We start from the raw sequence: 288,358 nt of genomic DNA, 5'->3' as shown, positions 1-288,358 counted from the left end.
GTTAGGGGCTGGATTCCAGAAGTGCACAGCCCCCATTATTTCAGCTGACATCAATAGGAGCAGTGGATACTTCCACTTTCGTAGATATTAAGTTGCCCATGTAATCATAGCTCTATTGTATTGACTCCTTTCAAAGAGCCCAGTCCTATTCAGCAGGAGACCCACCAGCGACATGGGCTGGAACAGGATCAGTGCCCCAGTTTGGGTTTCCATTTCATATAACAGTGTTGGGAGGCAATCTGTACCTTTATGATTTTTAGCTTGTGCTTTGGACTTGTTCTGAAGAAAACAGACACCTGGATGATGAAAAGGAAAAAAAAGAAAAAAAAAAAGCCATGAGAATGATGCTATTTTAAGTGGAATCCTATAGCACTATTGGAAACAGTTTAAACAGCATTACATTTTTGACTGCAGATGATAACTCTGACTCTGCCACATGGTCCAGCTCTTCTCCAGACATGGCTTTCAGTTTCCCATTGCTGAGTCCAATTCTCTGTCCTGCATAGAAAACCCAACGTAAGAGCAGTCCATTATCACCAGGAGTGGCTAATTATTTTCTGATTTGAAACAAAAGACCCCATTTAAGAGGGTCACAGAAAATGACTATGAGCTGGTGTCACCTACGGAGGCATGGGACAAAAATTCTCTTTCTAGGTCTCTAACGCGTCAATCATGCACTTCTTACTCATTGGGAATTTTGCATGAGTGAAGAGTTAGATGAACAGAACTGGGTGCAATATTAAGATGCATTTCCACAGAGGGTAATTTAGTTTTGCACTGGAATAACCTTCAGAGAGAACAGGATACTTCATGTCTTTCCATTTGCAGAGTCGCTTTCTAATCGTTTTCTTTGGGTGAAAACAAGGCGGTGTTTAAAAGCCTCTGCCATGGACTTCGCAATGGAATCATCTCCTGAACATACAGGAAGCAGAAAAGAATCACACTTGGCTAAGTATGATGTCACTGGGCCAGACCCTCAGCTGCTGTCAATCAGCAAATTTCCAGTGATTATAGTTAGAGCAATGAAAATTGACACCATCTGAGGATTTGTTCTTCCAGTTTATGCTGCTTGCATGGTTTATTTCTAATGGCGATTTGAAAACCCTAAATGTAATAATTGGATATACAGAGATGTTTGCATGTGATGTTAAAAGAGACATTAATCCCAGCGATGACATTTTTCTCATTCGTTTAAGGGTATCAGCAGTAACTTTACATCCTCTATATTGCCGCTCCAGTGCGTTTTATCTTGCTGGAAATGGATCCATACTGCTTCTGTAATTAGATCACTACAGTTAACTAGATTTGTTTCAGTGAACCAGCAAAATGACCTCATCACACATTAAGTGGCGGGGACATTTGTGTGGCTTGTCGGAAAAGGTGTGTTGTCCCTTTAAGGGCAACTAGAGAGCCAGTTACCTGCTACATGAAGGTAATTCCGTACCAGGTCAGCATGGGGGTGCTGACCCATGCTCCCCACCAGGTAACTGGAAGAGAAGGGGACTATTTCTGCCCACATCTGAGCAGTACAAGACCTATTTTCACCTGGGCCAAGCCGAGCAGCACGCACCCTCCCACCCATGGAAGTACTCGAAATACCAGGTTTTGTCACAACCTGCCATGGGAGCATTATGCTAGTCATTCTTTTCTTGCGGGACCGGGAAGGAATTTTTCCATCATTGCCAGATTGGGCAAGGGGAGGTGGGTTTCTTTGCTTTCCCCACAGTGGGCTGAGAGTTTAGTGGGGGGCAAAAAATGAAAGGGGAGTTAGGCTATGATATCACAACTCACTATGTAAGCTTGGAGTGGATGTTCAGTGCAGGTATTCCAATGGGAATGGATACAACGATCTGATCAAATGGATTGGAAAAGGATTTAAAGGAGGTATTCTTTAAAGGATTGGGAACAATGGGAGTTCAGGGCTCCTAGGACTGGTATGGCAAGAAGCCAATGCTGTCCTCCTTTATAGCCCCCCTCTTTAACTCTTGTTCAAGGGGTGTGAGGTCCCAGTAGCAGGTTGGTTGGGGCCCAGGATGGGTACAGGGGAGGGCTCCCAGCAGCCCCCCAGGTATATGTAAATGGAATTATCCGCACTGTACAATTTTATCTGCCAGGTACTCCCAGACATTTAGGAATAAAGTTGCAACCTAATTAAACCACACCCAGTGTCTCCTGTCCTTCTTCTGACATAGCCGGACATAGTGAACTACTATATAATGTCACATCTGGAACTCAAGGAATCTACTGCAACAAATCATTAATGATCTGGATGATGGGCTGGATTCCACCCTCAGCAAGTTCACGGATGACACTAAGCTGGAGCAGAGGTAGATATGCTGGAGGGTAGGGATAGGGTACAGAGTGACCTAGACAAACTGGAGGATTGGGCTAAAAGAAATCGGATGAGGTTCAGTGAGGACAAGTGCAGAGTCCTGCACTTACGATGGAAGAATCCCATGCACTGCTACTGGCTGGAGACCAACTGGCTAAGCGGCCTGGGGATTACAGTGAATGAGAAGCTGGATATGAGTCAGCAGTGTGCCCTTGTTGCCAAGAAGGCTAACGTCATATTGGGCTGCATTAGTAGGAGCATTGCCAGCAAATCGAGGGAAGTGATTATTTCCCTCTATTCGGCACTGGTGAGGCCACATCTGAGTATTGCGTCCAGTTTTGGGCCCCCCATTACAGAAAGGATGTGGACAAATTGGAGGGAGTCCAACGGAGGGCAATGAAAATTATTAGGGGGCTGGGGCACATGACTTATGAGGAGAGGCTGAGGGAACTGGGCTTATTTAGTCTGCAGAAAAGAAGAGTGAGCGGGGATTTGATAGCAGCCTTCAACTACCTGAAAGGGGGTTCCAAAGAGGATGGAGCTAGGCTGTTGTCAGTGGTGGCAGATGACAGAACAAGGAGCAATGGTCTCAAGTGTCAGTGGAGGAGGTTTAGGTTGGATATTAGGAAAAACTGTTTCACTAAGAGGGTGGTGAAGTACTGGAATGGGTTACCTAGGGAGGTGGTGGAATCTCCATGCTTAGAGGTTTTTAAGGCCCGGCTTGACAAAGCCCTGGCTGGGATGACTAAGTTGGGGTTGGTCCTGCTTTGAGCAGGGGGTTGGGCTAGATGACGTCCTGAGGTCTCTTCCATCCCTAATATTCTATGATTCTATGAAATGAAAAGAAAGGTAAATGGGCTACGTTTATCTTATGAAGGTCAATAAAATATATAAGATTTGGTGTTGGTCTGACAGACAGATAATGCAAAATGTGGGAAAACAGCTAATTGTTACCGATAGCCATGGCAGTTTCCAAGGCATCTCCAGTTATCATCTTCACGGATATACCAGACTCAAAGAGGAGTTGAACTGCTTCTTTAACTCCGGCTCTTGGGGGGTCAATTATTCCAACCAGCCCTAAAAATGTTAGTGTGCCAAGTTCTGGACCTGAAGCTAGAGCAAGTACTAAAGAGAGCAAGCGGGGGGGGCGGGGGGGGGGGGGGAGAGAGGGGGAGAAAGGACCAAGTTATTCCACATTAGTTTCCATATAAGAATCCATATTACATTTAGTTTGACATTTTCAAAGATTCTTAATCAGACTTCCACTTTTGCAGCTGAAAATCAGGTAGTTAGGCCATGTCTAGTCACAAATTTATCTGGGCTTAATTGGACCTGTTTACTTATACCAGTGCAACTTTTGTGTGTGGATTCTCTTCTCTTGGTTTAAAACTCGGTTTCTTGGTTCAGGTTGAGTCTCTACATTTACCAACATTGGTAAAAGAGTGCCTATACACCGAGGTGCACCAATTTAATTAAACTTCTGCATAGACCAGGCTGATTGGCTGGAGCTAAACCAAAATAAGCCACACTTAAATTAAAATAAATGCCTACCCAGAGGCTTGCATCAGTTGAACTAAATCAGTTAAAAATCATACCTTTAGTTAAGCCCACGCAACTTTCCAGGTAGACAAGGCCGCAAACATTTAGATGCTGTAATTTGCGTCTAAAAATCTAATTCTACAGTTCTTGAATTTACTGCATTGATTTACAGGTGTAACTTTCAGAATACTTCATCAGATGTGTGTATGAAAAAGTGTTTTAAATGATCTTTCTAACCCATCACAAGCTCCACATCAGCTGCTTAGGCCAATCACTTTTCTGCAGGGTAGTAATTAAAGATTCATACTGTGAGATCATGGTGATGGTCCCGTGTCATTTGCTTTTTGTAACTTGTGAAATTTATAAATATTCAAAAATACATATAAATGTATATACAAGAGAAGGCCAAGGGGTGGGATGGACCTGATAACAGTCTTCAAACCTCTAAAAGATTGCTATAAAGACAATGGTGGTCAATTGTTCTCCATGTCCACTGTAGGACAAGAAGTAATTGGCTTTGTTTGAAGCAGGGAAGATCTAGGTTAGAGATTAGGAAAAAACTTTCTATCAGATAGTTAAGTACTGGAATAAGGCTCTAAAGGAGGCTGTGGAATCCCTGTCATTGGAGGTTTTTAAGAACAGGTTAGACAAACACCTGGCAGGGATGGTCTAGATATACTTGGTCCTGCCGCACCACAGGGAGATAGACTAGATGACCTCTTGAGGCTCCTTCCACATTTCTCTGATTCTGTATAGTCTGTCTGTGGGACATACGTTGACATGAAGTAAGAGTCAAACTGAGGGCTAGATATTTCCCTAATATTAAAAAAATCAACCAACTTCACTTGTAAAAACTCGATGCTGAAATATAGGGTCGGATCCTATTCCCAGTGAAATCGATGGGAGGGATTTCAAATGGGGCAGCAGCAGACCCACAGGACTAAATCCTGAAATCCTCACACTGACTATGCTGAGTCTTTGCAAAGGCAAGATTCCCATTGGCTTCCATGTATCACTTCCAAATGTGCTTTTTGTTGCTGTTGAAATAGCTTCTCTGACCAAAACCCGGCTCCAGAACAGACTATGCAAGATACAGTGTTCAGTTTGTTAGTGACAGCATTAACCTATGTCTCAGACAATTGGAATTGTTCGTGGAGGAAAACTGTTCACACTCTCCAGTGGTTGCATACAGTTCCTTTGCATTTCACGGATATAAAACACCAATAAAGAAAGATTTTTATGAGAAAATGAGCAGTCAACACACAAGGCTTTTGGAAACAGAGGGGAAATATAAAAATATAAAAAAAAATATAAAAAACCAGGCCTGATCCTGCTGCTGTTACTCATATAAGTAATGACAATAACTGACACTATATTTTCTAACAATCCCCCCAAACACTCCTTAGTGTTAAATAGAACAAGTATTCTTGAGCTTATTTTACATGGGAGATCTGAAGCAGGTAGGTGCTGTGACTTGACTCAAGACACAGAGAGTCACTACCAGAGTTGGGCCTGGAAATCAGGAATTCCTGGCTCCCAATCTGTGCTGATTTCCCTAAAACACCCGGCTCTTCCTTGGGACGACTAACACGAGTAAGGGCCAAGTGACCAATCCTTTTATGTTCCATTATGCAAGAACAATTTTCACCTGATGCTTTTTACAGTGGCCCAGATCCTCTCCTGGCCAGTACTTTTAGAGACAGCAAGGACACTGGCAGATGCCTGGTTATTGCTAGATGGAGAAGAATTCCATGGGGTGAAAATGGGGGGTTGTTCTCACTGAAAAGTACTTTGCTGCTGCTATATAAAGACTCATCCCACTCCTGCAACTTGTGCATGAGGCACTAGAGAAGCAAAGAGTTGTTATTAATTATTATTATTACTATTATTCGAAAACATACAGTTAGGATAACCTGTAAGCTTAAAGGATGCAATACTAACTGACCCCGCAGGCCTAGAGATCCCATTCTTCTCTCTTCCTGGATGTAGGAGGCTTTCTGCTGTGGTGTGAGAGACAGTGGGATGCCACCATTGTTGTACATGGTACAATACTGAATAACTTCTTCAAAGGCTCCCTTCATAAAATAAACATCTTCCTGCCCCTTTAAAATAAGGAGACAAGCTACGTCATTAAAAATATTGACAGTTAAACGCTTTGCATCCGAGATGTGCAGGTTCCCTTGTGTATGCCATTATCTATCCCATAAAACACATGGACACATGCCTCTTATAGAATGCAGCATTTATGTGGAATGAATCTGAGTGACCCTGGTAGTGAAAAAGTGTTTATTTGTTTTTTTTAAATAGAGAATAAAATTAACTCAGACAATTAAAGCAGGCAGGGAAACAAAGGAGGCAGTTTCTCGGAAATGTTGTCCATTTTTTCCCATTGAAATTTTGGTGCAAAAAATCATTAACACTTTTATTTTATTTATTTTTTTACTAGTTTTACAGCTGTTTGCAAAACAGGATGAATTTTTCTCAAACATTTACGCTGAAATCTCGTCCTGGTTTTTTCAGTGCTATCCACAATGTCAAGGCAAAATGTCTTTGAAATGGTGGCTTTTGAAAATTATGATGTAATTTATGAAAGCACCATCTACCTGTGTCTGAAACCCTTTGTATGGCTGTTGCCTAAGCCCTGGTCTACACTAGGACTTTAGGTCGAATTTAGCAGCGTTAAATCGATTTAAACCTGCACCCGTCCACACAATGAAGCCCTTTATTTCGACTTAAAGGGCTCTTAAAATCGATTTCCTTACTCCACTCCTGACAAGTGGATTAGCACTTAAATCGACGTTGCTGGCTCGAATTTGGGGTACTGTGGACACAATTCGATGGTATTGGCCTCCGGGAGCTATCCCAGAGTGCTCCATTCTGACCGCTCTGGACAGCACTCTCAACTCAGATGCACTGGCCAGGCAGACAGGAAAAGAACCGCAAACTTTTGAATCTTATTTCCTGTTTGGCCAGCGTGGCAAGCTGCAGGTGACCATGCAGAGCTCATCAGCGCAGGTGACCATGATGGAGTCCCAGAATCGCAAAAGAGCTCCAGCATGGACCAAACGGGAGGTATGGGATCTGATCGCTGTATGGGGAGAGGAATCCGTGCTATCAGAACTCCGTTCCAGTTTTCGAAATGCCAAAACCTTTGTGAAAATCTCCCAGGGCATGAAGGACAGAGGCCATAACAGGGACCCAAAGCAGTGCCGCGTGAAACTGAAGGAGCTGAGGCAAGCCTACCAGAAAACCAGAGAGGCGAACAGCCGCTCTGGGTCAGAGCCCCAAACATGCCGCTTCTATGATGAGCTGCATGCCATTTTAGGGGGTTCAGCCACCACTACCCCAGCCGTGTTGTTTGACTCCTTCAATGGAGATGGAGGCAATACGGAAGTAGGTTTTGGGGACGAAGAAGATGATGATGAGGAGGAGGTTGTAGATAGCTCACAGCAAGCAAGCGGAGAAACCGGTTTTCCCGACAGCCAGAAACTGTTTCTCACCCTAGACCTGGAGCCAGTACCCCCCGAACCCACCCAACGCTGCCTCCTGGACCCAGCAGGCGGAGAAGGGACCTCTGGTGAATGTACCTTTTAAAATGCTATACATGGTTTAAAAGCAAGCATGTGAAAGGATTACTGTGCCCTGGCATTTGCGGTTCTCCTAGATGTAGTCCTAAAGCCTTTGCAAAAGGTTTCTGGGGAGGGCAGCCTTATTTCGTCCTTCATGGTAGGACACTTTACCACTCCAGGCCAGTAACACGTACTCGGGAATCACTGTAGAACAAAGCATTGCAGTGTATGTTTGCTGGCATTCAACCAAAATCCGTTCTTTATCTCTCTGTGTTATCCTCAGGAGAGTGAGATATAATTCATGGTCACCTGGTTGAAATAGAGTGCTTTTCTTCAGGGGACACTCAGAGGAGCCCATTCCTGCTGGGCTGTTTGCCTGTGGCTAAACAGAAATGTTCCCCGCTGTTAGCCACAGGGAGGGGGGAAGGTTGAGGGGGTAGTCACGCGGTGGGAGGAGGCAAAATGCGACCTTGTAACGAAAGCACATGTGCTATGTATGTAATGTTAACAGCAAGGTTTACCCTGAAAGAGTGTAGCGACTGTTTTATAAAATGTGTCTTTTTAAATACCGCTGTCCCTTTTTTTTTCTCCACCAGCTGCATGTGTTTCAATGATCACAGGATCTTCTCCTTCGCAGAGGCGAGTGAAGCTTAGAAAGAAAAAAAAAAACGCACTCGCGATGAAATGTTCTCCGAGCTCATGCTGTCCTCCCACACTGACAGAGCACAGACGAATGCGTGGAGGCAAATAATGTCAGAGTGCAGGAAAGCACAAAATGACCGGGAGGAGAGGTGGAGGGCTGAAGAGAGTAAGTGGCGGGCTGAAGACAGGGCTGAAGCTCAAATGTGGCGGCAGCGTGATGAGAGGAGGCAGGATTCAATGCTGAGGCTGCTGCAGGACCAAACCAGTATGCTCCAGTGTATGCTTGAGCTGCAGCAAAGGCAGCTGGAGCACAGACTGCCACTGCTGCCCCTCTGTAACCAACCACCCTCCTCCCCAAGTTCCATAGCCTACACACCCAGACGCCCAAGAGCGCGGTGTGGGGGCCTCCGGCCAACCAGCCACTCCACCACAGAGGATTGCCCCAAAAAAAGAAGGCTGTCATTCAATAAATTTTAAAGTTGTAAACTTTTAAAGTGCTGTGCTTAAAGTGCTGTGTGGCATTTTCCTTCCCTCCTCCACCACCCCTCCTGGGCTACCTTGGTAGTCATCTCCCTATTTGTGTGATGAATGAATAACGAATGCATGACTGTGAAGCAGCAATGACTTTATTGCCTCTGCAAGCAATGATTAAAGGGAGGAGGGGAGGGTGGTTAGCTTACAGGGAAGTAGAGTGAACCAAGGGGCGGGGGGTTTCATCAAGGAGAAACAAACAGAACTTTCACACCGTAGCCTGGCCAGTCATGAAACTGGTTTTCAAAGCTTCTCTGATGCATACCGCGCCCTCCTGTGCTCTTCTAACCGCCCTGGTGTCTGGCTGCGCGTAACCAGCAGCTAGGCGATTTGCCTCAACCTCCCACCCCGCCATAAACGTCTCCCCCTTACTCTCACAGATATTGTGGAGCACACAGCAAGCAGTAATAACAGTGGGAATATTGGTTTCGCTGAGGTCTAAGCGAGTCAGTAAACTGCGCCAGCGCGCCTTTAAACGTCCAAATGCACATTCTACCACCATTCTGCACTTGCTCAGCCTGTAGTTGAACAGCTCCTGACTACTGTCCAGGCTGCCTGTGTACGGCTTCATGAGCCATGGCATTAAGGGGTAGGCTGGGTCCCCAAGGATACATATAGGCATTTCAACATCCCTAACAGTTATTTTCTGGTCTGGGAATAAAGTCCCTTCCTGCAGCTTTTGAAACAGACCAGAGTTCCTGAAGATGCGAGCATCATGCACCTTTCCCGGCCATCCCACATTGATGTTGGTGAAACGTCCCTTGCGATCCACCAGAGCTTGCAGCACTATCGAAAAGTACCCCTTGCGGTTTATGTACTCGGCGGCTTGGTGCTCCGGTGCCAAGATAGGGATATGGGTTCCGTCTATAGCCCCACCACAGTTAGGGAATCCCATTGCAGCAAAGCCATCCACTATGACCTGCACATTTCCCAGGGTCACTACCCTTGATATCAGCAGATCTTCGATTGCGTGAGCTACTTGCATCACAGCAGCCCCCACAGTAGATTTGCCCACTCCAAATTGATTCCCAACTGACCGGTAGCTGTCTGGCGTTGCAAGCTTCCACAGGGCTATCGCCACTCGCTTCTCAACTGTGAGGGCTGCTCTCATCTTGGTATTCATGCGCCTCAGGGCAGGGGAAAGCAAGTCACAAAGTTCCATGAAAGTGCCCTTACGCATGCAAAAGTTTCGCAGCCACTGGGAATCGTCCCAGACCTGCAACACTATGCGGTCCCACCAGTCTGTGCTTGTTTCCCGAGCCCAGAATCGGCGTTCCACAGCATGAACCTGCCCCATTAGCACCATGATGCATGCATTGGCAGGGCCCATGCTTTCAGAGAAATCTGTGTCCATGTCCTGATCACTCATGGGACCGCGCTGATGTCGCTTCCTCGCCCGGTATCGCGTTGCCATGTTCTGGTGCTGCATATACTGCTGGATAATGCGTGTGGTGGTTAATGTGCTCCTAATTGCCAAAGTGAGCTGAGCGGCCTCCATGCTTGCCTTGGTATGGCGTCCGCACAGAAAAAAGGCGCGGAACGATTGTCTGCCGTTGCTCTGACGGAGGGAGGGGCGACTGATGACACGGCTTACAGGGTTGGCTTCAGGGAGCTAAAATCAACAAAGGGTGTGCCTGTACATCAAGGAGTATTTCAGGCAGGACTGCACGGAGGGTTCCAATAAGAAATGGTGCACCTAAGTTATTGTTGTTATTGGAACAAGGAGGTTAGCCTGGCCTCTGATTGATACATGGCTAGATTTACCTCGCTGCACCTTCTCTGTAAGTGACTGAAGTGTGATCTAGAAGAATGAGTTCCCTAGACAGGGGAGGGGGGGAAGCAAATGAGTACAAAACAAATCTGGTCTATTTCTTGTTTTGATCAACTCCATCTATCTTTTACATCTTTGGCTGGCAGCAGACGGTGCAGAAGGACTGCATGCCATCCACATCTCATGGCTGCTTGGCAGAAGATGGTACAGTACGACTGCTAGCAGTCCGTATCGCCTGCCCGCTCACCATAAGACGGTTCAATAGGACTGACTGCAGGACTAAAGAGAATGACCTGCTCAAGTCACTCCAAATTTAGTCCCTGCGCCCATGTCTGCCCAGGCGCTCCTGATCGACCTCACAGAGGCGACCAGGAGCACCTCAGACATGACGATGACGGCTACCAGTCGTACTGTACCGTCTGCTGCCACAAGGCAAGGGGTTGCTGCTATTGTGTAGCAATGCCGTACTGCGTCTGCCAGCACCCAGGAGACATAGGGTGACGGTTACCTGAGCGGGCTCCATGCTTGCCGTGGTATGGCGTCTGCACAGGTAACTCAGGAAAAAAGGCGCGAAATGATTGTCTGCCCTTGCTTTCACGGGGGGAGGGAGGGAACGGGGGCCTGACGATATGTACCCAGAACCACCCGCGACAATGTTTTAGCCCCATCAGGCATTGGGATCTCAACCCAGAATTCCAATGGGCAGCGGAGACTGCGGGAACTGTGGGATAGCTACCCACAGTGCAACGCTCCGGAAGTCGACGCTTGCCTCGGTACTGTGGAAGTGCTCCGCCGAGTTAATGCACTTAATGCACTTAGAGCATTTTCTGTGGGGACACACACACTCGAATATATAAAACCGATTTCTAAAAAACCGACTTCTATAAATTCGACCTAATTTCGTAGTGTAGACATACCCTAAGAAACTTCATTTCATTTCCATGGATATTCACATACAAGATAGGAAACATGAAACCAGTCTATATAATTATTGTTGTACCTGATTTTTCAGCATGCATTTTACTGCCATCCACTTTTGCTCCGAGCTAAATGGAATTTCCTTCTTTCTTATATAAATATCTTTTATATCATCACTTAATTCCATCTAAAATAAGGAAATTAAAACTATTACTGAAATACGAAACAATGCCAGTTTTTGCACATGCTCTGTATAGCACTTTTACGTACAGTGAGTTACCAACATTAAACAATGATCACGTCTTTATGCAGGACAGAGAAGCAAAGAGAGAGATTAAGGCCCACAGTTTCAGAAGCTTTTGCTTATCTGAGCTGCCTAATTTGATATACCTTAAGCCTGTGTGGAGGTTTGTCTAAAAGCTCTGTGCTAAGAATTATTTTGGGGAAGTTCTATGGCTACGCAGAAGGTCAGACCAGAAGATCCCAATGGTCCCTTCTGGCCTTGGAATTTATGAAAAGCCCAGTTTTCAGAAGTGATGAGTAGCCATGATGCTCATTGACTTCATCTGCAGTTGTGGGTGTTCAACTCTGAAATTCAGGGCCTTCATGTCTTAATCTGGGCACTCAGAAATTAATGGACATTTATGAACATTTAGGCCTATGTAACTTTCCCAAGTCTGTGTCAAAGCTCAGAATAGAACCCAAAATTCCTGACTCCCGGTCTTGTTCTTTAATTACAGGACCATCATTCTGTTGATTCATACACATTCCACCCTTCGAAAAAGAGGAAGATTGCAAAGAATGGGCAGTGGTTTCATTTATTTCCTATAGCCTCAGCTCAGAAAGGAACTAAACTCCAAAAAGCCCCCTCAGAGTGTTCCTCTAGGGAGCTGACAACTTGAAAACTAATTCAGTTGAAAAATACATTCTGTCCAAATTGTGACACATTGATTCATATTGATTCATATTTAACATGCTGAATATCATGTAGTCAAATAAGCCATGCCCTGCACTGATGTTGCTATATTCCAAAGGTTCCATTTTGGGGGGTGTTTCCTGTCACTCTGGGGGTTTCGACCGCTTTGTAAAAAAAAAAAAAAAAATCACTCGGCTCTGGTACTTTTCCAAATCGCAATGGTAGCATTCATACAGGTGAAAGTGACTACATGAGGTGCAATGCAGTGCTAAATCAGGCCCATTGTTTGTGGTGGACAGTATTTTGCACTCTACACAGGAAGGTCAAAAGAACAATCAAAGAGTTCTTTGTTTTTCACAACTGTAGGAAAAAAAGGTAAGGAAGTAACAGATGACAAAACTACAAGAAAACTCTCTGCCATGACTTCTAATTTGGCTTGTGTATGTTCATTTGTCTGCTGTTTCCTTACTGGTGTCTGCAGAACAATGGAAAGGAGTCTGATTTCAACCCAAAAGAAATCCATTGTGCAGTGTAACTACACAAACCAGCCAAGTAAAACCATTATTGCTATAGCATGGAAATGCTCTGTGAAGGTGTTTGCCTGTGGCAGCAGGCATAGATGTGTGTGGCCGCGCGCACACGTGTGGGCTGGGGTAGAGGGGACAAAGATTCTTGCAAGAAGGACCAAAAAGAAGCAAGAAGAATCTGAAGTCAGTCTGTTCAATTACTGACTGCAATAGATAATGTCCAGTGAATTCAGCTTATTTTGCAAGTTTCTGCGTTACTAAAGGACCATATTCTCTTTCTCCCCAGCTCATATAAGGAGTTATTAACTACCTACACAGAACCTGACCCTAGCTTGAAGAAATCTGCAAAAGACAAACAAATATAAGAAACCCTACCTTCATCGCAAGAGCAATAAGGGCTCCCTCCGTTGGCTGGCCCATCACAGTATTTTTTCTGATAATAGCATTATTAGCTACACAGCCAGCCTAAAAGTGATATATTTGCATACATTATTTTTATATGAAATATTATACGTTACATATCTCCCTCTAATTAACTGGTAAGATATTGCAGAGCTAGAATGGCTGCTTTGTGACAGCTTCCTGTTCATGTCAAGGTGAGCTAAACTAAGGAGGTGGGATCCAGATCCAGGATAGGTTAAAACCCAAGGTCAGAATTTGGCATCAAGGTTGAATCTGAGGGCTAAGGGTCAAGTTCAGTGGCACAGCCATCGCGTAATATTTTGGATCAAAATACCAGCAATTTCAAAAGATGGCTCTTGTACTTTTCCACCAGTTTGAGGAGCTTCCAAATCAGTAGAACTGGTAAAAATATTGAATGTTGGGGTATGTAAGGGTTAAGTGAAGACCTGGGTAACCGCTAGCAGGGTATTAGGGAGGAAGGCACAGGCAGGCACCGTCTCTTTGCTTGATTCTCCCTTCCCTTCTCCATGTTAAGGATTGATAAGTGATGTAGCTGCATAAGGAATGTGGGGATCTAAAGGATACCTTTTGGGTAAAGCAGGGTTATCTCCCTCTCCCGTCCTGTCCCAGCTACATAAATGAGCTCAGGCTCCCTTCCCTGCAAACTGCTGATTAGGGGAAACTTGTGGCTACAATTACTGCAGAGAAATGCATCTTCAAAGTAAAAATGTCTGTAGGATATGTTTAGTGTTGTAAACAGTAAATAGGGGCAGGAATAATTATATTCCTGATATGGGTGTTCATATTACTCAATAAGGGTTTTGGAGGCATTGTAGTAAATGTAGGTATTTATATACTAACTTAGATAAAAGGAGTGTGCTGTAATTAATTCAGTGGTTACTTGACAATTGGGTCGAGGGGAACAAGTATCGCAATAAAGAAGCCCATCTACTCAATCTGCCCCGGGTCCGCCTGTCCCTCTTCTAACATTTAATCTTTCAAATTCTGAAAAATGAACATGCAAATGTTGAACTATATTTTCATGATTTCCCTCTCTTTGAATCAGCTCTACAAATCCGACCTGGAAAGACTAGTCCCTTCTAATTGTGGCTCTAACATGCAATATAAATCTGAGGGGTGGGTTTGGATCAACCCGTTCCCAAAACTGAAAGGCGATTAAATCTGAGGTTCCAGTTCAGGCTATTTGCATATGCAAGTATCTGATTTCCACATACAATTGCATGTGCAAAATTAGTGGTAAAAATTGCACATGAGTGTCTATGAAAATCAGATCCCCAGTACCTTCTGAAATCAGTGAAGATTCTGCCTAACCAGCTGGCTGTATTTTGGAATTGCAGCTACTCTACACAACAAAAACTAATAAAGTCAGTTGCTCCTTGTTCTATGCATCACCACTGCATAAACTCTTATCCAAAATTGCAAAGCATTTCTGCAAGCCAATGTTTCTGGCTTCTCCCTAGATATTTTGATGATTGTCACCTGCTATAAACCACTGTCATGTCTGATATAGTAACTGCACAAAACCCTTCTCTAGGTCCTCTTGCTATAGCAAGGACATGTTCAATTAGAGCCAATAAAAGTGCAGTTTCAGTAACATTCATCATACAAGGAGAGCATCATAAATTATAATTGAGTGAAAATGGAGTAGTTTGATTAATATTTTCTACTTACCTCCACTAGCTTTCCTACTGAGACATTGGAAAATTCCTTAATAACTTCCTTTGATGGTAACAGACACACACTTCCTTTCCCACTGTATCCAACCCCGCTCACCTGGGGGAAAATATATTTGGAAGGTGCATACATAAAATTTCTCAGTGTCTAGCTGAAATATATGACAATCAATATTTTCTCCTTATACAGCACAACATCTCTGGGGACATTTATGATCTATTTTCAAGGCATGCTGGGATTAATGTGTTTTGCTGGGAGCAATATTTATAGCTAAGGTGGCAAATACTGTAATAATCAAAGTGCAGTACTATCTAGGGATGAGAAAACTCACTTTGCCATCTTTCAATCCTATTGATCATCATGGGCTTTAAAGTTTGGGTACAGTTCAATCAACGGGCCAAATTCTTAGTTAGGTGCAGCTACATTAGATTTGCCAGCTGGAATACAATATACTAACCTATGCTCCTGTTTTATGATTATTGATTGCTGAAGGTGTGATTCTCCACTGTCTTTTATGGTAGAAGTTTACACCCACTATGCACTGGTGTGATGACAACAACATGCAAGGCCATAGCTAATCAGGCCCCATGGCTATTTAAAAAAAAAAAAAAAAAGCATCAAGTCAACCTGCTAGTAAATGTTTGAAAATGTTTCTGCTAGAAATGCCAACAGCAGCATTAGCACTGCTGGCAGGACCATCTAAATATTCTATGCTATGTTTATGCTCATGATATTGCTGGGAGCTTTGTGTGCAAAGCATATGTGATTTCATCAACCACGCTCTTTCAAGTACAGCACGCTCACTTGGCATGAGCAGCTTCTGTGACTATGGGGCCTCATTCGGCATTCCTTCAATACCCCACACTCCCATTCATGTCAGCGGGAATTTCAGATGCACAAGGAATAAGCCCGTAGTCTAATATAAATACACATACATTTAGAACATCTTATATAGGAATTGACCATGCAAAGAACTGAGACTGATGGACGTCCAGGACTGGACCTATGCTAAATTAAATGTGAGCAATCTCTTAGAATCATAGAATCATAGAATATCAGGGTTGGAAGGGACCCCTGAAGGTCATCTAGTCCAACCCCCTGCTCGAAGCAGGACCAATTCCCAGTTAAATCATCCCAGCCAGGGCTTTGTCAAGCCTGACCTTAAAAACCTCTAAGGACGGAGATTCTACCACCTCCCTAGGTAACGCATTCCAGTGTTTCACCACCCTCTTAGTGAAAAAGTTTTTCCTAATATCCAATCTAAACCTCCCCCACTGCAACTTGAGACCATTACTCCTCGTTCTGTCATCTGCTACCATTGAGAACAGTCTAGAGCCATCCTCTTTGGAACCCCCTTTCAGGTAGTTGAAAGCAGCTATCAAATCCCCCCCTCATTCTTCTCTTCTGCAGACTAAACAATGCCAGCTCCCTCAGCCTCTCCTCATAAGTCATGTGTTCTAGACCCCTAATCATTTTTGTTGCCCTTTGCTGGACTCTCTCCAATTTATCCACATCCCTCCTGTAGTGTGGGGCCCAAAACTGGACACAGTACTCCAGATGAGGCCTCACCAATGTCGAATAGAGGGGAACGATCACGTCCCTCGATCTGCTCGCTATGCTCCTACTTATACATCCCAAAATGCCATTGGCCTTCTTGGCAACAAGGGCACACTGCTGACTCATATCCAGCTTCTCGTCCACTGTAACTCCTAGGTCCTTTTCCGCAGAACTGCTGCCTAGCCATTCGGTCCCTAGTCTGTAGCGGTGCATTGGATTCTTCCATCCTAAGTGCAGGACCCTGCACTTATCCTTATTGAACCTCATCAGATTTCTTTTGGCCCAATCCTCCAATTTGTCTAGGTCCTTCTGTATCCTATCCCTCCCCTCCAGCGTATCTACCACTCCTCCCAGTTTAGTATCATCCGCAAATTTGCTGAGAGTGCAATCCACACCATCCTCCAGATCATTTATGAAGATATTGAACAAAACCGGCCCCAGGACCGACCCTTGGGGCACTCCACTTGATACCAGCTGCCAACTAGACATGGAGCCATTGATCATTACCCGTTGAGCCCGACAATCTAGCCAGCTTTCTACCCACCTTATAGTGCATTCATCCAGCCCATACTTCCTTAACTTGCTGACAAGAATACTGTGGGAGACCGTGTCAAAAGCTTTGCTAAAGTCAAGAAACAATACATCCACTGCTTTCCCTTCATCCACAGAACCAGTAATCTCATCATAAAAGGCGATTAGATTAGTCAGGCATGACCTTCTTGTGGGCTTGAATGATGAAGTCAGTATAATTTCATGGACCATACCTCTGCCTGGAATCCATCTGAGGTTACTAGCTGAGTTACTGTCATCTCATTGGCTGTCAAAGTCCCTGTCTTATCTGAACAGATGACATTACAGCAACCTGATGGGAGGAAAAAATTTTATCAGAACTAATGCAACGTGTAAATGAACAACTAGATTAGATGCCATAGAAATGTTATAACATGTTACTTGTATGTTACAAACATGAGCCATTACTGGGCAAAGACCTATGTGAGAGAAAGAACAAAATACAAAAAGCTGGGTGAATTTTCTAACCCCTCATTAAGGGCTACAGAGAAAACCAGTGCAAACATGTTTGTGCCTCTCCAGTGTCTTGATAAGGCACTGTACTACCATGTATATGATTTGGGTTTGGGAGCTGGGAGGAGATAGCTATTGGAAGGAAGGTTCCATCACTCTTGAACATCACATGTTGCATGGTTCAGAGAAGGCATTAATTTCTGAGGAAGCGATCAGAAGCAGCAAGATCATGTGCTAATGCAGCAGTTACCGACCAGCTGGGAGGAAATATGGGAATAAAAGACAAAAACCCCAACAGATGGTGAGACAATGGGTGCCCAGGCACCCAAAGACTCACTCAGCAGTTCTTCATTCTCTTGGACGATGGTGCAAGGGGGATCCCAATGGCACCTATTTTTGTTTTGGGTCAAGATGGGTTCGGTGGCCTGCTAAACCCAGGGTTGTGAGTTCAATCCTTGAGGGGGCCATTTAGGGATCTGGGGCAAAAATTGGTGATTGTTTTTGCTTTGAGCAGGGGGTTGGACTAGATGACCTCCTGAGGTCCCTTCCAACCCTGATATTCTATTCTATTCTATTCTATTCTATTCTAAGTCCCTGCTCCACCACAAACCTTTTATGGGACCTTGGGCCAGTCATTTAGCCTCACAGGATTTGTCTACACTGCAATAAAACACCCACAGCTGGCCCGAATCCGCTAACTCAGGCTTGCAGAACCTGGGCTATAAAATTGCAAGGTAGACGTCTGAGCTCAGACAGCTACTTAACAATTTTGTAGCCCCACCGCCCAAGCCCCTCGAGTCCGTGTCAGGTGACTCGGCCCAGCTGCGGGCGTTTTGGTGCAGTATAGACACACCCTCTGTGTCTCCATTCCCTATTTGTACAATGGGATAAAAGCTGTTCCCTACCTCACAGGGGTGCTGTGAAGATAACTACATTGAAGATGCTGAGGTGCTTAGTTATGACAATAATGGGGGCCATAAGAGTCCCTAGGGCAGATAGAGAGGCAATTCCACATTCAAACTCTGCTTGGAAATAATAAAACATTTCAATACAAATGCAATACAATTCAACACAACACAAATTCTGGACCTGATTCTCATTTACACTAATGCCTCTTTGCACTGCACTGACAACGTAAAGCAGATTTAGAGTGGGAGTGAATTAGCCTGATGCCCATTTTAAGGCCAGTTTACACTGCTACAGCAGTACAAAGAGGCTTTCATGTAAAGGAAAATCAAGTCCTCTAATTTTAGTCACTTAAATGGACGGAATCATTTCCCCAGAAGGTGGCAAAATGGGTTTAGCTCAGATATGGTGATGATGATGAGGGCCATACAAGAACCCAGACAGAAGAAAGGAGATTGGCCTGTGATTAAGTTAATTGCAATTTTGAAGGATTAGTGCAGAGCAAATCATTATCTTTCATTAGTCTGAATTTAATTATTCGCAGAATTAAATAAAAAGTTGAATGAAGGACAAATATGCTCTTTACAAAAGTTTTGTGGACTTGTGTTGTTAACAAGTAGGAGAATGTTGCTCCTTGTAATGCTTGGACATTCTTCCAAAGTTCCTAGTTATTGGATGAAAAGGCCCATTCAGGGCTGGCACTTTTAGAATCCAATCAATTCTTTATGGGGTTGGGGCAGGCAGCTCCACATGTCCTGGCGTTAGAGTCAGTGCAGATAAAATGGAGATAAGGGTGAGAGGACTCTGTTGCTGCTTAGCAAACAGGGACCCTGATCCTGGAGTCCTAACAAGGGCACAAAGGAACACGACTGCTTTCAATATCAGGGAGATAAACACCAGGGAGAGAGAAGAGCTATTTAAGCTAAGGACAATGTTGGTGGAAGAACAAATGGGGCTAAACTGGCCATGAATAAAAATTTAGGCTGGAAATTAGAAGGTTTCTTACCATCAGAGGAGTGAGGTACTGGAACAGCCTTTAAATGCAAGTAGAGGGGGCAAACCACCTAACTCATTTTAAAATGGGATTATGAGACAGGGTTGCCTGTGATAGTCGGGGACTGGACTCAGAGAGCCAGGAGATCCCTTCCAGTCCCATGTTCCATGTTCCTCAGTCAATGGGAGTTATATCTGTGTCATAAATGCAGGGTAAGGCTCCACAGTAGCCATGTGAAGCTGCATGATGCTGCCTTGTGGTCCTAGATGTAGTTAAATGCACTCCATCATCAGAATGGAGAGTGGTGCTCAATATCGGACATCTCCATTTCCCTTCATGCAATGCTCCATACTAACCCATAGGGCCAGGGAGCCTACTAGGAGACAGTGATTTTGGGTGTGCCATTGTGAAGAGGCGGCAGAGGAATATCAGTGAGGTGGGCAGGTAGACAGGGAAGAACAGCAGTTGAGTTGGCCTATACCATTGTGCCAGTTGCTCTATTGCAGGGGCAGCAGCTGCTTTCCAGCCAGGTACAGAACAGGAGAAGCATATGGACCAACAAAGTGGGAAGTAAGTGAAGAGGCAAGGCCTGGGTGCAGGGGCAAGATAGGCAGGTCTTAGTAGGAGAGAAGGGCTGGTCAAGGACAGCCAATTCCAAGGAAAGAAAGGGTGACAACAGCGCATTAGCCATTTGATCTCGGCTGTGTTCCTGGTATGCCACTTTAGTGGCCATTGGGACTAAAGGAAGAGGATGAATAACATGGTGAGGGGTGAAGAGAGATAATTTTTAAGAATTTGGGTTATTGGGTTGCTCCAGCCCTTGGTTCAAGTCATAACACCAGATAACCCTGGGTTATCTAAGCAAGCTAGTAGCCAATTTGGTTGCAGATTTGTATAGATTGGACAGATGAATACATGGCTTTGTTTTTGGATGTGACCACCATCAGCCTTACCTAGAGTTTCTACTATGGGTAGCTTCTTCACAATCACTCTTTTCTTGGCCATCCTTAGAACGCCCAGCACCAGCGTCACCGTGACAACAATAGGTAGCCCCTCTGGGATGGCAGCCACGGCCAGGCTGGGTTGCAGTATAGCAAAAGAACAGGTTTCTAGTTACAATGGGTCACACCACAAGGCGCTGCACCCACGCATACACTCGAACATTGCAAATAAGCATTTCCAGAAGGCATGAATGTCCTCTTGAATGTGATGGTCTGGAATGGAAATCTCGTGACTGTTGAATATTAACAGCTCAAATTCCCAATACATAATGCAATATAAATATGTACAATAATCCTCTGCATGTCCTTCTCCATTTAAAAGAGTCTGGAGAGTGAGCACAATTTTGAACATTGCCAGGGATAGTTCATTTCCTTACATCTGGGAATTTGAGATTTTTAATCTCTGAAGATGAAGGTTCAACCTTGCTTGGCAGCATGGTTCAATCATACCCACTGACCTCCTCTCCTAGATGATTCAAAGCTATTCTCAGAGAGTTAATTCTATTCTGAGTAGCCTGGACTCCCAAAGGATCTCTTGGTGCCATAGGCTACGTCTACACTACAGCCAGGATCGATGCTCTGAGATCGATCCACCAGCGATGGATTTAGTGGGTCTAGTGAAGACCCGCCAAATGGATAGCAGATCACTCTACAGTCGACCCCTGTGCTCTACCCCCGACGAGAAGAGTAAGGTAAATCAACAGGAGAGTTTCTCCCATCAACCCCTTGCGGTGTAGACCCTGCGGTAACTCGACCTAAGATATGTTGACTCCAGCTACATCATTCACGTAGCTGGAGTTGTGTAGCATAGGTCAACTTACCGCGGTAATGTAGACATAGCCCTAGTAAACCAGACTGGCATCTGGCACTATGCATAGTTATTCCAGAGAAAATACTGACAATCATTTTATAACCCTCTGTTGTTCTGTAGCCAGGTATGAATGGGTCATAAAGGATATCTGCTGTTACAAGGCAATAAATGTTTATATTAAGCATAAAAATTAACTCAGGATTAAAACATCAGTTAAGGCAAACATTTTCAAAAGTGACTACCGATTTCAATTGCCTGAATTTCCGGGTGTCAAATTTCAGACAACTTGGGCGGGCTCAGTTTCCTGGGGTGATTAGTACTAAAGCTGGCCAGAAAACAACAATTCCATTTTCCAGAAAATGTTGAAACTTTGAAATTTGTTTTCATTCTGATAAAGAGTGAAACTGAGACCTTTGGGAAAAAAAATCACAAAAAAATGCGAGCAAGAGACCCCAGGATAGCCAATAAACTGGTGGTCAGAACACTGGCTTGGGATGTAGTAGACCCAGATTCAGCCCAAACTGGAGCCAGTTGGAGCTTTGTTTCTCAGCACCTTTGAAATTCTGAGTCAAGAATTGCTGACAAACTTTTTTCTCCTTTGTCATCAGTGTCCCCCTAGCCATTGTGAGTATGAAACCAAACTACTTTAGTTCCTTCCATGTTGACCTTCATCCATATTTTTATTTCCACACAGTGCTAGATAATGAGTAATCTTAGAGCTATGGCAACACTTAAGGATCCATTTTCCAAATATTACTCAAACAGTTGGTTTATAGTATTTGACTAAGGGGTTGTGCATGTATTTCTATATGTCAGGCACAGATGTAACATTCCTGGCTTTATAAACAAGTTAGAGAAGGGCTAATAATTTGCAGATATAATATTCCTCTTAATTTAAAGCATAGAGATAAGAATAGAAAAATGGCCATACTGAGTCAGACCTATCATCTATCTAGGCCAGTATCCTGTCTCTGACAGTGGCTAGTGTCAGATGCTTCAGAGGGAATGAACAGAAGAGGGCAATTTTGAGTGGTTCATCCCCTGTCATCCAGTCCCATCTTCTGGCAGTTGGAGGTTTAGGGACAACCAGAACACAGGGTTGTATCCCTGACCATCTTGGCTAAATAGCCATTTATGGACATATCCTCCATGAACTTATCTAATTCTTTGTTGAACCCAGTTATACTTTTGGCCTTCACAACATCCCTGGCAATGAGTTCCACAGGTTGACTGTACATTGTGTGAAGAAGTGCTTTCTTGTGTTTGTTTTAAAATTGCTGCCTACTAAGACTTTGCAGTACTTTTATGGCAGGGATCAAGGAAGGCTATGCTTATGTGGATGTCTTCCAAGGCACTGCTCAGTGGAAATATGTTCATGGCAGAATTCAGACATTAGTGAAATAATGTACCTAAATGCACCAGTCTGTTTCCCCCCCAAAAATAAAATAAAATAAAATCTCCAGCCTTCTTTTGTTCCTTCATTTCCCATTAAATGAATAGTAAGGTCAGATTCCATATTCACTGTAATCAACAGTAGAACTCCCATTGGCTTCTGTTGTGCAGAACCAAGCCCCATATTAAGAGACTAACACAAGTACTGAGTTTTTTTTTTCCCCCACAGAAAAAAGTCCCCTCCATTGTCTCAAGCAACCTCTTAGCGGAACGTGTTTCACTGTAATAATAAAAGAGTTCTTTCCAATCCTCACCTCACTCCAATAGTGAACATACCGAGAAGATGCTTTCCTTGCAACCAGCCAATCAGCATTATTAAACCTAGGAGAAGGGGGAAAAAGCCAGTTAAAAAATGGAAGTTAAGGATCTGTGAGGGATTTCAAGATATCTTTCATCTCAAGTCATCGCAGGCTGGACACTCAAAAACTGAGGCACTCCACGTGAAAGGGCCCTTTTGAAAAAGTTGCTCCAGGGACACCGGAATGGATCATAGTTTATGCAGAGCATTCGGGCCAACTCACCAATTATGCAAAAGGAGAAAAGGGTAAGTTGTTTCCCCAGTTTATCCATGCTTTTCTGGAGAGGTGTTTTAGGGGTCTGGAAATGTGAAGAGAAAAAAACAAAATTGGTTTCTGTTATGTAAAATGGGGTGTGTGAGTAGAATCAGTAACAATAAATACAGCCATAATTATTACCACTGAAGCAACCCTAAACTGAGATTGGGGGCTTATTGTGCAGGCATTGTACACCATATACACAGTGAGAGAAAAACGTCCATTAAAGAGTTTATAATCTCAAAAGACAAGACAGAAGCATTAGTCAGTTCACAGATGGGGACCTGAGGCATAGAGAGAATAAGTAACATGCTCAAAGTCTTCAAAGTTTGTGGCAGAGCTGGGACTTGAACCCAGCTCTCTTAAATCCTACTGCAATGCCTGAAGCTCATGACCACCCTACCTACAAACAGCCATTTGACCTCCAGTATTTGTGTAACAATGCGGAGACTCGGGTCCCGTGGCGGTACCACACAGCACTGTACCCACAAAACAAACAGAATTCTTGTCCCTTACCTCTTCCGCTTGCATCAATTTAAACACCTCTCCAAACTGTGAGTTTTCACCAGTTCCGATAACTATCCCCTGGATTAGGAAAATAGCAATGAGCATCATGCAAAATACTGACCTTACTTAAAAGATTCTCTAGCTATTATCTAGAGGTGGATGATATGGAGAGTATATAGGACTCACTTTTCCCTTCCCATATCGCACCAGTGTTCCCATGAAAACAACATTACTCAGCGTTGTTAGGTCTCCAGCTTCCAGTAAGGGATCATCAGTCTTACTGCAAGGCTCAGCTTCTCCAGTAAAACTGGATTCATCCACCAACAGGTCTGTAACCTAATTAAAAATGTAACTATGTGGAGTCTTTATCACAACATAGACTAGCAAACCGATGTTATCATTTATGTGTGAGCTGGTGTTTACCTCTATCAGTCTGATATCTGCAGGAACCCTGTCTCCAATAGAAAGACACACAATGTCTCCTGGGACCAAGTCTCGGGCGAGAAGATGCTGCAGTTTTCCTTTCCTTATGCTGCATTACATTGAGAAAATGATACTATTTAAATAGGCCAAACAGCATGCTAGGCAAATATAAGGACCAGGTCCTTGCCCCAGAGATGATCCAATCTAAATAAGAGTTTATCATCTAACTAAGAATGAGGAAAGGAGATTATATTCCTACCCTGAATTTAGTTTTAATGCACAAACAGATGGGTGGATTATGGAAGCTTTAGATTTCAGTAATAATGTACATTTAACCTGAATATCCTGAATTGGAGTGCTTTCCCCGCAGTTTGAACTTTAAAGACTGCTTACAGGCCGATGAAAAAGACCATCATACTTGGCAAGCTGTTTAAAGGTAGAATTACCGTTGGTGTTTTTCCATGTTGCTGTGCTAAATGTTCACCTTTGAAAAGATTAGGTGCCTACTCTGTGAAATTCATTGGAGGAAACAGGCGAAGGTAACCGGAGTATTTGTAAGGTACAAAGTTCTAAGACCTTTGAAGTAGAAAAGGCCAGGCCTCGTTTTTGACACAATAATTATAACCTCAACATGAACCATTTATTTGTATTCGTCATGATAGAGCTGATTTTCAAGGATACAAGTGTGACGTTACACTCCATATGCTTTATGAATGTGAAAATGATGTAACTGGAATATGCTTTATGCAAAAGGTCTCTTGTAAGGTGTCATTACAAAGGTTATAACCTACTGAATATATTCATCCTATTTGTATGAATGTATCATTCTTGTATCTGAAGCTAGTAATATGAAGTATAACTCTGAGCTCCTATTGTAATTATGCAAAGAGTTGACCATTAATGGTGGTTTAAAATCTTGATGGCTCCCATTGACTAGGACAATTGGTTGTAAAAGCTTTGTTTACTTGCAAACCTCCTAGGGTACGTGCGGGACAGCCCTGGAGAAATGGAGACTAAGGGTATCATAGGACATGTGAACATGTCACATGATGCTGGAATCCATTTTAAACCTGGTGCTTTTCCATTTAGAAGGAGGGGTGGGGACCCAGAGAGACAAAAGATTCCTGCCTTGTGCCAAAGCTATAAAAGGGGGTGGAACAGAACAAAGGTGGCTGCCAGTCATGAGAAATCCCCTAGTTACCACCTGAGCTGGAACTAACAAGGATTGTACCAGGATTGGGCCCAGACTAGGAAGGTGTCTACTCTGTGAAAGAAGCATATTGGAACACCTCCAAGGGTGAGATTTACCTGTAATCAGTTTCTTAATGTATTAGGCTTAGGCTTGCGTGTTTTGTTTTATTTTGCTTGGTAAGTTACTTTGTTCTGTCTGTTATTACTTGGAACCACTTAAATCCTACTTTTTATAATTAATAAAATCACTTTTGTTTATTGATAAACCCAGAGTCAGTGATTAATACCTGGGGGAGCAAACAGCTGTGCATATCTCTCTACCAGTGCTATAGAGGGCAGACAATTTATGAGTTTACCCTGTATAAAGCTTTATACAGAGTAAAACGGATTTATCTGGGATTTGGATCCCATTGGGAACTGGGTGTCTGGGTGCTGGAGATAGGTGACTTGCTGAGCAGTTTTTGGTTAAAGTCTGCAGCTTTCGGGGGCATGGCCCAGACTGGGTCTGTGTTGCAGCAGCCTAACAACACAGTGTCTGGCTCAACAAGCTGGCAGGGAAAATGGGCTCAGAGGAAATCTCAGCACATCAGGCGACAGTCCCAAGGGGGTCTCTGTGACCGAACCCATCACAACAAGTAGTAAAAGGCTTTTTGTAATCTAGAAAGTTGATCCTTAACACTAAAGCAGTCAGACCAATAAGATTTGATACACTATACAACATAACGGACACAAATACAGTCAAACTGTATCATATGCAGAGAAACATTTTTAAACTCAGCATGTGCAATGAATGCATGTATTGACATATGGTTAATTTATGCCCAAACATCCTGCATGTAAATTGGGTATTTGCACATGCACATCAGTAGACAGGTGTCAACTTGGTTGTATGCAAATCCCTAATATGCACACCAATGGGCCAGGACCTTCAGTCCATTAGAGTTGCTTTTTGTGGATCTCCCAGGGTAAAGGTACCCTAATGCCAGAGAATATGGCCAGTGGGGGATTCCCCCTGTACTGGGGAATCATCAGATAGTGTAAACTTGCTGTAGTGACTCCTTTGCCAGTCTCTCCAGCTTCCAGTTTAGGGGGGCTGTATCCAAGGAAAAGGGGACATGTCTGGGCCATCCTTACACTTCAGGAATTTCCAGATGATGGATTTATCCTTTGGCGGGGGGTCGCTGGCAGCTGGTACTACTCAGAGCAGCCTTCAGTACATATGAATTACAGACAGCAGTGGTGCAAAGATGATACAGGGGGGATTAGTTCAAGGATTCAGTCACAAGGCCAAAAAACCAAAAGGAAATGGAAATAAGATAGATCTGTATAAAATAGAATGAGAAATCCTACTCTCCCCTCTTCCCCCCCGGGGCATGTTAGTGGGGGCTGGGAAGCCTAATAAATATGGTAGGATCATTTCTCAGTCTATCAAGCACAAATTCCAACCTGGGATTGATGGTTATTTCCATATGCTCACTGGCAAAAAAAGTTTTATTGCACAGCTCAGAAACCAATATTTGACTTGCAGGTGTAGCTAGACTCTCAATCTTATTGACTGAAGCTAGCTCATCCCTTGGATCATGTGTAAGGCACCTTTGGCTACACACATATAAACCCCATGCTAATCACCGGGGCTCAAACCCCAGGAATGTAAGCAGCGACACACGAACTTCAGCCATCTCTGCTAAAGGAGAATTCCTGCAACTGCGAACACCAGGGCAAGTCATAAGAGGGAGATATATGAAGTGGGCTGTAGCCCACGAAAGCTTATGCTCAAATAAATTTGTTAGTCTCTAAGGTGCCACAAGTACTCCTGTTCTTATTACCAACTGGACACCCATCCAAAGACAGTTATCAGCAATTCATTACATGCACAAGCATCAGAATTGTTGCCTTCATTATCTGGCTTCTTCCCCACAACCAGAACTAAAAGAAAATGAATAGCTCTGCATGACTTACCAGTTACATTCTGGGGGGACTAGTTTGTTGAGCTCTTCCAAAGATTTTTCAGAGCGATACTCCTTATGAGAGAGCAGCATAAAACTAAGTTACAAAAGCAGGATTACTTCAAATGGGCCATAAACTGAGATGCAGAGCTATGCTGCAAAGTTAAGGATTCTTAGGACGTACCTGAATGAAGGCCACTGTAACCACAATTATTACTGCCTAAAGAGAAAGAGGTATTAAATTCATGGGCATGTTAACTGCAGCTAATGCAGAGCTTGCCTTACAGGTGATTCTGAGATTCTAAGGCCAGAAGGACTACTGTGATCATATAAGTCTGACCCTGGGTCTCACACACACCATAGAACTCCCCCAAAATAATTCATAGACCAGCTCTTTTAGAAAGAAAACATCCAATCGTGATTTTAAAATGGCCAGTGCTGGAGAATCCTCCATAAACCTGATCCACTGATTAATTACCGCCACTGTTAAAACTGTATGCCTTATTTCCTGTCTGAATTTGTCTAGCTTCAATTGCCAGGGGATTCCACTTCCAGGTGAATAACTTACCATTGCAATACTCACAGCATCCTCGTATTCTTTAGTAATTACACTTACTAAAGCAGAAGCCAGCAGCAATAGAATGAGCGGATTCTTAAACTAAAATAAAATAAAATAAGAGATTTTTTTTTGTTTCAAAAAACCATTTTATTTAAGAAAAATAATCCTCATTAGTTCACTGTTTAGTGACACAGTTTAATGCTGGACTTCTTTAGAAATAAGAAGAAACATCTAATTGATACAAAGAATTCCTTTAATTAGTGCTACTGCATCATTCTTGCAAATAAATAGGAACTGTTGGATGCTCGGGTCTTTTGAAAATATGGCCATTTATTTAGGGACCTAAATATGGATTTAGGAGCCTAATTTTAAGCTTCTATTTGTGAAAATCTTGACCTCACTCAGTAACCATTGGAAGTGATGTAATTGAGTTAAGTAAGATAAAGAAAGAAACTCCATTCCCCCCACTCTGCCATAGGTTATGAAGATGCACCTTAGTGGAATTTGGGCTTGAGCCAGCTCCCATTGAAGTCAATCATGAAACTCAAGTCCTTAGTTCCCATTCTTAACAAAAAAGATTGCATAAAATACCGTACAGTAAATGAAAGGAGCCAGGCCACAGTGAAATTTAAAAATGTACGTTACAGGTCATTCAAATTTATCAGTGTGAATTGTGTACTCCAACAAGTAACACTTCCAAGGAGACTGAAGGGTTGTTAGAGAGCATGACTGTACTAAAAAAATCCATTCTGTACCCTCAAAAGAAAATCCCTTGCTAAAAGGGTCAAGCAGGTGGGGAGCAAAGCATCCATGTGTCATTTTTAATTAGGCACAAAGAATGCTTTAGAAACAAGCGTAGAAAATTTACTTATGGTTCTATGAAGTTGCTTAAAGAACACTGAATGTGTGTGTGTGTGTGGGGGGAAATCAGTGAAATAAAAATGAACCCTTAAATAAAATAAACAAAATTTACAATCCTTAGGATCCATCTAAAGTGCAACCAGAGGCAAAACTGATTAGTAAGAAAATCACAACAATCAATCTCTATCAAAAAATAATCCCTGTTCTGGTAAAAGCTCCAAGGCACAGATGTAAATTACATTCAGCTTGTGAGATCCATTAATAAACATGAGATTCCATGTGCACCTAATGAAGGATAACTCAGCCTAGAAAGAATAAGATTAAAGACACCACCTCGATAGTTTGTTTCTTGCATTATTTGAATCACTCAGTCTTCAAAGTGATATCGCAATATTGCATTTCTTACTCTAGCACAAGAGCTGAAGTTAACTTTCATCTGAGTTTTACACAGTTCATCCTTTTTTGCTGAAGATTTAGTGCTCATCAGTTTCATTCACGGAACTATGTCGTAACTGAAATCAGAATATACTCCAGTTATCACTTTCTTTATACAACCTTTCATTCTTTTACCACTGGCCTGAGTAGGAAATGAATATCGTTATTGTTATGTAAGTGGTGCAAAGAACGATACGGCTCTTGATTTATACAGTGTACAGCATCTTAAGCAACGGGTGGATCTTTAAATCTATCTCCATGTAATGCAAGATCATGGTCCATGTTTGTAATGATTTCCCACCAGGCTCAGTGAGCCCCTGTGTCTCTATGCAGAGATCATTGCTGGATTGGGGCCACAGGAATAAAAGCCATACAATTTCTAATATATGGAAGCACTAAGATCCAATCAGAACAGATTTTCTCACTGTTGAGTACTACTGCACAAATGTGAAACCACCTTTTAATGGGCTGCACCATAATTACACATGTAATCCTTACCTGGTCTAGATATTTCTTCCATATAGGTTCTGTATTGTCTACTGTAAACTCATTCCAGCCATGTGTTATTCTGCGTTGTAGCACTGAAAACTCTGAGAGTCCAGTTTGTAAATCAACCTGGAGGGAGGTTGAAATCAGTGTAAAATCATCCAGGAAAACTGCATCATGCAATCAAGCTGCATTAAAAGTAATAAATACATTTGGCCACAAGTTCAGATCTAATATTTGACCAAGTCTTATGGCTTTCATTTGTACTCCCCCCACAGATGACACTTGACCAAATATCCAGAATGATCAGACACGAAAAACAACAATAAAAGAGAACCACTGCTTTTGTACCAGCTACAAATCTTTGGAGGCTACTATCATAAATCCAGCAGAGGGAGCACAAATTCATTAACAAATCCCATTTCCAGATTTGTGGTGCCATTTGACGAATGACTAAATAAAAACCAACTAAGTAACTAACTAACTTCTGGGTTCACTAGAAACAATAGAAAAAAAATAATCAATGTTTTGCCAAATAAAAAAAAAGAACAAACAAACATGGAAATAAATTGGGTCTGCAAGTTTGAGAGATGGCAGTAGTGGAGAATAAACTAAAAATTAAAAACTATATAAAATACTTAGTACAACAATATTCCCTGGTCCCTAGCTTTAGTGGATCAGCATTTCCTAGATTTCTATCCTCCAGCATATTCTTTTCATACATATATGATCATGTTTATATTCCTTACAGTATATTATTAGTTTTTGCCCATTGCAAACTGTAATATAAATTGAGTATTTAAAATATTCCTCCAGAGGCAGAATGCAACCCAGTGTTCCTTTTGGGGAGGTGTATATGTGTGCGTTTCCCCACATCATCTCTTACACATGGCTACGTGTAAATCACATGATCCAGGCCCAGGGAAAACCCCATGTGATGTTTCAGGGAATCATCTATGGTTCTAGAGCTACAAAATGAATATTATTGATTTAGATGCTTGGAATGCTGTGGGACTAAGGGAAGAAAATGGGGCCATATGAGAGTAAACTGGGTGTAAACTGGACACGAATGAATTTAGGCTGGAAATTAGAAGGTGGTTCCTAACCATCAGAGGAGTGAGGCTGCGGAGCAGCCTCCCAATAGGAGTCGTGGGGGCAAAACTCCTATCAGGTTTTAAGATGGAGCTTGATACATTTATGAAAGGGATTACTTGACAGGGTTGCCTGCAATAACAAGGGACAGGACTTGATGATCCAGCAGGTCCCTTCCAGTCCTGTGTCCTATGTCCACTAAGATCGTCACACCTGAAAAGCTGTGTATCTTGCATGTAAGTTTGCAGAACTGTGCTAAATCCTCCACCCGTTGGTGATGGACCAAGCGTAGTTAGTGGTCTGTGCTGCCCAAGCTTTAACTCAAGTCATTTGCGGTTCAGAGGTTCACTTAACTCACCATCACCGCTGATCAGAACAAAGTAAACCAATTTTTCAACTGTTAAGTCTCAGAAAGCCACCCAAATGAAAAGGACATATCTGAACCACATCTGATGCACGAGGAAGTTTGCATCTAAAACTAGATATGAATTTCGCAGCTTAGCTCCCTCTCGGAACAAAATAATGTGGGATATTGGGGTGAGTCCGTATTTCCACAAAGTGTGGTTACGCATTATGTAATCATCCTTACATGTAAACTTTTTGCCAAGTCTTCTTTATGGCATTTGCAAGCTTCTTTGGGGGGGAGAGCTTTCACTTCTTTCTCTTGTTCAATTGCTGTCAATTCCCGTTCATCTGTCTGAGTAATACAGATAATGCAATTGTTAGGGAAGAAGAACATAGCTAGTACAGTCATTTCATTAGTTTTTTGGTTCCTCCCTTTATTTGGCCTCTCTTCCCTTATCCTTCAGTTATAGGTCTTCACACTTATCTAACAGCTAAATAATTCACCCTTGCAACCCCTCTCCCTCTCCTGTGGCAGGTACATATTATCATCTCTGTTTTACAGATGGGGAAAGTTAAGGCAGAGAGGTTAAATTATTTGTCCAAGACCACAGAGGTAGTCAGTGTCTGAGCTGGAATGGTTGGTCTGACCACTCAATCATGCCTGTAACTCACAAGTTGTTTTGCTCCTGAGAGAGGATACAGTTCCCCCTTATACTGTGTGTGTGCACGCATGTGTCCATTTTATGCTGGAAGTGGAAACTTATTCTCCAATGGTTCCAGGAAATCAGGCCATGCTACAGGAAGAGGGGAGGAGAAAGAAAGTATCAGGTAAATACTTTGGTAAATGCTGAGAAAAACAGCCAGCCGCTTGGCAGTAGTTCCAGGGAGAAGTAGCAAGGGTGTTGCACATAATGGGCTGGAGAGGAAAGAGGCAGAAGGTGAACATGGCCAGGTCTAGTTCCAGAGCCTTTCTCCCAAATAACCAGAAATCCTTCTCGGTACAGAAGAGAGAAGCTGTTCCTGGGAAAGAGAGCTGGTGATTTATCTTAGAGTCAGCTCAAATGAAAGCTCCTTCATGAAGTCCTCAGGAGATGCCTATGCAAGGAATTGCAATGCAACCAAGCCAAAAATGGTGCATGTCTGCAGCAATCACTCAGGAAGTGGAGAAGATTGTTTTTTCTTTTGGAAGCAGCACCCACCTTCCTAGGAGACTGCCCTCTTTCCATGTGCTTTTTTTGAAAATTAGGTGCAGCTGTTCTGCTTCCTGAGTAAGCTCCTCTGGGTCTTAGCACAGATGTTGCCTCCCTTCATTAGGGATGCTGGGACATGGATATTATGGGCACGGTTCCTGAAGAGTCTGAGCCACTTACACAGGTGGTCCTGTGGACCACAGGAGCACACTGCATGGAATGGTGTCAGCTCCTGGGACCCAAATCATATTGCTTTCCTGGTTAGCTGTATCTGTTCCTTTGTGCTTCTACAGATCCCCAGTTCCTCTGATGTCAGCTTCACTCCTTACAGGCTCTAAGTTTTTGGTTAAGCAAAACATCTGCAGGTGACAAAACACTTTTCATTGGTGCCATCCTGTCCTTTAACAGTGCTAAATATGAGTCTGAATCCACAGCCTTTTTCAGTTGCCAAGTTATTATAAACACCATTTTCCAACAGCCCCTTGGATTGCGAACAAACTTCTAAACCTCAAACTTCACTGCAAACTGCTTAAACTCATGTTCACTCAAGTGCAGCCCACGCCGTCTGTCGGTAGGAGAAAGCTCTCCCGCCGACAAAAAACTTCCACCCGCACTGAATGGTGATAATGTTGTTGGCAGAAGAGCGCTCCTGCCAACAAAGTGCTGTTCACACTGGTGCTTTTCATCTGCGAAACTTTTGTCTTTCAGGGTGTGTGTTTTTTTCACACCTCTGAACGACAAAAGTTTTGTCGTTCAGTTACCATTGTAGACAAAGCCTTATAGTAAAGCTATTTCAGAGAAGTGAGAATAAGTCATGAATGAGGGCATAGTTTTTTCCAGGCAACATAAACAAATCTATGCCTACTTTACTCCAATGGGGCCAATTTTTCCTATGCCACCAACATGGGCTCTTTTGCTCAACTTCGTCTGTATTTTTAGCATATGTGACAAGGCTTGAAAACTTCCTCAAAACACTGTTAATTTGAGGCCAATCTCTTAGATTTTACAATCTCTAAATGACCTTCATTTATCCTTTTTAACATATTTTTCTCTAACACCTTAAGAATCACCATCCTAGTGTCTTTAAACAAAATCCTACCTTGGACCGAGAGCTCTTCCTGAATCGGTGATAGGGCCTAGGAACATGCTGTCCCGGTCACCCTGTGCTAGTAGCTTTAATCATATTCTGCAGGTTCTCATCCTGAGCTGCTGCTGTGATAATCACAGTCCACATGGCCTGTGAGACCAGAGAGTTTTCTTTTAAAATCAAATTGACATGTATAATGGCTAGCTCTGGACTTTGCTCCCCCTGAATGCTCTCCAGAGTGTGTCTGCTCCCATCAAATCTCTCCCAGGTTTGTATTTGATTTGAAAATCATACATTTGTAAGTGAAAAACTAAGATCTGTATTCTCAGTGGGCAGGAGAAGGGGAAGGGAAGGGCCCTTTTGGCAATAATAAGCAGTTTACGGTTTACTATATCTTCCTCCTGTATTTTCCACTGCACGCATCTGATGAAGTGGGTTTTAGCCCACAAAAGCTTAAATAAGCTCAAATAAATTTGTTAGTTTCTAAGGTGCCACAGGTACTCCTCCTTATTTTTGTTTATGGTCAGTTTCAGCTAACACTGTACTCCCCTAAATAAAGACATGAAACTTTTTACACACATGGACTAAGGTCAAAGCCTTTTTCTCTGAGCATATCAACACTCAACTTTTGTTAGTGCCTTTGACGCATAAGCCACTTGACCTCCAGTATTTGAGTATGGTCCAGTTTTGACCATACTGCTTTAAAAGGACTGCATTGATACCCGCCCCCCCTTGGAGTCATCGGAGGATAACTTGGCACAAGCGATATACTAACTATGGTGGCTTTATGCTGCCGTAACTTGTGTCGACCCAAGCTTATGGCGTAGACCTGGCTGTAGTGCTTACTGTCATAGTACCTTAGGACTGGGGCCTCTTAATTAACTCATTCAGTTTCTCATACTCTTTATTAAGATTTGCATCCCAGGTCGCTTGGCCATCGTTGTGCAGCAGCACTCGCAGGTTGCTGGTTCGGGCAACTAGATTAGGCAGACATTTCATTACTATATCAGTGTCCAGATAAGTCATCAGTTCTCCTTTGTCCTTTAATTTGTTGACTCCCTCAAAGGCTCTCAGATACAACCCCAACGAAAGCTGGACAAGCCCCTACATGGACAGATAGAAATAATATTGCTCGAGAGAAACAGCATGATTTTCCTTTACAGAAAAAGCGGTGGTTAGGTAATGTTATGTTCATTATTATTAATAAGTATTATTTGCATTACAGTAGGCTTTAGACACGTTAGCTGAGAACAGGAATCCATTGTGCTGGAAACTTTACATAAACGTAGTGATAGACAGTACCTTTACAATCCAAACAAAGGGTGGAGGAGGACACTGAGGCACACAGAGAGGGAAAGTGACTCTCTCAGAGTCACACAGCTGATTAATGACAGAGCCAGATACAGAAGCCAGGTCACCTAAGCCTCAACCCAGTGCCTTATCTAGATGTTTTAAAATCTCTTTTATAATATCTATAATTATAATTCACTCACTCCTTTTAATAAGGTGGAGAAATGTCAGACCCGTTGATCTGAAATTTGAGCTACTGATTTGAGCTATACATGGAAAGCCATTACATTTTTTATTTTGCTGATATATAAAAGTTATAAGTTTTGCTTAAATAAACTGTATTGTTACAAAGGGACAATTATTAAAAGGAGTTAATCTGCATGTATTGGGACATGCCACTCAGTAAATGCAGAATGGCTTTGCAAGACAAAGATCACAGTGTTTGAAATGAAAAGGGGGACTTGTGGCACCTTAGAGACTAACCAATTTATTTGAGCATAGGCTTTCGTGAGCTACAGCTCACTTCATCGGATGCATAAAGTGGAAAATGCAGTGAGGATGTTTTATACACACAGACCATGAAAAAATGGGTGTTTATCACTTCAAAAGGTTTTCTCTCCCCCCACCCCACTCTCCTGCTGGTAATAGCTTATCTAAAGTGATCACTTTCCTTACAATGTGTATGATAATCAAGGTGGGCCATTTCCAGCAATGAGTTGGCATATGCTAGACTAGCATGTAGCTACAATCTACTTAAATACAATAAAGAGTGCGCCACTCAAGGAGGGGTTGGCAGGAGAAAATAAAAATTGTTAGTGTAACTATTGTCTGGCCAGCACAGACAGTGCTACAAGTTACAAAGGAGCAGACATTTAGGCTACAAGTCATGCATAATGTTCTGCACCACCACACCTTACAAAATGTCACATCTTCTTTTAGCTCTCTGGCTACTGTTGGTTTTGATCTATGATTCATTATAGATTGCACTGGGACACACAGCAAATCTGGAAAGGGTGAGAGAGGCAGAGCTTTCTACGACTCTCAAATGCACCAGAGCGTGTGAAGACTTCTCGTTTCTGTTTGGTTAGGGTTATTCATTCTGGGGTATTGTTTGCTCCCTTCTCCTTCCTATATTTACTTGGGCGAGCTAAATTTGGTGAAGTCTAAGCTGGGAGAGCGAGTGATTTGGTCAAATAAGGAGCCTTTCCAAATGTAAAACTTCATCCTTGCTTTCCCACAGAGCACAACTTAGTATTTATTGGAAGCGGGTGAAAACCAATCCCGCAAAAGACTAACACTCCAGTGTGTGTGTGTGAGTGTGAGATATTTGAAAAGTTCTACTCTGTACGGCATTACAACAACGGGCATAGTACAAAAACCAAGGAAAAACAAACTAGAATTCCACAACAAGGTATTTTCCTGCCCCCATCTGTGGTGCTGTGTCACGAGTGCTGTTTAATCCTGCTTAAGCATGGTTGCCAACTCTTCCACTCTCATTGTGAGTCTCAAAATATTTGGTGTTTTTCTTACAGCCTGAGGCCCTGAAGTCCTGTGAATATACCAGAAACTCAACTTTCACTTGAAAAAAAAAAAAAAAGTTTCTAGCTTTCATGGTTGCAGAGATAAACCTGAAAATGTGAACGTTGATGGTCCTAAAACCACAAGACACGTAAACTTTAAATATTTTTTAAAAAATATTTTAAAATAACTTTTAAGCCAGGCTCGTGATTTTGTTGACCTCACTCATGGCTTTTGAACGTTTGCAATACAGTTGACAGGTCCCATGTACAGAGACCCCCTCGCCCAAGCCAGCTTGCACCCCCAATTAGTTCAACACTGCTACCACAAAGCATATCACACACATACACACAAACACACAGCGCTTTCTCACTCTCTTCCCTTGGGAGAGATTTTCAGTGTGTTCCTTCTTGTTCTCATTGTGTTTCCTGACTCAAAAGTAAAGACAGGCAGACTGGAAGTACATGTTCCAGGTCTTCACTCATGCCTTAGGGTGTGCAGATTACACCCACGAGGAGTTTTTGACCTAAACACAGACCCACACAGAGTGCAGTCCCACCCACTCCACTCAGCAACAGGGTGGGACCCTGGAAGCTCAGCTTTGTAAGGTAGCTGCTTATATAGAGTTTCCTGGGTTTCCTCTAAGGGCCTGATTGGGCCTTCAAGTGTCAACCCTGCTTCATTACTCCACCCTGTAAACCTGTGTGGGAGCTGCAGAGAATGAAGTTAACTCCCAGCTTGCTGGAAAATATTAGGGCCATTGGTCCCTTTCATGCCCTGTTGGGGACAAGCTGTTTTTCTTTTTGTTAAAGGAAGTTAATGTTTGCCAAAGACCTGGACACCTGACTAGGAACCAAAATGTATTCAAGATAACAATGGACTGGTTTCCATGGCAGCATGTTTCTCGTTTTGTATTTCTGGGGGCAAATTCAGAAGGATCAAGGGCAAGATGACCCCTAAAGAGCTAAATGTGTCTGCCAGCAAACTTGTTCCCTTAGAAAATCTTTAATCAAATGCTTAAAGACTATGTAAATAGGCTCTGACTTTTTGCTCATGTGTGATATGCTGTGCTGACCTTTCATTTGGTCTGTTTTTAAATAGACCTCCTTTCCTTCCTGGTACTTTTCTTTTAAAGGGCACATATTACCAAACTTTATTGCCAATGTATAAACATGCAGTCAAGCAATAGCAGCAGTAAGTAAAGAGTGATTGGGCAGGCTTGTACACCTCTGTTGGGAAGTGAATGAGTAGCAGGGAAAAGCACACACCCCATTACAGTAGATGTTAAAATAAGGAAAAAAAAAAAAAAGCAGGCATATACTGGAATTGTAACTCAGTACTACATTTAGGGCAAAGAACAAAAGCCAACCTATTTCCATTGCCAGATGGACAACAAACTTAAGCTCTGATCCTGCAAACCCGTACATATATATGTACGGCTGGTAGAAAAATCCAGTGTTTCCGTGAAGAACTTGAACAAAATGGTTTTGTTTAACATTTTTTGCGGAAGATTTTGATTTGTGTGTGTGTTTTGAACGGAAATGTTCATTTTGTTTTGGTTTTAAACACCAAAATGAAACAAACAAAACATTTGACATGACCTGCTTTGTTCCTCTTTGATTTTTTTTTTTTTTTGGTCCAAAAGGGAAAAAAAAAAGTTGAATTCAAAAAACTTTTTCAAAAAATATTCCAACTTTCACTAACATTGCAATTTTTTGTTCGAAAAAAAAGAAAGGTTGGAACATTTGGACCCGGTGTGCGTGTGTCTGTGAGCCCTTCGTACCGTCCCCAAGCTACTGGTGCAGCACCAGCTCCACTAAGAGAAAACTAAAATTAAGAAAAATTCAGAGACATGAATAAATTGCAACACAGAGAAGGAGCACAAGAAGTACAAGGCACACTAGAATGAAAGGAATGGAAAAAACAGACTGAGCAATAGAACTGGGAGAAAAATGGAAAACATTTCAGGATGACATTTTCCCTCCCCCTCCTGCCCCAATCAAAAAATTTCAAGCTCTGACATTTTTAAACAAGTGCTACTGTTTAAGAAGTTCTTCAATGGAAAGGGACAAATTTTCCAATCCAGTGGGGGCAAACATTTAACTGGAGATGCACCGAATCTGATTTGCAACCTAATTCATTTTGTCAGGTCACATATATTTTAGGTGTAAATTTTGCCTGCAAACAGGGGTGATGGACTTTTTGAAAATCCCATCCAAAAGGTTATACAGTCAACTTTGTCTTGACTTTAATTCAGAATTATTGATTCAGGGTTTACACTATCTTTGCCTTAATAAGAAAAGGCTTTGGAATTGAAAGATTATATTTGCAAGGCCCATGTCATTGCTAGTGGCTTTTGTGTGAATGCAGCAAACAATAATTCCAGCCAAAGAGGGCGTTTTTCCTATTAAAAGAGAGGGAAATGCCTCATCTATATTCATATATAATTCTGCCCATCTATCTCTACTCTTGCTACAGTATTTACAATGCTCATGCACACAAAGCTATGAGAATCATAGAAATGTAGGGCTGGACAGAACCTTGAGAAGTCAAGTCCAGCCTCCAGCACTGAGGCAGGACGAAGTAAACCTAGTCCATCCCTGACAGCTGTTTGTCCAACCTGTTCTTAAAAACCTCTGGGGTTGGGGATTCCACAACCTCTCTTGGAAGCCTATTCCAGAGCTTAAATAGCCTTATAGTTGGAAAGGTATTCCTAATATCTAACCTAAATCTCCTTTGCTGCAGAATCCCCCCGGGGCTGGATGGTATCCAACAATGCTCACAAAGGAGAGCAAAAGAAGGAAGCAGCAGATTAATGGCATGCTGTTTCCCACTCCAGGAGTTCATCAAAGGTCCCTCCACAGGCATACTATGTGTTGGGGTCTCACTCTATTTGTGGAGGCATGTTGGAGAGCTAGGGAGCAGTCACTCAATGCATCATACTTCTCTTTGAGCCTCTTCATAAATCTTTAACCCTCCCTCTGATTTTTCTCTCCCTTCCAGCCTGAAAGCGAGGAGGGAGGGGACAGGGGTAAGCCAGTGGCAGCCTGGCTCCCAGCGGAACCCTGGGGATACAAACCATGGTGGGGAGCACCATCCCCATGAAGGGAAGATAGATAGGAAGCAAACCTTGCTGGCCAACCATCCTTCCCCTCTTGGGAGTTTTGCTGCAGTAGGAGACTATGAGACCCATGATAGCTCCTGAACAGATTCATCTCCATTTGATATCAGGCATTATCTGTGCGGGGAAAGCACCATTAGAGATGTGTGAAGCTACTGTAACACAGCTCAGAAACTGATCTCTGCAGTTTGGTTTTAGGGTTTAGAAGAGACCAGCACTTGGTGTTGATCATGGAGGATAGAGCTGGACAAACTCCAACCTCTGGGGAACATCTCCCTGCCCTCAGGTCCCTCAACCAGCCCTAAGTCCCCCAAGCAAAGGGTATATATATATATATATATGGAAGAGGGTGGAAGAGAGCAGATCCCAGCAGTTTCAGAGAGAATGAGGTGACTGTCATGAGGAAAGGTGTGTGTGGGGGGAGACAGAAGTTAAAGTGGAGGTTGAACACCCACTGTCCTTGTCGTCTGCTTGTACTGAAGTTGAAATCGAGGCTATATTAGGAGGTTTGATATGAACATAACCCATGACTCTGTGTCCTCCTGTTGTGGCAATGCCATGAAAAAGGTCTTGAGTTGGCTACTGCCTCTGAGCTCTGCCTTAATGAGCTTGAGCCCAGATTCCCAGACATATTTAGGCTTCTAGCTTCCAATGAAATCATTGGAGATCCAGGCCTTTAGCTCAAGCTAACAAAACCTATATTTTTAGCAGTTCTTGCTTCTGTCTCAGCAGCTGACTTGGCTGTGGGTGTCATTACATAAATATTTCAGAGTAGTCTACCTTTTACTCTATTCTAAACTTTCCACTTTCAAATTTTCTGTTTGAATCATGTTTGCGCCTTAGCTCACATATAATTGTTGTTTGTCTTACTCTAGCCACTGAGATCAACGGAGATCAGAACTCCATTTTCCTAGGCGCTGTGCACATGTATTTTCAGAAAAACTCAGATCTGAGAAGTTAACAATTTTAAACAGAAGTTTAAAACAGGAAGTTTAAATAGAAAAGACAAAAGAATTATGATTCCCACTTTAGTGATCAATAACTGAGGCACACAGAAGTTAAATGACTTTTTGAAGGGGGGCTTAAACTTCTTTATCCCTCTATTTGTCACTGTAAAAGTCTTTCCAAGTAGAAAACAGATGGAGTATTAGTCAATTACCAGACAATAACAAAAGCAGGGAATTGATTCTTGAGTTATCACATTATTATTATAACCATTAACATGGCATAATTTAAACAATGATTGTCAATAGCAACAATATAATAAAGTCTTGGAGCACTTGTGTGTGTAGTAAATTAAAACTTTTCTTCCAATTGGATGTAACAACCCTGTTTGGCATTATGATTTCAGAATATAATGGCATCCTAATGGATTCTCCATGGATTACCACTGAAATTGTTTTGACATGTTAATATCACATCCTAATGGCATTGTGGAAAGGTCTCCAGTTGTACATTTAAATGATTTTAGTATCTTTGTAGACTTGCATTGAAATCATTCTGATGTATTTGCATTGTAATGAGGTCTCTGTGGGCTTGAATGGAAATCATTTCCCCAGATTCTTCCTAAACTTACACTGAAAATGTAGGCCTTTAGGAACATAAGAATGGTCATACTGGGTCCGACCAATGGTCCATCTAACCCAGTATCCTGCCTTTTGACAGCAGCCAGTGCCAGATGCTTCAGAGGGAATGAACAGAACAGGGCAAATGTCAAATGATTCACCCCCCTGTTGTCTAGTCCCAGCTTCTGGTAGGCAGATGTTTAGGGACTCCCAGAGTGTGGGGTTGCACCCATGCCCATCCTGGCTAATAGCCATTGATGGACCTATCCTCATTAACTTATCTAATTATTTTTTTAATCCAATTATACTTTTGGCCTTCACCACATCCCCTGGCAATGAGTTCCACAAGTTGACTGTGCGTTGTGTGAAGAAGTACTTCCTTTTGTTTGTTTTAAGCCTACTGCCTATGAAATTAATTGGGTGACCCCTGGTTCTTGTGTTACGCGAACGGGTAAATGACACTTCCTCATTCACTTTCTCCACCCCAGTCAAGATTTTATAGACCTTTATCGTATCCCCTGGTCCCCCCTTAGTTGTCTCTTTTCTAAGCTGAACAGTCCCACTCTTCTTCATCTTTTATATGGAAGCTGTTCCATACCAGTAAACACTTTTGCTGCCCTTCTCTGTACTATTTCCAGTTCTAATATCTCATTCTGGAGATGGGGCGACCAGAAACCGCACACAGTATTCATGGTGTGGGTGTACCATGGATGTATATAGTGGCATTGTGATATTTTCTGTCTTATTATCTATTCTTTTTCCTAAGGGCTCCTAACATTGTTAGTTTTTTTGACAGCTGCTGCACCCTGAGTGGATGTTTTCAGAGAGCTATCCACAATGACTCCAAGAGCTCTTTCTGGAGTGGTAACAGCTAATTTAGACCCCATCATTTTGTATGCATTGTTGGGATTATGTTTTCCAATGTGCATTACTTAACATTTATCAACACTGAATTTCATCTGCCATTTTGTTACCCAGTCACCCAGTTTTGTGAGATCCCTTTTGTAACTCTTCACAGCCAGCTTTGGATTTAATTATATTGTGTAATTCTGCATCATCTGCAAAGTTTGCTAGCCCACTGTTTACTCTCTTTTCCAGATCATTTATGAATATGAATATCAGTCCCAGTTCAGATCCTTGGGGGACCCTGCTATTTACCTCTCTCCACTATGTAAACTGATAATTTATTCCTATGTTTTAACCAGTTACTGATTTGTGAGAGGATCCGCCCTCTTATCCCAGGACTGCTTACTTTGCTTAAGAGCCTTTGGTGTGGGACCTGGTCAAAGGCTTTCTGAAGGTCCAAATACACTGTACGCACTTGCTTGCCCTTGTGTACATGCTAGTCCGCATTGTAGTGTCATATTATAGTGGTATCATGTTCTGCATAGACTTGGACTGGAATTCAAGCAGATCATGTGCTCACAGAGAGAGAGCAAATACTCATAATTATTTACTATGCTGTAGCAAGAATGTCAGAGCCAGAAGACTGCAAGTTCTAATTCAGAACAAGCCACTGACTGACTATAGTTCCCTGACTGTGGACAAGTGACTTGACCCTCACTCAAATATTGGCCAAATCAATGGACCAGAGTTTAAAAACTGCATCTATGTTCCTCTTCATTGGGTTAACAGATTACCAAAAGAGAGAGATTATTTTGCTATCTCACGTCACAGCAAGATCAGAATTGTTTTTTTTTTTGGCATCCCAGCCACGTCTCCATTTTACTCTGTGAAGTTGGGCTATGTATGCCGTAGCATCACATAGAGGAGCAAAAAGAGGATGGTCTCGGTCTCCCTCTCTAGTGAGGCTACACATAGAATACTGCCAACAGTTTTGGCCAACTTGATACTAGAAAGAAGACAACAAATGGGAAGGACTGAAGAGCAGATTAGAGAGTTGGAGGGAATAGCTTTTGAAGAAAGATTAAGAATACTAACTGCAATATACAGAGCTTGGGCAAATCATGATTAAAGGGCACATAAACTGCCTATAAGTATTTGGAAGGTGCAAATGCCAAGGAGGGAAAGCAATGTAGTGTTATAAACAAAATGAATCAATCCAGGTATGGAAGAAAGGATGAAATCAGATTCCTCTCACCCATGTGAATGGGTCCAAAGGTCAACACCTCACATGAGTATGGCAAGGATCAGTTACTTTGTTACTTGAAAATATCCAATCCTATCATTATTATTAATTCTATTACAATAGATCCTAGAGGCCTCAGCAGAAATCAGAGCACCATTGCACTGGACAAACCCATAGTAATCAGAGGCAGGCCCAGCCCCAGAGAGCTTACAGAGTGGCTAGAGGAAAAATGTAAAATAGAAAGTCAAACATATGGAAAACCACAGAAACCAACGATTTCATTCTCTCACATTCAGTGGCAAATAGAGGGGACACCAAAAAAGGTATATTTCAGAAATGTTCCAAAACCACATTTCATGAACATTTTTGAGAAGACAAAAAAAAATCTTTCTGAAAATGAGTGACATTTTGAAAACATCCGTGGATTATTTTGTAAAATAAAAATGAAAATAATGATAAAGTGCCATCCGAGCAGCTGGATGTCTCATCCCACTCGCTAATAGGCTCTATTCTGAACTGAAGGAATCACCCATTTGGAAGTTCATCCTCAGGACTCATTCATTTCCTTGGGCCTTTCTGCTCAGAGTACTGGCCTACATTGTTAAAATGTCTGATCCTAAAATCAGTGCAAACACAATGACATATGCTGCAAATCTGAGTATTGTTAGCGAAGCCTTGACATAAAGATGAATGTTAATACTTACGATTTATCATAGAGCTATTCAGCTTGCACACACATTAACTAACCACACAACACCCCAATAGGCAGGTCAGTGTCGTCGTTGCTATTATCCTCCATTTTAAATATGATGATAAATCAAAGTAGCACCGCAAAACTGCCAGAGCTATAGAGAGGTAATGTTGCCAGCAATGCACAGTAGGCTTAGCCCCAACTACACACCACATTTCATAACTTACAGGCAAGAGGCATAGGGAATCCTTACCTCCCGTTCCGGCTCTCCATTCCCAACTGGCTGATATTTCTGGGCTAAGCGGAAAAGTGACCCTTTCTGGAAGAGTTTGGAGAAGCGTCTTTCTACCATCTTTCCTTTGTCTCAGCAGCAGCTCCTCATTCTGCTGCTGTTGCTTGAATGTCACCTGTTCCTGGCTGTGGCTCAAATTCCCTTGCAAGCCTGGGTTGTAGCTACAGAAGAGGGATTGGCAGGTGTTACCTGATGCCTACAGAGGAAGCCACGCCCACTGCCAGCAACAGGTGCCTGGGAGAGGCTGCACACCCTCCTTCACTCTGGCCGCTCAGAGCAGCAGATACCTACAGGGTGCTTAGCTTATTCAACTCCATGCCAAAGAATTCCTGTGTGTGCTTAGTCAAACCCATGGTTAGTATTTGTATGGAGCAGTCTTGGCTGTAACTCAGGCTGCAGTAGCTGTTAAGGGAGTGTAAAGCAATTGATTTTTGCACTTGGAGGTCTTTCAGCTCTATTGTTTCCCCCACACTCTGATAAAATGCAACAGCATAGAATCATAGAATATCAGGGTTGGAAGGGACCTCAGGAGGTCATTTAGTCCAACCTCCTGCTCAAAGCAGGACCAATCCCCAATTTTTTCCCCAGATCCCTAAATGGCCCCTCAAGGATTGAACACACAACCCTGGGTTTAGCAGGCCAATGCTCAAACCACTGAGCTATCCCTCCTTCCTTCCCTATGCTGTATTTCAGCATTAGGCAGAAATGGTGGCTTGTTTTCCACAGGCAGTTCCATGCAAATGCAGGGTATGGTCACTGCTGAGCTGTTTGTAAGTTCGCAAGGTGAGTGTGGGGGGAATCACTGGGGGAAAGCTTCCTTAAGAAATGTTCAATTCAGTGTGAGTGGGTGAGACAAGGTGGTGAGGTAATATCTTTTATTGGACCTATTTCCCTTAGTGAGAGAGACAAGCTTTTGAGCTCACACAGCGCTCTTCTCCAGGTCTGGGAAACTTATTTGGTATGTCATAGCTAAATACAACATGGAACAGATTGCTTAGCATACGTAGTTAACATATATTTAAGGGACATTTCAAGGTGAAGTATATCGGTGTCAGGGGAGACAGAGGAAACCACAAACTCTAATATACTTGTTGGAAGACTGTGATGCTCCCAACTTGTTAAACACCTTGAATTCATGCCAGTTTTTATCTCCTAGCAAAAATGTCCAGTTTAATTTTATGTAGATTTACTTGTAGATCCTTTCCCTATTTGGGGAGCATTTTTGTGGTGGATTACAACCTGCTTGAACAATACTTAATCAGTTACCCCTTTCCTGTGCCCACAAATTCTCATCTGTTGACATGGAGCATTGTCTTGTGGTTTGAACCAGGGCAGTTGAATCAGAATTCCTGGGTTCTCTCCCTAACGCTTTCATTGACTTGTTAGGTAAGTCACTTAGCTCTAAATTGCCAGTTAGGTCTAACTTTGTGGAATTAAAGCGCAGCCCGGAGTTTTTGGTGGTATGAAGATTAGAGCTGTGTTGGAAACGGAATTTTCTTCCCCCAGCAAATTTTGCATTTTTGAAAAAAAAAAACAACCCAATAACCCTCCTTCTGAATCTGAATGAAATGTCAGATATGCAAAATTTCCCACAAGATGGTCATTAAAAAATATCAGTTTTGGAATTTTTCAAAACTGTCCAGTCCTGGCTCCCTGGCTCTATTGCAATCCACCTGGTGAGCTGCTAAGGAGCCATAACCCTAACGTCCGGGAAGCCCCAGGTCTGTGGCAGCCTGCCAGGTAGGAATCCTGCCTTGATTCTGCCTCAAGTTTTCTCACAAGCAACACATTATTGTGGAATGTTTCAATTTCAATGATCTGTCATTTTCTAATGAGAAGATGTTTCCTTAAAAATTTCCAACCAGCTATAGTGGAGATGCACCACCCCAGTGGGATATCTGGAAGCTTTATGTCTCAGGCTGGACTTCCAGGAGCCCTGGGGATCACAGACATTACAACTCATTCAAAGGGCATATGCTACAGACCTATCTCCATTAAGCCTAGCTCAAAGATTACGGGGACAGCTCTGGGTGGAGAAGGTTGGGGCTAGTTCTTACTTCAGAGGGGTATTGTGAAATGTCATTAATTGATTGCAGATCATTTGGAGACTTTTAAACAGAATGTGCCTTAGAGTATTGAGCCCAGTTATACTATTCTTAGCCATCTGGCTGCCTAATGAGAAGTCCTTGCCAGCTGAACTGCTCTGGATGTGCCATAGGATAAATGAAAGGGGTTCATGAATTGCTGGAAGGTGGTAATGCTTATTCACCTGGGAAGACACCAGAGGATGGTGTTGGACATCTACTTTCAGATCTATCACCCAAATTGTTCAGTGTTTGAAGGAGGGCCCTGTGCAAGGTTGCTTGGTACTTAGAGCTGCCATGTCACCAGTATGCTGAAGCCACTAAGCTCCATATTTGCTTTACCTCTGTTTCCTGATTTCCTAAGAAGAGGTATGGATCTGGACAAAAGCCAGCAGGCTCAGCTGAGTCCAGATAAAGCATTTTTCAGGGAAATAAATTCTGCTCAGAAAGTGAGATATTAATTACTCATTTGAATGTGTCTGTTGTAGTTTTTAGTCTTAGGATCATATCAGATGTCTCCCAGTTTCCCAGGTAGCAAAAGTGTCTGGAAATAACTTCTTTCATCATCAGCTAACAAAGAGACCATTTAGTCTGATAGCTCTCACCAGACACCCATATGGCAGTAACTCACCCACATACAGGACCAATATATAGATCACGAAAGGATTGGGGGCTGGAGCACATAACTTATGAGGAGAGGCTGAGGGAACTGGGTTTATTTAGTCTGCAGAAGAGAAGAGTGAGGGGGGATTTGATAGCAGTCTTTAACTACCTGAAGGGGGGTTCCAAAGAGGATGGAGCTCGGCTGTTCTCAGTGGTGGCAGATGACAGAACAAGTAGCAGTTGTCTCAGATTTCAGTGGGGGAGGTCTAGGTTGGATATTAGGAAAAACTGTTTCGCTCGGACGGTGGTGAAGCACTGGAATGGGTTACCTAGCGAGGTGATGGAATCTCCATCCATAGAGATTTGACAAAGCCTTGGCTGGGATGATTTACTTGGGGTTGGCCCTGCTTTGAGCAGGGGATTGGACTAGATGACCTCCTGAGGTCTCTTCCAACCCTAATCTTCTATGATCATGCCAATTTCCTACCGGGTATACAATTCATATATTTTGTGCAACGTCCCTGAACAGAGGTTTCCTTAGCCAGGCACAGGTGGCTGGCAAGTTATTATCTACTGATTTCCATATTTCACTGATTCGTTTGGCAATAGCAGATGGAAGGCCAATTTTTCTGTTTGTGTTTGTTTACACTATTGACTTCTATGCAGTGTAATCCAGTTATACCACTGGACAATTTGGCCTGAAATTTTCATTTCCTTGACATTATATGAGCTGAGAATAACCAGTGCTGAGGAGATGGAATGGTACAGTATGATAAAAAACACAGACTGCCCAACCACAGAAGTGGAGCGGTACAACTGGACAAGCATAATACCATATGCTACATAATCTGTAGCTTGCGCCCCATCATAGAATGGGGCTTCAGCTAGCATTCAGTGCTATTATCAGAGGTCAAGACCCTGAGACATAGCTCTGTCAGCCTTTTTGTGTTAATTTAGGCCTGTTTCAATCAATTATATTTGAGTTCCCATTCAGCTGAATAAATACAGAATGAAAGTGCAGTTCACTCAGAATATTCACTGGACATTTCATAAGAATTATAGGAGTGGAGGAAGTTTTCTCTTGTTATTGCTTTTGATTTCTGTGTGTCATGCCCTTAAAAGGAAGTATCATTCCTTTGGCCATTACAATGTACAGAAAATTCATGGCATGAAGAATCCTTGTAGAGACAGTAACATTAACAACGTGGGCCCCGATACAACTTGTATTCCGAAGTGCTGGCATAGCATCTCAGATCCTTATTATATCATATGATTATTATTATATATCGTGCCTGTTTAATTTTACTTAAAAAAACCACAACCGTCTAGGAATGCTAATATTTTAAATAGGCAGGAATCTTTTTCTCCGAAGACCACAGAAGGCAGAACCATTATAAATTAACATCCTTCTAGGCTACAGGAATGCAAAATGGCACATCGGGGAAATTAAGATGCCACCCGATTGCCGGTGATCTAAAGCAAAGCTGATTACTATTAAGGCAAATAGTCTGTAGTTACATAGGGTGACAAGGAGCAGAGAATCATGTAGTACACAATTGCACCCTCTGTCAAAGAGATCACCATCAAATTGAGTGGTGAAGGCTAACATCTGGTTCTACAGCATTCTAAGGAGGCTTCTCTGCATACGGTGTTAATGAGGATAATATGTACATGACTCCTAGCAATGAAATGTTAATATTAAGAGAGACTAAAAAGGATACATGCTTGCAAAAATGTGTCATCATCATTTCAAGATCAGCTGACTCATGGCTTTATTTAGTCTTGGCAACCAGCTTCTGGCATAGGCTAAATCCTGCCCTCAGCATGAAAAGGCATCTACACAAGACTTTCAAGTGAAGATCTCTTCTAGTAAGTGATAGGCTGCATTGAATCAGGTCCTGCACAGAGCAGAGAACTCAAGGTTCGTGTGTCTGGGGGTATTGTGTAGGGCTAGTGCAACCCTATGCAGTATCTTTGAGGACCACTATATTACATTTATGAATGGTTTATGTAAAAGAGTGTTTTATTTCATGGGGGTAGGGGGATGATTACCACAGCTCCTTCAGGAACTAAAAACAGGTGAGGGGTGATTACCCCTGGGGATTATGAACAGCTGCTGGGAAGCACCACCCCCTGAGGCTGAGTTTTCCAAAGACTCAAACAAAGAAAGGGCTTTTGATATAAAAAGCTGAGCTTGAAGTGACACAGGGCCTCTTTCTGATCCAGCAAACAGACAGGATCTTCTGTCCAAGGGGAGCCCTGATGCTCACAGTAGGCCCCACCAGGGCCCCGTACACTGATGGGTGACTCCTGGTATGTTTAGTGGGCAGTTAAAACTGTGCATTGTTCTTATTATGTTTTCTCTGTGATGCTTTTTCCTCCTACAGTACTTGTGTTCCCTGCTGTTGGCACTTACAGCAATTCGCAACGTAGACCCCCCCACACACACTCGCTGCCACCATAGTGTCACAGTTTCAGGGTTAACTGCACCCCCTCCAATGTTCCCTCTAATTTTTTCTATCCATGTGCAGAATGAATTTTGTTGTGGCCACCACTATTGAGGTAATGTGCAATTGTGTGCCACCAGTAGAAATCAAAAACCTAGACATATGTCCCTTCCAGTCCTACACTTCTATGCTTCTGTGCTGTGAGCCTCACAGTGAGATCTGTTCTGCCATAAGAGAAGCAGCATCCATTAAAATGAAAATTGCTTTGCCAATTGCCAGTGAGCCTTCCGAAGCCAAGCCTGCTACACAAGTCCTCTCTCTGACCTCAGGGACGTGTGTGTGCGGAGCCTTTGGGCCTCATTGTGCCTCTTGTGTTTGTGTGAGCTGGAAAAGTCATAAAATAAACAGGAATCTGACATGGCCCTCTCAGAAGAATGTAACCTGAGTGCTCAGTGTGGGTGTGAGGTGGGTATACAATCAATATACATTAGCTAGATCCAACCAGTTGGATTGACAGAGGCTCCCCAGCTAAACAGCCAAACCAGACTTTCTTCTTCTGCTGGGCCATGCTAAAAGCAGAATATTTCAGGACTAGCACTAGATCTACCCAAACACCTGCCCTAATCCTATTTCTACCTGATCTTGTCCAACCCCAATGCCACTGAACCCCTTCCCCAAACACAATTCAAAACTATTCTCTCTCTGGTGGGTTCATTGCCCCTACTACATTTACAATTATGGAGAGGCGAGGGGAGGTGCATCCCTTGCTATACCTGTACAACAAGAGCAGCAAGTACAGTGCACCCATCTCAGAGTGTGGATGGAGGAGAGGGGGAAATGGGGGTCATGGCTCTCCTGGCATCTAGAAACACCTTGGTTAGTAGCATCCAGACCCTACTCCGCGCTGAGCTGAGACCAGCCAGTGCTGAGAGCCCGTCTCTGGGTGGGTGAGCTGGGGTGGAGACTCTGTGCCCCTTCCTTCTTCTTTAGCTCAATCATATAGGGGAAGGCATAATTTAGCCCTTACTCTCCTGCAACATTCTTGTTCGCTCTGATGCAGAGTAGGGCATCTCTAATGGGATGTGAAGCCTCTCATAGTTCAAGCCCATCCGTAGTGACCAAACATTTCCGAGCTGATGGCTGGTGACGTAAGTGAAATGAGCTGGGTGGAGTCAGTTCCCAGCTGGCATCATGGCAATAATCCACCCTGATAATCGGTGGGCACTTGCAGCAGAAAAGCCAAGGACTGAATGGGCCATGGCAACTCAACCCTCCGGCCCCTCCTGGCATAGATGCTGGAACTGTGGATGCTGTCACACCTGTAGCCTTGAAGTGGTGGTCCAGCATATACAGGGTTTACAGTTTGGGTCAATGGCTCTCATAGTGTTCCAGCAACCCAGCCTCCAGGTGGTCAAGGTACATTGGTGACGAGGGCAAAGGTTAAGGAAAGCTCAGGCTGCTGCCAGCTATACTGTCCTACAGATAAATGAAGGGCTTCGGTTACCCGGGCTTTTGCTCTGGCAGCTTTCACATGGACTGAAATTCACCGTGACATTTCCTTTTTTTTAATTTAAAGAAGATCAGAGTCGGTGTTAAAAACACACACCCGAAACTAGACAGAGTTGAAAAATATACAGGATTTGTTTTTATTGAGCACCAAAGTAGGAGACCCTACGTTTCGAATGACAAGCAGCACAAAACAGGAGTGATAGTATTGAATGAGTCATTGGGCCAGATTCTCACGTTGTGGAGGTCAGAGCGGCTCCATTGAAGGCACCGATTGACACCAGCTGAGACCCTGGCAGCTCGCGAGCACTGTGAGCATATAACGTCACATGAACAGTTTATTGTAGCACCAGACAAGCCTTAAAATGAGACTAAACACACATATGATGTGTTATTTAAAAGCTAACATTACCAGTTTCCTACTGAGCTTTTACAATGTTGCCTTAAAACCATTTGTTTTCTGGGCAGCAGAAAGAACTCAGGAAAATTTGTCTTTCAATATATGGTGTTGTCAAAAGCAGTATGAATGTTTATATTGGAAACGTAGCCTTCAGATCTCCACTCCGGCTGATTTGTTTCTGAGTTTGACAATTTAAAAGAGCTTTTAAAAGAAAAACTAACACCTTAGCACCATTAGGTAGGCTGGATTTTCTACAGCATGCAGTAACCAGCAAACATTCAGCAGTACCTTATTTTATCAGTTTTCCTTCTTCTTCTTCTTTTTTTTTAAAGATTCATTTTGCAATGATTAAATTCCTGCTCTACAGCTCCTATCCAGGAAAGTACTCAGCCATGAGCTTAACTAGCATTGCAAAGCAAAATGCTCACCTCAAGTTAAGCATGTGTTTGAGTGTTTTGCTCAATGAGACCGGAGCCTAGGTGTCTGATCCTGCAAGGTCCTTAAAACACATAACATTGACTAAGGGCACTGAGCTCTGGAGCTGATTTAAAAATAGTAAAATATTTTGTACACATTTTTCACTGTTTGTTGGGGGGTGTGTGTCAGGAAGGAATTTCATTGGCAGAGACCCTGGTTGTTTTTTCTCTCCTTCCACTGCAGTGTGGGGCAGGGATCACTTGCTGGCTTAAACTAGAGTAAATGGTAGATTCTCTGTAACTTGAAGTCTTTAAACAATGGTTTGAGGACTTCAGTAACTCAGTCAGAGGTTAGGAGTCTATTTCAGGAGCGGGTGGGGTTCTGGGGCTTGCAATGTGCAGGAGGTCAGACTAGGTGATCACGATGGTCCCTTCTGGCCTCAAAGTCTCTGAGTCTAACACTGGAATGAAATTTTTTAAAACCTGACCATTTTTGCTGGTCAAACAAATAAACAGAAAGCAACTATGTAAAAAATGCTCAGTATTTTTAACTTTCCCTTTACCATATAGGGATTCCAAACTCTAGGGGAAGGATAAACATTTGCATATACTGTAGTACGTAAGGGAATATCAGACAGAGCACCATGGTAGACCATTTCCAGCCTCGTTGTTAAATACATAGATTACCTTGTAGACTAAGTCATAAAAGGATAGTTGTTCACTGGGGCAAATTCATCCTTGCTGTAGCTTCCACTGATTTCAATGGTGACACAATAGAGACACATTTGACCCATTTTCTTGAGTGAACATATTAAAGTCATTCATACTATTGTCATGCATAAGCTACCAGTCGATTCATTTCCTTATGGGTAAGAGACCTCTGAGTTCTGTTAATATGATGTACGTGCAGTATGAAAGTCACTGATTGTATTCAGCACACATATATTAGAAAAATCAAGCTGGTTGTTTATATCTAGGGCCTGATTCTAAACCCACGTGCACCATTTTTATACCAGTGTCACTCCTGAGTTACACCTACGTGAGCGAAATCAGACTCAGTCCCCTAATGTGCATTGTAGTGTGTACTGTGCTGATATAGATCTGAAATGAAATTGTGGATCAGACTGGTTATCTGTTCCAGTGGTAAAGGTGCTGCTCATAAACACTACAGCTGCCTTCAAAGGAATGGATTTCTTCCACTCTTCACAGGGCTGAGTTCTAGAATAGCTGCTCTTGCACCATGCAGGTCTTTTATCAACAACTTGCAGAGATCAGGAAGATGCTGAATAGCTGTATCTGGAGACTGAGGGCTGCAATTCATCTGAACCAGACAACTATTGGATATAGCTTTCTTTAAAAGCTCCTTAATAGTTAGGTCCCACTGAATGAAAATCAAATAATAAAAAAAAAGGAATTTAAATGTTTATCAGTGCTGTGGTGTTTGCATAGAACACATTCTTACCCAACCATGTAACCTCAGCAATTGGCCTCACATAGGCCGAATGAAAAGTTAACTGATTCATTTTGTCCCTGTTGTTTTAATGCAGCTGCATCTGATTCTGAAAGATAAAGACACCACCAGTGTGGGACAGATTGGCTGATAATGCAAATTCTTACATATGAGCCTGACCCAAAAACCGACTGAAGTCCCTGAAGGTCTTTTCACTGATTTCAGTGACGTTATTCCTGTGCCTAAGAGTTTGCAAGATTGGGTTCCAATGCAGTCTTCTTCTAAACTACCGGTCTCTGCGTTTTCTCATTCCGGATCAGATGTGGCTGCCTTAGACTTGGGCCCTAGATGGGCAGTATAAAACATTTGGGCATTTACTATAATTGTATACAATGCATGGACATGAATGTTAATCTTCGGCTCTATGCTGTTTTGAAATGTTTGAGAATCCCAAAATTCGGCTGCACGGTCCTGTTCTACATGGGAAAAGAAAACATACCAAATGTCAGAGGTTCTTCAGGAAACTGGCGAAATTTTGAGAAATCAAAACCAAATGAAAAAGAACCTGAGGAGAGGAATTTCACCAGGAATATTTTGCTGCGATCTCCCTGCAGCACAGACCAGCCTTGGGATGGTGAATACCATATCCCGTTTGTCAGCATATGCCTTTCAACTAAATTCACTTAGGGTACATCTACACGGCATTGTAACTCCAGGGCTGTGGGACCTGCGCTTGTGGACTTGATGTTTCCAAGCCCGTGCTTGAGCATCCACACTGCATTGTAAACCTGGGTTTACAATTGCTGGATCCAGGTCTCACAATCATGCTAAAGTGGCTACACTGCAGTGTGCAGCTCTTCTGACTGGAGTCTGCGGCTTCAGCTGCGTCCACACTGCAAACTGACCGGGTCTGGACTCAAGCCTCAACAGGGCTCAGGCTCGGACCCACCCCTCCAGCAGGGTCCACAGGCCTCAGTCCAGAGGAGGTGCTGACCTGAGTCAGACTGATGTATGTGTGGATGGAAGGGGGATTTGGATTCAAATCTGAGACTGAGCATGGGTTTATGGTGCAGTGTAGACATACCCCTAGAGTGAATTTCATCCCTGTGCAGAGGGCCAGTATAATTTGTTCATTCCCTCAGAAGCATCTGGGACTGGCCACTGTCAGAAGACAGGATACTGGGCTAGATGGACCTTTGGTCTGACCCAGTATGGCTGTTCTTATGGCCTCAGCACCACTAGGGCTTCAAGGACATCTAAGTGGAGCATATGCCTGATGCTACGGAGGGGTAATTTCACTCGTAAAAGACTATGTCTTTAAATCACTGTACATTGGGCAACCGTCATGCATTTTCACACATCCATCCCATCCATACCCATTCAGAGGGTACTTACCCAAGCTATCCTAAGTGCTTCTGCTGTTGTTTTATGTAGCCAAGTACGTTATTGGAATTACTTCCTGTAAAACAAAATTCTGCAAAATTAGGGTTTACGGCATGTCCTTTCAGTAATGAACGCTTCAGAAAGATTTCTAGCTGTATATTTTAAATGGTATGTGTCTTTGTCATAAACATACAGCTAAGGATAGCATAAAATCCCTCCTTTACCTGTAAAGGGTTAAGAAGCTCAGATAACCTGATTGGCACCTGACCAAAAGGACCAATAAGGGGAGAAGATACTTTCAAATCTGTGGGGGAAGGTTTTTGTTTTGGGCTTGTGTGTTCTCTCCAAGACAAAGAGAGAGACCAAGCAAGTAATCCAGCTCCTACTGAAATGATACATTTAATATTACAGAAATAGTAAGTAATAGCAAGGAATGCGTTAGATTACCTTTTGTTTTAGCTTGTGAATTTTCCCTGTGCTAAGAGGGAGGTTTATCCCCATTTTTTTAAAAAAAACCTCCCTGCTTTCCAAGCAGCCAAAAGAAAAAAATAAGTCCTTTTAATATCCTGAGATTTGTGCTTCTGGTTCAAAATGATCCCACCAATGCCACCATGTCAGGGTTCCCTCCCGACTCTGAACTCTAGGGTACAGATGTGGGGACCTGCATGAAAGACCCCCTAAGCTTATTTCTACTAGCTTAGGTTAAAAACTTCCCCAAGGCACAAATCCTTCCTTGTGCTTGGATTGGTACTGCTATCACCACCAAGTGAGTTAGACAAAGATTCAGGAAAAGAACCACTTGGAATTCCTGTTCCCTAAAATATCCCCCCATGTCCCTTCCCCCCTTTTCCTGGGGAGGCTTGAGAATAATCTACCAACCAAATAGGTAAACCAGATTTTTAAAAAACAGAACTTTATTATAAAGAAAAAAAAGTAAAAGAAGCACCTCTGTAAAATCAGGATGAAAGGTAACTTCACAGGGTAATCAGATTCAAAACACAGAGGATTCCCCTCTAGGCAAAACTTTAAAGTTACAAAAAAGACCAACCACCAGGGACAAACCTCCCTCTTAGCACAGGGAAAATTCACAAGCTAAAACAAAAGATAATCTAATGCATTCCTTGCTGTTACTTACTATTTCTGTAATATTAGATATATCATTTCAGTAGGAGCTGGAATACTTGCTTGGTCTCTTCTTTTGTCTCCTGAGAGAACAACAACAAAAGCCCAAAACCAAAGCCTTCCCCCACAAATTTGAAAGTATCTTCTCCCCCTGTTGGTCCTCTTGGTCAGGTGCCAACCAGGTTATCTGAGCTTCTTAACCCTTTACAGGTAAAGGAGGGATTTTATGCTACCCGTAGCTGTATGTTTATGACAGTCTTATTTTCCAGTTCTTTGGTGGGGCTGTTGTAGCAGTGGTAGGTTTAAATTACACCAGTGATTCTGCCTTTGGTTACTCCCAGGGCCTCAGTTAGGTCGCATAGGACTAACTGAAGGGAGATTGACCATTCCATTCTAGATCGAAGAGTGATCGTGATCTAACTAAGGTGTGGAAAACCAGCAAGGAAAAAAAAAAAAGGTGCAAAGTAGTGGGTAGCTTTTCCTAGCTTTTCGCCTTCCAAGAACAGGATTCCTTTCCTGATTAAATCACAAGTGAAAATGAATTGAATTGGGTGTTTCCCATTCCAGAGGTGACTTCCATATCATAAACCCACCATACATTGCAGCACTGTTGGCAGTCTCAGCTCTGGAAGACGCTGTGGTAGGGGCTTTGCATATCTGCCCTGAGATGCACTGGCAAAGGTGTGCTGAGAAGCTTCTGACGAATGTCTCCCCACTGTGCCATTTCATAGGCAGCAAATTCCTTGTAAACTATGTGACCGGTGTAAAGCTCAGCAATACCAAAGACCCACAGAAGGTGTCTTACCAAAATACTCCTTGTAATATTTATGCCTTAGGTTGCGTCCATCTGCAAAACAATAAGATACATTATGATCAGGCTTGGCAGAATTTGATTTTTTAAAATAATTTTGACAGATGCTATCCATGTTTATTTTAAAGCATTTTTCTCTACTTTTTATTGATTTCAAATTGTTTACAGTTGTGCAAAATTATGGTTTTTAAGCAATTTTGTTGGCTATTTTCATCAATTCAAATTTTCACAGTCACTGGAAATTGGGATGTATGGGGGGGAGGGGTCAGACAACAATTATTTAATGACAGTAGGTGTTGAGATTCAAAAAGATAAAGCTTGATAACCATTAACACAAATTGTCAACGTCTCATGTCAAACTGTATACGGTAAATAGCTTTAAATCAAACTCTGACAGGTTCACAAGCAGGACTTTTCTTACTTCTCCTATCTGTAAATTTAGAATATTATTGACGGAAGTATTTTTCATCAGTTTTTGGGTGTATGGTGAAATCGAGATTTACTGATAAAAATAGAATCCGTCCAAGCCTAGTTATGATAACGTATCCAACCAGGCTTCGCTCTTAACTGCTTTCTTTGGATTAAATCCTGGTCCCTGTGCATAGCCTGAAAACTCTACAGGGAACTAGGGGGACCAAGATTCCTATCCTCAACAATTGGGCAGGGAACAGAGCATGCATCTTGCCTTCCCATGGCTGCAGCTGTGTTGTCTTGGTATCTGTAGGCCGCTATGTAGCTCCTACCAGTACCTTTTGGCCAGTGGATCCATGCAGTCACATCCTCCTCCTAAATACTCTGACCACTAAAAGTAGTCATGATCTAAATAATTAGTCTTTCTTAAACATAAAGCATTTATTAAAGAAAACATAGCTAGAATTTGAGACACTCTAACAGGCTTCCGCACAGTTCAAGTTCCAGCTTCCTCTCCTTTGTTTACCAGGGACCACACTGTGTCCGAAACTTTTACAGCTCAAAGAGACAGCGAGTGCATGAACACCATAAACACAGGTATATATCATTACATTAGTGACTAGAGGACATTTAAAAAGCCCTCAAAGACACAAGAAAGGCAAAGGAAGTTGAAATTCTGAAGCCTTTAGTCTTTATTACAGGAAAAAACCACAACAAAAGAGGGCTCTGGTTTGATACTTCTACTAGTTTTTATTGTGGTTACGTAGGAAAAGGGGCTGCTGATGTTTTTGGCCTGTGATGAGTTGCATCACAGAGTATATAGTCCATAAATCTTTTACAGAAGCTGCACACTCTTGTACAGATTGAAAACGGTCTCAGAAAACACATCAGCATGTGTGAGCTCCCTTATTGGCAAACACACCAGTGGAGAAAAAAAAAAGGATGATCTTTGTGATTGAAACAACAGGAGAAACTCTGGTCAGGTGACACAAAACAATTTCAATCTTGATTTTCTACTGTAGTTTAAGAACTTTACTGTTTGATATTTAAATAGAATGAGCTAAGGTTTACTATCGTCTGTAGATGGGAATAAATTCTTTCCTGTCCCAGCCAAAATGCAAATGCACAGACATTGATCAAATAAATTTACAGGGCCTATTCCCCAGCTTGTAAATTGGCTTAGCTCTATTGAAGTCAAGTAAATTAAAGAACTCAGTGGAGCTATGCTGAGAATTTGGCTTACAGTCCAGAATGTCATGTACTGCACACATGAAGAAAAAGAGAGAAAAGTGAATTGCTGCTCGGATTTATTTAGGGGCTGATCCCGAATGGTGCCGAACACTGAACTCCCTTTGGCTTCCCTGGAAATTGAGATCAGTCAGCACCTTTCCAGAAGCCCCGAAAGACCATGAGCTGTTTGTGTTGATTGTACCCTTGGGATTTTTCAAAGGCAGCAGTTTAATTTTCTCGTGTGATTTAAGGCGTTACACATAGACAGCTTTTAACTGTGCAGTGGTTCCCCCAATTAAATGGTGACCTATCCTGCATGCTCATAGTGCCTTATCCTTGAGTATCATACCAGTATGATCAAAAGAACACACAGTAAAGACGAGCCACAAAAACATATGCTCCAGATTCTGCCCCCAGTTAAGTAATGGCAACCCACTGTTCTCTCTGTGGGGTGGCTGATGTATAACTAGGTGCAGACATTAGCTCCCCCATGTTTATACAGGGTGTTCATCTCACTCGGAACTCCTTCCCCACCCCCACTTCCTCACCCCCTGAATTTAGCTCCCATATTTGGTCTTATGGCATTTTCTTTTAAGGCCAAAGCAATGACTTGATTGCCAGCACCATGTGCATGCGAGACTTGGGTTCCGAAGCATCCACTCAACTGAGACAGCAGGGAATGGAGAGGCTGCCGGGGGGTTGGGGTGGGGGGCAAGGGGGAGATGATGTTCAGTCTTGGGGGATAGCTGCCTGCAACGCAGCAGGAACATTTCCTTTGTCATATGGAAGTGTGATGGATACATGGTGGAAAGATCAGATACATCGCTGAAGAAACCCGGGATTAAAAGAGGGAGGAGGTGAAAACCCAGGAATGCTACTTAGCTTGACCTAACAAGCCCTTATCTGCCTCAGGGCAGGTGAGAGACCCCTCAGCATAGTCCCTACGTTGGACAGAGTAAGCGAGGATGGATGTTTTTGAATGAACTGACCGGGATTTCCTCGTAGCTTGATGCACTGACCCCTGTTGGGGATTCCTTCGGCTGTGTTGCCAGGATTGATGATGTGGCATTCGTATCCTGTAGGGCAATGCAGAGGCTCATCCCCATCCTCAGTGGTGCTGCAGGCCTCCGCTGGAAAACAAGCCTGCGTGTCATAAACCTAGATTTTATTAGGCCAGGATAACCGGAGAAGGATAATCCTGCTGTGTTCTTTGGAAGCCCCTCCCAGGAAAAGATCTCAAAGTGCTTTACAAACAGTAATATTGAATATTTAACACGTGTAGAGAGCTCGACACGGCTTTACTCCATTCAAAGAGAGGGGAGAATGACTGTTTCCACTAACTGGAGAGTCCCTAGCTAGCTGCCTTTCTGTTCTTCCTGCAGCCCTTTCTACGGGGTGTGTGCTGGGGCTGGAGACCGGTGGAAAAGAGGGGTGGCTGGCAGTGCTCTGAACAGTTGGTGGCCTCTCCAGGACTGTTACCAGCTGGCACAATTTAGAGCAGCCATCAAGCTGCTTTAACCAGCACCCGGGTTTAGATCAAGAACCAGGGAACTGTTACCAACTCCCTGGTAGTTCTCCCCTTCTTCTGTGCCCAGAGGTCAATGGGCACAGCAAGGAATGGTTCCAAAATATTCAAGATGCTCTACATCTATTAACTAATAAATTAATTCTCACACACGACTTCTGGAGCACTTCATGCTAACTGCTCCATTCAGCTGTAATCAAATAAAATAAGAGTCAAAAATAAATGGGGGGGCAGTATATTTTACTGACATTTGTACAACCCTAGTGAAGTCAGTGGAGTTGAAGGCAGAATTTTCTCATTAGGAATTGCCAGTCTGGATCAGAGCCGGCATCCATATATCCTGTCTCTGATAGTGGCCAGCCCCAGATGCTTCAGAGGAAGGTGGAAGGACCCCCACAGTAGGCAGATGTGGGATAATCTGCCCCATTTCTTAGATCTCATCCAGGTCTCTAATAATGACTGGCCGAAGCCTTGAAGCAAGACTGTCCGAGTACTTTAGAACCATTGATTAATAAATTAAACCTGCAAGGCAGGTCGTTTTATGCTCACTTTATACATCTGGAAATGGAGGCAATGAGGTTTAAGGCCTGATTTTCAGACTTCAGGCCTGCACTTACTTTAGGAACCTACTGTCTGCATGCTCAGCTGTGCATGCATGGGAAACACACATGGAACTGCATGAGCAACATCTGGAGTCTGCAAATCAGGTCCCCAAGAGACAGGCTTAAGGCCACCAAAGGTGTCAGGGCTGAGAATGACAATTCTCAAGTTCCTACTTTCCAGGCCTGTGCTCAGATCACACCTCCCTACTGAGGTGGGACTGGATAGCTCAGAGAATTTGTAATGGGATGTGATTTCATCTTTATTTAAGAGTTGACATGACCATGATCTAGAAGTTCCTACACAGGGAGAAGATTTCTGATAAGAGAGGGGTCTTTAATTTCAAAGACCAAGCCTAACAAAATCGAGTGGCTGGAAGCTGATACTATACAAATTCAGGCTAGCAATGATATAAAGATAATAGCATCTAGCTCTTACATAGAGCTTTTCATCAGTAGATCTCAAAGCACATTACAAAGGAGGTCAGTATCATTATCCCCATTTTACAGATAGGGAAACTGAGGGACAGATCAGGGACATGACTTGCTGAAGGGCTTGATGCAGGAATTTACTGTGTGAAATCCTCTGGCCTGTGTTATAGAGGAGATCAGGCTAGATGATCACAATAGTCCCTTCTGGCCTTGAAATCTATTAACCTAAAACTCATTTAAATAAAGTGCATCTCAAGCATCTGTTAGAAAACAGTGCAATGGACTGTGTTGGAGAAATGAATTATCTAAAGGGTAGAAAAATATAAAAGAATTTTTGCTTTTCTATGTGTCCCTGCTGATGCAACATTTCAGAGCTTAGTTATAACAGCTTAAGGATTGTGTAAACCATGAAACCTAGTTTGTGTGTCTTGCTTTGTAAAACCTTATCTATGTAAATAGCAGGGTGAAACAGAACATCATGAGGGAATTGTTAATTTCAGGTGCCCAGCAAGACAAGCAAACAAGCAAAAACCCAAAGTCACAAAAACTGACCAGTAAGATAAAATTAGATGGAGCCAGTAAAATAAACAGCAGAGAATACAAAGGAAATCAGTACAGAAGTAGACCAAAAAAAAGTTTTAACAGGGTAAGCAAAAATGTATTAGTTTAGGTTCGTTATGATTTATGCATAAAAATGTTTAGTCAGGTTGAGAATGGGTAGGTTCACAGATGAGGTAACTGAGCATGAGTTAAGACATGGAACAGGGTATAAAAGACAGTGGTAGACAACACGAGAGTGAAGAAGACACAGCGTAAGAACATAGCAGAGGCCAGAGATTTGCAAAAGAAGTCCTCCTGTCCCTTCTTCTTAGCGTTTACACAATGTTCCTCAGGTGGACCATGACCAGGATTCATCACTGGTTGGATCATTAGCTTCCAGGGCCCAGGCTGAGTACTGATAGGGAGTGTGCCAGGAGAGGTAACTTGATCAATTACTTTCCTGGTCTTATCTGTTTTTGCATGTATATGCAGCGTAGTTGTAGCCACGTCAGTCCCAGGATATTAGAGATACAAGGGGAATGATGTAATAGCTTTTATTGGACCAACTTCTGTTGGTGAGAGAGGCAAGATAAGATAAGAGCTCTGTGTGGCTTGAAAGCTCGTCTCTCCCACTAACAGAAGTTGAGCCAATAAAAGATATTACCTCACCCACCTTGTCTCTTTGAATGTATATGGCATTCATAGGTGGTAACAGCACGGTCTTAAAATGTACAAAATAAAGGTTACATGAAACTCTATAAGCTTGAATGGGAGTGGATCGCGTTGGTCACCAAATACAACACACAAACTAATCTCGCATTGAGTTATGTAAATCAGTTCTATGGAGTTGGGGTTATGTATTGGGAAGGAAATGACTCTCCCCTTTGCACTTGGTCCATCTAACCCAAACACCCATGCATGCAGAATGACATGCAATACTGTAGTGTCAGATTATGCTATCATGGCATACCCAGCTCTGAGGGCAAAATCTTCTTTTACAAGTTGCATTGGGTATATTCTTTGCTCATCCTGTTCACATCACTTTCCCTGACAATCAGATTTTCATGCACTAATGAGAACTGGTTATGCATCTGCATGGCAGATGGAAGAAGAGAATTTTGTCCCTACTAAAGAGGCTTTCAACAGAGCTGTATATTAAAAACAAATCTTTTGCTTTAGATTTGAAATACTGTTCACTTCACAAACCCTGGAGTCACCTTTCCACATGGGGTACGATCACAAATCTGTTATTATTTGGCCTTTTGCACTGTACATCTGTATCTCATTTAATGGACAATTAGTTTACAGGAAGTGTTCTTTCCACGCTAACACTGGGTCTGCAATGTAGATTAAGTGATGTTTCACAGGGGTCTGAGGCTCTGAACTGAAACCACAGTATTTACTATTCTCCCTTGAAAAAGGGCGGATTTATTGGCACTGAACTGCATCTGACTTGCATATTATTTTCCAAATCAGTGTCCTTCATCCAGCAGAATTCAACTACCCACAATGCCCAGGTGATTAAAATGCCGAGTTGCGCTCATTGTACCTTGTAAAACTTCCTCTGGTCCGTCTAACAACCAACCGTTTCCTCCAAGCCAACGTGGTTTCGGCTGCACCAACCAGTCTAAAACTATTAAAAAACCCACATTGTTAAGGATGAGCAGTCACAGGGCACATAATTACTTTCATGCCACTGATTTTCTCCAGTCCCTGATGATAAGGCAGGCGGAGTTCTTCAGGGAGGGTTTTACTGTGTGTGTTTCAGTGACGTATTTACGTTCGCAGTCATTCAAAATGTCCCAGCCGCAGCCTGATTGCAGCAGTCATAGCAAGGACCCCTGCAACATGGACGTACAAAGGGCCTAGGCCTGCAGAATGCTGAGCAACCTTTGAGACCCTGGTCCAAAATCCATTGACGTTAATGGAAGGACCCTCATTGACTTCCGTTGGCTTTGGACTGAGCCATGACTAGGCACCTTGTAAGATCTGGCCCAAACTGGATAGAGTTTCATTGAGTGCTGCTAAAAGTCAGAGCAAATCCCCCCCCACGGAGCATGCTCAGAAATTTCTTTCTTGCTCCCTGTGTAACCCAAGAGAAGTCAGAGTTCAATGAGAATGATGTCTGTGCCAAGTTTCAAGCCATTTTGACTGTCTCCCTGGCTATGTGTAAACTTATGTCGGCGTGTAGAGTACCGGCATTACATGTGTCACGACCCATGGCCTGGCAGACAGGCTGTGTCCATACATGCCACTGCAGTGTGTAGCTAAACATGGCAACGAATGTCTCTGGCAGCTGGGAGGCAACGGGAAAGGTTCTGGCAGTGGGGAGCTGATGGAGCTTTTCACCACTGCGGGAGCCTTTCACTGCAGTGGGGAAAGGCTCTTGCAACGAGACACTACATGGTTAAAAATAGCAATGTAGGCATGGTGGGTACTGCTTGGGTAAGTAGACAGCCATGTAGCGTGCGTACCCTGGGGGTTCAGGCATGTAGGGCACTTACTCTACGCTACTTACCTAAGCTGTGCCTCGCCAGCTACACTGTTATTTATACCTGTACTAGCTGGGCGTGCAGCATCTGTACATGCTGCCGTAAGTGTAGACCACCCATCTCTTTAAAAAGATGGTGTTAGAATTATTTCACAGTTGGAAAGGAATATCTTTCTGAACTCTCCCTTAACTTGGAAACAGAAGAAAGGATTTTGCTCAAACTTTTCAAATAAATTCATCTACAGGCAGAGACTAAATACATTGCAACACTAAGAGTATCCACTATAATAAAAGGAAAATGACTGTCCTAAAGCTAGTTCTCAACAATAATGAAAATCTCTGATTTTGGCAAGTAGCTGGTTAAAGCATCTTGGTTTTTCCTATAAAAAGGTTACTGGCAGAACTGGTTGAAAAATGCAGAAAACCTTTTACAAACATTTTTTGTCATAACTTTGAATTTTGGAAAAGTTCCAAACTGACTGAAGACCAGCAAAAAATGTACTCAGATTTTTTTTTTCAAAGTTTTGCAAAGTTTTCACTTAAATTTTGAAAATTCAAAAATTCTCCACTCTCTCTCATTACCTGCCATGCGGCCATGAACTTGGGTTAATGTATAATATAGCGAAAATAACTAATCTCGTGATTTCTGCCATTCAAGTTGGTGGAAATCTTGCCAAATCTTACAAATCTTGCAAGATCAACAGATGTGTGCAACTTCCTCTCTCTTGAGCCAAAAATCACACAAGGGCAGCTCTCAACTATTCGCCACAACGGAACCAAAGATTAGTTCTTGATTCAGGCTCAAACCCCAAGTCCTATTTTAGACCTAATTGTAGTGAGGCAGTGTAGGTCCCTGCCGCCCCAGAGAGAGACAAGCCCCTCTGGACACCAGAGTGGGTGGAGCCAGGGAGCTCTGAGCCCGCCACCCAGAGGGTCAGGTATGGCACAGGAAGTATAAAGGCCAGACCCAGAGCTCCTTGAGAGGAGCCGCCAGGGAGACCAGACTCATCTACCTACCTCCTGGTTGGGAAGCCCCAGCGACCTGCAGTGGACCCAAGGGCTGGCCGGCTACCCGGAGGAGTTGCTGAGCCTGCCCCAGGCCAGCTACCCGGAGGAGTTGCCGAGTCTACCCCTCGCCACCTATCCCGAAGAACCCATGGTGCTGGACCCCCCTGAGGACACCACCCTAACCCAGGTACCTCAAGAGGGGGAGTCTGGAAGTAGCCCGGGGCCCTGCTAGACCTCTTCCCGAACTTAGTGAGTCGGTGGGGGTCCCCGCCTCCCCAGAGAGAGACAAGCCCCGGCTAACCTCTCTACACTAATATATATGGGGATACACCCCCCATTTTACAGCCTACCATTGTTATTTCAGCTGTTTCTGTTTGTATCTGGGCAACATCTTGGACATTTCTTTCTGAGGCAGTTTGATCTCACAGCCTACCATACCTGGAGGTGGCTGTACTGATTCTAAGCAGGCATAGATGCACCCATTGTAGCAACAACGCTTGTGTCTTTCACATTCAGAATCTGAACGGCAGCTGGGCACCTCACATGCTCGCTCTGGTAAAGTCTGCGGGGGTGGAGGGCAGCGGTCATTCTTCTGGTAGTGGGCGCTGTGAGAATGAAGAGGGTACTCATAATCCTTGCAAAAAAAAGAAGAAAAGGGAAAACACAGATTTGGCATAAGGGAGAACATTTGGTCAACATTAAACATATTGCAAAGTGACATAGCTGGAGTGAGCATTAAGAAGTGACTGACTTCACGTATTCATCAAGGAAGTGATACCACCACCCTGTGCCTCAGTTTCCCCACCTGTAAAATGAAGATACTAATCTGTTGCTACCTTAGCAAAGTGCTTGGAGATCAGCTGATGAAATGTGTTACCTAAATACCAAGTACTACTATTTATTTCATTGTTTTAATGATGTAGAAGTGTTCAGGAGTTTAATTTTTAAATCCCTAAAATGTCCATTACACTTGTCTGAAAGAGTAAGAGAGAGAGGCAGTAGGCACTTCAGTAACCGGTGCCTTAAAAATACTCTAGCGAGAAAGAGAGGTAAGTTGAAATGAAGATGATGATAGAGAGGCCTTATTGTTCCTGTGTTTCATAATTATTCTGTGTTTGTTGTAAGTGATTAATGCCAGCAGCCTTTTACAAATTTAAAACCTTCCTGTAAAGTGAGATGGCCACTATGGATGTAGAAGCCCTCTGCACCAACATTCCACACAAAGATGGACTACAAGCCATCAGGAACAGTATCCCTGATAATGTCATGGCAAACCTGGTGGCTGACCTTTGTGACTTTGTCCTCACCCACAACTATTTCACGTTTGGGGACAATATATACTTTCAAGTCAGAGGCACTGCTATGGGTACCCGCATGGCCCCACTGTATGCCAACATTTTTATGGCTGACTTAGCTCTCGTCCCCTAACACCCCTACTTTACTTGCGCTACATTGATGACTTCTTCATCATCTGGACCCATGGAAAAGAAGCCCTTGAGGAATTCCACCATGATTTCAACAATTTCCACCCCACCACAACCTCAGCCTAGACCAATCCACACAAGCGGTCCATTTCCTGGACACTACTGTGCTAATAAGCGATGGTCACATAAACACCACCCTATACCGGAAACCTACTGACCGCTATACTTACCTACATGCCTCTAGCTTCCATCCAGGACTCACCACAAGATCCACTGTCTACAGTCAAGCTCTACGATACAACTCCAATCCCTCAGACAGAGACAAACACCTACAAGATCTCTATGAAGCATTCTTACAACTACAGTACCCACCTGCTGAAGTGAAAAAACAAATTGACAGCCAGAAGAGTACCCAGAAGTTACCTACTACAGGACAGGCCCAACAAAGAAAATAGAACACCACTAGCTGTCACCTTCAGCCCCCAACTAAAACCTCTCCAGCACACCATCACAGATTTACAAACTATCCTGAAAAACGATCCCTTACTCTCACAGATCTTGGGAGACAGACCAGTCCTCGCTTACAGACAGCCCCCCAACCTGAAGCAAATACTCTCCAGCAACCCCACACCACACAACAAAAACACTAACCCAGGAACCTATCCTTGCAACAAATCCTGACACCAAATCTGTCCATATATTTATTCAAGTGACACCATCATAGGACCTAATCACATTAGCCACGCCATCATGGGCTCGTTCACCTGCACATCTACCAATGTGATATATGCCATCATGTGCCAGCAATGCCCCTCTGCCATGCACATTGGCCAAACCGGACAGTCTCTACGCAAAAGAATAAATGGACACAAATCTGACATCAGGAATCATAACATTCAAAAAACGGTAGGAGAACACTTCATGCTCTCTGGTTACTCAGTAACAGACTTAAAGGTGGCAATTTTGCAACAGAAAAGCTTCAAAAACAGACTCCAGCGAGAAACTGCTGAGCTTGAATTAATATGCAAACTAGATACCATTAACTTGGGTTTGAATAGAGACTGGGAGTGGCTGGGTCATTACACATATTGAATCTATTTCCCCATGTTAAGTATCCTCACACCTTCTTGTCAACCGTCTAAATGGGCCATCTTGATTATCACTACAAAGTTTTTTTTCCTCCTGCTGATAATAGCTCATCTTAATTAATTAGCCTCTCACAGTTTGTATGGCAACTTCCAACTTATCTGTATGTGTATATATATATATATATATCTTCTTACTATATGTTCCATTCTATGCATCCGATGAAGTGGGCTGTAGCCCACGAAAGCTTATGCTCTAATAAATTTGTTAGCCTCTAAGGTGCCACAAGTACTCCTGTTCTTTTTGCAGATACAGACTAACACGGCTGCTACTCTGAAACCTCTGTATGAAATGTCCAGCTTTGTACCAGAAGCTGCAGAGGAGGACACGTGGCCATTTAATACTATGCCAAGTCAAACTGTATTTGGATATGGGGAAAATACGGCCTATTCTTAATCACACATAAACGATGAGGAAAACTCTCAAGTAGAATTAGCAGAGCGTGGTACTTTCCCTGACAAGCATAAGCAGCGGCATACAAAGTAACATGATTCACAAAGATGGCATTTGGATGAGAAGCCAACTCCCTGCGTTCCACAGAAATTGACAAGCGGCTCAAGCCTGATTCATACTCCCCATGGGCCAAAGCCTTCATCCCTGCGCTCAGACATGCAGTGTGAGGCAGGGGAGTTCTGTGGGAAAGGGGAAGGAACAAAATTTCCCCACCTCAGGCACTCTGCAGACACTACAGCTGACTCAGCTTCCACCTGCCCTGGTGGGGGGGGGCTGCATATGTGGATCAGCCCCACCCACCGGCCATGTTTCTCCTCCTGTGCTTCCCTCCTCATGGCAGTGCCTATGTGACCTTCTGAACATCAGCTGTCTGTGTGCCAGTCCCATGGTGTCAATTAGAGCAACCTGGCAGCTGCTATCATTTGCACTAGCTGCCAACTTCCTTAAGGAGCTAATATGGGGAGCCCCAGGCATGCCCTTTCCCCTTGATCACACCCCTTTTCCCAAGGGGAAAAGAATAGGATTGGGGTCCACCCTCTTCTCAGTGGCTGGGAAGCTATGCAGAGGGCTGGGAAGAGGGTAGCCAAGGATCAGATATAGTGACTCTAGGCCACAACAGGTGGCTCTGACAGATCACGGCAAGCATTCCCTGGCTAGCTACGTCAGCCTTAGGGCTGCTTTGTGTTGGTGGGACAATGCAAAGCATCTTCAGTGCAGGGGAAAATCAGACCCATTGTCTAAATAATACATCACTCCTTGGAGGAATGATTTTTGACTTCTGAATTTTTATGTTCCTCAGACACAAAGATTTCTTGTCTCTTTTGCTATCTAACTATTACCATGTGCTATCAGCAAAGTGTCTATTAATGCTCTGGAGTATGAAAAAAATAACTTTTGTTGGATTTGCAAAAGAATATGGTGTCAGTATGTGTGAGCACATGAGAGAGACAGAGAACCTGGGGAATGTAAGTGAAACTAAGCTAAACTGAAGAGAGCAAACTTCAGAAATAGAGATTAGAAAAGTTTGACTATAATCAAATATTGGGATCAAACTAGACTCAGCTCTCATGAACACAGGTGTAATGCTAAATAAACTCCACCAAAGCCAAAGGAGTTACTCTGGATTTACACCCTGTAACTGAGATCAGCATTCAGCCCAAAATGATAAAGTTGCAAATGGAGACAAGAAAAGAACTTGCTATCAGATTGTTTGGTTTAAGACTCTACCTACACTCTCGTAATGATGTCCAGCACCCTAGCATTTGCAAATCAGTCACAAAGGGGCAGATTCTCTACTGCATTGCACCACTCTAGTCAGGCCACTCTCAAGAGGGCATCATCAGATTACAGAGGAACTTGGATTAACACTGAGAGATTCTCCCCATGTCTGGGCACTGCTAAATCATCCCTGCCAGAGGTACCTTCTCCCTGGGACTCAACAACGCCTCTGGAAAGCAAATGTTTGTCTTTAGGGTACAGCTCATTGAACTAGATGTTGAAAAACAAACTTCCTGGGACAGGATACCGATAGGATCCCCTGCAAGACCTTGAACTCACAAGCTGGATACTCCCCTGTAGTAACAACACATCCAGTATATTTCTCAGGTACAATGTATAAGCATTTCCCATGATTTGCATCTAAGATAAGCCTGCTTGCCAAGAGTTTCTGCCTCTCTCCTTGGGCCTGGTAATGGTTATGTGTGGGAAACTGCTTTTCTTTAAATAAGAACGCAAATAGATTTTCCAATCACTCAGTCTTCTCCTTCCCAAATAAATGCACACAGCAGGCATAGGTTAAGGGGGGGAAAATTATGGGAGCCCTTCATTCAAATATTGTCATTACATCAATGTACAAGGAAACATTTAAGCAAGATTTTGAAGGCTTCACTGCAATGCTTTTAGATTCCTCCAGATGGCCTCAGTTTGCAACTATTGAGAGGCAGTGCACAAATAACTGGATTTATTAACTTTGGGACTGACTGCTCCTACTATGGCCTTGTTGTTATGAATGAGTGGATTGTAATCAGTTATTTTAAAATGTAATTAGGAATAACTAATAGTTCATTTCATAGGAAATTGATGCAATTCCGTTCAACGTGATAAGGGGAAAATGTTGTATATTATTTGTAATGCTGACATGATAGATTTTACCTCCACTTTCTCTGTAATGAATCATGCATAACATATAGTGACAACGATGTGATATTTCTTTATTTCAGCCAATCTCATACATTTGTGCAATGACAAGAACCAGCCTTAATAATAGGAAACATTCCCAGATGTCTGAAATGCCCTCTGATTGAGATGCATCCAATATATTATGTGGGAACTGTAGTGTAAACCCACCCAGGTTCTCAATTGTTCTAACAAACAATTGGAGCTTGTAGATCATGGGGTATGGTAGGGAAAATCCAGATGATGATTGGTTTTTAATTTGTTGAGAAGTGAGGGGAAAAAAGCCTAATTCACCAGTATTTCCACAAATGAAAGCACCAAGTTATATTCACACTGTCAGGTTCTAATATGCCTAATCATGTTGACAAGCACCTTATTCCACTAGCAGTCCATGTATTTAACAGGCACTTATGGAGTAAGGTGCTGCTCAAAGTAAGGAAGAGTATCAGAATTTCTTCCTATGCATTGATGAGTCACATTATTAATCATAAAAAGAAAAGGAGGACTTGTGACACCTTAGAGACTAACCAATTTATTTGAGCATAAGCTTTCGTGAGCTACAGCTCAGTTCACCGGATGCATACTGGCTGGATGCTGGCTGGATGCTGTAGCTCACAAAAGCTTATGCTCAAATAAATTGGTTAGTCTCTAAGGTGCCACAAGTACTCCTTTTCTTTTTGCGAATACAGACGAACACGACTGTTACTCTGAACCTGTCACTATTAATCATGAGAGCTCTTTGATTTTTTTTTAAGTTCAATATTTTGATTTCAAAATGTAAAACAACAACAGCAACAACAAAAAGAAAAATTTTGACAAAGATATTCCCAATTCCTCCCTTGGCCCCATTTTTAACCAGCGATAGAATTGGTCAGAACACTAACTTCCAATTTTTAACTTTTAATTTAAAAAAAATCAAAATTTTCAAATTTTCTTTTTGTGGAACCAGGTCTATTCATAATTCATAATCCAGTCCAAACACTGCATATCAGTGAAAATGTTCAGGAATCCCAAAAGTTCCATAGACTTTAGCAGGGACGATCATTCATCAAAGGATTCATTTTGGAAGTTCATTAGTTGTTATTCTCCTATTTAAAATGTTATTGTCACTCAACCCATAGTCTGAAATGTATTTACCCAAAATATTTAGCAAATACAGATGGGTAACTGATACTTAAAAGAAAACAAATATGATTGATTCACTAATTGAAAGGGCAAAATTCATAATGAACAGTTGACCATAATGAATGTGACTTCCCTTTTAGAACAATAAAAGTTCTAAGGCCAAGAATTCCCGGAGTAGCTGTTTCCCTACTAAGTTTTTGCCTTATTTTCTCAGTGTTCCTAGTGTTCTGATATCCCAGTACTTAAAAATTCACTGCTGTACAGCATGTTTGCAAAATTTAACTAATCAACATGCTGCCGCTGCTTTGGGTATCATAAGATTTTTAGGAAAAGGGGGGGAAAGTAATTCCCTCATTTACAAAGTCTTGTATTACTGCTGTCTTGGAATAATGATTTCCACGAGTGCCTATTTAATAGCTTGGTAGGATTTACATTTTGGCTGTGAGCATGACTTGGATTTTTAAATATTATGGACTCTGGCATGTCTTAACATTTCTGCACTTGAAGATATTTTTCAATCCTGGAGGCAAGTTGCAGTTTGTCTCAGGAGACTCATGAACTCATTTTAATGGCGATAGCTGCATTAAAGACTTCCAGAAACTAGTTAACAGCGGAAAGTTAAAAGTTCAGCTGAGGAACCTGGAAAGCCAAGTCCAGAGTCACTAGAAAAAAATGGAATGAAGCCTCATTACCCTAAATCACTCACTGTATTCCCAGACTTTCAGTAACATCTGAGGGATCTGGCCTGCCTCATAAAAATTCCATCCATCCTTAGATTTTTCATGTCTACAAATGAGAACCAGTTTGCCTCTAAGCACAATGCTCTGACACTTGTAATATCCTTATGTGCAGCAGAAATCTATTTAGATTTCCTTGGAGTTCAACACAGAATGGATCCGGTGAGACATATTTCTAGCTGGGGTTCCTGTTGAGAGAGATTTAGGGCCAGATTCTCATCTGGTGTAAATATGCACAGCATCATTGAAGTCAGTAATGCTACACCAATGTACATCAGATGAGGGTCAGATCCTTTAAGTTCGAGGCTGGCTTCCTTTCATTGTTCCAGATGCCTGCCTTCGTGAGACAATGCTTATGGCCCAGTCTTGGCCCACTATAAATCAATAGGAGTGTTGCCATTGATTTCAGTGTGTGCCGTGTGATTGGTGGGATTTGTTTAGTTAATGGCCACCAGTCATCTTTCCTCTGAAACAATAAAGAATAAACATCTTGTGCGTGATGTGCATATTCATAGAAATGGGGGATAAGGAATACCTGCTGGATCATCATCTACATTTTACTGCTACTGCTGGATCTTTGGAAACTTCTCCCACTCTCAGTAGAGGTTCCCACTGGGTTACATCCTTGGCCCTCGGCTGTCTCACTAGGCCCTATCCCTCGGGACTCCATCTGATTGCACTTCTACATTAATACCGCACAAATCTGCTGTTCCACTCCAACCTCTTCCCTTTTGGCCACTTTTGTATCACTGACATCCCTTCCATCAACTGAAATCTAACATGGCTAAACTGAACGTCCCAAATATTCCCACTCCTTCCTTTTGCTGCCAGAAGCAAGGGATCTGAAACACCATCCTGCATTCATTCTAAACACTGTTCTTGGTATAAGCAGGGGGCAACAAATACATTAGCTTGGGGGAGGTCAAACAACGGACTAAGAACAATGTCTCATTTGTTCCCCTCTTCTCCAACAAGACAGACCTGTCGGATGAGATGTGAGGGTCTAGGTGGAGAAAGAACAATGCTGATCACAGGAGCATTCCCCACTCTGCATGACTCGTGTGCATTCAGCAAGGCATGGACGATGCAGCACATTGGTGTGCAGAACCATACACGAGACGTAGAGAGAGCCCAGGACCAGTGCTCTGGAAAGGGAAACGTCAGACATTGGAACTCCGCTTCTTTAAGCGTGCAAGGGAAAGGACAGAGAAATGCAGCTTCCACCCCCTCCTAGAGAAAGTGATTACTCTTGAGCTTGACAGATCAGTAGCACCTGGATTAGCTGCTGCCAGAAAAACAATCCTTTGAAAAGCCTCTGGTTCAAGGAGGAGGGCATATCCCCAAGGGAAAGGATTCTGTGGCTTAGAACAAGCTATCTGAACATCAAAACATAGGATTCTATCTGTCTGAGTCTTTTGCTTCATAGTTTTTGTGGAAAGCAGAGGATTGCAGATTTTAACTTCACAATGGTTTTGCAACATGGCAGAATTATTATTGTTACTAATAATGGTATTTTTCCAGTGCAGTTATGGAGATTTAGCAGACCAGAACTGCTCTTTGCTCTATATTATTAAATAATTTGCAGCCTCACATGTTCACAAAAGAATGCTGAAATCCAGCGAATGTTCTTGAACTCCCCAAAGTGAGATAAATTTGACAGTGAAACATCCCATTGCCTTTTCATTGTCCTCACAATTTTGCTGCAAAAGGTTCATGAAGTGACAGGCAGAAATTTTGCACCCGTCTCCGATTACCCTCCCTCTGTTTATCAGGTGTGTGAACCTCACTTCACAAAACACCTGTCACGTGCACAGAGCAAATCTGTGACTGAACATGTCATTGTCAGCCTCATGGGCCATATCCCCTGGCATTTGTCTTCGGGGCCCTTGATTGTGCCTGCTAATGTGAGTTTCCAACCCCTCGGTGTCCACAACCCGTTCTCTGTGCTCCTCTGCAGTGGCTGGGTGCCTTCACCAACAGTGAACACGTAAACAAGTTTAGCATCAACTTTTGTGGGCCCAATCAAACCTGAGCATTTGGAAACAGATGCCAGCTTAACAATGGCTGAAATTTTGACCCAACATATTCAGGAGGCAAAAGGCATTGGCCAATGTTGGCTTTTAAAAGGACACGGTCAATCTGAATTTTTTTTAATTTGCTACTTTAAAAAACAACAACTGGTTTTCTGAGATCCCCTTTAACTAGCATGCCTTGAATTTTTAACTGTTATATTCACACTGTCAGGAATTTTCTTTTTACAAAAATATGTATACTTTTTACCTCCTACTTGTTGATGTCTAGAACAGTGTTGCCAACTCTTATGATTTTGTCATGAGTCTCATGATAATGATTGTTTTCCTTAAAGCCCCTGCTTCTGGAGTCAGGTGGATCTGTGATGATTTCAGCCTTCATGCTTAAAGAAAAAGTAAGTTTCTAGCCCTTGTGACTGTGGAGAAAGCTTCAAAATGTGACACCCCCCACCTCCAGTGCATCTAAACCACAAACCTAAAGACTCAAAAAGCAGAAGGCAAATGAAAAGAACCCCAAATCTATTGTTTTTACATAATCTTGTGATCTTAAAGCCTATCTCATGATTTTTGAACCTTTGGCAATACTGAGAAAAATCTTTTGGCCCCAGAATATTTTGAACTCCAGAAACATGCTCAGGCCCAATCCCTCCCCTTCTGTTCTGTGTACACAGAACAGTTGCAGCTTTTCTGCCACTGATCCTGACGGACAACCTCTCAGACCTGGGACACTGTGGTCATAGTGTCCACTACCACTTTGGAGACTAGGCTAGTTTTCTCTTTGCAACACACTAATTAGCCACAAAGGGTTTTCAAGCACATTGCAACTGGATTGCTGGGCAGAAGACCTTTGAGCCTTGCTAGAAAGGTGTGTTGTGCTTTTGCAGGAAGTTTCCTGCATTTCACTGGTTTGTTCTCAGCTATAATGGCCTGAAGGTAAGAGTGACGCTGGTCCTAGATGATGGCATGTCAGCCAGAAACCCACGCCAGCAAGCAGTGCTAATGAACACCTGTCAAAAGTCTGGGGAGGCAGAATGGAGGAGATACTTCCAGAGAATAGTCAAGAACAAATCATGTATGCAGTGTTGTTGTAGTCATGTTGGTCCCAGGATAATAGAGAGACAAGTTTTCGAGCTTACACAGAACTCTTCCTCAGGTCTGGGAAGTGTACTCAGAGTGTCACAGCTAAATGCAAGGTGGAGCAGATTGTTTAGCATGAGTTGTTAACACATATTTCAAGGGATCATTCAAGGTGAAGTGGCCCATTAACACCTCTCTAGTCATAGGGGGAAAAGGAAATTTGTCTTGCTCCCCAACAGAAGTTGGTCCAGTAAAAGATATTACATCACCCACTTTATCTCTGAAGAACAAATGAAGCCAAACCAATCTAATTTCCTTCGTTGATAGGGTTACTCTCCTAGTGGATAGCGGGCAAAGCTGTAGCTGTGATATATCTTGATTATAAGGCTTTGACACAGTTCCACATGACATTCTCATAAGCAAACTGGGGAAGTGTGAACTAGAGGAAATTTCTAAAAGGCAGTTGAAAGACTATGCTCAAAGAGTAGTTATTAACAGTTCACTGTCAAACTGAGGGGAAGGGAGAGGCATATCTAATGGAGTCCTGCAGGTGTCTGTCCTGGGTCTGGTACTATTCAATATTGTCATTAGTGACTTGGATTATGGAGTGGATAGTACACTTATAAAATTTGCAGATGACACCAAGCTGGGAGGGTTTGCCAGCACTTTGGAGGACAGAATTAGAATTTAAAATGACCTTGAAAAATTGGAGAATTGGTCTGAAATCAATAAGCTGAAATTCACTAAAGACAAGTGCAAAGTACTACACTCAGGAAGGACCCGTCACATGTACAGCTACCAAATGGGGAATAACTGGCTAAGTGGTAGTACGGTAGAAAAGGCTTTGGGGATTATAGTGAATCACAAATTGGATGAGAGTCAACAATGTGATGCAGTTGCGAAAAAGGCTAATATCCTGGGGTATATTAACAGGAGCGCTGTATGTAGGCCACCAGAGGTAATTGCCCCAACTTTATTCGGCACTGGTGAGACCTCAGCTGGAGTACTGTGTCCTGTTCTGGGCAGCACACTAAGAAAGATGTGGACAAATTGCAGAGAGTCCAGAGGAGAGCAACAAAAAGGATAAAAGGTTTAGAAAACCTGACCTACGAGGAAAGGTTAAAAAAACCGGGCACGTTTAGTCTTGAGAAAAAAAAGACAGGGGCGGGGTGGGGGTTGGGGACCTGCTAACTGCCTCCAAATACATTAAAGGCTGTTATAAAGAGAACTGTGATCAATTGTTCTCCAAGTCCACCGAAGAAATGGGCTTAATCCGAAGCAATGGAGATTTCAGTTCAATACTGGGAGAAACTGTCTAACTCGAAGGATAGTTTAAAACTTCCAGTGATGGGGAGTCCACAACCTCCCTGGGAAGCCTATTCCAGTGCTTAAGACCAGGTTAGACAAACACCTGTTGTCAGGGATGGTTCTAGGTATATTTGGTCCTGCCTCAGCACAGGTGGCTGCACTAGATGACCTCTCCAGATCCCTTCCAGCCCTGAATTTCAATGATTCTATAAAAGGAGGCCAATCTGAGAATGGATTCTCCCTTGAACTACTTGCTCCAGGACAGGAACGACCTCTTTATATGTATATAGTACCTTTTCTGTATGGATCACAAGACACTATTGTTCATTAGCTAAATGTCACAAAACCCTTTTACATATTTATCCTCACTTTACAGTGGATGGGTAAAATGAGTCACAGAAAGATGAAGCGACTTGCGCTAGATCACACACACCAAGCCAGTGGTCGAGGTGGGCTTAGAACCCAGGAATTCTGACTCCCAGTTCCCCCACTCTATGCAGTGGACCATGGTACTTTCCTTTTGGTATTTTATACTAGCACTTCTATGCACATTTATATGGGTTTTGCACTTGCAACCACAATCTCCTTTTCTTCATTCAGGTTTCCCTTCTCTAGGGTGACCAGATGTCCCAATTCTATAGGAACAGTCCCAATTTTGGGATCTTTTTCTTATATAGGCTCCTATTACCCCCCACCCCCTGTCCCAATATTTCACACTTGCTGTCTGGTCATGCTACCCTTCCCCAGCCTCTCCCAGTGCAGAGCACCTCCTTGGGCTGTGGCTATGGCATGACAAATTTATTTTTCAATGTATAAAGTGTGCCCTTATCTGTATGTCTCATGTTGCAGAAAATAGGTGGTAAAAGTTTAACACAGCCTAGCAAGCTTAAATGAGCCCTCTTACAAACAGCAAAAGCGTAGGATTCAAATCCTGATCATTCTCAAAGGACACACTGGACACACCATTACATACGCCTGCCTCCTGCTAGTTCACATGCGATGTCCCCCCTCAGCTAGGTACTCACATCATACTTCTCGGCCAGTTTCAGGTGGAGGGCACGTTTCCAAAGATTCTTTGCCAAGCCGGATTCTGCGAGTAAGACTGAGACACACAAGGCTGCAGTGAAGATCTTTTTGCAGAAATGCAGCTTGGGCCCCAGGCTATTGCTGCTGGAGTCCATGTTCCTGATGAGAAATAAGAAAATACGGATCCCAGCTTTCAAGGCGCCAGACAAATCAGAGGGAGGGAGAGAGCTGACTGCTGAAGCAAACGACTCTTTGCTGAACAGCTTCTGGGAGGCAAAAAATAAACAAACAAAAAAAGTTTTGGAGCCCAGAATCAGGAGCCAGGAGCTGCTGTTGAACTTTCTTGTTCAAAGACAGATCAGGTTCTCCCATCTCGTGTACCCACGAGGCACATATTCCCCTTGAATGATCACTGGATAGATTATTTTTAGACCTTTGTTCACAACATCTGGCATTCTCAGGGCGCTCCATTCAAAGCCAAAGCATGGGATCAAATGGCAGCTGCTACAGGGGGGAAGAAAGGTCTTGGAGGAGTGCCCCGAGCAGCTTCTAGCTGCAAACTTTCCAAGAAAACAAGTACGCTCATTGTGCACCCTCCCCCACCCCCCCAAGTAGATGCCCTGATCTGTGGGTTTGTACCCTATTTCTACAAGGTGGTTTATTCTCTGAGGGAGGCTTCGTTTCCAGAAGGAAATTATTTAAAAACACACGGATGTGGTCATTAAAACAAGTTGACTTTAGCTGTCATTCGAAGGTTGATTTAAATTAGAGGAAGAGGGGGCTACTGGGGGAAGAGGAGCCCGCAAGCGCTGGGAACGAGTTGGAAATGCTGGGCCAGGGGAAAGGAGTTTATTTAAGGAAAATGGGATGAATAGCTGGCTTGCAGTGCCATGCAATGCGTGGAATTGAGCAGGGACTGGATTTGAGACTGTTATCTAGGATAACAAGATAGGGCCCTATTTTCAAACTTGATTGAAGAAATCACTATTTAGGCACCTAAATTCCTGTTTTTAGCCACTTAAATCCAACCCTAGGTGCCTCCAGAGAAGCAGGTAGCTGCTGGTACCTGAATTTAGGCCCCAATCCTGATGCACCTGCATTTGAAGACTGGATTCACAGATGACAGTGGAAATCCATGTTTTATGCACTCTGTGGTTTGGGTGCCACACAATAATTATGGAACATTAAAATGATTTCAAGTGTTTGCCACAGTCCATGCACTTAGGGGCCAGTCCTGGTCCACACTCTCCCAACAAGCACAGAACAAGTGCAATTCCATTGCCCCAGGTGTGGGGACAGGATTTGGGGGAGCTCTCAGGGCTATGTGGAACCCTGCACTTTATGCAGCCCAGCTCTGCAGGGGATACCTGCACAGCAGTGTCCAGGGAGTATTTGAAGGTGAGGCCTGGGCAGAGGATCCCGTGCTGTATAACGCCTCCCCACCTTGGAGTGCGTGAGTTAGCGTCACAGAGTCTAATCAGGCCATTAGGCTACTGTGTTGGTGGATCAGTTTTACTGCCATAGCTTGGCTTTGGTGGGGGGGACTCACTCTTCCCTCTGCAGATCTTCCCAGAACCCAGCTAAGATTCTAGGCCTGGGCCCTGCCTGGCTCTGCCCCTTAGGGACAAATTCTGAACTCTTTACTCAGTCTTAACTCAGGCCAAATCTCCAGTGAATTCAGTGGAGCAGGAGTTACAAAGGGCACAGATGGGGCCGGTATGTACGCCCCATGATACGCCTGCCCGATCTGTGCTGCTCGTGCACCACCGTGAGCTGTTGATATGCAGGACACTTGTTTTGCCTGGTCTGTGACCAATGAAAGTGAAACAGTGGAGTTTTCAGCCAGAGGGGGGACGGACCTCTTGTTACCCCTCTCCTCAGGAGAATGACCGTAACCACCTGCCTACAGAGGCCAGGGTGAATGGGTGAGTGGTCCAGGGGAGGAGACATTATTGTTTTAACACCGGTCTATCTCCGGAGGTGAAAAGCAGAATGCCAGCAGTGGACACTGTGAGCAGGCCTCCCTGGTTGTAGATCGTGATAGTGGGACCCCATGGAGCAGCTCCCCTCCCAGCATCTCGGGAGACGTGCTCCTTCTCTGTCCAAGAGGCTTGAAAAGTATTTGGAAACAGATCCCCAATATCGCGCTGCTCCTAGACACAGGCCCGTTCCTATTGTGTCACTTCCAGGCCTGCCTTATCTTAGGCTGGGCACAGGCCCGCCAAAAGCAATTCTGGGCCCCGAGGCCAGGGCCATCCCTAGCGGGGTGCGGGGCCCAGGGCGGAAGTGATGAATCCTTCACTGCTGGGACTGACTGCGCTGGCCAATCATGTCGGCCCTTGGGGCCCCCCAAAGCGTGGGGCCTGGAGCAGTCACGCGCACCTCGGAGCCCTGCGTCCCTCCCGGGTGATTTAAAAGGCCCCGGGGCTCCCGGCCACCAATGCCGCTACCATGGCAGTGGGGCCCCCGGGCCCTTTTAAATCACCTGGGCCCCTGAGCAATTCCCACCCCCTGCCCATCCCCGTCAGCGGGCCTGGCTGGGCCTGCTGTTGGCCTAGGATCATGAGAATGCAAAGGTGCCTTAACCCCTGTTCTCCCACCTTCCTAGTTGTGATGTATGCATCTTAGCCACAGCCGAGGATCTGGGCCCTTCTTTTCCATGGTTCATGGGAGGCTCAGTCTTACTGCTCTGATGAGTCTTTAGGGCTACGCTGGTACGGATGTACACTGTTGTTGTAGCCGGGTTGGTTCCAGGATATTAGAGAGACAAGGTGGGTGAGGTCATATCTTTTATTGGACCAACTTCTGCTGGTGAGAGAGACAAGCTTGTATAGCTCGGAAGCTTGTCTCTCTCACCAACAGAAGGTAGTCCAATAAAAGATATGACCTCACCCACCTTGTCTCTCCAATGTGCTCTGTTAGACCCTTCTAGAGAGCTCTTCCTTCTCTTTGGGAAGCAGAGGCATTACCACCTAGGTGGTGCTGAGCACCTAAGGGCTGGCCAAACTGGTTTTCCTTGAAGGAAGCTATTTGCCACAAAAGCCTTCACTGCTTCCTCTGTGTTTAATAAGGCCCATCTCACGGCTGAGGTTTTGTCTAGCAGGTTACTTTCAGTTACCCCACTGATGGCAAAGGCATCAGGCCCATATTCCATGTCTTTATTGTCAGTGAGGGCCTTGAACTGACCCGCTTCCTTCCCTGGGAAATTGAGCTCCACCCTGGGCAGTTCCAATACCAAAGTTCAAGCTCATGATCTTATGTCTCTTTACAAATCACCATCACCTCTGCCCCTGAATCCTAAATTTCGACTGAAATCAATCACCAGCATAAATTGGTAGTAGTGCCGTGATGGCTCAGATATCTCAGTACCTCCAAAGACACATTCATCCCTCATATAAATCCATCAATCGTCTTCTTGTGGCTGGCTTTAGTTTCTGTTGTTGCTTGGAAAGCTCGAATAGCAAGATCTGTCTTGAGCAGACATGATTATATGCCTCAAACTGTTTTCATTCTTTTTAGAATGTGGTTCCTCCTTTTGGTCCTGTTAATAATAAAGAACACTTTGATAAAGCTTTGATCATACAGAATTGCTAGCATCTGAGTATTCTGCCTATTGTGTGTTGCGTGATAAATGACAGGACCGAATGCTTTAAACTGATTTTCATTAAAGTATTCCCACTTCATCTAGATGCTTGAGTAGCTATTTCTCTTCATCTCTGAAACCAAAAACTGCATTGCATGACAGTTGTTCACTATAAATCTCCCTGATTTCATTTTTTTGTTGAATGCATGCACATGCCAGATTTGGAGCTACTAATTCTAGAGATTAATGGTCAGGGTAGAAACCATTTGCTGGCCCTTTTCTTGGCAGATATGCAGCTTTGACACATACCCACTAGAAGTAAGGGCACATGTGCTACAGTTTATAGAATGCACACTAGGGAAGTAAGAATTTCCTTGCATTACTAAATATTTAGAGGTGGTTAAGGGCTCAGTTTAAAGCTGTCCATGTCATTGGCCAACACATGAGGTCTAAGAAATCTTAACACTTATCTGCTTGGTAGTTTTCATCCTAAATTTGCAAAGCATCTTACAAAGCTGTGGGGAGCATTATTAACCCCACTTTACAGATGGGAAAACTGAGTCAAAGAGAGGGGGTTGCTTTGGCTTTTATTTAAAGTGACTTGCTGAATGTCACAGGGTAGGTTAGTAACAGAACTGGGCATGGAGCTCAGATTCCTGACTCCTCCCCCCCATGCCTTAGCCACTTAAATTGCTAAACACTGGCCTAGTGCGTGAACACAGTTCCACCTATTTTAATCAGTTATACTGTACTCTCTCTCAGCTGCGAATGCCTCACACCAGTCCCACCTCACTCCTCATATGACATGGCTTCTATTCTTTGCAATAAGTTCTAGCAGAGCCAGAAAATCCCCCAAGGACTCAGAGGACCCAGCCCCTTCATGCTAATTATTTTAGAATCTCAGAAGTCAGAGATGGAAGAAAACCACTCGGGCAGATTCACCCTGGCTGGGGCAGGGTGGGACAAATTATCCTCTGAGAGGGTTCACTCAAGGGTAGTTTGCACTTTCTTCCTGCCTTGGAAACTGTGGCTTTAATTCTGCTGTAGACTCAAGAAGAACACACTAGCTGGTGCAGCTTTGTTCCCCGTTGCCATGTTTTGTCAAGTTCACTTTTACACTTGGATTTAAACAACCCATTCAAAAAAAAGGAGCTTTGACTTGCTGAAGAACCTCTAGTTTAACAAAGTAGTTCACAGCAGGTTTATGGCTCCCACAATTGGTCTAAAGGATTTTGGCAGGCTGTGATGTAATTATCGGAATCAGGCACAAATCCTTAGCAAAGAGAGGCCCTGGCAATCATTAGAAGTTTAAAAGGAATATCCTCTAACCTTCTTTATGATTTGTTGAAATCTTTAGTTTAACTGTCTTTACTTCTCAGCAGAGTTCTGAACTGTATGACTTTAACGGCTAAGTATTTAAGAAAGTATTAAAACAGAGACTGCAACATTGGGATTATGTTAAACACTTGTTCTGTTGAATTAGGGTTTATCTGCACACAAAAGTTGTACCACTTTAGCTCTACGGGTATAGTTAAGCAGTTCTTGTGCTCAGCTTGTGGCTGGCCTCTAGAAGGGATGGGAAACAAGGGCAAAGAGAAAGCTGGCTGTAGTCACTTGTGGAGATCCCACGCTTTCATACTCTGGGGGGTTCATGCATTAATGCAACTTTACTGGTATATTTAAAGTGTTACAATCTTCCTTGGGGGGACGCAGTTCAGAGGCACCAATTCAGATATTTCCTGGGGCGGCGGTGGAGGGCGGGCAAAATCTGGTTCCCACCAGTTTCCATGTGCCAAATCACATCATTATTCATGGAAATCTGGCCCAGACATCTGTCTGTACAGAGGAGATGCTGGATCAAAGTTCAGTGGTGTTGTGATCACACAGCTGGAGAGATGCTCCGGACCATTTTGTTAGCATCTGTAGTAATTGAGTATGGAATCACTGCTTAAAAATGGCTGGACTCTGACCCCCGCTGGCTCGGCAACCTATGGAATTTTGAGAAACTGCAAAAACCTTTGGGGGAGGGGAGCAGGGGGCTACTCCCCCAGGAAGCCCCCAGTTGGTGCCATTCATGCAGTTATACCATTATAAAGATGCTTATATCAGTATAGTCATTCCCACATGGGAAAGGGAGTCAGCTATCTTGGTATAAGCCACCTTTATACGAGTATAATTGCGTGCACATAAATATTTACACCAGTATAACCCCAAAGTAAAAAATCACCCTCCTAAACAGAAAGTTATACCATAAAAAAGAGGTGTAGACCATGTCTTAGACATATTTGATAAAGCCAAAGACTGTCTTGGGCTCATTTGTAAAAGATCTTTCCCGTAATAACATATTTTATTCCATATTCTTCTTATTTGTCAAGGGACAAAACATGGGTATATGCCATTCTGCAATGACTCCAGTTTCCCACACTCACAACATGTATAAAAACCATGGGACAGCTGTGGGGCTTGGCCCTTATGTCTTCATGGCACAAAACTCCTATTGACTTCAAAACTGTCAGATGAGGAAGTTTCATCACCCTGGCTGAGTATCCCGAAACATGGAGAGTCACATTCCTCCATGCATAGGTCAGTGTAATTCTACAATCGACAAATGTATAAACAAAGTGATGGGCCAGATCCCACAGTGGTGGAAATTGGTGTAGTTTCATTGTGGTCATGATGATACACAGCAGCTGAAGCTTTGCCCCCATGATGGGACGTAGAATCTATCCAATGACACAAGCTTGCATCTAGTCCCAAGACCTGCGAGACATGACTAGGAGCTCCTGCTGCATTATTCATTATAGAGAAGCACAGGGTGATGGATCAGGTTAGCAGCATCTGGATGGGAAGACAACTTCGTAGGGCTTGGAGAACAAAATCGCACTTGGAGGCAGACTCTCACTGTTGAACCAGAATAAATTAATTAAATAACAAGAAAAAAATGTTCTCAGTGAGGCTCCAAATAGAACTCAGAGGGTGGTTTGTGCAGCCACGGAAAAAATGCCATTGCTCAGCCAAAAACAGACTAGGTTGGCTATGCAATGCCAAGATTTCCCCCTGTCCCAGAGGAAAGATCTGGCTGTTAGGGAAAGGTTAAGTCAGGCTGAGTGTTTCCTCAGAATACATGGTTCTCATTCCATTCTGGAGGATAGGGTAACTCACTCTGGCCAGACTCAGTCACAGTTCCTTCATGCCAGGGCTCTCGCAAATTCCCTGCACTGAGAGCTTGCAGCCCTTCTGTTTTCTCTGCCAGCTGCTGGATGAAGTCTATATGATGAGTTAAGGGGCAGTAGTGAGGCTGGGGGTTAAGTGAGTTTGTTATGCTACATTGCTGATGACCAGGGAGGTGGTCAAGTTGTCTGTAAAAAAATAGGCCATTTATTTGTGGGATAACTTGCTCATTAGGGATCTAATGCTTTTAGTTAGTCATATATGGCCTAATCCAAATTCCCTTTACGGCTTTTTATATCAGAGAATACAGGCGTAAGTGCACTTACTGAACTATGAGTGGAGAGGATTCTTCAACTCACAGAAACACATATGGATTTCAGTAAAAACTGTTTGTGTCACATGATAAAGTATGCAGCTGGTGGGGTATTCTTACAGGAAAACATAACCAAGAAGTTAGCCACGCTGACAAAAGACTAACTGAATATTATGGAAAAAGTCACAACCACACAAAATTCCCTCTTGCTTGGTCACTTTGAGACATCTTCCGATGACAAAAGAACAGCCTTCAATATTATCATCCAGCTCTAGGTTCTGTTCTATTAGAGCAAGGAGATAGGCACACAGAGAAGAATGGATGGGAGGAAATTGAGCTAAAATCTACCATTATTATTTCTTCTTTTCTTCTTCTTCTTCTTCTTCCTGGCAGACGAAGCCTTATGATCACAGCATGCAAATCTGTACACCTGATCCTGCTTTCCTTTGTCACCTAGCAATGCCCCTGAAGTTCTGTTGAAGTCAATTGGAAATTTGGACCCTGCTCCTGGGATGCAAGACAGGTCGTCTGAGCTTGTAGAATAAAAAAGCCACTACATCATATCCATCACTCCACTTAACTATTATTAGCGTTATTATTTATTTCTATTATGGTAACTTCTAGGTGGTCAAACAGGTGAGTGAATCTGACAAATGGGGGAATGAGATCACAATAAAAAATTATAATCAGTTTGGCCCCTGGTGGAAAACTGCCCACTAAGAACAGAGCTAAACATTGCTCATTTCACAGAGTCCAGATGACACCTCTCTCCTCTGAGGTGGTGGTTTTAGGCTCAGTACCATCAGAAGATAATTAATCTTGCTTTTGAATATAGATTCCTTCTATGAGTGCAGAAAGCTGGCTGCTGGGTTCTGTGCCAGATGTTTGTTACCAATGGGTGCAGGGAATTTATTGCATGGAATAAAAGATGAAAGGGAATGTAAAATGCAGGTAGGTGATTCTGTTTAAGCATCTAGCCTCAGGCATCACAAAGCCTCGCAAAGGTCAAATATAAGTGGCCCCATCCCTTTGGAAAGCACTGTAAATGGCATATAAAGTGTTTGTTCCTCTTAGCTAGTTTTATGGTGCATAAGATATACATTAGGCAACTGAATTTGATTACGGAAACACTGTGTCCTGCTAACAAAATTAGAAGGAAGCGTCGACATTTGTGTTCAAAACATTTTACCACTTACAAGGGGGAAGTTTACAGAGACAAGGTGGGTGACGTAGTATGTTCTCTTGGACCAACTTCTGTTGGAGAGAGAGGCAAGCTTCCGAACCACATTTACTCAGTCTGGAGAATAATTTTGCTTTTTTCGCTACAATGAGTAGCTTTCATTATTTCAATAGGCCCTTGGAAGAACTTTTGGGAAGCCAAAATAGCTCCTGTGGGCGGGACTGTCCCCTGCAGAACTGTGGGTTTCCCTCCCCTTGGGTCCATTTCCTCTGTGGCAGTCTCCCCCACCTCTCCATACCTCCCAGGAGAACTTTCTGAGCATTCAAAATCTGCAAAGGGGAAGGAGGCGAAGACTAGGTAGGCTGGTGGAGCCAGTCTGACACTCTGTGCCCTCCTCCTGCCCTGTGGAGACTGCTATAATCTTGGGAGAGCACGATCTTTACCCTAGAGCCCTCACCATGTTGTGGGTAGTCAGAGCTCCACAGGGACAGTGGGGGATAGAACACGGAGCCGCCCCCTGCTCTGGAAGCCCAGAGGCCTGGATCCTGGGTCGGCTGAGTCACAAACAGGACTGAGTTGGGCAGTTTTCTGCATGGACGTTTTAAAGGGCATCACCCCGAGAGCTTGAATGGTGCCTACGTGTAATTCAGGAGACAAATGATTCCCTGCTATGAGAGTGCTCTATGGCTGTATAGATGTTAAACAGTTATTAGATAAGGGGCTGGGAGAAGAGCTGCGGCTCCCAGGGTGGGGGTGGCGCAGACAGGGGTAAGGGGGTCTCAGCTGGAGGTGGGTCTGGGGCAGGAGCAGGGCCAGGGCTGGGGCTGGGAATGAGGGCATGGGCGGAGCCATGGCCAGGCCGCGGTTGGGGGCTGAGGCTGGGGGTGGGGCCAGAGCAAAGCTGGGAGTGGAGTGGGGCTGGATGGCATTCCCTTCCCATCTCCTGTGGGGACTGGCCGGGGCCCTGCTGCACCCCCCTTCCCCCCGAATGTTCCTCTGTGCCCCCCTAGGGGGGCATGCCCCACAGTTTGGGTATCTCTGCAATAGTTTGTTGTTCACTGCACTTGGCTTCCTTTGTGCAGCTCTTTACACCAGCTCGCAACAAAGTAACCACCTCAAAACAGTGTTTGCGTCTTTCGTTTTTTGTTGTGTCCGATGAGAGGCACTGGGTCACTTTGGCAGTGGCTGTGAGCAACGTGCCAGTCCCCTCTTGCAATGCAAATGCATGAGGATGTCTGTGAAAATGGGAGCTTTTTGCCTCAGCCCGTCACACTCTCTCCACAGCAGTGGTGGCTAAATCATTGCCCTGGAAGCTGGCAATACAGAACTTGAGCCATGCTCCTGACATACTGTGGCCCCCGTGCACTGAAAGAAGCATGTAAGGGGGCTGTTAGGGACTGACACCACGGCAGCCAGTCACCCTTGCAGGGGAATAACGGCTGTCCGGCAAGGATGCTTGTCGAGGATTTGTTAAAAAACACCTAAGCATTGTGGGCCCTGCGAGTCATATCCAGCTGTATCATCCTATTGGTTAGATGAGGAGTTAGCTGATCTGTCTTCTCTTCTCGTACCTTGGAACAAAGATAACGAAAGTCTCTTTCTTGCCTTTGACCTTCATTTAACACTTTCAGAGAAGGCCGTATCTAAACCTGGTTGATGACCTCTCATGGTAAGTGCATAACTTGTCCCTCGGGCTGTGGTATTTTGAACTGTTTGTGCCTGGACTTATATCCTCCAGTGCCTCTTTATGGCTTGAAGCAGGACGCTAGCATTGCTAACCCTCCGGGATTGTCCTGGACACTCCAGGAATTAAAGATGAATCTTTAATTAAAGATTATGTCATGTGATGAATCCTCAGGAATATGTCCAACCAAATCTGGCAACCCTAAGGGGACCTGGAAACCAGAAACTGTTACATCACATATATTTCCTTTATCCAGCTGTTCCTTTCAGTCCTTGGGTTCTCAGTTATGTCACGGTTTTGTTGGAATCTGCTAATGCATGCAGAACTCCTGGATCTGATTCTGATATCATTCTCCATTGACTTCAGTGGACTTACTCCAATTTTACGCTAGTGTAACTGAGATCAGAATCTGGCCCCCGTCTTTGCAGTCTCACTATGCAGTTACTCTATTTGGCACATGCAGCAATCAACAGGTGCCATCACATAAAAAGAAACCTGGCAACAATACAGCAATGGTGGAAAAGCTTCCTGAAGAAGTACTATGGCTTCCAAACATTATGCAGCTAGTCCGCTTTAACCCATACTGCTGAGCACTGGTGGAATAGCTTTCCTAAACAAGTGGGGAATGGGCAGAAGGCCATCTAGCTGCAGAGACTTGAATGTAGGCAGCTAGCAGACCTTTTATGAACATCAAATGAGGTGGGCTAATGCAAGATCCCCCAACCAGTGCCCATTTTGAATCTGTGAACCTATAATTAAGGGGATGAGTCATTGCTAATCTGGCTGTTGGCTGATATAACTTCCTCAGCTGCTTTCAAGTCACTTTTTTTCGGCCCTCTCAGTCATAGCTTAGTTTTGTGCAGGTTTTGGAAGAAGCATAAATATTAGGGTCTCAATCCCATCAGTATCTCAGTGTGAGGTCTCTGTGTCACTGGCTAGAACAGAAAGGTTTAGTACTCCCGCTGAATTTCTTATGAAAGTTCTGCAGGCCCGGAAGTGTATATTGACGATTTCCACCATTTTATCTGTGTGTGATGGGCGGGGCCTTGCTGGTCAAGCTGGAGTGCCCCCGTCAGTCCAGTATGGGGGTGGCCCGCTCCGCCACTCGGCCGTGGGCTTCCCTGGTAAGTGGGTGATTTCTGCCAAGTGTGGCCCGGCCCCGGGACGGGGTCACCTAAATGGTTAATCCATGGATTCTGAGAGGGAAAACTATCAAACAGTCTGTGGCCCTGCAGCCTCCTGGCGAGGGGCAGGCGATAGTTATTGGCAGCAATCAGGCTGCTGCCCCAGGGCGGGGCGCGATAAGCAACAGTCTGTAGCTCTGCAGCCCCCGGTTGGGGCGGCAAAACAGTCTGGGGAATTAGCCCCCTGGTCAGGGCTAAGCAGCAAGCAGGCTGCGGCCCCTGGGTGGGACAAAATAAGCAAGCAGTCTATAGCCTGGCAGCCTCCTGGCTTGGGAAGCAAACAATCCAACCGTCTGGGGAATTAGCCCCCTGGGCAGGGCAAAGCAGGGCAACCCCAGGGCGGGGCAAGGCAAGCAAACAATCAGTCTATAGGCCTCATGTCTCTCTGGGCTGGGATGTAGTTTCAGAAGGCGGCGGCTCGGCTTCCACGGTGGTCTCTGCAGCCGGCGGGTCATCTGGCGGGCAGTCTAGGTCCCTGGGCTTTACCACCAGGGGTGCTGCAGGTACCGCTGCAGGAGCCAGCAGCGTACTCCCTTCCTCCTCTGTTCCCCCCACCCCACTCCCTCCGACTGGCCTGGGCTGCCTCCTTTTGTCGGAGTTCTCCACTTGGAGCATGTGCAGTAGGGAAGAGGAGGCGTGGCCTCCTGGGCCAAGAATGATTGGTCCACCCCGGCAGCCCAGCGCAGGGCTGGAACACCCCGTCACACTGAGCACAAAACTTTCCAGCTGAATGGAGTCCCGTGGTATAACTTCCCTACTGAAGTGCAGTGTCCCCGGCAAGTCACAGCTTTTAAGCATGGCAGACCTTGAATTTTCCATAGGTGCTGTCTATTGGAGATCTTCCTATTCCAGAGATAAAGGGGAAACATGGAAATACTTTGGACGTACTGTGCTGTAGCCGCACTAGTTGATGTTTTGCACTCTCAGTCACGTTCAGTTCCCTTTTGTGCGTCTGCTGCGAAATATTTCAGAGACAAAGGCTTTGGCTACATGTGCACGTTATACCGCAATCAAGCCTCCTGGAGCGCTCTACCTTTCTTCCTGTCCACACTGGCAAGGCATGTAGAGTGCTCGGACTCCTTGGCTGGAGCGCTCCTGGTACTCCACCTTCCCGAGGGGATTAACAGCTGTTGCGCATGGGCTGAGACGCTCCAGCTCCAGTGTAAACGGGGAGTAACGTTATTACGCCCTGATTGACCTCCGGAAACTCCCCATAAGCCTTTTAACTGAAGCGTCCTCTCTTGTTTGGTTGTGAACTCCGGACGCGGCAGTGCCTTTTCAAAGCTCCGCTTCGGGGGCTGCTTATTCAAAAAACAAACACAGCCACTGTTGGCTTTGACTGAGCGAGAGGCAGGCAGGGGGCTCCGTTTGGAGTGCCGACAGCTAACGTTTGCTTGAAGAGAGGGGCGGCGGGGTGTGGCGGGGGGGATTGGGGTACGTTTCAGTGAGCGGCTGCTTATCTCGTCTATGAGGAAAAAAAGAAACAGCTGCCATTGCTTTCAGTGAGTGAGAGAGAGGCAGGGGAAGGAGGGGGGCCTGTACTTTCAGGACAGCGTGCTGACATACTCTCTGCCCCCCAAAAACCCACTCTCTCTCCCCCCACATACACACGACACACTCCACCCCACCGCCCCATTGGAAAAGCACGTTGCAGCCACTTGAATGCTGGGATAGCTGCCCATAATGCACCACTCCGAATGCAGCTGCAAATGTGGCCACCACAGTGCGCTGGCAGCTGTCAGTGTGGACAGACTGCAGCGCTTTCCCTACTCAGCTGCACGAAGGCCGGTTTAACTCATAGCGGTGTACATCTGTAAGTGTAGCCAAGGCCAAAGGAAGATTTGGAAGAATCAGGGAACTGTTTACATCATAGGAAATAACAAGAAAAATGACTATATCTGTATTGTAAAGCCTGAATGAGAGTATATTGTATATTACACAGAGGGATTAACAGTGGACGTTACTGCTTCAGCAGGAAAACAATCTGGTTATCATTTGCTGAACACAAAATGAAAAAAACCAAGGATATCCTACTGGATCTGAGCTTGGATTAGGAGCAATGCTCAAAATCAGATTGCATTACAGATCTGTGTAATGCCATTTCCTTCCGAACTGATGAATTTGTACAAGCTCTGGAATGCAGTCGCAGCTGTAACTCTGAGGAGAGTACACCCCCAACTCTCTGTGGAGTAGTTTCTCCTGGCATGTGTCATGTGAATTTAATGCACTGCAAAGTATGTAGTTCAGTTTTATTTCAATGTATTTGGTTTAAAAAAAAAAAGACATTCATCCCTAACACATTCCTGATTCCTTCTCCTTTCCTGAACAAAATTCACAGAGAAACCTCCTAACGTCTCTGTATTTGGAGGACACTTAACTTAAGTAAAAAAGGAAATATAAGCTAAATATATCATGTAAATTATATGTTGTCCTGGGTGATCTCCATGGAAACGTTGGGGGATCATATTGCTCCTACCTGCCCTCAGCCAATTCCTGCCTCTCCTCCCCTACACATTCCTACCATGGAGACCACCATCTGCAGAGTACGAGGAAGAAGGGGACAGTTCTGTTCTATATAGGTTCTTATACTATACCAGTGTTTCCCAAACGTGGGACGTCGCTTGTTCAGGGATAGCCCCTGGCAGGCTGGGCCGGTTTGTTTACCTGCTGCATCTGCAGATTTGGCGAATCGCGGCTCCCACTGGCTGCGGTTCGCTGTGCCTGGCCAACGGGGGCTGCGGGAAGCGGCGCAGGCCGAGGGACCTACTGGCCGCTGCTTCCCGCAGCCCCCATTGGCCGGGCACAGCGAACCGCGGCTAGTGGGAGCCGCGATCAGCTGAACCTGTGGACGTGGCAGGTAAACAAACCGGCCTGGCCCGCCAGGGGCTTTCCCTGAACAAGTGGCGTCCCAAGTTTGGGAAACACTGTACTATACTTATCACTATAATATCTGTAATGCTGTGGCCATGGATACCCTCATCACCTACTGGGAGGGGACATATCCAGCACCCATCTGGTCCTACATAGCAAAAGTCTGCTGCAGTTTCCACGGTATGCATCCGATGAAGTGAGCTGTAGCTCACGAAAGCTCATGCTCAAATAAATTGGTTAGTCTCTAAGGTGCCACAAGTACTCCTTTTCTTATAGCAAAAGTTATAGGGAAAGTTAGAGAAGTCCAGGTTTAGTGGATCATATTTTAGCTGGTTTCTTAAGACTGGATGAGACAAACACAGGCTGACTTTGCATGAGTTTCTGATCCCATTCCATGGCTCGCTACTTTGAGGGTCTGCCAGAAGCTAATTCTTTTGTGCCACTTCAATTCCAAATGATCATTCTTCTCTGCCCAGCCCTCCTGTAATTTCTGCAGTACTTTTTTTATGTGAATTACTTATGTGGCTACAGAGGTAATTGGAGAACACAATAAAATTCTCTCATCTTCTCTGGAAAGACTTTATTGAATCTGATTTTGTCCCAACCTAAATCCAGCAGGCTGGAGATTTTTGCCAAACCAGAATCCCAGATGAGGCCTGATTTTTTAATTGCATTATTGGCAGCCTGGAGCATTCCTTTGTAACGTACTTGGTCTCAGTCCCCCAAAGAGTTGGAAAAAAGGGAGGACAGTGGAATAACTAAATCATAGCTTCTTGTGTGGTTAAATTCCAAGTCCCATCTTGTCCCCTCATGAGCCATGGATGGAGAGGGCAATGCCTTACATAATCACCCCACCTACGCTAAAGTGGGGACTCAGCCACTTTCACAATCAGTTTTCTTTCTTCAGACCCCCATGGAAAGTGTTTGATTGGCCTGAGGTCCACGTGTGGGAAGGGGGTGCAGACTGAGCCAGCTGAGAGAGTAGTGGGTGAGGGGCTGCGTAGCTAAGACAAAAAGGATCACACAGCTTGGGGCTGGATTATGTTTTCTGTGGAACAACTTCCGTGGCAGGATGTCCTTAGTAGCGCAGTCACAATGGACCTGCTAGAGCTGGTGCAGATGCACTGGGGCTTAAATAGATCTCTGGGTTTGGGGGAAGCCCCCACAGTCTTTTCTGCAAGATGTATGTGTGGGGGAGCAATCCCCACCTCTCAATGAGATAATGGAGAAGGGATCTTTGTTATGTTTTTAGTTTTAGATTTTTCAAGAGAACCTGCAGTTATGCAAACTTTCTCTCTGAATTCAATAGGCACTTCAGTCAAAGAATTGTGTGTACATTGGGTAGATTTAGTGTATTGGATAGATCCATGCTACTGCTGCACACAATGAAAATACATTTAATTTTCCGAAAGCCAAATTTTCCAGATTCTCAACTAAAGAGCTGCCAGCACTGGTAGCCCTTGTCACAGTTACAGGGTTAGCTGCCCCGCTGGCTCCTTCTCTGTTTTCTCTGAGTGAAACCCCAAAATTATGAGGTCTTGTGCCATTACCTCCCAGGGATGGAATCATACAGTTCTCCCCATTTAGACTGGATTTCATGCTACAGCACCCTGGGAGTCGCCTGTGCTTACCCCAACAGGTCTGAATGGGGTTGAGTATCTGTGGATACTCTGCGAGCTTGTGACCAACGGTAAATACAGTGACCCAAAGGACCTTTCTGAAATCAAAGTATTGTTTACTCTGAACAGTAGGAACAAAGCAGAATATAAGAGAAAGAGGGTTTTAACAATAAAAGAGCTATACATGCCTGTCTTGCTAAAGGTTCACCATCCCCTGAAGCCTAGGAAAGCCTATCTTTGGCAGCCCCCCAAACAGCTGTCTGTGAGTCAGTCTATGCCTTTGCAACTGCCTGACCTCTAGCCAGAGTCCTTTTAACTCTTTCTGGTCCTTTTGATCTTTTGGTTCTCAGCATTGGCGAACCAAGCTGTGTAACTTGGCTGGAGACAAGGAAGTGCGATCTTCCCAGTTAATGGCTCAGGCATTGTCTTTGAGCCCCGAGGTGTCTTAACTGGAGCCATTGTCTTGCGTTCCCACTTGTTTTTCCAACAGCCTGCTATTAAACTAAACCAACATATTCATACAGTAAACATTCACTGTCCAGGTTGTTAGGGGGCTTATTCCTTCACCCATTTCCTTCCCTGGTCCTTCTCGCATGAACAGAGAGCAACAATACCCGAAGTCCAAAGGTGCAAACAATTCGATGTTTATTGGGGTGAACTTCCAGCAAGCTTGATTCCAGTTTCCTTCCTTAGTGTCCCCCTTCCCAGCTCTGACACCACAGAGCCTTACACCTGTGTCCTTGTTCCCATTCCTGCCCTTAGCCAAACATGATTCCAATTTCCTTACCCCCATTCCCTGTTCCCATTTCCCCCACCCGCATGCCAACCCCCACCCCCCTACTTCCTGATTGACTGCAGTTTATATAGTAAAACTTGAGTTCTGCTTTGCTATACCTTAACCAATCATGTTCCTGAAATTTAACTAACCAATCCTAACATATTGTAACATGATTATGTAACCAATTATATCCCACCATCTTAATTAGTTTACACCCAGCAAAATTAATTATACAGCAGAGAGAAACAATCACAGAACCAGACAGAGATTATATAGACAAACAATAGCAAAGTGGGAACTATAATGACAAAACAATACAGAAGTGAGGATTTCACATCCCAGCTATTGATAAGTGAGTTCTTGCCAGACAGGATGCTATCAAACTAAGTTTCCTTTTACATTTTCGAGGCACTTCCCTTTCTCTGGAGGCGATAGGCACTATCAGGACAGGATTGTATTCCTAACAGCCCAATAGCACCTTCTTTCAATGTGACTAGTTTGGAATGTGAGTATATGACAGTTCGCTTCCTAGCTTATGGCTGCCTCTGTCGCTTAGCCAAAGGCCTTAGCCTAAGAACAGGGCCTCAGACTGTCACAATAAGAGAAGACCCTTACACTGGCAGACAGTGATTTTGATTCTTTCTTTTATACCTCTAGAACTAGCCAAATGATAAGAATACACCTAGATTCTTAAAGTACAGGCCTTTGCAGACAGGCCTGAATATCTATATCCTAACACAGGTCACATACAGTATTAATAAGTCATTACAGATACCTCCACCCGGTCCTATCAAGGGAAAGTGAATTTGAACCCAACTTCCAAATCCATAGCAGGAAAATTAGTGTGAAGACTGCTTACTCCTACACACTGCTCTGCACAGATGGACCCCTGCATCAATGCAAAGCCGTTTGCAGAATCAGATCAGAATCAGATACATCTGTTTGTATCCACTTCTTCTAAAGCTTCTTGTCAACCAGCATTCGAGTTCTCAGTCTGCGCGTCATCACGGATGCCAGGTTAATTTAAAATTGGGTGCACCATTATATCACACTTTGCAAATTACTCTTTTGCTAACGGCCTGATCCTGCTAACACTTAAGAATGTGAGTAATTGTTTACAGAACCAGGCCCTTTATTCTGAGAGCTTGTTAGTGAAACGTGTGTTCCCTCTGGGCTGATGAGCCAAATGCAGATTCAGGAATGCATACACTAAAGCATTAGGCACAGTCTACCCAGTGAAGCAGGTTAAACAAAACATTTAAACAAAACTGTCACTTCAAGAGATGTACAGGAGTATGGAGACATGGTGCTCAACTAGGTGGCTACCCAAAAGTAGGGTGGTTTATTATTAGTCTCACTTCTACCCAGTAATGTCACAGGAGGCTCCCTTAAAAAATGTCCATCTCACGCTATGTCTAGAGTTAGCGCGGAGATGTGATTCCCAGCTTGCATAGACACAGGTGCTAGCTCTCATCCAGCTAGGATGCTAAAAATAGTAGTGTAGCGGGGGTAGCATGGGCAGCAGCGAGCAGTGGCATGGGCGAGCAGTGCAGAATACAAACCTAACTGAACCCTGCGGGTACCTGCTGCCACTTGCCATGGCCTGTGCTGTCCTGGCTTCACTACTATTTTTAGTGCAGTAGCTCAATGAGAGCTAGTGTGAGCATGTCTGTGCGAGCTGGGAATCACGCCCCCTAGCTCCAAGTGTGGGCATAGCCTAAGATGGTGGTACGTGGCACATTCCCAGGATAAAATTCTTCTCTTCCCTGCCCAATACTAATACGTTCCATCAGTTCCATAGCTCCAAAAGCCATCAGTTCCCCCTACCCGAAGTTTTTACCCAGTGCCTTTCATTCAATTTAGACACTGGAAATGGATTGGTCGGCTTCACTTTTCAGCAGGGATGGGGGTGGGATTTCTAGTCAGTTTCACTATCTCATCCTCATGCACTAGTCCAGTGCTGTCTGGGCTCACAGTTTGAGAGGAGAATATTTACACATAAAAGCATAGATTAGATAGATAGATTAGACAGATCGTTTCACTGAACCATAAGCAGTGAATTTTTTATTCAGAATTTTGTAAACCAGCTCTTTGCAAACTTGACGTTTTGAGTCTATGGGAAAAAACCCACAAAAGAGGGGAAAGGGCTCATAAAACACTAAGTGGGTGTCCTAATTATTGTCCTCCAGGCTCAGTTACTGGCCGAACCACAGGGAAGTGAAAAGGGCAGGAGGTGCTGCCTAGAAACAAACTGGGCATGAGTTTCCACTTGGATTCTTGGCTCCATCCCTGCATATCCTGGGACATGTGTCATGTCTGCACTCTGCTTCCTGTTCTGGCCCCACAGCTGCCAGGCAGCATGGCCAGCTCACCACCCCTCCCTTTCTCCCTCCCTCCCTCAAGGGTCTGATCCATCTCCCATCAATGACAATTGGCATCTTTCCATTGAACTCAATGAGAATTGGATTGGCCCAACATGCTCCCATTGGCTATCCTTTCATACTCTCCCTCAGACTCCTACTTTGAAAGGGGGTAAAAACCAAATATCAGGACATCCAGCTGAATCCTGAAATCTTCACTGACTCCTGACACAGGCAGAACTCGTTGTTAAAGCAAGGGAGTAAACACTGAGTAGCAACTGATTGAGGTCCTGCATGCTGCAAGAAGCAACATTCATGTTAAGTGGTAGTTTGTTGTGTAAAACACAAGCCGTTGATTTTTGCATTTCTATCATCTTGGGCCATGAAAATCAATGAAGGCCAATTTCAAGGGACATCCAGAGACTTTAAACTGCCACTTCTGCCTGAAAACGTTTTACTGCCTGTTGTTGAAAGTATTATTATTTATATTGCCACAGGGCCCTGGAAGTCTAGTCAGGATCCCATTGTGCCCAGTGCTGTTCAAACAGAGCACAAAAGATAGTCGCTGCCTCAAAAAGCAAGTGTCACCCAAGATCTCTGGAACTGATCAGGAGTGAAATCCTGGCCCTTGAAACCAACAGGAGTGTTCCCATTTACTTCAATGGGGCCAGGATTTCACCCTATATTGAAATAGAGTTCCCTATCTTTTCAATTTACTTTGTGCTCAGGACAGCACATTGGGCCTGATTCTCATTGATGCGTCTTTACATGGCTCTGGTAACATAAAGGTACCTTAAGGAGTCAGTGTAGTGTCTTGGAATAACTGTGTGTGTCTAGTAGTCAGTTACCCCTGCTGTCCATGTGAGTCTTTTACAAAATAAACAGGAAAAGAAAAACATTTTTCTTTAAAAGGGAAATGTGATTGTAAAATGAGAACATTTGGCAATGGGAACTCAAGATCCTGAAATGACTTTTCACTCCTCGTTTGAAACAGGCTAGGTTTTCAAGTCGTGACTTTTAGTTACGGTCAATTTCACAGTAAGGGGGTCGATCCTCAGCTGGTATAAATTGTCATAGGCTCATAGAACTGTATAGTGAAATCCTGTCCCCCCTCAAATTAACGGCAAAACTCCCATAGACTCAAGTAAGGCAAGAATTACAGACTCAGTGCTGAGATATGTGGGTTTTAAGCGCTACAGGGGAGTGAATACTGGCTTTCAGCTAAGTTTTCATTGGGAAGTTTGTGCATGGAAACATTCTCATTAGTCTGAGGGGGCATAGAATCTCCTTTCAACAAAATTTTAATTCAGAGCCAAGTTTAAGTTGGTGCTTTCCCTTTCATCATGTAGATTGTATGATGTAATAAATAAAGGGCATTTTATTAAAAGCTTCAAAGTGATCTCACAAGGGTTAAGACAATCAGAAATATGTGAAAATCCTGACTGTATTGTATTATATCTTTGCAGTTTATGTATAAACATTAAATTTGCTTTGTTAGACCCTTGAATCTGGAAGAGATTACAGAATAAAAGCAGTAACTGCTGATGAGAGATGAGGAGCAGTCTCAGATTAGAAAACACTACAGAGAATTGACACTCCTTTCATCCCAATACAGCTGAGACACTGAGGGCCTTTTGTTTTTAGATGAACTGCCCCCAGAGATTAGAAGGCTAAATAGTTGACCCAAAAAACAAAAGTAAAGATGGTGTGTTATTTTTTTAAATTACTGCAAATATAAAGCCCACACACAGAATGCAGACTTCCATGGCCTTCTCTAGGGGAAGACATCATGCAGAAGCTGGGGCTATGCCAAACAGTGTATACAGTCCATTGATGTGCTGCTGAAGACCACCACAGAGCTGTTTGGAGTTGGGGCCAACATATGCAGTGACTTGAATGCAAGTGTTTGAAGTAGAAGGCAGGGGGGCGAAGCAAATGAAAATATCCTTCCCATCCCCACAAGGATGGTGATTAGCTCCAAGATTCTTCCCACCCCTCTATATTTTTTTAAACTTCTCTCAACATTTTTCTGATCCCCTCCCCTGAAACTTTTAAAAACTTTCCCCCAACTTCTAAAAAAAAGCTAGTTATCCCTCACCCTCACTCTTGGCAAGCTTTATAGTTTGTTGGCTATCATAGGAGGATGGCTTAGGCACCGGTGCTATAAACTTTAAAGCAGAGACCCCTTAACTTAGGCACTGATCCTGCTATGACTTACATGTGCATAACTTTAAGCACATGTGTACACTGATCGAATTCTTCGGAGGATCGGTGAAAGAAAAGTTCTCAGGCTGTTTCTTTTAAGGAGCAAATGAAAACAAGCTGCTTGCGGATGGCCAATTAGCATTCCTTGCAAATAAAACCCTTTGTAACCAGGCCAGCCAGCTCCCAAGTACCTCTTGTGGCCAGAGATCAGTCTGCAGCAGCCCTACCTCAGTTTCTCCAATCTCCTTCAACTCAGGGCCCCTTAAATCAACCTCCAAAAACAAAGACATTTTGGTTTTGCCAAACCCTTTCCTGGGGCTGGATTTATCAAGTAAAGTACCCAAATCAATCCCAAAACAGAGTTCTCAAATCTCCCACAAGTCCACTCGTGTAATCCTTCACGTTGGGGCCTCCAAGGCCTTCTCTGCCTGGAGTCTTTTCCCAAAGACTGCAGTCTGCTCCCTCGCAGCAGTTAGTGTATAGTCTCTAGAGTCTCTCAGTTCCCACCTAATACCTCAGAGCCCCCAGCAGAAGCCTATTTACTCCTAGCAGCCATTCCCTGCCTTAGCAGACTTCATCTGAACCCTCTCACCCCCCAGCTTAACTCTTGTTGTTCCTCTCCCTAAACATCCCCGGTCCCACTGTTCTTTCTCAGAGCATCATCTCCTTTAGACCCAGCTGGTTCTATTAACTAAACCCCACCCGCTTTCCAGGTGTGGCAGGTAGGGCTAATTGTACAGATCTGGCTGGTCGCCTCCAGGCTTCTAGCCCTTAAATGGGGTGGCCACCCCACTTCACTCATCATTTGTTCCTAGTCTCTCCAGTTTCTATTGTGTGGGATTCTAATTAAACTAAATTGGACATCTACCATGAATGCAACAGCAGCTTATTTCTTTTACCGACCAATCAACCCTGCATGCTGTCCAATAAGAAATACTATTCCATAGTAATCAAGCAATATTATTCCATAGAAATCAAGCAGAATAGAATATTGCACAGGAAATAAGTAACTTGTAGGGGTCATTGGGAAAAATGGGGCAAAACATGAGTTTTAAAAAAACAAGTTTAAATTTGCCAAAATTTCATCCTTATTTTTAAATTTTCTGACCAGTTCGAGTGATTGTGTTTTGATCAGCCATGTGTCCTGTGTTCTAAGGGTTTCTCTCACAGATTCTGCCTCCCAAAACAGTAGGAAATATGGAAGATTGTCTGAAAGGAAAGTTTCCTTCTGACATTGACACCAAACATCTTATTGATCTGTAATCACAATGGCTTGATCCAGAGAGGTGCTGACGTGCTGTGACTTCAGTAGGAGTTGCAAGTGCTCAACATTTACCAGGAGCTTCTCAGTCTCTGGCTGGCTCAGCCCTTTGTTGCTTTCATATTTCACTGTCATCAACCCAGTTTCTGAAGGGGAGGAACTTTACAGCGTCTTTCCTATCGCTGCTTAGCACACATTTTCTAGTTCATTAAAGCCCTGATAGATTAATGGCTGTGCGTGATTTCAGAGACTGGTGCATTGAACTCCTGCAGTTCAGGCCTCGATCTTGTTAGCATAATTTCCTAAAGATTAGCAAGCCCTGCTTCCATTGGAAAGCCTTGGGGAAATGTTGTTAGTCCCCTTAATTTCTTTTGACTGGAGCAACAGTGCATGATTGTGGAAGCTGCCTGCTGGGTGGAGATGGGATTCCAAGGAAAGGTTTTTCCTTTAGAAAAACTGCATCAATTGTGATTCAAACCCATTAGCAGGTTTTGCTAATGCGCCACGGAGTCAGACCCTTCATTTTTCGAAGCATGTTGGAACGCTTGGGAGGTTTTCAGAATAAAAGCATCTCCTTCAGCCCACCTCGGGCTCACTTCAGCTATCAGCTACACTTGTAAAAAGAACAAGGAGTACTTGTGGCACCTTAGAGATGAACAAATTTATTTGGGCATAAGCTTTCGTGGGCTAAAGCCCACTTCATCAGATGCATACAGTGGAAAATACAGTAGGCAGATATATATATACATACACAGAGAGAACATGAAAAAATGGGTGTTGCCATACCAACTGTAGTGAGAGTAATCAATTAAGGTGGGCTATTATCAGCAGGAGAAAAAAAACACTCGTGTAACCCCATATTAACTTCAACAGGCTTGCCCAGTTCTGAATCAGAGTGGAATGTGATTCAGCCAGGGGAAGGACAGACTGTATATTGTAATACAGACGAGCTATATATTATAATACAGTGGAAAAAATTAACTACATCATTCAACCTCCTAGCTACCAGGTGGAATGTTCCAAGCATACTGAACCAATTCCAGAACCAAAATTTACATAGAGAATCATATACCGTAGCTCTGCAGTGGAAATTCCTTAGAAAGAACAATGACAATTTTGTGTAAACTCTTGTCCCAAAGGGGAGTTACTCCAGATTTATGCTGTTTTACTTCAGTTGAAATAATACAGCACCAAGAATAATACAAGGGTCAAAATTGGTGACAAAGAGCCTAATGCTGCTCTCGTCTACACTGGTGTAAATCCATAGTAATTCCACTGATTAACATGCAGTTACTCCAGATTTATGCTGTTGTAAGCAAAGGCGAATCTCAGAGGCAGTTAATCAGCCGCAGCTTGTATGTAAAGGGCCCTTCTAAGTGACCAGAGAACACATTTTTTGCATTATGCTATTTTTTTTTGGTTTAAGGTACCGAATGACAGGGATCATGAAAGCTCGAAAACTGGCAGCAAAGAGTCCCCAATGCAGAGGAAGAAAATGTAGCTGCTGTGCGTACTGCCCTTCTACTGACCTCAGCCTCTCACTAGGATTCAGTGAGGGAGAAAGATATTTCAGTGCCCATGCAGGCTCAGACGGCAAGGTCACAGATTGCAACTTAATAGAGTATCAGGGATACATGAGGACAGGATTTCCCACCGTTTCAAAGGCTTGTCAGTACCAAGAGTAAGTAAAGACCATGCCAGCTGTTTATGGATGAAGGATGTTTTATTTTCAAGGGGGAAATGCAACCCACCCTGAAATTTTCCCTTTTGTGTTCTCAACTTTACAATGGATCCTTCAGACATCTTGGATTAGATTCCGTTTGCTCTAATTTTGGGTAAGACTATACATAGCTACAACGTGACTTCTTTTGAAAACAAACTATCCACATGTGAATGAATTACGCTTCTTTTCAAACCAGTTTTTTTTTTTAAATCACTTCACGTTTTTGTTTCCAAAAATCAGCTGGTGTTTCACTGTGTAATCTTCAGCAGGCTGTAATTTGAGGTCCATTTTAGATCCAGGAACTGTTGGGTGTTACGGCAAAGGAAGGGTTTATAAATTATAATGCACAGACAGCAATTGTAGTTCTGAGCAGAGGGCACCAGTAGCATATTGTTTAGGCATGGGCTGTTAAGGTGGCTGTGACGGGTGATGCCCCTTAGGAAGCCACCTGATGTGCTGAGATACAACTGAGTCTACCTGTTCTGCCAGCTTGGGCCCCCTTTAACCCGTCTTGCTGAGCCAGGCAATTGAAACTCCTCTCTCACACAGGGCCACACCCAGCTGCAGATCAGCTCTGGGTAGACTCAGCTTAAGGGACTTGCTCCAACACTCTGGTGCTCACTCCTTTTAAGGGGTACAAACCCTAAGGGTTTATGAAATTTGCCCCCTCCCTCAACATGGAGAGAGGCATGCACACTTCTTGCCCCCCAGTTAGAAATGACAGAAACTGGGTTTAATAATAAACAAAAAATTTATTAACTATAAGAGTCAGATTGTAAGTGGTAAAAGGAGTAACAAACAGAACAAAGCAGATTGATTTCATTTGGTCAGTAAACATGCAAACTAAGCTAATTTCACTAAAGAAATTGGTTACAAATAGTATTTCTCACCCTAGATGTTGTTGCAGGCAGGTTGCAAAGTTTCTGTGGTTCAGCGTTCCAGTTATATTCCTTTTCAGACTGGACCCCCGTCTCAGTCTGGACTCCCTCCTTGCCTTCCCTTCAGGTGGCTTTGACAGTCTTTCTCGTTGGGCAGGCAGCCGTGGAGAGGAGGAGTCCAGTTTGCCTTCCTCCCCACCCTTAAATAGGATTGACATAAGGCGGGAATCCTTTGTTTCCCAAACTTGACCCCCCCTTCCCTTACCATGGAAAGTTACAAGAAGTTCCAGGTAATGTTTTAATATCAGGAGACAAGACCACCTGACTCTGTAGTATCACAGAGTCTATGAGTCATTGGCAGTATGGAGCGTCCACAGGAGGGCCGAGCTTTTCCCGGTCCATTGTCCATTGTTGTACCTGAAGTGTTAGCAGTGGGCGTCACCCAAAGTAGCATAGTTGAAATACAGATCCAGGTCCTAACTTCAGATACAGAAATGACACAGGCATACAAATTGGATCATCGCATTCAGTAAATTATACCCTTTGCAATGATATCTACATGAGCCATCCTGCATAAAGTATATCTCAGTTATGTCACATTCATATCATAAGCATATTTTCATAAAGAATATGGAATGACACGTCACAGTGACATCCTTTTAAAGACTGAACGGTAAATGCTAAATCTAGCCTTGGTGTCAGCACAAATCCATTAATTTCCATAGAGCTGCACTGCCTGATACCAGTGGTCCCCAACCTTTCTGTGAGAATAGCATATTCCTATTCCCAGAAAACTGTGGTGGGCGCCCGACACCCCGCTGCTGAAATGCTGCTGAGAAACGGCAACGCTTGTCTGTGGCATTTCGGCGGCGTGGTGTCCTGTGGGTGCACACAACTGCCCCAGCGGGCGCCATTGTGCCTGTGGGCACCACGTTGGGGACCCCTGGCCTTAAACCATGGTGCAGTATCATAGCTTTGCAAAAATATGTTATTATGGGGACATTATACCTGCCTTTGAAGCACCTGTGATTGGGTCACTGCTGGAGGCCAGATATTAGATTAGGTGGACCATCAGTCTGTTTCACTACAGCAGTTAGAATCACTGATGCAGGATATCAGGATGGCTTTCTTATAACTACATGAGATGAAACTCAGTGTTAAAGCTAATATAAAATCTGTTTATTCCAAGACCATCAATGCCTTTAGAGTCCTTTATCTCTATAGTGCTTATAGACATTGGTGGTTTTGATCAATGAAGACCCACATGGATTTAATTTCTTAATGTCCCCAGATCATACGTTCCACAAATAAAACCTGACTGATTTCTTTTTAAATTCATTTTAGATTCCTCCTTTCTTGTTCAAATCAAACTTTTCTGGCGAGCTGACAACATTAAAAAGGCTAGTTCATCTTTTAGAAGAAATGTTATACTGTAATACCCCGTGGTCAAGAAACTAAGCACTGTTCTGCATTATGGACTTTTATTAGCAGCTGCAGCGTGGATGCCGTTCTTTCCCCTCAAATAAATAACTTCAGAGCGAGCAGGACCCGAGCTTCTCATGAGAAACCGTAAGTAAGAAACCACTGTTTGTTCTGAGGATATAAAGTTTGGTTAGAAAGCAATTTCAAGTTTCCAAACAGTTATAAAGAGAAAGACAGACAGACAGAAAGAAAAAGATTTAAAGTCTCCTCTTAAACAATTTTTTCTCCTTTAAAACATTTTATCTTCTGATACTGCATTTAATAGATGAATACTTTCACATCAAGATTGGCATATTTCAGTTGAACTGGATGGATATTCACAGCCCATGGAAACACCAAAAATTTTTGTCAAGAATTATAACATTCATAAACCAGTTGGAGAACACTTCAGTCTCTCTGGTCACTTGATTTCAGACCTAAAGGTCACAATATTAGAACAAAAAGACTTCAAAAACAGACTCCAACGAGAGACTGCTGAATTGGAATTAATTTGCAAACTGGATACAATTAACTTAGGCTTGAATAGAGACTGGGAGTGGATGTGTCATTACACAAAGTAAAACTATTTCCCCATGTTTATTTCCCACCCACCACTGCTCCTCGGACGTTCCTGTTGACTGCTGGAAATGGCCCACCTTGATTATCACTACAAAAGGTTTTCTCCTCCCAGGCCCCCCGCTCTCATGCTGGTAATAGCTCATCTTAAGTGATCACTCTCCTTACAGTGTGTATGATAACACCCATTTTTTTCATGTTCTGTGTGTATATAAATCTCCTCACTGTATTTTCCACTGAATGCATCCGATGAAGTGAGCTGTAGCTCACGAAAGCTTATGCTCAAATAAATTGGTTAGTCTCTAAGGTGCCACTAGTACTCCTTTTCTTTCATTGGGAAAGTTTCTCAAATCCAGAATGGAATTTCTGGTCAAAGCCAGAGAAGGGGAGAGAGATAACCCTACTCCAAATAGCCAATTGGTTAGGACACTCACTTGCAATGTGGGAGACCCTGATTCAAATTGCTGCTCTCCGAGGGACTTGAACCTGGTTCTGTGAGGTGACTATCCTAACTATTGGGCTGTTCTGGGGTGGGTGGCTCTTTCTGGTTTTCCATGAAAAACTTCAAAAGGTCCATTCTAGATTATTGTTCAGCTCTCTTCTCTCTCCTTTCCACACTTCACTGCTGGAATCTTTTCAGAGATTACACCCAATGCTGATTTCAGCAGGAGATGTAGAGATGTCACAGGGAGTTTTAGGAGGAACCTTTCTGAAGTGCATTATTTCAACTTTAACTCATTACCTTGTGCTCAGATGAACTGTCCCTTTTGTTCTCTATTGTGACACTGGCAATAAGCTCCAATTAGGAACAACAGATGTGGCCCAGAAACCAGGCATAAATTATGTCATACTGAGCTCCAAAGCAAACTGAATAGATTAAGCAAAACATATGGCCTGCCACTGTGCATGACTTGATTTGCTGGAAGGTATGTGATGTGGGTCGGGCATGAAGTTTACGTGTCAAACACTTTGTGGAGTTGCAATGAAACATGAACAGACACAAAGCAAACCCCCCTGCTTTGTGCAAGTGCAGACTCTATCTTAAAGGGAAACTGAGGCAGCGCTGTGAAACCGGCTTGCCCAATGGAAAACAGCTGCATCCTCCCCTCCACCCCCTGTCACAATAATTTCCTCGCCTCAAGCCTTGCTGGACATTGTTATTATGGGAGCTGTTTAATGACAACAGGTACCACAGAAAGCATTTATTTGTTCAAAGCATCAGGGGATATGAAAGCAAGTTGCCACCCTGCACGGAGATGATACAATGAATTATTCCTGCTGGTGTCTGAATACGCTCAAAGTGGTTTCACTTTAGGGGAAGATGATACATAATAAAGTACATTTTACAGAACTGTTTTTATCTTCTTTGGACTGTGCTTTTTACAGGTCAATCTACATTTAACACTTAGAATGCTAGCAATTTCCAGATTGCCAGCCAGAAAGAGATTTATGTCTGCAACCTCCAGAAGACTAAATTACAGTAAATTGCTTTAACTAATACACAGGCTTTACTCGTGGTTTGTCTTGACACCTTCCCTAAGATCTCACCCCAGGAATAACTAAAGGATTCCTTCTCTGATTTCTTTCTTTTTCTCTGACTTGCTCTTTTGGGGCTCAGTCCTGCAAGGTTCTGAGAGCTCTGGCCTCAATCCAACATGGCACATAAACACGTGCTTACTTTAAGAACATGAGTAATCCCACTGACTTTACTGGTCTGGGGCCAGAATACTCAGTATCTTACAGGATAGAGCCCAATTATTTTTATTTGTATAGTGGCAACATAAGAACATAAGAATGGCCATACTGGGTCAGACCAAAGGTCCATCTAGCCCAGGATCCTGTCTTCCGACAGTGGCCAGTGCTGTAGTTCATGAAAGCTTATGCTTAAATAAATTGGTTAGTCTCTAAGGTGCCACAAGTACTCCTTTTCTTTTTGCGAATACAGACGAACACGGCTGCTACTCTGAAACCTGCCCCCAAATAGTTTCTAGTTTAGAGCTTTGATTTGACAAATGCTTCTACAGACACTATAAGTAACTTCATGCATGTGAGCAGTTGCATTGCCGTCACGGGCCTAGTCAATGGAGCAAAGTTAAACATGTGCAACAGGGTTTTCAAGATTTTCCCCTAAGATGTATAGGAGGCTGTTACAGGTGCTGGTATCTGCTAGAGACGAAGGAAATTTACAAGAGGAACATGGAACTTGATAGTGTCAAGAAGCACTCTTTGGAAAACAGCAAACCCAGCCCTGTCCACCTGCTTGAGTTCCTCTTTCACAGTTGGTTTCTTCATTTCAAGAGGGCTGGAGGAGGAAAAGCCTTAGCTCTTGTAGGATAAGTATAAAATTAAAGAATTAAAGTTAGCTTAAGTTTGGTTCAGGATAAATATATGTGTTGTAAAGAAGGCCCCAATCATCAAGTAAAAGAGGACGTGAGAATAATAAGAAGTATTACTTGTTGTGCGCGAAGGATGTATGGTTTCAAAAGTAACTAAGAAAATAAAGAGATGCAGTAACAAGACAAAGAAAAACAGTCTTAAAAGAAACAAGCCCAAACCTTCCCATGTTCTGCTGGTAAGCAAGGAGTGGGGAAGAAGATAAGAAAGGAAAGGCCTTGGGAAGAAAAGAGACTGTAAATTTTATCTGAATTAAGACTGGAAATAAGGGTGAATGGTCTCAAATTCATTTGTAACTGGAGTCAATAATTGGCAATGATATCACTTATGCTCAAATAAATTGGTTAGTCTCTCAGGTGCCACAAGTACTCCTTTTCTTTTTGCGAATACAGACTAACACGGCTGCTACTCTGAAAAATGATATCACTTGTTTGTTAAAGGGTATAAAAAGTAAACTCTTAAAAGGTTCATTGTTAATACCTGCCTGACCACGTTGGAGCAACCAATATGGGACTGAGCCCTGGGTTTAGCCCATTTGTAAGTATATTGATCAAATGCTTATAAATATTTTGTTACTGTTTGGATGTATTAAATTGTTTATTAGTTAGGCTTTTTTGGCATGTTTAGAGAAATGGCGTAAAGCACCCTGTGGCCTTTGGATTTAATAAAGGAATTTAGGACTAAATCGGTGTTTCAAATATTAATGGGAATTATTTCCCATATTAATAATTTCAAATATTATTATTAATTCCAACAGCTCTGTTTACAATTTCCTCACTGACAACATAAATTAAATAGAAAGAATGGGAAACAGCCTGGCTTTCACATGACCTTTGACTTTTGTTGCCAGTGAAATCAACCTTAAAGAAAGAAAATCATGCTGGCATTATAACTAGAAACTGCTCTATCCTGAGAGGTAGGTATAGAAAATTTCTCAGCTGGAGAGCAAAAGGAGTTCCCTACCATGGGGAAGTGCAAGGATAGATGCAATGACCTCCACCATGGGTTTTTAGCAAGGATGGAAGCAGGGACCTTCAGCACCAGTCTTTGCTCTACCCTGCCCCACCTCTTCCTGTCCCATTCTGCCCCCTCCCCCAAGCATGCCATGTCCTCACTTCTCCCCCACCATTTTTTCCCCGTGGGTGCTCCAGCCCCAGAAAACCCATGGGGTCGGTGCCCCTGGTAATAATAGATTCTTAACCTTCTTGTGGACTAGCACTAGCTAATAGAGAGGGATCCAAACACACTTATCCACTAAGTCACACAGTGCACAAACCTGGGAAGCATGAGATCAAAAGTTCTAGTCTTATCTTTTCCATCTCTTCTTTGGTTCAGCAGTTCAACAGTATAACCTTTACCCACCAGGAGCGGCAGGTTTGTATAATTTTTGGTGGTGCCCAGAATAGGTCCAAGTCCCCCCCCCGACACACATCTGCCTTGTAAGCTGATATATATATATATATATATATTTAAACAATGTAAAAATGTGAGGGCTGTGGGGTGGGGCCATGGATGAGGGGTTTGGGGTGTGGGAGGGGCTCAGGCAGAGGGTTGGGGTGCAGGGTGAGGGCTGTGGGGTGGGGCTGGGGATAAGGGGTTCACAATGCAGGAGGGGGCTCAGGGCTGGGGCAGAGGGTCAGGGTACGAGGGGATGAGGGGTTTGTGAGGGGCTCAGGGCTAGGGTAGAGGGTTGGGGTGCAGGGAGTGAGGGCTCTGGGGTGGGCCAGGAATGAGGAGTTTGGGGTGCAGGCAGGTTGCCCTGGGTCTGGGGCCAGAGAGGAGACTCGCCCCAGCCCTCTCCCCAGTGACAGCAGCGAGCTCCAGGGGAGGCCTCCCCCCATGGCACCACACCCACTCCTAGGGCCTCTCTAGGTCAAGGAAGCCCCCTCGCCTCCCCTGTGGTGGGTGCCGGGAGGGGGGCAGGGGCTGTCATCACATGTGCGCCTCCTCCCCTGCTGCTGCCCCTCACTGTAGCCTCACTGGGGGGTGAGGGTGTGGGGCTGCCCCTTGCTCGGTGTGGGGCAGGAGCGGTGACTGCAGTGGGGAGGGGGAGGGGCTGTGCTGGTGGAGGCGGCAACTGATGCCAGGAACCAGCAGACCGGAGCCACTGGCTTGAGGCAGGAACACTCCGGGGCCCGGGAGAGGCGTGTGGGGGCAGCAAGTAGAGGTTGGGGGACACTGGGGGGGAGGCGCACCGGGGCAGCAGGTGGGGCTGGTGGAGCCGGGCTCCCAGGCCCTGAATATTGCTGGAGCCTGGGCACCACGGGCCCATATAACTCGCCGCCCCTGATACCCACATAGGGTTCTCACTGCAATTTCAGAGCTGATGCTCAGTAAGAGGACATCTAAATTGCAATTAAAAACCCTCAGCTGGCCCAAGCTGGCTGACTTGGGCTCAGGCTAAGGGACTGTTTAACTGCAGTGTAGACATTTGGACTCGGTCTAGTGCCCAGGCTCTAGGATCCTGTGGGGAAGGAGGGTCCCAGAGCTTTGGCTGTGGCCCGAGCCCCTACATGGCAATTAAACAGCCCCTTAGCCTGAGCCCTGCAAGCCTTAGTCAGCTGATATGGGCTAGCCATGAGTGTCTAATTGCAGTGTAGACATACCTGAACAAGACCAGGACCTGAGTCTACAAGATGAACTCACTGCGTTATTGCTATGGAGGGGAAATGTCTCTTTCCTCTTCTCTTCCTATCTTGGTACCAAATTCCAGATCACGTGGTGAGCTATTATTTTCCAGCCCAACTCCCAACTATTGCATAGCTGAAACATTCCTGTTACTGGAGACACCTTAGTCTTCAGTGTCAGCAACATCTTTATCAGAATGTAGAAAGGCTATGGCCAAATTATTTTATTATTTCATTTAAGGGTTCCCCCCCCTTCAGGAAGACACTTATTTAGTAAAGAATTCTGTTGAAAAGAGGGACTTTTTATTGTCATAGATTTAATTAGTTTCACATTTCCGTAGCAGGAAATGGGAGACCATTAAAATTACTGCATTAAAAATAACCATCAATGACTGTTCTTTTTCACACAGGATTTTAATTGCGTTCATCTGCCTTTTTCTCTTATTGTTCTCAGCATACATATTCTAGAGGGCTCCAAAATGAAATGACTTGACCAGTTAAAAGAGTAGAGGTTCACTAGCCCAGATGGCCATAAATAAGAGCTTGTGATGCTAAATAGAAATGTGGGATGGAGGGTTTACTCCTTTGGTTCAGTGCAGCACAATTAGCAGCGATAGAAAAAAAGGACAGGAGAGAAAAGAAAGTAGCTCTTCAAAGGGCTGAGAGTGTTAAGAAAAGCTGAATATTCCATGAATTCTCCAAGCTCAACCATTCCAGCCTCAGAAATGCAGGAAGTGCATGAGTCATATGATTCAAAGAGAACGGAGTAATGGGATTCATATTGTTCTCTACCAGAGACCTTCTTGAGAGACAGTATCCCTCTTCCAGACATTGACTTGTTACTGGAGACACCTTAGTCTTCAATGTCAGCAACATCTTTATCTAGGCTGTTCTCAATGGGAGCTGATGACAGAACAAGAAGTAATGGTCTCAAGTTGCAGTGGGGAAGGTTTAGGTTGGATATTAGGAAAAACTTTTTCACTAGGAGGGTGGTGAAACACTGGAATGCGTTACCTAGGGAGGTGGTGGAATCTCCTTCCTTAGATATTTGACAAATATCTTGACAAAGCCCTGGCTGGGATGATTTAGTCGGGGATTGGTCCTGCTTTGAGCAGGGGGTTGGACTAGATGACCTCCTGAGGTCCCTTCCAACCCTGATATTCTATGATTCTATGACCTTCCAGTGACAGAGTAAGAATGAATTTTCACTCCTTTCAGCAACAGAAATAGCATGAGAAACCAAGTCCACTGCTAAATTTTGGTGGCCAGGGGACTGCACCTCCTTCTGACCATGTCAGTATGGTGCATTACGGTAGATCATTGTATCTAGGAATGAAAATGATGGTCTTAAAAGATGCTTGATATGGTCCATAATCTGTCTACATATCTTAGCAACACAGCCTACCAAGAGCACATCACTAGCTCATTACACTGCCTCCTCACAGAATACCAGGTCAGATTCAAAGTTTCCATATGAATCTTCAAAGCCCTCCATGGAAATGACCCAAGAGATTGCCTCTTCTCTGTAACAGTGATCTCCCTCAACAGTGACATTCCTTGGAACTACTGATCTGTCAATCACAAGGGTGAAATTCATGAGAGACAGCATTCTGAACAGCTGAACGAGCACGGGGGAACTCACTTCCATGGGATATTAAAATAAGCACAGATCTTCGGAAGAAAATGTAAAGTTCACTCTTCCTTTCCCATGACAACAGCAAAGAAAGATGGTAGTAGAAAGAGGTTTGGTAGCCAGAGGAGAGGGGAGAAAGAAGAGTATTTTAATGATTGTCAGTTTAAAGCAATGCACTCTGGTGGATAACACGTAAAATACATCATTCATTTCACTTGAGTTCTGTGTTCAAACACCTTTGGCAATTTAGGTAGCGAATATATTTAAAACAAGGAATACATGTTGAACAATTTCACTAAAAAGGACACTACTTTAATTGATGCTGCAAATACAAACTGATCATTCTGCCTGGAACTGTAGCGTTGAGCTAACAATAATCGTTCTGCAATGATTTTTGCAAACACGCTTTTCCCCAAGATCATCCGCCCCATTATAGACTTTGGATTTGATTGTAGCTCCCTCTCCTGGAAACCATGCTGCATGTTAAATAAAGACTTGTGAGACCTAACAGAGAGGTGAAAAGTTTAGAAATACCATTTAGCCTATAAAATGGAGTGTGACTGATTGTCCTGTTTGGAATAGCTGACTGGGAAAGGATCTTAGTCTGAACTTGAACTGGAAAAGGAATTTAGTCAGTTTGCTTGAGCTCCCTGTCTAAGTTTCCAGTGAACAAATGCAAAGCATTTCCAAACAGCCAATGGCATAAAGAAACAAATGTGAACATTGGTATCCCAGGCATTACTCAAAGTGAGAAGACAAATATTTGGGTACTTCTGTAGCACCACAGGTTAGAGCTGAACTAAAGAGAAGCAGATGAGGGGGGTAGGTGATTAAAAAAACTTGTTTGGGTTTTTATGTTCTGTGGCGCTTTGTGCTCAATTTCTGCTCACAGCTCAACTTTGGTCTGTTCCTGCTTCCTCGGAAATCAGTAGGAAGGAGAAATGCCAATGGGTTCAGTGGGACCAAGATTAGGCCCTTTAAGCAATGATCCCGAGGTATAAATTCACATCCTGAACACATTTAGAACCCAGGGAACAACATGCCTCCCTCTTTTCTTTCTCTCCCTTCTGAAGCTATCTCTGAAGTTGTCATTAAAGAAAGAAAATACACCCAACTGTTTTGAAACTTTAAAATGATTCCCTAATGAATGCAGATCATGAATTGGATTTTGGATTTCCACAACACTCTGCGGGACTGATTCTGATCTCATTTACATTGGTTCATCTCCATTCACTTTAAAGGTACTACCCCAGCTTACATAAGAGTCACTGAGACAAGAATCTGCACTGAGATCTGTCTGTATATCACAGGTTGGCAGGTGAAAATGCATTTCCAGGTCATTTTATCATTCCTTTATTAGTGCAAGATATAAGACAGCTGGCTGAAGTTTTTAATCTTTTGCCTGTTCCATAAACATACCACAGATTTTTCAGTCTGTAATGACAGCCTTTGCAATTACTTAATTAAGTAATAAAGAAAATAGAGAGGCTGTGGAAGGAAACATTTGCTTGTTATATATTTTGAATGAGAGTGTTTTGGTTTTGGTCCCTTTCTTCAAGTGGCAGCTATGATTAGATCACATACAAATACGGTTCTTTGACTTTGCAATTTGGGTTATTCATTTCCTGCAGTTTTAATGGAGTCAGGATTTAAATACCTAAGAGCATTTCATGTGAATCTCTCCATACAGGGCTATCAAAGTGAGATAACATGCCCATTTTACCAAGAATTATAACTCCATACATTCAACTCTGTTTAAAGTAGATGATTATACCACAATTGTGAGAGTAAAATCACAATACCTTGGTATTCTATATACAGCTGGGCTTGAATCCCAGGTCTGAGTAAATGCTGAACTTGGAAGAATTCAAATGTGGTAATGGACTGAACCAAAATCCCAGATCAAACACGTTCAAATTGGGAAGTGTGTATCAGGATCTGAATGCTACACCCCAAGCTTGCTTCTAGCTACATGTTTATCCCCTGCTGGTGCCTTCCATAGCACATATTCTCATTTCACAAATCAGCTACATTCTTTGCAGTGGAAGCTGGAGCCATATGGAATGGTCACAGCAAATCTTTAAACCCAATGAAATTCACCTCCTTTGTGGTTTTTGTACAAACTCATAAACAGGCCTGGTTTTAAAAGGACCTATAGGTTTGTGGAGAAAACTACTTTTGACCAAGCCAGTTGGTTCATGGTTTCATATAAAACCACGGGGAACTTGCCATTTTGAGATTAAACTAACATTTTGACTGAGTTTTGATTTCAATGTGGGATGTGTTTAATCTCAAATGTAATTGCAAGAATCCTGGAGAAGCAAAACCACTACATTTTGCTCTGTAGATCAAGCCAGTTTTCTGGTCTAGTCATCCAAGTAATAAACTAGAAGCCAGGAACTCCAGATTTCTAATCTTCAAGGTCTCTTTTGCTTTCTTATTTGATAGCGTCTTATATTTTATAACCCAACCTTTCCCCTACCTTAAATTGTAGTTGACATTCTCCATTGCTTCAGTCATATCAAGTACGGTGAAAGATGAATTACACCAACATAAATGTATGATACTCTGTTAATCTCCTCAATGGTAATAATCCAAAAGGCATTCTAATGTCTTTAACGTAAAAGCCTTTCAGAAAAATAGATGACATGCATTTCATCTATTTGTAATGCTGCTCTCAGTGTCATCTTCAAATGTCATGACCTCTCCTAAGAACGGCCATACTGGGTCAGACCAATGGTCCATCTAGTGCAGTATCCTGTCTTCCACAGTGGCCAGTACCAGATGCTTCAGAAGGAATGAACAGAACAGAACAATTATCAAGTGATCCATACTCTGTTATCTAGTCCCAGCTTCTGAGAGTCAGAGGTTTAAGGATATCCAGAGCATGAGGTTACATCCCTGACTATTTCAGCTAATAGCCTTTGAAGAACATATTTAATTCATATCTAAAACTTATTTCCTTTTCTTTTAAACTCAACTGAGAATCTGACTGCAATTTTGTTAGCCATGTTTTGGTTCTATTGTTGTTGATTTAATTTGAAAAAAACATCTTTTTTTTAAACTTATTCAACTGATTTCAAGGCTCAAAAAATGTTGGAATAAACATGAGCTTCTCTTTGAAAGGCCACTTTAACCTATGAGCCTTACAATCTAAATCTTTTGAAAAGATTCCTAATATCCAGACACAGACTCTGATGTTACAAACCTGGGGAACCATCACTACCTCTTTGGCCCATAGAGTGGCTTTGGGGCAGGTTCACAGAGCAGTGGTAGGATGGAAGGTCAGCTGTGAAGCAGTAGCCACTGGAGGAATTCTGGTTAATTTGGCTAGAATTCCAGCTGGGACTGTGGGACAATTTGCTGTCAATAATGCTGTCAATGCTTCTGCTCTCACCCATCGCCGACCCACTCTGGTTGGAGAAGCTAGCCCTGCCAGCAGTGCTGTACAGAAACAGTGCTATAGAAATTGTACCTGGACCATATGTGCTAGGGATGTTTTAGTTGAGTGTTCATACAAGACATCTGAATGGGATGATTGTGTAGATGTCACCCCAATGAGTTAACATGGTGCTGAGAATGGATGCAGGTGATTTCATCTTACCCTCCTACTCAAAATATCCATCCTTCTCTGAACGCTGGCTTTACTCACTTTCACATGGTTATGGAGTCATAGAGTTTAAGGGCAGAAGGGACTACCAGATCATCTAGTCTGATCTTCTGTTCCAGCAACACCAGCCAGCACCCGCACACTAAACCCAACAACCAAAAGTAGATCAAAGTATTACAGCCCATGGGAGACTAAGACTATTATGTGCTATAGGAGGGACCCAGGTGCACCAGTGCTTGAGGCCCCCACAATGGCAGGGAGATATACCCTGATAATCCTTGCAAGTGACCCACACCTCCATGCTGTAGAGGATAGCAAACAAATCCCCAAGGTCATTGCCAGTCTAACTTGGGGGAAAATTCCTTCCCAACCCTATACATGACCATCATGTGTTCTGATTCAGTTCTTGTGTCAGTTCAAAGGCTATCTTTTAGCCATCATTTGCATGACCTTAAGGATAGAATGTATAGATCAGCAGTTTTCTTGGCTGCCACAGGCTCTCACAACCAGCTTTTTGGTATAGTCAACATAGACAGCCGCTAACGGCAACACAGATTGTCAGCTGCTAAGTGTATCACATTTAAGGGGCAACCATTATGAAACTCTTTCTACTCTCACTGTCTTCACTGATGGAAGACCGTCTAAGGCCAGAAGTGACCGGTGTGACCTTCTGCATAATACAGGCCATAGAACTTCCCTGAAATAATTCCTGTTTGAACTAGAGCATGTCTTTTAGAAAAAACATCCCATCCTCATTTAAAAATTGCCAGTGATGGAGAATCTACCACAACTCTTGGTAAATGGTTCCGTGGTTCATTACTCTCTCTGTTAAAAATGTACACCTTATTTCCAGTGTGAATTTGTCTAGCTTCACCTAGATCTTCTTATACTTTGACTTCCAGCCCTTGGGTCTTTGTTATACATCAATCTCAATGAAGATACATCGATTACACCAGCTGAAGATTGGACTATCAAACTATGGGTTCTTCTAAGATGGGAAGTGACATGCCAAAAACATTGTCAATAACATTTATACAGCTAGGGCTGGCTTTCTACATTAAGGGACAGGGCTAGATGTCAATGGGAGTTGTGTCTGTTTGGACCCCTAATGAACAGCTATTGCAATGTATGTTACTCTATTAGTTCATTGGTCTAAATTATGTTTTGCCTTAAATCCTCAACTCAGATGTGTGTGTGTCTGTGTTCACATACTGAGGAAGAAAGTGATAGTGAATGGCAAGTGCCAGTATGTATATAATTACTTTTAAGTGGTTGACCCCTTAGTATTGTGGAATTACTCTGATTTTTGTTTACATTGTGTAGTGTAAACATGCCTGAGTGTCCCCGTGTAGACAAGCCCTCAGACTAAAAAATTCACCATTTCAGTTCTCAGGAGACTAAACTTTTGTGACAAATGTGTGAAGCGCCTGCAATGGCAGGGAAGTGGTTAGGTGAAATATGCCCAGGTGATCCTAGCAGTCGACCCATGACCCATGCTGCAGAGAAAAGCAAAGACCCCCCCAAGGGCCCTGCCAGTGTGACATAGAAGAAAATTCCTTCCAAAGCCCAAATTTGGCCATCAGTTTGACCCAGAGCATGTGAACAAGACATAGCAGCCAGGCACCTAAGAAAGTAGATTCTCTGTACCGCCTCAGAGCACTGGTCCAGCCTGTCCTGTGTCCCATCTCCCGCCAGTGCCCATCTCTGATGCTTCACAGGAGGGTAAGAAATTCCCACAAGATACAACCAATTGTGCATCAGGCAAAAATATTCCTTCCTGTCCCCTGCAGATGCCGGGCTGAAGCCCAGAAGCATGAGACTTGATTACAGTCATTGTTTTAATTCAGAGTGGCGAGTATTATGAACACGTGGAGGACAACGCAGGCCATCCTATTTCCTTATTGATGCGGTAGCCCAAAACTCCAACCACTCAAACTAATCTGCCCTAGCTTTTCCCTTTTCACATCTTCCTCCATCCAGAAAATGAGACCACCAAACATCCTGAGTGCCTGGCTGCTCCAAAGACAACATGAGAACAGTTGATGGCTCCAAGCCAAAAGATGCCCAGAACAACAACAAAATGCATCTCTGCTGTGGTGATGACCCAAGTAGAATCTTTTTTGCTTCCCAATGAAAACTGTACCAAACTGAACTGACAAAATAGAAAACTATCCAATTAAAAAGCACAGCTGGGAGAGAAAAACAAACATAGCTCTAGATCTATTTCTACGCATTCCTGTAGTGAGTGCAAATTGAGAATCCAGGAACCAAACCTGCTGTATCTGGATCTGTCATACTATCCTAAAATCCCATGTGAATCCCCACTAATAAGTCTGCTTCTGATACTAACAGGCTATAGTTCTCGGGGAGGTCATGCCTGCTGATAGCTCAATTTTAAAGCAAGATCTTAACAGCTCAGAGCAGAGTGAAACCAAAGGAACCTGAAAATGTGTCACAAGTCTGACTCTTCAGCCATCTCCTGTTCATGCAGAACTGCACAATGATTTGTAGCTACTGCCCTCATGCTGTCTTCTAGCTGAACTACACTAGAGCAGGGGCTGCCAAGGGGGAGAGAGAGAAATGAATTTGTGCGCGGTGTATGTGATACAGAAAGGGGAAAAATCACACCATGATGAAAGTCGCAACAAAACCCTGCTGCCATTGTAAATACACCGATCTGTCAGTAGGACAGTAAATGCATGTTGAAAACTTAGAAAGACAAGGTGGGTGAGGTAATATCTTTTATTAGACCAAGTTCTGTTGGTGAAAGAGACAAGCTTACAGAGAAGGTATACATACAAATGCATGTTATTTGTGGAGCAGCAGCAGCTACAGTATGTCATACAAGTGAAGTTCTGGAATAGCCTTCCAAGGGAAGCAGTGGGGGCAAAAGATCTATCTGGCTTTAAGATTAAACTCAATAAGTTTATGGAGGAGATGTATGATGGGATAACATGGTTTTGGTAATTAAATATTCATGGTAAATAGGCCTAATGGCCTGTGATGTGATGGGATGTTAGATGGGGTGGGATCTGAGTTACACAGGAAAGAATTTTCTGTAGTATCTGGCTGGTGAATCTTGCCCATATGCTCAGGGTTTAGCTGATCGCCATATTTGGGGTCGGGAAGGCATTTTCCTCCAGGGCAGATTGGAAGAGGCCCTGGAGGTTTTTCGCCTTCCTCTGTAGCATGGGGCACGGGTCACTTGCTGGAGGATTCTCTGCTAATAGGTGAGAGGTTTTTCGCAGGAGTGGTGGGTGAAATTCTGTGGCCTGCGTTGTGCAGGAGGTCAGACTAGATGATCATAATGGTCCCTTCTGACCTTAGTATCTATGAATCTATGAATCTTAGAGCTGTTCATCTTTATCACCCAGTAATAGCGTGGCTAGAGTAGTGACCCCTTGTGGACCTTACTGGTACCCTGACGTGGCCATGGGTCTCCCTGGGGGTTGGGAGTGGAGGAAGTCTCTGTCCTCTGTGTCCACTGGGCACTCCTACAGTCTTAACTCCTTTTGGGGTTGGGGGGCTGGAGGGACTTAGCCCCCAAATCTTCTCAAGCAAAATGTAAAGTTAACTCACTACTGGGTCATCCCCAGTATCTTCTTACTTGAGCGTCGTTCTCATTGATACTCTTGTAATGTACTTCTTATGCTAGCTCCACTATTTGGAACCTTTGCAATAATATCAGCAGAATTAAAGCAACTGATGCATCCATTTTCACAGCTCATATCTATGAACAGACGTCTGTACTACATTTGCACGTGAGACCTCAAAGGTTGGTTTGTGGCCAACTGAAAATCTGTCTCAGATTTTGGTACCCAACTGAATCCAGTTGGTGCTTGATAGTTTGATTCTTCCCCATCCATATTTTATATTCTGAGGTTTAATTTCTAGCTGTCACTCCTTGATATTGCACGATCTATCCTCTTTACTGGCATGTGCAGTGATAAACAGCAGTATAGCAACTGCTGTGCAATAAAATACTATGGACACAATGTAAAATTTTCAAAAGGAACTTTGGGCCAGATTTTCAAAGGTATTTGGGCACCTACAGATAGGTGCCAACTGAGATTTATAACAGGTTACATGCCTAACTCCCATTGATTTTAAATGGGAGTTAGGCACCCATCCTGCTTAGGCACTGCTGAAAATCCCACTAGGTGCCTGTCTATCTGTATCTTTAGGCACCAAAATACTTTTGTAAATCTGACTCTAAGTCATTTAGGAATCCCATTGAAAGTCAGGCACTTTTGAAAAATTGACCCAAAGTATAGGGAGACAGAGGAATTGTGATAAGTTTTCTACTAAAGTTTGTTTATTTTTATGCCAAACTGTTAGCTTTATTGTTCCCTCTTCCTTCCAACCTACCTGCATCTGGTCTGTCTGTTTCATGCACCTGTTGCATCCTGTTTGTCATTTGATTGTGAGCTCTCTGTCTTTATTACATGCCTGGGCAGCACCAAGCACCATGAGGCCTGATCCTTTGCTATGGCTTCCGGGCACTACCATAATGCAAATAATAAATAATATAATGATCATGAGACTCCAAAACACAGCAAGTGAAATTCTGGCCCCACTGAAGTCAATGGAACCAGGATTTCATCCAGCATTTCTGTCACACTTGATTTAATTAATTATTGATAATGGGACTCTCTTAAAATTCCCCAATTCTGGAGAAAGAGAAATGTGATTAAAGTTTACAGTTATAATTCACAAATTGGATTGATAGAATTATTTTTTTCTATGCATTTTTTTTCCTTGCCAGGAATCTACCACAAATACAGCAAGTCAATAGGGAAGAACAAAAGAAAGCTGCAGTGCTGAGACTATTGAGAGAAACGACTGTAGTGTGTTGAAACTGAGGCCTGATTTAAGGTTCTCATTTCAGATTAGAAGAAAGTCAAATTACTTCACACATGGTACTTTACCTAAGATTACAAATTAACCACAAGCTTTCCAAGATGAGAAACAAATCAGGAGGAGATTAGTCAAAGGGTAAACACTTCTTTCCTTCATTCAGACTCATTTTTGAACACTGACACATTCCCTGCAGTGTCTGCAGCTGAACCAGATACAATGCTGCACAAGGAAAATTAATGCTCCCGCAAGAGATCAGATCTGAAAGCATTAGGAACGGAGACTCTCTGGCCACACTGCAAGTGCAGCAAAGTGGTGATGCAAGCCGGACTATACCACTCTTACACCTTAGCCACGGATGAGCTGAGCCACGGTGGAGAGACTACTTCAGTCCTTGTGCCCATTTAATTATGATTTTCTTTACTGAGGCTGCCAGAGTTTATTCTCGTGAGCGGTCCCAACCCCTAGGAATTGCCTGGTCATAAGCAATTCATTTCACTTAGGGCACTGAACTATTGATCAGATGATAATGACTTTTAGTCATTACTGGACTAGATTTGAATGTAACATCTAGAGGTGGCCCCGGTTCTGGGTTTGACGTACAAACAAGCTCAGTACAGGACTGTGAACATTCACAGACCTGGGAAGATGTTCCAGTTCCAGCAGACCTCACAAACTCACTGTGACCTGAGATTCTGAGTTCTAGGAAAACCTCTCACCCTAACCCTAGCCTTTTCCTTAGAGCTTCTGACAGCATTTCCAGATTTGTGCTGCCTCTGTTTGTTGCCATCTCCCCCCCCTTCTCTCCATATCTCAAAAGGCTACAGAACCAACACGCCAGGTCCCTGTGACCTCTGCTACCTTGCTGATTACTGCTACCTGCCTCCGATGCTTTCTAACATCATGAGATGACTCCAAATCTGCCTCTTCCGCTCCTCCCACTTCAAAAAATAAGCCAATCAGCTGAGAGCAAAGCAACCCCAAACATTTTACTCTAGTGACGCCAAATGTCAGATCTTGTACCACATTTTTGTTTACAGATGTATCATGCAGCGGATCTCCTGAAGGAATCTTTATTAGCACATCATAGCACACATTTTAAGTGGAATTGCCGGGCCCTCCAAGAAGTCTACTAGGTTTCTCCTAGCACAAGGACCAACTCTATGGGTACCAAATTATTCATTCCTTGCTCAGCAGCATCTGAATGTAGGTACACATAGTAAGCATGCTGGCAGGCAATGCTGCTATTTGAAGGGAGGATATAAGACTATTCACTTTAATAATATTTAGTACTTCACAGCACCTACAGGTGTGCTAGGTACCCCCCTCGGAAAGACACAGTCTCAGTCTCAAAGATAATATAGTATAATTCTGGGTATGATGCAGTGAAGGAAGTAAACAAAACAATGGACAGAGGTTATAAGGGTAGTTAAGCTCTGGAATAGGCTTGCAAGGGAGGTTGGGAATACCCATCAATTTACAAACAGGTTGGACAAATGCCTGTCAGGGATGGTCTAGGTTTCCTTGGTCCTACCACAGCGCAGGGGGTTGGAATTGGTGACTTCTCAAGGTCCCGTCCAGCCCTACATTTCTGAGTCATGGAGGAGGAAGGAGAGGGGCTACAACAATAAGATTCAGTGGTTATATAGTAAAGGTCTGTGCACATGTAACCCCTGGTCATTGGCGGGTGAGATCAAACCTGGGACTTCTGAAGCTTAGTGGCTGAGCCCCTACTGCATGAGCTAAAAGCCACATGACTCTTAGCTAAAGCTGTGACACACTCATTAATCTCTAGCTGGGCAAGGCGCCACTAGAGGGAGACAGAGCGCCACACCAAGCAAGCATGGATTACACATATGTAACCCCCTGGGGTTTAGAGAGCATGGCGCTAAAGTTACACATACAGATTACATGAAAGCAAATTTTATATAATTGGGGCTCCTAGGGGCTACTGCAATACAAATGTACACCTAGGATTGTCTTCCTGACCCATTTTCTGTAGGTATCATGGGAGATGTAGTTCCTGAGGAGGGATTTCAATATGGACAGGCTGGCAGCCTCACAAGACCATGTCCAGGAAGTTATTCCATGCATTAGAGGTGGCATGGGGAACCGAAAAACAATGGCTGTGGAAGAAGCAGACAAAATTGCCCTCATTGGCAGAGAAGAGGAGATGGAAAGCGATATAAGAGGAGATTTGGTAAGCAGGTGGGGAGAGAGTTGAGCAGGAGTGTGCTATAATGACACATATTTACAGATTTCCACAGGAGACCGCTTCCTTGCTTTCATGAGCAAAGCACTTTCTTGTACATTTCAAGTCCCCAGATATTCCAGCCCAAGAAAGAGTGAAGTCTGGAAGTCAAACCTACAAATAATATGGCAATATTAAACCAGAAGCAGGGCACTAGTTATCAATGGCTGGAAATGTGGTTTTTTAGTTCCAGAGGCTCCAGTGTGTGCAGGCTTCCCACTTTTCATTAACATTTGGGAGAATTCATGCTGATTCCAGCATGATTAGAAGAGGAAACTAGTAAATGTAACTAGGATTATGAGATTATTGTCTGGATTTAGCTGTCCAGAGAATTACTGCAACCTTGCATTTTCATGAAATACACAGGCTGGCATTGGGAACTTAGATAACTGAACAGCACAGATGTCACAGCTATAGTATATTGTTCAGGAATATTTTCCCCTAGGTTTGTTTATCATAAAAAACAATATGACTGAGATGATCTAGGGCCCACATGGCCTGGTTCTCATGAGCTCTGATATGCTTCAATATGGTCATGAGCTTTGCCACTTGCACATGGTTTTAAGCCCCAAATCCTTGGTGATTTGGAATATAGATGTTTCCGGCTCACAAATCACACCTAATTCATAGAACTGTCTCCAAAAGCCACTGAAGGCAGTGCAGTCCTGTTGACCTCAATGCATTTTGTATCACACTCTTAGTCGTTTCATCTTTTCAAACACTAGAAAGCAAATCCAGAAAGGAGAATTTTGCAAATACTGTTCCTCTGTGACATAGATCCAATCCTTAATACATTTTATACTGCATTACCATCCCTCAAACGGTCTCTGCTCCTTTTGCGTGAGTGTGAAATGTAAGGGTCTTGTTTCAGTTCTCACTATAGATCGGTCAATGTCAAGTTCCCAACCTGGTTGCTGTTATTTAAAACCATAATGAACAATTATGACCATACGCTACCTCTTGCTCTCATAATAAGATCAGATGGCTCGGACATATCAGAAATGACACTTGTATAAACACTATATAATTCCTAATTCTAATCCCAGGACAGCACAGTTTCAGCCATACCAAGATGCAACTGCTAATACAAATATCAATTACAGATTCTCCAGGAAGAAACTAGACATCATGAAAAAAAAAAAAAAAAACTTTACGCACATTCTCAGCCACTGCCAGCCACCTTTTGTCTTAACTACCTGTTATTAGCACTGGATAACATAGACCACAGAATCTTGATAATAATAATTGGCCCTTTTCTTTTTACAGAGCACTTTATTTAATTAGCTAATTAATTAGTAGAGGTAAGAAGTTCATATCTCATTTCTCAATGTAGAGCACAAGGAGTTATGTTCAAACTGTTTCTTAGACAACTGGAATCTTTAGAAAACAAGAAGCATCTTCATTTCATGACACATGACTGAATAACCTCAGCTAACCCAATCTGGGTTAAATGTGATCAAACTGTATTGTTATATAGATCAAACTGGTTACTAGGATCAGCTATTGTGAAGAAAGGATACTGCAAACGGCCTTACCTATTATTTCCTTATACTCATGTAGGGCTTGACTTTGCAAGGTGCTGTGTGATTCCCAGAAGTGCCTTGTACCCTCTGTCTCCAGGGATTTACCTGAAGGTGTGTCTACACTGCAGCTGAAAGTGAGTCTCCCATCCTGGGCAGACAGTCTTGCACTAGCTCAGCTCAAGTTAGCATGTTGAGGCCTAGGAGACAGCTTGGGCTCTCAAGCCCACCTGTCTCCCCGAGTCTGAGCTTGGGTGGCTAGCCTGAGTCGCCACCAGAGCTATAATGTCCACACTGCTATTTTTTAGCCCACTAGCCCGGCTCAAGCTAGTGTGAGTCTGTCTACTTGGGCTGGGAGCCACACTCCCAGCTGCAGTGTAGACATATGCCACTTTATGCTGCTCATGATGTGGAAATGGACAACTGAGGAGGCTTTCTGTGTACAGGGGGCCTCCCTAGCTAGGGTAGAGCTAATATCAGGGATTTTCAGCAGCCCAACTCCAAGCCGCAATATAGGAGTGTTGTGAGTGTACAAACCCCACACAGGAGAGGACGGGGTTAAGGAGCTGCTCTGGGCCCAAGCAGCTCCACGCCATGCACAGGCTGGAGGAGGAGCTTAACAGGGGTGCAGCATAGTTACTGGAGGGGAGCAGACCAAAGCTCTGCAGAAGGAGCCCTGTGGGAGGCCCAGCTGCCGGGACCCGTGACTATTGCTGGTCTGTCCAACCTGCTGGGGGAACAGGACTCTGGACATCTGCAAGGTTAGAGAGCTCATTTATTTTGTTTATATGTCTTCGCCATTTCCTCTTGAGTGGGGAGGCTGGTCAGCAGAGATGTAGGGAGGCAGTCGCGTAGCGCTCCAGGGGACAGGACTCTGCTACCTACCTTTGGGCCCTGAATCAGAACCCAGGGGAAAAGGTGGGCCTGGGTTCCCCTACTCACCCCCTGTTGGGGCTGGAGGCAAAAAGTCTGATACTAGACACTCAGGATTAGGAAGACCCCATATCTTAGAAAATCTGACTCTGGGACTTTGGCCAGGTGAAGCCTGAAGCCCCCTGCTGGGCAGCAGAACGTGACATACCCTGGCAGGAGTGGACGTAGCTTTTGGCCCAGCTGGAGGGCTGAGCCGCAGAAGGGGACAGACCGCTGCAGCACTGGGGCAGCTATAAGCAGGGGGCGCCAAGACAGGCAAGCGCCTGTCTTGCCCTCATCTGACCACTAGGGCGTGCCCATGTGAAGCAGACCCCTTCTCAAGGAGGCAGACGGGGGCGTGTTGAGGACATGGCCAGGGTACACTGTGGCTAGTCTCTGCTTCTCAATGCCCATGAGGCCTCTGGGAAGTGTCATTTACACTGTGCTCTTGTCAGACCCCATAATACAGCAAAGCCTAAGTCACCTTAAAGCCACCTCTGCCTTTCCTTCCATTTCTGCCCCAGGCTGGGCTGCTGAAAATCAGGTGGTATTAGTTTTGCTGAGTGCCTTCAAGGATCAAGGCCTGAGAGCAGTGATTCATGGGACAAATGTGCCCCTCCAGCTATGCAGCAAGGAGTCTGAAATTCCACTGCTCATTTCTCCCTTCTCCTGAGACTCTTTCGCTCTAGGATAATATATGACCCTTTTTCTGATTTATTTTTCGGCTTTTAATTTCTAAGACAATGAGCTCCTGCTCTCATTGAAGTTGATGGTAAAACTCCCATTGACTTCCCTGGCATCAGGATCATGTCTGAAGACCACAAATTCATCCTAAACTGCCCCCCTTCTTAATTTCTAATAAATCCCTTCCATTATGCTGAATTAGATCATGGGAAAGAAAGCATTAATATTCCTGGAGATAAGAAACAAACTGCACTTAGATAAGGCAACCTCTATTCATTATATCTTCACAAGCAATGATGATGGGTTTATAAGATGCAGGCTTGATTTGTTTTTGCCTATTTACATATTTCAGATAAACTGTGAGAGGCTGGAGATGCAGATTATTAGAGTAATGAGAAAAAGCCTGATGCAACAGAGCCGACGCCGAACATGGACTGAAGAATATTATATAACGATGACACGTTTCCAAAATGCAAGCTCTCTAGATGAAGAGAGGCCTGAATTTGTGCAGATGACCTCACTGCCTGACTTAATTCCCACAGATCCAGTGTATTTTATTATTTACAGGGGAAGCACTGAACTAGATTCCTTCCAAATTGCATGCTGAGATAGCGATTAGCTGTAGGAAATGCTGCTGCATGTAAGAGTCTCAATAATTGGGTTTGTGAGCTTTTGTTTGTTTTTTTGTTGGTGACTAGCTGAGATGTGGAACTCATTCTCATCCACCTATTTCGGGGAATCAAAAAATGTTTAACCTCTGTTTGTCCCGAACTACAGTAATCTGTCACGAGCAAGCACTTGTATAGCAACATTTCCTTAAATGCTGTTTCCAAATCATAGATACTTACCCTCAAAGTACAGAGAGAAAAGTGCATTTTTGATACTCAAGTATGTGCAGAGATGGTTTGGACAACTGTCAACACGGACTAACAGCCAACCACAGTTAAAGCTGTATCTATGTAGTTATCCGGTGGCAAACTACCCCGTGCAACAATAATTAAGTCATTGCATGAATCTGCATTTCTAACGTAGTAGGTCTATAGTCAGTCCTAGCATGTGCAGTTAAAGTAATGGTCCATGAGTTCTCTGTATACACGTGGTTGGGCTGCATCTTTGCTTTGCCCTTAATTAGAATGGCTCGACAAGAAGTCGGGTATTCTCTCAACCATTAGAATTAGGTAGAAGTGAACAAACAATCTGTAACCATTTCTTTGATTAATGTAACCCTTTTTCCTGTTTGCAAGAACTGATTGCTGCTTTCCTGAATGTGTTTGTTATTCCTAATTGTTTGTCATGTCATTTGTCTGAGTAAATTACAGCCTCTGGATTGTGTGGAAATAAATCACTATGATTATTCATTATGTGAGATTAGTCACATACGACACATGGTATTCTGTTCTCTGACTGAACATTGTTTCTGTTCCTTGATTGGATGAATAAAACTTCCATTTATCCAGCAACTAGTGAATATCAATGTTCACTCTCAATTATGGGTTTTCCTACAAATAACAGTAGCTCCACAAACAATTGTGCAGAAGAAATGCACGTCTGAATGTGCAGAGATAATGAACAAAGATAAATTAATCCCACCAGTTTGAACCTTGAGTTGGATTTTACAATTATGTTCACTTTTCTTCCCGTTAATCAGCCAGCTCTTTTACTGAGAGGTTTTCATGTTGAGATCTTTAATTCTGGCCTATGAAATTTAGCCACTGGTTTTACTCAGCCCAATTTGCCCAGAAATCTCTGGATAATATGTAGCTCTTTCCTCAGTTACTGTTCCTGGCAGGTAAAAAGACCTACAATCTTTCTATTACTTCTGTAATTTCAACAAACTTTGTAAATCTCTAGACACAAAGGGGAAGAGGCTCAGAGCATAAGGTAGGAAGATCATATTAATAATTTACATCTGTACCATGTGAGATACATAAATCTCTGAGGGATCAATTCTGTGCCTAGCTATGGCTTAGCCTATGTCTACACTAGGACTTTAGGTCGAATTTAGCAGTGTTAAATCAATGTAAACCTGCACCCGTCCACACGATGAAGCCCTTTATTTCGACTTAAAGGGCTCTTAAAATCGATTTCCTTACTCCACCTCTGACAAGTGAATTAGCACTTAAATCGGCCTTGCCGGCTCAAATTTGGGGTACTGTGGACACCATTCGACGGTATTGGCCTCCGGGAGCTATCCTAGAGAGCTCCATTGTGACCGCTCTGGACAGCACTCTCAACTCAGATGCACTGGCCAGGTAGACAGGAAAAGAACCGCGAACTTTTGAATCTTATTTCCTGTTTGGCCAGCGTGGCAAGCTGCAGGTGACCATGCAGAGCTCATCAGCAGAGGTGACCATGATGGAGTCCCAGAATCGCAAAAGAGCTCCAGCATGGACTGAACGGGAGGTACGGGATCTGATCGCTGTTTGGGGAGAGGAATCCGTGCTATCAGAACTCCGTTCCAGTTTTCGAAATGCCAAAACCTTTGTCAAAATCTCCCAGGGCATGAAGGACAGAGGCCATAACAGGGACCCGAAGCAGTGCCGCGTGAAACTTAAGGAGCTGAGGCAAGCCTACCAGAAAACCAGAGAGGCGAACGGCCGCTCCAGGTCAGAGACCCAAACATGCTTCTATGATGAGCTGCATGCCATTTTAGGGGGTTCAGCCACCACTACCCCAGCCGTGTTATTTGACTCCTTCAATGGAGATGGAGGCAACACGGAAGCAGGTTTTGGGGACGAAGAAGATGATGATGATGGTGATGATGAGGTTGTACATAGCTCACAGCAAGCAAGCGGAGAAACCGGTTTTCCCGACAGCCAGGAACTGTTTCTCACCCTGGACCTGGAGCCAGTACCCCCTGAACCCCCCCAAGGCTGCTTCCTGGACCCGGCAGGTGGAGAAGGGACCTCTGGTGAGTGTACCTTTTAAAATACTATGGTTTAAAAGCAAGCATGTGAAAGGATTACTTTGCCCTGGCATTCGCGGCTCTCCTGGATGTACTCCCAAAGCCTTTGCAAAAGGTTTCTGGGGAGGGCAGCCTTATTGCGTCCTTCATGGTAGGACACTTTACCACTCCAGACCAGTAACACGTACTCGGGAATCATTGAACAACAAAGCATTGCAGTGTATGTTTGCTGGCGTTCAAACAACATCCGTTCTTTCTCTCTCTGTGTTATCCTCAGGAGAGTGAGATATAATTCATGGTCACCTGGTTGAAATAGAGTGCTTTTCTTCAGGGGACACTCAGAGGAGCCCGTTCCTGCTGGGCTGTTTGCCTGTGGCTAAACAGAAATGTTCCCCGCTGTTAGTCACGGGGAGGGGGGAGGGTTGAGGGGGTAGCCATGCGGTGGGGGGAGGCAAAATGCAACCTTGTAACGAAAGCACATGTGCTATGTATGTAATGTTAACAGCAAGGTTTACCCTGAAAGACTGTAACCACTGTTTTATAAAATGTGTCTTTTTAAATACCACTGTCCCTTTTTTTTTCTCCACCAGCTGCATGTGTTTCAATGATCACAGGATCTTCTCCTTCCCAGAGGCTAGTGAAGCTTAGAAAGAAAAAAAAAACGCACTCGCGATGAAATGTTCTCCGAGCTCATGCTGTCCTCCCGCACTGACAGAGCACAGACGAATGCATGGAGGCAAATAATGTCAGAGTGCAGAAAAGCACAAAATGACCGGGAGGAGAGGTGGTGGGCTGAAGAGAGTAAGTGGCGGGCTGAAGACAGAGCTGAAGCTCAAATGTGGTGGCAGCGTGATGAGAGGAGGCAGGATTCAATGCTGAGGCTGCTGCAGGACCAAACCAGTATGCTCCAGTGTATGGCTGAGCTGCAGCAAAGGCAGCTGGAGCACAGACTGCCACTACAGCCCCTGTGTAACCAACCGCCCTCCTCCCCAAGTTCCATAGCCTCCACACCCAGATGCCCAAGAACGCGGTGGGGAGGCCACCGGCCAACCAGCCACTCCGCCACAGAGGATTGCCCAAAAAAAAAGAAGGCTGGCATTCAATAAATTTTAAAGTTGTAAACTTTTAAAGTGCTGTGTGGCATTTTCCTTCCTCCTCCACCACCCCTCCTGGGCTACCTTGGTAGTCATCCCCCTATTTGTGTGATGAATGAATAAAGAATGCATGAATGTGAAGCAACAATGACTTTATTGCCTCTGCAAGCGGTGATCGAAGGGAGGAGGGGAGGGTGGTTAGCTTACAGGGAAGTAGAGTGAACTAAGGGACGGGGGGTTTGATCAAGGAGAAACAAACAGAAGTTCACACCGTAGCCTGGACAGTCATGAAACTGGTTTTCAAAGCTTCTCTGATGCGTACCGTGCCCTCCTGTGCTCTTCTAACTGCCCTGGTGTCTGTAACCAGCAGCCAGGCGATTTGCCTCAACCTCCCACCCCGCCATAAACGTCTCCCCCTTACTCTCACAGATATTGTGGAGCACACAGCAAGCAGTAATAACAGTGGGAATATTGGTTTCGCTGAGGTCTAAGCGAGTCAGTAAACTGCGCCAGCGCGCCTTTAAACGTCCAAATGCACATTCTTCCACCATTCTGCACTTGCTCAGCCTGTAGTTGAACAGCTCCTGACTACTGTCCAGGCTGCCTGTGTACGGCTTCATGAGCCATGGCATTAAGGGGTAGGCTGGGTCCCCAAGGATGTATATAGGCATTTCAACATCCCCAACAGTTATTTTCTGGTCTGGGAAGAAAGTCCCTTCCTGCAGCTTTTGAAACAGACCAGAGTTCCTGAAGATGTGAACGTCATGTACCTTTCCCAGCCATCGCACGTTGATGTTGGTGAAATGTCCCTTGTGATCCACCAGAGCTTGCAGCACTATTGAAAAGTACCCCTTGCGGTTTATGTACTCGGCGGCTTGGTGCTCCGGTGCCAAGATAGGGATATGGGTTCCGTCTATGGCCCCACCACAGTTAGGGAATCCCATTGCAGCAAAGCCATCCACTATGACCTGCACATTTCCCAGGGTCACTACCCTTGATATCAGCAGATCTTTGATTGCGTGGGCTACTTGCATCACAGCAGCCCCAACAGTAGATTTGCCCACTCCAAATTGATTCCCAACTGACCGGTAGCTGTCTGGCGTTGCAAGCTTCCACAGGGCTATCGCCACTCGCTTCTCAGCTGTGAGGGCTGCTCTCATCTTGGTATTCATGCGCCTCAGGGCAGGGGAAAGCAAGTCACAAAGTTCCATGAAAGTGCCCTTATGCATGCGAAAGTTTCGCAGCCACTGGGAATCGTCCCAGACCTGCAACACTATGTGGTCCCACCAGTCTGTGCTTGTTTCCCGAGCCCAGAATCAGCGTTTCACAGCATGAACCTGCCCCATTAGCACCATGATGCATGCATTGGCAGGGCCCATGCTTTCAGAGAAATCTGTGTCCATGTCCTGATCACTCACGTGACCGCGCTGACATCGCCTCCTCACCCGGTATTGCTTTGCCAGGTTCTGGTGCTGCATATACTGCTGGATAATGAGTGTGGTGTTTAATGTGCTCCTAATTGCCAAAGTGAGCTGAGCGGCCTCCATGCTTGCCTTGGTATGGCGTCTGCACAGAAAAAAGGCGCGGAACAATTGTCTGCCGTTGCTCTGACGGAGGTAGGGGCGACTGACGACATGGCTTACAGAGTTGGCTTCAGGGAGCTAAAATCAATAAAGGGGGTTTCTTTACATCAAGAAGTATTTCAGGCAGGACTTCACGGAGGGTTCCAATAAGAAATGGTGCACCTAAGTTATTGTTCTTATTGGAACAAGGAGGTTAGTCTGGCCTCTGGTTGATACATGGCTAGATTTACCTCGCTGCACCTTCTCTGTGAGTGTCTACAGTGTGACCTAGAGAAATGAGTCCCCTAGACAGGGGAGGGGGGGAAGCAAATGAGTACAAAACAAATCTGGTCTATTTCTTGTTTAGATCCACTCCATCTATCTTTTACATCTTTGGCTGGCAGCAGACGGTGCAGAAGGACTGCATGCCATCCACATCTCATGGCTGCTCGGCAGAAGATGGTACAATACGACTGCTAGCCATCCTCATCTCTTGCCTGCCCGGCAGAAGATGGTACAGTACGACTGCTAGCAATCCGTATCGCCTGCCTGCTCACCATAAGACGGTTCAATAGGACTGATTGCAGGACTAAAGAGAATGACCTGGTCAAGTTACTCCAAATTTAGTCCCTGCGCCCATGGCTGCCCAGGCGCTCCTGGCCGATGCGGCCAAGAGCACCTCGGACATGACGATGACGGCTACCAGTCATATTGCACCGTTTGCTGCCACAAGGCAAGGGGTTGCTGCTACTGTGTAGCAATGCTGTGCCGCGTCTGCCAGCACCCAGAACCACCCGCGACAATGTTTTAGCCCCATCAGGCATTGGGATCTCAACCCAGAATTCCAATGGGAAGCGGAGACTGCGGGAACTGTGGGATAGCTACCCACAGTGCAACGCTCCGGAAGTCGACTCTAGCCTCGGTACTGTGGAAGCACTCCGCCGAGTTAATGCACTTAGAGCATTTTCTGTGGGGACACACACACTCGAATATATAAAACCAATTTCTAAAAAACCGACTTCTATAAATTTGACCTTATTCCATAGTGTAGACATACCCTTAGACATCACTACACAAAGGAGAAGGATATAAGAGAAGAAGCCATAAATTCAGATGAGAGTAAGCTAGATGGAACATCCCTTTCATCACTGCACTACAATTACTGCTTTTCTCTCCCCTTCAGTGAACTCTGGCCACACAATCAATTTCTGTCTGAACCCTGGAGAAGTCTGAGCATTCCCTGCCTCCGGTGATAAAGGTCTTTTGTGCAGCTGCAGGAGAAAAAAACGGACCAACAGAATGTTGCATGTCTCTAATCTTGCAAATCAGGTCCAATAATCATCTTAGCTGTTCTGCAGATCTATTTTTAATGAATGCTCCCTCTACCCCCACCTGATTTCTGACTCCAGATGTGAAGCTCTTGGCTAATACTGTACTTTGCCTAGGATTTTATAATCCAGCTTTAAGTGAGATATTTCTCTCTAGTTCTTACATAACCAAGGGGACCTTCTTTATTTACCCTCTGTGACCAAGTCTTTTCTACGTTCAGGGCATAGAAGCCATATTCAAAACCCATTCACTGTGTATCAACATGTATCCATTGCTAAAATATATTAAATTCTGACAAGCAGCCTCTTCATATGTAGTGATTTTCTGCAATTAATCCTCCAATCAAAACATCACTAGATGTAATTTGTCCATATTATAAAAAAATATGTTAATAATTAAACCCCCCATGCCTGATTTAACTTCTCAGGATATGGACTATGTTGCATTTAAATGGACATTTGCATGTGTCATTTAACACTGTGTCCACTCTTTGAGTATATGCCTGTATAGGTAGATATTTCAGAGCATTGGAGGTTAATCTGCTAGAATCACCATTGTATTTAGATCCTATACCCACATCTTATAATTTCTCTGCATTCTTTCTATCAGCCTCAGGAAATATCTCTAACTGCAGTGGTTTATAAAGCTCAATGCTGAATAGCCAGAGTCATCCTTGTTCTTAATAGTTATGACTCTCAACCGCAACACAGCTAATGGCATGGAAAGTTTGGTTTCATAGATTCCAAGAACGGAAGGGACTATTGTGATCATCCAGTCTCACCTCCTCTATAACACAGGTCATAGATCTTCCCCAAAATAATTCCTAAAGCAGATCTTTCAGGAAAACATCCAATCTGGATTTTAAAATGGTCAATTACGGAGAATCCACCACAACCCTTGGTAAATTGCGCTACTGGTTAATTACACTGACTGTTAAAAATTTACACCTTATTTCCAGTCTGAATTTGTCTAGCTTCAACTACCAGTCATTGGATTGTGTTATACCTTTCTCTGCTAGATTGAAGAGCCCATTATTAAATATTTGTTACCCTTTCAAGTACATACAGACCGTAATCAACTCACCTCTTAACACTCTCTTTGTTAAGCTAAAGAGATCGAGCTCTTTGAGTCTATCACGATAAGGTCTGTTTTCTAGTCCCTCATTTATTCTCTTGGCTCTTCTCCCAATTTAACAATATTCTTCTTGAATAGTGGACGCCAGAACTGGACACAGGATTCCAGCAGCAGTTGCACCAATGCCAAATACAGAGGTCAAATAACCCCTCTTCTCTTACGTGAGAGTCCCCTGTTTATGCGTCCCGAGATTGAATTAGCCCTTTTGGCCCCAACATCTCACTGGGAGCTCATTTTCAGCTGATTCGCCATTATGACCCCCAAGACTTTTTCAGAGTCACTGCTTCACAACATAGAGTCCTCCCGTTGTAGAAGTATGGCCTACCTTCTTTGCTCCTAAATATACACATTTAGCAATATTAAACCACATATTGCTTTCTTGTTTGAAAATGGAAGCCATTTTCTTTGAAGAACTATTCAGGATGTTTAAATGCTTATGGCAGTAACTTTTCAAAAAATTTGGAAAGTGAACTGAAAAAATTGAAATTAATCCAACTACACACAGAGAGAAAGCAAGAGAGAGAGTTCGTGCACAGTCTTGCACTTTGTATCTGGGGGACAATGAGGATTCTCTCTGTCAGCATCGACTTACCCATGCCTAGAGATGAGCTGAAGTGCTGCAAAGTTTGTTTATTAAAATAAGTTGTAAGTATGTGTGAAAGTTGCCGTAGTTTATCCACAGGACTCATACAGCACAGACAATAGCAGTGTCATCTTTCATGGTCTCCTGCAATGGTGTCTCAACCTGGACTTGAAGAGAGGATCTCTGAGATTGGCTGGGCCCATCCTCCTTGATCCTCATACCGTCCACTCCTTCTCTGTTGAAGTTGCTCACAAGGGTGTCAGTTTTGACATGGTTTACTCTCTTATATGGACAACAAAGGCTAGATCATAGTTTAAGGGCACTGATCACTTTGGGGTAACAGGGGTGAGGTGGAACCTCTGAAGGAATAATTGTTTCAGGGACTTTGGCGGTGGTAGAGCTCCACCCCCACTCTTTCAGAGTGAGCAGTGGTTGCTCCCTCTCATCCTCCTCCATTTCCCCATCCTCACTGGAACAGCTAGCACAGCCAGTGCATTCCCTGCACTTCCCACCTGGACTGCAATTGGCCCCTGACACAGCACCACATGGAAAAGAGGAGAGAAGTCTCCTGGAGCCATCTTCTCCTCCCACTTGCACAGGGCCAGGTAAGAGCTGGCTGCCAGACAGGACTGGAGTGAGCGTGGTAACATTTTTTACAGTCCATGGGCCAAATAAAAATGAGAGACCTTGAAGAGAAATGCCTCATTGCCCCCAACCAAACCCCAGTCACCTCTGGAGTTACATTTTCCTTCTTACCTCTTTGCTTTTACTTCCTCTTTTCCTATGGAGTCGATGGTTCAGGCTGTCTGTCATGTTGAATATTAATATGACTATAGTTGGTCCATCCTCAGGCAGCAATTTCTGAAGGTAACAACACTTTTCCGGAATCATATGCTTTGTGGGAACCAGTTACGCAGCTACATCACCATTAAAAGAATCAACATCACAATGAGCTAACAAGAATTCTCTATTCCAAATACAGGGATATAGTACAAAATACAGAATGGGTTGGGGCCAGAGTTATCTATTTACCTAGGTATATAAATTGTCCCTTCACCATAGTATCTGAGTGCCTCACCCATATTGAAGATTTTATCATCACAATATGCCTCAGAGTTAAGAGAGTACAATTACCTCAGTTTTACAGGTGGAGAACTGAAATATAAAGAGGTTATGTGACTTGCCCATGGCGACACGAGATGTTCATATCTGAGCGAGAAACTGAACCAAGATCTCTATGTAAGAGAGATAGCCACAACACCATCCTGGGATTAGTTTTTATTAACTTCAAATAATTATTTTTCTAGACTCCATGGTCCTAGCTGGGAGGTTCCTTCCTGTGCTTTATTTGTGTTTTATTTACAATTATTGCATTTTAATTATTGTAAATTACCCAGAAGATACAGCGCACACATAGATATGTATATGATACCATAGCCTGGTACTTTCTGATAAATGCTAGCTTCTTCATGGTAACTATAATACAGGCTTTGGTCTTGGCTCAGCTCTAAAATTTGGAGGTTTATTTTTCTTTTAGTCTCCAAGTTGTGGGTTCTTTTTTTTTTTTGGTTGGTTAATTTTGAAAGGTCAATTCAAATGTTATTTGGTTTAATGCCATTGGAACACGTGCTGGAACAAACAATAACGAAATGTAGCAGGAGATTATGGATCTGCGATTAGTGTTTGCATATCCTGCCTGGCTCGGGAAGTGCTAAAGGCAGATGCCGTGACACCTGTTGTTATGGTGCTGTCTGAACATGGTCTTGCATGCCATCTCCTTTGTCACTGTACAGCAATCCCGAATAGACTGAACCACTACAGTGCTGTAATCTGATTTAAAAAGAGAAATTGTCGCAAACATCTGCTGCAGTGCTGTCTAGTTTGTCCTCATCCAATTGCTAGATGGCACTGAGCTCCATCACTCTGCAACAACTTGGAAGTTTCCTCCTCCAGGCCCTTTATAAAGATCCCTAAGAGTAATAATATTGTAGACTAACTGTGCCTCACAATGGGACTGACACCAGATCATACCAAGGTATTTGAGAATATGGCCCGGGTTAGCATAACATGTTCTGAGAGAGAGAGAATCTTAGCAATGGAATCACTTCATAACCAGCACAGCCCCGCTTGTGAAAGAGCACAGAGATGAGAGAGGGTCACACTGGAAGAATAGTGGGGTGTGGGGGTGAGATGAATGATGTTTGGCAGGTGGAACCAGAACGGTTGGGGAGGAAACAGCTCATAAATCTGTGGTATTGTGCAGATATAAAAGGATGTGTACGTACCTTCTTCAAGCTCTTTATCAAGAAAAAAATGGTAATTTCTAGCATTTTTTAAATTATTATTTAAAGTGAAACTTAACAGAATTAAAGCATATTTTTTCTAGTAAAGAGATACAGTTAACAATACTGTGTCATTGTTTTTATGTAATGTTCATTTTCTAAGGCTGTCCGTCCCAGAGAAGTGTAGAACACTCATCATCAGCATTTTCTGTGTGCTTTGGATTGCATGGTTATAAATGTAACGGATTTGGAGAGGGCAGGGTATTTCAAAACTCTGACAGTCACATTGTAACCACTGGTAGAACTCTGAGTTATAGTGTAAATTTGCATTTTAGGGTATAGAAGCTCACAAAAGATCCTTTGTGGTTAGGGGGCAAATGGTTTTGTCCAGGTATGGCTTTAGTAGAGGCGAGTCCAAGCTGAAAAGTTCAAAGCTGGATCTGAATGTCCCCATAGTTTGGGGATATTTGAACACCACCGGGATCAGCTGGTTGCAATACAGTAGGCAGTAATTCTTTGGTTGTTTTTGTTGTTTTAAGCAGTTTTCACACACTGTACATTAAACAGAACACATACACACACACACAGAGATGTAGGGACATATAATGATTCACTTGCCTTAATGGCCTGGCTTCTGTGTTGATTGTACTGTACGAACCATAATATTAAATCCCATTTGACAAAATTTCAGGTGTATAAAGCTAACGACTTTAGGATTTCAACAGATAGTTCTCAGTGTACAATCAGAGGCTTGCTTCTCTCTCAAAAGTTATGTAAGTAACCTGCTAAGTAAAGTTAAGTAATTTTAGTGAGATATTGGTCTGCTAGTGTGTAGGAAGAAATAAAATACATGTCATAAAATCCCAGCATCTATGCAGTTTTACTCACTGAGGAAACCAGTACAATCCTTAGTTTACACAGAGCATGTCAATAAATGTCAGTTATGGACTGACCTATAACAAAGAGCACTTTGATTGCAATGCCCAGTGCATGCTTGGTTTGTTTGTCTGCTTGGATTTTTGCTTTCTCTCTACCCTCTGTGGACATGGAAGAAGAAAAGGCAGCACACAAAAAAAATCTTGAGGATTGGTTTAAGGGTGAATGGTCACTGCTCTGCTGAAATAATAAAACAGTAACTGGTTAACCGTGATCAAGAATTGGTTGGGGGCAGGGGGGATTTTTCACGTTAGTTTTTTTAGGGCCAGATTCTCATTTACAGTAAAGCCCCTTTACACCACTCTGGCTGTTACCTTAAGGCCCATTCGCACTGTGAGATCAGTGTAAGAGTGGCTTTGTGTCAATGAGATCCAGGCCTTTCAAACAATAGGAGTTTTCATATCCCAGAACTCAGCTTCCTATTTCACCAGTCTCTCCAAATTCTAACATGTGATGAGGCTTCAGAAGGAATGGGATAGCATGTAGATATCTAGACAAAGGTACTGGAACAGCCTTTTTCTCTACAGAAGTGACTGGCGGTACCCTCGAGACAGGATACCTCTTTCTTCCTTCTGTTATCCAGGAAAGCTACCATGAGGTAGATGTTAACAGACCTGCGGTGCAACTGACTATTCACTGTAAGGTTCTAGGGTGAAATCTTGGCTCAGTGGCAAAACAATCATTTACTTAAGTGGGGCTAGGATTTCACCTCAGTGCCTTGCTTTGCAAGCGTGGAGCTATACCACTTGTCCTGTAGACTGTTTGACAGAAAGGTACTATTACCGTTATACAGGATGCAAAATATGGGCCATAAAAGCACGATCCTTCTAAACAAGGAGACAAGAAATTTGGCCATCGTGGTAAAATAGATTGAGTTTATCTGGGTAGGAACTTTTTCTCCTAGTTACATAACAGTCCAGCAAACATTTTGCCACACAGTGTTTCTTAACTACTTACTTGTCACAATGACTATCGGTCTGTGTCTTTTGTCTTATACTTTGATTGTAAGCTCACTGGAACATGAAACGTCTCTTTGTTACTTGTCTGCACAGCGCCAAGCACAAAGGGGTCTTGGTGAATGATCAGGGCTCCTAGGTACAACCTATATATAATATTGTAAGCAGTGTCAGGATGAGCTCCACCCTGACATCTGGTGGTGAGGTGTGGCAAGTTGTGGAAAAGAACTTCAGGGGCCGATCTCATTTGCATAGGCACACCCACCACGCCTAGAATGAGACCATAGCTGCCCAAATGGTCACTTTGGCTGCTGTGGGATCCCCAGTGTCTCTGTTATTGGGGAAGGAAGAATAAATTGTTATTACCCTGATTATGGGAACTGTGCTTGGAACTGTACGTGGCCTTTTGTTATGATGGAGGGATTCACCATCAACTAAGTAGCACTCGCTAGGCAAGGGTCATGGGTTCCAAAACTGTGTGAATGGAGAGAGGCTGGGGACAAGTAGTAGTACTTGGTGGCATGGGCCCCTTGGTGAGGGCCTTACATGCTGATTGCACTTCCTCCTCTCTCCACTGTGGAATATCAGAGCTAATTTTGATTTCATTAGAAGTCTAGTTATAGGCTGCTGAGCTCACTTTGGGCTGACAGTGCACCAGCACTGGGGCTCCCCTACTATAAGCTGAATTCACCTAAGAGCTGAAATCACTGAGTGTTGTGTTAAGTAGTGGGGGAGCCTGAAGATATATTGTGGAGCAGTTTGCGGGACGGCTGGTGAAGCAGTTCGACGCGGAGCAGTGTGTGGATGGCAGGAGCTGCTTGTGGGCCGTGGAGCTGAGTGAAGGAGTTCGTGGGGCAGCTGAGCGAAGGAGTTCGTGGGGCGGCTGGCGGAGCGGAGCGCAGCTGAGCGAAGGAGTTCGTGGGGCGGCTGGCGGAGCGCCGCTATGGAGCTATGGGGCGGTCAGCTTCAGATCACGTAAGGTGCCTCTTACCCCCGTCCCATTTCCACCCAGGTTGGGAGGTAAAGCTCCGCCGATAAACTTTCGAACTCTGGGGCTGCCCTGACCAGGGACAGAGACTTTTGGGGCATTGGACTTTTGGGACTTTGGGTGATTTGGGGTTGCTGGACTCAAGAACCAAAGGGAAAAGGGCATGCCCCAATTTGCCTGGGGTGGGGTTGTTTTTGCTCATGGGTTGTGTTATGAATCCTGTTGGTGGTGTTTCCCCAACATAATGCCACATTGTTTCTCTCTGTTATTAAAAGACTTTTGCTACACTCAGACTATGTGCTTGCGAGAGGGGAAGTATTGCCTCTTGGAGGCGCCCAGCGGGGGTGGTATATATTTTTCCCAGGTCACTGGGTGGGGGCTCGAGCCGGTTTGCATTGTGTTATTGGAATGGAACCCCTAGATATTGAACCCGGCCCTTGTTGCTGCCAACTCTGACGGGCAGAAGGGTTACAATATATAATAATAACACTGCAAAGTGATGTGGGGTATGGGGTGAAAAGCACACTGAAGAACAGTCATTGTAAATAAGTGTCAACTATATTGGGAAAAAAACCCCCAGCCATCATCAAATTCAGAGCAAGGATGTGGACATTGACATATTGGGCCCAGTACAATGTCCTGAGAGTCAAAATGGTTGCACAGCAGCTGTTTAGTACTGGACAGGATCAGACCTATCGTTCCTTAAAGAAGCTAAATGAAAATGTTCCCCTCTGGCAACATTTGATATACATGCTCAAACGCACTCTCCTCCCCAAGCCCAGCTCACGTGCTGTTGCACAATGATGCAGTTTGGCTGCTCTCTTTCCTCAGTGAACCAGGATGGCCTTAGTAAAATTGCAGCCTTAAGCAAACTTCAGAATATAGTTGTCTCCCCTGCTCCCTCCGTTTCAGTCAATCTACTTTTTAATGACCTTTTAATTGGGTTATTTTTCATAATGCTATAGCATTACGTTTTCTCTTAGGCAATAACATATATCTGAACTGGATTTGTCTCCTTTGCACTGGTCCTTCAGCCTCTGTCTTCTCTGATTTCTTCTTCAGTGTTTTTTTCTTTCTACCATGTATCTAGGAGGTCTCTTTTCCACTCGCTTCTGCAATGTAAGTTGCCCCTCATCCTCCTTTCTCTGTCTTTGTCTCTTCCTCCCTCTCAGTCCTTCCCTCTGTTCCTCTCTCTCTTTTGCTGCAGCTAGGAAAGCCTGGCACATATCAGGGACTGGTAGGGTTCTAGATAGAGGAGGAATAAAAGCAGCAGGGGAGTTTGACTGGGGGCTGGCGAGGGCAAGGAGCCAGGAGAAATGAAACATATCTCAAGTAACAACGCCACTGAGAAACACAACTAAAATTGAGGCTGGGATAATCAAAGGGGCCTATGCGAAGTAAGGGTCCAAATCTCATTGTGATTACATGGGAATTATAAGCCTAACTCCTTTAGACACTTTTGAATTTGGCTCAACGCCTGCAGTCCTTGCTCAGGCAAAGGTCCCATTGTTTCCTACTGGGAGTTTTGCTGGTGTGGGCACTGAAGGAAGCATCAGGCTCCATTTCTGCAAATTACAGAAGAATTAATTATGCCAGGCTGATGGATACAGATCAGTTTAGAAACTAACCCCCAAACCCCTCTTATACCTTCTCTTCTGGTGTGTTTGAAGCAGCTGGCATGGTGCTCGTAGCCAGGAGAATAAATGGCGTGGGCCTGACAAAAAGCAGGCATTTGATTAAATTAAAAAGAATTTTCCACTGAGAGAGGTAACAAATTAAATAGCCAGCTGGGATATTAAATAATTAGCCCTTTTATGATGGTATGGCTTGGCATCCCTGGCTTACTCGTTAGGAGCTGAAACCTGCAAGTTACTGAATACGTTAATCCTGATCCAGCAACTGGACCATATTCTGATCTCAGTATGTCCTGAGTAGCTCCCTAGGAGTCACTCTAGATCTACACCATCATGACTGAAACCAGTATTCTGCTCACAGAATGTATAGTCTGAGCTTATTACTTTGCAGCTGTTAATTTTAAACCTGAGGCAATAAAATTACGGTAAATCAGAGAAAAGACTGAACATGAATTTAAAATAAGACGATTTTAGCAATGCCCACAAGAAATTTTCTATTTAAGTGTCATTAAACGTTTCAGGGGGCTATAAACTCTGGGGTAAACATTTGCTTGGAGTAGAAACTTGTTTGAAGAAGCTTTCAGTTCTGGAACGATGTTCTACTTACTATTTTTTCACAAAAATCGATGAGAGACTGTAGAGATGCCCTGCTTCTTCCAAGGGAACCATCTTTGCACGATAAGGCTTCAATTAAAGTTGTTGCTGCTAAAGAAAACCAAAACCAAACCCCAGAGGCATAAAATTCAACTTGTCTTGCAGAGGAGGGTCTTGGTTACAGCAATTCAGTGTTGTTCAATGGAATTCAGTCTTTAGGGCCTTGATTCAACAACATACATGCTTAACTTTAATAGTATTGTCAACCTTTGCAATGTTGGTGCAAGTCTCACGATATTTGGTTCTTTTCTTGACGTTCCAAGTCCTGGAGGCAATTAATTTATGTGAGAATCTCAGTTTTCATTAAATATAAAAGTGAATTTCTACGCTTTAGGGTTGCAGAGAAAAGCTGAAAACATGACCGGAATGGACCATAAAGGCAAGAAAGAAGCAGGCGAATAAAAGTATTGCCAATTTAAAAAAAAAAAATCTCATGAGTTTTGAGTCAATCCCATGACTTTGGGTGGTGGTGGTGTTGACTCATATTTTTTAATGTTCCTTGTTGGAAATACTTCTTTAAACACGTTTTTAAATCCAAGTGAAGTGAATTGGACTTCAGCATGTGCTTAAAGTGAAGCACATACTTAATTTGCTAAATTAGGGCACAGGGTAGAAAATCTCCATATTGAATTTTAGCGCCCTGGATCTCCAGATCGCTCCATTTTTGTTCTTTCATTGCACCAGAATTCAAAATAGAAAATAACATTTACAAATCAGAAAGGATTAAAAGCATTAGGTGATTTTTAGTCTTTATTTCAAGCTTTAAAAAGGAGATTGCAAACAACAGGGGATAAAGACTCAATACAACCAAAAATATTCATTTTTTCTTTTCATTGGCAATGTGTTCTACTCACTTAATGGCCATATAAAACCAAGCATTAACCATAAATGTTTTAAGACAGTGCAAATGTGATGCTGAAAAGCAGTGCCGGGGGTAGCCATCTTGCCCAGTATATTCATATGGCAGATGTTTAATTTATTAGGAGAACGTGACATAAAAGATCAAGGGAGAACCATGCTAAGTGCTGATGCTGGAGTGCCTGTGTATGCTGCCTCAAAAATATTTGTGTAGTGAAGCTGCAGACAACAGGGAAAGTGTTATTCATGTTTGAGTAAGAAAGACGCTATATAAAAATAGGGAAGGGCTGAATTCTGACCACTCTGACATTAGGGTCACATGGATTGACGCCTCACACTGAGAGAAGTCTCACTGAAATACATCGGAACTACTCACAAAGCAAGGCACTCCTCAGTGTGAGTAAACGGGGGCAGGATGAGTGCCATACATTCTACTGTGCGCATTGGGTATGGTTCTGAATCGGCATTCTTTTTCCTTCACATTAGACCTGTTTTCCTTCTCCCTTGCTACAAGCTTCTGTAGCTTCCACAGACTCACCACTGATGTATGTTATTATTTAACACATAACACATCTCTATTGCTTCTCATCCTCAAGGCACTTTCCAAATATGAATCAATTAATCCTTATAGCCCATCCGTGCTGCTATTCTCATTGACCAGATGAAGAACCTGAGGAAAAGTGACAGTGAGTGAATGGCAGGTCCAGACTGAAACTTCTTGGTTCCATACTCAGCCCACTAGATTATGCTGATTTCTCTACACCTGCACCGTACTCTTGGCCCAGAGAGTGAGCTGTAAACTTTGTTCGACTGGCTTTGTGTTGCTCATCTTGCAGGTTTCTCCCATTGATTTACCTCCAGTAAAATTGGGACATGTGAGAGAGGAATCAGGCCCATAGATTTGTGCATATACAATGAGTTATTTAAACAGGGTTGAATTCTGCTCTTGGTTACACTGGTGCATATCCAGAGTAAACACCTTGACTTTGATGGAGTAGCTATAGCTTTACACCACTGTAAATAAGAGCAGAATTTGGCCCAAAGCTTTTACCTTTTCACTTGCTTGAAATATAAGAACCAGACTGCCTTGGATGTAGGCTACAAAAGGAAACCCCTCTCCTGGATTGATTCATCAGAAAGCTAACATACAGCTAATGTAATATTTATTACTCTATTAAAGGAGATGGAAGATTCCAGTGAACGCTGTAGCACGTGTACATCACACAGCTGATATCAGCATTGTCTTTTTCCTTTTTGTTGACTCCATCTCATTTCTTATTGATGGCCACCCATTCCATATGTTACTGAAATTGGAGTGGCTGAATCTAATACTCCTTACCACAGGCATTGTGTATGTTGAGTAGATGGCCATTCCTATAGCCTTGCATGCACATCTACCTTATGTGCGTGGTGGAAACTGCACTGAAGCGAAAGCTATTGGGATCTTTATCGGGTATCTGATATTTTGCTGGAAGAAGGTCAGGCTATTTCTGGCTGCCATGTGTGCCGCATTTCATCACCTGATATGGGGAGAAAATTGTGAAAAAGAAATTGAAACGGTCACGATCCACCAGACAAGGGGAAGGATGAAAGCCACCAGCTTTGACAGGTCAGGCTACAGCTACATGTTTTGACATATAATAGTTAAGGACATTTCTTTCAGACTTTGGCAGGGAGTGGACTGGGCACATTTTGCTCAGAGCTAGGTTGTATAATTTGCTATGGCAAGAGGAACTGATGTTATAAAAGTTGCAACCAATTAACAAACAGGAAAAAATACAAGAAACTTGCTAGCACTCTCTGAACCTAACTGGGTGGGTGAAACATTTGAGCTCCAAGAGCATCTGATGAAATAATATGTGCCAGACAAGGAATCCTCTGTCAGGGTTTTAGTTCATTGGTGCGTATAGTCAAATGCAGGCTTACAGCAAAATTCTGCCCTGACTTTCACCCCATGCCACCCATTGAAATAAAAAGAGAGAAAGACTAGAGGATCAATTCTGTCGTGACTTAGCTTGTCCCCTTCTGCATAGCCAACAGTTTTGAACAGGATAGTTTTGAGGTGTCTGCTTATAGGGCACCTTGCAACTAGGGTTGAATCAATATATTCTATGACTTCTTACGCATCTCTCTATCTTCATACGTAATGCTACAAATACCTCTCCCATACTGCCCAGGAGAGTTGCTGGAAGCAGGGGCACTTTCACACGAGGCAGGATAATTTCCACACCTGAGGCATTGCATTGTGTATAGAGCTATAAGGACCAGCTAAACTTGCTGCTGCATTGTTTGTGTCTTCTTGTGCATGCTGGGGGAAAAAAACGATTGTAGTCTGCTCTGGTTCCGGGAGACCTGAGCTAATGACCCCACCTCAACTTTTAACCAATAACTTCAGGGTGTAGGAAAGTGGACATTCATTCTTCTTACCTGTTTTCTCCTACCACCTGGCCTTTTTGACTTAACTTACACCTATTATTATATAGCTCAATAATAGATTGAGTTTCTCCAGCAAATGGTCTTCTATTCTAAATGTTATCCTTTCATTAATATGTACTGTTGGAAGAACCTGATCATTCCAGTGAGAGAGAATCATTTTCTCTACAATCCTCCACAAACGTGCTTTCATGGAGCCTACCTCATTTCTTGTTGTGTCAAGAGGTTTCATATAGTGTAGTTCTGTGACACAGTAACATTAGAGTGCAATAATATCATCATTTCTATCAGGCACATTAGTCCAGAATCTTTTTAATTAACCTCAAAGGACTATAACATGTGTTCCTAAGTGCTCTGGTGTACATCTACACAAATTATTACTCATATTAAACCACGATTTATCATTCCTGCAGGCTTCTACTGTCGTTAATTCATAATGACCTTCACTGTGTACATTTTGAACTAGAATCTTTAGCTACATTATAGTTAGAAGTTAGCAAATCATTGTATTTCACTTCTAAGCCGGTGGAATCTAAATCTTGCTCTGATGCTCATTTTAAATTATGTTGAATTTTAGTGTTTAAATCTAGAAATCAGCTTTAAATGATTCATCCCTTATGTTGTCTTCCATATAAATATTTGGCATTAAATGTCAGTTGGTGTCCGTAAGGCATGGCAAGAGTTCTTTTGTAAATGTTTCCAGAAATATTCATAGCATACATTCTCAATAGGACCTAAATCAGTAATTTTATAAAGAGCTGAGAGTAATTAGCCATTGGAACAATTTACCAAGTGACCTGGTAGATTCTCCCTCACTGACAATTTTTACATCAAGATTGGGTGTTTTTCCAAAAGATCTGCTCTAGGAATTATTTTGGGGAAGTTCTATGGCCTGCACTATGCCGGTGAGACTAGATGATCATGGTAGTCCCTTCTGGCCTTAGAATCAATGAATTATTCACAGTCCAGCATATTTTTGTTTATCACTTTTTGTTACAGCGGTATTGTAGTTATGTCTAGCCTTAATAGCCTTGGTCTATAATACAACCTAGTCCACATAGTACATGCTCAGCATATTATTGGGTTGCTGAAACTGTCATAAAGAAACAAAACAAAAAACAAATATAATTCTCTCCTGGGCCTCAATACTGTTCCAAATCAGTGGCAAAACTTCTGTTACTTCAATCATGCAGAATCAGAACCTGGTTGATTATTATTATTATTTGTATTATTGTAATGCCGAGAAGCCTCAACCAAGCTTGTTGCGTTAGGTGCTGTACAAACACAGGATAAGAGCCAGTTCCTGCGCCAAAGAGTTTGCAATAGAAGATGCCCTGGTATCCTTTAAAATAATAATAAAAAATGTAACGGTGGAGCTGTAAATAGTATAATTACACACTACTATTGAATGATTTCCATATTCCCTTTAGGCGTAGAGGATTCTGGGAGTGAGCTTTCCCCTCTGGGTAAAAAGCAACCCTATTCCCCTAAGCAAAATCTTGTCAGACAGTGGGGGATGTATAGGATCTACTAAATTAGTGGTATCTGCACCAATGCAGAAATTGATTTAATATGCTGCATTACTTTTTTTAATTTTATTTTTTTAGATAGCTGCTGTCACTCATGTAGATTGTGAGGAATCCAGAGGTCTTTGGGACATCCTATGACAAATGAATAGTTACTAGGCCTACCTGATACTTATTCCTTTGTGCAACCCTTCCTGATATCAATAACCTAAGACCTAAAATTAGCAGTTGGCTTTACTGTAATGAAAATCTGTGCGTGAGCACGCACAATTTGTGAATTGGTTGAACAGGAATCAGATTTCCTCTTGTTCTGTGCCTTTGAGATACCTCGGTTATGGTATAGGAGGTATAGCTTTCATGCAGGTATTTTATTCTGCTCTATTACATCCCCGTTATTTTACCATGAGAATCTAAGAAAGAGGAGAAATAGAAAAGTAAACAGCTAATATTTTAGCATGGAAACATATCACAGTATTATACAGTATACACTTTGCATCTATCATCATTTTACAGAGATCTATCAGTTCTTTCTTTGGTCTTGCATAGGTTCACTATTTTTTCTGAATTTATTAAAAGAAAATACATGGATAGACATAATGAGAATGAATGGCAATTTTTTAACAGGAAGAGTAAGTAATCACTGGAGAAAACTATCAAAGGAAGTGGTGGATTCTCCATTGCTTGAAGCCTTGAAATCAAGAGTAGATGCCTTTCTGGAAGATTTGCTCTAGCCAAACACAAATTATTGGGTTCAATGCAAGAAAAATTGGCGGAAATTCTATGGCTTGTGTCACGCAGGAGTGTGCAGTGTTGTTGTAGCCGTGCTGGTCCCAGGAGAGAGACAAGGTAGGTGAGCTAATACCTTTTATTGGACCAACTTCTGTTGGTGGAAGGTACAAACTTTCGAGCTGCCCAGAGCTCTTCTTCAAGTCTGGGGAAGGAAATCAGAGAGCCTGTCAGACTAGATAGGCTAATGGTCTCTTCTGGCCTTATATGTACACCTGTGCACACACACACACTTTACCATTGACTTCTATGGAAGCAAGATTAGGCTTCATATGTAATTCTTAAAAATATAAGGAGTTGTTCAAGAATCAAGCAGCATGAACATTCTCTACTGTATTTTGTTATGCTTAATGCTGGTGCGTTTTCCCGTGCCATGTATTTACAAATATTTCAGTTCTAGTAAGGCCAAGTATTTTGTAACAAGGAGATGTTAGCTGAACCCTGTTAGCTCTACAGAAGATTGTTAAGAGGCAGTCAGGTGAATGGCATAATACTGTATCAAATTTAGTTGTAACGCTTAGAATGAGTACCTAATCCATGTGATCTCAGAAACTTTGGTAACAGTTTCCTGTAGCTATATTGAATTGCGAATGAATGCATGAGTATCAGTTGTTCTTTCTGGCCATTGTAAGAAATGCTCTTATATTTAATTACGGCAGAGACCTGACAGCTGGATGTGTCAAACACAGAGCCAGTATTAGCTTCCTCTGCTTATTGAAAACACCGCATCCCTGGTGTCCAGAAAATGAGTGAAGAGAGGAGCGCCTCCAAAGTACAATAAGAGTTACCAGAGATTAACAAAAAGTAACCTGAAGACAGCTTGCTTTCAGGTAAAGATAGGCCTGAACCAAGTGCTTTTTAATATCTATTGATGTCATCACAGACTGTGTGGAGCTCTCTTAAGTACTTAAGACTGCCAGAAATTCTGTATTCCTTTTCTCTTTTATTATTTTTTTTCTTTTAAAAAGCTAGGGTAACAAAATGCAAAAAACTGGCATTACAGCAGGTTGAGAAATGAAGTACCCAAAGTCAAATCATTCAAAAGTCGAAGGCTTCTAATTATTAATTATTATTATTATTATCTGTACTGTAGTAATGCCTAGAGGCCCCAATTAGAAAGGGTCCGCATTGTTGCCCGCTTATAAAATATAGGTGATGGAGTTATCCAGGTGATAAAATGCAGAGAAATTTGGTAAACTGCATTTATCAGTCAGCCTTGACCATTTCACCTACACTTTCCCCACTATTGGGTTGCTGCTGGAACAGCTTCTAACATTCTAAATCTCTGAGCACATCAAAGAGAATGAACCTACTCCCAAAAAGTTTGCTTCTTTCTTCCCAGATCATGGACTCCCAGCTAAGGTAACAACAGCCCGTGGTGCAGCATGGAGAGTGTTGAGGCCTGGAATACTGAGCTGTCAGAAGTCTATCATATTTCAACCCTACATGGCTAGAATTGAAGCTTGATACAAATTTAGAAAAGGAGATTAGCAAGCTTTCCAGTGGGATACACAACAGCAGATTTCCTTTTAGCCCTGAGGGTGCTGAGACAGCAGATTATACAACTGAATTTTTATACAGAGGCTATTTTAGACAAGCACTTTTAGATTTTAAAACTTTGTTTTATTTCTTCTTTCCTTCAATGGTCTGGATAGTTTGCTTTCTGTCTTTAGAGATGGATGGATGCATGTAACAAAAAATATTACTAATAAAATTTTTAGAAACTTTCTAAGCATTTGCAAAATATTATTTTCTGTTAAAAAGTTGTATATGCAGTAGATGATGATGTGACACAGTACAGAGGTGCTACTGGGACTCATTTGTGGGGACCTGCACAATTTCCTTTTGCTTTTACTCTGTGCAAACTCACACCCGTAAAATAACATAACTGCCCTGTTCTTGATGGGACTGATCCAAAACGCATTGAAGTCAATGGGAGCCTTTTTACTGATATTAATGGGCTTTGAATCAGGCCATAGATATTTATTTTTAAAATTGTATTTGTTTATATGTACCTATATCTATCTCCCCAACACATACTGTGCATAGATGGATAGATAGATAGATAGAGAGAGCTAGAGATAGATAGATAGATACAGATATAGATATAGCTATTATAAAAATAGTTGCAGACATTAACTCAGACCTGGGTAATGGAGATCACCCCAAATTAAACAGTGTCATCTCATTCTGTAGTTATTAAAATCTAGTGGCCATCTTGCTAAACACATCTGCAAATGCTGAACCCAGTCTTCTACAGCCTAAGAAATATTTCTTAGAAAGAAATTTCTTTTTGTCCATCTCCATTCAAACATAATCCTTAACGACTTGTAGGTGTCCTACATCCTGTTGTATTGGATTCCTCTACGCTCTGTAAGAAGGAAAGAATTACAACATGCATGAAAAACTAAACAAGCAGATGCATGCTCAGTCTATTTTACTGGAGCAGGTGAGATTGTAATGCTACTCAAATGGTTATTACACTTGTCACGCTTCAGAGCAACTGCACCTGTATTCCCCCTCCATGGTCTCTCAAGGGCACCCACTCTAGGCTCACCCATCATGTCCTTTGGGAAGAGACCTGTGTCTCTGTCCGTTCTCACCGGGGTTTTTTCAGGCTGCACAGTTCCCTCCCAACACTTGATATTCCCAGCAGGCTAATCTGACTCATCAGGTCAGCATCTGTGCTTTGCTTTCTCTCCAAAGGCTATGAACAGTGTAATTGCCAGCAGCTATAAGTTACCACACAGCTGGGCAATAAAATGGCAGATGAAATTTAATGTTGATAAATGCAAAGTAATGCACATTGGAAAACATAATCCCAACTAAATATACAAAATGATGGGGTCTAAATTAGCTGTTACCACTCAAAAGGAGATCGTAGAGTCATTGTGGATAGTTCTTTGACAACATCTGTGCAATGTGTAGCAGTGGTCAAGAAAGCGAACCGAATGTCAGGAAGCATTAGGAAAGGGATAGATAAGAAGATAGTAAATATCATAATGCCCTATATAAATCCATGGTACGCTCACACCTTGAATACTGTGGGCAGTTCTGGTCATTCCATCTAAACAAGAGACATTAGAATTGGAAAATGTACAAAGAAGCGTAACAAAAATGATTAGGGGTCTGGTACAGCTTGCATATGAGGAGAGATGAAAAAGTCTGAGACTGTTCAGCTTGGAAAAGAGACGACTAAGGGGGGAATACGATAGAAGTCTATAAAATCAAGAATGGTGCGGAGAAAGTGAATAAGAAAGTGTTATTTACCCCTTCACTTAACACAAGAATCAAGGGTCTCCCAATGAAATTAATAGTCAGCAGGTTTAAAACAAACAAAAGGAAGTACTTCTTCACACAACACATAGTCAACCTGTAGAATTTGTTGCCAGGAGATGTGAAGGCCAAAAGTATAACTGGATTCAAAAAAGACATAGTTAAGTTCATAGAGGATACATCAATGGCTATTAGCCAAGATGGTCAAGGACACAACTCCATGCTCTAGCTGTCCCTATGTCTCTGACTGCCAGAGGATGACAGGGGATGGATCACTGAAAAATTGATCTGTTCTGGTCAGTCCCTCTAAAGCAACTGGTCCTGGCCACTGTTGGAAGACGGGATACTGGGCTAGATGGACCCTCTTTGGCCATTCTTATGTTCTGATGAATATTCAAGAGTTGGGAACTGTTACATGCATGGCAGGCATTAGCACAACATGCTCATTTCGGCAGGAGGGAGGTGATTTTCAACTTTTACTAAAGGGCAGTCCTTCCAAAAGGGATAAAAGAGCAATTCCTTAATATGAGATGCTATCAGATGACTTTTCCCTCTTCTTTAACATGTGACCTATCCATGCGAAAGGGAGAAGGAAGAAGGGAGTTTCATTAAAATATTTTACAGGGGAAAATTCAAATGTTAAAAATCCCTCTATCAAGTTATTGAAAGTTCCAAAATAAGCCTGAGCTTTGGTGAATGAAACATATTCTTCCTAGTTGTTATCGTAAAACCTTCCCCCTGGATGTAGGAATGTATGAGTGTGTGTGCGTGTGCACAGGGGGATCAGAGGAATATTTCTTCATCTCCCTCCCCCCCCCAAATGCAAATGTTATTGTGTATTTTAATGTCAGTTTAATATAAGAAGTACAGGGTCACATTATACAGTGACACATTTTCTTTACATACCCAACTAAACATGTTTGTCTCCCTCCCATTGCAAGGTTAATTAACTGTAAAAGGGGCAAAAAAAGTTTTTAAACCTTCACGATCGGCTTGGGGATTTTGCTTACCATTTAATCCCTTCCACTCGCTGTTTCTCATGCTATTTTTCTCTCCCCTCCCACCTCATTTTACACTTTCATTCTGCAAAAAGTCAGCAGCATGAGAAAGCAGGCCCCACTCATGACTTTGGGGATCAAATAAATGAAAGCAGAAGGTTTCAGACAGGCTCTACTTTCTAAGCTCAGTCTAAACCCAGGAAAAGAAAGATGCTACCGAGTTCGCTCCTCTTATATTTCCTCCTAATTAAGGCATTCACTCCAGCTGAGCTCAGCCTTCTTTCACCCAGGGTTGGGTGCTTGGCCATCTTTTCAAAGAAGGCATACACCTGTGATAGACCTTCTGTTCAGGGAGAGAGGATTAACCCTTTCTTTGACAGCCACTACAGCCTACCACTAACCAATATTGTTCCCTCATATCTATTTCCCTTTATTCTGACCTTATTATTCATTTTGTTTTATTTTCCTTTGATTCTTTCCTTCTGATCTTTTCTTTGATCCTCTTTCTCATTTGTCTCCCAACTGCTGCTTTCCCTTCATTTCCCCCCATCTCTTCTCCTGTACCCGTTTCCAGCTCACTTATCTTTCAATCAAATTCAGTTTCCATTTTCTCTCTGCCTGGCTGCCTCATGCCTTTCCTTGCGGTGTCATCTTCTCCATCTCTCATCTACTTATCTCCCCTCACCACACATGCTGTCAGACACACATGGGGGCTGTCTCTGAAGCTTGATAATGACAAGCCTTTGAACTGCTTCTTTTCTGAGCACGACAGCTCAGAAACCTGTCATTTTCAAACTACTTTAGACTCTGTATGGTTTTTTTTTTGTTTTTCAGCAGTGGTGCATAGTGGTACGTGGACACAGACAATCTGTCCTCCTATCCTGGTTAAACCACTTTTGCCTCCACAGACAGAGGGCATTCTGTTGCATTCTGGCTCTTTGTCAAACCCAACTGCCCTAGACGTGATATTTCAGACATAAACACCTCAATTCTGGCCTTCGCCATGCTCCCCTATGTTGTCAGGCCTGTAATAATGGAGCCACAAAATCTTTGAAACCCTTGAACATCCCTGGCTTTAGGAGGGCTCCCAGCTGGTGTTAAACTAGCACTAGGCTTCCCCCCACCCCGGCTTGCATTCTCTGGAAAAGGGGGTGTGGCAAGAGTGGATGGCTCCAGGTTTGCAGTGGGGCAACCCAATGAAATGTGTGTTCCAAGCCCGAATACAGCTAGCAGTTGTGCGGATTCCAAAAGCTTCAGTGGAGCAATAAGATCACAAGCGATGGACACAAATTGAATACGCAGCCAGACCATGTTAAGGACCTAGCTACAGACTGATCCAAGTGGTGCTCAGTCTGCAAAGAGGCTACGTCCCTTTTGGATTTGCCATGATGATGCACAAAAGTGAGCTGAATTTAGCCATCCACAGCTCAGAGTCAGGGCCAAAAACTTTGTAACCTAACGTCAGGTGCTGAAAATGATTTCTACAATATTCATAATTAATTACTGGCACCTTCATCCTTCAAGTACTTCAGTTTAGTTGGACGTAGAACCAAAAGCAGTCTGTCACGCATCACTTTCACCCTGTTCTGCAAAGGAATCTTACCAATAGTTAACCACAGTATTTAACCATTTGGAGATCTTTCTTCGGAAGGCTTGATTTCTCCAGAAATAAAACTATGGAGTCAGATCCCCAGCAGGTGTAGTCCATGAAGTCAATGGACTATGCTGATTTACCACAGGTGAGGGGCTGGCTCACGATATCTAAATTGACTTCTATTTGGTATAACCAAGTCATAAAAGAGCAACAAGAAACCATTCTGCTTAGGACACCGGCTCACGTATTGACTGATATATTTGATGGCTACCTGATTTTCTGAATTACATCCTAAACCAAAAATATCCCCACCACAACTCTTCAAAAATGGTTTAGGCTACAGGTTTGTGCTACAGTAAAACGTTCTAGAAAGCTCAGGTTCTATAACCTGCATGGATCTGGAACCAATCAGCCATAACAAGTATGCAAAAGGCTGGAGCTCATTAAAGTTAAAGCAACTGCTTGGTTCATGTTTTATTTCACAAAGGGCAGTTTGGTTATTAGGATCCATTATGGCCTGCTCTTTGGATACTTATTTGTTCTGCCACACAGATATGATCTGACATTTGCTTTGTGATAATCTCCATTTATGCTACATACTATCTGGAGATGTGAGTGCGAATAACCCTCAACTGCCTGAAAATGATTTAAAACAGCAGCACAATGACTATGAAAACCGAAACATAACCCCTGCCATCTAGATATATTATTAAAACCAGAGCAACATAGTCAAGGTGAAAGATATAGATACACAAGCCAACAAAATAAGGATCTAGTTTAACCTTGTTGGTATTACTTTCAAATACAAAATCATGACAGTAAAGAAAGAATAGTTCATTCCTTCCATTTCCAGTCATGTGGACAAGGCTGAATTAACATATAGGTCATACTTGAAAGGGCGTACTCTAACTTTGGGCCTTTGAAAATGGTTTTCTGTGCTTAATTTATTCCCTCGCTTCAGTTCTGTATAATCCTGGTATTTTTCACTATACTTTTCATCTGCTGTCTTTTTATGTCCCAAAACATTTGTAACCTCTACTCTGGCTCATCTTATTGTAATAGCAATGTCTTCTATTGTTACTTCGTACACTACATGAATAACAACAATAATGCAAGGTTCATGATAAAGCAGAGGTGGGCAAACTATGGCCTGTGGGCCACATCTGGCCTGCAGGACCGTCCTGCCCGGCCCCTGGGCTCCTGGCCGGGGAGGCTAGCCCCTGGCCCCTCCCCTGCTGTTCCCCTTTCCCCACAGCCACGCTGGCAGCGCTCTGTGCGGCGGGGCTGCGCGCTCATGCAGGGCAGAGTGTTTGGCTCCGGCTGGGCGGCGCGGCTCCAGACATTCTGTTCTGAGCGGCATGGTAAGGGGGCCAGGGCCAGGGGTTGGATATGGGGCAGGAGGTCCTGGGGGCAGTCAGGGGACAGGGAACAGGGGGCGGTTGGATAGGGCAGAGGTTTGGGGTGGGCAGACGACTGGGAACAGGGGGGATTGGATAGGGGATGGGGTTTGGGGGGGCCTGCCAGGGAGTGGGGGTCCCTGGAGGGGGAGGGGATAAGGGTCAGGTGGATAGGGGTCAGGGCAGTCAGGGGATAGGAGCAGGGGGGGTTGGATAGGGGCGGAGGGGTCCCAGGAGGGGATGGTTAGGGGCGGGGGTCCCGGGAGGGGGCATTCAGGGATAAGGAGCGGGGGGGGGGTTGGATGAGTGGGGGATTTTGAGGGGGGCAGTCAGGATGAGGGAAGTGGGAGGGGTCGGATGGGGGCTGGGGCCAGGCTGTTTGGGGGGCACAGCCTTCCCTACCCAGCCCTCCATACCGTTTCTCACCCCGATGTGGCCCTCAGGCCAAAAAGTTTGCCCACCCCTGTGATAAAGCATTAACGCTGGGATGAGATTTTCAAAAGTTCCTCTGTGGTTTAGGAGTACACCTCCTGGGATTTGAACTTGTTTGGGGGAGGGCAGGGGGGAATGAAAAATTTTGAAACTTCAAAGTTGTTTCCGTTTTGCAGTGGTCAAAACTGACCCAATTTACAATGTTTTAATTATTTTACAGAACTTTGTAATCCAGCTTTTTATCAATTGTTTTTATTGCCAATGCTTTCAAAACCACTATCAAACTAGTTATGGACATTTTTCGTTTGTTGAAAAATGGGGTTTCAGGTAATGAAAAACTTAATCATTAGAAATGTTTCATTTTTTTTTTTGCAAAAAGTAAAAGTTGTAGAAAAGCCACCAGCTTCACAGCATTTTCCATTTTCCATAAAAGCCCATTTTTCATTTAAAAATAAATCCCTTTTCATTCTAAAACTTTCAATAAGTTGTACTGACCATACAGATTTTTAAACAATGTACCATGCCCTGAAATAGGCAAAACTCCATTAACTCCAGTGAGAGTTCTGCCTTTGTAAGGACTGAGTAAGACCTTCAGGATTTGGGCTGTTGTGAGGGGAAAAATATGAAGGAATGAAGCAGCATCAGTTCTTGATAACTGTTTCTTGTGGCTGTCTACCGTCTTGGCCTGGGCAGCCTGCTATTTAATGCGCCTCCTCCTGGGTCCTCCCACAGAACCACTTTTGGTTCTGACCACATTCTCCACACAGTCAAAGGGCTGTGAATATGTTTTGCATGGATGCCACTTTCCTTTACATAGCAACTTTCTCTCTCTGTGCAGCCCCACTGTGGCATCTTCTTCATATGTGGGAGAGCACTGGAGAGTACACCTGGGTCTGAGATCACTCATACCGATGTGCAGTTTTTTGTTCTATGGCTTAATTTCTCCTGCCAGAAAACTCTGTTTTGACTAATAAGAAGCAGGCAGGAAATCAGCTTTTACAGATCTGCAGATTGAGATTTGAAAAAGCTGACAGGATAAGTATCTCAAAAACCAGCTCTCACCTTGGCAAGCTGCCACACTTTCAACTCTGAACCCAATTAAAACACTTTGGCATCAGTACTCTGAAAGAAAAGGACACAGCTTTGTTTCACAGCACCCCAAACTCTTACAAATACTATTATTATCAATAATCAAATTAACTATAAAAGCCCGCTATTTTCATCCTCTTTTTTCAGTTCTCTCTGAAACATGTTTACTCATTTTACCTTGGCAGCTGAACTCACTTATTTTATGGTTTACTAAAGTACCAATCAAGATGGACCAAGTCCTTTACAGACAGCTCTTGAACTGAGTGGGTTAAAGTCATCCCTGGTGTGCAGTGTAGTTATGCAAGGTTTGAATTTGGACCAGTCTCTCATCCCGGAGAGTGTTGTACCAATTCATAAACCAGAACCTAGTTAAAAAGCTAATCATATTTTTTTTTACTGAAATGTTTTTCACTGGAAAATGGCTTTCTGAAGAAACACATTTTTGTAAAAGACAAAAATTCTGTTTTTGTAAAACATGTTTAGGTTTTTGACAAAAAGAACCTGGAAACATGAAAACCAAAAATTTATCACTTTTCAGCAACCCAAAACCATACATTTAAAACCTCTTTTTTTGTTTGGTACCAAGACCCAAACAAGATTTAGTTTTCAATGTATTGGTTTTTCAACAATCGTCCAAAAATTATGAAGAAGTTTTTTGCCAAAACCGTTTTCATTGATTTTTTCCACTGGAAAAAAAAACCCTCATAAAATCTATCTAGATTCCATTCTCTCATAAGAAGCAGCCTTCTCAAATCCCACTCCCACTGGAAAATTTTGACATATGGACAGAAATATTTTGAGAGAGTTAGGACGTGGGTCAACACTTCAGTCAGCTTCCAGATTCTGGTGAGGTTCTAATTGCTGCATACCATGTACTACATTCCACGGAGAGAAATACACAGAAACATTTGCAAAACTTCATGTTATCCCCACAAGCTCATAAATGGTAAGGGATTTCTCCTCATTTTAGAAGGCCACTGTACTAGGGTAAGAAGCAGCATGGAAAAGGGGATGGTGTAGTCATTAGGGTGCTAGTTTGGGCCTTAGGAGACCAGGGTTAAATACCCTAACCTACCATAGACTTCTTACGTGAATTTGAGCAGGCTGCTTAGTCACTCTATGCCTCAGTTCCCCATCTGTAAAGTGGGGAAAATAGCACTGACCTACCTCACAGAGGTGTTGTGAGGAAAATACATTAAAAAAAATGTATTTTTCAACAAAGGTACTCAACTCCACTGTCAATTTTTTCTCCTAGCTGGGCCCCACAGGGCCCCAAACTTTGACTATCCACTCTGGCTGAAAAGGGAATCCATACTATCCCGATTTATGGCATCTTGTGTTGTTCCCTCCGAGCCAGGGTCCTTTGATATTCATAATCATTACACAAGTTTAAATACATCCTATTGGAAGATGCACGCCCCCACACAAAGTGCTGCTATTCATTTATTCTTCTTTTTAGCCTTCCCAAAAGACACTTGAAGTCAGAGCAAATCCCCAGTGTAGACAAAGGCTACAACTGAATAATTTAAGTAGAGAGATTCCAGCACTTCCCTTCCAAAGTCTAATAGAACTTTTTGGTAGGATATTTTTCTTGTCTAGTCTAAACCTTCAAATTGTCAAGTTTTGCCAAGTATTCCACCCTGAACCACTCTGAAGAATTCTTCACTTTCCTTAACGTTAACACCCTTTAATATCTACAGACAGTTTTCATATAACCCATAAACAATCTTCTAGCTGTTATTCTTTTTGCCTCTTTTCGTCAGTCAGTACTTCCAAGTCCTTAGTCAACTTTGTCAATCTCCCCTGGAGCCACCTCCATATTTTTAATATTTTTTTTGAGCTATGAAAATCCAACGTGGGACATAGAAATGGAACAAACCCAACTCTACATAAAGAAAATCCATGACATTATGCGTACACGTACCAGTATATTCTGATTTGTTGGTTGTCTGTGTGTGCGGGCGGTAGTTTTTTTCTCTCTTGTTTGATGCTACTATATTACATTACAAGCTCTTTCAGCATTACTGCTTTCTAGACACCTCTCTTCCATTATACACCTCTCCCGCCCTATCATATAGCCTTGTTTCCTTCAGATTATTCCGCCCACACACCAGACTGTAATAGCTTTCCAGGTTCAATCTAATTTTATTAAAGCCTGCCATTTTCTTTAATCTTACTAAGTCCATTTATGGTTCTCTCTCTATCCTCCTGGGCACTTCCCTGGGCTTTAGTATTCATTAAAATGCCTTTTTAGTATTTGAGACATCTGCTGTTATACAAGTGCATGGGGTATTCTTCTACCCCACAAAAGTCAGACCTTTTCAAAATCAGTGTGATGACTGTTCTAAGATCAAAAAGAAATCAAACAGTGTTTGAATGAGCATGTTTTCCCTTAGGTATGACATCACTGATAGATGGTGATACCTTCTGACTTTACAGGGCAGGAGGTAAAGGTATAGGTTGAGACTAGAGGGAACGGTTTGCAAGAATGGACTAGCTCTTCTGCTGTGGCTGAGGACTGCACAGTAGAGGGGCATAGACTCGTAGAGATGGACCTTGCGCTACCCCAATATATCTTAGAGCAACCTGAAGGCTCCTGCATGTTATGCCAGTACCAACAGCGCCATTTTGCTTGCTCCCAGGGACCATTTTCCAGCTCTTTCAGTAGGCCTGCTCTCAGTGTGACTGCATAGGTGTAACTGGAGGGACAAAATGTAGGCCACACAATTGATTTTCATAATATCCAAGGTAATAATTAATATTAATGAATAATGTTGTCAACAAATTTTGCCTCTTATTCTGCTCATGAATGGCCAGATTTTCCAGACTGAGGACCAGTATTTTCCATTGTTTTCAATGAGAACTGTTGAGTCCTACTGAGAAACTGGTCCCAGGTGGATAGTCATTATTCATTATTTAAAATTCTTCATCTGTTCTTATCCCGTAGCTTATTTAAATAGTTTTGTTGTCCACTGTTCAAAACTAAAGCTGTTTAGGTGGGACATAAAGGTTACTTGGTATGTTCCAGTTGAATGTCACTCTTAGAATTCCATTGTGAATACTCATGATCGGTCATTTGACATTTGCTTTCATCGAATACAGTCAATTATTCACTTAAAATTCGCTTTTTTGGAGAACAAACCTACCTGTCAACTCATTTTCTGGAAGATCCATGGAAAATGAGCACATAAAAGGTGCAAATAAAACTGAAGCAAATTCCCTGTTCTGTTCTAGTCTTCTTGCCCCACATATAGTGAAAATATTGGGGAAAAGAGAGAGAGAATATATAGATTTGGTCCATACTGCATACCATTGACCCAGTGCTGCAGATATTTGCATAAATGAGTAACATTATGTGTGTGAATAATCCACTGACTTCAATGGAGTCATGGCTGCCAAGAATTTGACCCAATCAGTTCATTCATCCAATCCAAAAAAGAAAATAAACAGTTTTCACAAAAGACAGTGAGTGACAAGAATAAAATACAATGAAGATGTGACTCAATATTTTAAAATGTCAGCTGTCTAGTGGTTTAAATGGGGTGCCTTGTCATACTGTGTAACAAAGCAGCAGTACACATTGCCTAATCTACCACTGGATAATTCTAGGTTTATACTGGCATAATTCTAATGGACTCCATGGAGCTACAATGGTGTCAAACTGGAGTAATGCAGTAGCTGGCCAAAGTGTATTCAATTTAATTATGCATACAAAATAGGCATTTATCAAGAAAAAATATTTCTGTTGTGTAGTAAAAACAAATCCTGGGGAGAGACATCATAGCGTGAAGCTAATACTGCTGAATTGAATCAAATGTTGGTGTAAATCCTAAAAGTTTACTTGGAAATTTATGTCATAATTAAGCTTGGAAAGAAAACTAAGCTCTCTACCTATGTCCAAATATTAAGATGGGGATCTGAAAGCACACTGAATTTCCACGTAACAAGGCTATCTAAATTCAATTAATGCTGTAACTGTTAACCAACTGGAAACACAATGGAAAGATTTAAATTCATTCTCGATTGTTAAAATACTCCTTTGGACTCTGCGTCTTATTTATTCTGCAAATGGAATTGAGAATCATTTTATTTATCTCAGGAATTCATGTGGTATGAGCAACAAGAACCAGAAGGCAGGATGAATACATTTATGGACAAGCTGAGCTAGAGAGAAGAATTCTTAGTAGACAAAGGACCAGATCTGCAGCTGGTGTAAATGAGCACAACACTATTGTCTTCAGTGGAATTACACCTATGGGCCCAAGATCTTTTCTAAACCAATGAAGAAAGATTACAGGTGGATTATTTTTTGCTGTGTGTGCTGGTTTTTCTTTTTTCAGAATGGGGTTTGTGGGTGCTTACATTTTTGCTCTTACGGTGCATTTATATTTCTCTATATAATTAATTCCATTCACACTTTTATTTTCTCTCACTTTGGAAGCATGAAATGCCTCTGCTGGCTATAGATGCCAGGGAAAGCGTTATCTTCATATTAGATTTAAGCATTACAAAGAGGCTGGGAGGGAGGGGAAGACTGACAATAGCGCCATTATGAAATTACATGGCTGCTCATTGCAGAAGGATTGGAAGCCTCAAAAGAATGTAAATTTTCAGAATGTAAAATCTATGTTCCATGAGATTGTCTGTTACAAACAAGTAACATTAGCAATGAATGATAAATAATCTGGCCCTGATTCCAGCAGCTTGGTGCTGCTCTGGCAATGCAACAAATCCAGAAACTGGAGTGCGGCCAACTAGCAACTCCCAGGACACTTTTTGCCCATATCTTATGTAGTGACATGCCTGGAGAAGAGAGAATATTCCAAATGGATCAAACAAATTTTACAAGCTAGAATGGTAAATGCATACAGCAATGATGCTCAGAAGATTATGGTCTCTGCGTGAATCTGGAAAATGGCCATGCACCGCCTGGAAAGTTGAATCCTTTGAGGAACATGGGACTTTACTGTGTGCTCAGAAAACAAGATACACCAAGAAATACCAGAGCCCCTGTTCATTCTGTACTGGGAAGGCAGAAATTTTGAATCAATATGGGATCCTGGCATAACTGGAGGTGAAGGTAAAGGAAAAGAAAATGATCATTAAATCTTCACAATGAAGAAGACTCAAATGGAGTCAACGTCCACTGTTTCTCCTCATATTCTGCAGAATCTATATACTGATAAAAAAACTTAATGAGCAACTATGTTAATTGTGTCAGTGTCGAACTATGGAAATCCAGAAAATCTGTGTTGCCACTGCAGTTAGATATGGCCTATTGTTCCTTAAAAAGCCACTGCCAGACTCACGTATGTTCCAGTTTGTTTGGCCACTGGAAAAGACCCACACATAACCAGACTCACCCACCACCTGGGTGGATTCATGTTGGATATACATAGTTGAATTGTCATTTCTAACGTTATATACCTGCTCCTTTGGAAGTCAGTGGGAGTTTTGCCATTGATTTTCACGGAACCAGGATTGAAACTTTTACTTAGGTTCACACATGGCTAGATTGAGTCTTTAGCCTTGGTTCTGAGTAAGGGGAAATATGCAACTGCTTTGCCCCAGGAGCAGAGTCATACTTCCTCACCTGCTCCACTCTTACTCAGGAAAGGGGGAATTCTGAGAATTACACCCCTCAAAAGGAGGCAGCTAACATCCCAAGTCTGGTCAGCAAATAGATGGGGAAACCACCTCTCTCCAGACATTTACTCCCAGGTGATGTATCTGGAGAGCAAGGACTGGGCTTCACCCCATTCTTAAGAAGCACATGGGCCAAACAAGAGTACATGAGTCCTTACTCACTCCTATTCCCCTGCTCGGCTGAGTAAGCGATGGGGACCATTTAGCCCATTATGAGCATTATTACTTATAGTCCGGTGCAACTCAGCCAGCTTGTGTCACATTAACAATTATTGCATGTGGCAGCATTTGGGCCTTTTAGAGTTTTCAGTATTTGTTTTCCCACTGCAGAAAACAGAAAGACACCTACAATTTCCCAGAGAGTTCTTCCTGCTTTCGTCCTCAGGGTGTCCTCACTATTAATCATAGGCTGGCTGGGTACAAAGGAGACGCACTAGGCATCCATAAAAGCAAGTTACAGTAGAATAGCAAAAACATCCATGAACAAAAGAAAGGGAGATAGGGACATCGTCATCACTTAGGGTATGTCTACACTACGAAATTAGGTCGAATTTATAGAAGTCGGTTTTTTTGAAATCGGTTTTATATATTCGAGTGTGTGTGTCCCCACAGAAAATGCTCTAAGTGCATTAAGTGCATTAACTCGGCGGAGCGCTTCCACAGTACCGAGGCAAGCGTCGACTTCTGGAGCGTTGCACTGTGGGTAGCTATCCCACAGTTCCCGCAGTCTCCGCTGCCCATTGGAATTCTGGGTTGATATCCCAATGCCTGATGGGGCTAAAACATTGTCGCGGGTGGTTCTGGGTACATATCGTCAGGACCCCGTTCCCACCCTCCCTCCCCCCGTGAAAGCAAGGGCAGACAATCATTTCGCGCCTTTTTTGTCTGCTGCCAGCCAAAGATGTAAAGGATCGATGGAGTGGGTCAGAACAAGAAATAGACCAGATTTGTTTTGGACTCATTTTCCTCCTCCCCTGTCTAGATCACACTGCAGTCAGTCACAGAGAAGGCGCAGCGAGGTTAATCTAGCCATGTATCAATCAGAGGCCAGGCTAACCTCCTTGTTCCAATAACAACGATAACTTTGGTGCACCATTTCTTATTGGAACCCTCCGTGCAGTCCTGCCTGAAATACTCCTTGATGTACAGGCACACCCTTTGTTGATTTTAGCTCCCTGAAGCCAACCCTGTAAGCCGTGTCGTCAGTCGCCCCTCCCTCCGTCAGAGCAACGGCAGACAATCATTCCGCGCCTTCTTTCTGTGCGGACGCCATACCAAGGCAAGCATGGAGGCCGCTGAGCTCATTTTGGCAATTAGGAGCACATCAACCACCACACGCATTATCCAGCAGTATATGCAGCACCAGAACATGGCAACGCGATACCGGGCGAGGAGGCGACGTCAGCGCGGTCCCGTGAGTGATCAGGACATGGACACAGATTTCTCTGAAAGCATGGGCCCTGCCAATGCATGCATCATGGTGCTAATGGGGCAGGTTCATGCTGTGGAACGCCGATTCTGGGCTCGGGAAACAAGCACAGACTGGTGGGACCGCATAGTGTTGCAGGTCTGGGACGATTCCCAGTGGCTGCGAAACTTTCGCATGCGTAAGGGCACTTTCATGGAACTTTGTGACTTGCTTTCCCCTGCCCTGAAGCGCATGAATACCAGGATGAGAGCAGCCCTCACAGTTGAGAAGCGAGTGGCGATAGCCCTGTGGAAGCTTGCAACGCCAGACAGCTACCGGTCAGTTGGGAATCAATTTGGAGTGGGCAAATCTACTGTGGGGGCTGCTGTGATGCAAGTAGCTCACGCAATCAAAGATCTGCTGATATCAAGGGTAGTGACCCTGGGAAATGTGCAGGTCATAGTGGATGGCTTTGCTGCAATGGGATTCCCTAACTGTGGTGGGGCTATAGACGGAACCCATATCCCTATCTTGGCACCAGAGCACCAAGCCGGCGAGTACATAAACCGCAAGGGGTACTTTTCGATAGTGCTGCAAGCTCTGGTGGATCACAAGGGACGTTTCACCAACATCAACGTGGGATGGCCGGGAAAGGTGCATGACGCTCGCATCTTCAGGAACTCTGGTCTGTTTCAAAAGCTGCAGGAAGGGACTTTCTTCCCAGACCAGAAAATAACTGTTGGGGATGTTGAAATGCCTATATGTATCCTTGGGGACCCAGCCTACCCCTTAATGCCATGGCTCATGAAGCCGTACACAGGCAGCCTGGACAGTAGTCAGGAGCTGTTCAACTACAGGCTGAGCAAGTGCAGAATGGTGGTAGAATGTGCATTTGGACGTTTAAAGGCGCGCTGGCGCAGTTTACTGACTCGCTTAGACCTCAGCGAAACCAATATTCCCACTGTTATTACTGCTTGCTGTGTGCTCCACAATATCTGTGAGAGTAAGGGGGAGACGTTTATGGCGGGGTGGGAGATTGAGGCAAATCGCCTGGCTGCTGGTTACGCGCAGCCAGACACCAGGGCGGTTAGAAGAGCTCAGGAGGGCGCGGTACGCATCAGAGAAGCTTTGAAAACCAGTTTCATGACTGGCCAGGCTACAGTGTGAAAGTTCTGTTTGTTTCTCCTTGATGAAACCCCCCGCCCCTTGGTTCACTCTACTTCCCTGTAAGCTAACCACCCTCCCCTCCTCCCTTTAATCACCGCTTGCAGAGGCAATAAAGTCATTGCTGCTTCACAGTCATGCATTCGTTATTCATTCATCACACAAATAGGGGGATGACTACCAAGGTATCCCAGGAGGGGTGGTGGAGGAGGGAAGGAAAATGCCACACAGCACTTTAAGCACAGCACTTTAAAAGTTTACAACTTTAAAATTTATTGAATGACAGCCTTCTTTTTTTTGGGCAATCCTCTGTTGTGGAGTCGCTGGTTGGCCGGAGGCCCCCCCACCGCGTTCTTGGGCGTCTGGGTGTGGAGGCTATGGAACTTGGGGAGGAGGGCGGTTGGTTACAGAGGGGCAGCAGTGGCAGTCTGTGCTCCAGCTGCCTTTGCTGCAGCTCAACCATACACTGGAGCATTCTGGTTTGGTCCTGCAGCAGCCTCAGCATTGAATCCTGCCTCCTCTCATCACGCTGCCGCCACATTTGAGCTTCAGCCCTGTCTTCAGCCCGCCACTTACTCTCTTCAGCCCGCCACCTCTCCTCCCTGTCATTTTGTGCTTTCCTGCACTCTGACATTATTTGCCTCCACGCATTCGTCTGTGCTCTGTCAGTGTGGGAGGACAGCATTAGCTCGGAGAACATTTCATCTCGAGTGCGTTTTTTTTTCTTTCTAAGCTTCACTAGCCTCTGGGAAGGAGAAGATCCTGTGATCATTGAAACACATCCAGCTGGTGGAGAAAAAAAAAGGGACAGCGGTATTTAAAAAGACACATTTTATAAAACAGTCGCTACACTCTTTCAGGGTAAACCTTGCTGTTAACATTACATACATAGCACATGTGCTTTCGTTACAAGGTCGCATTTTGCCTCCTCCCACCGCGTGACTACCCCCTCAACCCTCCCCCCTCCCCGTGGCTAACAGCGGGGAACATTTCTGTTCAGCCACAGGCAAACAGCCCAGCAGGAATGGGCTATACTGAGTGTCCCTGAAGAAAAGCACCCTATTTCAACCAGGTGACCATGAATTATATCTCACTCTCCTGAGGATAACACAGAGAGAGAAAGAACGGATTTTGGTTGAATGCCAGCAAACATACACTGCAATGCTTTGTTCTACAGTGATTCCCGAGTATGTGTTACTGGCCTGGAGTGATAAAAGTGTCCTACCATGAAGGACGAAATAAGGCTGCCCTCCCCAGAAACCTTTTGCAAAGGCTTTAGGACTACATCTAGGAGAACCGCAAATGCCAGGGCAAAGTAATCCTTTCACATGCTTGCTTTTAAACCATGTATAGCATTTTAAAAGGTACACTCACCAGAGGTCCCTTCTCCGCCTGCTGGGTCCAGGAGGCAGCCTTGGGTGGGTTCGGGGGGTACTGGCTCCAGGTCTAGGGTGAGAAACAGTTCCTGGCTGTCGGGAAAACCGGTTTCTCCGCTTACTTGCTGTGAGCTATTTACAACCTCCTCCTCATCATCATCTTCTTCGTCCCCAAAACCTGCTTCCGTATTGCCTCCATCTCCATTGAAGGAGTCAAACAACACGGCTGGGGTAGTGGTGGCTGAACCCCCTAAAATGGCATGCAGCTCATCATAGAAGCGGCATGTTTGGGGCTCTGACCCAGAGCGGCTGTTCGCCTCTCTGGTTTTCTGGTAGGCTTGCCTCAGCTCCTTCAGTTTCACGTGGCACTGCTTCGGGTCCCTGTTATGGCCTCTGTCCTTCATGCCCTGGGAGATTTTCACAAAGGTTTTGGCATTTCGAAAACTGGAACGGAGTTCTGATAGCACGGATTCCTCTCCCCAAACAGCGATCAGATCCCGTACCTCCCGTTCGGTCCATGCTGGAGCTCTTTTGCGATTCTGGGACTCCATCATGGTCACCTGTGCTGATGAGCTCTGCATGGTCACCTGCAGCTTGCCACGCTGGCCAAACAGGAAATGAGATTCAAAAGTTCGCGGTTCTTTTCCTGTCTACCTGGCCAGTGCATCTGAGTTGAGAGTGCTGTCCAGAGCGGTCACAATGGAGCACTCTGGGATAGCTCCCGGAGGCCAATACCATCGAATTGTGTCCACAGTACCCCAAATTCGAGCTGGGAACGTCGATTTAAGCGCTAATCCACTTGTCATGGGTGGAGTAAGGAAATCGATTTTAAGAGCCCTTTAAGTCGAAATAAAGGGCTTCACTGTGTGGACGGGTGCAGGTTTAAATCGATTTAACGCTGCTAAATTCGACCTAAAGTCCTAGTGTAGACCAGGGCTTAGCAGGTAAAAATAATCAGGAGGCTGGGGCTGCATTTATGGTAGCAGAAAGATAACAGGAGTTGATATGACTGAGGGGGTGGGTAATAAAGGAAGGAGGGATGAGAAGAATTAGAGAGACTGCAAGAGAAATCGAACGAGAGGGAGGAAAAGGGAGAGAGGGATAGCGAGTTTCAAACTGAGTGAGTGAGGGAAATTTACAGTGAAAGAAAATTACCTGGGAACCATCTGGAGTGAGCTTGAAAAAAGACCGGTAACTAAAAGACAAGGAAAGGTAACAGAAGTGCAACTATAAGAAGAGAGAGATGAATTGGGTAGAGGGGATACAGTGACGTGTCCTTAAAAGCACAAAATAGGAGAAACAGAAAGCAAGAATTGGATACAGTGGAAGGATGGTCTGAGGGTTAAGAGTGGGATGCAGGAGATCTGGTTCAGTTCAGTTCCTGGCCCCATCACAGACTTCCATGTGTGACCTTGGGAAAGCTATTTAGGGCTTGTCTAAGTGAACAGTTAGTGCATGGCAAGTGGACTAGCATGACATTCACTCTCTTATGTGGATTCTGCTACCGTGCACTAAAAATTCCCTAGTGTACTTTGATCTACTCTGCTTTGAAATGGGAGTAGGTCAGTGTGCACGAGGGAACTTTCAGTGCGTGATACCAAGATCCACATGGACAGTTAGTGCACAGCATACTAGTGTGCTGTAGATTTATTCCCCAGCTTGTCATCGCTGTCTAGACAAGCCCTGAGTCTCTCTGTGCCCCAGTCCCTATCTGCAAAATGGGGATAATGATATTTCCACCTTGTCTATGTAGACTGTGAACTCTTCAGGACTGTCTAATGCTAATACTGCTTAGCACAATGGGGCCCTGATTTCAGCTGGGGGCGCTACTGTAAAACAAATAATAAGATTCCTAATACCAGGGATGAGGCATTAAATAGTCATAAACACACATTTTTTGGTGAACACTGATAAAATTTTATTATTCATCGTAGTGCAATTTTGCGCATTGCTGTTGGACACATTCTTGTCTCAATACACTTCAGAAACATAACCTTTAAATATACCAGACCGGGGGGAAGGAGGGGGGGGGGCGGGCGCAGAGGTAACTCGGCGATGCTGATTGATTTGCCATTTTATGAAATAATTTATCCAAAGTTAATTAGAATGGGATTGTTTTTTCTTTGCACAGAAATCCATGGGAATGGCTGATATGAAGAGTAAACAGCTACATTTTTTAATGTGCTAGGATTTAGTGATTTTGAACTACATTCCCAGGGGTCTGTTGACTAAAGGCATCTATCTCGTCTTCTCAGTAGATGGCATGATTAGCACCTGTGTGTAAACTCCAGTGCGGGAACTGGATAAGAAGTTCATCATCTGGGCACCACGTGGGCCAAAGGAGATGTGCCAAAGTGACCAATTAGAACTAGTTGCCTTCCTGTCCTAAACGGTGCCCAAGCATAACTGTACATTGATCAACAGCTGCACCATTCTGTTTCAAAGGGGCTGCAATTCGGTGGTAGGTGATTCCTCCAAAAGTTAAGTGTGGAAGTGGGGCAAAATGAGCCAAGGGAACAAAGGCCCAGATCCTAAAAGATATTTAGGCTTGATTTCAATGGAAGGTAGGAGCCACCATCCCTTTGAGGATCTGGGCCAAAGTGCACAGTACATTGACTGTGTGAATGAGAGAGGCACTCAAACCAAAACCCAAAGAGCCAATGAAATCCAAACTCTGAGGAACACTTTTGCAAATAGCCCTTATCCATGCAATGGGCCAAAGAACACCTTTGGGTCTGAACACCCTGTGTTAAAATCCAGCTCTGGATCTGAGCTCTGACTTTGGACAACCCAGGTACTATACATCCTAAGGCTGTTGCCTGGGCAGAGTTAGCTCACCATTTGGGAGCACAAGCCTTTGGGGATCTGCTGATCAGCTCATTGATCCTACTGTGGCACGGTGAGTGGAATACTGATCTAATCCATGCCTCCTTTCTTACACTCCCATCATTCAACCCCAAGTCCCAGTAGCATTGCAGCCACCAGGTATATCCAATCCCCCTTGATCAAATGTGGAAGAAAGGGAGAGAAGGAATATATGGAATATCCTCCTGCCTCAACTGCTTGTGTAATAAAAAGATGAGAATACTCTCCCTGCCCTGGGGGGCGGGGGGTGGGGGTGGGGGCTGAGAGTCTTCTGGGCAGCTCTGTGGGAAATGGAAGGTTCCGACCCCACGCCCAGGTCTCAGGGGGCAGGTGGGTAGGGAGACCCACTGTGCCGGGGAATGTCTTCTCCCAGCAACCAGGAGGGAGGCGGGATACATCCTCCCAGCAACCAAGCAACTTACCTTTCCCCGTAAAATCCCATTAGTCAGTCCCTATTTCAGAAGATGGCCAGCGGTGCTGTGAATGGAAGCTGCTCCCAAAGTACTCAGCTGGTGTCTCCAAAGCAAACAACTCTATGAAGATTCATATAGGTAGCAGGTGTTAATGGGGACAGGGGTTGTTTTATTAACTCTGTTTGCCAGAATTTATTTATTACTGCACATGATTACAGGGGATGCCTCTTTCACTGCAGACTGCTACTGAGTTGCTGCTGCTGCCTGCTGGATGGATGGATGCTGGAGAGATTATTTCTAAGCCCTTCCTCCTTCTCCCTCCCTGCTCTTTCAGGACCACACTGACAATCCCCAAGGGAAGCAGAGGACAGATGGGGAAGAGGGCAGGCTCCACCAGCTCTCCCTCAGTTGATTTCACCATGTCGCCCCAGGAGTCCAGATAAGGAGCTGCCTCCTGAGTCTCTGATAGCCTATGAGGATGCCCTTTTGCAAAGGGACTGCTGGTCAATATATGGATATATTCCTTCCACAGGGGATAGAGTGAGAGAGAGGGGAGGGACTGAGATTTACTGGGTGCAATAGAGATTCTCCATGTAATCACTACTCTTAAAATATGCCCAAGTCTCTCTGCTAACTGGTACCAGAGGAAAGTCTTCAGTTTGCAGCATGTGTGCAGGGGAGCAGGATACCCGGAAGCAGCCTATGTCAGGGTGGTAAGTAACTTTGGGGAAGTTGCTTTGGGATTTTTATTGTTGTGGTGGGTTCAGGAGATTAGTTGCTAATGATTGTTACAGATCAAGGACAAAAAGAGGGTTTTGTTCTTTATTAGGAGACTATAAATCAGCCCATAAACTGGGATAATATTTTGCTCTCTGGGATTGTGCATACTCCAAAGTTTTCTCTGGCTGGGCAAATTTTACTTATGTCCTCTCAGTAATTTGCAATGAACAGCAGTAGATAAATAAGGCTACTCATAATTTATATAGCCCTTTCTATCTTCAAAAGTTCTGTACAAATGCCCAGGAGAGGTTGGTAAGGAGGGAGCATAGTGAAAAAGAGAAGGAGGAATTTCAATCTGTGTACATTTCAAGTTAAAACAATTTAGAAGAACCATGCATCCAGCTGATGATGGGTAATTGACCAGTCTAACTTTAGTAACTATTAAGCAGCTTCCTTTAGCTGGTACATATTTAAGTGTTTATAGAAATAGCAGAGGCATGAGACAAGCAAATGCTAGCAAATACAAAGACATGCTTGTGACGAAAACGAGCTCCAAATGGAAGAGACCGATCTGTTCACTTTATGACTTGCAGTCATCCAGTGCGCTGCAATAATAATGAACAAGGCTTCATTTTTTCTGTGTGTGTATATGTGTGTGTGTTACCAGAAAATTAATGACAGGGGATTCACAGGCTGCAGATTTCAAAAAGAGGTGCAGTATGACTTATATACACACGCGCTTTGTGAATGTCTTGGGAAAGTAGCCCGTGATGCCTTTTAACTCATAATAACCTTTACTATGTTTCTCTCCTCCACCCCCATCTTTAGGGTGAAGAGTTAACCCTGCTCTGGTGCCATTTCGGATGTCCCAGTAAGAGCTCTCAGAAATGCCTATTGTCTCGGGAGGCAGCAACCAGGACTATAGTAATGTTAGCTTCGGTTCTTGTAGTTCCTTGAACCATCTCTTCCCTATCTCTGTTGACACCCCTTCTGTCAAAGGGGTCCACTATCAAAGGGCCAGCAGGATTTACCACCCTGATCAGCTCTGTACTGTTGATGTGAAGAGGGAGATCATAATAAATGTTGGAGGAATCAAATACCTACTGCCTTGGAGCACTTTAGACGAATTCCCACTGACCCGGCTAAGCAAGCTAAAGTTTTGCAGCAGCTACGATGAAATTATTCAGCTGTGTGATGATTATGATGAAGACACCCATGAGTTCTTCTTCGACCGGAATCCCAAAGCTTTTGGGATGATCGTCAGCTTTCTAGCAGCAGGGAAGCTGATGCTCTTCCAAGACATGTGTGCCTTGTCATTCCAGGAGGAGCTGAGATACTGGGGAATTGAGGAATCCAACCTGGAGAAATGCTGCTTCCGAAAACTGTTTCAAAAACTGCAGGAGCTGGCAGAGATGCACAAGGAGGAAGAGATGCAAATGAGCAAGGAGACCACATGTGTCCTGGTTGAGGAAACACAGTTTGGACAATTTATGAATAAACTCAGGGATATGGTCGAAAATCCCCAGTCAGGACTCCCAGGAAAAGTCTTTGCTTGTCTCTCCATCCTCTTTGTGGCCACCACAGCTATAAGCCTTTGTGTTAGCACAATGCCGGACTTAAGAGCCGAAGAAGACAGGGTAAGTAAGTCCCCTTTCAGCTGGTATTACAACCCCCTATAAACCTACTATAGTGTTACAAGAAACAAACCTGCCATTGTTAAACATGCATCACAAAAAGATATAAAACAATCCTCAGAGAAAATCCTCAGGAAACAATATCAAAATTTGCCTATGTATATTATTTATTATAAATAGAAATAACTCCTGAAACTGACTTTGTATCAGTTTCAAAGTCATATTCAGTCACAAAGAATTAAACAAAGTTTTGTAGTGCTTGCCAGCCAGAGATATAGAAAAGGCTTTCTGAATGGAATCAAAGAAGTAAGATCATACAGTTAGCAAATATGCATGCAATTAGCAAATACCGAGTATTCAACATTGTAACACAGCATTCCCCCCACCTTACCCACAGCTTAGGAAAGCGTTGTTAACAAAAGTTATTTTATTTGCTGCTAGCAGGAGTCTCACACTCCGTCATAGCAGAGTTTCATCTACCACATGCTTTATCCTACCATAGGATCCACTCTGGTTATCAGCAATATTTCAACCGGACTTAGTGAAAGAAATATTTTCCCCTGCATCTTTATTTTTAAAAATAGCAGGTTGTCTTCTGATGTGATAACTAGATCAACTCTGATGTAGTTATTATTTTAGGAGACTTGAAATAATTTTTCCAGAACAATATTGTGTTACATTTTGTGCAATGATAACACAGTATGATATACAAACAAACAACACCACAGAAGCGGAGTTTCAAAGTTTGCCTCCAAAATGGATGCACAAGTTTTGTGTCTGTAATACCCTGCATTTGGCACACACACAAATTGCAGAAACACTATTAAAGTGTTGCTGAAATTTTAACCCATTCAGTACATATAAACCCTCTCAAAACACTTCTCCAAAATAATTAAGGGCAAATAAAATCAAACTTATATCATATGTAGGAGAAACTTTCAATGTTTTAAAGATCAGTCATTCTAATAAGAAAAGAAATGGAGATAAGAATGTAATGTGATTTTAGGTATAATAACATCCAAACTACCACTGAATTCTTCCGCATGCTATTCCACAAATTGATTCTGAAAGTAACATGACACTTTTCAAAATACTGACACCAAGATTAAAGAAACAAGCCACATTCATTTTTCCCCACTGATGCCATAGATAAGTTTATCAGTTTATTGTGCATGGCTTAATTTAACCATTTTCACATTTATTGCACAATATGCTGTGTCATTTTATTGTCAAAGTAGTAATTCAGAAAGGCACAGAATGCAATCACATCAAAGATATGTCATGATATTTGATGTCTTTCAATAAGGCTAAGGATTGCACAGAAGACTGGGATTTAAAGAGATCATTTTCTGTTCTATATAACCTTGAATTTCTACTTACATTTATATAAAAAGTTTGAATCCCTTCAGTAATATCTCTGAGTATCTAAGAGCCTCCCAAAGCTATTGCATTTTGAAGTCAAAATTGTTAAGATGTTTCAGTGCCTTTTCCAAGACGCAGCTTAAACACAGAGCATGTTTTTATGGCTATAAGCAAAATGAACACAAAGACTTCTATGGGAAATATTGCTTCCTATTAACTTTGTTCCTAAAAAAGAGCATGATGCATATTTTATCTCAAATTTAAAACATAAAACAAGAGAACTCTTGTCTAACTATTTTTAAAGAAAAATAAAAAACACATAATTGGTGTATCAGATCTCAACGAGGTCTAATTTGCTGCATTTTTAAAAATTAACCCTATCTTTAGAAGGCAAGAATTTTGAGCAGAGGGGTACAAATGTAGCTGGTAGTAAGATGCAGCAGCCTCACTGCAGCCAGAGTGTTCTGTAAAATAGAGCTGTGTGAATGAGCATAGGTTTTTTCATATATAGTCAGGTTTTTAATGTCTAGACACTTTAAAAAGCTGGGATTAAGACATAAATAATATAGAATCATAGAATTCTATCCATTCAGAGATGCTGCAGTATTTGAGAAAGAGTCTGCAGGGGAAGTGGGAGTAATGGGGTGAAGTTGAGCAAAGGATAAAGTTAGGGCTGGTCTACACTGGGAACTTACATTGGTAGAACTATGTCTCTTAGGGATTTGAAATATCCACACCTTGAAAGATTTAGCTATACCAACATAATCCTCGGTGTAGACAGCGCTAGGTCAATGGAAGAATTCTTCTCATCAACCTAGCTACAGCCTCTCAGAGAGGTGGATTACCTACTCTGACGGGAGAACGTCTCCTGTCAGTGTAAATAGTGTCTACATTCAAGCACTATAGCATTTCCCGTCTCAATATCAGAATCTATTAGACTGTGTAATAGCATTCTAGGGACCACGTACAAAGTTATAATAATCCCATTGTTTGACTCAATTTAAACCAAGATTGGCAAAGCACTTGAGAATGTATGGTGGTGAACTGACCTGGCTTGTGGAGGGACAGACTACAGGATTTATTTAATAAGTATTTTCCTTCTGTCATTTCTATGAGGCTGTGAACTGACCCTATATGCCTAAAGCGCTGCAGCACCGAAGGTCTCCTTTCTGGGGGGCCTCAGAACAGTGTCTTATCTAGAGCTTGGCAAGTAACTCATAGCAAGTAATGTAGTCAAGAAATGTAGCTTCTTGGTTGTCGCTGTGACTCATCCACCCATAATCTACAATTTTCTTGAATGTATTTGTTATTCAAAAGTATTCCCCGCATGACTTCAAGTAAAGGGTGCCTAGCAGGGGGTATGTTCACCAGCAGCTTCAGATGAGCATTCAGAATGTGAAATTCTTGCTGCTCGGACTAGACACAAAGGTCATGTGATTTGCTTCTTTCCACTGACTACATGAGTGCAGCTCTTTGAATCAGGTTTCCGGTGTTAACCAGCAGCAACGTTCAGATCCAGATCTGAATTCAAAACAGTCCAAAGTTGAGGGCTGTTCAGTTCTGGGGTTTTGGCTTGGACCCACCTCTGACCAGAACTTTGCTGAAAGGTATTGTAAGGGTCAATTCCCCCATGTCAGGAAGGAGGGTGTATTGCTTCCAAGATAGCAATAAGAAAGATTTTACCTCTGTTGCCACATGTATCTCTCCGGGCTCCTTTCAGCATCCCAGCCACACTCCATAGTGTCAGAATTGGCTGCTCTCCAGTGCCTGAAGAAGGAAGAAAGCAAAAAGAGAAGGGGGAATAATACAAGGTGAGCTTGACTTCTGTCGGAGGGTTTGGCTGTCTCGGCACTGCATGCTCTGCAGTAACATTCCCTTCTCGCTCCAGCTAAGCATCCCAGAAACGGGCTGCCTGGGCAAGCAGAAGAAGAACAAACAGAACAACTTGCCACCAAAGGGAAAGCGAAAACTCGGGCTCTGCTGAGAGATGTGGCACTCAGCCAAGTAACAAGCATCTGCATCAGGGAAGCCCAGCTGCCATAGTAACAGGAGAGAGGAAAGGAAGGAAGGTGGCCATTTCTACAGAAATGTAGCAATAGGGAGGGGAGGACTTCAGGAAAGCAGACTTCGACTCCCTCAGGGAACGGATGGGTAGGATCCCCTGGGGGACTAACATGAAGGGGAAAGGAGTCCAGGAGAGCTGGCTGTATTTCAAGGAATCCCTGTTGAGGTTACAGGGACAAACCATCCTGATGAGTCGAAAGAATAGTAAATATGGCAGGCAACCAGCTTGGCTTAACGGTGAAATCCTAGCGGATCTTAAACATAAAAAAGAAGCTTACAAGAAGTGGAAGGTTGGACATATGACCAGGGAAGAGTATAAAAATATTGCTCGGGCATGTAGGAATGAAATCAGGAGGGCCAAATCGCACCTGGAGCTGCAGCTAGCAAGAGATGTCAAGAGTAACAAGAAGGGTTTCTTCAGGTATGTTGGCAACAAGAAGAAAGCCAAGGAAAGTGTGGGGCCCTTAATGAATGAGGGAGGCAACCTAGTGACAGAGGATGTGGAAAAAGCTAATGTACTCAATGCTTTTTTTGCCTCTGTCTTCACTAACAAGGTCAGCTCCCAGACTGCTGCGCTTGGCATCACAACATGGGGAATAGATGGCCAGCCCTCTGTGGAGAAAGAGGTGGTTAGGGACTATTTAGAAAACCTGGACGTGTTTTCTAAACTATTTAGAAAACAAGTCCATGGGGCCGGACAAGTTGCATCCGAGAGTGCTAAAGGAATTGGCGGCTGTGATTGCAGAGCCATTGGCCATTATCTTTGAAAACTCGTGGCGAACGGGGGAAGTCCCAGATGACTGGAAAAAGGCTAATGTAGTGCCAATCTTTAAAAAAAGGAAGGAGGAGGATCCTGGCAACTACAGGCCAGTCAGCCTCACCTCAGTCCCCGGAAAAATCATGGAGCAGGTCCTCAAAGAATCAATCCTGAAGCACTTGCATGAGAGGAAAGTGATCAGGAACAGTCAGCATGGATTCACCAGGGAAGGTCATGCCTGACTAATCTAATCGCCTTCTATGATGAGATTACTGGTTCTGTGGATGAAGGGAAAGCAGTGGATGTATTGTTTCTTGACTTTAGCAAAGTTTTTGACACGGTCTCCCACAGTATTCTTGTCAGCAAGTTAAGGAAGTATGGGCTGGATGAATGCACTATAAGGTGGGTAGAAAGCTGGCTAGATTGTCGGGCTCAACGGGTAGTGATCAATGGCTCCATGTCTAGTTGGCAGCCGGTGTCAAGTGGAGTGCCCCAGGGGTTGGTCCTGGGGCCGGTTTTGTTCAATATCTTCATAAATGATCTGGAGGATGGTGTGGATTGCACTCTCAGCAAATTTGTGGATGATACTAAACTGGGAGGAGTGGTAGATACGCTGGAGGGCAGGGATAGGATACAGAGGGACCTAGACAAATTGGAGGATTGGGCCAAAAGAAATCTGATGAGGTTCAATAAGGACAAGTGCAGGGTCCTGCACTTAGGACGGAAGAACCCAGTGCACAGCTACAGACTAGGGACCGAATGGCTAGGCAGCAGTTCTGCAGAAAAGGACCTAGGGGTGACAGTGGACGAGAAGCTGGATATGAGTCAGCAGTGTGCCCTTGTTGCCAAGAAGGCCAATGGCATTTTGGGATGTATAAGTAGGGGCATAGCGAGCAGATCGAGGTACGTGATCGTCCCCCTCTATTCGACATTGGTGAGGCCTCATCTGGAGTACTGTGTCCAGTTTTGGGCCCCACACTACAAGAAGGATGTGGATAAATTGGAGAGAATCCAGCGAAGGGCAACAAAAATGATTAGGGGTCTGGAACACATGAGTTATGAGGAGAGGCTGAGGGAACTGGGATTGTTTAGTCTGCAGAAGAGAAGAATGAGGGGGGATTTGATAGCTGCTTTCAACTACCTGAGAGGTGGTTCCAGAGAGGATGGTTCTAGACTATTCTCAGTGGTAGAAGAGGACAGGACAAGGAGTAATGGTCTCAAGTTGCAGTGGGGGAGGTTTAGGTTGGATATTAGGAAAAACTTTTTCACTAGGAGGGTGGTGAAACACCGGAATGCATTACCTAGGGAGGTGGTAGAATCTCCTTCCTTAGAAGTTTTTAAGGTCAGGCTTGACAAAGCCCTGGCTGGGATGATTTAATTGGGGATTGGTCCTGCTTTGAGCAGTGGGTTGGACTAGATGACCTCCTGAGGTCCCTTCCAACCCTGATATTCTATGATTCTATGACTGTCGTAAAGGCACAGATCCCACTTAAAGGCAAATGAGGAAGAGAAAATTAGGAGTCTGTGTTTCCTGTAATCCCCTTCTGAGGCATGGCCAAAATGAAGACCCTGATTCATTCTGTGTTAGGGCTTGCCCACAAGAACAATAAATGCCATGTAAATTCCCATGGGTATTTCAAGCAATACTTAGACCCCCAGTTATAAGCACCTTGGAAATATGAAAGACACAGAGAGAAGGACATACAATTTGTATATACTTTATGTAACCCACTGGTTAGTGTTATGAGTCCCCCAGTGTACCCAGACCACAAAGGATATGAGTCTGTTAGAGTCCCCCAGTACAGAGAACTGGATCTTTAGTTCAAGAAGTAGAGACACAAGCTTATTGCTCTAGACTCGAAGTTCCTGACTTAATCCATGGTTTATTTGGCAAGATGGTAGCTGTCACAATTGGTCTTAATTTATAATCAGAAGAAAGAGTATAAAATGGCCCAAGGACAAATTGGATCATTTGTGCAAACAGTTAATACAAGTGCATATGCAGTTATGGAAAAGGCACTCATAGGCATGCAAATATCTGTATTTTTATCTGCACTTTGATCATGCAGGCTTCTGGAAATTTGTCCCATAATGTCATCTATGAGTGTACAAAATGAAATAATCCCAACAGAGGTGCACAGATGTAGATGTGGCACTTCCTTACAAGAGTTGGGAAGAAAGAGAACTGTGCTGCAGATAAGTAGATGATGTAGAGCAGGCAGACACAAGCCATAAAATCCAGATTCAAAATTTCCCAAGTGAGCAGTGGCTGTTCAGATAAACGGGGTTAGCTCAATCCATTATAGACAAGTAAAGGTTTCTGCTCCAGGGTTATAATTCAAACACAAAGACCTGAGAGGCAGAAAAGTCACCATAATGGTCATTGCACAGTTTTCAGCAGGCTGTAGAGATAAAGAGTGTAGCTAATCCGAAGATAAAAGAGGTGACCAGAATGGAATCCAACCACTATAGAAGTGCTTGATTAGGGAAAGGATCTGCTTTGAACTGGACACCAGTGGAAGTTTCTTTTGAAGAGTCGGGGGAGATTTGGGATGACTAAGCAGAAAAGATGCAGCAAAGCCTTTTCCTCAGAAAAGAAAACTAAAGTTAACAAAAGCAGGCAACACAGCCCCCAAACATGGACTCCACCCTAGTCCTATGGTCCTGGATGTGGAGTCCAAGCTTTTTCAAGGTAGTCTGCCTTTTCCCAAGTTGTGCAGCATAAAGACCCCCAAACCAGAGGGCAAATAAAAAGAGCCTCTAAACCATTATTTGGTAAAATCTAATGATTTTGAAACCTATCAAGTATTTTGGGGCCCTGGTTTGTGATATTTGAATGCTGTATGAATCATACTGAAAATGTCCCTAGACTCTAGAGGAAACTACAGAGAAAAAAACATCTTGAGCAGTTGAAGTATTTTTACCACACAGGTGAAAAGACAATATATTGACCTTATTGGGAAGGGAAAGAGGAAAATCAAAGACCAACTATTTGCATTGTCAGGGTTAATAACTCCACTACTCAGTCTCTTGCCTATAAACGCACTGCACCTTCTTACACTGAAATAGCCCAGGCTACTCAGGCCAGTAGTACAGGTCCAATATTCAGGAGGAACAATTATTAGTTTGCCTTACACTAGTCCAGTCTTGGCTATTTCCCAACAGTATTACAGTAGTCCCTTGGCTTCTCACTCGACTCCAGTGGATCACACAGCTGTTATTAGCACCCAATCAGTTCAAATTCTGTATGCTATCACATGCATTCTATTTGGATAAATATGCTTTATAGGGGACCTTTTTTGTGTTTTTGAAGTTGCAGATACCTACAGTAGGACCAAATCATAGAATCATAGAATATCAGGGTTGGAAGGGACCCCAGAAGGTCATCTAGTCCAACCCCCTGCTTGAAGCAGGACCAATTCCCAGTTAAATCATCCCAGCCAGGGCTTTGCCAAGCCTGACCTTAAAAACCTCTAAGGAAGGAAATCCAGTTCACTTTACTCACACAAGTAGTCTGAGTAATTTCAACAGGAATAACTGTGTAATGGCTACCTCCTTTGGAGTGATAGGCATCTCCTCTTGCGTGTTAGACCTTTCCAAAAACAGAGGTCAACAGTAGCCAGCACAAACTTTAATTTTATGACAATAATGCCTCTGTGTAACAAACCCCTTAATCTTACACCCGTGAAATTCCTTCTCCATTATGATATATTGTTTTCGAAAGTTCTCAATCCATTGATTTCAGTGAAGTTAAGTCCAGATTTAGCCTGGTGTACCTGAGATCAGAATCCGGCCTTTCATTGCTAATGAGATTTTACAGTTCTATCTCAGGCATGCTAAAGATACTGCTTAGACTATGGATGGATTATGAAATTGTGCATGGAATGTTAACATCCTTTTTTAGCAGTATTATTTTAACTTACAGTGTTATCTCGAAGTCTCGATCATGTTTAGGGGTCCCATTGGTCTGTGCACTGCACAAACATATAATAAGAGACAGCCACTACCCTGAAGAACTGACAATCTAAGTAGACAAGAAATAGGAGGAGAAATGGTGGGGAGAAAGTGACTTGTCCCAGGTCTAACAGCAATCACATGAGCCCCACTCCAGGCCTCTATCCACTTGACTATGCTGCTTCTCATGTTTAAAAAGTGAGTTCCACTAAGCTTGCTCCTTGAAATACAATAATTCCTGCATAGCGACCTCCCATCCTTCATATTCTGGGCCCAGAAACAGAAGGGCCAACTTTCAGCTGGTGTAAGTCAGATTCATACCTTCAAGTCATCATCTTTCTTAGGTACTTATATGTCCCCCAATCATCATAGTGTCTGAGCACTGAAAACTTTTAACATATTTATTCTTATACTCTGCCAGCTATGGGCAGTGGTATCACAGTTCCATTGAACAGCTGCGGGACTCAGTGTTTCCGTGCATAAGTGACTTGCCCAAGTTTATGCAGCAAGTCTGTAGCAAAGCAGGTCTGTCAAGACTTTTACTCAGGACTCAAGATTATGAATTAGTTAATATAACATAATAAAGATCATGAATACAATAATATAGAAACACAATAATATAATAAAGATTATAAATTAATATAAAATAATAAAGTATTACTTTTCCATTTTAATATTTTGTTCCCAATAAAAGACAGTGTACTGTGTACATATGCAAACATAATATCTCGATTTATTTGCTAATGCCCATGTTACTACAAACCCAATATTAACACTATTATTATTTATTATGTATACTACTTGAGTGCATTGGAGCCCTGCTAAAGGACCTGAAGCCTGTACTAGTTTTAACAGTAGTTTTCAGATGTCTGGATTATTTTTTTTCAAGCTGAATTGGGTGGGAGATCGCTGTGTGACTAGAGTACACAATGTTTTTAACAGCTAGCGGTCCTGCAAATAGGTTATAGTCTTTCTTTCCACAGGCATCCAACCTTTTCATTTCACTGCATCCATAACAGGGAGTTTTCAAGTTCTCCCAGAGTGTCGTTTGATTTAACGGAGCGTAGTTTAATTATTCAAACAGCAGCAGCAATGCCAGCATGGTGACTCAGCGGCAGTGCAGTCAGATTCCTGCTGCTCCAAATCAGAAACAGAATCAGAATGGTGCATATGCTGAATCTCCAAATTCTGATTTTCCAGTCAAAAGGTCTCAGTTCTCTCCTGCATCTGAGCTCTGCTTAGCACACGGAGAAGGGGGGGAAAGGGCCTGGTTATGGCTCTCTGATTCTGCAATGGCCCAATCCAGGCATGAACTAGAGCAATTTAGGGGCTGCTATAATATATGTCATTGATGTATATTCCCTAATGGTCCTTACACCACTGAAGGGTTGGCAGAAGCAGGCCACAGTGCTGGTCCATCTCTTCCCACACACAACACACCTCCTTCCTCTGACATGTCCCCTATACACAGGTTGCTGGAACACCTGGTGCAGGAGCTGATTTTCCCAGCTTTACCCTACTGGAGAAGTTTCACTCCACCTGGGGAATACTTTGCTGTCAAGTTATGGTCAGAATCCAGCCCTTTGTGCTGTCTCAGAGGGGACGGGGCTGGATGGTGATGCTGAATCTGGCCCAAGAAGCAAGTTGCCTGGGGAAATGAGGTGGCAAGTTCCTATGGTTGCTTACGAGAGATACTTCTGAATCCTCTAAATACAGGCCTGAATAATTTCCATCTGAGTGGACCACAGTGCTGTGCAAATGAACCCTGCTAGGATAATGATCAATCTGTGCAAGCAGGCAGAAGGCAGGTTCTATTCTACTATAACTCGAATAGCCTACAGCAACAACGCTGTCTGCTCCCATCTGTCGGTGTCTTAGTGGACACTGACCTCAATCCATATAATTGCGTGTAAGGCTGAAGGGAGGAAATGGGCAGTAATAGGCCACATTTGAATCTGCCAAACAAAATCTGCATGTGCCAAGATAAGTTTAGCAGATGTTTGAGTTGTGACCTTGCTTCACCACACTGCAGTGCTGTGTTGATCTGTTGCCAGGGACCATATTCCAGCAGCCCATGTTAAAAGCACATGCTGCAAAGCAAAGCCAACCATTTTCTAATACACTCATCCAGGCAGACCCCCTTATGCTTCAGTATGAGTTTGAATTTGGGCTACTGTAAACAGTCAAACACAAACTCTTCTGGGTTCACTTACCACTGATTTTGTGCTATTTCAAAGCACATCTGGTTGGATTATGGTATTCTGCAGGATACTAATGAATCTTGTGCCTACCGCATTTCACAAAAAGCAAAGCCCTATAACTCTGACTGTGGAATACTAATAACCCTATTAACTGAGGAGGGACAGGTCTGATACCTACATCATCTGTGTGGGTTGTGTGAGTTCTGGGTTCAGTTCCTGACTTTGCCACTGACTTGCTGTGTGATGATGAGCAAGTCGTATCCCTGTCTGTAATACTGGAATAACAATATTTTGCACACTGGGTGTTCTGATTAATTCATTCTTTGTAAAGCACTCGAGGCTCCAGCACTTGAGGCTGGATTCTAAAATAACAATATTGTTAATCTTCTTTGTAGGTCACAGTTTCAAAGCCTTGATTAAGCTATTTGTATACATTCGGCTAATGCAGGATTTGAATCTCCAATATATGGCTTGGAAATAGGGTCACCGAGGACTATATTCTAGCAGCTCATGTTAAGAGCACATGCTCTTTCAACCGGAATGTCCAGTCAAAAAGGAAACCTCGTTGCTCTCTCCACCATCCTCTGTGAGGGGGAGGAAAGGGGACAGGGGCAGGACCTCAGGGGAAGAGGCAGAACAGGGGGCGGGGGGAGGTTCTGGCTCTCAGTGTCTGGTTTTCACAAATGAGAAAGTTGGCCACCCTACTTGAAAAATATTATTTTCTGTAATGGTGGACAGGCTGTTGAAATAATCCACACACCAACATATGCTACCAAAATACTCTACAAGTAATAGTATATCCTGGCCCATGTGATATCTGAAAATATACACCTGGTCAGGTGTTCATTGCTTAAACCACCTAAAGCCACTGTCCTCAACATGAGCAAGGCTGATGAGACAAAACAAGGAGGGAGGCAGGATAAATAATAGAGATTTGCTCTTCTTGTACTTCAGAAAATCAGAAATTTGTCTTGTTTATTTTGTCTTGCAAGTGGCTCATTTCACCCCACTTCATTCAGCATGAAAACTATTAGTGATTACCAGGATCTCTTCTGTAAATCTGCCTCTGGTTTGAGGCACTTCACTCAGTTGGAGTCCATTATCAATATTCATTTCTACCCTGGCGCGGTATGGTCTTCTTAAGTTAGCTGACATGGTGGTGCACTCTATGTCGTTTGAACAGACAAGATGAATTGTAACTACAGTTGCAGTAAAACCACTCACGAGAGGAGCAAAGTTTTCCTATAGCAATTGAACTCTACATGCTATTCCCTCACAGAAAAACCTGATTGCACCAATTAAGTTTTCATAAGGCGTGAACACAATTAAAAGGCAGAATATCACACCACAGATGCAACACAAACCTCTCCAAGCTCGTTACTAAAAAGAAGAGCAGTGTTCAAAATTAGATCAGTGTATGTCACACTAAAGAGGTCATGTGTCCGAAGGCTGGACCAGCATGGAATAGTAAGAGAAGAGAACTTGTGCAAGTGAATATAAAAATACTGTCAGCAACCCTTCTAACTAATTAAAGCCTCAGTAAAGAATCAAAGAAACATAGACAAAGAGATCATCATAGGACTTTAGAGACCATGAGGAGTTCTTAGCGCGTCTCCTCCAACTTCAAGTGTCCAAGACTAAGTAATATAGTAATAGATTGTCATACACTTTGCCGGTCCTTCTCTTGTATAACATCATGCAGCTCTTTCCCTATGGTGGAAGGTCATAACAAAATTGAAGAAGTCTTCAATCAAGTTTTATAGACATGGGAAAAATTCAGCCACTTATGTAATATACCTGGATGTTCAGAAAGGCTTTGACCAGGTCCCTCACCAAAGGCTCTTTTGCAAACTAAGCTGTCATGGGAAAGAGGGAAGTTCCTCTCATGGATCTGTAACTGGTTAAAAGGAAGGAACAAAAGGGTAGGATTGGATAGTCAGTTTTCACAATAGCGAGAGGTGAATAGCGGAGTCTCCCAAGGCTCTGTACTGGGACCTGTGCTGTACAACATATTCATAAATGATCTGGAAAAGGGAATGAACAGTGAGGTGGCAAAATTTGCAGATGAAACAAAATTACTCAGTGGAGTTAAGTCCAAAGCTGACTGCGAAGAGCTACAAAAGTAATCTCACTAAACTGGGTGACAAAATGGCAGATGGAATTTGATGTTCATAAGTGCAAAGTTGTGCACACTGGAAAAATAATCCCAACTACACATCCATAATTATGGGATCTAAATTAGCTGTTACTACTCAAGAAAGAGATTTTACAGTCATCATGGATTGTTCTCTGAAAACATCTGCTCAATGTGTAGTAGCAGTTAAAAAAGTTAACAAAATGTTAGGAACCATGAGGAAAAGAACAGATAAAACAGAAAATATCATAATGCCGCTGTATAAATCCATGGTACACCCACACCATGAATACTGCATGCAGTTCTGGCTGCCCCATCTCAAAAAAGATATATTGGAAAGGGTGCAGATAAGGGCAACAAAATGATTAGGGGTACAGAAATACTTCCATACAAGCAGAGATTAAAAAGACTGGAAATGGTCAGCTTAGAAAAGAGACGACTAAAGGGGATATGATAAAAGTCTATAAAATCATGAATGGTGTGGAGAAAGTGAATAAGGAAGTATTACCCCTTTACATAACAGAAGAAACAAGGGTCACCCAATGAAATTAATGGGCAGCAAGTTTAAAACAAACAAAAGGAAGTACTTCTTCACACAACTCATAATCAACCTGTAGAACTCATTGCCAGGGGATGCTGTGAAGGACAAAAGTATAACTGGGTTCAGAAAAAGAATTAGATAAGTTCATGGAAGATAGGTCCATCAATGGTCATTAGCCAAGATGGTCAGGGATGCAACCATACTCACAGTGTCTCTAAACCTCCATCTGCCAGAATCTGGGACTCGGACAACAGGGGATGGCTCACCTGTTTTGTTCATTCCCTTTCAAGAATCTGGCACTGGTGACTGTCAGACGACAGAATACTGGGCTAGATGGACCACTGGGTTGACCCAGTATGGCCATTCTTGTGTTCTTAAGAAAAGTTCTGAATAAAAATGTAGGCCGATGGATAAAACCACGAGCCTGGAAAGAAAAATACTGCTCTCAACAGCAGCAGAGTTTCAGTGTCTTTTCTCAGGCCACTCAACTACTCAGAACAGGGAGCCCCAATTGCTAAAGACCTTTCCAGTTTCTCAACAGTTTCTCCAACACCACTTTCTCCTCACCTTCCTAGCCCCACCCCGAACACCCAGGTGAAAGGCAAAGGTCTGGGTTAACCCCTTAGGTACTGGGCTTGTGAAACATCTTTCTACCTTATCACAAAACAAAGAAATTGATGGCCATGATAAATAACGTAACAAGTGACATCCTCTTTAACATAAAGAAACTTTGCAAGGAATGACTATTTCATGTGGAATTAGGAAGCTGCTCCTCCATACATTACATGCACACACACACTGCTGCACAAATTCTTGTCATACTGGTCAGACCAATGGTCAATTTAGTCCAGTAGCCCATCGTCAACCAGGCGAGTACCTGATGCTTCAGAGGAATGTGTAAGAAGCCCTGCAGTGAGCAGTTATGGAATAACCTGCCCATAGAAAAAAAATTCTTCCTAGTCCCCATTAGTTAGAGTTTGGTTTATGTTCTGAAGCAGGAGAGTTTATAACTCTTCCAAAACTCCTGTTTATTATTTTAGTATTTTCTGTTATAACTCTCTCTCCTTATCTATGGGAATGTTCATTAATTGTACATATTGGAAGTATATTTTTTAACTTTCTTTCAACAGTGCCCTACAAAGCACTGGAGAAACTAGGAATTTATCATCATTTCCCTTGTCCCGTGCTACCAGACAACTGACATTTTACTTAATCTACACTACAGGAGACTTATATCTGCGCACATGTTATCATTTCATAGTGCAGGACCATTGGGATGTGCCATTTTCCATGCTCTCTGGGTAACAATCATAAGCAGAATATGAGATGCTTTGAGAAAGTCACTGGGAGGAGCTGAAATTGGCTTTGATACTTAATTCCTATTTTTTTCCTCTGACATTTGCTACTTTAGAGTTTTGATGTTAGTCTTGTTCTAATGAGAAGCTCAGGAATAGGACTGTCATCTACTGAACCCTAGAAAGATTGATGGTAGGGAGGAATATTATATCAAAAACATAATATATATAGGCTAATATATAAAAATAGTCCTAATATATAAAACACACATATGGAGTCCCTGGGTGAAATTATTTTCCCACTGAAGTCAATGGGAGTGTTTTTATTGACTTCAATAGGACCAGGGTTTCATCCTGTGTTTCTAGATAGCCAACTAGACAGATTTTATTTTCAGGAAGCATATAATGTGTATGTATTTTAATATTTTTTGAGCATTTGCTTAGAGGTTGGGGTTTTTTTGCAGATATACTATATAAATTGGCTGAATAAGTAAACAATAAATCTTTTATTTCAATAGACTGTTTGAAGCAGGGAAAGGTGTGCTTTCAACACTGTGATGGAGAGTGTGGAATTATTATTTTATATTATTTGTCTTTTTTTTTGTTCTACTCAAGAGAAAGTTTTATGTCCGATAAGTCTCAGATAAGTCGTGGCAGAAATAAAAAAAGCAGAGTAAGATTTCCTAGTATGTGCAAGTAGAAGGTTATTTCTCACTGAAATTGGTAATAGTGCGTTTGGGAAGATGATCATTCAGCTTTCAAAGGAAGAAAGCAGACGTAAGTTATCTACCTCTGGATGGCTGGGGGTGGGGCTGGGGAAGAGAGAAGAGGGTAACAAAAGGTGTGGGGTGAAATAAACTAATCAGTTCTGAAGAAATTGTACCTGAAAATTTCACCAGGAGACAGCTTAGACCGTTTTGTTTTATGGCTAAAATTCTTGGCAAAAAGACTTCTTTTCCTGTGGTTTCCTGGTAGAGGAGACTCATGAAGGCTGAGGGGCCTGACAGAGAGATGTGGAATCTCAAAACAAGCACCCTGCTGGAAGGCTTTATTGTATCTTAGGTAATATTCCTCCATTTGGCACACAAGCCCAAATGTACAAAGCTAAATGAAGTAGCTGATGTACTTGTAATTCAGCCCAGATACCAAAAATTTTAAATCACGCCTGAAAATAATGAATAATTCACAAGTCATTAGAGTGACCACAGGCAGACAAAGTACAGGCTGTGCTGAAAGAATAATTTCCATCTTGGAGAAAGAGAACTCTGCATACTGTGACTGCTGATTATAAGCAATTACATCAAGCTAAGTCAGCAAACTCTCCATACATAATGCGCAGCCCATTGAAGTCCATGGCACTGACTTCAATGAGGCTAAAATCTGATCCCCTATGAATAAAACAAAGGATGCAGATTCCTCATTATCTTTTGAGGTGCTTGCTTTCAAGCCTAAATCTTGAAGCTAGAGATAAAACCCAAACTGCTTATTCTAGAGCCAAGCATCAGGACACCTCCTTTAAGGGCAATCTCAGAGCAGGCAGCTCAGGGGAGGAAAGTTCTGTGATCTTATTCTCACTAAGTTTCCTCCAAACTCAAACCACATTGTTAGGGAAAAAGGTTTCCCCTCCTGTCTAGGGTTAGGAGGGTAGCCTTCCCTGGACTTCTGTATTAGCCAAACAAAACACAGAGTTGTGGCTCTTGGATAAAGTGAGGCACTTTAATGCTAGCAAGTACGACAGCTGAAGGGCTCACCAATTCCTTCACAGAGGAAAATGGCAAAGCCCCGAACAAAGAACAGAGATGAGCTTTTATAGCCTGGTTCAACATACATTGTGATATCTCTTCCAGTTCAAACCGGTTAACCCAGTCTGTTTGAAGTTCTGGGGTAGGTATGAACATGGAGGCTTATCTGTATAAGGAATTCTTTCCCCAAAACGGGGAGTACAGGTTACACACAATTCACATTCTTTCTACCCATAACTTTAGAGACAAAACAGATAAGCATAGAAAAAAGACAGAAGCCTAGCTTTACATGATTATAGGGTTGTCTTCTGGTTTTTTTCTTTAGCAACATGGTGAGCTCTTAAGCTTGGAATCACTGTCCCACTCTGGCCAGACTGTGTCTTGAAGTCACAGGTTCACATGCTACACCTCCCCTGAGAGTGCTCTGGGATTGGGCTCCGTTCCTCCTCTTTCTCACTGGCCCACAAAAGAATCATGGCCACTGTGCTACCCATTAGACAGGTACAGCTCATGATCCTCTCTGTAGATGGTCCTCCTACCTCTCCATGATCTTTTAGGGGTGTTACCAAGGAGCTATGTTTGAGCACAGAGCATGCAATTGTAGCTGGCCCTTGTGCAGCAGGTGCAAAGGAAAATAAGATTCTTTGGACTTTCTCCATGCCTTTCTGCACCCACAAAATGGCAGCCACAATCTAGCCCTGAGCAGCAGATATTTCAGTCTCATTTTCAAGCCTCTTAACAACATTAGCTGAAATTATTGCTCCCTAGCATCCCCTTGCTACTCCCCTGGGCCCGTAATTACAGCCTCCCTGGCAATCTAATTAGTGTAATCCCAGCATGAAATTTCAACTGATGATGACAACAGTATTTTACTAACCCATTACTCCTGTTCTCATATAGAAAACCATCCTGGATTTATGGGGAAATAATAGAATTCTTATCCCCCCCAAGGACTGCACGGCTAATGCATTTGAGATGCCTTCATTTTGAATATCTATTCAGTAACAAAAAATGTATGGGCCCTGCTTCAAAACCCATTGCTGACTTGACTGGGATTTGGATCAGGCCTATAATGCATCAAAGCATGTGTTCCTTAACAGTTATAGCATCCTGCTGTGGAAATATTATGCAGTTGCCTGTGTCTTTTGAGTCTTTGTCACAATGGTGGTTTTCCAGAGGTTTATTCACAATATTTAAATGAACATTTCAGTTTTAGTCAAACATCAAGAGCAGGTTTCATATTAATTTACTATCCCAAGATGTAGGATTTTAATGTGTTAATCTATTGGACAGGTGGACCATATTTTAAGGCAAGAGCAAATGATGGGTACTATGGAGCATTCGGGAGAGAGAGAGAGCAATATGGACTCAGATCCTCAAAGATATTTAGGCACCTAACTCCAATGGAAATATCTTTGAGGATCTAAGTCATGCTGATTATTATCGAGTTTAGTGTCAATTTGCTATGGCCCAGTGAATTCTTCTAATTACATAGACACTGGGGGACCTGAAGGTAATGGAACTAAGCTGATTTACACCAGCTGAGGTCTGACGCACTGTGACCACTGGATGGTTTTCTGATCATCTGGACTTTGCCAGAAGACCCAGTGTTTGACTCTCTTATCACTGAGGTGAAGTGCTCAATGTAGTTTCTCATGTACGTGACATTTTCTAAAGTTTATCCAATTCCTAAGTGACTGAGGGGATGGGGGAGGCAAGTTGTATTTGACTCTTGCCTTCAGGTTGAACAAATAACATTTTTAGGCTCAGCCAGGGACAAGGGAAATAGTGAATCCATCACAGCCCTTGGCAGTTGACGTTTGCAAAACTGTCTTGATGTAGCGGCTCAGAAGATAGCACTGGTATCATGTGATGTCATAAATATAAAGGGAAGGGGTAAACCCCTTTAAAATCCCTCCTGGCCAGAGGAAAACTCCTCTCACCTGTAAAGGGTTAAGAAGCTAAAGGTAACCTCGCTGGCACCTGACCAAAATGACCAATGAGGAGACAAGATACTTTCAAAAGCTGGGAGGAGGGAGAGAAACAAAGGGTCTGTCTATATGCTGCTTTTGTTGGGGATAGAACAGGAATGGAGTCTTAGAACTTTTAGTAAGTAATCTAGCTAGGTATGCGTTAGCTTATGATTTCTTTAAATGGCTGAGAAAAGAATTGTGCTGAATAGAATAACTATTTCTGTCTGTGTATCTTTTTTGTAACTTAAGGTTTTGCCTAGAGAGATTCTCTATGTTTTGAATCTAATTACCCTGTAAGGTATCTACCATCCTGATTTTACAGAGGGGATTTCCTTACTTCTATTTACTCCTATTTCTATTAAAAGTCTTCTTGTAAGAAAACTGAATGCTTTTTCATTGTTCTCAGATCCAAGGGTTTGGGTCTGTGGTCACCTACGCAAATTGGTGAGGCTTTTTACCAAACCTTGTCCAGGAAGTGGGGTGCAAGGTTTTGGGAAGCATTTGGGGGGAAAGATGTTTCCAAACAGCTCTTCCCCAGTAGCCAGTATTTGTTTGGTGGTGGTAGCGGCCAATCCAAGGACAAAGGGTGGAATATTTTGTATCTTGGGGAAGTTTTGATCTAAGCTGGTAAAGATAAGTTTAGGAGGTTTTCATGCAGGTCCCCACATCTGTACCCTAGCGTTCAGAGTGGGGGAGGAACCTTGACATGGTGGCAGAGTGGTGGGATTAATCTGAAATCATTTTGAGATCCAGTTGAGATTTTTTGAACTAGAAATACAGATTTTAAAAAGGAAATTTTTTTGCCTTTGGAAAGGAAGTCCAGAAAGCAGCTGAAACTGAAAGCAGCTTGTTTTTTCTCTGCTTTGTGGCCAAGCAGAGACAAAAGGAGATTATCTTTGTGAATTGCAGGTTTTCTTTGCCTGGAGGCAGGGAACTTAACTCCTGCAGGGAAATTCACAGTCTTCCAACCCAGAGGTTTTTTTTCCCCTAAAAGTAAACAAGGGGGGGGGGGGGAGTGTTCTACCGATTTGCCTGGAGACAAAAGTGGCAGGGTTTTTTTTTTTTTTTTTAGGATTTTGATTTTTTACAAGGAGCACAAGTTTGAAAAGGAATTTTTTTTTCCTTTAGGCTGCTGGTAAGCAGGTTTCCAAGTAGTTGGAGGTTTTTTGCTTTGATTTGGGCCCAGAGCAGAGACAAGGGAATTGTCTTTTTCTGTAGGCTGACAAGTGAGCTGTAGCTCACGAAAGCTCATGCTCAAATAAATTGGTTAGTCTCTAAGGTGCCACAAGTACTCCTTTTCTTTTTGCAAATACAGACTAACACGGCTGTTACTCTGAAACCTATCAGAGAATAGGTATTCTATTCCAGCACAGCAAAATTTTACAGCCAAGTTTTGTTTGTTTATTTCTAAACCTCGGGTGTAAAGTTAGTTAAAAACAGAGAGGTTAGAATGACAAAATCCACGGCTCGACAAAAGCTGGAATTAGCCAGATTTCAGGCTGAGGAAAAACAAAGGGAACATGAAAGACAGATAGAACTCATGCGGCTGAAGAAGGAGGAGAGGGAAAAAGAGAGGAAGCATGCACTGGAGATGGAGAAGGTAAAGGCTCAGCAGAATATACCAACAAACCCTAGCAATCCTTCTCCAGGTACCACTCCTCATCCCAGAAAGTTCCCCACCTACAAGGCAGGTGATGATACTGAGGCCTTCCTAGAAAACTTCGAAAGGGCCTGCCTTGGGTACAACATCTCTACTGACCAATACATGGTAGAGCTGAGGCCGCAGCTCAGTGGACCCTTAGCTGAGGTGGCAGCTGAAATGCCTAAAGAACACATGAACAAGTATGAACTGTTTAAATCCAAGGCGAGAGTCAGAATGGGGACAACACCCGAGCATTCTCGTCGGAGGTTCAGAGCCCTAAGGTGGAAACCAGACATGTCATTTACCCAACAGGCCTACCACATTGTGAAACATTGGGATGCCTGGATATCAGGAGCAAGTGTTGAATCTCCAGTAAATTTGCCCTTCCTAATGCAAATGGAACAATTCTTAGAGGGGGTTCCTGAGGAAATAGAAAGATACATCCTAGATGGGAAGCCCAAAACTGTAATCGAGGCAGGAGAGATTGGAGCCAGATGGGTGGAGATGGCAGAGAAGAAGAAAACTGGTCGCAGTTGGAGCGGAGACCAGAAGGGACAACCCCAAACCACACCCTATTACCGGGGGCTGCCCAAGGCCCCACCTACCTCCCAAAGAACCCTCCAGACACCTTATCGTCCCACCACCCCATTCTCCAGCAACCCACCTCGCCCCAGTGACCTGTCAGCTGGACGATGTTTTAAATGTAACGAGCTGGGGCATGTAAAGGCCAACTGCCCCAAGAACCCCAACAGGTTACAGTTCATTGCACCGGAATCACACCAGAGGTCCGCAGGCCCAGATACCTCCCAGATACCCTTGGAGCGGAGGGAAACTGTGAGTGTGGGCGGGAAGAAGGTCATCGCGTGGAGGGACACCGGAGCACAAGTGTCAGCTATCCATGCTTCCTTAGTGGACCCCAATTTAATCAACCCAGAGATCCAAGTGGCGATTCAACCCTCCAAGTCCAACGCTTTCAATTTGCATACAGCCAAGTTGCCTGTCCAGTACAAGGGCTGGTCAGGAACGTGGACTTTTGCAGTCTATGATGATTATTCCATCCCCATGCTGTTGGGGGAGGACTTGGCCAATCATGTGAAGCAGGCCAAGAGGGTGGGAACGGTCATCCGCAGCCAGGCTAAAGAAGCCGTGAGGCCTAGCTCTGTTCCGGAAACTTCTATCAGGACCCGGTCAGAGGTGATGGACCCGGACCCCAGGCCAATGTCTGCAACAGCAGTAGTGGATCCAGTCCCAGAGATCCAGACGGAACCAGTCCCAGAACCGGAACCAGCCAAACAACCAACACCAGACCCATTGCCAGCACTGAATCCAGTACTTGCAACCTCAACACCAGAGGGCCCCACCGAACCTGAACTGGCAGCAGCCGATAATCCTACACAAGAGGCTCATCCGGAGCCTGAATCCCAACACAGTGCACCGGCGGAGAGCGGTTCACCGTCAACAGAAACAGCTCCATCCCCTACATCGCTTCCAGAGGGACCAAGCATAGGTCCACAATCCCATGAGGAACTGATGTCTCCAACATCAAGGGAACAGTTTCAGACCGAACAGGAAGCAGATGAAAGCCTCCAGAGAGCTTGGACGGCGGCATGGAGCAACCCACCGCCTCTCAGCTCTTCTAATCGATCTAGGTTTGTTGTAGAAAGAGGACTTTTATACAAGGAAACTCTTTCTGGTGGACACCAGGAAGACTGGCATCCTCAGAGACAGTTGGTAGTTCCAACTAAATACCAGGCCAAGCTCTTGAGCTTAGCCCATGATCACCCTAGTGGCCATGCTGGGGTGAACAGGACCAAAGACCGTTTGGGGGGGGTCATTCCACTGGGAGGGAATGGGCAAGGATGTTTCTACCTATATCCGGTCTTGTGAGGTGTGCCAAAGAGTGGGAAAACCCCAAGACCAGGTCAAAGCCCTTCTCCAGCCACTCCCCATCATTGAAGTTCCATTTCAGCAAGTAGCTGTGGATATTCTGGGTCCTTTTCCAAAAAAGACAGCCAGAGGAAAGCAGTACATACTGACTTTCATGGATTTTGCCACCCGATGGCCGGAAGCAGTAGCTCTAAGCAACACCAGGGCTAAAAGTGTGTGCCAGGCACTAGCAGACATTTTTGCTAGGGTAGGTTGGCCCTCCTACATCCTCACAGATGCAGGGACTAATTTACTGGCAGGAACTATGGAAAACCTTTGGGAAGCTCATGGGGTAAATCACTTGGTTGCCACTCCTTACCACCATCAAACAAATGGCATGGTGGAGAAGTTTAATGGGACTTTGGGGGTCATGATACGTAAATTCGTAAATGAGCACTCCAATGATTGGGACCTAGTGTTGCAGCAGTTGCTCTTTGCCTACAGAGCTGTACCACACCCCAGTTTAGGGTTTTCCCCATTTGAACTTGTATATGGCAGTGAGGTTAAGGGGCCATTGCAGTTGGTGAAGCAGCAATGGGAGGGATTTACACCTTCTCCAGGAACTAACATTCTGGACTTTGTAACCAACCTACAAAACACCCTCCAAACCTCTTTAGCCCTTGCTGAAGAAAACTTACAGGATGCTCAAAAAGAGCAAAAAGCCTGGTATGATAAACATGCCAGACAGCGTTCCTTCAAAGTAGGAGACCAGGTCATGGTCTTAAAGGCGTTCCAGGCCCATAAAATGGAAGCATCGTGGGAAGGGCCATTCACGGTCCATGAGCGCCTGGGAGCTGTTAATTATCTCATAGCATTCCCCACCTCCAACCAAAAGCCTAAGGTGTACCATATTAATTCTCTAAAGCCCTTTTATTCCAGAGAATTAAAGGTTTGTCAGTTTACAGCCCAGGGAGGAGACGATGCTGAGTGGCCTGAAGGTGTCTACTACGAAGGGAAAAGGTGAACCTCTCCATTACCCTTGGGCGTATGCAGCGACAGCAGATCAAGGAGCTGTGCACTAGGTACGCGCCAACGTTCTCAGCCACCCCAGGACTGACTGAACGGGCATACCACTCCATTGACACAGGTAATGCTCACCCAATTAGAGTCCAACCTTACCGGGTGTCTCCTCAAGCTAAAACTGCTATAGAACGGGAGATCCAGGATATGTTACAGATGGGTGTAATCCGCCCCTCTGGAAGTGCATGGGCATCTCCAGTGGTTTTAGTTCCCAAACCAGATGGGGAAATACATTTTTGCGTGGACTACCGTAAGCTAAATGCTGTAACTCGCCCAGGCAACTATCCAATGCCATGCACAGATGAACTATTAGAGAAACTGGGATGGGCCAGTTTCATCTGGTAGAGATGACATCATCTAAGTCATCTCTACCTTGGACTTAACCAAGGGGTATTGGCAGGTACCGCTAGATGAATCTGCCAAGGAAAGGTCAGCCTTCACCACACATCTCGGGCTGTATGAATTTAATGTACTCCCTTTCGGGCTCCGAAATGCACCCGCCACCTTCCAAAGACTTGTAGATCGTCTCCTAGTGGGATTAGGAGAATATGCAGTCGCCTACCTTGATGCTGTGGCCATATTTTCAGATTCCTGGGCAAACCACCTGGAACATCTACAAAAAGTCCTTGAGCGCATAAGGAAGGCAGGACTAACTGTTAAGGCTAAGAAGTGTCAAATAGGCCTAAACAGAGTGACTTACCTTGGACACCAGGTGGGTCAAGGAACTATCAGCCCCCTACAGGCCAAAGTGGATGCTATCCAAAAGTGGCCTGTCCCAAAGTCAAAGAAACAGGTTCAATCCTTCTTAGGTTTGGCCGGTTATTACAGACGATTTGTACCACAATACAGCCAAATCGCCGCCCCACTGACCTAACCAAACAGACCTAACCAAACAAACAACCAAATGCTGTTCAGTGGACCAAAAAATGTCAGAAGGCCTTTAACAAGCTTAAAGCGACACCCATGTCTGACCCTGTACTAAGGGCCCCAGACTTTGACAAACCGTTCCTAGTAACCACAGATGCGTCCGAGCGTGGTGTGGGAGCAGTTTTAATGCAGAAAGGACCTGATCAAGAATTCCACCCTGCAGTGTTTCTCAGCAAAAAACTGTGAGAGGGAAAGCAACTGGTCAGTCACTGAAAAAGAATGTTACGCCATTGTCTAGGCTCTGGAAAAGCTACGCCCATATGTTTGGGGACGGCGTTTCCACCTGCAAACCGACCATGCTGCACTGAAGTGGCTTTACACTGTCAAAGAAACTAACAAAAAACTTCTTTGGTGGAGTTTAGCTCTCCAAGATTTTGATTTCGACATCCAACACATCTCAGGAGCTTCTAACAAAGTGGCTAATGCACTCTCCCGTGAAAGTTTCCCAGAATCAACTGGTTAAAATCGTCCTTGAGATGTGGAAAATATTGTTAGTCTTTATGTACGTGGTAGTATATTTAGAGATGCATGTGTCTTATTACCTCTGTTTTTCCTAGAGCTCCAGGAAGAAATCCCAGCCAGTGTTTCACCCTAGCTGAGATTTGGGGGGCATGTCATAAATATAAAGGGAAGGGTAAACCCCTTTAAAATCCCTCCTGGCCAGAGGAAAACTCCTCTCACCTGTAAAGGGTTAAGAAGCTAAAGGTAACCTCGCTGGCACCTGACCAAAATGACCAATGAGGAGACAAGATACTTTCAAACGCTGGGAGGAGGGAGAGAAACAAAGGGTCTGTGGGTCTGTCTTTATGCTGCCTTTGCCGGGGATAGACCAGGAATGGAGTCTTAGAACTTTTAGTAAGTAATCTAGCTAGGTACGTGTTAGATTATGATTTCTTTAAATGGCTGAGAAAAGAATTGTGCTGAATAGAATAACTATTTCTGTCTGTGTATCTTTTTTGTAACTTAAGGTTTTCCCAGGGGGATTCTCTATGTTTTGAATCTAATTTCCCTGTAAGGTATCTACCATCCTGATTTTACAGAGGGGATTTCCTTACTTCTATTTACTCCTATTTCTATTAAAAGTCTTCTTGTAAGAAAACTGAATGCTTTTTCATTGTTCTCAGATCCAAGGGTTTGGGTCTGTGGTCACCTACGCAAATTGGTGAGGCTTTTTACCAAACCTTGTCCAGGAAGTGGGGTGCAAGGTTTTGGGAAGTATTTGGGGGGAAAGACGTTTCCAAACAGCTCTTCCCCAGTAACCAGTATTTGTTTGGTGGTGGTAGCGGCCAATCCAAGGACAAAGGGTGGAATATTTTGTACCTTGGGGAAGTTTTGACCTAAGCTGGTCAAGATAAGCTTAGGAGGTTTTCATGCAGGTCCTCACATCTGTACCCTAGCGTTCAGAGTGGGGGAAGAACCTTGACATGTGACCTCAACCCTAGAACAGAAATCTCCATTGGTACGTTGCACCTGCTGGATGAGTGTTTTTTAAAATTTAATCTTCCTTTTGATTTGAATGTTATAGCATACTTGCAGATACTGGAAGAAAAGATGTGGTTCGTACTAGGGCTCAACTAGGGGCAAGGTCTAAATGGCCTAGTAAGTCTTCTACATCTCTGAACTATTTCCCTTCATTACATCAAATTACCTAGTATCTGTGCAGTCACCACAGATTGAATAGTACTTTACACACAGAGCAGAAAGAGAACCAGAACATCCATAAAATAATCCCTCACTTAGGGTTAAATTTACTTCTGTTCAGACTTATGCACCATTTAAGTCTCAATTAATTTCTATTTTCAGGGCTTAAGTGGGATTTAAATAGTCCATATGCCTTGTGCTGGGCCTTTGCACAAAGATAAATTTAATCCATTCAGACTCATAAGAATAATACAATTAAAACAACACCAGTTCACTTGAATAGCTTTTTAACAGAATGTAACATGGCTGCTATAGAAGTAGCTATTTGCTGCGTTTGTTTCCCCCCAATAACAGTACACCCATGAAGATGCACATTTCTTCTTCTTTAATGATTTCTGATGTCAGTTCAGAGATTGCTCATTTATTTGACCTTCTGTTTGTTTTGCGCCAGGGTGAATGTTCTCAGAAGTGCTATTACATCTTTGTCATCGAGACCATCTGCGTGGCTTGGTTCTCGCTGGAGCTCTGCCTCCGATTCATTCAGGCGAAGAGCAAGTGTCACTTCTTCAGAGGCCCCCTAAATATAATTGATTTCTTGGCTATTTCACCCTATTATGTTTCCCTCATAGTGGTAGATGACGAGCCAAGTGAGGAGGCTGAGAGGCCGAGCAGCAACTCATATTTGGAGAAGATTGGACTGGTGCTACGAGTCTTACGTGCCTTGAAGATCTTGTATGTAATGCGCCTTGCCAGGCACTCCTTAGGCCTGCAGACTTTGGGGCTCACGGTTCGAAGGTGCACCCGAGAATTTGGCCTGCTTTTGCTCTTCTTGTGTGTAGCTGTCACCCTGTTTTCTCCCCTGGTCTACTTGGCTGAGAATGAATCTGGGAAGGTCCTTGAATTTACAAGCATTCCTGCCTCATACTGGTGGGCTATCATCTCAATGACCACTGTGGGATATGGAGATATGGTACCAAGAAGTGTCCCAGGCCAGATGGTGGCTCTGAGTAGCATCCTCAGTGGGATTCTAATTATGGCTTTCCCAGCAACCTCGATATTCCACACTTTCTCCCATTCCTATTCAGAGTTGAGACAACAACATGAAAGATTACAGTCCCAGCTAAACAGGATAAAAAGCACCAATCACTCCGATGAAACTGATACCTTCAATGAGACAGACAGTTTGACTTCAGAGGCGCCAATGTCGCCGATTAAGTACATTTACAGAGGAAACTAAGGCTTGCTGCAAAATGTCTTTAAGTACACGAATAAAGCAAAGCAACAACATGTGACTTACCATGTGCAATGCAATTGCTGAAATGGGTATAATAAATTGACCAAGCCAAATGGAGTCTGACAATACATCACTATGGACTTAGTCTTACATCACTTTGACTAAGGAAGTCAAAGGTCAGGGGTTATTCAACAACAGATATTTATTAAGCACTACCATTCTCTTCTTATTGATAAAACTAATGATAAAGTCCAACTTTGTCTATATCATAAAAAATATCCAGCTGAATCCCTAACACTGAATGAGTAGCAAGCAGAATTTTGCTGGCCTAAATAACAATTGTTCTTTTGTTTGCCTTTGAGTTTCCAGTGTTCTTTGCAATTAACACCTGGAGCCAAGCATTAGAATGGATTCTTGTAGGGCTACGCATCATTGCCCTTTTTACAATGCTCATCAATTGGTATATAAAAGAGTCCTTGATATCAATACATATCTATATCCAAAGGCACCAACAAGCTAAAATAAAAGTTTTTAAAGCTCGTTCTGCAGTTACATGATCTATCTATAAGTAAAGAATTGCACTGCTACTGTAAATGATTTACATAATCCCATAAAAGACTTTGGTTAAAATGCAATTTCAATCTGCCATCTGTAAACATTTCACACTAGATACAAAAAGTTTTCAGGCTTTTTTCTTACATGTACTCGACTCAGATAATGACGAAAGAATTAAAAAAGCTTAGTGACTAAAAGAGAGGAATCAATGTTATCCTGTTTATTGGAGTGTGATGGTGTGTCACCATGTAAGAAAGGTTAAAAATAAATCTGGCAGACATGATAGCACTCTGATATTGATGCCCTTTGAATATTTAGAAACAGTGAAATGAATTATTTAGGATGGGACAATGGGTGTAGTTAGGAATGAGGGGATTAAACAGAAAAGGGTTTGGTTGAATATCAGGAAACATTTCCAGAAAGGTATTTGGTTTGGTTTCCTACAGAAAATTGTGGACACGTCACTTGAGACATTTAGATCCAGACAGGTCAAGGCACTAGACAATGTAATAAGCCGCAATGTTACCTCATGGGATAATCTAGATGGCCTAGACAGTTTTTTGCAATTCTAACTTCTTAGATGCTCTGAATTAAATTAATTGGGACCTAATGTAAAGTGTGGGGCCTAACTTTATGAACTAACGCCTGAGTTCAGCATGGTACTTACATGTAGGGCTTGTCTACACAATGAGTTAGTACTCAGCAAGCTGGGGCATAAATTTACAGCACGCTAGCATGCCTCACACTAACTGTCCACATAGGCCCTAAAAGTTCCCTAGTGTGTTTGACCTTTTGCTGTTGCACAAAGCACCCGAGGGAACTTTTGGTGCATGGTAGCAGTGTCCACATGGCCAGTACACCCTAGCTTGCTGTGCACTAACTTGTCCTATAGACATTCTCATAGGCTTCAATGGGACTAGTCTCTTAGCTAAAGTTAAGTATATATTTAAGTACCTTGCTGAATCAAAGCCTAAATTAATTAAGTTTCAGACCTGACTGGCAGTCTAAATTATTGTGTTTTTTAAAATCTTACTAAAGTCCCATGAAAGTGAATATTATGGTCCAAATTTTCAAAGGGCTGTGTTATATATGCACCACTGCAAAGCTCCAATCTCACACCGTACTTTGCAGGACAAAGCCCCAATGCATTCACATTCATTGTAAACATATAATTGTTCAGGAAATTGCACATGCAATCACCTTATTTGCACATACAAACGTGCAAATACAGTGTTATGTGACTGCAATGGGTGTTTACACATTTTGTGTGGCTCACCCTTCATATGGATATTTGAGAATTTGTATTTATCCTAACTGCCTCATTGTTTATAAATAGTAAACCACAACCAGGATTATTTATCATTGCAATGAGCTGAGAGAGGGTTACATGACTTGGAATTATGTCCTGTATTGTCTGGCGTTTGACCCTGTGACCTAAAACAAAGAAAACTCAGCAGGTCAGAGATCTGATGCTCCAACATAATCAGGGCATGAAGATACTGTATTTGAGGCATTTAAACTTATTTCACACACTGAACCAAATTCTGCCCTATTTTTTACCTCTATCCACCTGATTTCTATCTGTAACTAAGCTAACCCATATTGTCCTACCTGCCAGCAAGTCTTTAAAACACTGGTCCCCAAACTGTGAGGGGCATGCAGCAGAGCCTGGGCCAGCATCCCCTGCTCCGGCCACAGTTTCGCTCTGCCCCCTGCCCAGCTCTGCCCTCATTCCCTCTCCACCCCCAGGCCAGCTCCGCTTCTAACACCAGCTGTTCCTCCATCCCCAGTTCAGCCCCCAGCTCTGCCTTCAGCCCAAGCTCCTCTGCTGAGCCAACTGTGCAATAAGGGAGGGGGACGCAGACAGATTCCATTATTGGTAAGGGGGGGCCTGACAGGAAAAGTTTGGGCACCATTGCTTTAGAGTATATACCTCTGTGAAATACACATTTACATTAAAGCATTGGTATTCTCTGGAAACATATATAATTAGTCAATGCCATTGATTTTCTTTCTTAAATTAGTAGTTTTTATCGGTTTAAGAATTATTTCAACATGATCAAGCCCAGCAAAATTGTTCTAAAAAAATTAAATAACCAGGTAAGTGCATGGCCTTTTTGTTGATGTCAAGTGTCGTATCGGTTTAATTTCTGATGCGTCCTTTGTCAAGGGGCTATATCATGCTCAGTCAACGGTCCCAATGAGCTAAGCCTCAATTCAGCACTTAAGCACACAGGTAAGTCCTACTGAAGTCAATGAAGTATACATCTGTTGAACAGAAGTAGAGATTAGTCGCATGATTCCGCTGAAGCGTGTGTTTCCATGCTAGGGCCTTAAGATACATTTCTATCTCTAATTGATCTCATCCTATAGCTTGGTCTGGGCTGCACTGGCTTCCATTGAAATTGGCCTTCATGATTCACTGTGTTAGTAGAAAGAAAAAAAAATGTGTTGAAAGGAACATTTAGTGCCTGTATAATTCAGTCTAGTAATGAATTCAGTACAGGCAGTTACAATTAACGGATGTTGTTGCTGCCAAGTACATATCATTTCATAACCAGACTTATGAATAGTTGAGGTACCTGACGTTCAGCTGCTCTTAGTTTCAGCTCTGTTTTTTCCCCTCAGCTAAACCTCAGAAACAGCAATCAGCAGCACTGAGAAATACGGTCTATTATCAAGGTATGGACCATAATTTTAGCTCTTACTGATAGCATCACATTCCTTTTAAAGCACAGGCCCTCTCTCTGTCTCTGGGGTCAACCTGCTGCTGGGTCATAGCTGGGTCACAGGGTTCCCCTTCCAAATCCTGCTCATGCTTCCATGTTTGGGGAAACTGGAAGAGACCTCATCCTGCAAGCCAGCTATTGATTCCACACATGGAGGGCAACACCACAGAGACTAGTCTGGCTCCTGCTTCAGATTTGCTGCCACAGCAACTGCTGAAAGAGGAAGCGAAATAGTTGGAGACCATGGTGACCAAGCGAAATGGTTGGAGAGTACAATGTAGGGGCTTCAGTGAGAAATTGACACAATCTGAAGGATCCCTCAAGATATTAATTAGAGATGGATCAAAACAAGGATCATAGACCCTCACCTGCTTTTGAACTTTGCTGGAGTTTGGATTTGGATTCCCTGAACAAAACCCACACACTAGTGTACTGGTTCCAGGTCAGACCTCCAGGATCTTATTTTTCTATTTCATTGCAGCTGCCCCAGAAATTTCACCAGACCAGTGCTTCATTCTCCTAGTGCGAATACAAATTACAGCTGTTTGAAAGCCACCATTTTATTTTCCTTTCAAAAATTTGCAGGGGAATGTTTGCCAGTGTGGGTTTGCACTTCAAATTTCAGTGTGTGCTTATATTTGCATCAAAAATATAAATTTCCACATGTTTTCAGTGCAAAGACCATTTTATCTTGGCAACAGGCCTGTTTTTCTCGAAAACATCCATTTTCATTGAGAAAAAGGGAATCATTCTGCTATGGGTACTGCTTTGAGAACTTGCATATAAATGGTCTCATAAATAAATAAAAGTGTTTTGAATTTTATTATAAATATTTTTCCACCTTAAATTAATGCATATAGAGCAGTGTTGCCTAGTGGATCGAGGGCATCACCTTTGTGCCTCAGTTTCTCCATCTATAAAATGCAGCTAATGAGACTGATCTTTGTAAATCACTTTGCAAGTTATTGATAAAAAACTATATCTATATAAGAGCTAGGCATTATGATTATTATATTTTATTTTATTGTATGTATTGTTATTATCATAACATCATTAGCAAAACTCCCACTGACTTCACTGGTGGAGGATTTTGTTAGCTTAGTTTTTTGTTGGGTGTCATGGAATCTGCTACAGCTTAACAGCTATCTTCATTGTACAGCCTGAGGTTTGTATCCCACACACTAGCATGCATATATAATTAAGGATACAGAGTTTAATATTTAACTCAGATAAATTCATCAGTGCGATTAGTGTGATAGTCTGATGAATTCTGTTACAATTTACTCCTGAATGTACTGCATAATTTAATCATGAATCAGACAGCAAAGTGAAGCAATTTAGGTGCACTCAGTATTGTTATTTCAAACTTTATTAATTAAGGGAGAATTATACATTTCTGCTGAATAAAATTGACTAAGCACCCTCAACTAAATCTTATTCATAATGAATTGTGCATAATGAATTCTGATTATTATGCAGTAAATTATTTTAAAGCTTGATACTAACCTTTAAATACAGATGAAGACATAAGAATATTCATGAAAATGAAAATGAAAACAAGTTCTCTAATCGGCTGAGAGAAAGTTTTAGTCTCCTAACACTAGTGATTTTTCTTAATCACTCATTAAAATAAAACAAAGAGTGAAGATTTACTGTGTAATATTCATTTTCTAATCAGTCATAGAAGGTGAAAGGCCAGATAATTCAGCCCAGCTCCCTGCTAATGCATGATTGTTCCTTATGCTACGTAAGCTACTGTTCTGTCCAATCTAGTTTTAAATATCTCAGATGACAGGGCTTCCACTATTTCCCTTAGAAGATTATTGCACAAGCTTAATACCAGAATCACAGAAGTTACAGATGGAAAAGACCTATTAATTCTAATAATATATGAATAATACTGAACATTTTTAACATACACACTTGTATCTTTTCTGGCCTCTCTTTTGAGAGAGTCAGGTGGGTTTTCCCTGTAAGCAAAGCACAAAAACTAGGTAAAATAGTACTCTTTGTTTCTACGCAGGTAACATTTATCTATCTTGATTTCTACTATTTCATTGTATGTAAGTGTTCACCACATAGTGGACAAAATTTTCAGCTTATGGGTGCTGTTCATTTGTTCTATTCATTTTTTGCAATGTTAGGATTGGTCTCCTAAATTACATAGCATTTTTTTTTCTGGGTGACTGAAACGTTTTAATCAGCAGAATGAAGAATGAAGAACAAAGAATGATCTGTAAACAGACTTGTTTGTCCATAGGCACCTGTGTATGTAAGCAAAGAGGAGTATTGGTAGGAAGAACAATGCTTCCCTAAATTGCAAACAAATGTATTTTTTCACAAATAGTGATTTTTTAAGATGTACAAACATCATCAAACAAAAATATTCACTCAAATTTTGAATGGCTGTTTGCAAAATTTGACCAAGCCCTATTCATAAGAAATCATCCATGGATTCTGAAAATACATATGCATTTAGGAAGGCATCTATGAGGAAGCAGATTTCTCTAGATTCGGTCACTCTGGTGTTATATATGAAAAGTTTTATTGAGGTCTCTTCATTAATGCCGTCTCACTATGAAAACACAACCTTCTTCCAGCTGGCCATTGTACAGGATACTTTATACATGTACTGCTGATATCTCCCATGGCCAATGTAGTGTGACTTGGTGAAAAATGAATGAGATCTAGTGGCTTTTTGGAGGAGGATTTGTGGCTGAGAAAATAACTAGCAAAAATTCACACTCAACATCTAAGTGAACAGAGATTCTACGTAGCTAACATAAGCACTGAAATGTTGGGAAGTCTCCCCAAAAATATCTGAATTTTTGTGGTTCCTTTTTCTGTGATCACCACCCCATCCCCTTTTACAAGTGTTAACATTCTACTTCCAATTGACCCCAGCTCCCAGGAGCTTGTTCTATCTTTGATTCTAAAGGTGAGTTATGTGCCCAGCAGCTGTTGTAGTCTCTCTGCTCAGTTCCAATGCCTGGTCTACATGAAAAATCTCTCACATGCAGTGCATTGTGGGGCTTCCTCTTTTATGAATGAGATTTCCATTCGGACTGACACCAGGGACCAAGAGATTGGTACAGTAACGGGGACCAGGAACATCAGCACCATGGGAGGAAAGCCTATGAAGCATCTTAGCCAAACTTTAAAGTAGAGTTGGGGGCCAGCTTGGGGACAGGCTGAATAGTCAGGCTGGATTTTATTTTTTTCTTGATTTGATCACCCGTGAAAATACCAAATGGCCTGCAATAAGGAAATGCATGTGTTCAATAGGAAATGGTTGGAACAGACCCTTTGGATAATTTTTTAGAAAGTTATAATCTGTTCTATCACCATTAATAAATTCCATAACTACGTAATGAAATGTAATCAAGCAGACACAACACCTATTGGTATTTGAAATTTTAAATCTTTAATACGAGGTCCACTGCTTCATACCTGGCAATTTTACTTTTTTTTTTTAAATAGACTTTACTGCAGTGATACTCAGACTGAGGCTTAGGAGCCGCAAGTGGCTCTTTAATGTGTCTCCTGAAGCTCTTTGTAGCACATGATATTAAAACATTGTGATTTATTTATTAACCAGTCTAAGTTATTAACCAATTGTAGAATACTTGGTCAGTCATTTTGCTGGCAGAATTATATATTATAAGTAGTAAATGAAATAATGAATTCATACTACTGTGGCTCTTTTGGGTAAGTTTGGCTCCTGAACCACAGAGGTCTGAGCATCACTGCTCTAATACTTAATGTATTTGGCCAGAGTTCTGTATATGTAGGCAATAAAGTAATATCTTTCAAATATTCTTGCTCAGTAGTTCTAGGGTTCAGCTATGTACCAGTTACTGTTCGATATTAGGCACAAATCACTGGTTATCATCTTGAGTGTTTCCATGACCTTTATTATCACCAGTTGTCATCATACTGACTTTTATCAACAAGAACAAATTAGGTGTAAAGTCTTCTCCTTAAAATTAAAGTGACTTATATACACCTGAAAGGTTGCAATATATATCTATTTCTAGCCCATCAGTGGGACCTGATTCTCCATTTCCTCATGCCATTTACATCAGTGCAAAGTGGAAGTAAAGTGCTTCCAAATTGGAGTAGTTGCATTTTATACCCACCTTGCACAGCTGAAAATGATGACACAAGCTGTAAGACAGTGGAGAGTGTGCTCTTATGGTATCTCCATGCCAGTACAATAACTTTTCAGATCACACTAATTACCGGCATCATATTATCACAAATGACATGAACTTTTATTATAACAAAAACTTTGCTGAGGTTTTCATAGCTTGTCTTTTAGTCAGCCTAATGTTTCTGTCCCTTTCACCCACAAAGATGGACAAGGACTAGACTGGATAAATTCTAAATTCTGTGTCTCCAGAGTTCATTTTTCTGCCTGCTTGCACATGGATCTATATGAGGAAATGCCAGTTTTCCAGAAGACGTGCTATCTCAATAAAGGATATTTTTCCCCAATCCCAAACTTATGGATATAGTGCAATAAACACTGACAATTACTTGACTCCATTAATGGATGGAAAAAGCCAATAAAACATATGGTAAGCCTTTTGTTTCTGTTAATCATCAGGCAGGCGGACTGCCAGATAGGCAAATCTGTTAAGGTTTTCTAATTACAAATTTCACTTGCAAATTACTTCTTTCTTAAAGTATCTTCTTTACAGGAACACAGCAGATAAACAATATGGTACAAAGAACTATATTTTTCAATGGGCTAGATTCTAAGCTGATGTAAAGAGGCCTAGTTCCACTGAAGCAGTGTTGTAGAAGGAACAGATAGGTCCTTACCGAAGGGAGGAAACTACTTTTCAAATCTGAGTCTGTTCAGTAATCTGTAAAAATGAGATGAGAACAGAATTCGACTCTGTTTTAAAAACTCTGAGCCTGAATATACAGGAACACCATACAGAAAAACTCCCATTACTACAATAAGAATTTTGCCTGTGGTCAGGCATGAGGATTGTGAGACCAGCTCCTGTATACAGTTGGTGTTTTAAGTTCTATTGATTTGTTCAGTTATGAAGAGGTTACTAATAAAAGGCTCTAGTTTACAGGTAGATCGGGTTGAATAAGTAAAAAAGTATGATTCACTAAAAGAATCTCAAATTAAATTTGCTGTTAAACTTGGGGCCATATAATGCATTATTTTATTTGTACAACTACCTATATTCACCAAAGTATTTGTGATTTTCAGCTGTTTTACCCATTTGAACCAGAAGCAGATTATTCACTGTTCGTTCTTTGCCATTCATTATTCGCCTGTTAAGAACTTTCAGATGTCCATCCAGAAAGCAGAAATATACTATATGACAAACCACACATGCCCAAAAGTGAATAAATAACTAGTCAAGGTATATGGCGAGTGAACTGTCAATAATTTGGAAAGTATTCCCCCCCCAACTATTTTTCAAATACTTACAAATACTAGATATTCACTGAAATCAGGAATGGTTCCTGAATGATTCATAGACTACAAAAAGACCTAAATTCATTAAATTTTTGCTTTGACAAATGCTATTTGGCCAGATCCATTTAAAAGCTCTATAATAGCTGATAAATCTGCTCATTTTGTAGGAGGTGTTTGCAAACCAACAGAATTTAGTACAATAGTTTTGAAAGTTAATATAGATAATTCCACCAGCTCAATAAGATATGTGTTTTTTTAAAAAAACAAAACAAAGGAAAACAACTTATTTCATATTAGAAGAGGATACTTACAGGAAATTGTAGGCGGAGATTTATGCAACAAGGGAATCTGAGATTGTGAAATATCCTGTCTGAAAGAGTACAGAATTCTGAATTGCATTTCTGAATAGGATTGTTACTAAGAGTCCACTGCAGAGAGCTGTGGTGGGGCAAAATCTGCGGTGTAAAATCGCAGATGGGACATCACCAGAGCAAGACACCTCCTTTGAGGTCACACTAGAAAGTACAAAAGGTAAAATGAGTTTTAAATGATCACCCTTGGGGACAAAGCATATCCGCGGGGTTGGCTAATAGACTTTCTGGTCTTTAATCACGCTGTTTGTTGAAACAACAACAAATTAAGGCCCTGATCCTGCAAGGTCCTGAACACTTTCTTTAAATTGCTAAGAGCCTTTTGCACTCATGGAAGTGCAGAGAGGCTGAGCCGCCCAGCACACTGCAAAAGCATGAGAAATCTGCTGAAGGTTAAGGTACAGCAGTTTAGTTTTATGCTCTTCTTCATCTAGAACTCTGGCACAGATTTACTCAGGCTTTCTCAGGAAAACACTGGTCCTAAAAAGGATTGTTTTAAAGTAGATAGTTTCATGCTGCCTGTGGGATGCCAAAAGATGGAGAATCAGAGCCAGATGCTCAGCTGGTGTAAATCAGCATAGCTTTATTGAAATCAATGATCCTTTCCCAGTTTACACCAGTTGAGGAGAACACTTTAAGGCCCAGATTAGTTAGGCACCTAAATACTTCTGGGGTCTGAGCCTAAATGTTCTTCTTTCTGCTGCAGCAATCTCTCTTCCGCCCTTGTCATTCAGCACGCTGCATTAAGCCTATTGTGTTATTCAGAGGTGTAAAACAGAGTATTGTAAAGAAAGACAGAAAAAGATTATTCATCCTTTTTACCATCAGCACATAAGAATGGTGGGAAGAGCAATCCACCAGATTGGCTTGACCGTGACACTTTACCCTTCAGCAGTTTTGCTGTCATGAACTGCAGGCCCCAGAAATTCATGCAAGTCAAATATAGACCCTTGTATATTTCCATCCTTAACTGCACTCTGCCATTGCAAGCACCTTTCCCCCACAACCCTCTGAAGCATATACGACCCATTCTCTGAAATGGCCACAACTGTAAGGCCATCTGCTAGTAGGGATCGCACTAGGACATTCAAATCCCAGTTTTTGAAAGGCAGGGATCGTAATAGGACATTCAAATCCCATATTAGATCTGTATTAAGTACAGGAATACTTGCGGCACCTTAGAGACTAACAAATTTATTTGAGCACAAGCTTTCGTGGGCTACAGCCCACTTCATTGGATGCATGCAGTGGAAAATACAGGAGGATGATTTTATATACACAGAGAACATGAAACAATGGGTGTCTCATGTTCAGATCTGTATTGTGGCTGATTCCATGTGGGATGCAAGAATGGGCAATGGTGTTGCATGGTGGCAGAAGAACATACAAGAAATCTCCCCTTATCCTTGTACAGAAGCCAATTACAATGGAACCATTGTTCTGTGCTAGTTCTGATGTTACTCTCTCCAGAGGGAGAGGGGAGAGGCTAGGTTAAGGGGGATATATATTGGATAGGTAGAAGTGAGAGGTGGGAATGTCAGTACCTGCAGCTGTCCATTAGAAACCGGCTGTGTGCTTGCTATATGCTAGTTTGCCTAGGTCAGGAGAGGATATATTTTAATTAGAGCTCCGGGGAGCTGTTGAACAAGCTCCTCTAGGGCCTGATCATTTAGAAAAGCCAGCGTAATCACAGTTGTTTACTTGCTAAGAGCTGGATAAAAAAGCAGCTCTGAGAGTTGCCATTATTTATTTATGTGATTCTCTCATTTTATTCAGAGAGTGAGAGCAATCAGCAAAGAAAGTCTCCGGAAACAAAACAAGCCCACAGAAGCATTCATTTTTCCTAAGTGATTTCTCTGTTGAATAATCAAGCTTCTACTAGGTTTGGAAGCTTTTCTTTTTCAAGAGAGCTTATTAGCCAAGTGGCTTCTTCCAGGCTCTCACTGGAACGCAGATCACCAAGACTGTCTAAGAGTTTAATAGGAGTTTCCAATTGTATCCACTGCATGGTCTTTGTAATCAGAGATCTCACAATATTCATTTAGTTAATGAAAACACAAGACTGTATTTAATTTCAGCAATATTCAAGCATGCACTCTTTTGTGGATGTATTTTAATTAGTGGTAGAGGATACTGTTCCTAACATATTAAAGGAACTGCATTCATATAATCAAGGGAAAAGCAGAGAGAAGAGCTAACCCAGGGCCTGATCCTGCTAACACATATGTGGGACGTCCCACTGAACTGTGTTTGCCTGACTAGAGCCTTCAATGGAATGGAGAGGCAGTGTGGTCTAGTGGAGAGAGCACTAGAAGACTCAAGAGACTTAGGTTCTATTCCCAGCTTTGCCACTGGTCTCCTGGGTGGCTTTAGGTGAGTCACTTTGCCTTACTGTGCCTCAGTTTCCCCATCTTTAAAATGGGGATAACGGTACCTCCTTTGTAAAGCACTCAGATATAATGCCTAGCACAACTGTACCCTCAGCTCAATTGGGGTCTCAAAGTTCTACTGCAATGCAAATAATGATACTAAGTGGGGATATCGTGAAGGAAAATACTCGTATGTTGTAGCACTGTTTTCTTACAGGGGATTGCAAGAGGAGTTCTTATTCTCTGTAGCGTATGAATTACCAGACTGGATCTTACCAAGATCCATCTGTCTGTGACAGATGCTTCAGGTGCAAGAAATCCTGTAGCAGGCAGTGATGCAATATTCTGCCCATGAAATATTTTATTCTAGCCCCATATGAAAGGCCCAATTATAATTGACATCTAGGGCTCCTGTTATGCAAATACAGTTTAAAGGGACTAATCCTCTCTTTTTTCTTCTCTTCTCTCTTTATTTCAGTGACACCGAAGCATCTCCCCTACCCTGATAGTGGAGACTCGCCATCAAAATCTCGGGTCAGGAGGCACTTTTGAAACCAGCTTCCCTTAAGCCCCCACTGTATTTACTGGGCTGCTTAAAAAAGGTCTTGTTACTGCTGCTTTAGCAGTACTTGTTACTACTACCGCCTAGTGCCATGTGTGCTACACAGGGAATGATGATTGAACAGATAACCCCTCCACTGGAGGAGAGATGTTACTGGCATTAACAGCTGTCTAGGAAAAATGGAATTCACAGCTTTGATTGGTTCATACTGAATTAAGATAAAATGTAAAATAAATTTTTTTTTTCATTGTTCTGAATAGAATGACCATTTATTACATGGACAACTTGCATTAGGCAGGGTGATATGTGACAATGTTGAATGCTGTGGTGATATAAGGAAACCTTGGGATCCTTTTGTGTCTGTTCCCATTCTTTGGCTTATGGTAGCCAGTTGTACCCTACAATACATTTAACCTCCAAGCTGTTGCCTTATGACTGAAGTAAGCTAGCAGTCAGTAGGTCTAAATCAGATTCTTTCTTCAAAGAAAAGCAAGAGAACTCCCACCATCCTGATATTCTTGTCCTCCCTCTAGTGTGCTCGTATATGAATTGCATTTACATACTTCTGTGCTACTCAGTTAACATTAGAAACAAAATAAGGACTTGTGAAGCCCTTTTTCAAGGCTGGCTAAACTTGCTATTCCTGTACTTGGAGGTTTATTCACCATACTCACTACTGTTTGCATACAGACAGCTCATTTGAGTTCCTCCGATTCCTTCCTCGGCTTCTTTTCGCCCCTTTTGTATGAGAAACAACACCTTTATACCATCTGCCCTCTGCATCACCTACAGATTTTTTTGTATACTTGTCTCCATAAGTTACCCTTCTAGTTCCTTTTCTCTAAGCAATCCAGAGCACGCTGCTCGCCGTAGTCCAACACCACACATCGCAGAGCTAGAAGAATGAACCCTCAAAACGCTCACATACCAAACTAACAGGTACTCATGTAATGTATAACTTGTAACTAGGATGGATACGCTGTTGCTTTCCTTCCTAATTACAGGTGTCAATCGCCAGCTTCTAAACTTACATGGTTGCCCCTTCCTTTAAGCTGCTCTGAAGTGTGGAGAACCACAAACACATTAAAAGCTGCACTGGGTCATTTGGCCTGACAGCGGAGACTTTGAAAAGCTGAGAGTACATTTCAGTCTGGTTTATCATAGGGGCAGGAATATTCACAAGTTTAACAGTCCCAGAAGAACTGTAAGGGGTCAGTGTGGGCTCTTCAGCCACAGGGCTGCAATGAAGAGGCAGTTGTACTTCTCCAGCAGAAATTCTCAGGCAAATTTGCCTCCTGGGGCTCTATGGAGCACCATCACAATGTCACAGATGAGGTAGGGCTGTCATTCCCACTCCCTTTGTGCTGTGGTAGGTACTAGCTTTTCAGAACCCTCACACTCTCACATGCAAGGACACGGCTTTTCCAAGTCCCCTAAGCCATGCGCATGTTGGGGAGCACTCTTTGTGCCCTCCCCTCATTCCAGACACAACCAAGCCCTAACTATCCATTATGAAAGTAAAGGTCCTATGGCAGCCCATTATATCACAGCAGCAACGTGATACTTTTTAAAGATCCTGGGCCCAGTATGTTTCTCCAACATACATAGATTCATAGATATTAAGTTCAGGAGGGACCATTATGATCATCTTGTCCGATCTCCTGCACAACACAGGCCACAGAATCTCACCCACCCACTCATGCGATAAACCTCTCACCTATGTCTGAGCTAATGAAGTCCTCAAATCATGGTTTAAAGTCTTCAAAGTTCAGAGAATCCTCCAGCAAGTGACCCATGCCCTATGCTACAGAGGAAGGCGAAAAACCCCCAGGGCCTCTTCTAATCTGCCTTGGAGGAAAATTCCTTCCCGACCCCAAATATGGCAATCAGCTGAACCCTGAGCACGTGGGCAAGATTCACCAGCTAGTAAGAATAAATGAAATCCTTATACTAATGAACACTCTAGGAGCAGCTGACTGCTCCTTGGACTGACAGGGAACACCATCTCTAATTTCCCTGTAGCTTGAGCTCAGTATGGATAGAAACCTTCTCCTCTTTCCTATCTATCAACACTGAGCAGCCTAAACTTCTTGTGACCCAATCCTCATCCTCACCCCCAAATCTCTGTGCTTTACAGAGGGTCACAGCCTCTAGAAATTTATAATGATCTCCAGCTGGCCCTCATCCCCAATTAACAGAGGGATGTTTTCCCCCCCCAGCCCTTGCCCTGAATCATTAACCCTTTGTGTGCCCCATGACACCACTAAAAGAAGAGGGGAGTGAGAGAGAAAAGGCTTAGCTGGAGCCCCTCCAAATACTCACATTGGGAACTCAGTGACATGGTTAAATCCCTCATGTCACAATGTAACAGGAGGGATCTCCTAACCAGTGTGTTGTAAATAAGATAAACAGTTTGGAATCACTGTGTTACAGAAATACTGTTCATGTTCTAGTTTAAAACGCTTCAGTCTTTTCACCCAAACTAAAAGGATGATGCAGGATTTGATCTATAATTTAAACACAGGTCAGCTCCTTTCATAATCCAGAAGCACTGAACACAGGCACGTCTCATTATGGGATGTAGCTTTATTCCATCATGCTGAAAAGAGCTAGTGAACGTATGTTCATGGAAAGGAAGCTCCAGGCTAAAAGCTCAAGTATCAGTTGGAGAAATGGCAAAATACATTACACTCATTCTTTGTCTTGGAGCAGGTGTTCCAATCAACAATTTAAAAAAACCCATAATTGTCTGTATTTCATCATTTATAATCCAAATATAATGCATAGAACAGTATGCAAATCAGATCCCTGTTAGCATGAAACTTACAAGAGGGTCTGTAGCCTGGCCAAGTAAATTGATGCTTTGTCCTAAGTAGCAGGAGACAGTTGATCATATCCTCAGTCTTCTGCCAGCAGATAAATCTCTAAGGGACCTGGGGAAAAAAATCATATATAGCAAATGTCTTAGAAACTAGGTCAGGAGAGAATTCAGACATGCACTTATATGTAAGATCAAGAGAGCAACAGGAAATGTCAAATATTATTCTACATAATTTTACCTGTGAAGATTTAAATCCAGTATTTTAAAGATTTTTGAAATCCTCAGTGATCTAATTGATTAGTCATTGTTTTATAATTAGAAGTTGGTTTTTGATATGCAATTTATCTTTGCATGGAATATTCAGAACCAAGAGTTACTTCATAAAAAAATTAAATCATAGCGCATGATCCTGAAAATATCTATTCCTGAGCATAATGTTTACTACTGTATGTAGTCCCATTGATCAGTGTTTGCCAGCCCCTGGAGACAGCCCTAGCCTGTGGAGCCCAGCTGCCATGAGATGCTCCCCTGGCTCTGTTGCTGCTCCAGGACCAGGAGCACCAAGGAAGAGGAGAGCGAGTGCCTTGGGGAGCATCTCATGGCAGCTGGGCTTCCCGGGCTGGTGTGGAGAGGCAAGAGCTCGTCAGGGGTGCAGCTCAGAGCTGGGCTCTCCACTCTGTTTGGGGTGCGCCCGGCCATGTAGAGGTGGCCTGGCTCAGGGAAAAGGGCAGGGAAGGATGCCAGGCAGCCAGTCAGCATTCCAGCTCCAGTGCTTATATTTGTGCCAGGCCTGAGCCCAGCACCTTTAGGCTTGGCAGTTCATAGCCCTGGCAAATCTGGGCTTGCTGCATCAGTTGTGAAAGTAAAAAAAAATTGCTTGAGCCTTGGCACCCCTTTCATTACAGATTAAGCACTGCCCAGCTCTCACAGAGTGGAGAGCCAGGGGCCAAGTGAGCCAGGCAGATCCAGCCAACTTCCGATCCGCTGGGTCCTGTCAAGAGGCGGATCCTGGCAAGAGTGCGCCCCACAGTTTGAAAACCTCTGTGCTAAATGGAAGGTAGAAATCCGGGGTGGGGGGGAAGCACATGACCCTGCATGACCCCCTTGTGTCACTTCTAGGGGATGCAAATATGCTTGCTTGCCCCGGGTATGTCTCTGAATGAGGGCTACATGAATTAGTGCTATTTAATGAGTTGAGCACACCTATGTAAAACCTGCAGTTCATTGAGCCATTGCTGGCACCGTTTGGGGGTTAAAATCTTGCAAGAACAGCCCAAAGAACTTTGGCACAATCAAGTTGAAACCAAAACCTTACACTTGGTTTAGGGTCAGATCCGAATGGCAATGGTAGCCTTAAACCTCCTGTTTTTTTCCAAAACTGCATCTTTGCCTCTCAGATATTATGTATTAAGGAAGCACACAGGTATCTTGGCATACTTAAATATTACATATTAAATGTGAAGCAGAATATTGACTCCATATAAAGGCCATGCGAAACCCACGTCAGTGCTGATCATATATTCTTTTGCATTGCCCTCTTAGTTCTTGATTTTGCGGTTGCCACTTTAATACCGGTTTCTGTGATTGCTGCTGTTGAAATGGGAGATCCAGATCCACAAAGAAATCAGTGGGAGTAAGGCATCTAAACTCCTTTGAAGATCAGGGCTTAACTCTATAAAGAACAGGAGCACAAATTGACAGATCAGGAACGCGCAAACTGATCTGTAGCATTTTGAACTAATAAGACAGAGCGAGTTGAAATTTTTGAATGAAAAGGGACGGGGTTTTGTTGTTATTGTTTTTAATCCAAACCCAGCCATTTTTTGAAAATGATTTTTCCCTCCCACAAAAGATTGTTGACATTGTCAAAATGTTTCATCATTTGTGAAAATTTGGGCCTTTCCTCTGTCAAGATGTTTTGTTTATCAAGAACCTGGTTGTTCAAAACAATGAAAAATGGGTCCATTCCAAAGACTTTAAAAGGAAAACAAGTTCAAAATTTCAACATAGGTTTTCATTTTTCAACCAGCTTTAAATAAGAACTCAGAATTCAGTCTGTATAGCTCGTTCTTTTATCTAATATTCATCTATTCCTTCTTCTTCCCCTCTTTTGAGTGACAATATTTCAGTGATGCAACCTGGGGAACAATTCAGTGTAATTCTCACACATATCACATTTTTTCACTTTCAGATATTTTACTACCTCATATGGCATTAAAGAGAAGTTTATTATCAACTTGCGGACTGGCTTAAACATACACATTCACAGAGTTACGCGAAGCTGAATTGGATCTTCATCAATAGCTCTTTTCCCCTTTGTTTCCTATTTTGTGGGAAGATTTTACTCTTCCTACCATCCATCTGCACAAAGAGAATTTAGAATGCATTTCATAATGAAACCCATCTAAAAATCACCTTGTATGATTGAGGAAGTTATTCTGAAATAACTAGAAAAGGAGTACTTGTGGCACCTTAGAGACTAACAAATTTATCTGAGCATAAGCTTTCGTGAGCTACAGCTCACTTCATCGGATGCATTCAGTGGAAAATACAGTGGAGAGATTTACATACATAGAGAACATGAAACAATGGGTGTTACCATACACACTGTAACCAAAGTGAGCTATTACCAGCAGGAAAGCGGGGGTGGGGGGGGATAGTGATAGTAGTGATAATCAAGGTGGGCCATTTCCAGCAGTTGACAAGAACGTCTGAGGAACAGCGGGCGGGGAGGGAGGGGGATAAACGTGGGGAAATAGTTTTACTTTGTATAATGATCCATCCACTCCCAGTCTCTATTCAAGCCTAAGTTAATTGTATCCAGTTTGCAAATTAATTCCAATTCAGCAGTCTCTCGTTGGAGTCTGTTTCTGAAGTTTTTTTGTTGAAGAATTGCCACTTTTAGGTCTGTAATCGAGTGAACAGAGAGATTGAAGCGTTCTCCGACTGGTTTTTGAATGTTATAATTCTTGACGTCTGATTTGTGTCCATTTATTCTTTTACGTAGAGACTGTCCGGTTTGGCCAATGTACATGGCAGAGGGGCATTGCTGGCACGTGATGGCATAGATCACATTGGTGGATGTGCAGGTGAACGAGCCTCTGATGGTGTCGCTGATGTGATTAGGCCCTATAACTCGGTGTGCTCTTGTCAGAAGATTAATTTCAGAAAAAAAAAAACCAGGAGAGAAAACACCCACATTTCTTTTACTCTAGAACAGCAGGAAAGTTTAACATCAGCTTTCATCTGGTAGCCATTAAACCTTGAATTGTTTTCTAGGTGGAATTATCACGACATGTTCCATAAGGATTAACTAATATATTGCTATTAGAATAGTCACTGACTCAGTATATCCAAAGATTGGAAGATTAAACAAGAGCTGTTTGTCATAAAAGCAAGGCAAAATGCTTTGTTTCTTATTCAGGATGGAAAAGTTACAATTTTCAGCATTTCAGAGGCTGGTTTCCCATTTGCCATCTTGACAAGAAGGTTTTGTTTTTTTTCCAAACAGCAAAACTGCTGGTCACATCTCTCAGCAGAATGCTGCATTTCAACAACTGTGCATTACAGATGATCGTGAATCATAAAGCATTAGAGACTCATGCTGATTTCCTTTGTTCAGTTTCTGACAGCCGAGCAAGTAATTCATTAATTAACGTTTTCTATAATCAGGCAATTCTCTCTTGCATAGGGCACAAGTGTCCAACACAACTGGATGTACCTAACACATCAGGTTGTTATAAAGTTTGAAGAGGTGTTCAACAATATTGCTGATATGAAACATGATGCTCTGAATGGTGTTTATTTTAAAAAGAAAACTATTCATATTTGCACAGATTCCACTTTCATTTCCAAACTGAATACACAATATAAAAGCCTGCACATTCTGAGTGCTTGTCACTGCCTTATCAGCTTTAGGTTCCATTTCCTAACTGAACATTTAGATCAGTTAGACACATTTTGCTCTGCTAAACAGCTTTCCCTGTAAAGGAAATTGTTGCTTTGCTGTCAACCTTTACTTATTTAGGCCCAAATTTTCAGAAGTGAACAGTGATTCAATTTTTGGGTACCCAACTTGAGATCAGAAAGATGCAGGTTATAAATAAACGTCTGTCATATGTAGTATCTTTTTATTGTGCTTTGATGACAATCTGTAAATAGTATCCAAATCAGACACATTTCCCATCTAAACTTTTGACATGCTATCTCTAAACATGGAAGAAGTATATAAAGTTTCATTTACTATACATACCTTATAATATAAACAAAGACAAACACTGATAGAACACGCTATATTGAATTCTCAGCTGAGCAGCAATGTCATGCTATTAAAGAAAGCAATTAATTAGATTAATGGACATTTACTGGAATAATTAGGAAATGTTGATTTTTATATGAGAAAGATGATTAATTCAGAGCCAACCACCAGATGTAAATCCAAATCAGATTTTTTTTTGCATTTAAATTTTACTTTTGAATCTATGCCTCTCTCCAAGTTTTGTATTAGAAATGCCAGTTAAAGTCAGGGCTGTAGTAAAGAGAGGAAAGATAACATGTCAGACAAAAATATCTAGTACTGCCACCCCCAAAGGTTCAAAAATCTTGAGTCAGACCCCCAAAATCATGAGGGTCTTTTCAAAATAAAGATTATACTGTGGTTTTGGGTCTGTGTTTTTGAACACCCCCTGCCCACCCGCATTGTGTGCATGTGACAATTACTGTCGCCCACTCTCCCAAATGTATTGAGTATGGTGATTTCAGCCCCCATGCAGAAGTTCTCAGCCCCACATATGCCCATCCCCTGCCCAGCAATTAATTCTGCCCCCAGATCAGTCATCTCCCTCACAGTCCACACATCAACTCTGCTTCCACAGCTGCCTGTCACATCAATTCTACCCATCCCTCAGCAGCCCTCACATCAGTTCTGCCCCCACATCTGCCCAGCCCCCACATCAGTTCTGTTCCCCAAACCCTGCATCTCCTGGGATTCTTCATCCCCTTTCTCCCAGTTCTAGAGGGGGAGACTGCACCCCTTGTCCCTTTCCCTGCTGGGTGTTTGCAGGGATGGAGGGGGAGAAGTAGAGGAGCTGTCCCATTGTTTTGAGGGTAAAAAGGGGAGTGTAGCCACCCTGAGCTGCTGGGCCCTTTCTCTCTCTCCTGCCTCCCACAGTGAGAATGGTACCAACTCCTGAGGGAGCGGGAGAGAGCTCTGCCTGCTTCCTGCTGCAGCCCTCAATGGATGCTCTTTCCCAGGAGGTGGCCCATCCAACTGAAATCCCAGGACTCATGAAAAAAGTCACAAGACTTGGCTTGTCACAAGTGAGTCACACAGGAAGATGCATGTATGCATAAATACATTGGTTGAGATTTTCAGAGCTAGGGGGCTCGGACAGCCAGGGTGAGATTTTCAGAAGCTCCTAAAGGAGTTATTCATGCACCCAGCTCCCAACGACTGACAATGGGAGCCGGGCACTTAAGTCATTTAGACACTTTTGAAAACTGTCTGAATTGTCTTTTGAAAATTGGGTGCCCAGATTGTCTGGGTATCTTTGAAAATCTTAGCCTGTGTATATAAAGTTATGATGCACTGCGGAGACAATGCCAAATATTCAGTGACCCTGTATGCATTTCCATTTGGTAATTATTCACCAAACTGGGTATATTCAGTTGCACTGGTGGAAATCTCAGTCCCCAACAGTGGAATGTCTGCCTAGTGAGGCAGTGGCACAAATCATTTGCAGTGTCTGGGAGAACTTGTCCAAGTGAGACAAGCTCTGACACACTTGGTGTTCACAGCTGAGTGATTTCCCACTTCTTTCCAGGCTCCTGTTTAGCCTTGCAGCCATGCTCTGTTAAAAGTCTCCAGTTCAACATATGCAGCTGCTGAAATTAATTATCTCAATAACCATGCATCACTCTGTGCCTTTCCTTTCAGGGTAACACAAATAGAAACAGAATGGCTTCTGTAGACAACATCCATAGAGGCTACCTTGGGCAATTCTATGAACTCTTATATCGTCGGTCAAGCCCCAGACCCAGTAACTGACAGTGTGTGGGCAGACTGTTGCACCCAGGCAGAGAACCACTGACTTCAATGCGGCTTCCCCACAGTCTGCCCCTACACGGTCAGCTGCAGGACTGAGGCCTTACATTTGTACAGCGCCATTGCCTTCAGTGCGGACATGCAGGTATAACTGAGAGCAGAATTTGGCTTCCCGAGCTTCTTTGGTTATTCTCTGCTATACCTGGTCGGTCTCATTGCACACAATGGTCCACATCCTCAGGTGGTGTAAATCAGCATAGCTCCATGGACTCCAGCAGAGTTGCATTAGTTTACACCAGCTGAGAATTTGGCCCAGTATTCCAAAAGGTGCTGGTATTAGCATCAGAATAACTCCCTGGCATGTAGTGATTTATAGGGAAATACGGGGCTACATTCTGCCCTGTCATACAGCCTTAATACTTAGAAAATTATCAGTTGGTGTCAGGGACAGCTATTATCCACATATTTCCCAATTAACCCCTCTCTCCCTCCATATCCTGGTCTTGAGTTTACACCCTTCCCGCCACACAATACCAATAAAAAAAAATCAATGTGCGACTCTCACTAAAAACAGTATGATCCATTGTAATAAGAGCAAATGCAAAACTGCGACTCCAGTTGATGCTTGCCATTAATGTGCATGCTGAGTCGTAGCAAACGGATTAATGTACAGATGGCAACAACTTTGTATAATGCTAGGCAAGCTTAACAGAAATCCATCAAAATGCACAGCGTCACCTAGAATCAAATGCATAGCACCGTCTGATGACCCGATATGTCTGGAGGAACCAGCGTTGCTAGTTATTCATTACTGTGGGTAAAATGTGCTCAGTGAGGGTTTTTCCCCTAAAGTTTCTCATGCCTGCCCTCCCCCCTACCTCACCCCTGGGCAATAGCAAGTTCAACAGCTATAGCCTCTTGGTTTCCCTTACCTTACACTTCTCTCCATTTGGCCTCATGGGAATTCCGACCCCTTGCATCTACCTTGAACAAATCACCTGGATTTGTTGGCTTTGTTTCTTGGGAAGTGCTGCCCCCTTGGTACCATCAACTCAGTGAAGGCAGACCTGCCCAATTTATACTCAAAAGTTTTTGCTAGCTCGTGGACTAAACATCCCAACAACAGCTAGCTTTTACCCTTTGCTCTCATTGCTCTACATGAAGCACCAGAAAGTCCTGGCAGTTTTTGAATCTATTTGACAGTTAACATGGTGATTTATTCCTATTATTTGTTATTATTTTCCCAGGGCCAAAATTGATAACTCAGTACTCATAAATTGCATGTTCGGCCAGAACATCAGTTGGTGTAAATTGCCAGAGCTCCACTGAAGTCAGTTGGAGCTATACCAATTTTCACCAGTTGAGGATCAGGCCCTAGGTCCCTGCCCAGCAGAGCTTGCAATCTATTTGCACACCAGATGCAATTAAAAGGCAACAAAAGGGTGGGATACAAGATAAGGGAAAGAAAAATAAACTCAAGGATTATGCTGTTACTCAGCCAATGTATGTACATAAACCAGGTAGAATATTTATGTATAGTTTTAAATATATAATAAATAGCCCCTAGAGAGAAAAATGCCATGGCACATGTCTAGTCGTCGAGCAGGGCAGATGGGCCCTATGGAGGTTTTTGAAGATGAGGAGGGTGATGGCTTGGTGAACCAGTTCAGGCAAGGCACTAGTGGCATTAAAGCAATCAAAAATGAACACAAAGCAAAGCAACTTGCCAACTGTTGAAAAGTCTGAGTCTCTGGGTCTCCATTTTCTCTGAAAAAAATTATGATTGCTAGTACTGAAGCTCCCGCTTAGGTCAGGATCCACTATGCTAGGAACTGTAAAGACACACAGTCCCCGCTCCATCGACCCTACCATCTAAACAAAAGGTGTGGGAGAGGAAGGATTATTATCCCCACTTTAAAGGTGGGCAACCTTGGCACAGAGATATTAAATGACTTGCCCAAGGGTGTTTGTGGCACACATGGAAACTGAACCCCTATTTCCCAAGTCCCAGACCACTTCCTTAGACACAAGACCATCCGTCTCGATACACCAGGCTATAGCTATCCAATATATTTGTAAATCCAATCTGTAATAAACCTAGGGCTCTCTAAGGAATCATGTCTTTACTCTCTTGCTCTTATGTCATGTTATTTATTTATGTTGTTTGTGCGCCATTATCCTCTGGTAGGGTTGGTGCAAAGGTCCACCCAGTAACGCAAATGTATTCACATACCACCCATAAAACGCGCACCCCAAGAGACTGAAGGGAGCTTAGACAAGCTTGCAGAGACGCTTCCTTGTCTCTTTCTTCTCCTTTCTTTGTTTTGAAGTTCTAGAGTTCTCATTCAATCCTACCTTCTGCCTCTAAAAATAATGTGAGCTATGGACCTGGTCTACTGTTCCCTGACATCAGTGGAAAGCATCCCATTGACATCAATGGGCTTTCCATCAGCCCCTTCATAGTCCTCTACATGAAATGTGACATTGTACAAACAAGTATGTCTTCGGTGCTGGTGTGAGATAACAAATGACTGCTGGGGACCAATAATGGCTGCAATGGAACATCTATTATCAACCAGTAAGCAACCAGCTTACTTTAAAAACAGATTCACCCAGGAACTTGTTCCTTTGCCACAAGCCCCTACTATTTTATTTGCAAAGCAAGAAGCTGAATGCAGGTCAAGCTGAACAGGTGGAACTTTATTAACCCTGTGGATGGCTCTGTCCACATGGCTAAGTTGCTTCCAGAATAACTCTCCACATTCCCAGTTCCACTGGCGTCTCTTCAATAACAGTCACTCCAGGGAACATGGGCCTTCTGCGTCCAGTTCCACTGAGCATGATACACCTATATCCAAACCCTCAATGCTGGATCAAGGGAATGGGACAGAAAGAGATAGATCCTGGAGATTCAGAGCTTGCATGATTATCAGGAGTGCTGGAGCTATTATAGCTATTATTAGGACTGTTAAAGTATTTAACATGTGCTGCAAGTTCTTTGCAGCTAGTTATCCACACAACAGCTCATCCATGGATTCTTAATGATTTGCTCAGACGGGGAGGAGCAGTAGGAGCATCCTACTTTTGATCCACAGGAGGAGGATTTAACTCAGGTTGGCAGTCAGATCTAACAAATGTTTCTCTTCAGTGATGCTCTTGATGGATGGTATTGCAGTGGTGCTTGCCAGAGCAGCAGCTGGTGCTAGCAAAGGGTGAGGGATACGTGCATCTGATTCTGACCCGGTGTGGATGCAGTTCAGCTTAAACAGCTCCTTTGGAACAAGCATTAACAACAAAGTCTAGCAGAATATTATTGTTTAATAATGAGCTTCCTTGGGAGATTTAGATTTCTGACCACGTAAGTAAAAGGGCATGGATTTCTTTGGCCAGGGGGAAGCTCTGCTGACAGTTATTTAGACACAAGCTCAAAATACACAAAGCCTAGACCCTCCAAGAATTTTACGCACATAACTCCCATTCACTCCAATGGGAGTTAGGCACTAAATCCCTGGATGATCTGGGCCATGATCTTTTCATAATTATACACGCATCTTCTACTTCCAATATTTTAAATCAAATGTACATAGGGCATCATTTTGCCCTTGCATATAATTGCTGAGTGCATTTTACAGCCCTTCTACACCTAAAACACTCCCAAATCATACAGTCAGTCTTCTTTGTTAAAGCTCACAATCACTGTTCCCACCAAGACTGCGTCTACAGCTACTAGTGGGTGAAAAATAGAAGGCCAATTTGAGGATCTGCAGAAAATTAGGGAATCTGGGTTAGATCCTCAACTGGTTTGGCATAGCTCCATTGAAGTCAGAAGAGCTATGCCATCTATGTAGATTTATAACAGCTAAGGATCTGACTGATCATTCCTAAAATGAACTTTACGAAATGTTCTCTCCATGCATGGTCCAAGGGAGGAGAAAGATGAAACAATGACCTCTCCATTTTTTAGTAGGCAAAGTAATGCACCCAGGATATCTTCCTGAAAATCAACCAACCAACATCAATGCAGGCTGTGAAGCCTCAGACCTCAGCAGCTGCTCTTCAATCAACAACTTTTGTGCAGTCACAAATGCCTCCCACTGAAGAATCATTTTGGGTGAAAAAAGTTGATGAATCATGATCTGCTTCTCACAATGGCCCATCGTATATTATTGACTTGGGTTCACAATTCACTTGTCTAAAGCAGTTGCAACATTCAGATATAAGTGTCAAGACTTTTAAAGTGATGTTGCAGAATGTTCAGTTTATAATATTTATGTGTCAATTTTTGGAGTTATAGCAACAAATGTTAAAGTTTTGCTGAAATGGTTGAAAAATGAAAAGAACTGCAGAATTTGGGGGATTTTATATTATTTTCATTATAAATAAATCATTTGCTAAAGTCACTTTCCGCACATTATTTTAGATTTATTTGACGCTTCAGGTTTGAGAATGGAGATGAATCTAAAAGGCTGGGTTACAGTCACTTGAGATGTAGACAATTTTAGTATATGAGCAGTGTTCATATATTTCAACTTCTTGCAATTTATGTGATTTACAAAGTTGCAAAGGGTATGCAGGAGTATAATCTATTGCTTAGAGCCATCGGGATTCAGAACTTCTGCATTCAGTTTCTGATTCTCCACAGACTTTAGCTGTGGCCTGTTGCAAGTCACTTAAGCCCTCCATGCTACATACTATTACCTGTCACAGTAAGGATATCTGACTGGAAGACCAGAATGAATTGTTAAATGAAAAGGGAATGCTGAATTAGATTGTAAAAGGTCTCAGCATTGTGTGACTTTTCTTTTCTGATGCTACCCAATTTTGTTTTACTAACACTGTCCAAAATGGCTTCAGTTCTTATTCAGCTTCCTACCGGGGGGAAAAAAAAGTTACAGCCCTGAAAATATTAGGGTTATTTATAGTCCCACAAAGAATCAGAGCGTTAATATTGGGAGACAAACTCAAAGAGTTATTCAGCATATATTTTTTTCCCTTTTCACAGAGCCTGACAATCCTAATTAATCAAATCTTACGATAGCGAATATCAACTGCCTGCTCTTTGGCTGGCAGAGTTCTTAAAGCCTCTATGTACTCAGGTAAATAACTTGCTCCATTGTTTTATTATTGGAATACATTAAAACCATAACTTTTAATCTCTTTAGAAAACGCTTTGTCACATAGGTCTGCAGTAGCATGTGCATTTCTGCAAAAATAATAACCGCACAAATGCTGCTTTTCATCTGTAGATCTCTAAGCACTTTACAACGGTGGGTAAGTAATATATTATACCCATTTTATAGATGGGGAAGCTGAGGTGTAGAGAGCTCAGTGGCCTGAGTTTCAGAGGTGCTGAGTACTCACTGCTCTTATTGACTGCATTTGGAATTGTTCAGTGTGATGGCCAGTGCTTGCTGGCTGCATCGCCTGGTGGTTAGGGAATCAGATCTTTTGTTACCACACCCCTATTCTTTCCCCCAGACCACCTTCACACCTGGTGTCAGTCTTAGTTATCCTGGGGGTGGAGTCGACCCTGTGGTCAGGTCAGGTTATCCATTCAGCCCTATCTCCCCATAGTGGGGCAGGGTGTCTGGGAAGATAGGGATTCAGCTTTTGACCCCCATGAGTGCCAACCCCAGCCGGAGGTTTCAAAAGGTACTTATACTTCCCTTCCTTCCCATCAGGGGAGAGTCTAGAATGTCAGGGGTTCCATGCCCTTCTTAATAGGGGGGTAGGGTTAGTAGGGGAGCCCGGGTCCTCCCATTCCACCGGGCTCTGGCCCAGCACCCAGGGGCGCCTTATGGCTGCCTCTGGTGGGCCACTAAATACCACTCACTCTGTTGTCCAAGTCTTTCCGTCTGTCCCAAAATAGTAACAGAAAAGGGTACTAACTGAATCTTCAGGCCATCTGGACACAGGGCAGGCTCTTCTTCTCCAGGAGAAGGGTTCTGCAGCACTCTTCCTCAGGAGCTCTCAGGGCAGGTCCTTCTCCCCACCTCATCAGCCCCCATCTGAGCTGTCCGAGTCCCTTTTATGCTCCACCTTCAGCTGGTGCACAATCTGCAGGTATGGCTGGGCAGGGTCATCTGGGCCAGAGTTGCTCTTTAACCCCTTCGGTTCTAGTGCAGGGTTTATACACCCAGTCACATTCAGCATGTCTGAAGAAAAACATTGAACCTCAATAGCAAGATTTGCCCAAAAACTCAGCTCCCAGTTAGGGATCTACATGAAGAAGCCGGATTTTCAAAAGTGAGAACAGTCAGAGCTGTTGGCTACCATGGGCTTTTGAAAATCTGCCCATTTCCTTTAGTTGCCTAAATGAGAACTGAGCTCTTGCCAAGAATGTGGCCCCAAGAGCTTTGCCTAATGTCACAAAACCAGGCAGTGGCAGGGTCAGAAACAGAACCCAAGTTACCTGACCTGCAGTCCAATGACTGATTCATGTCATTCTATTGTTTCTTGCAGATGTCTGATTTTAGTACCTATCTGGTAGGCCACCGGTTTCCTCCTGGTTTGAGCTCACTCAATATTCACTTTGAAGAAGTCATTAATTTGTTATATTGCTGTACAGCATGATAATTAATGGCATTGTCTCAAAGTCACAACATCCCTGAGGCACGTATTAATTGCCCACTAAAACATGAGTTTTCATGCTATAACAAATCAACTTGTGCCATCATATATATAACCAGCTCTTTGGCTGACAGTTTGAGCCCTACATATGGTGCTGCGTTTGTGCTGTGCATCTTCTAATTGCTGCTCTGCTTTCACATGGTTACACAGCTAAATCTCGTAACAAGCTTTTCTCATGTTACATGAAAACTGATATTAACTGATCTGGATTTCAAAGCACACTGTGGGACAGATGCCTGGCACAAGCGAGAAAGGAGTGAAGAATGATGGGAACCAGCTTATGCAAAAAGAGAATGCAGATTTACGAACAGAAATGAAAGAAGGTCAGAATACATTTTTTGAAAGACAGGTGCACACATTACACAAAGTTCTAGGATGGTCTAGTAGATGTGATTGGCACGTAGTAAAATTTTCAGGATCTTGTCCTAAGGTACATGGTGCAGTGGCTGAGATACAACACTGGGAATCAAGAAACCAGGGTTTCATTCCTGGCTTTGTCACTGTCTGTGACCTTGGACAAAAGATGCCCTGAAAATCAGGCCCTAGATTTTTCTGTGCCTCTGTTACAGACAGAATTATAGAAATGTATCATAGAATCATAGAATATCAGGGTTGGAAGGGACCTCAGAAAGTCATCTAGTCCAACCCCCTGCTCAAAGCAGGACCCATCCCCAACTAAATCATCCCAGCCAGGGCTTTGTCAAGCCTGACCTTGAAAACCTCTAAGGAAGGAGATTCCACCACCTCCCTAGGTAACGCATTCCAGTGCTTCACCACCCTCCTAGTGAAAAAGTTTTTCCTAATATCCAACCTAAACCACCCCCACTGCAACTTGAAACCATTACTCCTTGTTCTGTCATCTGGTACCACTGAGAACAGTCTAGATCCATCCTCTTTGGAACCCTCCTTCAGGTAGTTGAAAGCAGCTCTCAAATCCCCCCTCATTCTTCTATTCTGCAGACTAAAGAATCCCAGTCCTCTCAGCCTCTCCTCATAAGTCATGTGCTCCAGACCCCTAATAATTTTTGTTGCCCTCCACTGGACTCTTTCCAATTTTTCCACATCCTTCTTGTAGTATAGGGCCCCAAACTGGACACAGTACTCCAGATGAGGCCTCACCAATGTCGAATAGAGGGGAATGATCACGTCCCTCGATCTGCTGGCAATGCCCCTACTTATACAGCCCAAAATGCCATTGGCCTTCTTGGCAACAAGGGCACACTATTGACTTATATCTAAAATGGCATCCCCTCTTGTCAGTTCAGCAATTACTTGATGAAGGAATCCATCAGCTATCGCATCTAGGAAAATCTGAGCCCTATTATTATTACTAGCACTCGTCCTCCAGTCTATATCTGGGAAGTTAAAGTCTCCATGATCACGCAGTTTCCATAGTATTTACTTCATTAAAAACATTAAAGAGGGCTCTATCCATACCCAGATTAGATCCCGGCGGTCTATAGCACACCCCAAGCACACAGGGGAGGCTCTAGTAGTTTTCTTCCCCAATATGATTTTTGCCCAGACCGACTCTGTCTGATCCATTCCATCGCTTCTTATTTCTTTACATTCTACCTCATCCTTGATGTACAGTGCTACTCCGCCACCTCTACCTTTATTTCTGTCTTTCCTAAACAGCACAGACCCTTCAATACCCGTAGCCCAGTCATGACGACTATTCCGCCACGTTTCCGTTCTCCCTAGAATATCCGGTTTCACTTCCTGCACCAGTAGCTCTAGTTCCTCCATTTTGTTACCCAGGCTCCACGCACTGGTGAACAAACATCTTCATTTTTGATGTTTGGCCTCGCTCACATTCTGTACCCGATTAGGCCCGGTCATTCTACAGCCACTATGACCTATTAGACTGGTACCCACACTGCCCTTCCTCCTTATGTCCATTCTCCTACCCACGGCTGTATCCTCTCTTACTTTGTTTTCTTCCCTCTCAATGCTAAAATCCGGCGTGGAGATTACCTGGGCATCTCCCAACCATCTCCCCTGAATTCCTAGTTTAAAGCTCTCTTAATCAGTTGTGCCAGCCTCCATCCTAGAAGTCTATTTCCTTCCCTATTCAGATGCAATCCATCCTGAGAGAACTGTCCTCTGTTCATGAATGCCTCCCAGTGGCCATACATCCCAAAGCCCTCCTTTTAGCACCACTGCGTGAGCCATCTGTTGATAGTCATAATCTTGTCACACCTTTGTTGCCCTTCTCTAGGAACAGGCAGAATCCCACTGAAGATCACCTGAGCCTCAATTTCCTTAAGTGTCTTCCCCAGCCTGGCATAGTCTCCCTTGATACGTTCCAGCAAGAATCTACCGGAATAATTTGTTCCCACATGAAGGACGATCAGTGGATTCTTTCCCACTCCCTTTAGGATCCTTTTTAACCTCAGGTCCACATCCTATATCTTAGCACCCAGCACACCCTTCTATTCTCTGGATCAGCTCTGGTTACAGGCCTGTCCATTCTTCTCAGTAAGGAGTCCCTGATCATGGAGACCTGCCTTTTCCTGGTGACAGTGTGATTCTCCAGTCTATCCCCTGTTTCCTCTGGCTGCAAGTTCTTTTCATTCCTATTCTCCCTTGTAATCCTCTTCAACCCATCCTGTATCCTCCTGGGGCTCATATTTGGTATAGTCTCCATTGACTCTTCCCCTTTTCCTATAGGATTAGCAGCTCTTCTCTTCTTCCTTGCCCTTCCACCTTCAATGACCACCTGCTGAGCCCCTTCTTCATTTTCCAACTCTGCAAACCTGTTCTTGAGCTCTATTTCTCCATCACTAGCCCGTCTTTTCCTCTGCCTGGTTCTCTTGGTCACATGCTTCCACTGTCCATTTTCTTCACCCAGCAGTCTCCCCTCAGAATTCTTCAGTCCTGCTTCTATCTGCAAGTCTGAGCTTTTCCCTTCAGCTGCCTCATGTCTTTGCTCCATAATCTGCTCGAACCCCCTTCTAAACTCAACCAGACTTTTCACCTGTGTCTCCAATCCTCGGATCTGTTCTTCCATCAGCTCTATCAGACGCCACTTCATGCAGACAAAACTCTTTCCAGTACCCACTCCAGGATCATGTACATACCGCAGCTTCCACTTCCAGTCTTCTTCATTGTGCCTTCCACTACATGGGTCACTCCCACTGCTGCCTCTGTAGCTGTCACAGCCTTCCCACCGAAATCCTGTGAATCTTCTCCTCCAACAGAATTCCCACTCAGACTCCCCTGTCTACAGCTGTTTGCTGGCTCCTGTGCTGCTGCAGCTGTCTGTCGTATGTGGCCAGTAGTCTTGGAAATAACAATAAATAGCAGTAGCCTGAGGTTGAACACAAAGCCAAACAAGTTCTTTTGCCACCAGCCTTTGGAATTTCAACCCAATATGGAGACAAGCCATAGAGAAGGCAAAAAGCTGCACATTCAGAATGGAGTTTGCAGCCTGACATAGACACATGACGTTCATAATCTCCCACAGGCTTCATAAATTATACAAACGTAGTCCCCTCCCAAGTCATCACAGACTCACTTACACCCATCTGTTAAATTGGCATAACAAGGATTACTATTATTTAGTCCTAATAGGGGCCATCTCACTCATTGACTAGCAGTTATGCCTGAGTAAAGGCTGCACAATTTGGACTCTAGGCAGCAAGATAATTCAAAATAGCATGGTGTTTTGCTAGCATTTCAGGAGAAAATTTTCACATGGATTCGCTGCTGCTTGTATGTGGCCAGTAGTCTTGGAAATAACAATAAATAGCCGTGGCATGAGGTTTAACACAAAGCCAAACAAGTCCTTTTCCTTTAAAGTATGCTTTTATTTTGCTTTATCTACTAAAGCTGATGCACCTACACCTGTTTGGGTTTTCTCCTTTTTAAAAGTCCAGTGTCACTTTTTATCCAGGTAAGCAAGCGGTGTAGGGGTTGAAACTGATGATCTTCATGGTAGAGAGACAAAGTGGGTGAGGTAATATCCTTTATGCTTTTGAGCTACATAGAGCTCTTCTTTCGGTCCCTGTATAGCTTGAAATCTTGCCTCTTTCCCGAATGGAAGTTTGTCCAATAAAAGATTATCTCACCCACCTTGTCTTGCTAATGTCCTGGGACCAACATGACTACAACAACATTGCAAACAGTTCTCCATAGTGGACAATGAGCCGGTAGGTGCTCAGAGGCACATTGCCCTGGAACATGAAGTGGGTCCTTTAAATCAGCTTCTGTCCCCAATGACTAAAAGATAGCTAATGTAATGCCAATATTTTAAAAAGGCTCTAGAAGTGATCCTGGCAATTACAGACCAGTCAGTCTAATGTCAGTACCGGGCAAATTAGTTGAAACAATAGTAAAGAATAAAATGGTCAGACACATAGAAAAACATAAATTGTTGGGCAAAAGTCAACATGGTTTCTGTGAAGGGAAATCATGTCTTACTGATCCATTAGAGTTCTTTGAAGGGGTCAACAAACATGTGGACAAGGGGGATCCAATGGACATAGTGTATTTAGATTTCCAGAAAGCTTTTGACAAGGTCCCTCACCAAAGGCTCTTATGTAAATTAAGTAGTCATGGGATAAGAGGGAAGATCCTTTCATGTATTGAGAACTGGTTAAAACCCAGGGAACAATGGGTAGGAATAAATGGTAAATTTTCAGAATGGAGAGGGGTAACTAGTGGTGTTCCCCAAGGGTCAGTCCTAGGACCAATCCTATTCAACTTATTCATAAATGATCTGGAGAAAGGGGTAAACAGTGAAGTGGCAAAGTTTGCAGACAATACTAAACTACTCAAGATAGTTAAGACCAAAGCAGATTATGAAGAACTTCAAAAAGATCTCACAAAACTAAGTGATTGGGCAACAAAAGAGCAAATGAAATTTAATGTGGATATTAATGCACATTGGAAAAAATACCCCCAACTATACATACAATATGATGGGGGCTAATTTAACTACAATTAATCGGGAAAGAGGTCTTGGAGTCATCAGGGATAGTTCTCTGAAGATGTCCATGCAGTGCACAGCAGCAGCCAAAAAAGCGAACAGGAAGTTAGGAATAATTTTAAAAGGGATAGAGAATAAGACAGAGAATATCTTCTTGCCCTTATATAAATCCATGGTACACCCACACCTTCAATACTGTGTACAGATGTGGTCTCGTCATCTCAAAAAAGATATACTGGCATTAGAAAAGGTCCAGAGAAGGGCAACTAAAATGACTAGGGGTTTGGAATGGGTCCCATATGAGGAGAGATTAAAGAGGCTAGGACTTTTCAGCTTGGGAAAAAGGAGACTAAGGGGGGATATGATAGAGGTATATAAAATCATGAGTGGTGTGGAGAAAGTGAATAAGGAAAAGTTATTTACTTGTTCCCATAATATAAGAACTAGTGGCCACTAAATGAAATTAATGGGCAGCAGGTTTAAAACAAATAAAAGAAAGGTCTTCTTCACACAGCGCACAGTCAACCTGTGGAACTCCTTGCTTGAGGAGGTTGTGAAGGCTAGGACTATAACAGGGTTTAAAAGAGAACTAGATAAATTCATGGAGTTTCAGTCCATTAATGGCTATTAGCCAGGATGGGTAAGGAATGGTTTGTCAGAGGGTGGAGATGGATGGCAGGAGAGAGATCACTTGATCATTACCTGTTAGGTTCACTCACTCTGGGGCACCTGGCATTGGCCACTGTCGGTAGACAGGATACTGGGCTGGATGGACCTTTGGTCTGACCCAGTATGGCCATTCTTATCTTCTTATGTGTCCAGTAGTTGCACCTTTGAAGGCAGGAGCTTTCAAGGAATAATAAATACTGGATCTGGCGAGTGCAGTGAGTCATTTCTTTTACTGTCAGGAGATATATGCTGCCTCGCTTTAGATAATGAAAGTGCAATTTGTACAGTCTCCATTAAGAACTCATGCAGTGAATTTATAAGTGATAAGCTAACCGGATTTTCTGGCTGTTAAACCAGAAGTCTATTTGGAGGAAGTGGAAGTCAGGGAAGATACTGAGTTTTGCTTGAATTCCAGGCCTCTATGACAGATTGAACTTAAATTCTGTAGCAGAGAAACATGCTATTCTCTTGCATGTTGTTAGATGCTGGTATAATTTGCTTGTAGCAGGGGAATGTTAAATCCCAGGCCGATGAGGAATTAAGGCCATGTGCTGAGGACTCTGAAGGAGCAGATTGACAGAGTGGTTGGAAGTCATTAACACCATTATAGATGAGTAATGATTACCAGAGAGAGAGAGGAGAAGGTTTGATGACTTAGTGGGAGGAAGAGGGAGAACACTAAATGCCAAAATCTGCTACCCTTACTCCTGCAGAGAACCACCTCACTCCAAGACCTGTCCCATTGATTTCAATGTGGCTAGTCATGATCATAAGGCACTACTCAGTGTGAGTACAGGTATCAGGAACTGTTTTGCAAGGGACAGGTTAGATCACATGGGCAGAGCTATTCACCTAACACAGGGCAGGAGAGTGTGAGTGGCCATGCACAAAGCAAACAGGGAGGCCCAGAGAATTGGAGAAGGGGGAGAGAGGACTCACTGGGAAGTATCAGAGCTGGATGCAATAAAACTGGGAGGTTTAGATGAGGTGGGTCACAGAAAAAAAGGCAGAATGCAGTAAATGAGCTTCTCAAGACTAAATTTTATCTGTATCACACAGAATTTTTCTGCCTCCCAAGTGAGGACCAAAGAGTTGCAATTTATCATGTTAAATTCTCTCTCTCTTTTTACTATGATAAACAACTTTTTATCTTAGGTACTTTGAGTCTTAAGCTCTCTTTGGGGGTAACTTCACTGTGGTACCTTCTCAAAGGAAAAGCAACTTTGACGTCCGTGACAGGCAGAGGAGGAGCAGAAGGTAAATGAGGTGGGGTGCTTAGTCCAGACAACACACAATAGAGGCATCCCATGAACTGGCCAAAGTCAGGAGGGGCTGGGGAAAAGCCATCTGACTAGGGTGAGCAGAGGGAATAGGGGACTTGAAGTTGTGATCACTGACAAAGCTTTCTTCATACTTTGGAGGATTTTCTTCAGGCAGAGATGAAGAGAGGGTCCTGGAAGGGAAATACTGAGGTAACGAGTTCTAAATTCAAGTCACCATTTAAGGCACACATCTTGTCTAATGACTTTCAGTGTTAATCCACCAAAGAAAGATTCTTAAATACAAAATCCTCCTTCTAGACCTTGACAGCAGATTTCACCACCGATCAGCTCTTTCCAATATCCTTTATTACATGGGACAAAACTTTAGTTTCCAAGTTGCCTATCTTGAACACAAATTTGGTGTCCGCTCTACTTTTATCATGGAAAATTATTTACCTCAGAAACAAACAATCCTGAAACTATTATAGATGAATGACATTAAGGGAATGAATCTCACTGTACTTTACATTTCCTGTTCTATTTAGGAACATATCATGTTCCATCACCACAGTATCTGAGAGTGTCTGCATACTGCTTCAGTTTCACATGTCCTTCATTTTTGGATCTTTGGCACACACTGTGTCCCCCAACAAGGTAGTAGCTGGTTGAGAGGTATGCCTCTGATGTTCTCCTCTCCCTACAGACATGGCTTACAGTAACATCAATGAAAGGGCCTGGCTTGAGGGTAAGGAATATGTGGTAAAGATCTGCACTGCAGATAAATGGACCATTATATCCAGACTGAAAGCTGGATTTTGCCCAAACTAACCCAAGTTCAATAGTGTGAATAGTCACATTAAAGGCAACACAATTTAAATAAACAAAATGTCAAGAAAATGAACTGCACTGAATAACTTACAATGTTTAAAAATTCAAAAAGTTTTCTTCCCTCCTTCAGTTTGGCCTGAAACTGACTTTTTTCATGACCAGGAAATATAAAGAGGGATAACAAAGGCAGGGCAAATTCTATCGCCTTGAAAAGTAGGCTATTATCTCAGCAGGGTGTAAATCACAGCCATTTCGACAGATTCCCTGGAAAAAGATTCATAAGTAGTTAGTTCCTGTGTTATTTTGCCTTAAAAAAACCTGTAATGACTTCTCACATGCTCTTCTGCAAATGTACCTATTAAACATTAATGCTAGGCTTGATCTGAATTACAAAATACATACCCCGGTATAGGATGAGAACTTTAAAAATCACTAAGCACAAACTTTGAGTGGTGATGCAGGTACGTCGTTTACTTGTTGAGTTTGACTAATTTCCTTTTCAGCTAGAATCAATAACTCTTGCTTGCTTCTTAAAATATTAAAAGATGACAAATAATGGTTAAAAATGCAACAGTTGACCGGTTAAATTCTTTTAGCTGAGAAGGGTATAGCAATTAAGGGAATAGAAACAATTTAGTGTCTCTGTGAAATGAACAACTGAACCATCTGAGGAAATGTGGACCTAGTGAGATGAGTGGATTAAAAGCAAATTGTGGGCATAACTTTTTATAACAACAGTTCGGATAACCTATCTTGCCACTGCTTGGCTTACTCCAATTACTCCACAACCAAATCCCTTTACCTGCATGTCTCTCTTTCATGGCATAGCAGCCCTATCCTGCCTGGTGCTGAGCATCTGCAAATTGCTGAATGACTACAACACCCATTGACTTCAATGAAGGTTAAGGATGCATAGCACCTTATGGGAGGGCACTATAAAGCCGGAACATCTGGCCACCAGGAAATATGCCTGGCACAGGTGATTCCCGGATTGGTGTAAAGCCAACATAGTGACTTTTACCCCATCTTCCCAGCAGTCCCCGGTATAGAAGACATGATGGGGGAAAATAGCCATGGCAAGTGTACCCATGTGCTGTGGCTAGTCTTGGCAGCTGTCCTCTGGGGACTGAGATGGGGTGTGTACCCAACATATGCCCTAGAGGGGTTAATGTGGGCCTATGAGACCACTTAATGTACCTGGCAGCACCTGTGAAAGAGAGAAAGGCAAGCTTAATTGATAATGATGCCCAGCTGGGGCGGGGCTGGGTGAGGATTATAAAGCCAGGAAGTGTGTGGAAGAAAGAGGCTACCATCAATCTCAAGGGGGATAAAAGATAGGAAACAGTCCAGGGAACCAGCAAGGAGCCTGAGGGAGTAGACCTTGGCTGCTAGCTACAGGGTCCCTGGACTGAAACCCAGAGCAGAGGGAGCACCTAGGTTTCCCTACCAGCCATCGAGGAAGGTGGGGTAAAACTCCCTGAGGCAAGGGGAGTGAGGACCATGAAGTTCAGAGACAGACAGAAGGGTTGAACTCTGTTACCCTGGAAGGGGTGGATTAAAGGGTGACCTGGCCGGAGGACCAAGTTGTGGGAAGAGATCCCACCACAGTAATGGAGGGAGGTCCTGTCCTCCGTGTGAGCAGGATTTGCCTGGGTCAGACAGACAGAGTGGGGCCAAGCTAAGGAGAAAGCAGGGGCCCAAGCTGAGCTGTGCCAGATCCAGTGAGAGCAGACCCTGTCCTGGGAGCAGAGCTGCAGCCCCAAAGCCAGAGGCACAGCCCAGAGGGAGCAGACTTGCCCTGGGAGCAGAGCTGCAGCAACCAGAGCCAGAGGGGCCAGAAAAGCAGCCCAGGAAGCAGATCAGTGCTGGGAGCAGAGTCACAGAAGCAGCCTGTAGAGCAGACCTGTCCTGGGAGCAGAGCTGTAGCAACCAGAGCCAGAGGGGCCAAAGAAGCAGCCCAGGGAGCTGGAGGCAGAGCAGCAGCAGTGCAGAGACCGAGTGATGCAGCTGGGGCTGGAGCAGTCTGAAGCTGGGTGCGGTGAGCAGCTGGGTAGACCAAGGGGGACCCTGGGCAGCAGGCCCAGTACAGGGAGATGCCTCAGCCAAGGAGCTCTGCAGGCCAGGCTTGGATCGTAACCCTGACAGGGCAGGGGCAACACTGGGAAGAAGGGTCCTACCACTTAGAGCCTGAGAGCGTGTGGCCACCACCAGAGCAAGTGTCCAACCCACAGCATCCCTGCAGCACAGCCAGGGCCAGAGAAGGAAGCCTGGGACTTACAAGGAACAGACTGAACTGCCCAGACGTTCCAGAGACACCGTTTGTGATGTTCCCTGCCACAGAGCAGGGTGATGTGTTTCCTTTAACCTTTCCCATTTTTCCTTATTCTTTTTAAATTTAATTGTTGATTAAGTAATTTGCATTTGCTTTAACTTGTATGTAATGATCAGTGGGTCAGAGAAGTGCCCAGTGCAGAGAGAGTACCCTGGAGTAGGGACACCCTAGCCCCTGTCCTAGGTGACCACAGCAGGGTTGGGGGTCGAGCCCCCCAGGAATCCTGGGCCCAGCCTTGTTGGGGTTACAAGGACTCTTCCAGACAGGAGAGTGGAAGGGGAGCCCTCAAGGGCAGGGAGGCCACTGGGTAAAGGAAGTGGGAGAGAGGACTCGATCCTTTCGCTAGCCCACTTCACCGGGGTAGTGCAGAAGCCAGGAAAGTTTCCCACAAGAGCAGGACTATTCCCCCACTATACATAGGCAGCTGAGCGTAGGTTAGAGCATCCCTTAGTGTAAGTGTGACGGGTTGGATCACAGAAACCCCCTGGGGGTTGCCAACTGATGTGCCAAGACTACTTCTGCTCCTGCTTTCCTGCCCTTAGGACTTCAGTGCCCTGCCTGGTTTGAGCCAGACCCGCTAGCCTGCTGCAGACCCAGACCCAGGTCTGAACCACATCCCCTAACAGCTGTAGGCTTAACTGAAAGCAGCTCACAGAAGTGTTCCTGTCCTTGACACTCAGATGCCCAACTCCCTATGGGGTCCAAACCCTAAATAAATCCATTTTACCCTGTATAAAGCTTATAGAGGGTAAACTCATAAATTGTTCACCCTCTATAACACTGATAGAGAGATATGCACAGCTGTTTGCCCCCCCCCACCCAGTATTAATACATACTCTGGGTTAATTAATAAGTAAAAAGTGATTTTATTAAATACAGAAAGTAGGATTTAAGTGGTTTCAAGTAGTAACAGACAGAACAAAGTGAATTACCAAGCAAAATAAAATAAAACACGCAAGTCTAAGTCTAGTACAGTAATAAAAATTGAATGCAGATAAAATCTCACCCTTAGAGATGTTTCAGTAAGTTTCTTTCTAAGACCAAACACCTTTCTAGCACAGGAAGGCCTGCCTGCAAACAGAGCCATCCACAGTCAATTGTCCTGTTTGATGGGAGCCATCAAGATTCCAAACCACCATTAATGGCCCACACTTTGCATAATTACAATAGGCCCTCAGAGTTATATTTCATATTTATAGTTTCAGATACAAGAGTGATACATTTGTACAACTAGGATGACCACACTCAGTAGATTATAAGCTTAGTAATGATACCCTACAAGAGACCTTTTGTATGAAGCATATTCCAGTTACATTATATTCACACTCATTAGCATATATTATAAAATCATATAGAATGCATCACAGTAAGGAAGCATGAAAGTGACAAAGTCATCTTAGTTCCCACCTATCCAGTTTTTCACTCAGTGGAGCCTGGGCATAACTGACAATCAGGCCCCCAGGTGGTAAAATAGCTTGTATCATGAAGGCTTCCGTTCACTTTTACTTATCTGAAGAAAATAGTAATTGAATTTCAAACGCTTGGTGATATCTGCTTATTCCTATTTTTCTGAATTCACACCCATGGCTGTCACATGAGCAGTCTCTATCAGCCATGCAAGTTAAAGCCGTGCAACTTTAGAATAAATATAGTAAAATCAAGATAGATAAAATAAGAACCCAATTTTTCTGCCCACAATTTGAACAGGATCTTTATAGGAATGATCTTACTATGGATGGTACTCCAGAGGGGCCTAAACCCTGCTTCCCTCACACGTGTAGAGAGTAATGTAAAGTTACTATCCCATATAGCCCCTGGAAAGCAGAGAATAGCACAGTGCATTTCAGCCATGTCTGCCTCATCCTCTCCTTCCCAGGGGTGAAGAGAGAGAGAGAGAGCTATATTAATGTTATAAAATGTGTGTGTGTGTGTGTGTGTGTACTTGGTTGTTACTGTGTGGCTGGCTCTGTGGAGTCCTAAGTGTTAATTCCAGCTGGAGCTCTCACCAGGCATCCAGGAACTCAACACTGACTCATTCAATTGCCCAGTGCTCCAATGGACAATACAAGGAATCCAGTGTTAACACTCTGCCCCTGACCCACCTGGAGAAATGCAGAAACCAGTCTAGCTAGGTTCAGGAGCCATGCTCAGAATCTCGTGGTGTCTTTGGGTGGGAGCTCTTGAACAAAGGAATTGGATAAATAAGAGACTGACATGAGGGGGACGCACTGACTGGGGATCAGACTACCAGAGAGGCTGAAGGTGCAGGATGAAACCTTGTCTCAACCCATCCCCCAAAGCTGAGGGGTGCCTGGGTCAAGTGGGACCTACTAAAACTGGCAAGGAGAGGCTAAGTCTAGGTAAGACAATATGTGTTTAGAGTCTTATTATTTTAACCCTTCTCTCTCTGATGGTGATGTTGTCTGATGGACATGCAAATTATACCTGTTTTGAAGAAGGTGTCTTGAGTCACTGCAATTTCATACTGGCCACAAGATCCCAAAGAAAAGTCTGTAGCTGTAGAAAACTCAGGTGGCCGCACTGAGGTAGTATAATAGGTACACCATGGAGGTCTGCCCCTTTAAGAGTCAGGAGCGCTGGAGGGCAGCCAGCCTCTGCTGGAGAAGAATCAAGCACGCAGATGTTGGGAATCATCCGATATAGCTGGGTGGCACCAAGTGAATGGGTCTGACAGTTCCCCGTTGGGGAATAAAAATGAGGGCTCAGCTCTAAAAGAGGAACTAGGGGACCAGTAGAGGGTGGAATGTACATGTTACTGGGACAGCAGGGCAAGCAGGCCCTGTGGATTGCGTGACCCTTAGCCTGACGAAGGTCCTGACCATTAAGATGCTGAAAGCCAGAAGACCCACAACCTAGGTTGGGAATAGGTTTATGTTATTGTTCTGTGTTTCTTTGTTTTGTGTGCTGGAGAATTAAAAAGGGGCCTGCAATAAGGGCTGCAGCCTGAACTGGGCAACGCCGATTGCTTTCCCAGGCTGACGATGGAGTCCACCAACCTACACTAGGTAAGCAGGGAGTGCTTAGCCTGGTGATTCAGTTGAAAAGTGAGATGGGATTTCACTCTGAGGAAATTGCAGGCTTAATCCTGTCACCTGGAAAGGGTGTCATGGAGAAAATGAAAGCAAGGGCAAAGGTACAGCTTAGTCTTAACCCTCATACTGCTCCCGACATTCCCAGGGCATCATGGTCCTTACAGCAATTCTATGCTGATCAAAGACACCCCCTGTTCCTTCCCATTTAAGGCTCCTTTACTTTGCCAGAGAGGCAGAACTCTAGCACAGCTGCGGACTGGGCCCTAGCTATTTCACACTAGTAGCTCAGTGTCATCTCTGAAAAATTCAAATGTTCTTATGGCAAATCTGGTTCCCCGCAGATCAAGCAACTGCCAGACCAGAGAGATTTGGAAAAGTTCAGACAACATCCACACATACAAATGCTACTTATCTGAACCCAAGAACAAAAGCTTTGGAGATTCACCCCAAACTATTCCTGATTCACTCCCAGACACCCCACATAGCTGCAGCCCCACGAGCCCACTTTTCTATCTCTTCATTCAAATAAATGCACTGGAGTTTTGAGCAGAGATTGTCTTTCTAGAGAGGCTGGGCCTGATTCAGTAGCCCTGACAGATAAATACTTTAACCACTTGAATTATTGCACATTCATTCAGCTGGAACAGGACTCTGCTTGGCAGTAATCATGGTCTGGACCCACAGCAGCACTTAATGTCACTAGCCATCTAAGTTTACTATAATAAATGGAATGTTTCAATGGATTCCTAATGATTTCTATTATTAGAGTGTAAAAGGCAGAGACGTGAAAAACCTAAATCGCACATCTTATCCCCATTTAGATGAAAATAGCTCTGCTGCCTGTTCTCCTGGCAAGGCAGGGTGAGTCTTTCTGAGTGGAACATGGCAAACCCCATCTGTATTCCTTCTGCTTAACCTATTTAAATCAAGGCTGACTTACTCAGGGAGACACTCATTTTGCAACTGGTACTTTAGCAAAAAACACTGTATAACAAGGAGCCCAAAGCTCAATGTATCTGAAGCAGAGCTGGGCAGGAAATTGTTTCCCCTTCCCATGCAAATTTAAGATGTCAAAAGGTTTTACCATTCCACAGCAGGAAGAAACCTAAACCTATTGAAATGGTTTGTGAATGGAACGAGAGACCAACTCCACCCACAGAGTAGTCAATAGCTCACTGGTGAGTATGCTCACTTGGGATGTAAAAGGCCCAGGTTTGAGTCCTTGCTCTGCTGGATTCACAGGGACTGAGGCCCGGTCTACACTACACAATTAGATTGATGTAAGATGTCTTGCATTGAGCTAGCTATGAAAGTGTCTTCACTTAATTTTGGCTCCTGCCGACGTTAGGTGCCTCTCTACATCGGTTTAGTAACACCACCTCCCTGAGTGGCGGAGTCATGGTCGATGTAATTAGGTCACTGTACACTCTGCGTTGCTTGCAACAACTGTTACTGACTTTCAGGAGCCATCCCACAATGCCCCACACTGACAGTACAATTGAAACAAGCGCTTCTGGTGAGGATGTGCCCCGCTGACACAAGGGGCCAAACGTGCACACACACAAGTGATTCAATGACTGCGGTGGCTGTATGCCAATGTAAGGTAGGTCAATATAATTTTGTAGTGTAGTCATGTCCTTACTGGCTATCCCAAGGGTACGTCTCTTTCTCTCCAACGGCTGCATTTGGCTCAATCAATTCAGTCCAAACAACCTAGGCTGTCCGCACAATTTAAGACTCCCACCCCTACCCTTCTTCATAGGTACTCAGGTCGTAATGGACCCAACCTTATCCCTCCGTGAGCTCAGGGCTCTAGCCCTCTGTGGGCTCAGCGCACATGCCCTAAGTCCACTGGGAATGGGTTTTACGGGTCTGCAGGACCTTTTCCCAGTGAAAGAGCCTTCACACAGTGAATATCTTTAAACATGTATGTATCAACAAATCAACAGAATACACACACCAAGCATCTAATGCTCACCACTCCCAATAAAACAGATGTATTCCTCCCAATGACCAGAGTCATGTGGTCTGAGGCTCTGGCTTCTACAGTCTGGTTTTGCAGGGGTTAAAAATCCTACCAGAGTTGGTCTTTAGCTGGATCCCAGAGTTAAGTCCACAGAGCCCGTCTCCAAATTTCCACCTATCAGGAACAGTGGCTCTGCCCCAACTTTTATAGGGCCTGTCTCTCTTCTCTTTCTCCCCCCCTTTAGCCCTTGCCTTTCTTAAAAATCTTAACTGGGAAGACGATGGCTTTAAACAAGATTGCTTCAGGCAGAGCCACAGATCCTTATGGCCATGAAATAAACAGCAATGGGCATGATCCTTCTTTTGTTAATTTACTGCTTTCCTCAAAACTGCTTCCAAGCAAAATCAGTAGCAACATTCCTTATTGCTTGGCAACAAAACCATATCTTCAAGGACAGTAAAATACTTTTAGCTGTGACATTAACCCTTAACTTGGCGAAACAAAAACACACCACAGAAGAAAAATGACAGAGACAGGTCAGGGCGGGGGGGAGGAGGAAGGGAAAACAGAAGGAGGGGGGAGATGGGTGTGTGTGTGAAAAATGACTTAGGAAGAAAGGATACCCTAAGCCAAGAAAAGTACAGAGAGCAACAACAAATCTAGAAGTGGGGCTCCGTGGGCCACAGCATCTGGGAACTCGTACCCCTAACACCTATCCTGACTCCAAAGGTGAGTGGGAGTTGCCACCACATCCACCAGAATGAGAATGAGGGTGTCAGTTATCCTTGCCAGCCATCCCAAGGCTGTGCTCTGTTTTAACGGGCCAACCAATTTCCCTCTGGCTCTTTCCTCTACCCATTCTTCCCCTCCTTGGCAGTGGTTGAACATACAAAACGGCTGACTGCAGTCCTGTCAAGTTCTGGGGTATACGCAGGAATGTCAAATTCCAGGGCAACAAGATAATATTTAGAGACTGCAGAAATGGCCCATATTCTAACTAATAGAACTCCCATGACAAATCTCCTGGGATGTCTTATTTTACACGCTTTGCTACTAAATGCTTCCTTCCTGAAAGTTGATAAATATCATCATGATTAGAATTTAGCAAATAATTCACAGCAAATTTGGGAAAATCAGCCTCCTTTTCAACTCGGAATATTATCAACTTTAGGAATTTAGCAGATGATTTTTCTCCCAGCTTTATTCACTCTACAGATTGCTACTGATCCATACACTGCATTTGAAATCCAAATAGTATTTCCAAGCTGTGATTGGACAGGTAAGTCACATGGATCTGTTTTATATCCCCTAGCTGAATTAGTATACAACCATTTTGATTCTTCTAAGCAAGTGGTGGCCAAATCTCTACATTCCCTCTACAGCTGGAGACAGTGCACATTGTTCATTATAGATATCCAGGAAAAATAATGGTAGCCCTAATGTGTTTAGCTCCTCAGTTTCAAATTTAGGTGATGATCTAAAGATACTTGGGTTTGGACAGAGTTTTAAGATCAAGTAACCTCATTTGCCTATGTGATAAAGAAATGAAAGACAAAGGAACCTAACTAGATAGAAATGCCAGAAGATAAAAGTTGACTAGAAGAGAGAGGATTTCAGCAAAAAATCTGGCATCATATTAAAAAGCTAGTGAAACTGTCCAAGATAGAATGAAAGCCCACCACCATGCAATGTAATGTTGTGCAAAAGCCACTGTCAATTCAATGAGCTCATGCATGATCAAGGTAGGGATTTAAATAATATTATTTTGACTTAGATTATTTTAAAGCACATCATTGGGGTGTGTCTATTGAATGTACACATTATGTACATAATTAACTACATATTTTTCTGAAACTGTAGTGCATGCTCTAAGAGACCAACCTGAAAATTCAAGGGCATGACCTAATAGGCCTCTTCCATAACTTATTTATACCGCACAATCTATGATTATTCTTACAAGTTTTCTGACTTTTTTTTAAAAAGGATACATATAAGGTACATTTCTCTAGGTCAGAAATGTGCTACTATAAGGCTACGATTAAGCAGATCATTTAAGCACATGTTTAGCTCTAAGCATGTGAGTAGTCCCATTGACTTTAATAGGACAACTCATGTGATTGCTGGATTGAGGTCTAAATCGGGAATCATGGTGGGAAACTCCTAGAGGACTAGAGCCTTGATCTTCAAATATGGGCACAAAGTCCATGACACCACTCAGGAAGGGTGAGGTTAAAATTGCCTTGGTGCTTTCTGGTCCTTTTTCTTCCTGCCTGTTGGTATGTTAATTAACAAATGTTAATTGCCCCATGCTAGCCTCTTAGCTTGGTCACCACCACTTCTATTGCAGCTTGCATCTCACTTACATCTGTCAATATCTGCACCCAGCACTAATGAAACATCTTCCTTTTCAGCTACATACACAAGCTACTGTAGAATGCAGCATTGATCATTCCATTATCACTGTGTTACACTTAACTTCCTCTTTATCTTCCTAGTCAAACTCTGTTACACTACATCAATACTGGTGGTAACACACGGATGGATCATCTTCCCCTCCCCCTGTACGTATGTTGTAACATTGTTCATGTGCTACCCCAACAATTTCAGACTTTCTTAACCTGCTTCAAGAATGAAATGAATTGCACTGTGATCTTTAGCCCTCCGATATGCATCCTCAGTGCTGACCCTGTTCCTTATCTGCAATATTCCTGTGCTGCATGTATAAGCAATAAAAGAGGTGGAGGTAACTAACTAATAGACTAACTTCCTACCCACTTTTTCTGCCAGGCTCAATACAGTAATTTGCAACAGAAATTACATATGTTCTATACCTATCACCATTTGTGCTCCTTACATATTAATAGCACAGATCTGAACAGTGGTGATAACTAAAACAATCAGTTTGCATCAATAAGCCTGAGGAGGTTTAACTCCTACAGTATTTGATGCAAAGGAGTGCAGGCAGCAGTGTCAAATAATCTCTCCTTTTAGATAGAGTCTATACGATGGCTCGTCAAATAATGGGAACCCAGTATTTATGAATAATGTATTCAACAGTTGACTGAAAAATACTTGTTAAATATATTATTCACAAATAATATTTTATAAGCTCTAGTTTATTTTAAAATGAAAAACAAAAAAAAATCCACAAGATGACAATGGAGAATTAATTTTGCCAAAGTTATGCGCTCAAAACTCAGGAAATCAGAAAGTTAAATTACATAACCTTAAGTCTGCCCCTTGCACTTATCAATTACAATTATGCATATAAATATATTTTTTCAATACAATTTATTTTACAGTCTTAAACTGTGGAAAAGTGTATCTAAGATAACATGCCTTTTATTGTAAGAGTTGTATTGCATTGCTAGGGGGTATAGTTAAAGCTACATATTAAGCCTTCATTTTTGTAGATCACCTTAACTTTGCATTAATGTAGGGTTGTTTGTCCAGTTTTCTTTTTCTTTTTTAAAGGGGTATGAGAGATGTGGCAGGGCAGGATAACATATGGGAAAAGCTTTCATCTTGAAGGCTTCCAGATTTAGGCCCCAGTTCAGCAAAGCATTAAAGCACATGTTTAAATCCTATTGACTTCAGTGCTTAAGTATTTTGCTGAATCAGGACTGTACTGACAGTGTAAGACCAGTTGCACCTACCCTCCGAGAGCCAGAAGGGAAAAAAGGGAAGAATTGTGACTTAAAGGTATGTCTAAAGCACAGGGCTATTCCTGAGATGGTGCACTTTATGTATCATCCCCCTGTTCGGGCTGTACTTAAAATCACAAGGTGAAGTCCTAATCAATGGTAAAACTCCAGTTGATTTCAATGAGGTCAGGATTTCACCCACTGGATGTGATTTTCCAAAATGCCTATCTGAACTAAGAGTATAAATCCCATTGGCTTTCAATGGGATTTGTGCTCCTATTTCACTTAGGAGCTTTTGAAAATCCCAGCTACAATCTAGCCCTAAATTATTAGACTGGACTAATAAACTCTCTTGTTCAGCACTGGGTGCATTGGAGGTGTCTAGGTAACGAATTATAATAGCATTGCATATACTTGTTCTTTTTATATATTGCATGTTATTATATTTTGTTATTTACCTGTACAGAAAACTCATGTTTGAACGTCATGCATTCATTGGTCTAAAATTAAGCTTGTATTTTAGAATTGCTACATTAAAACATTGAAAATTATGGATCATCAACTCTATCTAAAAATAGGCAATTACTTCTCAGCTGCCATTTCCCCAACACATTTAATATGACAGAGATGGAAAAGAGACACCTTTTTAGATTGCTGAACTTTAAAGACAGTGTAGACTGGCCAACAGATAGATCAGCACTGAAGAACAGAGAGGAGACTTTCACTGCCTATTTACAGTATAGAGACCACCCAATAATTAAATGCAGTGGGAAGAAAAGCAACAGTGTGCCACAATTCAAAGTGAAGAAGTAGGCAGCATGAGTACTTACCCTCTTTGACCTGAATACTGGGGTTAGAAAAGCCATGCAACCTTATCATGACTGCAAATCAACATATGATGTGTTCATTTAACCTCAAATCACTATATAGCTGAGAAGAAATGGGAGTTTAACAATGGACTTTATTAGGAGCAGTGTTAAGCCAATGGTGAGCCCTTATGCAAAAACTGATACAGTACTATAGTTCCATATTTCTACAAAGCGATTGTAATATATCCATTATTCATATAATTCACAGACACCACAAAATCTACCCATTACCAGTCTGCCTTCTCCTGCCAGGTTCCACAGTTCAGGGGTGCTGGAACAATTTTTATAGTGGGGGTGCTGAGAGCCATTGAACCAAACTGTAAACCCTGTACATAATGGAAGCCACTTCAAGCCAGAGGGTGCTGCAACATCTATGCCACAGTTGTCTGTTTGTTTTCTGGCTCCCACCCCTGTCCATCTGCAAATAATGCCTCTTTCACAGCTTTAAAGAAGACACAGTTCAATGGGAAAGGGTTTTGGTGGTCTTTAGTCTTGGCCTGGGGTAGGTACATAGTTGTAACTCCCAGTTCCCAATTTAATTGCAAAGTTCTTTCAATGTAATAACAAAGAAAAACGAATCCTGGCAGAGCAGACTCTGAGAACAATTATCTATTCTCCTCCACACACACAGCAAGTATTTCTTATAATTAAATATATCCAGCTTTGTCTGTTAAGAGCAATCAAAATCCCAATGAATCCTCTAAGAGATTTCTTCAAGGAATATTCCTTCTACTCCAGTGAATTTAAACTAGTACGGTGATTCATTTATATATATATTTAACCCCTAACATCAGTTTAAATATTCAGCACAAGTTCATATGATATGTGCATCCCAGAAGCGAATGAGCCAGAAATATTTCTTTCACATTACTGGAAGTGTTTATGTGAAAGACAAGGTATTTCAGCTCATATGACCTTGACATTTTTATATTCTCCAATGCCAGGGCTGACCAACAGCTTAAAAAGAAATACCAGAAATATTTGGTCAAGACAAGAGCAGTACAACTTTCAGCAACAATTTATATCTCCATAGGGGATTAGTGGAGGTAATATTGAGAATGGCAAAACATATGATAATAATGAGCTATGTCAAAAGTATTTCAAATTAAGCAGTACTGTAGTGTCTCAGTGCGGGGAATTTCCTGGGGATTAATGATTAGTTGAGAGGAATTGACAGCCCAACGTAATGCCCATAAGGGAATCTGGAGACTCAATAACAAAGCATTTTTTGTGGAGAACTTAGTACTTCACGTCAGCATCTCTTGAAAAATGTGTGTATTTTTTTCAATTTCATTTCTTGAAAAAGTGTCCAGGTTGGGCTCGTTTATCTCCTTTCAGCTATTTCTGAGGATATTGTTAACCTTGAAAAGCCAGAGCACATCTAACCTTAGCCACCCAGTCAGAAGAAGCAGATATACAAGCCATGGGGAAATGACTTTGAACATCAGCCAGACAAATTACAACTAGTAAATAACTCATTAAAATACTATGATCTTGGTGGACAGAAATGAGAACTTCAAGAAATTGTTCAGTGAGATAGATTTAAGAGCCAGCATTACCTCATCCAACCAAACCTACAAAATCATTATGGTATAGCACTGCCTACTGAATACTAAAAGCCCTTGTAAATAACGTAACAGGCAAGGCATCAAATGAAATAGGCAGGAATACTTTGGGCCAGTTCTTAGCTGACGTAAATAGCATAACTCCACTGAAGTCAGTGGATCAACACCATTTTACACCAGCTAAGGAACTGGCCCTTTGAATGGAGGCTGGAGTGGAACAACTTCAACACCTTAAGTGTAGGCATCACACACATGTACAGCCTACATCAGGGGTGGGCAAACTTTCTGGCCAAGGGCTACATCGAGGTTGCAAAACTGAATGGAGGGCCAGATAGAGAAGGCTATGCTACCCGAACCAGCCTGTCCCCTGCCCCCTATCCTCCCTCTCCCACTTCCTGCCCTCTGACTCCCCCCCTCAGAACCCCCAACCCATCCAACCCCTGCCTGCTCCTTGTCCCCTGACTGCCCCCCACCCCGGGACCCCACCCCCTATCCAACCCCCTCTGCTCCCTGTCCCCTTACTGCCCCGACCCGTATCTACTCCCCTGCCCCCCAACAGGCCCCCCCGGGACTCTCACACCTATCCAACCCCCCCAGTTCCCTGTCCCCTGACCGCCCCCCCAGAACCCCCGACCATCCAACCCCCCCTGCTCCTTGTCCCCTGACTGCCCCCTCCCAGGACCCCCCCAACCCTAACCGCCCCCCAGGACCCCATCCCCTATCCAACACCCCCTGCTCCCTGTCCCCTGACTGCCCCGACCCCTATCCATACCGCCACCCCCTGACAGGCCCTTCGCGACTCCCACGCCTATCCAATCACCCCCCACTCCCCGCCCCCTTACCATGCTGCTCAGAGCAGCAGGAGCTCGCAGCCACACCCCCGGCTGGAGCCAGCCACACCCAGAACCCCAAAACATATAGGGCTCAATTCTGCAATCGAGCAATTCCTGGAGCTGCGGAATACCCAAAATTCCCAGTGAAAGTTGAGGGTCCTCAGCATCTTGCAGGATCAAACTTTTAATTTACATTCTCTTAGGCTGAGAAGAAGGTAGAGTTAATTAATGAGACATAGGATTATTGGTTTACATGTTAAACCACCAAATAACTTCATTGTATTATCTCTGTGAGATATTCCAGTGACTCCCTGGCTCAACTGATTAGGTTCAAAATGCAAAGACTGCATTAAGAGTAGAAAATAACTTAATTCATTATTATAATTTCAATTAAAAACCTCAAGTAAACCACACCCAACAACTATCCTGGTTCCTGATGCATATACTCCAACAAATACTTCTACATACTTAAATATGTGTTATCACACTTAATTGTCTAATTTGGAAATGCAAACAGTAATACTATAGACTTGGGGTAATATTTTAAAAAGTGCCTAAGTCCCATTTTCAAAGGCACTAAGAGACAGATTTTCATAGTTATTTAGGCACCTAAAGATGCAGGAAAGAGCGTACTGGGATTTTCAAAAGTACCTAGGCACCTAGCTCCCATTGAAATCAATGATGTTTGAAAAACACTAGTTGGCACATATCTGCCTCTTTAGGCACTTACATCCTTTTAAAAATCTGACCCTAAATTACTTATGAAAATGGGATTTAGATTCCTCATTCGCTTAGGTGCTTTTCAAAATATTACCCTCAGTTCCTAGACTCATTAAATGCCATTCCACTGAAATTTACTGAAAGCTTTTTGTGAGTCTAAGATTTCTGGAGTGAAATGAAAGAGTCAGAATTGCTGTAAAGGTCAAGTATTGCTCTTTCAATTCTTGGGTTCATAACTGTGCTTCCTGTATGTTATGGAGAAATCATCATCCACTCAAAAGTTATTACTGTACTGGCTTGGCCACCAACAGGAACATATCCTAGTTTGCGGTTAAAGCAGAAGCTTGTGACTAAAGCACTGAATGGGATTTTGAAAAACTGATCCAGTTTTGCCACCTCCACCAGCAACAGTAACTGGGTCTTTTGTGAATAAAAACCAGCCATCTGTTCACTCTCAGGCCAATCTTTGAAATTTTTTGTTAATTTTCTCCAGTGAAAATGTGTTATAACTGGTAAATGTTGCCACCATTGCAGCAACAAGTTCTCTTCTGCTAAAGGACCAAATCCTGAGCTCTTGCAGGGTATCTTGTCACTCACATCAAAGGCAATGAGACCTGAGGGTGCTCAGCACCTCTGAAAAGCAAGCCATCAATGATTTAGGACCATCCTGTTGGTTAACGTGTTCTGTTTAGTCAGATCTAGCAATCCATGTGAGAGAGGAAGAGGATTATTCATCATACAGGGTCCAATCCTGTTACTGACCTGCATAAAGAGCCAGTGCCTATGATGTTCCACGGGCTGCAGAATCTCTCACTGATGTCACGCCGGGTGCAGAATCTCCGCTAAGAACTTCTCCTTTCTCACCCCTTTAAAACTGTCTTTGCTATAGAAACTTTCAGCCAAAGTTCTCACTAATTACTCAAGTCGAAATCCAATCAACTACATTTAATTACCATTACAAAATTACTACTTGTGACTGTTGCTCCTAGGAACTTTAATGAGACACCCTCTGGAATGGATATAAATTATGGAGAAGAGGGAATTAGAGTTTTAAAAGGTAGGTCCCCAAGTATTTCAGTCAATAAAATGTCAAATGCATCTGAAATCCATAGAGAGAAAAAATGTTTAGATCTGAGGTACAGTTCATGATGCAAACAGCCAAGAACAAAGCTTCAACCAACAAAGTTTTTATCTTTACCCTGGATGGTGATCTGTGCCCACAATTCCCACAGACTTCAACTGGGGCAATATTTTGTTGAGTTCCATCGGGCACTTGCAAAGCATTCTTTCTCCTAGTGCTGGCCACCCTAACTCCCTGCTGAAGTCAAATGAATGCAATCAGCATCTTGCAGTCATTGGGCTAGATTCTCCACAGCAGTTGAGGTCTGCTTAGTGCAGAGAAGTGATGTTGAGAGTGTTAGGCAGCCAGATAATCCCAGTGCTCAGAGAAGCCTTGGGGCTGCTAGACTTTACACCAATGGAAAATTAGAGTGGCAGAGTGGAACTCCTCTGCCAGGTTTCTTAAACTGCCATGGGGGTGAAGCAGGAGCTGGCTCAGCTAGCTTTATGCCAGGAGCCAGAATCCACCCCCTTTGTGCCACCTGAGCAGCAAAAGGGACAAAGCACAAGCCAGAGTCTGGGCCAGTATCTTGACTATTAGGTCCCTATGGAAGTCCTAGATATTAACCCCTGTGGACCTGATCCTGCCTCTGCACTGAGTGTCATTGAAGTCAGTGGGACTCCATGCAGACACAGGGGTCTAAACACACAGTTCCCAGTGCCCAATCAGAACCTAAGATTGTAACTATCTTTTCAATATAAGCCAGATGTCGATTCCCATTCCTACTGCCTTAGAAAAACTGCTTTTAATACCATAATTTCTCATGTATGTTTTCTTAGACAGAGAGAATAATTATTTTATCTTTCTTTTCTTTGCAGTCTTTCCCCCCATGTGATATAGGACTGACCATTGTAAAATATATACATTTAAGATTGCTTCATAAAGTTACTATTTAAACTTTCCACCTTTTGATAATTATGCCTTTCTCGTCATGAAACTTTGAGAAGTAATTATCGCATTTAATAGATCTCCATCAAATCAGTTTTTATGCCTGCCCGACCCATCAGTATTTGATCAATACCTCCAAACATTAAGCGTAACAGAGGACAGATGGTAGCTTAAAGCAGCCTGTGGGTTGAATAATGAATAAGGAGAATAAAATAGCATTTAATCTATAGATTATTCCCTTTAAGTCAAGGTGAGCAGCAGCACATGGACAACAGCGTGAGATATTCCATATTATTTCTATTGACATTGTATTTACATTATAGTATTGCATAGAAGTGAGCTTCTATCACTCTGTAAACTTACTTTAGCCAGTTATTAAAGTGCACATTTTAAGAACAGTTTAAATAATGTGAATTTCTTCTAAGCATTTCAAAAAGACTCCAGAACGTAACTGCAGATGGGTTGCAGGTTAAAGATGCACTCTAAACTCTTCAAGGAAGAAGAAATCTATGGATACAATCCCATGAAGTGCTAAGCACCCTGAAGCCTATTAAAATCAAAAGTGCCTACGTGCACTCACAAACCCCAGTGTGACATGCATGTTGTGGGTTCCATCCACCCTGTAGGTTTGGATCTCTAGGGGCCCTAAGTGTACTTGCGTCACTGCTTCAATAAATCAGGTGATTAGGAACCTGGTATTATTTGTTTAACTATACAATTTACAGGGCTGTACCATTTTCAAAACTGGCTATCAATATAATCAATGCTGGTAAAACAAAGCCGCATACATGTCCATAAAGCCTATGAACTTTCTAAGCCATCCATTCCAAACCGCAAGCTACAGAACTGATGCTGCACATATTCCAGAGCTTTGGGCAAACAGTAAAGAATTATGGTAATGTGGGATCATTTTGCAGATCTTTAGGGAGTCTCTGGATTCCTTTTTACTAGAGATGGTCAGATTCAGTAGTGGCCCATCAACAGCAGAACTTCCTTTCCACCAGAAAGCAGGGAAACTATGGATTCTAAAATGCAAGATCCATCTCTTTGCAAAAGCCTTTCACCCCTCAATAACAAGCATGGCCTAGAATCACTGCCATGGAGCTAGCATTCAAAAACTCCCAAGTGCTTTAATCAAGTGTCAGTGAGGGGACATAGGCAGAAGCAACCAATTGGCAGAGAGTAAGAATAATCTAGAGTGAAGCAGAATGTGCTCACATCATTGGCCTCACCCTACCCCAGGGGTGGGCAAACTTTTTGGTCTGAGGGCTACATCTGGGTATGGAAACTGTGTGGCGGGCCATGAATGCTCATGAAATTGGGGGCTGGGGTGCGGGAGAGCGGAAGGGCTCCGTCTGGGGGTGCGGGCTCTGGGGTGGGGCTGGGGATGAGGGGTTGGGGGTGCAGGAGGGTACTCCGGGCTGGGATCGAGAGGTTCAGAGGGTGGGTGGGAGATCAGGGGTAGGGGGTTGGGGTGCCGGAGGGGGGCAGGGGCAGGCTCCAGGTGGTGCTTAACTCAAGCAGCTCCCAGAAACAGCAGCATGTCCCCCCTCTGGCTCCTATGTGGAGGTGCGGCCAGGCAGCTCTGTGCACTGCCCTGTCCGCAGGTGCCGGCCCTGCAGCTCCCATTGGCTGCAGTTCCAGAGCGGGGACATGCCGCTGCTTCCGGGAGCCATGCGGAGTCGGGCAAGACCCTGACCCTGGTCCCCGGCCGGAGCTCAAGGGCCAAATTAAAACATCTGGAGGGCTGGATGTGGGGCCATTGTTTGCCCACCCTTACCCTACCCCATTGCTGCTCCCACTTTTGAACCCAGCTCCTGCTATGGGGTGGGAGAGAAGTCCCTCTGTTCTCAGGAGTTTCTGCTCTGCTTCCCCCAGCCCCTGTGACTTGAGGGGAGTGGGGGTATTTGGGGCCTTGTGCCACAGGGTCTCCCCAACAAAGATTCAGATTGGACTCTAAGTGCAGTAGTCTACCCCAGTTCTGGGTCTTGTAATTTTACTGATGTCAGTGTACGATTGGCAAGTCTCCCCAACCTGGATCAGTTCGGATGATAACAGCACATGGTTCTATCACTGTACATACAATATGGTAAAAACCAGTAAGGGGGAAAGCTGCAACAAGTATGATTTTACTGTCCATTGGACAGTAACATCACATTTGATGCACACCCACACAAAAATCTAGTTAGCGTTAGTTTCTGAAAATGTGGTCTGAAAAAAACACCATGAATTGCTCCTGTTCTGCCACAAATTACTTTCCAATTTATTCTAGTCTTAATGTTGCTTTTCCCCATAATTATTTAATACAGTTTCAGTTAAACATAATTCACATGATGTATGAAACCAAAAGTTAGAACTGTTATCTTTCCCTTGCTAGATGTTTTCTAATTACAGTCCTTTGCTTAATATATCCCAACCTCATGTATATTTGAAAACTGCCAAGGAATATTTCTTTTCTCAAAATTACGGATGAGTTCTGTTTGTTATACTTTGGGAAAATATTAATCATTTCAGCCTTCATCTACCCAAGTAGTAATTGACTTATTAAAATTTCAATAACTTGAATACTTTGAATACCTGGGTTCAATAACTTGTATACTTTGAATTCACTGGCTTAAGTAGCAAGAGAACACAAAAAGGCATATGTGATTTTAAAGGCCTAGAAGGTACCTTAAACTCTATAAGTTGTGCACAATAAAATGATGGCAGTGGGCAATGCTGATGGCACAGTTCGTATGCACAATCAATATACACATGCTGGTATGTTCAGAATCACTGCAATTATTCAGTTTTGCCTCATGGCATTCAGATAAGATCTCATAGTGAAGGTTTCAGATAACTGAGGAAATATTCCATGTAATTAGTAAACATTAGGGGACATGATCTGATTTCAGGTAAAAAGATATTTCAGATCATAGAGAACTTAACCAAAGTTGTCAAGTCCAGTACAGGTTTCAGAGAAGCAGCCGTGTTAGTCTGTATCTGCAAAAAGAAAAGGAGGCCTTGTGGCACCTTAGAGACTTACAAATTTATCACATCAGCCACCCTATCAGAGGCTCGTTCACCTGCACATCTACCAATGTGATATAATGCCATCATATGCCAGCAATGCCCCTCTGCCATGTACATTGGCCAAACTGGACAGTTTCTACGTAAAAGAATAAATGGACACAAATCAGATGTCAAGAATTAGAACATTCATAAACCAGTCGGAGAACACTTCAATCTCTCTGGTCACTCGATTACAGACCTAAAAGTGGCAATTCTTCAACAAAAAAACGTCAAAAACAGACTCCAACGAATTGACTGCTGAATTGGAATTAATTTGCAAACTGGATACAATTAACTTAGGCTTGAATAAAGACTGGGAGTGGATGGGTCATTACACAAAGTAAAACTATTTCCCCATGTTTATTCCCCCCACCCCCCGCACCCGCTGTTCCTCAGACATTCTTGTCAACTGCTGGAAATGGCCCACCTTGATTATCACTACAAAAGGTTCCCCCACCCTTCCCCCGCTGCTCTCCTGCTGGTAATAGCTCACCTTACCTGATCACTCTCGTTACACTGTGTATGGTAACACCCATTGTTTCATGTTCTCTGTGTATATAAATCTCCCCACTGTATTTTCCACTGAATGCATCCGATGAAGTGAGCTGTAGCTCATGAAAGCTTAGGCTCAAATAAATTTGTTAGTCTCTAAGGTGCCACAATTCCAGTACAGGCTCAATCCTGCACCCCTTACTCACATATAAATAGTTCCATGGACTCTCCCACTGGCGTTTCTCCTGCTAACACCAGGTCTGAATTTGGCCTACTGGGCAAAATTCATCCCTTGTACAACTCCAGTGTCTTAATCAGATTTCAAATCAGAAAATTTAGTGGATTAGATCCTAAACTGATGGAAATTGGCATAGGTTTACTAAAGGCAACAGGGCTATACTGATTTACATCATCTTAGAATCTGCCCCAGTATATGAAATGATGTTTCATGTTGTCAAAATAAATCTTATTAAATACTAGGGTTCCTTTTTAGGAAAAAATTGCATCAGCCTACCAAGAAATATTTCCAAAGTGAAATGCTCTGATTAGCTCTTCTTGTGAATGATGCTTTAAAAAAACAAGGGAAAGAGACCTCAGGACTCCAGTATTACTGCATTTGTCTTCAGTTCACTAACAAAACCCGCTGTTGTATATCTTCCTTCTAATCTCCCAACAGCACCACTATATCTCAATAGAAAACAGCTTTGCTACGAACAGTCCTTGTTTTAGGACAAGCTGCAAAGCAATAAAACTGATTTCAGAGTCACAAAAAGATTATAAATACTGTGCTTATATCCTAGATACATGCAGGAGAGTTTTACTTAGTAAATATCACGTAACTACACAGTCCTTACATTTCCCCACACTATGGCAACTGCACTTAATAGGTCTAGATAGATAGATAGATTGATTAGATAAGTCCCAAGCAGACTGCCAAGAGCAATAAAAGGATGTCACAAAACTGGGTGACTGGGCAACAAAATGGCAGATGAAATTCAACTTTGATAAATGCAAAGTAATGCACATTAGAAAAAATAATGCCAACTATACATATGAAATGATGAGGTCTAAATTAGCTGTTACCATTCAAGAAAGAGATCTTGGATCATTGTGGTTAGTTCTCTGAAAACATCCACTCAATGTGCAGCAGCAGCCAAAAAAGCAAACAGAATGTTGGTAATCATTCAGAAAGGGATAGATAATAAGATAGAAAATATGATATTTTCTCTATATAAATCTATTGGTATGCCCACACCTTGAATACTGCGTGCAGATGTGGTCGCCCCATCTCAAAAACGATATACTGGAATTGGAAAAGGTTCAGAAAAGGCAACAAAAATGATTACAGGTATGCAACAGCTTCCATATGGGGAGAGATTAATAAGACTGGGACTTTTCAGTTTGGAAAAGAGACGACTAAGGGGGGGATATAGAGAGGTTTATAAAATCATGATTGGTGTGGAGAAAGTAAATAAGGAAGCGTTATTTACTCCATCTCATAACACAAGAACTAAGGGTCACCAAATGAAATTAATAGGCAGCAGGTTTAAAACAAACAAAAGGAAGTATTTTTTCACAGAATGCACAATCAATCTGTGGAACTCCTTGCCAGAAGATGTTGTGAAGGCCAAGACTATAACAGGTTCAAAAAAGAACTAGATAACTTCATGGAGGATAGGTCCATCAATGGCTATTAGCCAGGATGGGCAGGGATGATGTCCCTAGCCTCTGGAGAAGCTGGGAATGGGTGACAGGGGATGTATCGCTTGATGATTACCTGTTCTGTTCATTCCCTCTGAGGCACCTGGCATTGGCCACTGTCAGAAGACAGGATACTGGGCTAGATGGACCTTTGGTCAGATCCAGTATGGCCGTCTTATGTTCTTATGTCTAAAATAATTAGTATATCGGGGCTGCTTACCGGTTTACAGAATACATAACATAATATAATCTTTTTTTCTGAGTTGTTACTGTTGTGCAAATGGTCCAGTATTGCACCAAGGATGTGAGGCTGCTGGATGGGCTGTAGTTTACATGAGATGTTATGCTAAGATCATGACTACTTGTTTTTCAATAGTAACAGCATGAACCCAGGTATCCTGACAAAACTCCCCTTTGGGTAATTGCATTCTGCTTCCCAAATACTCCCTTTAGTTTAACTGGATGCTTCTTTATTTTGTGTCTTAATTCTTTACATATTGTGGATACATGAAAGGAGCTTAATAACAAAGATAAAATTAGTTCTCAGCTGTCCTATGTTTCTCTTCACTGTTAAGTGGCTAGTCAAGGTGCTTTTGATTAAAACTGTTACAGAAAGGTAAGATACTAGGTGAATAACCTGTCATTCGGAGGATGCATGATAATGACCAGATGCTAATGTGCCAGATCTGGTGTACAGTCTGACTATGACTCATTGTTCTGTAGGGTCATAGTGCTAACTCCTTCTGCATTGGAATTAATTAAACTGTATTTTAAGGTCCCTTGATTTTAAGGAACCTCACAGCTCCTTTATCAATTCTAAAGGTCTTCTTGTCTGTTCATTCTAAATTAAGACTTCACCATTAAAAATCTGGTTAAAGAACAGCCCAGCTTACTGCTGTTCTGTTCATTTTAGTTATCTCTGAACATTACCGTGAAGGGATCATTAATCCACACTCTCCTCCCTTGCTTCGCATTTTGCCTCAGTCCAGTCTTGAAAAAAGAAGTGAAAGAAAATACATTATTTTCAAAAATTAGCCTTTGTTTAAATACACCACATGAGTAAGTGAATGATAAGAAGAAGAAAAAAAAACCTCACTTCAAAACCCACATCCTCAGAATACAAATCTTAAACTTCATGAGAATCAGAGAGAGGTTGCAAGACACTTTCATAGATCTAAGAACCATTATGATGATCTAGTCTGACTTGCATAACAAAGGCCAAAGAATTTCACCCAGCAGACAGGACTAACTAACATCACCATTTTACAGAAGGGCACAGGAGGCCAAAGAAAAACTAAATCTCAAAAATTTAGGGCACGGACACTGATTGTGGGTAGGGTTTGCAAATTAACTCAGCCAGGGCCTAACTCTGCTCCCGTTGAAGTCAATGGAAGTAACACTCTAGGAGTGTCTCCATTCTAGGAGAGCTGAGGTTATGGAGCTGAATGAGGGAAGTTACTGAATTGATAAAGAGGCAAGATGTACCAAATCACGGCAGCCTAGGCTAACTACAGAGGGGCATAGTGCACTACTAAAAGTGGTATTTAATCTAAACCACCCATATGATATCTGTAACATTTCTTGAGGGTACCCAAGGTTGTGAGGCACCTTGCTACCATCTGCTCTTCGTGCAAGGAAGTCTTGTCTGTACCTGCTAGGGATCAGCTCCCTAATTCCCCCAGCAACACAAACTCTCCCCACTCACCGCAGGTAAGCAATAGGAGCACTCCAACTCCTGACCACGCTGAGCGTCCCCTTGAAGTGTCTAGCCCCTGTTCCACTGGGCACTCATACATCGGTTACTCTCAAAGGAATAGTACACACCAGCTAACCAGTTACACCTTATACCACAGCTCCACTTAACACACAGCACTTAGATTTGTGTACAATGAAAACATGTAAAAGATTATTTAACAAAGAACAGAGATTCTAGAAGAAGCTAGAAGAGATTTCCACACCCTGCATGTAATCATAGAATCATAGAATATCAGGGTTGGAAGGGACCTCAGGAGGTCATCTAGTCCAACCCCCTGCTCAAAGCAGGACCCATCCCCAACTAAATCATCCCAGCCAGGGCTTTGTAAAGCCTGACCTTAAAAACTTCTAAGGAAGGAGATTCCACCACCTCCCGAGGTAACGCATTCCAGTGTTTCACCACCCTCCTATTGAAAAAGTTTTTCCTAATATCCAACCTAAACTTCCCCCATTGCAACTTGAGACCATTACTCCTCATTCTGTCATCTGCTACCACGGAGAACAGTCTAGAGCCATCCTCTTTGAAACCCCCTTTCAGGTAGTTGACAGCAGCTATCAAATCCCCCCTCATTCTTCTCTTCGGCAGACTAAACAATCCAAGTTCCCTCAGCCTCTCCTCATAAGTCATGTGTTCCAGTCCCCTAAACATTTTTGTTGCCCTCCACTGGACGTTTTTTCAATTTTTCCACATCTTTCTTGTAGTGTGGGGCCCAAAACTGGACACAGTACTCCAGATGAGGCCTCACCAATGTCGAATAGAGGGGAACGATCACATCTCTCGATCTGCTGGCAATGCCCCTACTTATACAGCCCAAAACGCCATTGGCCTTCTTGGCAACAAGGGCACACTGTTGACTCATATCCAGCTTCTCGTCCACTGTCACCCCTAGGTCCTTTTCTGCAGAACTGCTGCAGAGCCATTCGGTCCCTAGTCTGTAGCAGTGCATGGGATTCTTCTGTCCTAAGTGCAGGACTCTGCCCTTGTCCTTGTTGAACCTCATCAGATTTCTTTTGGCCCAATCCTCTAATTTGTCTAGGGCCCTCTGTATCCTATCCCTACCCTCCAGCATATCTACCACTCCTCCCAGTTTAGTGTCATCTGCAAACTTGCTGAGGGTGCAATCCACGCCATCCTCCAGATCATTAATGAAGATATTGAACAAAACCGGCCCCAGGACCGACCCTTGGGGCACTCCACTTGATACCAGCTGCCAACTAGACATGGAGCCATTGATCACTACCATTGAGCCCAAAAATCTAGCCAGCTTTCTATCCACCTTCTAGTCCATTCATTCAGCCCATACTTCTTTAACTTGGTGGCAAGAATACTGTGGGAGACTGTGTCAAAAGCTTTGCTAAAGTCAAGGAACAACACATCCACTGCTTTCCCCTCATCCACAGAACCAGTTATCTCATCATAGAAGGTAATTAGATTAGTCAGGTATGACTTGCCCTTGGTGAATCCATGCTGACTGTTCCTGATCACTTTTCTCTCCTCTAAGTGCTTCAGAATTGATTCCTTGAGGACCTGCTCCATGATTTTTCCAGTGACTGCAGCGCATCCGGCCCCATGGACTTGTGCTCGTCCAGCTTTTCTAAATAATCCTGAACCACTTCTTTCTTCACAGAGGACTGGTCACCTCCTCCCCATGCTGTGCTGCCCAGTGCAGCAGTCTGGGAGCTGACCTTGTTCGTGAAGATAGAGGCAAAAAAAGCATTGAGTACATTAGCTTTTTCCACATCCTCTGTCACTAGGCTGCCTCCCTCATTCAGTAAGGGTCCCACACTTTCCTTGACTTTCTTCTTGTTGCTAACATACCTGAAGAAACCCTTCTTGTTACTCTTAACATCTCTGCTAGCTGCAACTCCAAGTGTGATTTCGCCTTCCTGATTTCACTCCTGCATGCCCGAGCAATATTTTTATACTCTTCCCTGGTCATTTGTCCAATCTTCCACTTCTTGTAAACTTCTTTTTTGAGTTTAAGATCAGCAAGGATTTCACTGTTAAGCCAAGCTGGTAGCCTGCCATATTTACTATTCTTTCTACACATCGGGATGGTTTGTCCCTGTAACCGCAATAAGGATTCTTCAAAATACAGCCAGCTCTCCTGGACTCCTTTCCCCCTCATGTTACTCTCCCAGGGGATCCTGCCCATCAGTTCCCTGAGGTTGTCAAAGTCTGCTTTTCGGAAGTCCAGGGTCCGTATTCTACTTCTCTCCTTTCTTCCCTGTGTCAGGATCCTGAACTCGTCCATCTCATGGTCACTGCCTCCCAGCTTCCCATCCACCTTTGCTTCCCCTACTAATAGGGGAATATCCTATTCCTACTAATTTCTACTAATAGTAGGAATCTCCACACCAACTCAAAATAGGTTGACAGTGAGGGGCAGACTTGGGAAGCAATTATGAGAACCATGCTTATGTAACCCACACACCTTCTGGGTGTGGTGTTCTGTTTCATCTAGTGGCACCAAGACCACTTAAAGAGAGAGATAAAATGAGTCTGCTCTACAGGCTTAGCTAACAGCTAGTTGGCTTTTAGCTCATACTGTGAAGGCTCATGCACTAAGCTCCAGAGGTCCTAGGTTTGATAACATCCACCGATGACCAGGGTCTGTCGGCATTTCACTTACACAGATCGAGTGAATCACTCATATGAGGTGAGGGTCTAGCCTAGAGGCTAGAATAGCAGCCAGGACAATGGCACAATAGTTGAGGGTACGAATCCCATTCCCCGACCCACCTACCCCTTTATTCTTTGGACAGAGCCAAGTGAATCAGTTACTCTGGATTCACTGGTGCAACTGAATGAAAAAATTGACCTATCATTTCTCTAACCTGCCATTGCTTGGGGCACAGGCAGATGGAAACAGTACACAGTAGGTTAAGTGATGATCAGAATCAAGGGATAAAACAACTTCCCCTAAAACAGCAAAGAGTATTAAGGAGATTGATAGGAAACTAATGGCAATTAAGTTTTACCAGAAGGACATGTATAAGAATAAAAATCACATCAGCATATAAAAGAGGCAGAAAAAGAAAAATTAGTAATGTGCAGCACATATACACAGGTGCTTAGCAACCAAAAGATAGGTCAAATTTAAAGGCCTTCAAGAAGCAATGTGCCATACAATCCAAAGATAATTGTAACAACTCCCTTCAAGTAAATGAAAGTTAATTTCTTTTACATTTCTCAGAACTAGAACTGGTCTTCAATTTAAAAGATAGCTAAGGACATTTTTACACATAATGCTTGTGATATTTTAACAACATACTCATCGGAATAGTATTAATGTAAATCTGTGCATACTAGCTATAGGACAAGTCAGAGATATGTCATGAATGCAGCACTCCAGCTTGTGGATGAAATGGAAGGTTCCAGCTGAAGATCATTTGTGGATAATGAGACATGTTCTGTACTTGAAGGCTCATAATCAGCACATTTGTTTTCCACAGTTCAGCCTAAATATCAGTGCACAGTCAGCTATATACTATCTCACAGTCTAGAATTGGACTTGACAAAAGAAAACCACAAATGAGTGACAGGGAGTTATGCCTGCATCCAGCTGGCTATACCTAGTAAATGCTTCATTTGTATCTCTCCCCATTGTGAAATCTTATTCTAGGCAGTTTTGTAACACATATCCTTGTCCCATACACCAAAGACTATTATAATTAAGAAGTGGTTGGCATGAACTGTGTGTGATCTATGTGCTCACAATCACAACATTTTGCTTATAGTTTCTTTCCTATAGACAACATGCCACAAATCCCTAAATATATTTCTTTTAATCATCTAATCATCAGTCCATTTATGTAACATTTCTGACTTTTATTGCAAAAACATAATGATACTGTTCCTACAGATATCCCCCTTCTGAATCCAGATTACCTGTAAATGCTTACAAATCAGGCTTAACCGCTCATTTAGTTCTCCTCCAAAATTAAATGACAAAAGAGGATGGAGGATTACTTCAGATAAAATCATTTTGAGCCTAGAAATATTTTTACTCTCTCCAATTTGTGAAGTTATTTTGTAAGTGCACAAACAAAACTATTAAATCTCAGTATGAACAAAGCTTTTGTTCTAAACACAAGAACAAACAGCCAAATTAGGTTCAAAGCTGAACCCTCTACAAAAAAGGGCTGAAAGGGTAAACCTTCACTTCCTATGAGGGTTTTTTAAGTGCTCTTTACACTAATCAATTTCAATGCCTGATAATTATGTCCACCTCCAACACACCAAATGTCCACCTCCAACACACCAAATGTCCACCTCCAACACACCAAAACACAACGCCTATTGTACAAGATAAAGACCCATTGATACCTTACATTTCTTATCATGCCTCTAGCTGGGGCCAACACCTGATTCTTAAGAAGTAGGTGCAAACCCCCATATTGTACATAGTCAATTGTATAATGCTTCTGGAGGTGAAGCTCCTTCCTAACTGCTTCAGGCAACAGGTTTATGCCCTGAAGCCTGAAGCTCAGTTGCTCTTAGCACACTTTACATAACGGCAAGCGTTATCAATGGTCTGAAGACTAAAGCTGCATGCATTTGGGGTGTTATGTTTTGTGCGTCAGGGAAGCAGGCGTGGTGAGAAGAGAAGGGAGTGGGCTCTGAGCGGCAGGCCCTGTGGCTGGGAAATGAATAGAGCAGCCAAGCTGAGCAACTAGTACAGGGCGACCAGGCGCCTTCTGGCCACGGGCAGGGTATTAAAAGATGCTCAAGAACACAACCAACTAAAAAAGCACCTGAGCGTGGAACGGGATTCAGGGCCTCCCTCCTCCCAACTGCTCCATCCCCTTTTTCTCTTTCCCACTCCCCGCCCCAAGGCTGAGGAGAAGGGAAGCAGGAAGGGCCTGAGCCCAGAGTGGCGGGAATGCCTGTAAAGCCAGTGTTTCTAAAGTGAATGGGAGTGATCCTACATGAGGTACCAGGACCCCATGTTTCTTTCCCCAGGCCTGGTCCTCCCTCCTTACTAATATCCTGCTTCCCCTCCCCCTCCCCCCTTAGCTCTGGCGAGGCCTCACCCAGGCTGAACTACATTTCCCACCATGCTCCCTGTCCTCGCGAGAGCTGGCGGAAATCTCGGTGCGAGGCGCGGAAGTTCCCGTAGCTTGGAGACGGTCCCCGGGCCTACCCGTGACTGACTGGACGGAGCCGCCGCCCGCTACCATGGCCGAGACTGACCCCAAGACCGTGCAGGATCTCACCGCCGTGGTGAGGGGCCCGGGCCGGGGGTCGGCCTGCGGAGGCGGCGCAGCGGGCGGCTCCGGGCTCAGCCTTCACCCCGAGGGGGGCGGTGCCGGGAGTCCGCCTAGCTGGGGCCGGGGCTGTTCCCTGCGCGGGCCCGGGGCACCGAGCGCGGCCCAAGGAGGGCCCGGGGCGGTGGGCGGGGACGGCAATGGGAGGGGCGGGGAGCAGTGACTGAGACCAGGGGGCTAGGCAATGCCGGGGCGGGGGGGGGGGGGGGCGCGGTTACCCAGGCGGTGCTTCAAATCTCAGGGGCATTCAGGGAAGACCCATTTCTAAGGCACCCGTTGTCCCCCAGCCTACTTGAGGTCTCATCACAGCATTACAAAAAGCACCCGATGGAGAGAAAAGGGGTAAAACCCGATTCTTCCCTGGGCAGTGTGGATTTGGTACCGTTCATTTGCACCAGCCCTTAGCAGCACTAATCCTCAGGCCTGCCCAGCTGCGGGAGCCATGGCAGAGAGGTCAAAGTTACCCAAACGCACACAGGGGCTTGGTGTCAAATCCAGGATTACGACACAGGTGTTCCCAAACCATCCCCGCCTGGCTCCTGTAACCTTTTTTTTTTGGGGGGGGGGGGCAGGGGTGCTGGGTTAAACATTGGTTTGTGCCACCATTGTCCTTGGTCTTCTTTTGGGGACATTTCAGTGTGATGGTTTCCAAAACCCAGGTATTTGGCTGCTATCCCCGTTCCCCCCTCAGTTTAATTGGGGTCATAAGGCTCTTGGTAGGTGTCTACCTGCAAGAGTAGTTCAGAGCTAGTCATGGAATTTTAGAACTTTTGTGTGTGTAAGAGCGAGTTGTATTTTGAAAATACTAAGCACAAACAAGTGTGTTTGCCTCAAAGTCTTCCATGGCTGAGATGCACAATGATTGTGTGGAAAAAGAAAAGGAGTACTTATGGCACCTTAGAGACTAACCAATTTATTTGAGCATGAGCTTTCGTGAGCTACAGCTCACGCTCAAATAAATTGGTTAGTCTCTAAGGTGCCACAAGTACTCCTTTTCTTTTTGCGAATACAGACTAACAGGGCTGTTACTCTGAAACCAATGATTGTGTGGCTAAAGCACAACAGTTCTGTTTTTCACACTGACTCAGTTTGTAGACCTCAGAGAAATTACTCAGCCTAGCTTTCTTAATTTGTATAATGGGTGATGTTACTTACAATAGTTACATGTAGAGGGCTGCTTTAAGGTTTTGTGAGTGGTGGTGGAGTGCTTTGTTATTTTGTAAAGAAAGGTGCTGCATAAGTGCTGTATTATTTTTGGCATGAAGTTTCTAGAGTAGTTTGTGTTACTTTTAACATTCGATCAATGCTGTCCAAACATATGATTTTGTATGAAACAAGTTGAGCTCAACAGTGACTGCATTATGCTAAAGTATTGTAAAAAGGAATATTTTGATTAAGTACTTAATTTTTTTTGCCCTGTTAGGTACAGACACTGCTTCAACAGATGCAAGACAAATTTCAGACTATGTCTGACCAGATTATTGGAAGAAATATCCTTTCTTCTTGTAAAATGCCTCTGATGGAGGAAAGTGTACAAATATTTATGTATATTAAATTCTAAACTTGCAAGTGAGATTTCTAAAGCCATTGTAACAATGTGTGAAGCTATGGTCAAATGATACACTTTAGTAGCAGTTTAAACATTACAGTTCATTTTCTTTAACTCAAACGAACTTGATGACATGAGTTGTCGCATTGATGACCTGGAGAAAAACATTGCAGACCTCATGACACAAGCAGGAGTGGAAGAATTGGAAGGAGAGAACAAGATGCCTGCTACTCACAAGAGTTAAGTGAGTGAATTGCTTATTAGCTTTCTGAGTGAAATCCTGGCTTGAAATGGTAAAAATCCCATGTACTTTAAAGGGGCCAGGATTTTACCCTCTGATTTGTGGGTCAGAAATCCCCGTAGAATAATTCTGAAAGTGCTGTAGTGAAAAAATGTATTTTGTCATGCAGTGAGCTCTAGGGCATTGGTTTGCTCCCTTTAGCAAAGGATACAGAAAAACTGGAAGCTCCCACCAACCTCTTCAGACAGGCTGTTTTTTTTTAAGTGAAAAGTGATACAGAATATTAGAAGTAAAAATAAAAAAATACAACGTATTAAGGGAGAAAAGTGGTGAAACTGCTTCACATGGCCTCTACTGTTGATTCAGCTTGACACCGTACAATTAACGTTTGAACAAACTACAATATTAAATGCTCCCTTCACCATCTAATTTCATTGCTTGAAACCTGTCTGCCTCCCTGGCAGTACGACCAGTATGTGTTACACAATTGAAACTGGATACTTCAACTGCTTTTCAAGCAACAGCTAAGTAAGGTATGGCTTCTGGCGCAGCAGATAAATAAATTTAAAGAATGACAAAGTCCCCACTAAGAAAATCTCATGACTAATTAAGTGTGTTGCAGATCATGGACTGTTTGAAGCTACTATGACAATGCTCACCCTGTGCATGGGCTTTAATTAGTGGGATAAGTTTCATGGGCACTGAGATTTCACTGAGTTAGGCCCAAAAAGTCCATTTTTGTAATTATAGGAGGGCAATTGATTGAACATAGTAAAGCACTAATCATACCAATGCAAGATTGTAAATTAGCAGTGGTTTTATGGTGACTAGTGAAATGCTTTTGGAATAGTTTCATAACTTCAGGTATAGATCAAGATAACTTCTCTCTAATGCTGTTGTGGGCACTACCTGATTTAAGTGGTTGTTAGTCTCTGCAGAGGAGACAGAGTTTAGGCTATGCTTTCATCTTGAATACCAGAAGAAATTTATTTTCTCAAGATGTTAAGTTAAGAAAGTGAAGTGAATATAAGTCTTGATCTGGCAAACTCTTACCCCAGCTTTACTCATAAGTATTTCTGTTGAATTATATTGGATTATTCATGTGAGTAAAATTAAGCATTTTAAGTAAATAGTTACATGATTTATACTTTAGTTGCCCCAGAGTTTAGCTTTTACTCTGAAATCTGATAAGTGGAATTTTACATTTCTAGGTCATAGGATTAGGATATGGAATCCCATAAATGGGGAAGTCTCTCACTATTTCCAGTCTATTTAAAACTTATTTTTTTAGAAAGCTTGGATGGAGCTTTACTTTTTGAATCCCACAATTATTGTATATCTGCTGAGCATACTTATCTAATGAAATTCCTATCAATAGTAATATTCTGTCTTCCCCAACAGGTTGCCAGTAATTTAAAATGAATGCTGGAATCCACTTTTTTACAAGTCCACAGGATTACAGAACAGTTTTTTGCAACTGGTGTATGTAAAAGCATTTTATATGGTTATAGAGCTTGCATTCCTGATGTATATTGTATAGCTAGATTTAGGTTAGTATATTTTGATTTGTGTAGTGTAGTTTCACACTTTTTGAATTGTTATAAGGATCAATTGTATTAAACACATTTGATGGATCTTAACTAAAACTACTGAATTTGAGTGGATTTTTTGTGAAGACATTTATTTTTCTTTACTATACTTTTCTAATAATTTCATTTTGATGGCTGAAAAAAATCTAGTGATTTCTGTCAAATTGAAAAACTACTTGTCATATGGTAACTTAACACTTTTCAGGAGTGAATCACAAGATTGAAATTGAGTTATAGTTCTATTGAGATAGCATCAGTCATTGTACCAGTACAAAATGATATATTAGTAATGTTTTTAATACACCCAGTAAGATGCTCTTGGATACTTAAGATGTCAAGCATAAAGAATCAGTTTTTTACTTACACTCCTAGCATTACTTTACCTACTGTATGTTGCCATGACTAAGAATTGAAATATGATAGAAACATCCCTCCAAAGGTAAGCAACCACTGTAGCTCAAATAGATTATTCGTTTAGAAAGCTGAGGTGCTATTAATAAATCCCATAATGAAGGGTTTGTAATAATAGCTAAGTCTTGTAATAATATTGCAAGACACTACAATGAAACCCTGCTTGTGTACGTCCACCAAACAGTATCATAGTTGAAAAATATGCATCAAAGTAATGGTCTGTTACAATTAAGGCACTGTCTAGGAAATGCTAGGTATCTGGTCTTTGAACATAAGTCGTTGGCTCTCTGTATGAAACTAAGTTGCTAAAATGAGAAGCGGAGTATTCAGGAATCCTGGGAAAGGAAGGGATCCAGTTATCAGGGTTATAAAATCCTGCTACTATGTGAGCAACAAATAGCGGGGAGTTTTCATAATACCTTGTTTTAGAAAGTGTTTGGTTACTTCTCTTAATCATACTTTTCTCCAGTTTTTACCTGGTCCTTAAATTCCATAGTCAGAGCATTTGGAAGTCACAAGTGTTTGTCTAAAGAACCTTTCCATACGATTTCACTTCACCATTATGAAGAAAAATGACTCTGATCAATGCAAGGATACTATAGGACTGCTACAATACCTCAACAACTTGTTTAAGAGATTAATCTAAGCAGCCACTAACAGCATAAAGCAGATATCATGCTAGCTGTTTATACCACACTAAATGCTGATATGAGTGCCTCTAAGTTAACTTCACTGGAATTATGAAGGCATTATGTAGGTGTATGTCATTTCTTAAGACAGGGAAAATTGTACTGAGTTCATAGTAATGTTAGGAGAAATTTTATGATTGTAGGAAATGTATATTGTACCACCAGCCTTACATTTGTTGTACTGTCATTAAAATATCGAATAAAACTTAAATGTAACTTACAATAGTCAGATCATATGTAATGTAAAATACTGTATGCGCCTGCACAAGAGCTTTTAACTTGGACATTGTACAAATCTCTAAAAGGCCTTGGCAGGGATATTTCAGCTACGTTAAGTGTAATGAATAATTTATCTGATGTACACTTATTAATCTAGATTTAACATATCATAACATTCAATATTATGGAAATTATATCTCTGTGTGCTTCCAATACTATGGTAAAAGGTCAAGTTAAAATTCAGTGTCATTTTAATTCTCAGATGCTGGTATTTTTGTATGAAGACATTAGCAATAACCTTTTATAGAAAAAATCAGATTTGAATTTCTGTGCAAAAGTTGGTCAGAGAACTGGTATTAGAATTTTTCCTTGAAGTGTAAGTAAATTTCCTCATCAAAACATATTTTAGTGGAATATTTCAGCTTAATGGAAAAGTTGATAAAAAGATTAAAGTTAGAAATGCTACCTGACCAGTGTCAATAGATAAATGTTAATCTGGAAAACAGTAATTTTAATTTTATGCAGAGGAATGCCTTTCACTCAGTTACATATCATTTTAAGATCTGCATAGACTGTTCATACTAACTGACTTACAATAAAGTTGTTCAAGATATAAATCTTAACAGTGAATCTAACCAAGTAAGGTTCCTTTTGTCAAATATAGATAAATATACATTCAAACTGTATTAATACATTCAAACTGTAATAATTAATGTACAATAGAACATTTTTAATATGCAGTCTGCTTATCGATTAAAAGTTGCAATTTCCCCACTTCCAACTTTCCTCCAATTAGAATTCTGTAGTTAGGTTTTCTTAAATGTGGAATCCATATAAAGTAAAAATACAGGACAGGCCTTTTATTATGAGGTATAATTAAAACCGATCCATTATTCTTACTTTTTCTAATTGTGGTGTGTGGACCTGCTGGTTGGCAGAAGTCTTTCAGCTATAAGTATAAATTATCAAGGTTCTATTCTGCTTTGATGGGAGAAGAATCAATTTAGCATTCAGTTTGAGCTTAATCCGTCAACTTGAACAGGCACCACTGCTCATTGAAGTAAAGGCTGGACAGTTCCTCATTTATCTTTTTTGAAACATTTACCCTGAAGTACAATAAATAAGCTCAAACCAAATTATCAAAGCTGCTCCATTAAGCCCTGGGGCTGCCATTTGATATTTCAGCCTGTTAACTTTATAGTAGGAAACAAAAAGTCAGATGGCAAAAAGTCCTGTCACTAAAATCTGATTTATCACTTATTTTATGAAAAGCAAAAGAGTTTTATTTTTACGCTTATTACATTGGCATCCTGTGCTGTGTATTTTCGCACTCTTATTCACAAGTTAATTGAGTTACAAATGAAAGTATGTCTCACCCCACACCTTGTCAGGTTTAGTCTATGCCCATACAGCAGGTGTGTTGAACAGTGTGCTTTCTAATCCGTAGTTGCTAAGGCTAGTGCAACTCTTTGTTCAGGATGTAGACTGTGCTGTGCTTATCCTGGTCTCTGATACCTCAATATTAGACTACTGAAGTGTGCTGTTGACTCCTTGAGACTATTTGGAAGCTGCAGCTAAGTCTAGAATGTTGCAGCTGCTTATTAAATGGAGCTTGATGTTGGAGGCAGATAACACTGGCACTTTGAACTGGACAAGTTGCCTTTGGGGCTCCCCAGTGAAATTGAAAGTATTTATAGTGACATTTAATCCTTAATTAGTTTGAGTCTGGGTCATCTAGGAGGTTTGCCTTAAACCTGCTAGATGGGAGGGGAAGAGGGAAGTCTGTGTAGATTGTATACTCTTCGGGGTAAGGACTGTCTCTCAATACCATAATTCAAGTTGCAGTGGGGGAGGTTTAGATTGGATATTAGGAAAAACTTTTTCACTAAGAGGGTGGTGAAACACTGGAATGCGTTACCTAGGGAGGTGGTAGAATCTCCTTCCTTAGAGGTTTTTAAGGTCAGGCTTGACAAAGCCCTGGCTGGGATGATTTAACTGGGAATTGGTCCTGCTTCGAGCAGGGGGTTGGGCTAGATGACCTTCTGGGGTCCCTTCCAACCCTGATATTCTATGATTCTATATAAAAACTATATAATTCAATCGGGAGGTCTAGTAACTCACTATTGATGTAGCTGAGAAATAAGTAGCTACTATGCAGTTATCAATATCTGAATAAATTAAGGTTTCTATTTGATAACTAATTAGAAAAATCATTTAGTGTACATCTTGAGATGAAATATTTTTAAAGATATGAATGATTTAGGCAGAGATTAGCATTTAAAGACAGCTTAATCATCTCTAATATAGGACTGAAGTATTCTGCATATTTTAATATGAAACACCTGCACATATATTCTTGCTAATGACTACTTTTATCACATCACGAAATGCATACCTGTAATTTTTGGTTTGATTTCTCTTTTACAATTAATCAATTAAAGGCAAGTGACTGTATACAGTCAGTCTTACCTGCAAACTCAAAAACAGCTTAACTTGCATCTAATATACATCCAGACAGCATTAAATAAGAATTTGACAAGAAAATTGCCATAGGCAAACAAAAATTCTGAAAGCAAACTTCATTACTGGGTTTGGGTCCAAGTTCACAGCTCCACTATATCTCCTTAGCATATTAAAATATTGAACATCCTTATCTTAAATCCCGAGTTCAGATTTAGGTTTTGTTTCCTTTCTCTAAACATTAAGGATTACATGAATACAGAGCAATATTAGTTTTATTGATTCAGGTTTATTAGAATATCCAAAAAGTCTATATTGATGTAATGATTTGGTTTAGTTTTGTTCCAGCTCTCCATGCCTTGTAATGTGGTGGCTTCTGCATGCCACAGGATTGATTTCAAATCTGCTTCAGTGTTTCTCATCCTAGCAGCTAGCCTGAAAAATAGTAATGAAGCCCTACTTTGAATAATTAGCCTTTAACTCAAGAATAGGATGGGCCTCTCTTGAAATCAGAAGGTTGAGAATTCCAGTTGGGACGCCATGTTTATAGGATTAGCTGGTTCCCATCCTAACCATGGCTATGGATTGTAAGGTAAGAAGCTGTAACGTGGGGGCTGGTTCCAATATAGCTGACCTTGTCCTTCACCCCATCATTGATGGGTTAAACAGCCATTTGACTGGTGAGTACTGTACATAGCTTTTATGAATCTCCTTCAAACACATATGTTGCTTAAAAATCAGCAAGAGAAGTAGACTGAATTATTTTGATCCACATTTACCATAAAGTCAGTGAGTTAAGATCTTATTTTACAAAAAGTCATGTGAGCTAGAAAAACGTGAAGTTGGCAGTCAGATACTGATGTTATGGATCCTAGAGCTATAAATATATATATGTTCTCATCTCACAGCCATATTAAACAGCTCAGGAATCTAGTGTGTGTGTTCTTGTGGACCCAAGAAGGATAGGTTACACAAGATATCATTTCCATTTGGCAGAGTCTCTGGAAATAAAGAAATTATGCTTTGACATTATTTTGCTTTCCACTGCTTGTACACTTTTGCCATGGCAGAGCTATTGTCAGACCTGTGAATTCTGGTGTGGCATTCAATAAGGATTATGTGTATGGGAAAAAAAAAAATCTAGAAAGATTATTGACCTTGGAAAGAAGGTAAATAAGAGGGGGCACGATAAAAGTATATAAAATCATGAATAGTCTAGACATTGTCCATTGGAAGCATTTGTTCTTCCTGTCTCTCAACAAGGGGAAGAAAAAGCGGAGTCGGGGAGGGAACATTCAGTTAAATTCCAATTTGGCAATTTCAAAACTGATCAAAAGAAATTTTCACACAATGTAAAATTACACTGTGGATGCTGCCAAGGTGAAGAATTTAACAAGAATCAGAGCGCATGGACATTTATATGGGTAACAAGAACATCCAGAGTTGTAGTTAATGCCAATAATTCTGAAAGGGATATAACCTCATGCTTCAGGGCTTAACTATACTCTGTTAGGATGAAACCTTTATGGAAGGTAGACTATCCCTGCTCTTTCTACAGCATCTGGTGCTGGCTGCGGTCAGAGACGAGATATTGGACTATATAAAGTCCAGGTCTGGTCCAGTATGGCAATTTGTAGATTCCTATATTCTCAAGGGACAGAGAAACTGAGTACACACAATAGAAATTTTTAGGAAACTGACTATTGTCACCAACCATTTTCAACTTGTGCCAATGTTGTTCTTTGGACCATTTCTTTTCTCAGCAACTCCCAGCATTTGTGTCTAGTGTAGAAAGCTCTACTGGAAGAGGACTGTAATCCCAGCAGCAGAACAGTGTCTGCACACTGCTGCCATGGATATTAAACTTCACACATACAGTTAGGAAAGTGCCAAAATCCAATTTAATGTATTACGTGACAAGTTCAAGTACCAATCAGCTTTGAGTTCTGTGGGAACCAGGGCACAGTACCCAGCCTGTCTAACTCACAAAAGACCTTCCACCCCCCAAGCCACTGCTTGAACCAAAACCGATCGGAAGAAAGCCTTACAAAAAGCAATGAAAAGTTGGTGGAAGACACACCTAAACCCCTGGGACAAGGGTGACAGGATGAGGGATGCTCCCCTAGCCCGATTTGCATTGAATATGGGACAGGGAGGCATCCCCCTTAGCATACAGAATGGAGAACAGAGATTCCAAGGCAAGAACTACACTCAAATCTTGGACCAGGAAAGCACTGCATGATGGGGAAATCTCTGCTCCAGATGTTAATGAACCCACACCTGCACAGACCCAGCTCAGTAGTTATCAGACCAATTCTAGTAATAATCCTTTATTGGTATCAAAAATACTGAAGCTGCCTAATTGCATTGTGCACCCCCTCGAAGGGGCACGTCCCATAGCCAGGAATGATCAGATCCTGTTGTCTAGCCTGAACAAAACAACTTTGGTGTCCTCCCTTGAGCCATCAGTTTATCCATAAACAAATCTAGTGTTCTCCCTTGAAGCACTGTTCTTTCCCTACAAAAACCCATACCCATGCTCAAGTAAGTGCTTTGATGCCTGGATCCAAAATCTGCATCAGTTCCAATGAGGCTTGATCTCCTCCTGACTGAGAGGATGCTCAGTCCCCATGCTGTTTGGATCTCAGATTCCACCTCCTGATGGACTTTTCATATCCAGCCTATGCTTATTTAGCTTCTACTCTGTTCATGAGTCATGTTCTCTGATTGTTTTTATTTGTCAAATTTTCTAGATTAGAATTTACAGTGTTGTACTGAAAAACACAATCACATTTAACTGAGGGGGCCGGGGAGACCAAAACAAAAAACAGCAAACATATTGCCTGAGTTAAACAGAAACAACATATTTGCAGTCACCCTCTTTATTTCTTGGGTAGCTAGCAAAATGGAGATGGTCTGAAACCAATAGTGGTTTGTATTAGATCTACTGTAGATTTTACCTCCATTTCTTTTCCTGTATAGTAGCTTAATTAGAAAAAAAAAAAAAAGTGTTGAACTGACCTCATGCATGTCACATCCTCCTAGAGAGAGGCTTGGCAAGTATGAAGTACTTGGCTATGGATGGTATATCAGGGCAAGCAATGGACAGAAGATATGTTATATACCAAGAAGCATGTTTTTTTTTTTAAAAAGAATAGCAACTGTCCCAAGTTTAATAATAAAGAGATTAAAGAATAACTTTGCCATTGTTCGGATACACCACAGTCTTACAGTAAGTTTACTACAGCCATTTTTAATAATTCCCCCCCACATCCACCTATCGTCCTTATATAACCTACTTACCCTAGCATCTGAGCACCTTACCAGGGCCACACAGAGGTTTTTGGGGGTGTCAGGGCAAAATCTGAAACCAAACAGTAAGGGTGTAAAAGCATGGAGGGGAGACCCCAGGGGTTGAACAGTGAGCCTGTCCCACACTCAGTCCATAATGGTGTCTCCTGTCCCATGGGGCTGGGCCCAGCACCCCATTTCCTGCTCTGGGTGTTACGACCTGGTACGCAGGCTTGCAGCACATCTCGGGTTTGGCATGGTGACCAGTGCACCAGATCACAATGCCACTTGCTTTGGGGGGGCCCCGGGCTGCCCATTTGAAAGGCCAACTGCCCTCTTTTCCCCTCTCCTCTGGGCCACCCTGTGCCTTACCATCTTTATGGATTTATCCTCACAACTTCCCTGTGAGATAAGGAAGTGCTGCTGTTCTCATTTTACATAAGAGGAACTGAAGCGCAGAGAAACTGAGCGACTTGCCCATCATTGCACAGGAAGTCTTTGGAAGAGCAGGGAATTGGACCCGAGTCTCCCAAGTCCAAGGCTAGTGACCCCACTGGGCCATCCTTCCTCTCAGACTGTCATTTGTTTAGTTATTTTCAGTTTAGGGATATAAATTATCTAGCCTCTAAGAAAATAGGTTTTAAATTAGCATCTTAATGTCTCTGATGTGAAATATTTGGGATCAAGGCTAAATACACTGTCTATCCTCTTCCTAAAACAATACTAAACTGCATCACAAGTGCTCATACCACTGTTGGGATGGAATTACTTAGGCCTGGTCTACCCTATGAGTTTATGTCAGATTTAGCAGCATTAAATCGAATTAACCCTGCACCCGTCCACACAACAAAACCATTTTTTTGACATAAAGGGCTCTTAAAACGGATTTCTGTACTCCTCCCCAATGAGGGGATTAGCGCTGAAATCAACATCACTGTTTCAAATTAGGGTTAGTGTGGATGCAATTTGAAGGTATTGACCTTCGGGAGCTATCCCACAGTGCAACATTGTGACCGCTCTGGACAGCGCTCTGAACTCGGATGCACTGGCCAGGTGTACAGGAAAAACACCGGGAACTTTTGAATCTCATTTACTGTTTGGCCAGGCAATCTCATCAGCAGAGGCGACCGTGCCGTCCCAGAATCAAACAAGAGCTCCAGCATGGACCGAATGGGTACTGGATCTGATTGCTGTATGCGGAGAGGAATCCGTGCTATCAGAACTACGTTCCAAAAAAAATCTCCGAGGCCATGAGGGACAGAGGCTACGGCAGGGACTCAGCACAGTGCCATGTGAAACTTAAGGAGCTCAGACAAGCATGCTAAAAAAAACCAAAGAATCAAACTGACGCTCCGGGACAGAGCCCCAGACATGCCACTTCTATGCTGAGCTGCATGCAATTCTAGGGGGGGGGCCGCCACCACTACCCCACCCCTGTCTGTGGACTCCGATGATGGGGTACTCTCTGCCATGCCAGAGGATTTTGTGGATGGGGAAGATGAGGACGAGCTTGAGGAGAGCACACAGCACACTGTTCTCCCCAACAACCAGGATCTTTTTATCACCCTGACTGAAATACCCTCCCAACCCAACGAAGCCAGAGAAGGGACCTCTTGTGAGTGTACCTTTTAAAATAATACATATTATAAAAGCAAGTGTTTAATGATTAAGTAGCCCTGAGGACTTGGGATGCATTCGTGACCAGTACAGCTACTGGAAAAGTCTGTTAATGTGTCTGGGGATGGAGCGGAAATCTTCCAGGGACATCTCCCTGAAGCTCTCCTGAAGGTACTCTAAAAGCCTTTGCAGAAGGTTTCTGGGGAAAGCAGCCTTATTCCATCCTCCATGGTAGGACACTTTACCACACCATGCTAGTAGCAAGTAATCTGGTATCATTGCATGACAAAGCCTGGCAGCGTCTGGTCCTGGTGTTTGCTGGCATTCAAGCAACATCCATTCTTTATCTCTGTGTTATCCTCAAGAGAGTGATATCATTTATAGTAACCTGGTTGAAATAGGGGAATTTCATTAAAGGGACATTCAGGGATGGCCATTCCTACTGGGCTGTTTGCCTGTGGCTGAAAAAGAAGTCCTCCCCGCACGGTGGTGGTGGTGGGGGGGCATTGGCACTGAGCGGTTTGCGTTTGGCTAGCAGGGATCTGCCCTGATACCAGCCACGTGGTGGGGGGAGGGGTAAAGCGATCATCCCAGAGAATTGGATGTGGGGAGGGTGGTTAGTTTGGTTTCTGCTGCTGCATGTTAGCAGGAAAACCGCAGCACTAACTGGCCAACTCAACGAGCTTTGCTTGGTATGGGAGAGGAAGGCGCTGCTGTTATGAAGATTGCAGAAGCCAAAAGACTATGGCTCACCGTGGCCACCTGCAAACCAAATTCTCAGATAAGATGGCGAAAAAAAACCCCACCTCACGCACAATGAAATGTTCTCTGAGCTCATGCAGTTGTCCGGCACTGACAAAGCTCAGGAGAATGTGTGGAGGGACACAATAGCAGAGTACAGGAAAGTGGCTGATGAACGTGAGGAGAGTTGGCGGCAAGAAGATCAGAGGAGGCATGAGGCAACGCTAGGGCTACTGCAGGATCAAATGGACATGCTCTGGCATCTGGTGGAGGTTCATGAATGGCAGCAGGATCACAGATTGCCGCTGCAGCCCCTGTTTAACCCCCTCTTCCCCCACAAGTTCCATAGCCTCCTCACCCGGACACCCAAGAACACGGGGGGGGGAGGCTCCAGGCACCCAACCACTCCACCTCAGTGGACAGTCCAAGCAACAGAGGGCTGGCATTCAAGAAGTTTTAAAGTGGCCTTTTCCTTCCCTCCTACCACACCCCACCTGGGCTACCTTGTGAGTTATCTCCCTGTTTTTATAATCAATTAATAAAGAATACATGTTTTTTTAAATGATAGTGACTATTTCCTTTGCAAGCAAGCTGTGATTGAAGAGGGGAGGACAGGTGGCTTACAGGAAATTTAGAGGCAACCAAGGGGACAGGTTTTCATCAAGGAGAAACAGAAGTGTCACACAGTACCCTGTCCAGTCATGAACCTGGTTTTCAAAGCTTCTCTGATGTGCAGCACTTCCTGCTGTGGTCTTCTAACCGCCCTGGTGTCTGGTTGTGCGATTTGCCTCAACCTCCCACCCCGCCATAAACGTCTCCCCCTTACTCTCAGAGATTGTGGAGCACACAGCAAGCTGCAATAACGATGGGAATATTGGTTTCACTGAGTTCTGAGCGAGTCAATAAACTGTGCCAGCAACCCTTTAAACGTCCAAATGCACATTCTACTATCATTCTGCACTTGCTCAGCCTATAGTTGAGCAGCTCCTTAACACTGTCCAGGGTACCCGTGTATGGCTTCATAAACCAGGGTATTAAGGGGTAGGCTGGGTCCCCAAGGATAACTATAGGCATTTCAACATCCCCAATAGTTATTTTCTGGTCTGGGAAGTAAATCCCTTCCTGCAGCCGTTTAAACAGACCATAGTTCCTGAAGACGTGAGCGTCATGAACCTTTCCCGGCCATCCCATGTTGATGTTGGTGAAACATCCCTTGTGATCCACCAGTGCTTGCAGCACCATTGAAAAGTACCCCTTGTGGTTTATGTACTGGCTGCCCTGGTCCCAAAATAGGGGTATGCATTTGGTCTATAGCCCCACCACAGTTAGGGAATCCCATTGCAGCAAAGCCATCTAGTGTGACCTGCACATTTCCCAGAGTTACTACCTTTGATAGCAGCAGCTCAATGATTGAGTTGGCTACTTGCATCACAGCAACCCCCACAGTAGATTTGCTCACTCCAAATTGATTACTGACTGACCAGTAGCTGTCTGGCGTTGCAAGCTTCCACAGGGCTATTGCCACTCGTTTGTGAATTGTGAGGGCTGCTCTCATCTTGGTATTCTTGCACTTCAGGGCAAGGGAAAGCAAGTCAAAGTTTCATGAAAGTGCTCTTATGCATGCGAAAGTTTCAGAGCCACTGGGAATTATCCCAAACCTGCAACACTATGCGGTCCCACCAGTCTGTGGGTGTTTCCTGTGCCCAGAATTGGCATTCCGTGGCATTCCTGCTCCAGTAACACCATGATCTCCAAATTGCTGGGGACAGCAGTTTTAGAGAAATCTGTGTTCATGTCCTCATCACCATGCTTCCGTTGCCTCCTCGCCTGGTTTTTCAGGTGCTGGTTCTGCATAAACTGCATGATAATGTGTGAGGTGTTTATAATGGTCATAACTGCTGCGGTGAGCTGAAGGGGCTCCATGCTTGCCATGCTATGGCGTCTGCTTGTGCAATCCAGGGAAAGGGTGCAAAATGATTGCTGTTGCTTTCATGGAGGAAGGGAGGGTTGATTGATGACATTTACCCATAACTACCTGTGACAAATTTTTAGCCCCATGAGGCATTGGGAGCTCAGCCCAGAATTCCAATGGGCAGCAGGGACTGTGGGATAGCTACCCACAGTGCACCGCTCGGAATGTCAACACTTGCCACGGTACTGTGGACGCACACCGCCGAATTAGTGTGCTTAGTGTGGACACATGCACTTGACTTTACACAATCTGTTCCCAAAAATTGAATTGTGTAAAATCGGAGTACTTTTGTAGTGTAGACATGACCTTACATTATTCCATCAGGTATTTTCAGATTATAATTCTCTAGCACACAGTGCCTTCTAGTGGACACTGCATTAAAACTCTCAGATTAATTATTTGGTTACCTTTATAACAGTTCAGATGTTAGGGCTTTAATGGGCCACATGCTGCTTTGAAATGTGGTGATTATACAAGGCACTCTGGCTCTGTGTTTACAATTAAGGAAATTAATGAGATAAACAAATCCTTTTCTAAGCTTCTTTTAAACCCTGCTGTAGTCAGATGGGACTGGATGCTTGCTGTGATTTTTTTTCCTGACTAACGTAGCGTTAATAAAATTAGATCAGTAGGAAAATAAAGCATGAAAACAGAAAAACTGAGGAATAATCATGCAGGAGTCCTAACTGAGTCTTAAAAAAATGATTTAAAGGGTATTTTCTCCCCTGAACATACATACACATAGCAGTTTAGATAAGATCATTAAGACATTTTGCTAGATTGCTTAAACACTATGTATAAAGTGCCAACTTCTTATTGTTTAGCATAAAGTAGAAAGACAAGAGGCCTGCCCCAAGTAGCTTACAATCTAAAACAATCTGACCATGAATGTAGAAAGTGAACTGAAGTAAAGGATGTAAAAGTGTTCCCAAGAACACAGATTTTATATTGCAGTAGTTGCTAGAAGCCCTGAATGAGATCAGAGACCCATTGTGCTAGATGCTGTACAAATGCAAAGTAAGAAACAGTCTAAATAGAGAAGACAAAGAGCAAGAGGGGAAACAGAGGCAGAGAGATTAAATGTCTCAATCAAGGTCAGAGAGCAGTTAAGTGACAGGAACATAATCCAGGTCTCAGTTCAATGACTTAGCAACAGACTCCACTACATTTCAGACACAGTATGCAATTAAATACCCTTCTATCTGTCAGATTCATCAGGCAGCACTCGTACCTGGAAAATATTGATCAGAGACCAACCTATTCATTTCATGACTCCTACACTGGAGTGTGTTTTGCTGTTTTTTAAAGGATCAAATGAGAATACCCAGATGCTATATAGTCTTCAAAGCACTTCTGCAACATGCATCTCATATTTTGAGAGAGTATGCTAATGTGTTGTATACAAGTATTAGAGCTGGTTGGAAAACTTCTGACATTTTTCCATTGAAAAATGCTGATTCTTCAAAAAGTTCCACAGGAATGTATAAGTTTCAAGAAAACTATGGACAAAAGTCAGGCAAGTTTCTAATGAAAGCTTGCCTGGTTTCCTGCCAGCTCATCTGCCTGGCTCCCCGGTAGCCTGCCTGGCAGTTGCTGGGATGCCCAAGACTCTGTGGGTGGTTAGCTTCCTGGACTGCCTAACTTCTCAGGTGGCCAACTACCCACCTCCCTGGGCTACCAATGCAGCTGCCTACCTGGTCTGCCCATCTGGTGTATGGCTGGGTGGGGTAGCCGGCTCCCCAGCTGAAAATGCTAGAAAAATTCACTTCTGGGTCTTCTGAAATGGAGTTCTTCCTATGGGAAATGTCACATTTCTGACTTTGTTCTTTCCCAAACAAAATTTTGTTTTGGAACTGCAAAATTTCCCATAGGATGGAAATTCTGGTTCCTGTTATAAGCATGCATCAGTTATTTTTATTCTGCATATCACTCTATCTAGGTGCCAGATACACCACCTCAAGAGTTGGCCATGATTGAAGGTTTTACTGCCACCAAAAGTTGGCAAGCCTGATCATACACAAGAACCAAATTGGAAGCCTTAACTACACTGCTGATAAAATAGTATCTAAGACTGTTGTGAACACTGTTGCCAGATTGAGAAAGGGAAGCTGCATCAGAGAAGTCCAGACAACTGAAAGGCAGGATTCAATTCTTAATCTCTGCATATGCTAGGAAACACAAAAATTAAACTTGTGCACTTTTTACAAATCCCTGCTGCTTTAAGCACATTAGGGCAGTCTTTTCACATCTTAATCAGCATGATGTTGGAGACCACAGAATTAAGCCACCAACATAGCCAGATTCTTAAGCATAGGAAGACAGACAGTCTTCCAGGGAGTTTTACAACACCTACTCCTAACACGGTTTTATTTATTCTCTGGCAGAGGAAGGATTTTGTGTAGCTTGGAGAAGAAACATATAACACAGAACAATCTTGACAGAGGCCATCCTGCCAGGCATAAGGATTTTTGTTAGTCTCTATAGGGTGACCAGATAGTAAGTGTTAAAAATCAGGGAGGTCAGGGAGAAGGGGGGCTAACAGGTGCCTATATAAGACAAATCCCCAAATATTGGGACTGTCCCTATAAAAATCAGGGCATCTGGTCACCCTAAGTGTCTAACCATTAATATTGCACCTGAGAATACCATAGCCTCACTTTTATGACATACTGTGTATTCAAAACAGGGCACTCAAAAGAGACACTGCCCTAAGCAGCTCGAAGAGACTGTTGGACTGTTTATCAATGTGTTAATTGCAAAGTAATGCACACTGGGACACATAATCCCAACTATAAATACAAAATGATATGTCTAAATTAGCTGTTACCACTCAAAAAATCTTGAAGTTATTGCGGATATAGTTCTCTGAAAACATCTGCTCTGTTTACACTGCAGTCAAAAAAGCTAACAATGTTAGGAACCAGTAGGACAGGGATAGATAATAAAGACAGTAAATATCATAATGCCGCTATATAAATCCATGGTATAATCACCTTGAATACTGCATGCAGTTCTGGTCACCTTATCTCAAAAAAAGATATATATTAGAATTGGAAAAATTACAGAGAAGGGCAATAAAAATGATTAGGGATAGGAAACAGCTTCCATCTGAGGAGAGATTGAAAAAACTTGGTCTGGAAAAGAGATGATTAAGGGGAGATATGATAGAGGTCTATAAAATCATGAAAGGTGAGGAGAAAAAAAAAATAAGGAAGTGTTATTTACCTCTTCACATAAACACAAAAACCAGGGGTCACCTAATGAAATTAATAGGCGGCACCTTTAAAACATACATAAGGAAGTACTTCTTCACACAAAGCACAGTCAGCCTTTGGGATGTTGGGAAGGCCAAAAGTATAAGTGGGTTCATAAAAGAATTAGGTAAGTTCATGGAGGATAACGTCTATCAATGGCTATGAGCCAGGAAGGTCAGGGATGCAACCCCATCCTCTGGGAGTCCCTAAACTTCTGACTGCCAGAAGCTGGGATTGGATGACAAGGGGATGGATCACTTGATCAATTGCCCTGTTCTGTTCACTCCCTCTGAAGCATCTGGCCCTAGCCACTGTTGGAAGACAAGATATTTTAGGCTAAGTGGACCACTTGTCTAACCCAGTATGGCCATTCTTATGTTAGACTGGCTTACATTGGCAGAACTGCTTTTCGTGGAGTTAGTTGACAGCTACAGACAGAAGCTCTTTTGCATTGTGCAGCATGTTGGCATATGCACAATTCAGTTTGAGCACAGAGAAAACCTGGTTGAAATTCAGTCTCTCCCCCAAGCACTTTTCAAAGAAACAGGGTGCAGAGTTAGACTGGGAATCGGGGGGGGGGGGGGTGTGGACCAAAGGATACAGAGAGCTAAATGAAGATAGGAAGAACAAAGAGTCCACCTCAGATTGATCCTTCAGGGTATGCTCACTTGTTCTTAGTAACAGTCTGCAGCTAGAGTCGCAGAAGAAGGCAAACAAATATCCAAGGTTCATTACCAGCATACTTTGGAAGGAAAGGGCTATGTGTGTGCGCACATTGAATTCCTTCTTGCACCTACTGAGATGCTTTCCCACTGTCACTCCTTCATAACAATAACTGACTACCCAGAGTTAGGAAACAGGACTATTCACGTGCTTAAAGTTAAGTACATGCACAAGTGTTTGCACAATCAGTGCCTCAATCATGCTATGCTATACTTAAAAAAAAACACCCCAAAACAGATATAGTACCAGATAAAGCATGTGATATACTGAGGGAGAAACAGAACAAAACACCTTATCTTTCTCCTGAGCAATGCCAAAGCTCCTACTACATGACAGACCAAACCCGTTAGCAGTCAGGCCCGGGCTGTATAAAAAAACCAAAAACAAAACCTCTACATTATTAATGCACTTCAAATGTGAATACTGATGACAAATAAAGCTGACCTTTACTAGAAGTGACAACACTGGGATCTCCAACAAGTCAGGCAAAAAATTAATCATCTTCTTATTAGAGGGTTACAAATAAATGTGTCATTTTAGTAAGTTTGGTGTCCATACTATACAAGTGGCCACTGGTGCATCTTAAGAGACAATTAACCATTGAGTAGGCTTTTTACTAGGTCCAGATTCACTGCAAGTGTCTTTTCTCTGCCAACTTGATAGTTTTATTCCTACAGGGGAGGGCTGAAGAACCTTGCTCTTGCCTTAATGAGGAGCCTAAATCCTCCCATATTTAACATGTCATTTTAATAAAAAAATAAATTCAGAACCAGAACCAGATCTGTAGGCAAGTGCTCTTCAAGTCTTTGAGCTCAGCAGGGATGGTAGCAAGCAAGATAATCAGAGTGCCTTTGATAATCTCATTTTAAGTGCTTTAATTTTATTGTATGTACAAGGTCTTCATATTGACTGTGTATGCCTGCTTAAAGTCATTTGCCAGAATCATTTCTGAATTAAAAATTGAGTATAATTTAAAATTTAATCCATTATACACAGAGTTTTGGTAGTGGGAGACCTTGAGTTTTCATATATAGACATATGGAGCTCCAAACAAGTTACTTAACCATCATTACCTTATTATTAATATAATTGTTGTTGGTAGTATTAAAGCAGTGGCTGGAAGCCTCAGTCAGGATACCTTCATTTCACACTAGAGCTGAGCGCATAATTGATTTCCAAACTAGAAAATCCAAACAATTCAGTTAGTTACAAACTGAAACTGACCTTTTTTGTTTTTTTCTCATTAAAAAAAGTCATCCAGCTCAAAAGGTGTTTGTTTAGAAGATGCTGCTTTGAAACATTTCAATTTTTGCAAAACAAATCATTTCAACATTTCATAAATTTGTATGTTCAAGATTTTCTTGAACATACAAGCTTCAAGCTACTTGCCGAATTCTCCTCGGATAGCTTGGTGCCCCCCCTCCCCAAAATACATGTTTGGCAAATTTACTATTTGCTTAAAACATGTTGCCCAGCTCTGTTCTCTACACTGTACAAACACATGGTGAGAGACAGTTCCTGCCATGAACAGCTCATTCTCATAGAGCAGTGGGTCTGGAAGGGACCTTGAGAGAGAGTCCAGCACCCAATACTGCAGAGAAGTCAAAACCTTTCACAGATTTTTATTCATTGTTCCCATTTAATGCCGCCTCCTAATTCTCTCTCACCTGGGTTTTTCACTAAGGGCATAGGCAAGACTTGAGGCAAATGACTAAGCTCAGATCTGTGCAACAAAGTTTTGTCTGCCTAGCTCTGTTGGTTAGGGGTGCAAAAACACTACACCCTGTAGTGACCTAGCTATATGACAACTCCAAGTGTAAACACAGCTATGCCAACAGAAGAATGTAGACAACACCTAGTTCTGAGATTGTTATACTCCCCTTGGTGGCATGGAATCTCTCTCTTGGGCTCAGGTCCTTAATTAGTCACATAGTCTTCAAATGGTCTCCACCTTGGCATTGAGTTGTACTCTAGGACACCCTCTTTGGAAGCGATGTCCTTGCCCTCTCTAGGCTTTTCTGGCCCCAGTGCTCCTGTTGGGCCACTAACAGAGTTCAGCTCCCCTTCTGAGGTAAATCAAAGCCCCAGTCACTTCCCCAGTGATCAATTGAGGGGACCCAGGCCCACCCACTACTCCAGGCCCCATCCCAGAAACCCTATAGATAGCTGCCATCCACCATGTCTCTTATCTATGCTGCATCACTGCTATGATTGCCTGGGCCACTTCCCCAGCATATTCTTCACCCTTACCTCAGGGCCTTGTCCTGGTTGAGTCCCTCCCTCCCACAAGGAACTGACCTCATCTGGCCCTGCTGCTCTTCTTATACTAGCCTGCTGGGCCCTGATTGGCTGCCTGCCCGGCAGCCTCTCTAGGCTGCTTGGAGGACCCTACTCTACTACCTTTTTCTGGAGTGGGATGTGGTCAGACTGCAGGATCCTCCAGAGGGTCTCAAAGGGCCTGGTACACCCTGTCACACCACTATTTAAAGTTGCCTGAAATTTAGAACTCTTTGGGGCAGGGGCAGTCTCTTAGAACAGGTCTACACTAGAGAATTAGATTGACCCAGTTATGTCACTTAAGGGTGTTAAAAATCCATACCCCTGAGTGATGTAGTAAGACAACCCAAATCCCCATGTAGACATTAATAGGTCAATGGAAGAATTCTTCCATTGACCTAGCTATTGCCTCTCAGGGAGGAGGATTTACCACAGAGGCAGGAGAACCCCATCCGTCTCTACAGCAAGTATCTGCACTGAAGCAATTACAGTGGTGCTGCTGTTGCTTTTTGGCCCTATCCAATTTCAATTACAGCCTCTGAATGCTTCCAAAATAATAGGAAATGTATAGTTTGACAAATTTAGCCTCCTCCATCTCGGGGAATACCTGGAACCAGATAGCAGTTTTCTTAATATTTTTTTTATCATTATTTTGCTTTCAAATGCTTTAATTGATGGGTTGGTTACAAATACTCAGAATTAGAGCTGTGATTAGTTGTGACTGGTTGGCTAAGTTCCAGGACCGTGTTTCTGCTCCTTGATTAGATGACAGCACAAGCGATTCTGATGGAAATTTAAGATTCAGTTTCCACAAATTATTGCACTTTGCTACTGTAGCTCAATTATTCAAACGTTCCTGGAAAGAAAACATAAAAGGGGCATGAGCATGGATGCAGCAAATTCCTTTCAATGTGCAACTGGTTCTGCAATAGCCAGAGCCTTCTGGAGCAGGTTTCGTGCCTCGGTGATGGATGTGAAAAGAATGGGGGAGGAGGAATAAAGGCAGCCAAGCTACCTTTGTGTCCTCCTTCATTCTGGGTCCAGCTCCTGGTCTAAGTAAGAGCAGCCACATGAGGATGGTTCAACTTAGACTTGACTGCGTATAGCCTCAAGGATCTGTTCCAGAACAATAATGAGAATACAGCAATGCCCCTGATCGCACCCTTTAGGCCAGAACTTCTGCAGGCTTTATGGGGGTGCTGTCAAGTACTGTAAAGAGGCTGGAACAATGCAAATTCCCACACACTGTCTCTACACATATATTTACTGCCTATTCCAGTCCCATTTTAGCAAACACTGTTTTTCCTCCCGCTCCACCAAGCGCTGAACAATTTGTTGCTTCCCGCAGCACATAAAATTAAAAACAAAGGTTTATTGAAATTGAGGAATATTTAAAAACAGGTTGGCATTTCATTCCATAGTTTATCTTAAAAACTATGAAATTGCTCCACTGATGGCAGCTAACCAGTTAAAACGTGCAAGGTTACATTAACAAAGCAGCACGGCTTAGTTTAAAGTTCGGTTGTCAAACCAATTTATACGCTATCCCCTGGACCACTGTTTCAAATGCCAAATGCTAACACACCATACCGACACTACATTAGCTGGTAGGACCAAGAAATACTCCAGGAAAGGTAAAGATTAGAATTCAAAGTCCACTTCTGCCATGTTTGGTGCCCAAGTAACTTTATCTCGATGGGTCTTGCTGTAAATTTTCTCCAATGGAACACCCCAAATTACACACCTGGAAAGAATTATTACTTAACATTAGCATGTTCACACGCTAGGTACGCATGGAGTGTTGCAGAAAAATTAAAGACACTGTCTCTACTACCCTGGAGATAGTTGTAGGAGGGAGTTGTACCAAAGCTCTTTGAAATCTGTGGGAGTTTTTCAAATGGGACTTAGGCCCTGATTCAGAAAATCCCTTGAACATGTGCTTAAGGGACCTTTGAAGCTAAGGAAGGACTCCGATTGACTTTGATGGGCTTTGGATAGGCTCCTAAGGGATGAACAGCCTCTTATGATTAAACTTGTCCCTTAATGAAGAAGTCTGCATGTAAACACATCAAATGGCCAATTAGACATGTAATGTGCTGGTTGCTCAGATAAACACTTTAAAACTGCATGCACAAATGAAAGACCTGCTCCCGCAAATGCTTATTCATAAAAGTAGTCTATAGACATAGGTAACTCATTCAAGCTAATGCTATTGAAATAAGTTGGCCTGCTCGCAGCTGTATAGTCCCATGGAAATAAAAGGGGCTACTCATCTGAGGATTTGCAATACCAAGACCTATGAGCACAATTGTGTGCATGTTTTTGTTCACAGAGTTCTGGAAAATCCAGGCAAGAAAGTTTAAGTGATTCACCAATGTTGCACAGCAAATCAACTGCAAAGCCAGGTATAGAATTTAGGATGCGGCCATTCTGTAATAACAGGGGGGCGATTTGTAGCTTGAGCTGACATAACTGCGCTAGCTTTAAACTAGCTAGTTTGGGTCCCAGAATAGTGAAGCTGCTGCAGCACAAACTTCAGCACAGGCTGCTCAGAATCATGGGTAATTACACTCAGGACTAGCCCATGCTGAAACATGCCTGGGACTTCACTACTCTGGGAGCCTAGCTAGACATACCCTTATACATTTCTGTTGCTAGTCCCAAGGTCAGTCCACTAGACAGGTCACCTTCAACATTTCCATTTTAACATACCAACTCTGCAGAGTTGTCACCAAATCATTCAGGTGGCTCTTATATGTTCTGCACAGGTAATCATAGAAGATTAGGGCTGAAAGAGACCTCAGGAGGTCATCTAGTCCAAGCCCCTGCTCAAAGCAGGACCACCCCCAACTAAGTCATGACTCATTCACCATTCTCCACTTCTGTTAGAGGAAGCAGAAGATTGAAACCACACCACCACCATGTTAGTCAAAACTTCTGCAGTCACCAGTAATTTACACTGCTAAAAGAGTGCTTTTTTGGCCAGATCTACACACAAATTTTGTACCAGTGTAACTATCAGCTAGGGGTGTGATTTTTCACTGCTACTTACACCAGTACAACCCTTTAGCAGGGATGCAGTTACGCTGGTATAGCCATGCCTGTTCAAAGGTCTTCAGTGGTGTGCAGGTGGTTACGTAATACTGCAACCGCCCTGTTCATTCTATCCTAAGACAGGCTTTTGGCTGGGATGCTGTCTTTTGCTAGGAAGATCAAAACACCCCAGATCCATTTAGCCAAGTAGTCTTGTTGAAGAACTAGGAACAGCCATTTCCAGCTTGGCTTCCGCTACAAAAATTGATTCAAGCAGAATATTCCAAACAACATTCAAAAGTGAAAGTCCAATGCATGACTGTCTCACTACACAGTACAGGCCATATTCCCATCTCACTTACACCAGTGCAAAAAAAGAAGCAACATATCAGTGGAAATCCAGAGTAGACTGGAGGAGAATCAGGCCCTAAATAGGTAGATATACTCCTCTATTAAATACATTGACATGAATAGCCTGATCCTGTCATTTTCAGTTCCTTTCTATCATTCTAGCTGCCCACCACTTGGCCTGGCTAGATCCTGACTGAGGAGCCAGAACTCGGACTCAAAAGCAGGATGATAGAATCAGGCCCTTAACATATGGGCTGTGTTTATCTTTAAATAATTGGATAACATCTGATATTCTGTTTCTTAGTTCATCTTGGAACAGCACTGGAGGCAAAGTGGTGAGCCATGGTCACCTCACCAGACACACTGACGGGAACACATACCCCTTTCTGAATTTACAATCCAAGAGCACCTTCAGCTACCATTGCAGGGTAATCAAGGCATTGTATGATCGAAAAACCTGGGCTGTCAAACCCTTCCATCAGAGCCTGAAAGTACTTATGAAGCATTGGGGTCTGCAATCAAAATACCATAAATTAGCTTTCAAGATCCACCTCCTCTACTTAGTCAAGTGGGTTCCCCAAATCTTCAGTTAGCAGAAATGCACAAGAGGGTAAGCTGGCAGGAGCCTTCCCCTATATTTTTCCGGAATGACCCTAATACCATAACATTTTTCATCCTCTACTACGTAAATCAGCAGAGCACAAACTCTTCTGAGAGCCACACTGGCAACTCTCCAGGAGCCTGCGAGCTACACCACGACTGCCCAGACCACTGCAGTTGCTCTCATTGTAGGTGTGGCGGTCTCTCCCCATGACGGATACAGGCCCTGGAATGCAATGACTCATCTGGAACCTTGAATGCTGGGCTGCTCTATTCATTATCACTTATATTACAGCAGTAGCCAAAGCATCCATTGTGCTAGGCGCTGTACAGACGTGTAAGAATAATACACCCCGTCCCAAAGAGCTTACTGTCTAGAAGACGCCAGCTAGACAGAGAGGGAGGGAAAGGCTATCAGAGACAAATGTCTGGATGGTGGATTGGCACACAGTGCCAATGACATGCTTTGTTCTTATTATGGGGCTGAGGCAAGGAGGGAAAGCTGAGGATAGCAGCAAAGGGACCAACCATCAGTCAGCAGGCAGAAAATAAGTGTCCAGAGTCCCACTGGTAAAATACAGTTGGCTGAAATTACTGGTATCTAGGGGCAGTGATGGCTCATGGAGCAGGACCTTCCTCACTCCGCTGTTTCATTGCATCTCTCAGTGGTGAGCAGGTTCTTTGCCTCCATCCCAGCTTTCCCACCCATAGTTCAGGTGGCAGGCTTGGTGGGTGCTTGGTGCTCAGAGGAGAGGTGAAGGAGGGAGACTGAAGATGGGGCAACCATGGACTGCACTTTGCCTTGTTCTGCTCTGAGGAAAGGAGAATGAACCTCTCTTTTTGTTTGACCTGCTCCCCTCAATTTGAGAAGTGCAGAACAGCCATGATTCCCCCCGACTGCTGACTCACTGAGCTGCTGTATGCCAAGGGGGTTGCTTCTGTTTTCCCTGTAGTTGAATGGAGATTCTTGGGATAGGGAGGACAAAGAAAGTTGGCCCAAGGGATTGTGGGATACAATTGGCAGACTCCCAGAATTCGAGTCAGGGGGCTACATCTACCCTGCAAAGCAATAGGGCTTGAAACCTGGGTCAGAGCTTGATTTGGGCTTGGACCCTCCAGCCCGGCAGGGTCCTAGGAATCAAGGTCCAAGCCCTAGTCTGATATATTTGTGTGTAGATGGAAGGGGGTGGGAGTCTGGGCCCAAGCCTGTGTCTAGGCCTAGCAGTGAAGACATAACCTTAATGCCACTCACCAGGAAATTCATAGTGGGTTTGAGAGAGAAGATACTTCCCTGCAATCCCACTTACCCCAAGTGAAGTGGGGAAGTTTGGCAGTTTTAGCACTTTTCTGTGGAGCTTTATCTATCTATCAGTGTCCTCGTGTCTGGGGGTTTTAGTCTTTAAGAATCCAAACCTCTCCTTAGGTTTTGAAGTGTTTTGAAATGAACTCCTTCAGCCACGAACCTCCCAGTGACACTTTGCATGCTTTTTCCACACCAGTGGGTTTCTAATAGCAGGAGAGAGGAAAGAAGTGCTCCATAAAATAGCATTAAACAAGGAGGCTCAGTGATAATTAAAGTGGGACCAGAGACGAGGAAACATTGGGTAAAACCTGCTGGAACATCTCTTTGGGATATTTCAAACAGCTTTCTGAAATAACATTTCTGTCTCTTTCTGGAGCTTATTATACATTTGCTGCACATTAAGCAAAGGCTAAATTAATTGGAAGAACAACGGTAATTTGTTGAGGGTTAGAATGAGGCCACTGATGCTCATTTCCCTCATTGGAGAAAAACATTTTTCTTCAACTGATCTTTCCTGAAGACCTATCCTGAATTTGGCATCAACAGGGAAAGGGACTAGAACCTGCCTCTGTCTGACCCCACAAAATCATGCATGGATGTTACTCTCCCCACTCCTCCTGTTCTCTCATTGTACCATCTATCAAGCCCGGTGACAAGATAAAAGCAGCAATTGAAGAGTCTCTTTCCTGCCTCCCTGTGTTCTCTCACCATCTGGCAGGAGACTGCTTGGATAAGCACTGCCAAATTCACTATGTGAGCATTAATCATCATCCCCACGATGGGTCTGCGTGAGACCCATACCCACGTTCAGCCTGTCATATAGATCATTTCCCTCTTGCTTATTCTCCATAAGTGGCTGGAGATTTGTAAACACCTTACAAAACAGAGCAGAATATCATCCGTCAGCACATCCTGAAGATAGACTTCGAGTCCGGAGGGTTTGCATTAGTAAATACGGCACTTGTCAGCAATGGGCAGGAAACTACATTGATCATGTCTGAGAGAATCTACGGCACTAAACTACTATATTTCTGAGTCTGCACCTTTTCACACAATGTGTATTGGGCGATTAGGTTGAGTCAGACTACTCCATGTGAGGCAGGTAACAGATTCCTAGCTCCCTCGTCCCAACTCAAGTTGTGCAAAGTCCTCGATCTAAAACAGGGGTGGGCAAACTTTTTGGCCTGAGGGCCACATCTGGGTATGGAAATTGTATGGCAGGCCATGAATGCTCATGAAATTGGGGGTTGGGATGCAGGACGGTGTGAGGGCTCTGGCTAGGGGTGCGGGCTCTGGGGTGGGCCTAGGGATGAGGAGTTGGGGGCGCAGGAGGGTGGTCCATGCTGGGAATGA

At 43.0% G+C, this 288,358-nt stretch overlaps 4 protein-coding genes and 1 long non-coding RNA gene across 9 annotated transcripts in view; 2 read left to right on the top strand and 3 right to left on the bottom strand.

Moving 5' to 3' along the window:
* The window catches only part of ATP2C2 (ATPase secretory pathway Ca2+ transporting 2), a 50,087-nt gene extending 6,079 nt beyond the window's left edge, over positions 1–44,008 (bottom strand). For 2 of the 4 annotated variants that reach the window (XR_012154535.1, XM_073308079.1), the window contains exons 1-20: positions 43,790–44,008; positions 31,230–31,337; positions 29,561–29,677; positions 27,776–27,865; positions 27,392–27,427; positions 27,221–27,282; positions 24,071–24,179; positions 23,834–23,983; positions 23,657–23,725; positions 23,108–23,183; positions 22,841–22,907; positions 20,276–20,400; positions 17,164–17,261; positions 14,840–14,941; positions 13,121–13,210; positions 11,385–11,489; positions 5,817–5,973; positions 3,287–3,457; positions 401–498; positions 246–296 (exon numbers count right to left, since the gene is read on the bottom strand). Coding sequence is in view for 3 of the 4 variants with exons in the window: in XM_073308079.1 (XP_073164180.1) it covers positions 246–296; positions 401–498; positions 3,287–3,457; positions 5,817–5,973; positions 11,385–11,489; positions 13,121–13,210; positions 14,840–14,941; positions 17,164–17,261; positions 20,276–20,400; positions 22,841–22,907; positions 23,108–23,183; positions 23,657–23,725; positions 23,834–23,983; positions 24,071–24,179; positions 27,221–27,282; positions 27,392–27,427; positions 27,776–27,865; positions 29,561–29,677; positions 31,230–31,337; positions 43,790–43,888 (1,980 nt within the window). In the remaining variant the exon portion in view is untranslated. Of the gene's footprint in view, positions 1–245; positions 297–400; positions 499–3,286; positions 3,458–5,816; positions 5,974–11,384; positions 11,490–13,120; positions 13,211–14,839; positions 14,942–17,163; positions 17,262–20,275; positions 20,401–22,840; positions 22,908–23,107; positions 23,184–23,656; positions 23,726–23,833; positions 23,984–24,070; positions 24,180–27,220; positions 27,283–27,391; positions 27,428–27,775; positions 27,866–29,560; positions 29,678–31,229; positions 31,338–32,355; positions 32,535–34,119; positions 34,367–43,789 lie in introns of all 4 variants that reach the window. The other 2 variants (XM_073308078.1, XM_073308077.1) reach the window with 2 other exon arrangements.
* A 6,593-nt stretch (positions 44,009–50,601) lies between these two features.
* Positions 50,602–77,243, bottom strand: WFDC1 (WAP four-disulfide core domain 1). 2 transcript variants are annotated; one of them, XM_073308475.1, is made up of 7 exons: positions 76,787–77,243; positions 64,725–64,920; positions 62,337–62,420; positions 58,681–58,821; positions 56,045–56,086; positions 54,130–54,193; positions 50,602–53,210 (listed from the first exon to the last, which is right to left on the bottom strand). In XM_073308475.1, the coding sequence occupies exons 1-6, from the start codon at positions 76,940–76,942 to the stop codon at positions 54,135–54,137; spliced, it is 678 nt and encodes a 225-aa protein (XP_073164576.1). In that variant the 5' UTR covers positions 76,943–77,243; the 3' UTR covers positions 50,602–53,210; positions 54,130–54,134. The 2 variants fall into 2 exon arrangements, with proteins under 2 accessions (XP_073164576.1, XP_073164577.1); XM_073308476.1 differs by lacking the exon at positions 62,337–62,420.
* A 68,339-nt stretch (positions 77,244–145,582) lies between these two features.
* LOC140896372 (uncharacterized) lies at positions 145,583–254,644 on the bottom strand. Its single transcript, XR_012154534.1, has 5 exons — positions 254,590–254,644; positions 212,563–212,732; positions 211,067–211,172; positions 172,840–172,923; positions 145,583–145,927 (listed from the first exon to the last, which is right to left on the bottom strand). It is a non-coding gene; the product is annotated as an uncharacterized lncRNA (long non-coding RNA).
* Positions 169,048–196,805, top strand: KCNG4 (potassium voltage-gated channel modifier subfamily G member 4). The gene is made up of 2 exons (XM_073308076.1): positions 169,048–169,797; positions 195,425–196,805. The coding sequence occupies exons 1-2, from the start codon at positions 169,048–169,050 to the stop codon at positions 196,208–196,210; spliced, it is 1,536 nt and encodes a 511-aa protein (XP_073164177.1). The 3' UTR covers positions 196,211–196,805.
* Positions 254,645–260,489: 5,845 nt separating the features above from the next.
* Positions 260,490–265,380, top strand: HSBP1 (heat shock factor binding protein 1). The gene is made up of 4 exons (XM_073308075.1): positions 260,490–260,641; positions 262,109–262,175; positions 262,360–262,478; positions 263,877–265,380. Exons 1-3 carry the CDS (start codon positions 260,597–260,599, stop codon positions 262,476–262,478), a joined length of 231 nt encoding a protein of 76 aa, XP_073164176.1. The 5' UTR covers positions 260,490–260,596; the 3' UTR covers positions 263,877–265,380.
* The last annotated feature ends 22,978 nt before the right edge of the window (positions 265,381–288,358 follow it).

Source organism: Lepidochelys kempii, chromosome 12, assembly GCF_965140265.1.
Source record: "Lepidochelys kempii isolate rLepKem1 chromosome 12, rLepKem1.hap2, whole genome shotgun sequence".
Lineage (NCBI taxonomy): Eukaryota > Metazoa > Chordata > Testudines > Cheloniidae > Lepidochelys > Lepidochelys kempii.
The sequence above is the reverse complement of the archived record's forward strand: the minus strand, read 5'-3'. Positions and strand labels throughout refer to the sequence as shown.

Coding starts and splice junctions, on each gene's coding strand:
- HSBP1 (XM_073308075.1), top strand. CDS start 260,597: ATGGCCGAGACTGACCCCAAGACCGTGCAGGATCTCACCGCCGTG. Junction 260,642..262,108: donor TGCAGGATCTCACCGCCGTG/GTGAGGGGCCCG, acceptor TTGCCCTGTTAG/GTACAGACACTGCTTCAACA. Junction 262,176..262,359: donor TGACCAGATTATTGGAAGAA/ATATCCTTTCTT, acceptor ACTCAAACGAAC/TTGATGACATGAGTTGTCGC.
- KCNG4 (XM_073308076.1), top strand. CDS start 169,048: ATGCCTATTGTCTCGGGAGGCAGCAACCAGGACTATAGTAATGTTAGC. Junction 169,798..195,424: donor TAAGAGCCGAAGAAGACAGG/GTAAGTAAGTCC, acceptor GTTTTGCGCCAG/GGTGAATGTTCTCAGAAGTG.
- WFDC1 (XM_073308475.1), bottom strand. CDS start 76,942: ATGGACTCCAGCAGCAATAGCCTGGGGCCCAAGCTGCATTTCTGCAAA. Junction 58,822..62,336: donor ACCAGAGGAAGTTTTACAAG/GTACAATGAGCG, acceptor CTTGTTTTCCAG/CGGAGGCCTGCAGCACCACT. Junction 56,087..58,680: donor CAAGCTACGAGGAAATCCCG/GTCAGTTCATTC, acceptor ATTGTTTTGCAG/ATGGACGCAACCTAAGGCAT.